The sequence below is a fragment of the Neovison vison genome, chromosome 6, assembly GCF_020171115.1.
Source record: "Neovison vison isolate M4711 chromosome 6, ASM_NN_V1, whole genome shotgun sequence".
Classification (NCBI taxonomy): domain Eukaryota; kingdom Metazoa; phylum Chordata; class Mammalia; order Carnivora; family Mustelidae; genus Neogale; species Neogale vison.
The window spans coordinates 222,758,606-223,030,974 of NC_058096.1; the positions used below are offsets into that span (position 1 = coordinate 222,758,606).

Consider the following 272,369-nt stretch of genomic DNA (forward strand, 5'->3'; position numbering starts at 1 on the left):
TCGAGTTATGCGGTTGTGGGGGCTGGCAGGTCCGAGATCTGCACGGAACGCTGGAGACCCAGGGAAGGGTGGACAGTGCGGCTCCAGACCACGGGCCGTCTGAAGGCGTGATTCCTTCTTTCTTAGAGCTCAGTCCTTCCCGCTAAGGCTTTCAACAGATTGAATGAGGCCCCCCACAGTGCAGAGGGTAAGCTGTCTCAGAGTCGAGGGATTTAAACGTTAATCACCCCTAAAAATGACCCCCACTGTGGGCCACCTGGATGGCTCAGTCGGTTAAGTGTCTGACTCCCGATTTCCACTCGGGGTCGGGAGTCCTAGCCCCATGCGGGGCTCTGCGCTCAGCGGGGAGTCTGTTTGGGATTCTCTTCCTCTGCCCCTCCCCGTGCACAATCCTTCTCTCTTTCTCTCTCCCAGGTAATCTTTAATAAAATAAAAATTACCTCCACAGCAACATCGGGACTGATGTTTGACCAAACGATGGGTACCGTCACCCAGCCAAGGGGACAGGTAAAATGAATCATCACACCTGTCTCTCAGTGGTCGGTAGAACAAGCAGAACATCAACAAAGGAGGTTTAAGCAACCGCACCGGCAGCCTTGACTGGACTTTGCTGTTTAGGAGACCCTCTGCCCAACATCAGCCAAACACACATTCGCCCCAAATGTGCACGGAGCAGATGTGGAGACGGATTAAATTCTGGGCCATAAACTTTTTTTTTTTTTTAAAGAAAAAGAGAGTGGGGGCAGAGGACAGAGGGAGAGGGAGACAGAGAATCCCAACACGAGGTTCAATCGTGAGCTCAGGTTCAAACCTCAGCTGAAATCAGAAGCTGGATGCTTAACTGACTGAGCTACCCAGGAGATCCTAAAAAAATTTTTGATACATTCAAAGGATCCAAGTCATACAAAATACGTGATTGGTCCGTGACGTATCCCGCACCGTGTTCTCCCTCATGTTGCTTCCGCTGAGGGACCCCACTTTTCTCTTCCCCTTCAGATCACGGGCCTTCTGACCTGCCCTGAGGGACCGGGGCCGGTTTCCATCTCTGCATCAGGCGGCCTCCAGGGGCGCTGCTCAGGCCCAGGCATGGTCGTGGTGGTGCCTTTTTGGCCAGACCTGGGTGGGGCTGTTTGTCCTGGAAGGTGTGACAGGGGAGCGGCTCCTCTGGGATCTGGAAGAGGAGGACCCTTCTGCCCTGCTGTGTGGAGAGGCCGCCGACCGCCGGCGATCCCAGCCTTCCTGAGAATGGACTTTCCAGCGTCGCTGGAACAGGCATGACCACGGCTTCCGGAACACCAGCTCTCTGACAAGCCTCAGCGCAGCGGGGTTGCACACGGTCGCCGCACCGAGGGGTGGCTCGCAGCCGCGCAGGATGGGTTTCACCACCCGGGGAAAGACCCCGTGCTTGATGCTTTCCAAGGGACTCTTGTCTCCACACACCAGAGCCACGAAGTTCCTGGTTTCTCGCGTTTATACGGACGGTTAACCGTGGTGAATACTCAGATGTCCTCCTCAGAACACCGGTGGTCCGATTTCAAGCGCTCACCCCCAAGACCCACCCGCAAGGCTGGGAGGGGCGCCCACACCAGGAGTCCTTGGAGGACACGTACCTGTTTCTTGGATGGTGGCCTGTCGGGCTCCAGCGACCATGCCAGGTGTGCCATGGCCCATGCCCCACGTGAGAAGCTTCTCGTCCAACCAGAAATGGGGTCTTGAGGGCAACTCGAAGAGGGTGATGTGGTCCCTACCATGACTGCGTCCGCAGCCTTTAGAGCGTTGGAACCTGCAGACCCTCACAGACACCGGCGGCAACATGTCCCCAGGAGGACAAAGGGGGCTCGGTTTCCACGGACTGGTGTTTTCCCAGGAGTCGTGGGGCATCTGTGCTTGTATTTTCTAGGCAAGGACGATGAGCGCTTCGGGCAGGAATGGCTGTGAAGCGGACGGTGCCTCTGGGTGCGGAGCCAGTAGGATGCCCTTCCCGGCCGTGACGCCTTTTGCTGGTGGCGGAAGGACCCAAGCCCCACTTCGTGCAACCACACTCAAAAGCTCACGCACGCGCTTACTAAGCTTGAGGACTTTCAGGGTCACTGATGGCTCCTTTCTTTGTACAGATGAAGACACTGGTTCTTCTTCTTTTTCTTTTTTAAGTAATGTCCGCTCTCCAACATGGGGCTCAAACTCCACCACGAGATCGAGTTTCGGGCTCCACTGAGCCAGCCAGGCGCCCCAAGACATTGCTTCTTCAAGATTTTATTTGACAGAGAGCGAGAGAACCAGCAGGGGAGCCGTGGGCAGAGGGAGAAGCAGACTCCCCTCTAGCAGGGAGCCCGACACGGGGCTCGATGCCAGGACCCCAGGATCATGACCCACGCTGAAGGCCGACGATTAACGACTGAGTCCCCCAGACACCCCTCAACAGACCGTCTTCTTAAACTAAACTGCGAACGTGCAGGTACACTAGGGCTAGACTGGGGATCACGTTAAGTGAACACCCCCTACGTTTGAATTATGTATTTTGTTCAAATTTAACTATTTCTCCGTTGGTGGGTATTTGAGTTATCTTCAACCTCCCGTTACTATAAGTAACGCTACGACCAACGTTCCCCATACAACTCAACCAAATGTGCGTGTGCGTCACTCAGACCCCAGATTTGGAATCTGGGGGTGCGTGTATCTACATCTCAAATTTTGATAGATAACCTCAAATTGTTCTCCACTAGGACTTTGCCAGCTCACTATCCCCATCCTGATGCCGCTTTGCAAAATGCTTCCACTCGGATGGGCTCTTATTGCGGGATCTCATTACACATTTTCATGCTACCGACACGTCCTGTGCTTTCGAAGTACGATTTTCATTATCCCCAAACGGGGCTCCCCACAATCTCCCGATATATGAGCTCACAAGCAGGGCTCCTAGTCTGTGTCGACAAAGCTGTGCGGCTGTACAACAGTGCGGGCCTCGGGCCGCAGCCGGTTTGGGCCTGTTCGGGAAACTGGTCCTAGAGCGCCCACGCGCGGGAGTCGAGAGCTTGTAGAATTCAGGCCCTGCTTCCGCTTCAGGACCCTCCCCGGATGCATCATTCTGGGGCAGTTTGTCCAGGTCGTCAATAAAATATCCAGTGTTGTTTGACTTTCGTCTGTGGCTACGAGTAACAGGGCTCCAGGCTCAACCACGCTGCTGCGGGGAAGGTGTACTGCGCTCATGAGAGGAAGGACGTCGGCGGCCGGGACGGGCTGGATCAGGCGTCCATCTGCCTCACCCGTGGTCCTTCTTGGGGACCTCCTGAGGCGGCTGGTGGCCCTACGTGGAAGGAGCCCTGTCCGGGACCTCGGGTTGGAGGCCCAGGCGCCCTGAGCAGACACACGCTCTAAGGGAAGCGGGGCACAGACGGGCCAGGACGGGAACCACAGCCTTCCCGCCCGAGGTGCCGTGGCCGGTTTCCTGTGCGGTCACCTGCTGTCCCACCGCAGGCGTCGGCCCTGTGTGGCTATCGAGCTGGTCTGTGCTGAGATGTGCTACGGCCGGAAACAGATACAGGATTCTGAAGGCTTCATTTAAAGAAAAAAAAAAAGTCCATACAATGTCTCCTTAATGGGTTTTCCTATTGTTAACACCTTGAAATATTCTGGACACGTTGGGTTAAGTAGGATTTATTATGGACATAAACTTCATCTGTTCCTGGGGCGCCTGCGTGGCTGAGTTGGTAAAGCCTCTGCCTTCGGCTCAGGTCATGGTCTCGGGGTCCTGGGATCGAGCCCCGCGTCGGACTCTCTGCTCAGCAGGGGGCCTGCTTCCCCCTCTGTCCCTGCTCCCCTTTTCTCTCTCCAGTAAATAAAATCATTAAAAAAACAAAAAAACAAAAACCAACTTTATCTGTTCCATTTGCTTGGCCAGTAGATTTGAATACCGCATTTCTTTTACGCTTGCCCAGGAGGTGCAGACACGTTCCGGTGCATTCTGAGCCTCCAGCGGCCACGTGTGGCAAGGCCCTGCTGCCCCGTGGGCGAATCCGGTACTGCCGTCCGCCTGCGGGTTTCATTCATTCTGCAAACGGCGAATTCCCACGGGTGACGCAGCCTCGGCTCAGAAAGGCCACGCGCAGGCCGGCAGGACATACTGCAGATACGAGCAGCCTTTCACGTTTAGATCGAGGATCCATTTTAGGTTCACTTTTGTGCAGAGTGTGAGCCGGCCGGTCAGGGCTCGGTGTTGAGCGCCTGCGGGCCCGCCGACTTGCAGAGAAGCCCCGGGTGCAGTCACAGGCGCCACGCGCGGCTCTGCTCCCAGACGTGTTCCTGCTGCTGCCAGGTGGCTCTGTCCCGCCCTGGGCTGGCCGTCCTCCTCGGCCTCTCCAGCTTCTTTGAATTGTAACACAGATTTCAGAATCGTCGATTCGTTTCTACAAAAAAAAGTCTGCCGCAATTTTACCTGGGAGCGTAGGGTCTGTGAACCTCCAGTGGGGGGAACAGGGGTCTCCCGAGCCCCTCTCCTCCGTGCGCGAGCCACGGCCCCTCTGCTCTCCCCTCCCTCCGCAGGAGGCCGCAGCTTCAGGGCAGAGCCGCTGCCGTCCCTGCGCTTCTACGTGTTTAACGTCCGACGCTGTCACAAACAGTCGTCTTTCGCCCACGTAGACGCCTCCGGTTCCAAGCGCTTCTGCTAGCACAGACAGGGTAGGAGGGTCACCGAAGACACACGACAGCAAGGAAGTGTGCCGAGCGGCTGGACGTGGTTCGCCACAAGGGAGGAGAAACGTAAACTCACCACGGGAGCCCGCAGCCGCCTCCCGGAAGGGCCAAAACCCACTTCTAGAGAGTTGAGCGCCTGCGTCCGCCAGAAGGCAGGCCCAGGAATGTCCGCCTGTTTTACTCCTGACAGCCCCGGACCGGACCCAGCCGCTGGACCAGCTGAACAAACGCACACCCAGACGACACCCCAGCACAGCAACAATGAGGGCCCCACGGGGACGCCTCCCGGAACACGAGCCTCAGCACCAGAACCCAGACGAGCCGCAGGGAGGACACGCTGTGGGAACCGAGAGCACGGGCCGCGTGCGCAGGGACAGGCCGGGTGAAAGCGTGAGGGGACCGGCCAGGGCGGGGGCGGGGGCACACGCCACAAGCAGGTCGTCCTGACCGTGCTGGTGCTCTCGTGGGGACACACCAGCAACAAAACTTCAAATATGTGATTTTCATGGAGATTTTACCTCCACGAAGCTGTTAACCACAAACACGCACAGCCCCCTGCAGACGGGGCTGCTGTCCCGAGACGCGCACAGAAGCCCGCGGGAGGCTGGAGCCCGACTGGCCACAGGCTGGGGCCGGTCCCGTTCTCGGGGCTCCGGGACGGTGAGGACCGCCGAGTCCCTCCCAGACCAGAGCCAACACGACCCTCCCCAGGATCCGCGGTGCCCGCCCACCCCGACTACCTCGACGCCCCGTCGGAGGCCCCCACGGTCCTCGGAGGCCGAGAGGCCAGTCTGTTTTGGCAACCCCAGCTTCAGCCGCCACGTATCTCGGGGGTCAGCAGGGCCAGGACCAAGGACAGACGCTGTGGGTTGCAGGTGACAGAGAACCACTCAAAGTGGCTGGAACAGAATAGGGAACCCCAGTTCATCGGGGCAAAGCCATGGGGGAGCGGCCCCCCTCATGGCTCTGGTCCCCCACGCCCCCGCCGGGTCACCAACCCTCACAGAACTTCCATCCCCGGCTTCAACACGAGTCAGGGCGCTGGCAGCACCAGCCCAAGGAGGCCCCTTGTCACAGTGAACCACACTCCGGCTGGAGAGACGAGCCGCAGGGCCTGCCCTAGTCAGGGGCCCGGGGGCCCCTCTGGGATGGAGTGGTCCCCCACCTCCTGCACCGCGGGCTGGCAAGCCCGGGGAGGTCTGGGCTGTGGGAGAAGTAGTACCGCACCAGCCCGGGCCCCGCACGCGGCCAAGATTAGCCGGGCGTCCTGCGTCACATGCGCTCCCACCTAACCTGGGCTGAAGTCCCCCCGGGGCCCCACTACCCCCCAAGCCAAGCCTGAGACTCGATGCAGGATCCACGTGGGACTTCCCAGAACGAGAAAGTCGTGCTCACCACCAAGGCCGCAGCAGGCCGGGTCCTGCCAGGCTGTTGGGGGGGGGTTCACCCAGGAAGCAGGGGACACTGGCCCAGTCCTGAGATGCGCCAGCTGTGACAGCCCCGAGGGAAGGAGTCCCACAACAGCCCATCAGCTCCTCCAGGGTGAAGCTGCTCGAGGCCACCAGCCAGGATGCCACAGCTCTCCAGACCATCCCCAACCAAACCCAAGAGCAGGTGCGAGGCCTGCGTTGCAGACCCCTGAGCCCCACAGCCCTCAGCAAGGCAGTCCAAGGGTGCTAAGCAGGCCTTGCACGGCAACCCCCATCTTCCCAAGCCCACCTGCCCACTTGGGCACACGGGAGGCCTGTGGCTCCCTCCCCATCCCCAGCCCCCCACGGCCCGGTGCACCGCTGGGGATGCCAGTGCCACACCCGGACTTCGCACAAGCACCAGGTCTTGGCTGTCTCGGGGCTCGGCACAGGGAGAGGCCAGGAGAGCCCCAGCCCCTTGACATGACCACCGCTAGACGAGGCCCCTGAGGGAGGCCCAGGTGTGGCCCCTGCTGGTTGTCTCTGCTCCTTCTAGGACCTCCGTGGTTGAAGTATGCGCAACAGCTGCCTTGGAGGGCCAGCGCCGTCCCCCGCACCGGGGGCGCTCTGGGCCCCGTCCCCGCCCCCTCAGATACAGAGGCAGGAGCAGGATGGGAGCCAGGCCTGCCTATGGGCAGCCGCCGCAGCCAACGAACCCGGAGCTGGCGAGCCCGCCAGACGAGGGGGGACGAGGGGGCAGACCTCCCGCCGAGGTGCCAGCCCGACAGGCGAGGCCGCCTGCCTCGGGGAGGAGGACAGGAAGCCCCGTAGCCGCTCACTCCGCGGATCACGGATCGGTCCCTCAGAGCAGGGGAAGCCACAGGACTGGTGGGGACAATCCCAGGGCAGGGGGCAGGGCTCCCGAGGAGCACAAAGACCAAGAAACAGAGAACACATGGGATGGCCCAGACCAAACAAAGGGGGAGACCGACCCGTGCTGCTCAAGAACCCCTCTGAGCCACCACCGCTGCCAGAAATATCCCGAGGCGTTCGGAAGAACTACCAGGACACCCAGGAGGGCCGCGCGTCCCCCAGGCCCGGAGGGAGCGGAGCCAAAAGGACCACACGTGCCTTAGTCTTCAAGGTCACATGGCCCAGAAAGGTCACGGCCTGGCACCCAGCAGCTGCGCCCATTAATCAGAAACCGTCAAATCACAAAGCTCTAGGTCTGGCCAAGGGGCCGAGACAGGAGCTGTGCCCAGCGGGCCCGAGGGCGGGCGGCCGCTTGCGGCCTGCTCCCGCCATCCCAGCTGCTGGGGCACAGGCGGGCGGTTGTGGCCTCCCCGCTTCCAGAACAGCTGAGCCTGGTCCGACACGGGCCGGGGCTGTGCGGGAGCGGGGAGGAGGGCAGGACACAGGTCCCTGCTGGTAAGCGGCGCCACACGCCGGTCCTGCGGCTCCCACCAGCAGCCGCACCCCTGCGCGCAGTCTGGCAGCTCAGCTGGCCCCCGGGGACCCCGACCTGTCCCATCCAGGCCACGCCAGCACAGAGCCGCCATCGACGGTCCGCGTCCCCAGCCTGACGCTGACTGCCAAGAAGTCCAGGGTGTACCGAGTGCGCCCGCACGTCCCCCCCGTGCAGCCACCGACAGGGCAGAACGGACAAGAGTCAGAGACCAGACCAACAGTCTCTCTTCTCTTTCCTTTTTTTTTTTTTTTTTTTTAATGGCTGCATTTCAAGAACCACCATCTTTCCACTCACAAAACTTCCCGAGAGAGGGATGGATTAGTGCAACGGGGCTTGACGGGACACAGAGCTTTCCAGGCCTCTCGAGGATAAGAGCCCATCAGCCCAGGCCGGCCGCCAAGGTGGGGAGGGGGTGGCCTGTGGAGACCAGCCAGGAGGAACGGACAGGGAGGACGGACACCCCATCTGCTCACCCTGTCCCGACCCCCCACCTGGAGCTGCGGGCCACCCCGTGCCCCGTCCGGGAGCTAAGGCAACAGGATGGCAGGAGCCGGGGCCGGGGCCGGCAGCGCCTGGGGCGTCAGCAGGCCGGCGGCTCGCTGCTGTCCACCTGCAGCCCTTTGCTCAGGAGGAAGGCATCCTGCTTGGGGTCTCGGCCCAGGAAGAGCTTCAGCATGATGCTAGCGTCCTGGGAGCCGCCGGGCCGCAGGATGCAGCTTCTGTAGTCCATGCCGACCTGCTAGGGACACGGTGGGGGCGTCAGTCCTCGGGCACCCCCGCTCCCACCACGAGTGGGCTCGGGGGTGCCTGGTCAGCGTCAGAGAGAACATGCGTGCACAAGCACATGCGTGTCCACAACTGTGTGCACGGTACACACACAAGCACGCGTGTGCGGGAACCCCATCCACTCCCAACTCCTCAAGGCCCTTCACGTCACAGACTGAAGCCCTGGCCGAGCCGAGCTTCTGCGGTGACAGAACCAGGCCTGGAAAGCCGGCTAAGCCCCCAGCCCCAGGAGGGTCCAGGATGGCAAACCTCAGAGAGGAGGGAGGGCCCATCTCCAGCACCTCGCAAAGACCAGCAGGTGCCTCAGCCCCCCTCCCCCGGTCCCGCGCAGCCGGGAACAGCGCCGAGAGGTCCCCTGCTCCCTCTGCAGAGAGGCCCCGTCCCACGGCGTGGCCGGCCGGCCCTCACCTTGCCGTTGAGGACGCCCTCCTGCTTGAACCGCGTGTGGAACATGTCCATGGAGTACACCTCGCTCCACAGGTAGCCGTAGTACTGGGCATCATAGCCGCCTGCCAGGTGGCCGAAGGTGGCAGGCATGTTGGTTCCTGGGACAGACGTGGTATGGCTCTCACCGCGGCCCGTCTATCCCCCGCCCCCTCAGGGCCCCTTGCCAGGAGAAGGGGACCTCAAACCAGCCCGGCCAGAGACGACCCACACACCCAGGAGGAGACGAACTGCCCCGACACGTGTAGAAAGCAGGAACTTTCTAGAAACATAGCTGTGCCCGCTCTCTGCTGACACGTAAGAGTTCGCACAGAAGATAAACCAAGACAGGCCGTGCCGCAGAGACTACACGCTGCCGAGCTTTTTGAAAGGGACGTTCAGGTGCTTGTAGGATAAAACAGAGCCGCACCACCCTCGCTGGAATCCCAATTCCTCTCACACGTGCTAATCCAAGCGCGAACAGTGACGCAGCAGGACGGACAGCACGGCCTGACCTACTCTCTCCGACCAGGGCAATGAGCCCCCGGTCTCTGCAGCGCTCCCAGGCCTGTTCCGGAGCAGGGCGTGGGGGGCACAGGGTGCGGGAGCTCCGCGGCCGGCGGGGGGAGCAGCAGCGCCCAGCCCGGGCGCCAGGACAGACGGCGAGGAAGGACGGAGCGCGCACACCCACCAGCGGCCCGCCACACGCTGGCAGGCCCAGGAGCACAGAGCGAGGGGGCCAGAGGCCGTCCGCTTCCTCCCAGGCCTCAGCTGCCATCTGTAAACGGGCCTGACTAGATCCTTCTGACTCGACGAAGGGCCACGACCCTGACCCCCCCAGAAGGGCGGGCCCACCGCGGGCAGCTACCTGACGTGGCTGGGACCCCGAGGATCTCCCGGCAGAGGCGGGCGTACTCCTCCGCGGGGTCTGCGGCTGTCTGGGTGTGCAGGGCCTGGTCCACCTTGGCCAGGACGATCTGGCGCAGGTTGAAGAGACCTGACGGGTGGGGGGAAGGAGACAGGGAGGCCGGCCCTGAGCTCCCACACCAGCAGCGCAGAACCCCGTGAAGGCAGGCACCAGGCTCCCCCCTCCCCAGCCTCAGCGCCGAGGACGCCCCCGGGCCGAAGGGCGCCTCCCGCGGGCACCTGTGTTGGCCTGCCGGGACTTGATGAGCTTCTCCAGCAGCTCCTGGGGGATGGCGCCGCCGGTCTTGTAGTGCTGGGACATCCTGAGCAGCGGCTCCTTCTCCCACACCCAGTTCTCCAGCATCTGCGAAGGGGCCTCCACGAAGTCCCGCTCCACATGCGTCCCGCTAAACATGGCAAACTCCGCCTGTGGGGGCGGGCAGAGCTGCAGGGAGGGCTGGACCCTGCCGGGCCCACTCCTAGCCACCGGCCTTGCCCGGGCACACAGCGCTCTCCGGACGGGCACAGCTGGGCCAGCAGACAGCAGGCTGCCCGAGGCCCCGATGCCTGGGGACGGGACAGGAGAGGATCCTGGGGGATGACAGCCATCCCGGCCCAGGACACACGGGGACGGGGAGCACAGCCACTCCTGGCTGGCCACCTACGTTCCCTTCGTCCATCTACAAGGCCAACATTCTCAAAAAGCCCTAGACCCTCCAGAAAAAAGTCCCAGGCCCCAAAAGGCACGGGCCTGGAGGTGATGGAGCTCCACGGCTGTGTTGGAGGCTCGATGTGCTGACTCTGCTTTCACGTCAGAAATTTCCCTCAAGTCCTGCGAGAATCCGCTCTGGCAGCCACTAAGCCAAAGGAGCAGCCCTGACCTTGGGCAAGTTCCTTCAGGGCCCAGAGGGAGGCAGGGGAACTGGGGGAGCGGGCGCGCTGGGCCTCGTTACCCACAGACCCTATTTGTGACTCTTGCTAGGTGCTACAATTTCTAACCCCAAAAACAACACCTGCAGCCCGTGGTGGTCATTTAACCCTCTGCCGCTGGGCTTCAGCTCTGCCTCTAACCGGGTCTTTCCATGCTCTGCTGACAGCTCCCCCATCTCTGTGTTTTTCCGGTAGGCGACTGGGCTGTTTAAATGGATCCCCACAGGGCTGCCTGGGGGCCCAACAGTGAAGCACCCGCCTTTGGCGGTCATGATCTCAGCGTCCTGGGATGGAGCCCGCGTTGATAGGGAGCCTCTTGTCCCCGCTCTGTCCCCACTCCTGTGTGCGCTCTCTGTCTCTCAAGTAAACAAGATCTTCAGAAATGAGTAAATAGAACGGACCCCCACTGCCACGCTGACGGGCCCTCCGGCTTTCCCGAGAACACGACGGCCGTGATGCAGCACAGCACAGTCGGACGCGTGAGCTACGGCGCGGAGGGCTCAGAGTTCAGTGCAACGAGCCAGCAGGACAAATCAGACACCCGACACGGGGACCTAACCCTGCGCTCCCGCAGGAGCCCTGCTTCAGGATCCACAAATTCTGTGCTCGCAGCCACTTCACAGAACTGCAAATACTGGGGCGCCTGGGTGGCTCCGTGGGTTAAAGCTTCCGCCTTCGGCTTGGATCATGATCTCAGGGTGCTGGGATCGAGCCCCGCATCAGGCTCCCTGCTCGGCGGGGAGCCTGCTTCCCCCTCTCTCTCCACCTGCCTCTCTGCCTACTTGTGATCTCTGTCAAATAAATAAAGTCTTTAAAAAAAATAAAAGAAATAAAAATAAAAGAAGAGCTGCGAATCTCTGTGACTGTGTATCTGGAAAGGCCTGAAGGAAACAAGGAAGCCATGGGACTCACTGCAGAAGGGGGACAAGCCCGTGAGCCCCCAGCGCCGGGCGGGGAGAGCCGAGGGGAGCTCGAACAGGAGCCGGCAGCCGGGGCACACGGTCCACAGGGCTGCACAGCCACGGTCCCGCCCTGAGGAGCCGCTGGCCGCCGAGCACCAACCCTCACCCCGCAGACAACAGCCGGCGCAGCAGACAAGGGACGAAGGGGAAGAGCTGAAGCCACAACTTCCCGAAAATCAGGAGAACGTGACCCTTCAACAAGACACACAGAGTGCATCCATGCAGGAAGCAGGCGGGGCACTGCACACGAAGGTCAAATCCTCTGCTCAAAACGTGCTTCTCAGTGCATCCCCCATGTGGGCACAGGCCTTGGCCCCCAGCAGGAGCGAGGCCCCCACACGCCGTCCCACGGACGGACCCTGAGGTCATGACGTGCAGGGAGGGAACCAGAGACAGGAGGCCACACGGGGTAGGAGTCCACGGGTGCAACACCCCAGGCCAGGCCCCTCCACGGACGGGAAGGGGGCTCGTGGGGGCATGGGGACAACTAAGTGGTTTGAGGCTCTTTCCAGTCACGGAGACGTTCCACAACGCTGGGGCAGCAGCGACGGCTACGTAACTGGGTGAACCGATCGTCACTGAAACATCCAACTTAAAAGGCTCCCTGGCGCGGCCCTAACACGACGGCCAGCGTCCTCATGAGAGACGGGGACACAGACACCCCGAGGGACGGCCGTGTGAGGACGTGAGGAGACCGTCGGCTCCACGCCAAGAACGGCCTTGGAAGGGCCTGGTGCAGCTGACACCCAGACCGCAGACCCCCACCCCCAGCCCCCCGGGGACGCACTTCCATCCGCAAGCCAGCCGTCCGCAGGGCTCGGCGACGGCAGCTGGCACAGGACAGCACCACCACGGCCGCAGTGACCCCGGCGGTGTGCTCCGTGCAGCGTGGAGGCCGCCTGCAGACGCCGCCGCCAGCACGGCCGCCCGAAGCCCACCTGAGAGCACAGCTGGTGCATCACGTGCCCGAACTCGTGGAAGTAGGTCTCCACCTCGTCGTGCTGCAGCAGCGAGGGCGCGTCCGGGGTGGGCTTGGTGAAGTTGGCCACCATGGCCGCGATGGCGATCTGGCGGCTCCCGTCGTGCCGCAGGCAGCCTGGCTGCAGGCCGAAGCAGGCCGCGTGCCCGTACTTCCCCTCCCTGGGGACGGAGGCAGGGTTGGGCCGGGATCTGCTCCACGTGCTGCCCGGCCCAGAGGGCGCCCGACCCCAAGAGAGTCCCGGCTCCGCCAGCCCGATTCTGCACCCCTTCGACCATCCAGCAGCCAAGGCGGCTGGACGCACAGAGTGGCTCGAACCTGCTTCTCGGGAGCAAGTGCCCGGGAGCCGGGGGCCTGCCCCACGCTCCTCTGAGCCCCTCGGCAGGAACCTCCCAGGCACTGTCCTCCCCAGACGGCGAGCACCCCCAGCCCCTCACCTGAGTCTGCGCTGCAGCAGCCCCACAACCCATTTCACGGAGGGGGACGCGAGGCTCAGAGGCCCGCCGCCCGGCTCCCACACACCTTGGGTAGAGGTCGAGGTAGAACTTGCCGATGAGCCTCCCGGAGGCCGAGTCCCGCACAGAGTACAGCTTCACGTCTTCGTGCCACACCGCGGCGCTCTCCTCCAGGTGGAAGGTGAGGCCCAGCAGCTCCTGGTAGATGCCGAGCAGGCCCTCGGTGACCACGTGCATGGGGAAGTACTCCTTGAGCAGGTTCTGGTCCACGCTGTAGCGCGTCTCCTCCACCTGGTTCATGTAGTAGCGCATGTCCCAGGCGTTGATGCGCCCGTCGAAGTCCAGGCCCCGCCTCTCGCACTCGGCCTTCTTCAGCTCCAGGATCACGGCCCTCTCCTGCTCCCCGAGGGGCTTCAGCTTCTGGGCCAGCTCATCTGGGGAGGGCAGAGGGGAAGGCTAGGCACCTCCCCGCGGCGGCTCCCCCACCAGCCCCCGTCCGCGGCATGACGGCCTCACAGCCTTGGGCCCCCGCACCCCGCCTGGCAGGCCTGGCTGCTGGAACGACCCAGACCGACATCGCCATCGCCCCGCAGCAGCTGCGGATGGGGGCGGGTGCAGGGAGAGGGTGGGGGGTGCCAGGGCATGACAGATGCGTCAGCTCAGTCCCCTACCCCGGGCAGGAAGGGACGGCAACACTGGGGACAGCTGCCCAGAGCTCACACCAGGAGGCAGAAGAGTGGGAGTGGACACAGGCTCACCCCAGAACCCTACACTCAGCCATCCGGTTAGAGCCCCTTGAGGCTGAACCGGGGTCAGGGAGGTGTCAGGACCCCCACAGGGCGGACACAATGGGGCGCTCAGAAGCCTCATCCACGCAGCCAAGAATACCCCGAGCCCCACTCCGGGAACGCACGGCGGGAAACTGGGTGCGGCACGGGGTTACCTAGGAAAGTGGCCACCACCTGGCTGTTCTTAGCCATGTTCATCTCCAGGACGTAGTCGGCGTGTGTGCTGAACCCCAGCAGGCTGGACTTCTGGGCCCGAAGGGTCACCAGCTCTCTGAGGATGGCACAGTTCTCCTGGAAGCAACCAGCAGCCGCTCGTGGGCGCCCGGCCCACCCTCTCCCACTTGAGCCCCACGGCCAGCACGGTTCTAGAACGCCAGACGCAGCCGGCTGCGGCTCACTTCCCTCCCCCTTCCCACGGACTAAGTGGCTGTGACTGCCCTGGCTCTGCCCGTAACACACACATCTCCGGAAGCCCTCGGGTCCCTTTTGGACCCAGAAAGGGTGTGAGGGGTTTGAAGACCGCGAGTGGAGAGTGAGGCGGACCAGGGGAACCTCAGGGGCACTGTGCGGGGGCGCTCAGCCCCGTCTGCTGGAGACACTGAACAGGAGAAGTGAGGTCACCTCACGGCGCGGACACACACACAGCGTCTATGTGGGAATGGAGGTCTGTGCGCTGGAGACGCGCCCCCGGCCGCAGTTAGAGGGCCCAGGCCGCCACATGAGACACAGAAAAGGGGAGGGCACATCTCCAGAGCCCACTCAAGCCCCGCAACGCCACCGGTGGAGGAAGATGACCAAAGCTACGGCGTGGGAGCAGTGGACGGTCACACAGACACAGGACTGGGTTGGGGAAGGGATGAGACCCTGAGCTGTGGCCTGGGCCCAGAGCCAGACCCGGCATGGAAGTCTCAGAGGAGCAGGCTGAGCTCGCCCGGGGCTTGCCGACCCCCGAGCCCAGCAGGCACCGCGCAGACAGGACAGGCCCAGTGACCTCCAGGCCCCACCTTCCCACCTGCTTGCAGCGACAGTTGAAGGCCTCCTCCACCTTCCTCCTGGTCTCGGGCACGTGGCACTTCTTCAGGAGAGGAAAATAATGTGGGTACTTGAGGGTGACTTTCAACTTGTCATCCCCAATCTTCTCCAGAGAGTTCAAAAAGTCCTCCGGCAGGCCTCCTGCAGGAACAGGAAACCGTCGCTGCCACAGGCCCGAGACGCTGCCGGGCCCGGGCGGCTGGGGCGGGATGGCGGGCTTCCCCTCCACGCGAGCGGTTAGGGCTGGGAGCCTGCGAGAACAGGACGCCAGGCCCGGCCTCCCCAACCTGACGGGGAGCTGCCGTCCTTCCCACCAGGGCTCCCAGCGAGGAAAAGCTCCCCGCAGCTCAACCCCTGACGCGGGGCTTCCAGGAACCGCAGCCCCTCCCCTCACGCCTCCTCCAACAGCACCATCGGCAGAGGACATGTGCCGCCCTCGGCCTCGGGATGGCCGCTCTTCTGCCACGGCCCCCACCTGGCGCCCTGCCCTTGAACCATCCCCCGGAGACAGATCCGGGTGCGTCACTGCAGACGGAAAATCTCCAGGGGCCCCCGGCTCCCACCTGGCCCACAGCACCTTCCAAGGGCAGCTCACTCGGGCCCACCCCCTCAGTCCAGCGGGGGAGGAACGCCATGCGGCAGGGTGGGCAGAGGCTCAGGCCCGCTGCGCGTGTGCACATGCGTGTGCGTGTGTGCGTGTGCACAGACACCCATTTCCTGACTCTGCGACGGGGCCTGGGAACAAGCCCGACAGCCGCCCACGTTTCTCAGGAGCAGACGGGCCGGGCGAGGACAAAACGGGCCTGGGACCCAATTCCCAGAGAGGCGCTCGCGGGGTAACAGGGACACTTCGCGCTGCAGAGGCCCGAGGTAGAAGTGGGGCGAGCTGAGCACCCAAACAGGGACAGCAGCGGCCCACAGCCCCAGGGTAACCGCCGTCCTCCGTCCACACCGATGCTGCAGATAAACCCGCTCTGGGGGGGGGCGGTTCCGACCCGAGAGACCCGCACACGAACGCATGAGGAATGACAGGGTCAGAAACGCGGTGGCGGGAGCCTCACCCAGCGGGGTCAGTGAGGAACCGCAGCCCAGGGCCCCCCGGGGAGCCGCTGACGGGGGAGCAGCCGCACCTCCAGGGAGGCCTCGGGCAGAGAAGCCCCTCACCGAGCGCCTGAACCTCGGGGTGGGGGGAGGGGGACAGAGAGAGATCCGCTGTCCGAGGCTGTAAGCAGACACCGCCTCTCCGTCCGGCAAGCCGAGGAAAATCCACACGCGCCCCACGCTTGCGGTCACTGCCCCCCCGCCTCCGAGGCCAGCTAGCCCTGCTCCCCAGGCCCGGGGTGGCCAGCTGCCCCCACGCGAGGCCAGGCTGAGACGGCGAGGCCCCTCGGGCCAGACAAATGGGCGGAAGAGCCGGCCCCCGCGAGGAGGTGGGCGAGCAAACTCGTCTGCCGAGATCGAGACCCGGGACCCTCCTCTGGCCAGGACGCCTGGCCGCCTGTCCTTACACGGGAGCCGTGTGGGGGGACTTGCCGCCCGAGGCCCAGGCAGGGAAGGGAATGAACCAGAACAAAGGGCAGCAAAGTGCACACCCCATTCAGGAACACCCGCCACTGCGTGCCCCTCGGCAAGCAAGCTGCCCTAGGAGGCCTCCAGGGGTGGGGGGCCTGGCAGCGAGGCCTGGCACGGCCACCCACCAGGCAGCTGCAAGGTCACGGCCACGACACCCCAGTACCTGACACGGGACTGGCAGGGCTCATACAGGCAGCAGCATGACCGCTGGCCTGAGCTTTTCGGAAGTGTCCACATCAGGGGAGGGGACGCTCCCGTGAATGGCTGAGGGGCGGATCGTCAGGACAGGAGCCCAAAGAGTCACCCGACTCCATGTGACGGGCGCTCCAGGAGTGGACCCGACAGGGGAGAGGAGCACAGGCAGTGTCCTCGACGGCGCGGCAGGGGCCGTGGGCCATGTTCCCTCTGAGGCGGCTCTCCGCGCCTGGCCGCCCTCCCCGGCTGCCTTCCTCGGCACGAGGCGTGCCCCTGGGGAAGGCCCGCAGCCCACGGACGCCTCTCCCACCGCGGGAATAACACAGGCGTGGCACCGTCCTCGCGAAGGACAGACAGCACCCCGTCAGTGCGGCGGGGACAGCCGAGGACACGGGGCTTCCCACAGTATGAAGTTTTTCCAAACGTAACAGTTGGGCCAAGCGAAGAAGAGAGTAAAAATCAGAAAAGACGTCTCGGCCCCAACCTTCGGGAATTCCCGCCTACAGCCGGGTTCGGGAACAACGATCACCCGGATTCAGTCGCTCCGACCCTCTCACGAGACCGAGACAGGACCAGCAGCAGGCGGGGGCGCGGGTCCCGAAGGGGAAACCGGCCGGCTCAGCCGCCTAACCCAGCGCCCCCGGCACTGCTCGAGGAAGGACCCAGAAACGCAGATTCCAAGCGCTGACTGCTCCAAGTGAAGAAACCCCCTCGCCCAGGACGGTGGGACACAAATGTCCCCGCACTTCGGAAGCCTGTGGGTGGTGGCCGCAGCCCGTGAGGGTCCTGAGACCTCGAGTCAGCCCCCCGCCCCCCGCCCCCCCCCACCAGTACCCAGCTCCTCGCGCGTGAGTGGCAGGAAGGTCGTGTCCTCGTTCAGGTTCTTGTTGAAGTCGATGCACAGAAGACTCAGCTTCTTCTTGATGCTCTTGATTTTCTGCAGGGAGGAGCACAGCTGTGAGGGGAGCACCGCCGCGGGGCGGGGGCCCCCAGGGGCAGAAGAGACAGGCGAGGTGGGAGGAGGGGATGGGGAAGACACAGACGTCCGGTTCTAACACCCGTCGGCACGGTGCCGACAGCACAGACAGCGGCCTCCACGCTGAGCGGCCCTGGCGACCCCGGGGACCACAGGCTAGCGTCCCCATCTGTGACGCATCCCCCGCCAAGAGCGCTCTGGACCCTACCGCCTTCCAGTCCACAGCCGAGGCTTTCGGACGTTCTGACAGAGCAGCAGGGCTAGGCCTCAACATGGGAACTACTGATGGGGCCCCAAGGTCAGCCGCCGTCCCCTCCAGGGCGGCCTAGAGCAGAGCCCACCCCTCGGTGGGACAACGGCTGCTCTGCACCAGCAGGGGACGGGCGGGGGCGGGTTCACGGGGAACGCGGGGCTCCGCAGGTAAGACCCTGGCCGGAATCAGCCCACACAGGCAGACTGGGCCTCGCCAGCCACAACCCTGCGCCGGGCACTGCCCTCACTGCCCACCCCCGCCGTGGCAGCCGTGCCAGTTACGGCTCTGAGACGCGGCAGGGAGACGGCACGTGCCCTCCGGGGTCCCCACGCGGCCCGCTGCCCTGGCTCCATGCCGGGCTCCCTGTGTCCCATCCGGCACGGGGGCTCTCAAGGCACCGTCTGTGCAGCCCACCGCCCGCCTGTGCACACACGCCAGACTTTAAACAACCCTGAAGAGGCCGGAGCTTCAGGAACCGTGGGGCCCCCGGCCGGCTCAGTCAGGGCAGCCCCGTGACTCTGGGTTGGGGTCGCGAGTTCAAGCCCTGAGTTAGGTGCGGAGTCTGCTTTATACAAACGAAAACGACAGCTGTGCTTCCGCCGCTCTGGCGGACGGTGGCCCTGGCAGCCACTGGAGTGGGTGCCGCGCCGGGCTCTGGGCCGACTCCTGCCGTGCAATCGGACTCAAGTCCCACTGGTCCTGCTTTTTGTGGTTTTGCTTTTGTGGTTTTGCTTTCTTAATTCTTACGGGGGTGCCTGGGTGGCTCAGGTGTCCAACTCCTGGTTTCGATGCAGGCCGTGACCTCAAGGTCCAGGGATCGAGCCCCACATCGGGCTCCCCGCTCAGCAGGGGGTCTGCTTGAGATTCTCTCTCCCTGCACCGCCCTGCTTTACGTGCACACAAACTCTCTGCAGCAATGATATACAGTAATAAAAAAAAAAACCCGCGTTAAAAACGTTTCCATTCTTATGTAATCTCTACACCCAACGTGGGGCTCGATCCCACGACCCCAAGACCAGGAGTCGCACGCCGCACCACACACGTCAGCCGGAGCCCCTCCCCGCCGTTGGTTTTAACCACACACGCGCCTCATCTCTCAGAGTCCTGGTTTCTGCAACCACAAGGCAGATGTGCTGGACTAATCGGAAAACCGTCCTTCTAAGTGACAAGAGGGACGGTCACTAAGCTCTGGGTGCAGACCTCGTGTCGGCATTAACTGTGTCTTCCACTTCCGGTGTCCTGGTGCTTTCCCACCCGGGGGCTCACTGACCCTGGGGAACTGTCTTCTCCAAGGGGTGGCCACCCGAAGGGCACCTCGTGTTTGCAGACCAGCCAGCCCAGAGCCCGCAGCCCAGCCGTCTCCCTCATGTGGCTGCCCGGTGCCCGGAGAAAACGGGGAGGGAGTGGGACACACGGAGACCCTCCGTGATTAACCGCAGGACAGGGGCAGGCACGGCCCTGCTCGCCCGCTGATCTAGGCCAGCGTGCAGGAGACGCCTCTGTGAGGCCGGGCTTATGACAGGCGACCCTGTCATTCCTGGCGCACAGCTCCTAAAGCCGTGGAGTTTCTCCTGTGGTAACAAGACACTATAATAAATTGCCCAAGCGACAGGAGTGTGGACCATCCTGCTCCTTATCCCCAGCCCCTTCCGACCGCACTCTGGGCACGTTAACAAGACAACTCTGGAACGCCCCCGAGGACGGGGCGGTGAGGCGCCTCCTGCCCGCGCTGGGCGGGGAGGTCCCCCGCTTGCAGGGTCCGGCAGTCACCGACGGGGTCATCAGTCACGCCCACGCAACAAGGCCCCCACAGAACTCCCAAAGGACAGGCTTCTGGCAGGGCACACAGGAAGGGCAGCGCTCCGTGCCTCTCCCCCGGCCTTGCTGTGCCACGTTATACCCTTTACGTAAGTAACAGTGAGCAAGCGTCTCCTGGGTTGCGTGAGCTGCTCTAGCTAACGGTGTGAACGCGGGGAAAATGTGGTGGGAACCTCTGAGCCACACGGCGGTCGTTCAGAAGTAGAGAGAACAGCCTGGATTTGGGACCGCAGTGTCATGTCGGCGCCGTCTCGAGGGGCCAAGCCCTGAGGCTGTGGGACCTGACACTACCGCCAGGTAGATGGTGTCCGACACAGGCTGCCCGCGGGACACCCGGCTGTGTCCCAGGGAGCCACGTGCGGTATCAGGGGAAGCCACGCTGCCGCGGCAGAGCTCAGAGAGCAGGAGGCCCCGCCGGCGCGAGCTCCTCCTCGATGCCATGGCGCCCGAGTCACGGAGAGGAGCAGGGGAGCTGTGCCCCTGCACCGCGCCCACTCTCCGTGGCCTAGGGAGTGCCACGCTCTCGGGAAAGCCACACCGTGACCCGGGAGAACCCGGAGCAGGGTGGGTGCAGAGGCAGAGCTGCTCCACACAGAACCCCCCTCCCAGAACTCAGGCAGCAGGGGTGGGCACCCAGCCCAAGGATGGGCCCTCGGAGGCCGCTCACACGGGCCGGCACTCACCTGCTGAGTCTCCTCGGGCAGGTGCAGCCCGTTCCTCCTGCCCAGCTTGATCAGTCGCTCCAGGTACCGCATGGCCTCTGGCCTCAGCGAGTCCTTCTGCACTTTCTCCTAGAGCAAGACAACCACAGTCCCGTGTGGGACGGAACACGGACGTACTGCCAGAGGCCAGTGAGGGGGCGGGAGACCGGGGCGCCGTGCGAACCTCCCCGCAGAACGCGAGACGGTGTGGCTGCTGGGGACAGCAGCTACGACCGCCACCCGACCGGGCAAGGGCTCTCCTGGGCGTCCATCCCGGAGACACAAAGACTCATGCTCACACGAAACCTGCCCACGAGCGCCTGCTTCCTGGGAACAGCCCAAACACACACCGGCCTGGAGCGCCTCCCACGGGTGACTGGTCGGATGCGAATGGGAGCAGAGGGCGACCTCCAGGCCGCCACCCTGGCTGCGATGGTGACCGGTTTTGCAAAGCATTATGCTGGGGAAACCAGGCCAAGCACAGGCAGGCTCCCAGTTCTCTTACGACCCCACGCACATCTATGAAGGTCTCGACACAGGATCCTACTCGCACGTCCACGGACGCCCACCCGGGCCTGTGCCCGAGCCCGCCGGGGTGCTCCCCTGACCGAGGGGACACGGGCACTAAGGGAACGGACGGAAGCGCGCCTGTGCACCCCCACGGCTCACCCCGACACCAGCCCTGCGGAGCAGCCGGCGGGGTCAGGACGATGGAAACACGTGGTGCGCGCGGAAGGCTTACGATGTCCTAGACGCTCTAGGCTCTACTGTTTGTGTTCCTCTGCGTTTCTCCGTGTCATTCTCTCGGGTTTCTCTACCGCAGTCAAAGGCAATACGGAACCTACCGCCTCACCCATTCTTTTTTTTTTTTTTTTTTTTTAAAGATTTTATTTATTTATTTGACAGACAGAGATCACAAGCAGGCAGAGAGGCAGGCAGAGAGAGAGGAGGAAGCAGGCTCCCTGCCGAGCAGAGAGCCCGATGCGGGGCTCGATCCCAGGAACCTGAGATCATGACCTGAGCCGAAGGCAGCGGCTTAACCCACTGAACCACCCAGGCGCCCCCGCCTCAGCCATTCTTAAATGCTCGGTTCAGCGGCCCAAAGCGCGTCTCCACTGTCGCGCAGGGACCCCCACCCGCCACCCCGGGGGACCCTCACTCTCCACCTCCTGAAGCCTGAGGAACACCGCGATCAGGTCTGCAGCGGCTCCGACCCGGCAGTGCCCATCCAGACGCCGCTCTGTGCCCGCTGTCTCCCCGGCGCGTGCCGGGCGCCTCGCCGCAGCCTCACCTGCAGCCAGACGACCCTCTGGTACACGTCGCGCCTCATGCTCATCTCCACGTCGAACTCGGACAGCCTCTTGTCCGCCTCTGTGCTGGCCGTCCGGATGTCCTTCGAGGGAGACACGTGCTGCGGGAAGTCCAGGATATTCCTCTGAACTGAAGCGGGGAGAGAACAGCGTGAAGACGGGCCCCGGCAGAAACCGGCCAGTACCGACCTCGGCCCCATCAGGCACGCGGCTCAGGCGCACCCGCCGATCTGTTCTGCGAAACGCCCTCCACGCCGGGCCCCGGGCAGGGAGCTGAAGGGAAGAAAGGGGCAAGGGGCCCGGTCATCCACGCCCGCAGGGATCTCACAGTCCGGCGGAAAGACCCAACTCCCGAACTCCAAGGGAAGGGCCATAACAGAGAAGTATGACAGGATCCAGAAGAGCCACGGCCGCCGCTGGCAGCATTCTAAACTCATCAACAACTTTCTAACTTAAGAGCACATTTGCATCTCGTCAAATAGAGGAAGCGGGGGCGGTGGTGAGAGCGTAAGCTTTAACCGTCACCGCCTGACCCGGCAACGCACCGCTAGGTGCCGACACGCCGTCACAGGAAAATCACACGCGCTCACAGCAGGACCGGGAACGACCCACGTGTCCGCTGACCGGGGAAGGACACACACAACGCGGTCCCCACGCACGGGAGCGTCCACGGCCGCCAGCAGGAGGGAGGCGCCCCCTGCACAGCCCCGGGGACGGACCCCGAGCCCACGACACTCAGGCAGGGAACCAGACACGGAAACCCACACCGGGTGTGAGTCCACACGTGTGACCCGCCCAGACGAGGCTCTCCCACGGACGGGCAGGGATCTAATGGGGGCCGGAGGCTGGGGAGGGGGTGGATGACAGCTGATGGGGACAGGAGCTCGCTTTGGGTCATGCAATATTCTAGGATTAGAACTTGGTGACGGCTGGACTACTCTGAATATAAAAACCATTGAACTGTATGCTTTCAACAAATTCCATGACATATAAAATCAGATCCCAACTGAGCACTTAGTTTGGAAAGGCATACACTCTGCACTGAAAACACCTGCATTCAAGCCACGACCTGGTCGCTCCCGTGGCCCCAGGGCAGACCTGTTGCCCCCGCCTAAGAGAGGACAGTGAAAAGGACAGAAACAGCACCTTTCCCTCTGGGATTTACAGGCTCACGAGCGCACGTGACTGTACCAAGTGTGACAAGAGAACAGGGTAGTGTGAGATCAAAGCAAGCGGCCGGTGTGAGCAGAGGGGGCGCAGGAAGGGGCCCTGTGATCACAGAGGAGCCCAACATCGGCAAAGCAGCGGGTGCATGAAGCTGCGGGACGGGCGTGTGTGGGCGCACACAAGTGCACGCGGCCGGGCACACGCGAACTCCGAGGAGCTGAGTTGCACCAAAAGCAACATCAAGGACTCTGGCCTTTGTCCGGAGGGCAGCGGGACACTGAGCAGCTGGCCGAGGGGAATGCCATGATTCAACTCTAGTTCCCTTCGCTATTCCTCGGGGGAGTGGGTGCCGCCGGCTCAGGTGATGATCCCAGGGTCCTGGGATCGAGTCCCATATCGGGCTTCCTGCTCAGCGGGGGTCTGCTCCTCCCTCTGCCTCTTCCGTCATGCACACATGCACAAGTGTACCCTCTCTCCCTGTCTCTCAAATAAATAAAAGCTTTAAAAATAAAATAAAATTCCTTGGGCTACGGCAGGGAGCCAGAAGGAAAGGCTGTGGAGGCGAAGCTGGTGTTCAGCAGGGGTGCGGTCGACAGGCAGAGAGCAGCGTCTTGCATTTGCTGAGAGCCTCTCCGGAAAGGCGCAGCACCTGAAGGCAGCGCGGAAACCCCCAGCGCCCGGCCCACAGCACACGGAGGCTTCGGGAGAAGCCCCAGGAGAGACTCTCAAAGGCTCCCTGAAGGACTTCTGCTAGAGACCCAGGGGCAAGGTTTCCTCAGCTCAGCACTCTCTGCTTTAAGACCGTCTCGGCCTTTTGTCCCCACACTGTCAACCTCCACAGAGGGGCCCAGGGGAAGCAACAGCACATCGATCTCACTGAGTGCCTCGGCCCTCACAAGGGGGCCAACAGACCCCAAGGAGGAGAGAAGGATCCAGTCGGGTGGCGGTGAAAACACCAGGTTTCAGGTGTTCTCAGGTGGCATCAGGTTTCCCAAAGCGGAGTGGGGAGAAGAAAAGCAAAGGGGGCCAAGTTGAGTCGCCCGGAGAGAAAGCCGGTGTCTCCCCGGACACAGAAAGGAGCAAGGAGTGGCTCTGGGTTCGAGGCTGACACATGAGCTGGCTCCTGGCACGTGAGCCGTCAGCCACGCTGTCCTGCTCTGGCCCCTCGGATGACATAGCCCAGGACAGCCAAGTACGCCAGGCTGCGCAGCAGGGCATGCGGGGGAACCCGTGCCCCCCGGGCTGCCTCTTGCCCAGCAGGTGCCTTTAGCGCCACACACACCCCCACCCCCCCACCCCGTCAGCTCCTCCAGCCATCACCGCCCCCCTGGGGATGAGGAGGCCTCGCTCATGGCCAGGGTCCAGGAGCTCCAAGGCCTGAGGTGCGTCGGCTCCCCTGCCTGGATCCTGACCCGGATTACCTGTGTAGGACACCTCCACATCAGCCAGCGCCTTGAGGGTACTCTCGTAGGACACGTCTTCAAACTTCTGCGCGCCCACCTGGTCATACACGCGCTTAGTTTGCTCGATGAGCTCCACAGTGAGCTCCCCTATTTGCTGGGCGCTCAGGTCCCATCTTAGGTAGTTCTCCACGGAGCACGGGGCCGCTGTGTCCAGGGCGCCTCCTGCACAGGCTGGACAGAGAAGACAGAGCCCCACACTGAACGTGTCTGCTTCAAGGTGGAATTAGGGTTCAACTAAGAAAGGGCTGGAGGACAAGGACAGGAGCATGGCTTCCCCACGCAAGGGCTTTGTGGGGGACGCGCAGAATGACCGACCCCTTAAAGCAGAAGCTCTTGCATCCCAGGAGACACAAACTCGGCTGTGGTCTCTGAGGACGCCTGAGCTTGTTGCAACTGCAGAGCGAGCTATGCATGGAGTCGGGGGTGGACGGGGATTCTGCCCAACACCCCCTCGGCTCCAGGACACCCCAGGATGGCCCAGCCCCAACGTCAGCAGGGCGGGGTAGGTACGCGGAAGACACCTTCCTCTGAGTTAACTCGATTGATCACGGGGGGCTACCCCCGACATCCCCTGACGTAACATGACGTTTATACCAGGTTACTTTCCTCAAACAAAGGAAATTATCAATTACTAAAACACCCCTGGCCTCAAGAGTTTTTGGACGAGAGACTGTGGTCTGTACAAACAACGGTCCCTTAAACGGCTGTGCGGTGTTCAGGGTAAAGATGTTTTACTTTCACTCCCTCACGGATGTGCAGTTCTGGGTCCTCTGTGGCCCCCGCCGTACAGATGGAGGTCCTGAGATTTGGAGAATTCAAGTCTCACACCGTGACCCCACGCCAGCAAGGGGCAGAGGTGGGATTCAAACCCGTGCAGTCTGACCTGGGCTTCAACCCTGTGAACCAGCAGAACATGTGCACCCCCACCTCTGCACGAATCCAGTTGTCAGAGCTTCCTGCTCGGTTTCCAGGGCCCCACCCCGCTTCAACCCTTACTGGAAGTCTATACAAGGGGTTAGCAAAAGACGACCTGTTTTTGTACAGCTCACAGGGTCAAAATGCTGTGGCAGGAGACCGAGTATGTGACCCGACAAGCCTAAACTAGCCAGCCCTCTACCGCCCCTGGTCTACACCACTCAGACTCTACTGGGTCCTGCCCAGCAGGTCTAGACAGCTGGCCTGTGCCTAGATACACCCTCTTTCTTCAAGGAATATCCCAGGCCTTCCCATGGGCTAACCCCTCTGCCCTGAGCCCCAAGCCATGGACTCTTCGTCCCATGTTCCTTTCTCAGATGTCCCAATGGCATCCCTGCAGCACCTGGGCGTCTCACATGGCTACGGCTGCCCTGAATCACTTGAACTAACAAACACAGGCTTGTGTGACCGCCCCCCACCCCAGCAGAGTATGGAATGCAGAGCAAGCAGAAGCTGCTCCGGGAAACACCCACTTGAGCCTCGTTTCCCCTCCGGCACAGCAGGGAGTTGGGCAGGGCCCCGGCGGTCCTAAACCCCCTGCCTTTTGGTGAACGCCACCAAAGAGGGACAGGATCTCTGCAGGGCCCTGCGGGCTGGGACAGGCGCTCGGCGTCTCTAGGGCAGGGTTTGTTAATGACTAGGCACGTCTGTGGCTGGGTCACTGTCTGGGGTGGGGGTCCACCCTGGGCACTGTGGGGTACTGAACAGCACACCTGATGCCCACCCACTCGACGTCAGGAGCACCCGCAGCCATCCCCAGACACCGCCCAGTGTCCCCTGCCGGCGCAATCACGCAGGCTGAGGACCTCCGACATACACCAAGTGGGAAAAAGAAGGGCTCTTGAGCCAGGACAGGCCGGACGTTCTGGCCCACGGACTGCCGCGAGCTCAGGGATAAAGGGTGTCTGTGTTACACGTGGTGGTAAACCAGGGCTCCAGAAGCGGACAAGGCAGGAGACGCGGTAAGCCCAGAGCGGCCCGCAAAATGGCCCGCAAAATCTCCGGGAGGAGCCGGGACCTGAAAGACTGGAGCAGACCGATTATCCGCGGGGTTTCCGCTGCCGCCTCAGCGCCGGGTCCCAGGCGAACAACCTGCCCCAAACAAGACAGGCAAGATTCCCGCCCTCCTGAGGCCCGAGTAACCCTAATTACGACCCTCATTAAGGCAATCAGCATGACGGTCGGCTGGACAAGGGGGGGGCGGTCAGCAAGAGAAACTCAGGGGGCACCCAGCAACCCACAGCGACCCGGGCCACTTTCTGAACACAGGACGCCCATCCCGTCGCTCGCGTAACGAAAACCCTTTCACGACGCCCCCGGCCCCTAAAATAAAAGGGACTCCCAGGTGCGTTCTGCCTCCCCGCCTTTGCCCTCGCAGTTCCCGCCGCCCGCAGGCCCGCTGCTTCTCCCCCTGGGTCCGGGCTCACTCGGGCCGCCTCCTCCGAGAAGCCCCTCAAGGGCCGCCCTCTCGGGCGAAGCGCCGTCAGCCCACCCCCGACCCTCGCTGCTGGAACGCCCGGCTCCGGCTCCGAACGCCGCCTGGAACGCACGGTGTCCCCCGGAGTCCCCCGGCGTCCGCCCTCGGGGCCCGACGCGCGCTCGGCTGAAGCCGCGCACACGGAGCGGCCGAACGATGAAGCGCTGGGAAAGCGGGTTCCTTCATTCGCCCGCCGAGGGGCCGGGGTCCCGGGGTCGCCGACCCATTCCCCCCACCCAGGCCCCCGCCCCTCGAGGGCCACCGGGCTCGGCTCCTAGGCCCGAATCCCCGGGAGGCGCGAGGGTGCAGGGGACGCCCGGGGCCGCTGAGCGGGGCCGCTCCGAGAGGCAGCCGGTACCTGCCGGGGGCTTCATGGCGGGCGGGTGTGCACCGTCGGCCCCTCCCTCCACCGGGTCCACTTCGCGCTGCCTCAGCTGCCGCCGCCGGCCGCCTCCGCCCGCTCCGGGTCCGCAGCAGCCGGGACCGAGGCGCCCGCCGCCCGCGCGCCCGCTGAATGCTGGGAGGGCGCGTGCGCCGAAGGAGAGGGCGCATGCGCGCCCCAGCTCCGCCCACACCCCCGAGGCGGTGCTTTGGCAGGCTCACGTACTCTACGCCTTCGCTGGATCCCTCCCTGCCCCTGATTGGTTCTGGCGGCGAGAGGGCGGAACCTTCGAGGGCCGTTTCCATGGGAACCACACACCGTAAGCACCGAAGCCGGGGTGCTTGCGGTTCTTTTTGCCCAGACTTTTGTGCCAGGTCTTCCAGCTCCCGTATTCGTTTGTGCTCGCCCCCTTTCTACAGCTATAACTGTGTATTTGGCTAGTTGTGCAGATTTTCTCCCGCACCTGAGTTAGTGGCCAGATTCGGGCGCTTTTTGTAGATTATCCCAACGAACCAACGAACATCCTGCCCAGCTTCTGGCTTGGAACGAATAGAGGCGGGACACATACATCAGCAGAATCCGGTGAATCCCCTAAATTAAGGGCAGTTCTTTTTAAAAGTCGGGGTGGCTCAGTGGGTTGGGCCGCTGCCTTCGGCTCATGTCATGATCTCGGGGTCCTGGGATCGAGTCCCGCATCGAGCTCTCTGCTCAGCGGGGAGCCTGCTTCCCTCTCTCTCTCTGCCTGCCTTTCCATCTACTTGTGATTTCTCTCTGTCAAATAAATAAATAAAAATCTTTAAAAAAAAAAAAGTCGAGAAAGCTTCAGTAAATGAATCCAGGACTTCAAACAACAGGTGTTTTTGAACCCGTGCAGTATCCTAACCTATAACTATTGTCGTCTGTTAAAACAAAATCTTGCACTAAGGCGTCCTTCCTTCCAGGTAGGAAAATTTCCTAGAGCTAAAGTGGCCAAAAACCCCACTCCCCTATTTCTGCAAAAGAAATTAAAGAACTCCCGGCTTCAAACATGCCTGTGTTTTGGGGCACCTGGGTGGCTCAGTGGGTTAAAGCCTCTGCCTTCAGCTCAGATCATGATCTCAGGGTCCTGGGATGGAGACCCGCATCAGGCTCTCTGCTCGTTGGGGTGCCTGCTCCCCCCGCCCCCTCTGCCTGCCTCTCCGCCTACTTGTAATCTCTGTCAAATAAATAAAGAAAATCTTTTTTAAAATATGCCTGTGTTTTAAATAGGGTAAAAGGGGGCCCTTGAGTGGCTCAGTCCTTAAGCATCTGCCTTCAGCTCAGGTCATGACCCCGGGGTCCTGGAATCAAGCCCCACAGCAGGCTCCCTGCGCAGCGAGGAGTCCCCCTGCTTGTGTTTCCTCTCTCACTGTGTCTGACTCTCTCAAATAAATAAACAAAATCTTAAAAAAATAAATAGAAAAATTAATTAGGAGAACACTACTTGCCCCTTCAACACTAACGGTGACCAGTTGTGAGTCTTCAGTTTCGCCGTTTTCCATTCCCCGAGTTTGTTCCTCATCCTCCAAACCCACCTCTACCAGGTAGATCTTTCCTAACCATTCCCCCCGCCCTCTTGCCTCCCCAGTCATAATCCCAGCACGCCATTTTTGTCTTTATAGCGCTCGCCATCCGGTGGAAAGGGTTAGTTTACGTCCCAGTTTACTACGTCCCAGTTGACGAGTTTGCAGCTCGTCAACGCCAGCACAAGGGAACGGGAGCAAACACTCCCCTGGTTTCTACAGTTGGTTTGCAGTACGTATTTGTTGGCTACTAGGCACCTGCTGTAAACAAAGATGTTCCCTTACGTCCCATGCGTTGAATGACTGAGAGAATGCGTTTGTGGGACGACGGGTGGGTGAGTAAATGCAAAAGATTGTGGGAACCGCTCGCTCCCCTGCACACAGCGCCTGCGCGGCTCCAGGAGCCAGCTACCCAAACACCGCAACACCACGTGGCCGGCTCGGTGCCACGTGACCGGCCCTGCCGACCTTCCGGAGTCCGCCACTGTCCCACCATGCACCGCTCCGTTCCCGCCCGAGAGGGGAACTCCGCCCTGACTTCCGGCCTCCGTTCGGTCGCAGAGGTCAGTTGCCCTAACGACCAGCTCGCCCCCACCTCTAAGTTACGTCACTTCTCCCCACGCCCGCCTCGATCATTAACGCGCTTGCGCAGAAGAAAACACCACGGGAGCCGGCTCGTTCCGCGCAGGCGTCGCGGCCGGAGGCGGAGCCGGGCAGCGCCGCGGTGCGCAGGCGCAGCCGTCGGTGGGTCGGCGTTCGGCCGCCTGAGAGGTGAGTCGTAGCGGGGTCCGGCGCTAAGCGGGGTGGGCCGGGGGGTCCGCGGCTCGGAACTCCCGGGCTTCCAGGGCCCGTAAAGACAGGTTGGTCTGGGGCGAGGATCCCGCGATCCACTGGCTGCTGTGAGTGGGCGGCGCGAAGGGGAAACTGAGGCAGGGTGACGTCGGGCAGGCCTTCGCCGGCCCTGGTCATCCTACCCTGGACCCCAGGCCCGGGAGATGCTGGTCACAGGCCCGTGGGTGGACAGCAGGAGTCGGAAGTGCCCCGCTAGCAGTGAGGGTGTCTTCTGCTTCCCGGAAACACAGTCCCTTTGAATGGGGACCCCGTTCGTGGGGCGCGGGTCGGGGTCCTTTCCCAGCGCCGCCACTCTCCACCTGGCCAGCCTCTTGGCTCCCCGGAGCCTCAGTTTCCCCCGCAGTAAGATGGGCGTCATCACGGTCCCTGCCTGATTGGTTGGGGTGGGGGGTGAGGGGTGGCGGTCTTGGGAAGATGAAAACCACAAGGGCCAGCGCGGAGTGAGAGCTTGGTGGGGTCAGCGGTGGTTCGGCCTTTCCCAGCCCGGGGCTTCTGTCGGTTGTGCTGGCGGCGGGAAGGGGCCGGGCGAGGACCGGCTGCACCCCTCTCCTGGCTGCTTGAGCTGGGGCTCGTCGCTTCCCTCTCCGAGCAGCGCGTTTCTTGTGCAGCGGGGACCCCAGAAGAACGTGCTTCCTAGGCTCCCTGCGAGGTTAATGAGCAGGTCATGCTCTGCTCAGGTTCCTGCTGCTTGTTAAGAGTTTGCTGGAGAATGGCTGGTGTATTAGGTGCCAGAAAATGTGTCAGTCTGCACCCCTTAGGCGGGACGATGTCCCCGTTCCCTTTGGTTTTCTGTGTCTGGTTGGGCTGTCTGCTTTTCCCCTTCCCAGACCAGTGGTTTTGTCGCCCTGGAGGATGCAGGGCAATGTCTGGGGGTCATTTGTTGTTGCCACAACTGGGTGTGCTCCTGGCAGCAAGTGGGTGGGGCGCAGGGATGCCGCCTAACACCCTGGGGTGCCCCGGACTTCCCCACGGGGAACCGTCACAGTGTCCACAGCGGGGAGTTAAACCTTCCCCCGGACCAGTGTTTCTCCACCAGCCTGAGCGGCACACAAGGGGGTGGGGTATGAACTCACGAGATCACGTGAAGGTTTTGCAGGGAGAGGAAAGGGCGCTTCGGAATTTAAGCTCTGGAATCTGACTGCTGGGATCAGAGTTCCTGGTTTGGGTCTTCTAGGCTGGATGATCTCGGGTAGCCCCCCTATCTTTCAGAGCCTCAGTTTTTCCTCCTGTACAATGGGGATGGGCGCAAACAACCCAGGGGCTCGCTGGCTGTGAGCAGGCCCAATCCAGCTGCAGCCTGTTTCTGTAAGCGAAGTGGGGGGTGGGGCGGTCCGTCACAAAACTTGGGACAGCTTTTGCCCAAGAACAAAGGTGCGTGGTTTCCACAGGAGCCCTGTGGCCCTTTTCAGAAAGTGATCGCGGACCCCTTCTGAGGGCTGCGCTGAGCGCAGGGCCGGGAAAGTGCTCAACACGCCAAGGGTTTCACCTGCGGTTCACCATCGGTCTTTGAGGACGGGCGAGCGGCTGTAAGTGGGGTCGCCTCCACCCCAGACTGCGAGATTACATTGTCTTACTTACTTTGTCCCCCCCCCCTTTTTTTTTTTTTTTTGGCCAAGACCCAGCACTGGCCTCTGTGGGAGATGCTCAGCAAGGGGGTTGTAGGAATGAAGGCAGTTGTCGGTAGGCAGGCAAGGCCCGGGGTTTGTTGTCTCCTCTGGGCTTCCCTGGGAACTTGGTCAGGGGCTCTGGGTTTGACAGGGACCTCACCGTTTACCAGGAGCGTACGGATCAGACACTGCTGAGTGTGAGGGTGACCGCGAGGATGTCTGTCCCGTGCTCACAGTCTGGGTGAGGCCGGGGGTCAGACGACAGACGGGTTTAAAGCCGTCTGGGCCAGCGATAAGGCTGGTGCTTGGACTTCGCTGGGCAAAGAGGGCGTCTAGCTCTGAGATATTCGCAGCTCGGTGTTGTGGGGAATCCAGAGTTTCCAGGTGGGCCACAGGAACGGTGAGCGGCTGGGTCTGAGTGCAGACACTGAGGGTTTGGGGAAGGGCTTCCCATGTGCATTCGTGAAGTTTCAGGAGCTTTTGATGGTCTTCAAGGATGCAGGACATTCTGGTGGCGTTTTAGAAGGCAGGCTGTGCCGAGGGAGGCGGGCTCAAGCCTTGGGACAGCCCTTGCTTGGACACCGGGCTGTGCTGGGACCAGAGAGGGCACCGGGGCGCTGGCTTCGCACGCTGCTGTTTGTGGGCCGAGCTCTGGGTGCAGGCTGGAGGCAGGCAGCCCTCAGCAGTGGGCTCTCCACCGTCCAGGGTGGAAAAACACGCGTTTTTTTCCCCCCTTGACCTGCTCTGGGCAGGCAAATAAAAGAAGTAGAAGTTGTTGTTATTTTTAAAATGAGGAAATCGGGGCGCCTGGGTGGCTCAGTGGGTGAAGCCTCTGCCTTCGGCTCAGGTCATGATCTCAGGGTCCTGGGATCGAGCCCCTCATCGGGCTCTCTGCTCGACAGGGAGCCTGCTTCCTCCTCTCTTTGCCTGCCTCTCCGCCTACTTGTGACCTCTGTCAAATAAATAAATAAAATGTTTAGAAAAATAAAATAAAATGAAATGAGGAAATGAGAAGGTGGACTGAGAGCCGGGAGGGACCGTGAAGACCACCGGAGGAGCTGGCCCCGGGACACACCCCCACCCCCCAGGCTCGCCTGGCACTTCGGCGGTGCTGGGAGCTCATAAAGCCCTCACTGTTCAGAGAGGAGGCCTTCTCGGAGACTTTTGTCCGGCAGCCAAAGCCCTACAAGTTGGGATTGTTCTGCGGGCTCTGGGTGCCTGGTAGGAGACCAGGAGAAGTGCTGTCCCCGTGTTTTGTTGGGCACCACTTTGTGGGGAGCGGGAGGTGCTTCATCTCAAAGCCACGCGTGGGTAAGACCCGCAGACTGTCGCACAAGGAAGCAACGTTGTGTGGAGCCCGTGTCGGACGGCGTGCGGGCTCCTCCTCGTGCCTTGGGGACCTTCCTCGGCTGAGGACCCGGGCTTCCTTGGCTGCAGGGCCCAAGCCCAAAATGTGCAAACAGAAGGTTTTCAGAAAGCTTACAGCAAAGTTCTTTGGCCAGAAAAAAAAATCTCGCTTCTGCTGATTTAGAGCCTTTATTTTTCCCACTTGGAGTTTCAGTGATTTTCAGCTGGGTGGTTTGGCCATGTCTGGGGACATCTGTGGTTGTTACCGCTGTGGAGGGGGTGCTCCTGGCATTGAAGGGGTGTGGCCGGGGATGCTGAACCCCACGGTGCTCAGGACGCCCCCAGTGAGAGTGACCTGCCCCTAATGTTAGGGCCAAGCGGAAGAGACCCTGCCTTGATGATTTGGGAAAGTACTGAGTCTGGTGCCTGCTCACTCTGGACACCAGAGTAAATCCCCCGGGGTCAGAGGGTACAAACCAGGGCGACCCTGGCGTCTGCGAGTCACCCCCTCCCTCCTTCCCACTCAGTGTGTGTATTTCAATGTGTGTAGTGTCCCAGAACCTCAGGAGTCACGTGGCTACAGAACTCAGACACTCCTGGGGGTCAGTGGAACCCCTTGACCTGAGGGGTATTACCCCGAGGAGATTCTGTCCCTTACCTTGGGCACAGAGGACAGAGACCAGGGATGCTGTTACCACTCGGCACTGCACAGGACAGCTGCCCCGCCAGCAAAGAACATTCCAGCCCCTGGTGTTGATAGTGCCGCGGTAGAGAGCCCTGCATGGGGCGGTGAATTCTTCTAACAGCTGGTAAGGACGCCCTTGTTAACCCATTTTGTGGAAGAGGAAAGTGAGGGTATTGGCTGGGACTCTTTCAGATGGGACAAAGAGCATTCCTTTGCTTAGGGTGGGGAAGGTGAAGTGGAACGGGCCTCAGACAGAAATGGCTGTACCTGTGACATGACTCCAGGCCCTGGTCCTCCCAGGCAGATCCGGCCTCCGTGGCCTGGCATCCGTACGCCAGGCCCAGGGCAGGCTCCCAGGGGCTCCGACTAAACAGTGAGTCGCATTGGAGGGGCCAGCACTTGAAAGAAGACCAAGGAACAGACCAGGAGAAGCCCAGGAAGGAGGCAGTGAGAGCTTATGCCAGGGAAATCAGACCACGGTGCTTCAAGTCTGTTGGGAGCAGGGGATCCTCTCGTGCAAAGGCTCTGAGGCTCCAGGGGCTGGGGGCATGGGAAGGACTGGAAGTATGCCAGAAAGGAGCGTGACTGGGTCTTTAGGTTTTCGAACCCTTGCCTGCCTAAGCCTCAGGAGTCTCACACCCTGCCCTCCCCGCCCCCTCTCACCTGCCAGACCAGGAGGGTAGGAAGCATCTGCTGAAGACCAGGTTTCCTTTCTCAGTCCGCTCTTGAGCAAGCGCCCGGCACCATCAGGACTCGCATCCGTTCCCTGGGAGGGGAGACTGAGTCCCGTCCTGGCATACACACCTGTGACTGCATAAAGCCCAGAATGAGTGACCCGTGGGAATGGAGGGGACGCACCCCCAGAAGTGGTGCCTGGAGCCCGGAGGTGGGATGTAGCCACTCATGTGACTTAAGAACTCAAGATTCGATCCCCAGCAGGCAGCTGCCCAGACGTGACCCTCGGGGCCTGACTTAGAACACAGCACGCGAAGGGCCTGGGACCGTTCGTCTGAAGGGGAGGACCTCAGACTTCGAAAACAAAAGGAAACAAAATTCTAATTATGTTAAGATATGCATAACATATTTAGCGTTTTCATAACCTTTTTTTTTTTTTTAAAGGTTTTTCTTTCTTTTTTTGATAGAGAGAGACAGTGAGAGACGGAACAACAAGCAGGGGGAGTGGGGGAGGGAGAAGCAGGCTGCCCACTGAGCAGGGAGCCCGGCATGGGGCTCGATCCCAGCACCCTGGGATCATGACCTGAGTTGAAGGCAGACGCTCAGTGACTGAGCCCCCCAGACACCCTTAACCGTCCCTAAGCACACAGCTCGGCGGCCCCTCCACCCTCCATCTCCAGAACTGTCCCTCCCCCCACCCGGAGACTCTGTCCCCACGAAGCACGGACTCCCCATCCCCGGCTCCCACGCTCTCCTCTCTGAGCGGACGGGACTCCTCTGGGGTCCTGCGGGACGGGTCCTTCTGGGTCTGGCCGCTCTCGCCGAGCCCGGTGTCCTCGGGGTCCCTCCGCTTGGTGACAGGGTGAGGGTCCCTCCCTTCCTGAGGCTGGACCGTGTTCCCGCGTGTGGACGGACCGCGCTGTGTTGATCCATTCGCCCGTGGCGGACGCCAGGGTCGCGTCTGCCCGTCAGCTGCTGTGAGTAATGCCGCTGCCGAAACAAACATGGAAACAGTCCGACGTGTTAGTCATTTCTTCTTAGGTGGAGGTGAGCAGGCTGACTGGTTTGCTCTCTAGACTTCTCAGCTGGGGACCAGGACTCATCTTCTGGGGCTTGATTTCCCCCAGAATGAATGGGTTGAGGCGGTTGGTCGCTGTGGGCCCCTCTCTCGCCCCTGAGGTCCTCGGTCTGGGACCGGCCGGCCTCCACGCACCGGCCTGTCCTGATCCCAGACCTTCCAGTTCTAGGGAGTCTCCGGCCTCGGGCGCGTGCCAGGTTAGTGTGTCCAGAAATGGGGAGCTCGTTACCATCCTCACAGAACTTTACTTTCTTCACCAGCTTTACAGGATACAGGTGTTCTGAGGTATAACTCACGGACCCTAAAGTTCAGTAGACTCTGGTATATATTCATAGTGCTGTGTAACTGCCCCCTTTCTGAAAGTCAAGAACATTCCATCACCCCAAAAGGAAACTCTATCCCCATCAGCCATCATTTCCCCCCTCCCCCAGCCTCCGGCCCCCACGAGCCCCCTTCCCGTGCACGGATGTGCTTGTTCTGGACGTGTCCCACGCGTGGACTCCCGCCCTGTGGCCTGTGTCTGACCCCCTCTCCTTAAGAGGCAGCTGTGGATGGACGTAGATTCCCGGGATCCGGAGCCCGAGCTCTCTGTGCACGGCCGGCACCGAGTGTCTCGCCTGCCCTTGCCCGGTGGCCCCCCATCCCCGCGCTGGCACCGTCTGCACGTGGAGAGCCGGGGGCCGCGTGACGGACTCTTCCCCGCTTTGTTTAGCCATAGTGCCCGATAACAGGTTCATGAGAAGGTGGGCAGGAGGTCTGCTCCTTGCTTTCTATGGGGCACAGGCCGTTCCCCCCCGGAGGTGTTTTGGGGAGACTGAGGTGCTTCCTGCTGCGGGTTATGGCTGTGCACGTGGACCTGAGCGGCCTCGGCCCCTCCTCCCAGATCCCTGTCCCCAGCCTGTTGCCTTTCGGCGGGAGCGGCCGCGGAGGTCATGGTGTGGCAGGGGTGAGACGGTGTCGTGACGGGCAGGACCCATCAGAGACCCTCGGGTAGCAGACCCCTCACGCCTGCAACGTTCCAGAGCAGGGCTCTCCCCTGGGCTCTGCTGACGCTAGAGCAGGATAGTTTTCCATTGTGTGAACATTCTGGGAGCCGGGGCTGAGCAGCAGGCCCTCGCCGCCCAGTGCCAGGGGTACCAGAGACGCCCAGACATGGCCCAGAGTCCCTGAGGCAGGACCACTCCTGGCCTGGGAGTGCGGCACACGGCAGAGGGATCAGGAGAGGCCCTCGGACGGCCTGCAAGGGGCTCCGTGCCTCTGGGCCCCCTTGGTCTGCTCTGGGCCCCTCCTCCCCTGACCCCAGCTGTCTCGTGCCCTCCCACCCCCATGACCTTGTTCCTCAGTCTGAGTGCAAAAGCCAGTGGGACTGGGGCTGGGTTGTGCACCGCTAAAACGGGGTTCGGAGACCTCCAGGACTAGCTTGTGGGCCAGCTCTCAGCAGCCCTGGGAGCCCCCTGGTGCCGCTGCGTCTGTAAAGGGTGGTGGTGGCCAAGGCCGCGGGGCCTTCTCTAGAAGAAGGAGGCAGGGTGGCTGGGCGTGCTCCTCCACCCGGGGAGCCTCGCGTCTCAGCTGTGAGACGGGTCATAACCGTTTCCCTCACTTGTGCTGCAGGTAGACTGGGCCAGGCACTTCGAGTGGGTTCCTCGGGGCCAAGGCCGGCGCAGGCCTGGTGAGCTGGGACCCGGCGGTCTGGGGGGGGGCCTGGAATGGCAGGTGCCATGGGCACTGTCTCCGCAACACCCATGCCCCCCGTCTGCACGCCTCACACCCTTGGCTTGGGTCTGCAGATCCTGAAAACCGGAGGCGTGGTCCCTTCCTGTCTCAAGATGGATAACAAGAAGCGCCTGGCCTATGCCATCATCCGGTTCCTGCACCACCAGCTGCGGCACGGGGGGCTCTCGTCCGACGCCCAGGAGAGCTTGGAAGGTACGTGTGGGCCGCCGCACGGAGCCAGGCCCAGCCTCCTGCGGGTGTTCCAGTCATCTCCCCATGCTTCATCGAGGGGTGGTTCCAGAACATTCTTCTCACCCCTTGAGTGCGACTCCCCTGATGAGAGGAGAAAGGCTCTCTCCCAAAAGAGGGTGGAAGCCGCTGGGGCTGGGGCGTGAGGAGCCCAGGCCGGGCGGGCACTTGAGCGGCCCTCTGCCCAGATGCCGCCACCAGCCCCTTGGTGTCCAGCTGGCTCCGCCCACGGGCGATAGGGTGGGAGGTGGCGTTTTGGCTTCTGCCACGTGCCAGGCCTTAACCTGGGTTTCGTCGGGGAGGGACTCCCTCTGAGCCCCAAAGTCCCAAAGTCTGGGCTGCGTCCAGAAGAAAATGCATATGTCCCGTTCACAGTTGCAATCCAGTGCCTGGAGACCGCTTTTGGGGTGACCGTGGAAGACCATGACCTTGCTCTCCCTCAGACCCTCCCGGAAATATTTGAAGCAGCCGCCGCGGGCAAGGTGAGTCTCTGGGCTTCCCAGAGCAGTAGTCACAGCGAGCAGGGGCCGGGGGGCTCCGCAGCACCTGTGCAGGGCCCTGTTTCCCCCGGACCAGCACCGTGGAGCGGGGTTCCCGGCTCGCGGACGGGGCAGTAGGGAGCTTGCCCGCAGCCACCCTGGCCCCAGGTTCCCTCCCTCAGAGCTCAGCTGCCCTCTCGGGCGGCCCTGAGCAGAAGGGAGGCCAGGGGTGTGGGGTGTGGGGGAGTCAGGCGGTCGGGTGGCCCGCCACCCCTCAAGCAGCTCAACATTTTGGGGCCAGGAGGTGCCGCAGGATCTGAGGAGCCCCGAGCGAACCCCACCTTCAGAGGAGGACTCGGCTGAGGCAGAGCGCCTCAAAACAGAAGGTGAGACAAGACGGTCGCATCGGCACCGGGCCCCTCACCCGCCTGGCCTGCGGGGATGGCGGGGGCGGGCTGGCACCCGGGGCGGCGGCAGCTGTAGCGGGGAGCCGTGCGTGAAAACCCGCGCAGCACACAGCTCTGGGAGACGGGGGCCGCCGAGTGCACGGGGTGAGGATGTGCGGAGAGCAGGGCCCGCCCGCATGGCCCGCGGGGATGTGGCTGGGCCAGTAGTCACCGTGGAAGGCATTCTGACAGTTCCCAGTGGTCACACTGGGCACGTGGCCCGGCCGCCCCCCTCCCAAGTATGGGCCCAGGAGAAATGCGCTGTGTCCACAGCAGCCAAAAGGTAGACCAGCCCAAATACCCATAAGCAGGTTAAAAAGATAAACAAAGAGTGACCTGTGCATACTCTGGAGTGTCCCTTGGCCACAAACAGGCAAGATGCCCCCACGCTCTGCCCCAGGGACGGACCCCGAACCCACGACGCGCAGGGAGGGAACCAGACACAGGAGGCCACATGGGGTGTGAGTCCACACGTGTGACACGCCCAGACGAGGCTCCTCCACAGACACAGAAATGAGTTAGTGTGTATCAGAGGCTGGGGGGGGTGGGCGGGTGGCTGCTGATAGGGTCACCAGTGCTTTTTGAGGGCGATAGAATGTTCTGGAATTAGATTATGGTGATGGACACCTGTGAATATTTAAAAACCACTGAGTTGTACACTTGGAAAATGTGCGTTTTAGGTTATTTGAATTGCACTTCGTGAAACTTGGTTACTTCCAAGGAGCGAAAGTGACTGTATTAGAGGCTTATGTCTTCAAATGTCGCAACCAAAGCAGGGACAGTTGTCAGAGTGCCATGTCAGGTCAGGCCAGAACCCGCAAGATGCCAGACGCAAACCCCATCGTCCTCGTCTCCACCCGCCCACCCCCCACCTGAGCCTGCGTCTGAGTGTTGCAGCCTGGCCCCCAAAGTCTTCTCACCCCGTCAGAGAAACCCCCGGAGAGCCGCCCTGAGCCCTCGGGCCTGACGGGAACAGCGGGGCGTACGCTGTTTTCTTTTTCTCTTTAGGAAACGAGCAGATGAAAGTGGAGAACTTCGAAGCCGCCGTGCACTTCTACGGCAAAGCCATCGAGCTGAACCCGGCCAACGCGGTCTATTTCTGCAACAGGTGCTGGCTGGGTGCGCTCGGGAGGGCGCTCGTGCCGGCGCTTACTGATCCCTCGGCCGGAGCCCCAGGGCAGCGGCGGGTGGCCAGCCCGGGTCCACAGGAGCTGAGCACAGCATCAGATTAAAATCGGGGCAGCCTTCTGCACAGATGCTGCGGCAAGGAAATAAGCCAGACCACGCGTGACATCTCGCGCCCACGGTCATGGCAGCATAGCCGTGGGAAGCCGCGTCTGGCTGGTCCTTTCTCTTTTTTTTTTCTTTTTAAGATTTTATTTATTTAACAGAGGGAGACAGTGAGAGAGGGGACACAAGCAGGAGGAGTGGGAGAGGGGAAGCAGATTTCCCCACGGAGCAGGGAGCCCAACACAGGACTCGATCCCAGGACCCCGGGATCATGACCTGAGCCGAAGGCAGACACTCCACAGCAGAGCCCCCCCAGGCGCCCCGGCTCGTCGTTTTACAGGGAAAGCTGCCTCCGCTCTGCCCTGGCCCCCAGGACGGACCGTCGTGCTGACGAGGCCGATTCTGGGATGCGAAGTAGACGCAGGGTCGCACTCCAGGGCACCGGCCCCGGGAGCCGACAGTGGGGGGGGGGGCCGGGGGCGCCGCACGCCGTGCACTGTTGCGAAGCCAGAGCTGCTTGTCACTGTAGTTTCTTGCTTTTGACTCTTGGGGGCAGTGACGTGAATGGGTTGGCAGGAAAGTCGCACGTGTGGTCCCGGGAACCCCACACGCCCTCCGCCGGCCTAGCCGCTCGGTGTTTCTACCTGATGCCTTTCTGCGCTTCAGAATGTGGGGAAACGCCAAGTGCGGTGTTAAAACCTGAAACGGTCCGAGAAGCCGTCTGGCGTGAGAGGAGACCCCGAGAGCGGGGGCGGGGCTCGCGCGGGGTCACTTAGTGTCTCCCAACAGATGGTTCCTGACCTAGAGGGGGCGCCGGCTCCCGACGGTGGGCGGAGCCGGGGTGCTGGGCCCATGGACTCGGGGTTCAGATCCCGGTCCCGTCACAGCATCGTCGAGCCAAGCAGCTCGGCCTCCAGCCTCAGTTTCCCCCGGAGGCTGGCGCAGCCCCCAGCACAGGTGCTCCACGGACGGAAGCCCTGGGCAGCCCTGTGCCCCACCCCCTCCACCCCCACCCGACGGACGGGGCGGCCTAGGCGCCTCCCCAAAAGGCTCCTCCTTGGCAGCGAGCAAGCCCCGCCCTGCTTTGTGTCCCCAGAGCCGCGGCCTACAGCAAACTGGGGAACTACACTGGGGCTGTGCAGGACTGCGAGCGGGCCATCTGCATAGACCCGTCCTACAGCAAAGCTTACGGCAGGATGGGGTGAGTGCCCCAGGGGGAGGGACCGCCCCCCACTCCCCACCACCTGCCGACGTGCCGTCCTGAGCCTCTGCGTAGACAGAGTCCGGACTCGGCCCCATTCACGTGTCCTGAATCTGGGCCTCCCCTCCTCCCGACCCAGCTGCTGGATCAGTCCCATGGCTCGCTCCCCGGTGCTCCTGAGTTTTGCTGGAATGCACTTGTGCGTTCTCGTAGAGGATGCAGACGAAGGGCTTCACAGGAGGGTCCAGGAGGGTGGGAGTTCTGTCCCCGTAGAATGGGGTGCGATGCCTTCACCAGCAGGGACAATCTCCATATCTCATGGTTCAGTTTTATTCTCCAGCCGTCTCCCCTCCCGGGAGTGTGGGGGTCACAGGATCCAAATCCCAGATCTGGTCTTCCTGGCCGCCAGCCCCAGGTCACCGCATGAGCATAAACTCAGGTGTGATCAGAGGGGCTCGTTAGGAAACCAGGAGGGCCTGTGACCTGGGAGGGTCCAGACTTGAGGAGTTCTGTGCCAGGAACAGGCCACGTGCAACCACCGTGCCCTCTGCCTCTGCGCCCCTCCTCTGGGCTGTCCCGTTTTGTGGGTCCTCTCGGGCGCTAGCCCTTGTGCCTTTGCGTTCTTTCCACACGTCCATCCTCTGCCCCTGGGGCCTTCTCAGGCCGTCGCCAGCAGACGCCAGGCCGCGGCGGGCAGCCTCCCGGGCCCTCCCCACGCGCTGCCGTCTCTCCCGCAGCCTCGCGCTCTCCAGCTTGAACAAGCACACCGAGGCTGTGGCCTACTACAAGAAGGCCTTGGAGCTGGATCCTGACAACGAGACCTACAAGTCGAACCTCAAGATAGCCGAGCTGAAGTTGAGGGAGACGCCGAGTCCCGTGAGCGGCCCCGGGAAGGGAGCGGGTGGGAGCCGAGAGGTGTGGGCCGGCTTCCGGGCTTAGGACAGACGAGGACCCCATCGGAGTCCGGGGCAGTCGGGCTGGGGGTGTGGGCCGTGGACTGGTGGGGGATTATTCTCTGGGAACTTCTCGCCCCGAGGGCCCTCCAGGCTCTGCGGGGGCCCAAGATGTCCGAGCCTCACGCGGTACTTTTCCCAAGCAATCAACCCCGGGACACGTGCCTCGGACGTGGTGGTGTCTGGCCGTGAGGCCCAGCTGCTGGGTCAGAGGACATCTGAGCCGAGGCCTCTCGGGATCCCAGCCGCCCCCCCAGGGGATCGTCCGTCTCCGATCGGGGGCTGGTGTCGTGGTCCTGTGATCACTCACCAGGGCTCTTCTCGTCCCCACAGACAGGAGGCGTCGGCAGCTTTGACATCGCTGGCCTGCTCAACAACCCCAGCTTCATGAGCATGGTAACCTGCACTCCCGCCTCCCCTGGGGCCTGGGCCCGCGCCTGTGTCCACTTGTGTACGCCTGCCTTGGGCCAGGGCTGCCCCCGCTGGGGCGGTGACCGGGGTGCTGTGGGCAGAGCAGCATCCCAGCCCCACCCCCTCGCGCTGGGAGCAGCCCCCGTGTGGCGGCCACAGATGGCCCCGGACAGCACCCCGTGTCCCAGGGGCAGCACCACCCCCTAAGGAGACCCCGACTTAAGGCTGGAAGCACTAATTCTGTGCGGGGCTGGTCCCCACACGGGCGTGTCCACGGTGGGGCTCCCTCACCGCGCCTCAGGGCCCAGGGTCTCCACTAGAGAGAGATCCCCGCGGGGCAACCAGGGGCTGCGGCCGCCTCCATCGGTGGGGGCGGCACCTTGTCCGCAGGCCGGCCGGGCACCGCCGGGGGCTGGCGCAGTGTGCACGAGCCCACCGCGGGGCAGGAGGACTCAGTCTGGCCGTGGCCACGGCTCTTGATCTCCTGAACCCGGAGTCGGCGACCAGCCGGGTTCTGGAGTCATGTTGGGGCACGACTGCCGCCGTCCGTCGGTGGCGACCCGGGTGGGTGGTCGGGGCAGAGCCTGGGCCACAGAGCCGAGAACCTCAGCTCCAGCCCGTCGTGGAGGTGAGCCACGCCGGGCAGGCCGCTCCTAAAATGGGTCCTAGAGAGGGACAAGGTCCGAGCAGGATCAAAGCGGTGAACCGTGGGCGGGCGGATGTCGGGAGGGCGTCGAGCGGGCCCCGCGAGCATGCTGTGTGCTGGCGCGCGCCGCGTCTGACGACGTGTTCTTTCCTCAGGCGTCCAACCTAATGAACAACCCGCAGGTCCAGCAGCTGTAAGTGACCGCCGTCTTCCTTGGGGTCTGGGGTCACATTTATTTTTTATTGCGACAGGATGCGCGTAACAGAGTTTGGCCATTTTAGCCATTTTAGGGTTTACAGTACAGCGGCGTTAAGTACGTTCACCTGTGCAACCGTCACCATTTCATGCCAGAACATTCCATCACCCCATAAAGAGTCCCTGTCCCCATTAGAGGCACCGTCCTACCTCCCCAGCCCCCGGTCCCCGTGAACGAGCCCCCTTCCCGTCCGTGGAGGAGCCTGGTCTGGGCGTGTCACATGTGTGGACTCCCACCCCGTGTGGCCGTCTGCATCTGGTTCTCTCCCTGCGTGTCGGGAGCTGTTCTGGGTCCACACCCAGGAGCAGGATGGCCGGGTACGCGGTGATTCTGTTTTACTTACTGAAGAACTGCCGAACTGCCAGGCTGTGGTCAAACCTTAAAGCCCAGCTTCTCTGCAGCACCGCTGCTGTCGGGGCAGGGCACCCTCTGGACATCCGGGGCACCGTGGGGGCAGCCCAGCATCCCCAGACGTGGCCCCGTGGCCCCTGGTTGAAGACCCCTGTTTCTAAGCCGAAAACAAAGGCTGTTCTTGAGTGAGCTGGTGGAGTTCACGTTAGCCGCCATCAGAGAGGGGTGGGCCGGCCTGGCGCTGGGCCCCCGGGGGCTGCTGGCCAGTAACACAGCTGCTCGCAGGTGGCGGGGCAGGGCCCGGCGGGAGTGGGCCGGCCAGGCTGGCCGTCTTATCGTGGGCTCCCCCTGCAGCATGTCCGGCATGATTTCGGGCGGCCACAACCCGCTGGGGACTCCCGGCACCAGCCCCTCACAGAACGACCTGGCCAGTCTCATCCAGGCGTGAGTAGACCTGCTTCGTGGGGCCCGAGGTGGGGTGGGGGAGTGGGCGGGGCTCCACCCACGAGCATAAGAACCAAGGTGCTGTGTCCCTGAGCTCGCTCTCGGGCCCCGTGTCCTCCAGTGAGTAGTCCTACTACCTGTGAGGGCACACGCCTGGGACGTGGCCAGAAGGGTGCCCTGAGCTTCTGGGTAAGCCTGGGCCCGGCCCTCCCGCAGCGGCCAGCAGTTCGCCCAGCAGATGCAGCAGCAGAACCCAGAGTTGATAGAACAGCTCCGGAGTCAGATCCGGAGTCGGACCCCCAGTGCCAGCAACGACGACCAGCAGGAGTGACCGCCCACGTGAGTCCCCGTGGGCCACGGAGCGGGGAAAACCCCTTTTTGACAGCCCTGGGTCCATGAGGTGGGGAGGGTCTCCGTGGTGGGGGTGTCTGGGATCCTCAGGTCCCTTTCCAGGTGTTTTCCACTCACATCCTGTTCCTTCCCAGCGAGAGTCTGTGGGTGGGCCGGTCACTCAGGTGGGTCTTGTGCAGACGAGGGCTGCCAGGGCTCCGTGTCACAGCAGCGGCCAGAGCGCCGGCAGGCCGCAGTTGTGTGGGAAGCCCCGGGGCAGCCGCGGCCATGCCAGCCAGCTCCCTGGGAGGGCGGCGGACAGCCCCGCCCTGCCCGGCACTGCCCGGGGCTCACCTGGGTGTGTGTGTGTTTGCTGGAAGCAGCTGTTACGGCAGGATTGCTAGAAAACAGACTGGGGGGTCCCTGTGGCCATGGCTGGCTCGGGGCCACCCCCCTCCCCGGGGCTGCTAGACTCCCCCTGTGCCCAGGAGACCTCGTCGCTGACTGGGATTTTCTGTTAAAAATTGCAAAGGACGGGGCACCTGGCAGGCTGAGTCTGTGGAGGTGCAGTTCTTGATCTTGGGGTCATGAGTTCGAGCCCGCGCTGGTGTACAGGTTACTAAAAAATAAAAAGTTGAAGAGGTTATAAATGCCAAAACCATCGAGCAGCCAGGAAAGTAACTCCGACCTCCCCACCGGCAGCATCGAACGTTAATTATTTGAGCTCGTGTTTCTTCCTTTTTCTCCCCCAAAGCATTCTTAAAGAGGGAAAAAAAACCTAGGTGGGATCCGTTTTGCATTTGTTCTACATCGTGACTTGACCTGCAAAACGCCTTTGCCAGCGTTCCCGCGTTCTCAGCCGCAGAGCCTGCAGGGATGTCCTGTCTGCGCTGACTCGCGGCCCTCCTGTCTCCTCCCCCAGCCCTCCCGGTGCCGCCAGCTCCTTCCCACCGACCCGAGGCCGTCTCGCATTTTCCGTCTTCTCCCCTTGGACCACCCGAGAGAGAAAAAGAAACCGAAACCGGACCTGCATGTTAAGATGGATTTTTGTTACTCCCTCCGCCGTCCCCTCCCTGTTTGTAGTCTCCCGCGGCCCCTAGACCCTTCTCGAAACAGAGCCAGCAAGCTGTGAACGCAGACCAGCACTGATCTCTCCCAGGCCCCTGAAAACTCCGTCGTGGAAGTGTCTTCCAGACCGCCCCGGGCTGGGGGCGCCCTCGAGCCGCTCTCCAGGAAGCTGCCCGTGTTGTGTGGAGCCGCGTCGGGGACACCCATGGCTCCCAGAGCTGCTTTCTGCGGCCCGGGGTCGGTCTGCAGAGGAGACGTGAGAAGCCAATTCTGAGTCGACCTTGGCCTCCCCAGCCGCGCCCTGCTCGAATGCGCTCACTGCCAGCCGTGGTCTGGGCGCCAGTGGCCGCCCTGCCCCTCAGACCGTGGGTTCTCGTTTGAGGAGCTCTTCAGACGCATTTTCCTAAAAGATGATTTCTGTGACCTTGCACCCCTGTTGGGAGCGGTGGTGGGACCGTCCTGGGGTGCACGGCACCAGGTACTGGGACTTGGCTTCCAGTCAAGCATTTGGATGGACACGTGTCTCATCTCTGATCCTCTTGTCCCAGGACTCCTGACCGACTGACCCCAAGCCCGTCCCCAGCTGAGTGTCCAGCCCACTGCCCTTCTGTCCATAGACGATCCTGCCAGCAGGCATGTCGGGTCCCTGGCAGGCTTTCCTGTCCTGTTCAGGGCTGGGGGGCCAGCAGGGGTCCCTGGTGCCCCCCATACCCGCCTCGGCCTGACATCGGCAGACAGCCGTCCGAGCTGCTCCCAGCGGGGCAGGAGTGCCAGCCATGGCCGGACAGCCCGCCTGGGACACGGGGCCACTGCGGATGTGCCCACGGCTTCCACTCGGGCAGGATGGGGGGAGGGCAGGTCTGCGGGCACCAGCGTTGGCATCTGGATTGTGTGAGGTTCCCCCATGGTCCGGGCCGTCTGCAGGGTAGACCCAGTACGTGTGTGTTGTAGGTAACTAGTGGGAAGACGGGCCACTGCCAGCCACCCGTGGTCCCACGTCTGGCGAGATTGTCCTAACTTGAGTGCTAGCCACGGTGACAAAAAACGTGTGGGGAATAAACAGGCATCACGACCTCTGTTCCACTCTGCCGTGACCTTTCGCGCCACCCCTGCCCTCCTGCCCCAAGCTCCCAGAAACCCCCAGCCTCGAGTGCCCGCCTCAGGCCCACACCAGGGGTCAGTCGTGTCGACGGCTGACTTCCTGTGCCGGGTCACGGATGATTCCAGAAACAGCAGATCCCGCGCGGCTCCTGTATTGTCTCTGCTGCGCCTTCGCTTCCTAACTCGCGTGCTCCGGGGGCCAGCCCGGACCCCCGGCATCGCGGGCAGAGCCATGAGGGCACCTCACTCTCCCCGGGATAACCCCCGGGGCCCCTCTTTGTACCTGTCGTGCGTGAGCGGGGTGGTCACCTGCAGTCCGGGAAACAAGCTTCCCAGGGTTGGGGCTGTCCCAGGGACGGGGGAGCCAGGTCCTGATGCTGGGGACGTCTGGCCGTCACAAACTACGGCCGTCAGGATCAGGTACTCCTGGCGTCCGGTAGGTGGGGGTTAGGGGACGCGGCTCAGTCCCTGCAAGGCCAGTCTCCATTCTCCAGAGTCCACCCAGCCCACCCCCCCCCCACCCCCTTCCCGTCTGCTCTGCACTCAGCATGTGCTGCCCACAGGATGCTGACGGCCTGTTGGGAGAGCGCACTGGGGGGGCACGGGGGCGTGAGCCCTGTGTTCCAGAAACTTCTACAGGTGCGTTCTAGGTCTCCCCAGATCCTCTCACTCCATCCGGTGTGTCCGTCACTGAGCAGCCCTGCCGAGCCGCTGCCCCACACCCAGCCTAAGTGTTCAGGAAAGACCCAGAAACTTCCTGTTGGAACCCCTGCCAGAGTGGGAGGGGGAGAAAAGGAGCAGCTGTCAACATGTCCTCCGAGAAGCTGGCGGCTGCTCCGTGTGACTTGACGAGACGTGTGTCACGGGTAATGAGTGCTCGATCCCACACGAGGTAGAAATAGGGTCTTTCTGAATATTCCTGTCAGAGGCACGTTAAGAGGAAGAGCAGCAATTAAACACGGAGGTAGCAGGAGTCGTGACTTGGAGAACGCTTGCGGGAGGAGGCTGAGCCTTGAAAGGCAGCTGCTGTCACCGTAGATGGAACCCACGGCCCCCACACCCCGTGCATGGCCGTGCGTGGTGACCAGGCCCTGGACCGCGAGCCCCACCCGGATTAAGTCCCAGGATGCTGAGGAAGAAAGCAAGCAAGGGGTGTCCCCGGCTGTCAGTTATGCCCAAGGGGCCTGGGCTGTGTCCAGGGGCCATTGGGGGTTGTCACAGCCAGAGGGACTCCTGGCATCAGGAAGCTGGGGCCGGGGAGCTGCTCAGCCCCCCGCAGCGCCCACCCCACGGTGTTGCCGGCACCCGGTGGGCCCTAGAGAGGTGTCCCATACGGACACCCCGACCCGCTCTGCCACAAGCAGGAACGATCTCGCCCGCTCCCGGCAGCAGAGACTTTGCCCCAGGCTGGGTAACTTGAAAACCCCACACCGCGGGGGCTTTCCCAGCGCGCCCCTCCACCCCCACCCCTCCATACGGAAAACCGGCTCTTTCCAAGGGGCCCTCCTCTGGGAGGCGCTGGGACCAGCAGGTGGCGCAGCCGTGCCCCGGCCTCCCGGACGCGTGGGTCCTCGGCATCAGGACCAGAAAGAACAAAACCGCCTGGTCTCGTCCCAGGGGTCAGGCCTGTGCTTTTAGAGCTGGCTGTCCTCCCAGAACTCTAAGTCTCAGGCAAGGATGTCGGGCTCCGCGCCACACCGACGGGGCCACCAGCCTGGGGTCGGAGAATGGGAGCCCCTTCTGGGGTGACAGCCACGATTCTGCTCCGCGCTCGGCTGCTGGAAGCTCCTGTAGACTTGGGGCGGGGGGAGCTGCGTTCTTCCCTCTCTCCTTACCACGCTTCTTACACTCTTCATCAAAGCGTAAATTCACACGCGTAAGTGCACAGAGCGCGAGCAGGGGCGGGGTGAGGGTCCGCAAAGGCAGCACCATCGTTGGCGCCTGGACCAAGAGCCGAGCCCGCCCTGCAACCCTCATCGTGTGTGCCCGCCCCCATTGCCGCCTTCAAGGGGAACACTCCCCCAGTGATTAGTGCCATGGGGCGGTTGTGCCTGGTTTTGATATAGATAAAATGGAATCTAAGGTGGGGGAAGGTAAAATTACAAAAATCATAGAAGAGAATTTAGAATATGATTCTAGGTAGGCAGATTTTCTTAAAAAGCCCAGCACTGTGATAATCTTACGCGTCCACTTGGCCAGGCCACAGTACCCAGGTACTTGGTCAAACGCTAGTCTGAATGTTGCTGGGAAGGTATTTTTTTAGACGAGAGCAACATTTAAACGAGCTGGTCTGGAGTAGAACGTGAGTCCTCCGGGTGCGGGTGGGCCTCACCTAACCACCTGAAGGCATTCAGAGGAAAGACAGGTCCCTAGAGGAAATTCTCAAGGGAATTCAGCCTCTACATGGCCTTAGGACTCAAGCTACAGTGTCAACTCTCCCTTGGGTCTCCAGCCTGGCTGAATGGATGAGGCCATTTGCAATACATATTTATATATTATATATATAATATTTATTTATTATATATATTATATATTATGTATAAATATATAATATATTTATTTATTTATTTCACAAAAATATACTCCTACAAATCCATGAGAAAAATACGACCCGGGGCACCTGGGAGGCTTGGTGGGTCAAGCCTCTGCCTTCGGCTCAGGTCAGGATCTCAGGGTCCTGGGATCGAGCCCCACATCCGGCTCTCTGCTCCCAGGGAGCCTGCTTCCTCCCTCTCTCTCTGCCTGCCTCTCTGCCTATTTGTGATCTCTTTCTCTCTCATCAAATAAACTTTAATTTTTTTTAAGTTTTTATTTATTCATTTAACAAAGGGAGAGTCCAAAGCAGGGAGAGCAGCAGGCAGAGTGGAAGGGAGACGCAGGCTCTCTGCTGAGGCAGGAGCCAGATGTGGGACTTGATCCCAGGACCCTAGGATCACGACCTGAGCCAAAGGCAGCTGCTTAACAAACTGAGCCACCCAGTGAGCCACCCTCTCCTCAAATAAATTTTTTAAAAGGATTTTATTTATTTCTTTGACAGACAGAGATCACAAGTAGGCAGAGAGGCAGGCAGAGAGAGAGGAGGAAGCAGGCTCCCTGCTGAGCAGAGAGCCCAATGCGGGGCTCGATCCCAGGACCCTGGAATCATGACCTGAGCCGAAGGCAGAGGCTTTAACCCACTGAGCCACCCAGGCGCCCCAACTCAAATAAATTTTTAAAATATTTTTTAAAAATAGGACCCAATTTTTTAAAGAACTTTTTAAAAAACATTTTATTTATTCATTTGACAGAGCAGGAGTAAGGTGAGTGGCAGGCAGAGGGAGAGGAGGAAGCAGGCTCCCCACTGAGCAGGGAGCCCAATGTGGGGCTCGATCCCAGGACCCTGGGATCATGACCCCAGCAGAAGGCAGAGGCTTAAGTTGCTTAACAGACTGGGCCACCCAGGCGCCTGAACCAAATTTTTTAAATGGGCAAAACAGGCCTTCCAAAAAACCAGGATATGCAGTTAGCCAGTCATCAATGTCATTAGATATCTGAGGAACATGATTAAAACCATAATGTAGGGCGCCTGGGTGGCTCAGTGGGTTAAGCCGCTGCCTTCGGCTCAGGTCATGATCTCAGGGTCCTGGGATCGAGTCCCGCATCGGGCTCTCTGCTCAGCAGGGAGCCTGCTTCCTCTTCTTTCTCTCTCTGCCTGCCTCTCTGCCTACTTGTGATCTCTCCCTGTCAAATAAATCTTTTTTTAAAAAAATAAAATAAAATAAAACCATGATGTAAGGCAAATAGAGCAGAACGGTTAGAATGAACAAAGCAAGTGCTGTCATCACAGAGATGCATCAGGAGCACCCCAGTGCGGGGGTGTGCCAGGAGGACCCCAGGGCCAGCAAACAGTCGTCCCCACGGCCGCATGGGTGGCAGGGGTGGGAGATTCCAGAGCCCTCTCCCAGGGTGTTCCACAGGACACACTTATTTCCAACAAACAAGACAGGACCATGCACATGTGGTGTGGTCTCCGGGGACGGGCAGAGACCCAGTGCCCGGGTTCTCTGTGGGGGTTGGTCTCGCGGGCTCCTCTGCCCAGCTTGGGCCGGGAACCTCGACTCGACTCGGGGAGGGGAGCAGGTGCTCAGCCCAAGCCTCACGTCCACACGGATGGTTCAGGGACCCGAGCCCCCCAGCAGCGAGTCTGGCCGGAGCCCACAGTCCAGTCCCAAACGCCGTGGAGGGCCAGCCTCGCGAGCCGGCCTTAGACTGCTGTTTTAACTCTTCTTCTGCACCAAAGGGGGAAAACCAGCTCCATTAAGTCCTAAAACCAAGGGTTTGCATCCCCTGGGACCCCGACTACAATACCCGCTGTGGACGTGCGCCCAACAGCAACACGTAAGAACGACCACCCAGAGGCAGAGGCGTGTTCAGAGCAGACCTAAGCAAGAGCCAACACCAGAAAGTACCAAATGAACCACTGTGCCAAAGGCTAGGTGCTCAGGAGTCAGGGCGCGAAGCAGCAGGAGGGAACCCGCAGGGGAGCAGGTCATGGTCACTCTTGACTGTGAGGGTGGTTTCACAGGTATGTTACACATACGTCAAAACTCACCAAGTTGCACACTTTAATATGTATCATTCCTTGTATTATGTCAATTAGCCTCAATAAAGCTGTTAAAATGGTTTTACTTCCAATTTCTGTGATGTTTGTTCCCCTGTATATGTGTTCTCCTGTGGATAACTTATTCATCCCCCTTCCCATTCTTGTTCTAGCACGTTTGTTCTCTATCACGTGCCCTGTCTTCTCTTGTCAGCATTTCCTTCTGCTCCATCTTGTTTCTTTTTTTTTTTTTAAGATTTTATTTATTTATTTGACAGAGACACAGTGAGAGTGGGAACACAAGCAGGGGGAGCAGGAGAGGGAGACGTGGGTTCCCCGGTGAGCAGGGAGCCCGATGTGGGGCTCGATCCCAGGACTCTGGGACCATGACATGAGCCAAAGGCAGACACCCAACAACTGAGCCACCCAGGCGCCCCCCGTTTCTTGTTTCCTAAACCCATTCATAGTGTCTTCCACTAGAGGATATTTTTGAAGTAGACAATGCAGTCAGATGTGTCCGTTTTTTCCCTATGGTGCCCTGAAGATACCTGCTCGTACACAGGTCCTAGAGCCTAGGAAGTGTTCAAAAATGCGTGCTTCTCCGAGCAGCCTCATTCTCTAGACAACTATGGATAAATACTGCACATCACGAATTCTTCTGTAGGAAGGTGTCACCCTGCGGGCTTTTACCTGGTGTGCACTTATTATAAACCATCTTTTTTTGTTGTTGTGAATTATGGAAGCCAGGAAAAGACTCTCTATAATAACAAAGTGTCTAATAAGAACGAAGAGGCACCCCATATTGTGTGCCTACGATGAGGAAGGCAGAAATCAGCATTAAACATTAAGAACTCACAGACAGGTCACACTTAACCTCTGCAAAGCCCCGCTCGGTCTACCAGCACCTCCGATACCTGCACCTCCTCCAGTCCCTCCTGTTTTAGCGAACAATGCCAGAATCCACCTAACTGCTCAAACCCGAGAACTAGAAGTTACCCTGACCCCTCCTACTCCTGCAACCTGCCCAGGAGAACCAGCGCCGCGTCCTCTCAATCCTGGTTCCGCCGACTCCCTGCCAGAGCCCTTATCTAAACTAGTGTCTGGCCTCGCCCAGATGACTCTTCACTGGTCTCCTGCTTCCACTCCTGCTTCCCCCACAATTCAGTCTCTACACAGACGTCAGAGTCACCGTAAGAGATAAATCGGATCACAGGCTTCCCCTGCTTAACCCCCTTCAGTGAATCTCGCTGCCCTCACGGTAACACGCAAACTCCTGAACGTGGCCCGTGGGACTGTCCCGCATCTCTCCCCTCCCTGTCGCTTGCTAACATTCAGCCAGCCCAGCCTTCCAGTTCCTCCGGCGTGGCGGGTTCTTTTCCATCGTTACGTCAGCTGTGCTCTGCTGCTCCTACTTCTCCCTCGCTTCCTGGCTGGGCTCACACAAATCTCTCTTCCTCTTCAGAGCTTTTCGTACAGTCTGGGTCTTCAGCCGCAGGGTCTCTCAAAATGTACAGTCGAGGTGTCCCCTGGGCAGCAGCCATCTGATGGCATGCCCAGGCCGCGACCCCTTCCAAGACCACCCATGTTGTCGTCGGCAGGATTCCACTCCCCAAAGGGTCTCGGGCGGGAGGTCTTAGTCCCTTGCGGACTACTGGCTGGAGGTCATCCCCAGTTCCTTAGCGCGTGGGCCTCTCCAACATCTCAGCTTCCTTCTTCAAGGCAGGCAGGAGAGGTGGTAGGAAGACAGAAGTCAGTCTTTTGTTTGTTTTTTTACTCCATTAGTAATTTTTTTTAAAAATTGTGGTGAGACGGGGCACCTGGGTGGCTCAGTGGGTTAAAGCCTCTGCCTTCGGCTCAGGTCATGATCCCAGGGTCCTGGGATCGAGCCCCGCATCGGGCTCTCCGCTCGGTGGGAAGCCTGCTTCCTCCTCTCTCTCTGCCTGTCTCTCTCTGCCTACTTGTGATCTCTGTCTGTCAAATAAATAAAATCTTAAAAAAAATGTGGTGAGATATACATAAAGTTGAACTTACCATTTTAACAACTTCAAGTGCACGGCTCAGCGGCATGAAGCACAGTCACCCTGTCCAGCAGCCACCTCGACCCTCTGTTTGTGGCACTTCCCATCTCCCCCCACACGGAAACTCTGTCCCCACGAAGCACAGACTCTTCATCCCCACCCCAGCCCCGGCTCCCACCCTTTCCTCTCTGTGTGGGCAGGACTCCTCTGGGGCTCTCCTGGGAGTGGGGTCCTGCGGGACGGGTCCTTCTGGGTCTGGCTTCTCTCGCTGAACCCTGTGTCCCCGGGGTCCCTCCACATCACAGTATTCCCTACCTCATTCCTCACAGCTCTCTCCACAACTGGGCCATAGTAGGCTGTCAATAAGATTTTAGTTAACAAATGAATACATTCTTTTCATAACTCTGGTTGCTTTTAGAGGACACGGAACAAATTTTTTTTTAAGATTTTATCTATCCATTTGAGAGAGAGAGCATTCGTGAGCAGGAGGGAGAGGCAGAGGGAGAGGGAGAAGGAGAAGGAGACCCCCACTAAGCAGGGAGCCTGATGTGTTACTCAGTCCCAGGACCCGGGATCATAACCTTAGCCGAAGGTGACTGACTGAGTCACCCAGGTACCGCTAGCTTTTTTTTTTTTTTAAGATTTTATTTATTTATTTGACAGAGATCACAGTAGACAGAGAGGCAGGCAGAGAAGAGGAGGAATCAGGCCTCCTTGCTGAGCAGAGAGGCCGATGCGGGGCTCAATCCCAGGACTCTGGGATCATGACCCGAGCCAAAGGCAGAGGCTTTAACCCACTGAGACACCCATGTGCACTTTTTTTTTTTAATGGTACCTTCTCTTGTCTAAATAGCATCAACGGTTTTCAGCCTTCGTCCTCCTTGACGCCTTGGCTGCGTTAACACAGTTACCAGCTGGTGCGTGCAACACGGCGGATCTGTCACATCTCGGATCAAAACTCTGCGATTGCTCCTTATTTCCCTCCAAAGCCTTTTGCCACCTACCTCCTCTTCTCTCCAGCCGCACCTCCCGGGGTCCCTGCCTTGGCCACACGGACTCGCTGGCACACACCTGCCCCGGCCCGGACGCTCCGTCCCTTGCATGTGGAAGGTCTGGCCTCCACGTGCCCACCGGACCGACTTGTCCCCGTCCGTCTTCGCTCGCACCCCTCCGTCTCGACGAGGCCTGTCGGAGCACTTCCTTAAAGCGGCAGCCCACACGCAGCACCTCCGGTAGCCCTTGTGGGTCCCGCGATCCCAGAGCCCGGGGTCGGACCCCGCTCGGTGTCCTTCTCTCCTGCGGCTGGTCCGACCGTGTGAGCCCCGGAAGGGCGGAAAGGGAGCTCTTTACTGGCTCGCACAGGAGCGACACACCGTAGGCAGGGGTGCTGAGCAGATGAATCTGCGACTTAAGCTGGCGGGGACGCCCTGGAGGGACCGTCTCCCGGGGGAACGGTCTCGCGACGCCGGCCAAGCCTCCCAGCGGACGGCATTCAGCACCAGGCGCTCCTGGACAGCTCTGGGGGCCAAGTGCTCTCGGAACCTTTCCCCCACGGTCTAAGTTTCCTACCGGAGCCACCTGCTGGCCGTACCTACCGCTCAGCAAGAGGAAACTACTTTCCCGTGCCGGTAGGAGGGGTGGGGTCTCAGGATGAGTGGCGGCCGCAGCAGCCAATGGCACGGCGCGCTAGGCCCGTGTCGCTCGGGGTAGCCAATGGACAGGGGCGTGGGCAGCCGCGCGCGGAGCCGGGGAGGAACAGGACCGTGGCTGTGGGGTCGAGACCGCGCGGCGGTTGAGCGGCGGCGGCGGCGGCGGGCGGGCGAGGGCCCGGCGGAGGTGCGTGCGGGCGGGGCCCGGGGCTGGGCGCCGGGGCGGGGCGGTTGGTCCGGCGGGCTCGGCCGCCCGTTCCCGAGGCCCGGCGCCGGCTCCCGGCTCGGTCTGCGCTGACCGGGCTCCGGGCCCCCGGCCGAGCGCGAGGCTCCCTCTCGGGCGGGGCCCGCTGGGCGCCGCGGTCCGCGGGCGTCGCGTGCCCCGGTGCACCCAGGAGGCGCCCACTAGGTGCGGGGCGAGGAGCGAGCGCGCGCGCGCGGCCCGGTGTGGAGAGCGCGCCGGCCGCCGCCGCCGCACGGGCCGGGCTTCGGGGCACCGGCGGGTGTTGGCGGCGGCAGCGGCGCGCCCGGCCGGGGCAGGACGGACGTCCGTGCCCCGCGGAGCTCGCGGCCTCGAGCGCGGCGCTCGCTGGCGCGGGGGCGCGGAGTTCGGGGCTTTCCCGGCGCGCGAGTGACGCGGGAGCCCGTGCCAGGCCGGAGGCGGGAGGCGCCCGCGCGGGGACCTGAAGACCCCGCCGAGTGGGGCGTGGGGGCGAGAGCCGGGTCCGGGGACGCAGGACGGCGGAGCCGCCCGGGGCCCTCCCGCAGCGGAGCGGTGTCCAGGGTGAAATCCGCCCCGCCGCGGCTGCCTGAGGGGCACCGGCTTCAGCGCACCCGTGGGCCTGCAGCGTCCCTGGGCCTCTGCTCCGCCCAGGCCGCCTGGTGGGTACGAGGCCTACGGCTTAGGACAGAGGTCGGGGGAGGCCCTTCAAGGGGTCCTGGAGGCAGTGACCCCAAAAGACAAGACCTCATCAGGAGGTCGGGGGAAGGAGTATTCCAGGCCACGAAAACAACCTGTGCAAAGGCCCTGAGGCAGGAACGGGCTGGACATACTCCAGGACCGCAGAGGCTGGGGTCGGGGTGGGGCGAAGCAGGGGCTGGCGGTGCAGAGCCTTCTACACAGGCCGTGGAAGGGCAGTGGGGAACCAGTGGGGCGGCACCACCCAGTAGAACATTCCGCAACAGTGGAAGGGCTCTCTGTCCATGCCGGCCGGTGCGGTCCTCCTACACCTGTGTGGCCGCTGGGCACTTGAGGTGTGACCGAGAAGCTGGATTTTGCCTTTAGTGTAATTGTAGTTGATTTAAGCAGACACGCAGGGCTCGTGACTGCGTACCGGACAGCACGGCCGTGGGGAATGTTCCGCAGGAGGCCGCGAGCTGGGCCAGGCTGGACCGAATGAAGTGTGGGGGCAGGGGCGGTGATGGGCTTGGTCGCTAGAGCTGCTTGGATAATCCAACAGCTGACGTGGTTGCCCTTGGCGTTTACAGTGGCTGGACGGAGGCATGAGCCCGCGGCTACGTGGTGGGGCCCGGTAGCACGCCGTTGGACGGGAGTGCGCGCCCACACATGGTGTGGCCCCGCGGTCACCAGAACAGCCCGGGCCGCCAGCATGACGAAGCTGTTGGTGGCCAAAATCCTCTGCATGGTGGGCGTGTTCTTGTTCATGCTGCTGGGCTCCCTGCTCCCCGTGAAGATCATCCAGACGGATTTTGAGAAGGCCCATCGCTCCAAAAAGATCCTCTCGCTCTGCAACACCTTTGGAGGTGGGGTCTTTCTGGCCACGTGCTTCAATGCTCTCCTGCCGGCCGTGAGGGAGAAGGTAAGGGCTCCCTGGGGGCCACCACAGCCCATGGCACCTTATGACCCAGGGTCTCTGATGCGTTTTCAGTGAGGCTGCCGAGCTTGGCCATAGCCGTGACCGTGCAGGAGCGACCGGAAATGGATTTGCTGTGTGACCGCTAGTCAGTTGCTTCCCTTCCCTGGGCCTTACCTGGCAGACAGGGGCTGGAACGAGACCTGGGCTTCCCGGCTGGGTAGCCCCTATCTTGCCCTGTAGCTGCCAGTCCGGGCCTCTCCTCCGGCAGCTGCTGCGGCTTAACCAGCAATAACAAATTTCGCAGCTTAATGCGCACATGTTGGTTACGCTGCGGTTTCTCTGGGTCGGGGCTGGACAGGGCTTGGCTGGGCCCCCGCTCCACACCCCCGCCAGGCGACATTCCAGGTCTCCAGGGGCAGGGGTTGCATCTCAGGGTCCAAGCTCACGTGGTGGTGGGCAAAGTCAGTTCCTTCCCTCTCGTCAGATGGGGGCCTTGTTTCTCCGTGGCTGAGGGCTGCCCTCAGCCCCTTCCAGGTGGGCCCCCCGACATAGCCACTGGCGCCATCAGCAGGTGCCTGCACTTCTGACATGTTTCTGTTGTTTCCGCTGCCCACCTTGCGTTCCTTCACGACCCAGCGTGGGAGCTCACGCAGTCGGCATCCCTGGGGGTGAGATCTCAGAGTCCTCCCTCAGGCCGTCTGCACCCCAGGGCCACGTCCAGCCCTACTGCCCCGACCCCTTTGCTGCATCCTCGCCCCGTCACCACACTCCTGCCTCGGGCTGTGGCTGCTGCGATGGCCTTGCTCCTCCCCAGCCCCTCCAGTGCATGTGGCCTCCTATGGTCCTCCCCAAACCCCTCCAGGCTGCACCGCTGCCCACACCTGAGCCTGGGTGGTTCTGCCCCCTGCCCCCCGGCGCCCGGCCAGGCTCAGCTACAGCTGCTGGCTTGGTCACCCTGCAGATGGCAGCATCAAAAGCTGTGGCCTCTGCGTGTCTGCCTTGTCTCTCTCGATCTGGTGATCTGATCTGACTGTTCCTCCAGGGGCGGGGCCGTTAGTGTTTCTCGGGGTGGGGGGGTTCCCGGGCAGAGCACCGGCAGGCCTCCCGGAGATGCCTAGCAAATGAAGTGCTCTGTCTACAAAACACAGCCTTCTGCAGCCGGGGTTCCCATGTGGGGGTGACTGTGCCCCAAAACCCAGGACCCAAAGCAGGGGTGACTGTGCCCCGAAACCCAGGACCCAAAGCGGGGGTGACTGTGCCCCGAAACCCAGGCTGTGAGTACGCTGGAGGAGCCGTCCAGACTGCTGCCGGCCAGTTCTGCAGCCCCTGGGGGTGTGCACGCACCGTTAGGAGTGCAGGGAAAATGAGCCCAGCCCAGAGGAGCCCACCTACCGCCTGGCCGGACGGCACAGCGCTGTGCCGGACCGAGCGGCAGCCCCTCGCCTTGCCTGTCTGGTTGAGCTTCAGTGAAGTAAATGAGACATGAGTCTACATGCCGGTCCTGGGCCACGTGGCCGTGTGTAAGGTCCCCCTGGGCCACATGTGGCCGGGGGCTTCGGTATCAGATTGCACTTCTGGACAGCACTGGCTGGCAGGGTCTCCCTGGCTGGGGGCATGCGCGAAGTCGTCTTCACGCAGGAAGACCTGGGAAGCAGCCCGCCCGCTGTCCTGTGGCAGCAGACCCCACACAGGCCTCAGGGCTGCAGAGGCTGGGCAATGGCACAGTGAAGCAGAGTGTGTCCTGCGCCATCTCCCTGCTTCTGGAGGGTTCTTGGCAATCCGTGGCGTCCCTTGACTTACAGGTACATGACCTCAGTCTCTGCCTCTGGGTCAGCTGCCCGCCTCCCGAGTGTCTCTCTGTGTCCCCTCCTTTTTGTCTCATAAGGACACCGTTACTGGGGTAAGAGCCCATCCTAAGTCAGGATGCTCTGTCTCGTCTCCAGACCCTTAGCTTAGGTAGGATTTCCCCGGGGGCCGCCACAGCAAAACACCTCAGACGTTTGCCGTCTGTCCCTGTGGAGGCCACAGGTCCGGGAGGCAGGTGCTAGCAGGCCTGGGTTCCCCTGAGGCCTGTCTCCTTGCCGCCTCTTCACGTGCTGCTCCCTGCGAGGACTCCGGTCCTAGTGGGCCACGGACCACCCTAGTGGCCGCAGTCCACTGACTCGCCTTTTCAAGGACCCTCCCTCTAAGGAGGGTTGGTTCTGCAGTTCCAGACGTTCAGACCTTGGAATATAGGACTGTTTGGTGAGGACCCAGTTCAGCCCGTTGCACTTTCATTACGTCTGCGGAGACCTCTCTTCCATCAGGTCACATTGTGAGCTTCCGAGTGGGCGGGCCTTTAGGGACCGCACTTCAGCCCGATACAGCGTGATTCATCATATTTGGCTGATTTAACCCCCAAGTGCCCTCTGTAATGGAGTTTTTGGTGTTTTTTTTTCCCGAACCCAACAAGGGTGAGCCCACCTGCTCCTATTTTTTTAGCTTCCTGTGTGAAGTGCACATTTCTGTGCTGTGCTAAGTGAACAGTGGTAGCTCCCACACCCTGTTGCGTTGGCGGCCAGACGCCAGGCCGCCCGCTCTGAACCCCCTCTCCCTCCGTCCCCCTTCTTGTGTATCTTCCGCTCCAGCTGCAGAAAGTCCTGAGTCTCGGGCACATCAGCACCGACTACCCGCTGGCCGAGACCATCGCGATGCTGGGTTTCTTCGTGACCGTCTTCCTGGAGCAGGTCATCTTGACCTTCCGCAAGGAGAAGCCGTCCTTCATCGACCTGGAGACCTTCAACGCCGGCTCGGACGCGGGCAGTGACTCGGAGTACGAGAGCCCCTTCATGGGCGGCGCGCGGGGCCACGCGCTCTACGCGGAGCCGCACGCGCACGCGCACGGGCTGAGCGTCCAGGAGCTGTCGCGCTCCAGCCCGCTGCGGCTCCTGAGCCTGGTGTTCGCGCTGTCCGCGCACTCCATCTTCGAGGGCCTGGCCCTGGGCCTGCAGGAGGACGGGGAGAAGGTGGTGAGCCTGTTCGTGGGGGTGGCCATCCACGAGACGCTGGTGGCCGTAGCCCTGGGCATCAGCATGGCCAGGAGCGCCATGGTCCTGAGGGACGCGGCCAAGCTGGCCGTCACCGTCAGCGCCATGATCCCCCTGGGCATCGGCATCGGCCTGGGCATCGAGAGTGCCCGGGGGGTGCCCAGCAGCGTGGCCTCGGTGCTGCTGCAGGGCCTGGCGGGCGGCACCTTCCTCTTTGTCACCTTCTTCGAGATCCTGGCCAAGGAGCTGGAGGAGAAGAGCGACCGTCTGCTCAAAGTCCTCTTCCTGGTGCTGGGCTACGCCGTCCTGGCCGGCATGGTCTTCCTCAAGTGGTGAACGGCCCGTCGCCCGCCCGCCGGACGCAGGCGCCCCCCCAGCCCCCTCCCCCCAAGCGGGGGAGCACAGGCCCCCAGCGGCCACCTGTGCCCAGAGGGGCTGCGCCCTGGATCCAACACCCTCAGCCCGGGGCACAGCGACTACGTTTAAAAATACTTCTCTTAAAATTATTTCACAAAGCTGTGTGGCTTTGGGTCATGCCCGTCACGCCCCGGCATGGAGAGCCGAGGACGCCCGCAGGGGGCGGGGCGCGCAGCCCGCTGGGCTTGGGCTGGGACCCTGCCCTCCCCCCCACTCCTGCCTGTGGACAGGACAGGACCCCGGCTGCTCCGGGCCACCGAGCCCATCCAGAGGCTGGAGACTCCTGGCCTCCTCCCCCAGCTGACTCTGCCGTGGGCCGTCACACAGCGTCACACAGGGTCACACAGGAGAGCTCTAACTCCTGCCACTGAGCCAGTGCCTCCAGGGGGACGACGGGTGGGCTGCCAGGCACCTCAGCACTTCCCTCTTCTGCTTTGCCCCCCACACACACACACTTGGGGGACCCGAAAGGTGCGCAGGCTGGGGTCCAGGGGCAGCTGGGCCGTTGGTTCTCAGCCCGCCATCCCCGGGGCTGTGGGGCAGGGGCCACGCTGTGAATCACCCCCCCGTCCTGTGCCCCCCACCGCAGACACACTGACGGTGCCAGAAGCTGCCTCAGGGGCGCAGGAGCACAGGGCGCGTGTGGCGCTGGCCCCAACCCTGCGCACCGGCTCCCTGGTGACCTTCTGTTCAACTCACCTGTTGTCTCAGCAACCCCCACGCGGGCCTCCAGGGATGGGAGGCTGTGCCGAGAGCCTTTCCCGGGGGATTTTGCCATCAGGAGTGCTCCAGGGGGAGTGTGGGCTGGTGGCCTGGGCTGGGCGGTGGCAGCCGCAGCCTCTCCAGCTCCGTCAGGGACGCTCGGCCGTAGCGTAGCAGGCATGAGGGCCCAGGTGCACGCGCCTTCCCAGTGCCCTGAGTCCCTTCCTCTGCCTCGCTCCAGGCCTGCAGGGTCCCCCAAGCACAGGCCCCTTCTGATCCGGGCCCTGGGCTTGGTGGGGCTTCTGGTCCCCGGCTCCAGCCCTGTGGGCACCCCTGGGGGCTGCTGCTGGTGCTCAGCCCCTCCCAGCACAAGCAACCAACCTTTGCCAGCACCCCGGCCTTGTGCAGTTCTGCTACAAGAGGCCAGGAGAGCGGGGATGTGTGTCTGAGGGCCTGTCACTGCAGAACTCTCAGGCCTGTTGCCGGAAACTTCTGTCTGGCTTGTCCTGGGAACCCATCTCCAAACCCTACATGGCCTGACCCTGTCCCCGTGCTGGGAAGGCGACCCGCATGGGTGTGGGGACACTATCCTTTCCATTGTGTCCTAAAGCCAGTGGCGTCAGCCTTGGCATGCCCCCCCCCCCGGTCACTCCACCCAGGAGGTGGAAGTTTCTACCCACTCAGCCTCTTCCCCGACCGGGCAGGTCACCATGGGGCCACCAGGTTGTGAGCCTGCCTTCATCTGGGCCAGGGTCGTCTCTGCTCCTGGGACCCCTGCTCCAGACTCCCTGTGGCTTCCAAAAGCACACGCACCACAGGGTCCCTCCCCTGCTGCCAGCCCTCAGCAGCCTGGGGATCTGGCCGGGGGCACCCCAGCCGAACCACCTCCTGTCGCCCCCACTGATGTCTCCAAGGCCCTGTCCCCCTCACGCTGAGCACACTCCCTGACCAGTGGGCCCGGGAAGGGCAGTACCACACCAGCAAGGAGCCTTGGGTCATAGGAAGACCCAGGGTTCCCTCTGCGGGCCCCTCAGACCTCACCACCTCAGATTCTCTCCATCTGCTGGGCCGTGGCTGCTCCCGGCTGACGTGCTCTCCCTAGGGTCCCACCGGCTCCAGCAAGCTGTTTGCAGGACCCCGGAGGACGCTGGGACCCTGAGAGGTTTGAGGGGGCTGTGTTGGAGAAGATGCAGGCTGCCGCAGCAGCCCCCCCAGGCCCCTCCTGACTACCCCTCCTGTCTTCTGTGGCCAGCGGAGCAAGGGTCAGCCCTGGGACCTGCTTCCAGAAGCTGCCGCAGTTGGCCAGCAGTGGGGGTGACCGTGTCTTGGTTCTGGTCAGTTTTCCCTACATTGCGTGCGGATCAGACCATCTCTGCCCTGAGCTAAGAACAGTGGCTGTTTTGCCTCCAACTGAAGCCCGGAGGAGAGCGCCCACTCCCGCGGTTTCCTGGGCTCTGGTGGCCAGGTCCGGCCTAGACAAGGCTCTTCTGAGGCCTGCGCTGGCTCCATCCCCGCCACCCGGGCAGGAGCAGCTCTCCCGTGGCTAAGGCTGCGGCTGATCACCAGCTGGCCCCAGACCAGCCCCTGCACAAAACTGGACAGGAGTCTCAGAAGGCCATCCGTGTGCAACCTGGTGACACTGAGGAAATGCCATGTCGCCTGCTGCTGCAGAGGTCCCTGTCTTTGGGAGGTCTTCTGCTCACTCCGCGGTTCCCAGTAGGGGGGATCCCCTAGGGCGCTCCAGGCGGTGTCTGAGGATGGCCGTGGTGGTCACACTGGGGTGTCACTACTCTGATTCATGGGAAGGGACAGTGGGTTCCATGCAGAGGCTGGTTGGCGCTGAGATCCTGTGTGCGTGTCGGAGACAGAGGAGGGGGCGCTCGGCAAGGGCCAGAGCTGCAGCCAGAAGCCAGGGTGCCCAGCGAGCGCTCCAAGCCAAGCCCTCCGCACAGAACACCGAGCAGCAGCTCCGCCAGCACGGACGTGGCGGGTCAAGGCCAGCCACACCCACCCACTCCGCCTAGCTTCTCCCCTCCCCCACTGGGGGTCCTGGGCGGGCAGGAGGAGGGGTGCCTGGGCTGGGGACACCATTGAGAGCTCTGCCGGGAGGAGAGTTACCCCGGGACTGTCTCCCGTCATCAGCCAAGGCCACCAGAGCGTCTTCCTCCAGCAGGAGGTCGCTGGCCCAGGCCTCAGCCCTCCCAGGTCTGCTCTGCACGGGGGTTCAGGGCACGGGCACCAGCTGGATGGAGTCAGCCATATTCCCCTCCTTGATCTGGAGACAAAGGGGGAAATTACGAGGCGGCACCCAGGCCTCGTGGATTGAATCAACCTTAATAACAGTGTGTCGGGGTTTCTGTTGTCTGCTGTTTGCGTCTCTGGTGCACAAGTTATTAGCGTGGGGCGGGGAGGCGGTGCGCTGGTTCCCGCCTGCCTGCATCTCCAGCCCCCAGCAGCAGGCAGGGGAGGGGGATGGTGTCTCCCAGCCCACGGTGGGCTCAGACCTGCTCTGGCCACCAGCTCTGGGCCTGCCGGGAAAAGAGGCGGCATCCCACCTGTCCTAGCCCGTGCCCACCCTCCGGGGAAAAGCCAGTGACCAGCCCATCTGACCTTCCCAGAGCCGGAGCTGCTCTCTGGGTCATCAGGATGCGCTCCGTGCCGCCCTGAAGGCCTCTGTGGCTCCCAAGGCAGGAGCACAGGCCTGGCTGGCTGCTGTGCTCCGATGGAGGCCTGAGGCCATTGCTGTGTGCCCAGCCTGGCTGGGGAGAACCTGCTGGGCAGGTGGGCACTTCCGAGCGCCTGCTTCCTTGGTACGGGGCAGGCCTGGCCAATGGACTGCTTTAGACCGAGGTAAACAGCCACCACAGTTGTCAGGCCCCTCCCTGCAGGGACCATCTGGGCCTCGATCTGAGCACGGTCAGGCCCGCATCACGGCTGACAAGCTAGAACAGGGTCTCCATCTCAGCACCATAGGCGTTTTGGGCTGTCTCTCCAGGTGCAGGCTGGGAGCCGCATTCTGGCTGGGGGCGGGGCTGCAGGATCTGCATGGCCACCCAGCCCCCAAACGGTGCTGATGCTGCTGGTCTGCGGACACGTTTGAGATCCACTGTCCGGCTCCAGGTCTCTCCTGCCAGCACCACCGACACCAGACTGTCCCGGGCACAGTGCCAGGGAGGGGAGGGGGTTGGGGGAGGTGAGCGGCATCCCTGGACCCTGCCCACGGGATGCCAGGAGCACCCCAGTTGTGACCACCACAATTGTCTGCTGACAAGTGTCCCGGAGTCACCCAAGGGTGAGGCCCACTGCCCTAAGATGCATGGCAGTTCGCCTGGTAACGGGGGAGAGACGACCTGTCAATGTGAAATGCAGCGTCAGCCACCAGTAAGTGCCCCAAAGACAGAAGAAGCAGAGCGAAGGGACAGAGCCAGGGAAAAATGCAAACGATTTTTCGCAACGTGGTCAGGGAGGAAATCCCTGGGGACCACACGAGTCCCACGAAGATGGGGAAAGAGCTTTTCTGGTGGGGCGGGGGTGGGGGCAGCAAAGGCCGTGAGTCTTTCTGCAAGTTGTGGTCCTTTTTTCCCTACTGTTCACACCCGCCCTGATGGTCTGTGAAGACGGCCAAGGGTCATAGGGCTTTCTCCTGCCCGCAGTGAAGATTTCAGTGGGCCCCTGCCCGAGAGGCCGTGGTAACAGCCGCACCTCGTGCTTCGGGACAAGCTCCAGGCTGCCTCCATCCGGCTCCGCAGGTGGCTTCAGCGAAGGGCACACGTCTTTCCCCCAGGGCTGGGGGCCAGCTCCTGCAGAGGCCGGCAGGCAAAATTCAGGCTTGGGAATGCCAGCCTGTTCATTTTCCAAGGCAGACTGGGTTTGGACAAATGATTTTATTTCCAAATGTTGCAGCCAAACTTAAAAACAAAGTGGACCACGTCTAGAGGCCGGGACCCTCGGCCTCTGCTTTGCCGAACGGTCACATTAATCCCGGGAGCACAGAGAGTGAGCAGAGAATGCAACGCAGCCATCTTCCTACAGCTCGCTGGGGCTGGAACTCCGGTCAGCCGCACTGCCGGGAGTGTGTGTGTGCGAGGTTTGGGGGTAAGCAAGGCTAGTGCGGCTCCCCCTTCCCAGAGCTTTGGGGCAGGGAAAAGTCCCATAGGCTGCCAGGCCAGGTGAAGAGTTGGGACTTGGCCCACAAACGGTTGTCCCTTGTCGTGGAGGTGATTTCTGCAGGACAGGGACAGTCGGCCAGGGATAGGCAGAAGGCTGGGTGGTGGCTTCAGAGCCCCATGGACCTGAGTTCCGGCCCCAGTGAGCTCTAGGCAAGGGTCACCTGCTATCCTAGTTTGGGGTGCTCCAGTGGGGGCTTGGGCCCCCGGACAGAGCACAGAGGGGACTCAGGCCTGTCCTCCTCTGGCTCACAAGGCCAAGAGCCTGGCCCAGGAGCTATAAATAGCAGCCGCAGAGTGGAGCTGCCGCCTGTGCCCACGCTCCTACGCATGAGTCAGCCTGGCCTGGCCCGGGCAGGCGCCCGGAGGAGCCGGAGAGCTGGCCAGAGGCTGGGGGCCCGGCCCAAGTGCAGTCCGGTCACTCGGACCAAGGCAGGCCGGCCGCTGGAATGGGAGGGAGTGGGGCTGTCGCCTCAAGGCACCTGTGTGCCTGGCAGCCCCTCGAAGATGGACGTCCCCCTGATTGCTCCCTACAACCCGAAAGGTGAGGAGGCATTCACAGATGGGGAAACTGAGACTCAGAAGGGCACTTGGCTGGACATGGCAACCCAGACCAGAAGTTATTATCTATGGATCGAGCTGCCTCCGTGTCTGGTTGAGGGCACCCCAAGATGAGGGGCTGGGGCCAGACGGTCCTCTGAGGCGCCCCAGGGGGCCAGTGACAGGACAGAGCAGGAGAGACGTGTGCCCAGGGAATAGTTCCAAGCAGCCTGTAGGGACCAGGAGGAGAGCTCAAGTGAGAAGCTGGATTTGACCCCGGGGTGAAGGGAGCCAACGCAGCATTAGAGCTCAGGAGGCCGGTGGTGGAGGCTGGGCACTGGATGCTGGGGGGAAGGAGGGCAGGAGGGGCGATCCTGGGAGACCAAGAAGGAGGCAGGCGGGGCTGTCTAGGTGGGAGGGGCCTGTGGGCAAAGTGCAGGGCTGGGTCCGGGAGAAATGGGGACCACCAAGCCCCGGAAGCAGGGCTAAGCTCAGGGCCCAGCTCCGTGGGAGGCAGGTGGTCTTGGGGGCAGTGCCTGTGTTTCCAAGGGAACAGGAAGCGGCCACCTCAGTCAGAGACATGGAGATGGTGGGCCAATGAGAATCGAGACAGTAAGGGCTGACCATCTGCTCACACATGACGGGGAGCTCACTACCTACAAAGACCGTTTATCCTCTGATTGCTCTGACCCCAGAAAGTCCCTTCTTGCGGGAACTTAGTGTCAGCCTACCCCCATCAAGGAGCATTTTATTCCAACAGGCTTTTGGGAGCCTGGGTCCGTCTTACGTCCACCCCTAATCCCACTGATGTGCCAAAAGTCCAGTCTCCTCCGAGATGAGCCTCTGCCTCCCTCTAGTCCTTCAGGAGGGAGTGGTGGTATCTTGTAGCCTTAAACGTGGGCACGCAGACACTTCAAACAGGCACTTCCCAAGGCAAACATCCATTCTCAGAGACAACTCCTATTGGAAGAGAGATATTTTCCGACCCCAAACCCCAAACCCCGCGCCACCCCTGCCCCATTGTTCACCCCCACCTTCAGATGCTAGCCCAGACTTAGAACTGTGCTCTCCCCCTGCGTGGGCTGCCTTAGGGGCACCAACCCATTCCTAGTGCTCTCCTCACTTCTCTCCTGGCACCCCTCTCCCACCCTTGCCCAGGCTGAGCTTCTAGGATGGGGGAGTGGTCTCCAGGCGCACTCCCGCTGCCTGCGAGGCCCCTGGGGCCACCGCTGCGCTCTCATACGTCTCTTTATCCGTGGATCATGTCTTCATCCCAGCAAATACCCCACGCCGGTGAGGGACCCTGGCTGGCCCAGACCCCACCAGCGCCCCGGCCCTCAGCTGCAGTTCGGCCAGCAGATCCTTCCCTTTGCTCCCCAGGGTGACCCTGGGGCGCGGGGCTCCCTAAGAGGCAGTCAGACCCCACCCCGCCCCCCGCCTGGCGAACCCCTGGGGCGCGGGCAAGAGCGCGTGTGCTCCGGGCGGGGGTCGACGCGGCGGTGACCTTGGCCGGGCGCGGGTCCCCGGGGAGGGGCGGAGCGCGGCGCCCGGCGGGCGGGGACGGGCGGGGACGGGCGCGGGCGCGGCGGCGGCGGCGGCGGCGGCGGCGGCGGCGGCGGCAGCTCGGGCGGGCGGGCGGCGGGCGCGCGGGGGGCGGCGGCGCCCGAGCGGACACGAGCCGGCCAGCAAGCAGCCGCGGCGGCGCCGCAGGACGAGCGCCCAGGTAGGCGGCCGGGGCGGGGGACGGGGCTCCGGGCCCTGCCGCACCCCACCCGCGAGGCCCGTAGGGCCCTCTCCCCGCGCGCCCCTCCTTTGTCCGAGCCCCACCCTCGCGGCCGCGGGGCCAGGCCCTCCCGCTCCCGGCGCCACCCCCGCCGGCCCGGACCCCTCCTCAGTCCGTGGAGCCCCCGCCGCGCCGCGCTCGGCGCGCCCACCTTGGACAGCTCCCCCCGGGCGCCCTCCCGCCCCCGCGGTCCTGGCCGCGCGCCCCTCCGCCAAGCCAGCCCCTCCCCCAGGCCCGCCGCAGCCCCTTCTGGGTGGGTCGGTCCCGCTCAGTCGGAGCCCCCTCCGTAGGGATCAGGGGGGTCCTGGGCCCGTCTTCCCGCGGAGCACCCGCTCAGCCTCCTGCCTCTGGGCCGAGCCAAGCCCCTCACCCAGGAACCCCTCCCTTGGCCCTTCCCCCACCACTGAGAACCTCCGCTGGCCCAGGGGAGCGGGGGCTGGTCCCCTGAGTGTGCCTCCCCTCCCTCAGGCCACCTGCCATCCAGCCCCTCATTCGGCAGGTAGTCCCTAGGTCAGACCCCTCCCCCATTCAGTTAAGCAGTGTGTGAGTGTGTGAGTGTGTGTCCTGTGCCCTCCCCTGGGTGGAGACCTGCTCTTCCGGGCCCAGGGAGGGTCAGGTGGGGCTACCTTGCATAGGAGGAGGACCCTGGGCTGTGTAGCCAGCTGGGGCCCAATTCAAGTCCTCCTCTGCTCTGCCACCTCCTGCTCCGTGACCTTGAGCTGGGGCCTCCCCCCTTGGAGCCTCAGAGCCTGCGACCCCATACCCCCACCCCACAGGAAGTGAGGGTGGGAGTCAGGCAGCGCCAGGTAGGTACCCAGCATGCATGTGAGGGTTAGGGAATGGGGGCTCCTGGTCCAGGGACTGCGGCCCCAGCAGGGCCCCTCCTGCAGGACGGGCCTGGAGTCCTGCCTGGGGGTCTGGGTCCCCAGCCAGCCGTGGCGGTGCCTGGCTGTACACCCTCGTGCCCCCTCTCAGGGTGCCCACCCAGGAAAGGGCAGTACCTGCAGAGGGGGCCGGCACCCCTCCCTACCCCCCCACCCCAGCTTCCTCCCAATGCTGAGAGTTGCCATGCGTGTCGCCAAGGTGCCTAGTGAGGTACGAGGAGTTAGTACTGGTAAGCGTGGCCGCGTGTGCCTGGCGCGGAAGTGGGGGGTGAGTCCGCTGTTCCTTGGATCGTCCTGTCTGCTTCTGGGAAGCCGGGTGCTTTGGTCGCTTCAGAACCTGCCTTCACACCCCACTGCCAGCCAAGTGCCTGTACCCTGAGCCCTCGGGCCTGATGGTCACGATGGTCCGTCTTTACCGGGGGCCCCCGGTGCCAGGAGCCCGGCTCTGGGCTTTCTCCAGCTTCTGCACCGCTTGTCCCAGCAACTCGTGGAGCAGGCGCTGTGACAAAACCCAGGCTCGGGGACCCCGATCCACCTGCCCTGGCTCTCACCTTCGGCTTCACACTGCCGAGTCTTCTACCCCACACGCACCCGAGGGAGGTAACCTAGTCCAGGCGAAACCTCGTGTCTCCTCCCTCCCACTGTGGACCTACCTCCATAGAGATGGCCAGGAAGGACACAGATGCTGGAGACCGGCCTTCTGCGGCCCCACCCCAAGCCCAGGCCTCTTCCCCCACCGGCAGCATTTCAGGAATTGCTGTGCTGTGTGACCTCGGGAGACCACTGGACCTCTCTGAGTACAGGTGCAGAGAGAGAGGCTAGGAGGATGTCCTTTAGGAAGGTCTGTTCCTCCAGAAACTAACAGACCTTGAACCAGAGCCGTGGCAGGCCAGACTGGTTTGGGGGCACAGTGCAGGAAGTGGGGACTTTTCTCATTGGGTCCAGGCTTCATTTTCTCACCTCTGACCTGGGCTGCTGTCAGAAATCAGTGCCCTGATTTGCAAATTATGGCTTTTGGACTTCCAGTATCACGATCGCACTTACGGGATGGGAGGGGGAGGAGGCGTATGTACGGTGCGAGTTCCCAGGGCCGTGGCCCTGGGCCACCAGGTTTGTCCCTTCTGGGCCCAAGAGCACAGGCATGCTAAAGACTTCCCACCACGTGGCCCCCATGAGGTTTGAGAACCTCTGGGCTGAGGGAAAAACAGGAAGCCTGGGGTTGCTGGAGAGAGGCGCCATTCACAGAGGAGAACTCTGAGGCTCAGGGTGGCAATGCATAGCCTTGCCTAGGTCACAGACCAGGTCTGCCGGCTTCCAAGAGCCCGTGGGTACAGTGGGAAGAAGAGAGGCCAGTGCAGCCTGGGAGGGAGGCATGCAGGTGAGGAAAGGAGTCAGTGCCCCCCACGGTGGCATCTCTACTCCCCTTCCAGCCCAGAGTCCCCGGGGAACCAGCCTGGGCCCCAGATTCTGTCGGGGCGGGGAAGCAAGCAAAGGGGGCTGGCTCCAGGGCTCCACACAGGGCAGAATTGCGAAGTCAGCCAGATCAACCAAAGGGTTCTCCGCAGGACGCAGGAGGGATGCCTTGTCCCCTGAGAAGCTGCACCCCCGCCCCGCGGGGGCCCAGAGCTGTCCCCTCTCGCCTGTGGCCTTTTGTGCCTGACACTCCTCTCTGTACAGGGTTGGTCCGGGGTTCTAGCGGCTGGCACGAACCCTCCCGGCCCTGCCTGACCCCCTGCCACCGCGTGGAAGATGCCTGAGCAGAGCAACGACTACCGGGTGGTGGTGTTCGGGGCGGGCGGCGTGGGCAAGAGCTCGCTGGTGCTGCGCTTCGTGAAGGGCACCTTCCGGGACACCTACATCCCCACCATCGAGGACACCTACCGGCAGGTGATCAGCTGCGACAAGAGCGTGTGCACGCTGCAGATCACCGACACCACGGGCAGCCACCAGTTCCCGGCCATGCAGCGGCTGTCCATCTCCAAGGGCCACGCCTTCATCCTGGTCTACTCCATCACCAGCAAGCAGTCGCTGGAGGAGCTGGGGCCCATCTACAAGCTCATCGTGCAGATCAAGGGCAGCGTCGAGGACATCCCCGTCATGCTGGTGGGCAACAAGTGCGACGAGACGCAGCGGGAGGTGGACACCCGCGAGGCTCAGGCCGTGGCCCAGGAGTGGAAGTGCGCCTTCATGGAGACGTCGGCCAAGATGAACTACAACGTGAAGGAGCTTTTCCAGGAGCTGCTCACGCTGGAGACTCGCCGGAACATGAGCCTGAACATCGACGGCAAGCGCTCCAGCAAACAGAAGAGGACAGACCGCGTCAAGGGCAAATGCGTCCTCATGTGAGCCCAGAAGGCCCGCCGCCAGCCGGCTCATGCCTCCCCCACCGCCCCTGCGCCCCCTCCTCCGGCCCCTCCCCCTCCGCTCCCGCCTCGGATCCTCCCGGCCCTCCTCCCCGCCTTCTCTCTCCTTCTCATCTCTTCCACTTCTTTTCCTTCACCCAGCACCTCTGTGGGGGACACCGAGGCAGGTCTGGGGCTCCAACCCGGCCCTGCCGCATGGCTCTGCCTCCCACCCCCACCCCCCCAAGCCTGTCTGCACCCCCCCCAAAGCCAAGTGCTGGAGGTGGCCCCCTGGATCCGCACATGAGAAAATGGGGAAGCTGGATGTCCCCGCTGGGGCCGAGGATGCCGGGTCTTCCCTGTCTCTGCCCGTCTCTGTCTCTTTCCCGTGGGTGCCCCAAGCCAGACCTTTGTCTCCCCCATCAGATCACTGTGACCTTGCTGGGGAGGGGGAGCGGAAATGCACATGGACCTGAGTTTGCTCTCCCCGTTTTGGTGTTTGACACACGCTGCCCCTGCTCCATTCCTCGTGACCTCTGGCCTGTGCCCCCACCCCAGGTCCCAGAACAGTCCTCACCCCTGTCCCCACAGCCTCGGTGAGGGGGAGGGGCTTGCGGGATGGGTCTCAGGCCACCAGGCAATAACCACAGAGCCTGCCACGGTGCCGGGTCAGCCTGGAACCCCACTCCTCGCCCTGCCTGGGGGACCCGGGGTGCACCCAGGGGAGGCCTGGGACTGGCCCATGGCCACAGCACAACTCAAGGGGACCATCCAGAGTGAATATGGGGGCCTCCCCAGAGATTGGCACAGCCTGTCACCTGTGAGCCTCAGGCAGGGGCCCATGGGGTGCTGGGGAGGGGGTCCCCAGGACCCCATCCAGGGGCAGGCAGCTGGACCCAGCACCAGCAGGATCAGAGGGAATCCAGGCAGAGCTCTGTCCAGCCCACTGCCTCCCGCCAACTGTGCCCCAGAGAGGGGGGCTCTGCCCGGGAAGGTGTGTGTCTATGAGATTCTGAGTGCTCTCTGCGAGTGTCCGGATAACCACGCGCGTGGGACCCTGATGTGTAGGACCAGCGGGAAGGGGAGCTGCAGGCCTGGGGTGCGGAGGTGACCCCGGGCTGGTGTGTTTGTACCATGTGGTATGCACAGGGAGACGGCTTAAGTCTAAGATGTGTGCGTGTGCGTGTGCGTGTGCGTGTCTGTCATTCGGATGGTATGTCTATGTCCCGGCCTCTCTGTGATAGTGGTGTAGGCTCTATGTAGGGGTGGGCAGTGTGGTGTGGACAGGTCTGGCTCTTTGTGTCGATGGGAACCTTCGTACCAGCATTCAGTGGGATTGTAAGTGGTCGTGCTTTGGGGAGTGGGTGAAGTGATTTCCAGGACCACATCTGTAAGCCTGTCTGCTCCGTCTGAGGAACACTAAGCCCGTTCGATGTGGTAGCGAGGATGCTCTCAGCTCCAACTCTGTATCGTCAGCTGGTGGCGCCTACCACGACACCCACCGCCAGAAACAGCACGCGTCGGTCGCCTCTGTGGGTCGGGAGTGCAGGCACGGTTTCCCGGAGACTTCCGCTTGGATCTCCGAGGCTGCGATCCCCGTGCGGGCTGGCCGCGGTCTCATCGGAAGGCCTGACCGGGGACCGATCTGCTCCCAAGCTCTCGTGGCTGTCAGCGGCATTCCGTTTTCTGCAGTTTCAGGCCCTAGGGGCTCTGCTGCTCTCTAGACGCCCCGGAGCGCCACCCGCGGCCCCCTTGCCACCTGGGTCTCTCCCGGGGGTTGCTCACCGCTGGGCATCCTGGGGCGTGACGGGGCTGTGTGTGCTTGCTTGTGTGTTCTTAGGACTGCCCTGCGTGTGTGCATGTGCTAGAAAGACCATGTCGCGGTCCGGTGGACTGTTTGTGGGTAAGAGGGGCCGTTTCTGTCCATCTTAGTGGCTGTGCGTTTGGTCCTGTCTGTGTTTGTGTGACTCTGCAAATGTTTACTGGGCACACTGTGTAGAGAGGGAGGGAATGTGTGTGTGCAAGTGTGTGTGTCACGGCCTGGCACGGGGACGGCCCCCTGGAAGAGCTGGTAGCAACCTGCCTGAGCACAGCGGAGCCCCCCCACCCTGCGGCGGGTCCAGGGTCCACCAGCAACTGGTGTTGCTCCCTTCCCCACCCCGGGAGCGTTTCCTGGGCCTTGCTGGGCAGGGGTCTGCAGCCCTTTCTCAGGGACACACCCTGATAGCACAATCTCCCTGGGGCCCCGCCCACCTCCAGGCCTCTCCCCCGCCCCAGGCCATGGTCCCCTGGGGAGAAGGGGCTCCTGCCGCAGGAGGGACCCGAGAGCCCATCCTGCCTGGGCACCCCTGGTTCTGGGGACCCTGCCAGGCCATGCTTGCTGTGACTCCACCCCTGCCCCTTCTCCCCCCGCATGTGGGTGCCCCCTGCCCCCCATTGTGGGGTCTGTGTAGCATTTGCTCTAGAAATAGTCTTCCTGCAATAAAGAAGTGGATCCTGCATCTCCTGTCAGTGCCCTTTCTTTGGCTTCAGGGAGGGCAGCCCACCAGCTGCAGAAGAGAAACATGAAGGAGAGGGAGGCGAGGGGTGGGGGTGGGAGTCAGGGATGGGGTGAGGGAAGGGGACAAAGAAAGCTGCTATGGGAAGAGCTTGAACAGATCAGCACTTCTTCTGGTGACCCCCCCCCCCAACAGGAGACCTTACGGGCCCTGCTGAGCCCATTAGTGCAGTCAGATGCCAGATGCCGGGAGTGAGCGGGAGCTACGAGCCCCCTTTAACCTGGGGAGGAACCTGTAGGGCCTCAGCTTCCCCATCAGCTAAATGGTGGCTTGGAGTTTGCAAACTTAAAAGCAGGGGCAGGATGAGGGTGAGGAGAGTGAGGCACTCACCAGGGACACAAAACTTAAATGGGGGACACCAAAAACTCACATTTTTTAAAAAAAGATTTTATTTATTTATTTGACAGACAGAGATCACAAGCAGGCAGAGAGGCAGGCAGAGAGAGAGGAGGAAGCAGGTCCCCGCGGAGCAGAGAGCCTGATGCGCGCCTCGATCCCAGGACCCTGAAATCATGACCTGAGCCAAAGGCAGAGGCTTAACCCACTGAGCCACCCAGGCACCCCGAAGTGTCATTATTTTTAAATGGTAACAATGGATTTACATTTTTAAAGGATTTGGGGGCCATATTCCACCTGTGGGCCAGCAGTTTGTGACCCTTATTTGGGGAACAATTCCATCTTTACAAAAAGATGGGGGCTGGGGAGTGAGATGCTGGCTCCCAGGGTCCTGGTTTTCTCTGTGCACTGCAGGGGATTACAGGGATGACGGGAGCCCTAGGGGTGCTCAGCTGGGAGGCCAGAGGCTCAGATCACAGAGTATCAGTATACTGCACCAAGTTCTAGGAGTCCTGGCATCTGGTGGTTTCATCTTTTTATAAGAAATCCTCCCCTCCCTGACTGTCAGTTTTTTTGGAGACATACCATACATTTTCCAACATCACCAGGGGAGCTTTTTAAAGATATGCATTCCAGGGTTCCATGGGATTCTGGATCATTCAGTCTGGGTGAGGGCCAAGGAACATGCTTTTTCACTTTTCTAAATCATTTTTTAAAAAGATTTTATTTATTCATGAGAGAGAGCATGAGCAGAGGCGGGATATAGAGAGTGGAAGTAGCAGACTCCCCACTGAGCAAGGAACCAGATGTGGGGCGGATCCCAAGACCCTGAGATCATGACCTGAGCCGAAGGCAGAGGTTTAACCCACTGAGCCACCCAGGTCCCCCATGAACCTGGTTTTTTTTAGATCCAGGCCCAGGAATTAGGAAATTGAGAAACGCTGGAAATTATGAGACAGGCTTGGGCAAATGACCTTGGGTTTAACCTCTCTGAGACTCAATTACCACCTCTGTAAAATGGGGACAATGTAATTTCACCTCTTAAACTTATGCAGAAGGTTCAAAATAATGGGGAAGTTGTTATTGCCCCGCAGGTCAAGCGATCTATGAGGCAGGGATATACTTCTCCCGAAAGTGAGGCCCAGGAGCTAGGCTTTTGGATTCCAATCGCGAATCGCCTCGCACCCCATTGACGTCACCTAGTCACCTCTGGAAATCCGCTCGTCACTGGCGGCGGAGTCCACCATAGAGGGCCTATTTGCATATCAGCATAGCTCCGCCTCCCTCAACGCGGTCCCCGCTCGCGGGTGGTTAGCGGCGCTGCCACTCAGCGCTCCGCCCCTTGCCCCGCCCACGCCACTAGCCCCGCCCCCTCGCCTGGGTGCAGCCTACCCCGCTGCCTGCCCCATGCCCCGCCCCGGCCGGAGCCTCCCGCCGTCGGGGCTCCTGATTGGCCGCGCTGGCTGCCAGTGCCCGTCCCCCGCGCTCCGGCCCCGCCCCGCGGAGGGAGCGGGCGCTTGCCGGCGAGGCTGCGGGTTCGGCTGCGCGGCGGGGCTGAGGCGGCCGCGGCGGCCGGAGCGCAGGTAAGGGCGCGTGCACCCGTGGGCCGGGCCGGGGTCTGCCGCCCCCGCCTCGGGCGGGGGGAGCAGGGGCGCGGCCCCGGCGGAGAGCAGGCCGGGGCGGCCCGGGGAAGGAGCCCTGGGAGGGCTCCGATTTGGCTGCGGACCGAGTTGGGGGTCGGAGTCAGCGAGGAAGGGGCTGGGGCCGGGGGTCCGGTCCAGTGTTGGGGGTCGCGGTCATCGAGGAAGGGGCTGTGGGGGGGTCCGCCGGAGTTGGGGATCGCGGTCAGAGAGGAAGGGTCTGTGGGGGGCTCCGGTCCTGTGTTGGGGGTCGCGGTCAGCGAGGAAGGGGCTGTGGGGGGGTCCGCCGGAGTTGGGGGTCGCGGTCAGAGAGGAAGGGTCTGTCGGGGGCTCCGGTCCTGTGTTGGGGGTCGCGGTCAGCGAGGAAGGGGCTGTGGGGGGGTCCGCCGGAGTTGGGGGTCGCGCTCAGTGAGGAAAGGGCTGTGGCCCGCGGGTCCGCGGGAGTTGTGGGTCCTGGTCAGTGAGGAAGAGGCTGGGTCCAGGGTCTGGTCTAGAGTTGGGGGTCGCGGTCAGTGAGGAAGGGGCTGGGGCTGCAGGTCTGGTCCAGAGTTGAGGGTGACGGTCAGTGAAGGAGGGACTGTGGAGGGGGGGGCGCCAGGGATCGGGGCAGGGGAAGGGGGTCCGCTGGAGTTGTGGATCGTGGTCAGTGAGAAGGGGCTGAGTCCGGGGTCCGGTCCAGACTTGGGGGTCTCGGTCAGTGAAGGAGGGGCTGTGGTGGGGGGCGGGGCAGGGGGATGGGGTGGGGGGAGGGGTTCCGCTGGAGTTGGGCCTCCGGGTCAGTGAGGAAGGGGCGGGGGCTGGGGATCCAGACTGGAGTTGGGGGTCAGAGGGGGAAGGGGACTGGGGCTGTAGTTGGGGTCTGAGTCAGATTGGGGTGGAGGTCTGGGGAGGGTGGGGGTGAGTTGAAAGTGGACGTGAGCTGGGGAGGGAGCTTCGTTGGGAGTTGGGGGTCGCAGGCAGGGGGGAAGGAGACTGAGGTGTGCAGCCAGGGGTGGAGCTGGGGACCTGGGGGAGTGACTGAGGCCACCCCAGGGAGGGAGAGCAGAGAAAGGGGGCACAGTGCTTGGGAGGGCCAGGCCCCTCTCTGCTGGGGTTAGGGTTGGGGTCTGAGGCCCGTGGTGATGGAGGGCTCTGAAACCTGGTGCTGGGGTTTTGGGGGAGGACAAGGAGTCAGGAGGAAGTGGGGGGTCTTGGTTAGAAGTCAGTTACAAGGATTGTAGAGGCTTTGGGGGGCTAACCATTCGGTGCAGAAACCCCTGGGCTCCCGTGAGCTGGAGGACAAGGGGGTCCGACATACAGGGGAGGTCAGCTTCTAGGACGCAGGGTGTAAGCAGAACGGGTCCTGGCGGTGACCGAGTTTTTCAGGAATTTCTGGGCTCGGGAACGAGGAACCAAGCTGGGAGTTTGCAGGATGATGGTATTGAGGGATGTGGGTGGCGCTTTGTGTTTTGGGGCGAGTGGGGGCTGCTGGGGGCTGGACAGTGGGTGGGGAGGACAGGCGTGATGAACAGCGGCTCCAGGGCTCGAGGGCCACGACTGTTGCTGGGTGTCGGGATGCAGGGATGCCCAGGTCACAAACTTGGCGAGGTCGCGGGCCGAGGTCTTGCGGAAACAAAGGGTGTGGTGGGCTGCGCAGGGCGTGCTGGGCCTCGGGCCGCCTGGGAGTTGACTTTGCTGCCCCGCGAAACGGAGCCCGGAGTCGGAAAGCAGTAGCGGGCCCCTCACGGGACTGCCGGGGGTCAGACGAGGGAATGCACGCACCCAGCGCTCCTGGCACATGGCAGGGGGACGTGAGACGCTGATAATAATGTTCTAAATTAAGGGTTTTTTTTGGGAGGGGGAAGGTGGGTGGGTAGAATTACTGGGTTGTCACAGAGGGAGGGGCAGGGGAGGGAAGGCATCAGCTGGAGCTTGACTGCGGTGCTGTAGCCTTGGGGTACGCAGAGCACCCCTGGAGCTGTAAAAAAGAATCTCGGGGGGTGGGGAGTCCCTATCGTTAAAAGTAAGGAGAAAGTGGAAAGGAGGAAGGGTCTGAAACTAGGAGATTCTGAAGGTTTTTCCAGAAACGGCACATCTGCTTAAGAGAAGGTTGCATGCATGGGTCATTGTGGTTTCGGTGTACCCCCAGGAGCCATTGCAGTGTGTACCCCAAAGGGGACCACCGGGCCGCAGTTACACAGTCGTTGCGTGTATGAACTCCGACAGCCGGTGCTCACATGACGGAGCCGGGTCTCCGCTTGGCACTGCTGACGTTGGGGAGGGGTCGCAGTCTGTGGGGTGTCCTGGGCCCTGGTGGGGGGTGGCGCTGAGCTGCTTCCCTGGCCCCACCCACTCCATGCCAGCAGCTCCCAAATTCATGACGGCCACAGCCGTCCGCGGATACTGCCTGGCGTCCCCTCGGTGCAGAGTCACCCCACGAGAGACCCCCTGTTTTAGGCTAAACGAGGTTATGCTCCCCTCCGCAGACCACATCTCCTCTTTGACCCTTAGCAATGCGGCCGTTTATACCTGGGGTGGCCCTGTAAGTCATCGGGTGCTGGGATTTGAGAGGAAAAATGCTTCCCGAGGAGCTTAGCAATGCTGGCTTCTCTCTCGGTGGGTCTTCGTGTGGCTTCTGAACACGCATTACAGGGGTTGCACGCACGGGATGAACCGCTAAGTCACAAGCCCTGGGAGATGCCGAGGTTTCGGGGTTGTTTCCCCGTTTTTAACCGAGCGCACGAGTTTGCAGAGATGCCGAGGTCGTGTGGGCGATTCCTGGTCTTTACTTAGAAAGTGTGCAGTGACCGATGCCGTCCTCTGCCTTCGTCCGCTGCCCGCTGCCCGGGGCCTGGGTTTGAAGGGAAGGACGACGGGGTATGAATTGCCCGACGCAGGCTCAGCTTCGTGCTTACTGAACGGGCGCGTTATTTGTGTACGCCGCGTAGTAGAGTAAAAAGCTGCTGCTTCTGTTCAAGGTGTTGTTACAAAATTTCTCATTTGCATCTGGAAACCAAGAAGAGTCCTTAACATGGCATTTACTAGGTCATTCCCATTCTCGAAGCCCTTTGTAGTTTCCTACAAAAGGGCCGTTGTGTGTGGCCTCCAGGGCTCTGGAAGTTTCTGGAGCTTTCTAGAGAGGACGGTTACCAGGACAGGTTGCTGGGTACTGAGACAGAGTTACCCCCGCCCTCCTTTGTGCCCCGCAGTAGCGGCCAGCAGGTGACTGCCCGCCGGGACCTCTGTTCAGGACGGTTTCTCTGGTGCCCACCGGACGCCCGCGTGCTCGGGTCCGTGGTGGCTGGCGTCTGCGGTTCCGGGGGCCTCCCTGCGCTTCCTGCTGTCCTTGCCCACGGTTCTGGACCTGGCCTCCAGCCTGGCCTCTTGCTCTCCAGGCTCCAGAGGAAAAACCGTGGCGTATGTCACCCAGCACACCTTGGGGACCAGTTGGGGGAGCTGCAAAGACGGAGTGGCCTGTCCTCGGGAGCTGGGGGTGGTGGTGGTGGCCCCCACCCTCCTCGTCCACCCTGCCAGCTGGCACGCAGGGCGGCTTTGGGCAGCTCTGAGACTCTTCCAGAAACGGCTACTACTTTTCCTTGAGAACCTAGCAGAGGGGAGGATCTTACTGCTGTTCATTCTTTTCAATAGAAGTACAGTTTCCGTGTCGTAAGATTCAGCCATTTTAAGCACAGAGTTCAGTTTTGGGGGGAAGTTACAGAGTTCAGTTTTGGGGGGCAGGCTACGGAGCTGTGCAGCCAACCGCATGAACCTTTGGAGCCTCCCGTCACTCATACAGGATCCCTATAACCATTAACCATCACTCCCTGGTCTCCCCGCCCGGGGCCCCTTCCCGTCCACAGAGGACCCTGGTCTGGGCGTGTCACACGCGTGGACTCACACCCCGTGGAGCCTTCTGTGTCTGGGTCGCTCCCTGAGCGTCGTGGGCTCGGGGTCCGCCCCCGGGGCCGTGCGTGGGGGCCTCGCTCCTGTTCCTGGGTGAGTAATAGCCCACCCCGTGAACAGACACACTTGCTCTCCCCCTTCCCCTGGCTGGACTCTGGGTTGCCCCCCCCCCATTTTGGCAGCAAACAATCGAGCTGCTGTTTAAGTGGCTCTTTCCTGGCACTTGGTGGCCTGTTGAACTGAAGCTTGGGGGCAGCCTGGGGGTCAGCCCTCCAGGTCCTGCCCGTCTCTTTTCCGCTTGAGTTAAGTGCTTCGTGGTCTCCGGCCGCCACGCATCCTAGCAGGTGGGTGGCCTTGCGGTCCGCCAGAATCTGCTCTGTGTGGCACGGTGTGTATGTCATGGCCCTGCTTCCTCTTCCAACTCATCACCCACTTGACAGAATTGAAATGCCCCAGGCGGCCTGGGTGGCATCACGGGAGTTGGCCCCACCTCACCTTTCCCCAGTGACCTTCACTTTGCCTGCAGAAACCCGCCCCTCCTGCCCCTCCCTGTCACCCGCTCAGCACAGGCCCCCTTTCCTGGATGGTGCGGTTTGCTGGCTCCTTTGTCTGAAGCCTGCCTTCCTTCCTTCCTTCCTTCCTCTCCCCAACAAAGGCTGCTTGTGTGCCTATTTTAAGCGTCAGAGCGGGTGCCAGGCACCGGGAGTGCCACGTGAATGAGATGCTTGTGTGCATGCGTGGGGAGGCGTGGAGATGGGGGACCCAGGGCCGTTCTGTCCCTGGCCTGGCTCTCTGAGTGGGGGTCCCTGGGGATGTTGGAGACAGGCCCAGGCCTGGGTATCCTGTGAGCTCCACAGGTGCTGCGAGAAGGGAGGTCTTCCGGGGGTGGAGAGATGGGGACGTGGGGACCCTGTGTGTAGGACAGGCCAGGGATGAGCTTCGCGCCGACAGGTTTGCCGGGGGACAGGTGGGGGTGCAGAGTACCCCTCGTGCAAGCCCCAAGGCGGGGCCGAATCTTCGATGTCGTTTCACTCAGGTCTCCCCTGCGGCACTGCTAACGCTTGGGTCAGCTTCCTCCCTGTGGGGCCATCCTCGGCACTGCTGGGGGCCGAGCAGCCCCCCGAGCCCACCCCCTCCGTGCCAGGAGCACCCCAGTCATGACAGACACAGGTGTCCCCAGACGCTGCCCAGTGTCCCCTGGGGACACAATCAACCCCGACTGGGAATATTTCAAATAAGATTTTATGAGTCTGTGATTGCATTAAAGTGAAAAGGTATGTTTGGGTTTTTTTCATAGACTGTTTTTAAGAGCAGTTTCAGGTTCATAACAACATTGAGCAGAAGGGATTTCGCATATACCCCAGGTCCCCCCTGCCAGGCTCCTGCATTATCAACGTCCCCGTGAAAGCGGGACATTTGTTACAGTCAGTGAACCTACACGGACACGTCATGACCCCCTAGTGTCTGTAGGTGACATTGAGACTCGCCGTTGGTATGGTCCGCGGGTTTGGGCAGATGTATAAAGTCACGTGTCCACCATTATGGTGTCACAGAGGATAGTTTCACGGCCCTAAACAATCTTCTGTGCCCCAGCAATTCGTCCCTCCCATGTCGGCCCTTCTCTTTATGGCCAAGGGGTAAGAGTGGCTTCGTACCCCTGAGTACCTGCTGGGGCAGATGGGACTCTAGGCTGTGGCGTTTTCTGTGAATTATTGTTCCCTGTTCTCCCTCCAGGAAATCGTAGGGAAAAGGGATTCGAGCCTCATATGCAATTGTACACGTCCGACTAGCCACGTTCCAAAAAACGAAATAGGTGAAACCAATTTTAATGAGACACTTTACATAACCCGTTGTATCCAAGACACTGGCGTTTCCGTGCGTCATCGGTGCGACAAAGGTGTGAGTGAGCTCTGACCCCTTTCTTTCGTGTGACGTCTTCAAGATCCGGTGTGCACTCTGCACCCCCAGAGTTGGACATCTCATGACGAGCCCCATTTCCGGTGCTCAGGGCCCCATACTGGACCTCACAGGTGTAGGAAGTGATTCGGGAAGTTTTAGGAGATTAGACCTCTAAAGGCACATGAGTGTAGCTTAGCATTGGGATATGTGGGTGGTTTTTAGAGCTACTGAGTGTGTGCGGTTGAGAATATGGATCGAAAGTCTCAGAAAGTCAGTTCCAGCAGAGCCCCCTGGACTGCCCCGTTCGGGAGGCAGCAAACCATGGCCCCCGGGCCAAAGCCAGCTCACCGTCTGTTTCCATGTGGCCCTTGGGCTGAGAATGGTTTTTACACTTGAAGTGGTTTCAAAAAAGAAACTCAAAGGAAGCAAGCTGTATCACGACGTATGAAAATGATACAGGATTCGGGTTTTACCGTCCACCGATAAAGTTTTATTGTCACGGAGGCACGCACGTTCGTTGACATGCTGCCTCCAGTGACTTTCAGGCTATAACACCGGAGGCCGTGTAGCTTGCAAAGCCAAGAATGCCAGTTCTCTGGCCCCTCCAGAAGAAGTCAGTCGGCCTTGCTGGCCTAACGGGCGGACTTACAGATCAGGGAATGGCCCTGGTTTCGTGGGTTCATGGCAGTGCTGGGACTTGAACTTGGGATCTCATAGTTCACCTTTATCCGTTCCTTTTAGCCCGGTCGTGGGAGAGCAGATGACGCTTCACACCAGAGAGTCGCCTCTGGTGCAGTCTTGCTGGGAGCTTGCACCGCCACAGCCTCCCGGTTGAGCAGAGGTTAACGATGTGGGGACAGACGCGTAGGGTGATTTTTCCCCATCGCAGCGTGCCATACTTAGTGAGACTGATTATTTATTCTCTTTAGCGTCACGAGACGTAACAGCCGATCTTAGAAATAACGGCCTCTTAGATTTGATGAACCGTGGCGTCCGAGAGCTCCAAATAGCACCCGTTAGAGAATGCCGGTTATGTTTATTACCACGTTGCTTACAGACGCACGCACGTAAAACTGCATATGGATGGCTCGTGCTCAGGGCTTTTAGCTGTAAACCAAAAAAGCGTATCGAGTGCGTGCAAGAGCAGCGCCGCGAAGCAGTGGTCTTCCAAACGCGCCATCCGACGGGCAGTTCTGACGTCAGGCAGGGGGCGGTTGTTTTAGAACGATGTCCAGGAGCGACACTTTGCCCGGAGCCAGGCTTGAACACCCAGCGGGTCGCCGAGAATTCCGTCATCTGGAGCCGAGGACGGGTCTCTGTTCCACGCCCGCCGAGCTCAGAAACGCCGGGGCCTTCAGGCTGGACGCTGGCAAGCGTGCCTCCTTCAGGTAGGCTGAGTTTGAAATATTCGAGGCTACGGGGAGAGACGGGGGTTTGTTTTGTTTTCTTTGCCTTTGTCTCTTGCTGCTCTGGGGAGGCACGGGTGTTTCAGTTGGCAGCGAGAGGCCGCTGGGAGGAAATGGGGTTGGGGGGCTCTGTGGGTGGCCGGATGCTCCCTGTTGCTTGAGGAACAGATTGGCGCCCCGTCTTCTCTCTCTCTGTGTCTCACGGGAGGGTTCCTGGGGCCCCTCAGCTCTGTGTAAAGGAAACAAAGGCATGCCCACAGCCTTCACAGGCCTCTGACCACTGTCTGTGGGTTTGGGGCTCAGGAGGACAGGGGACCTTGGCCCCAGCCGTGCCCGGTCCCCGCCCTCTCGGCTCCCAGTCCCCTCCCGAGAAGTGAGCCAGCTGAGGGCCCGAGAGGGCCTCTGAGAAAGATCGTACGCTGCGTGCTGAGACTTGTTTTTTTTCCTTCGATAACATTTTGACTCTGGGCTAATTTTAGATGTCAGAAAAGTCGCGAAGGCGGTGCAGAGAGTTCCCACGTGCCCCTCAGACCGCTGCGCTAGCTAGCGTCCTGTCTTCCCCCGGCACCTGCGCTGCCCTCGGAAGTTAACCTGTGCACATTGCTCTCAGCCGAAGCCCACACTCTGTCCGGATTTCTCCGCATTCCCTCTCACGTCCTTCTCTGCCCTAGGACCCCACGTGGCACTCAGGCCTCGGGGCTGAGACAGCCTCTCTGACCTTCCTTGCCTTTTGTGCCTGGACAGTCTTGAGTTCACCTGGTTAGGAAGTTTGCACGGCGACCCCCAGTCTGGGTTTGTCCGATGTTTCCTTGTGATCAGACCAGGGTTACAGGTTTTGGGGCAGAGTGCACAGTGCTGAGGACCCCCTCGGCATATCACACCAGCGGCCTCTGATGCCGCAGAACATCACTGATGGTGTTGACCTTGGCCCCCCGTCACAGGTCGTGTCTGCCCACCTGCCAGGTGCTCAGAGGCCTGGATGCGCGTCCTTCCTTGTGCAGAGGGAGCCCGGGAGCCCGGGACACCTCACTCTCCCATACTGGGTTCCCCATCCTCTGTCCTGCCAGCTGTGCCATCCGTCCTCACCGGGGCCCTCCCGCACCCTCTGCGGGCTGAGCCGGAGATCATCCGGGGGAGTTAGAAATCGTCTCATGTGCTGTGGCCGTGGACACTGCAGAGAGCTGGGGAGAGCCCTCCCCCTTCTGACCTGAGACTCGTGGGTCCCTCCTGCCCCAAACCTGTGCACTGGGTCCCCCTGCCTGTGACGGAGACAGGCGTAAGCCGGCCCTGAGCGTCTGTCACAGCTCTGCACCAGTGCCCCATTTTAATAAAAGGGAGGGGAGCTTTAGATCTGGGGGCAGAGTTGGGACCCATGCGGCCCAAGGCCAGAAACTGTCTGTGGCCCTGGTGCTCCCGCCTTCCCAGCCGGTCAGCCTGAGCCCAGAGGGACACGGTGGGTCTCATTCACGTGTCGATGCGGCTTCCAGGAAAGCCGAGCATTGCTGGAAAGCAGGCTCTTTTGTGGGGAGGTGTTCGCGTGTCCTTTGAAAGTGGAGCTGGGCAGCGGCGGGGGAGTCACCCCGCAGGAAGGACGGGCTCCCTCCAGCCGCCCGTGCCGCCGCCCGGGGCAGTGAGCTGCCCGGCTGCACCGAGGCCTTTGGCTCAGCGGCCCCGTGATGCTCAGCCACCGGCCACGGGATGGGGCCAGGTGCTGGGGTGTGGCCGTCCCCCGAGTGCCCCCTGCCTCCAGGGGGAGGGGACCTGTCAGCTGTGGAGCATCTGTCACACACCAGACATGTCCCCATTTACTTCTCCCTCCACCTCTGCTCAGTGCAGCTCCAGACTCCCACCTCGCTCCCCGCAAGCATTTCTTTCTTTCTTTTTTTTTTTTTAAGGATCTTTTTTTGTTTGTTTTTTTTTTGAAAGATTTTATTTATTTATTTGACAGACAGAGATCACAAGCAGGCAGAGAGGCAGGCAGAGAGAGAGAGGAGGAAGCAGGCTCCCTGCCAAGCAGAGAGCCCGATGCGGGACTCGATCCCAGGACCCTGAGATCATGACCTGAGCTGAAGGCAGAGGCTTTAACCCACTGAGCCCCCTAGGCACTTCCCCGCACCCATTTTGCCCGGATTACCCATAACATCAAATTCACCTTCTTAACCATTTCTTTCTCTCTTTAAAAAAAAAAAAAAAAAAAAAATTATTTATTTTAGAGAGAAAGCACGTGAGCTGAGGGCAGGAGAAGGGGCAGAGGGAGGGAAACTCAAGCAGACAGACACCCTCCCCCCCGCCCTCCCGGGAGCCCAACACAGCGCTCAGCCCTACAGCCCGAGATCATGACCTGAGCTGAAAGCAAGAGTGGGACCCCCCACCGGCCGAGCCAGCCGCGTCCCCTTAACCGTCACGGAGCGCACGGCTCAGCGGCGGGAAGCACACTCACCCCGCCTGCAGCCACCCCACCTCGTCTCCAGAACCTTCCATCTCCCCACGCGGAGACTGTCCCCACAAAGCACGGACCCCCCCACCCCCGCCCCCGGCCCCCAGCGCCCACGAGCCCCCTTCCCGTCCGGCGCCCACGAGCCCCCTTCCCGTCCATGGAGGCGCTTGTGCAGACCCGCAGAACCACGCGCCGTGGGGGCGTCCGTGTCTGGGCCGTCCCTGAGCGTCGTCGTGGGCTCCGGGTCCGTCCACGTTCAGATCTAATGGCCGAGCGGCATTCCGTTGTCTGAATACGTCCCGTTGTCTGTCCTGGGCTTGCGTCTACCTCGGCCGTGGCGAGTGTGATGCCGGGAACGTGCGTGCGGGCTCCTGCGTGGACAGACCCTCCCCGCTGCTGGGGATGCCCCGGAGGGCACCCCGGGCCTGCCGTCATCTGTTAGGAAGCTTGTCCTTGGGGCTTCTCTGCCTGCTGGGGCTTCTGTCCATTCGTGGCTGCTCCCCGCTCAGCCCTGGGGCAGGATTCGAGTTCCTCTGGCTGATTCCATTCAGCGGCTCCCCTCCCCCATCCTCGTTTCTGCCTGGGAGCCTCGGCTGGCAGGTCCCGGCGCCAGCCCGCTCGGGGCAGCCGTCTCAGCACGGCTGAATTTTCTCCCTGGTGCCCCTGGGGTCTCGGCCCCGTTTCCCTGGCCTGGAATGCCCTCTGCGCAGGCCCGCTCTGTCGCTGTCCGCCTGCCCCTCGTGGGGCCGTGGGGCCGCCTCTCTGCCTCGCCCCCGCTCTCACCTACCCCCCTGCGTCCAGTGTTCTCCAGTGCCCGACGCTCTGAGCCTGCAGGACTCCCAGCCACCCCTGTCTGCAGTCACCCGGCCCCGTGTCCTTTACACCATGCTTCCATTTTGTTGGTTGGCGTCTCCCGCCCTCCCTCCCTCCCCCCTTCTCCTGCTCCAGGTCAAGGTGACTTGCCGGCTGCTCTGGTCTCACTCCCCGCTGTATGCGGCGATTTCCGTCCTGGGCTGCACTGACCCCCAGAGCAACTCCCCGAGGTGCCCGTCTGGGTGCCTGTCTTCCGAGGAGTATGCCGAGGTTCGGAATCGGGGACCCCAGGCCCAGGGCTCCCCCTTCATAGCTCTTCCTGTTTGCCCCGCCTGCATCTTGAGGAGGATTTTTCTGTCTCGGGGATGGACCGCCACGCTTTCCTCTAGTGTGGAGCCGGCTCCCGGGTACCGGCTTCCTGGTAGCAAAAATAATTGGTCATCTTGGTATTCGGCCAACTCTTGATCTCAGGATCTTGAATTCAAGCCCCATATGGAGCATGGAGCCTACTTAAAATAAACATTGTAAACAGATTTAAAAATTACTGGTCTCACGTGAAAAGTGCTCACTGTGGTTTAGCTGTCAGGGAAATGCGAATCAGAACCAGCACGAGACAGCGCGCCACCCCACCAGCACGGCCAGAGTCCGACAGACGGGTACGCGGGAGCGCTGTCAAGGATGAGGAGAACTTGGGCCCCACAGGGCTGGGGAAGCACGAGGGGCGGCTGCTCTGGAAGACGCTTGGGTGGTTCCTGAGAAAAGTTAATCGCGGGGCATCCGTCTGACCCAGGGATTCCACTCCTGGGTGTCCACCCAAGAGAAATGGGAACCTGTGTCCACACCAGAACCAGCCCACCGTGTCCATAGCAGCCGGACTCACAATAGCCTCCGAGTGGAAACAACCCAAGGGTCCATGGACAGGCAAAGGGATACACACAGTGGGTCCCCCACACAGGGGAGCATCCCCCAGCCATGGGCAGGAGCAAGGCACCCTGGGGACGGACCCCGAGCCCACGACGCGCAGGAAGGGGACCAGACACAGAAGGCCACACGGGGTATGAGTCCACACGTGTGACACGGCCAGACCAGGCTCCTCCATGGATGGGAAGGGGGCTCACGGGGGCCGGGGGCTGGGAAGGGGTGGGGAGTGACACTGATGGGGACAAGGTTTCCTTTTGGGGTGATGGAATGTTCTGGAACTAGCTAGAGATGATGGTTGCACTACTCTGTGAATATACCAGATACCACGGAAACGTACGCTTCGGTTAACATCATAAATTTTCTATTGTGCGTATTTTATCAACCCCTCCCAAAACGCCTCTTGGTCTAAGTGGTCATATTTCAGAGGAGGCGACGGTTGAGGCGGGGGCATGGCCCTGTGTTCTTCCTGAAAAGGGTTTTCTCCCTCCCTTTCCCCCTCCTTCCCCCTTCTCTTTGCTTAGCCAACACCCCCTTCTCCCACTCCCTTAAACATTCCTCCCATGTTGTAAAAAGTGATAAGATACTACAAGGAATGTTGAAAGGTCAGTCTACATGCAAATAAGGGATTGTAGTCTGGCCAATGCCGATGGTCAGTCTACATGCTAATGAAGGATTGAAATCTAGCCAATACTGTCTGTTTCCCTTTTGTTAACGACCAATGAAAGTAACTTCCCACTATGTAAATGAAGGATGCTGAGCGAACCAATCAGGGGTATTCCCGCGCGCCAAGTATGCCTTTACATTCAAACCAGCCAATGAAAACTTTGTAACCATGCTTCCACTTCTGTACGTATGCTTTCGCTTCCCCAAACCCCATAAAAAGGCCCTGAACTAAGGGCTGGCGCGCGAGTCCTCCTAAGACTTGACCGCCCGCAGGTACCTGTGTCTACTCAATAAACCTCGTGCTGTTTGCATCTGACCAGTGGACTCGGCTCGGTTTTTGGGTCCGGGGGTCTCCTCCTGAGAAGGGTCCATTCCGGGGTGCTTGGAGCCCCGGGGGGATCTTTCATTCCGAGAGCCCCTCCCCTCCCTCCGCCTTAGGTCAAGCACGGTGGAGCTGTGAGCCCAGACACGTGCTCATTTCTAGCTTCCTGTGAGTCTGGCACAAGGACGTGAATTCCCCTGCGTCTGGGGCTGCTGAGCCATCACACCCTTGACTGAGGTCTTGTCAGCCCTGGGCCTAAAGCAGCCACGTGTGCAGCTTAGGTTGGGAGGGCAGGAAGGTGCTCTCGGGTCTCTGGGATAGGGCGGTCAATAAGGTTGACGTGTGGCCCCGTCGAGGAGGAGGTGAAAGCCTGGGAATTACGGGACTTTCTGGAACCTTCCTGAACGTGGAGGGCATGACGGCTTCCTGAGGCTTCGGGGTTGGCGTTGCTGTTCAGCCCTGGGTGACTCTGTCCCCGTGTGATTGGAATCGCTCCGTTTCTGATTCCACGCGGGCACAGAGGAATCACCCGCAGGATCGTCCGCAGGGCTGGGCCGGTGTGGTGGTCCCCGTTCTGTTCACATCGTGACTGTAGCATCTCTGATACTGACAACCGCCCCGCAGGCATCGGGCCCGTTCCCGGTAGCCAGGGGGCAGAAGCCACGGTGGTTGGACTCATTTGGGAGCCACACAGACCGTCTTGGGATGCCACTGGTCCCTGGTTGTTGAAGAAGGTGCGGCCGAGGCTGCATAGCCCCCGGCCAAATACAGGAGTGGGATTCTTTTGTGGCGGGTGTGGACCTGACACCAGAGGCCACTCTGGGAGCTGAGGCTCCTAGCGGTGAGCCCCCACGCAACAAGGTGGGGTCAGAGGGTAAGTGCGGAGGGAGCTACTTGCTGCCGAGGCCCCTGCCAGGCTGGATTCCTTTTTTCTTTTTTTTTTTTTTTAAAGGTTTTATTCATTTATTTGACAGACAGAGATCACAAGCAGGCAGAGAGACAGGCAGAGAGAGAGAGGAGGAAGCAGGCTCCCCGCTGAGCAGAGAGCCCGACGTGGGACTCGATCCCAGGACCCTGAGATCATGACCTGAGCCGAAGACAGTGGCTTAACCCACTGAGCCACCCAGGCGCCCCAGGCTGGATTCCTATCTCTGTGTTGCAGAAGGGGAAACTGAGGCACATCATCCTCCACCCCCCCGACCCCAGGTCAGGGCGCTCGTGGGAGCAGAGGAAGGAGTTGGTCTCGCTTCTGCACGACAGGTGATGTGGGGTATGCGGAGCGTGGCCAGGTTGCCGGAAGCCCCCGATGGACAGCTCACCGGGCGGTGACCGTGCCGTGCCCGAGTGGGTGCGTTCCGTGGTTTCTCCATTGTCACGGTTCCGCCTCCGTGCCTGAGCCCAGTAGGGGATGGTGTGCGGCTGAGACACGCGGGGCCATGGCAGCCCCCACCAGGGCCCGGCCCTCTGGTGCCTCACATCCAGCGCACATGCGCGTTTTGCTGTGGAGTCACGTTGGGGTCAGCTGCAGCCACCACCCCCTCTCCACGCAGAGCCACACACCAGAGACTGGACCCCAGGCTCACCGTTTTCCAAAGGCTGCTGACCTCACAGAGGCCCTGGTGGTCAGATGCTGGAGGCTGAGGATTAGGAATTCTGGATGCGACGGGGGGGTCGTGGTGTCCCGGAGAAGGTTTGTGGACAGTGGCACCAGCAGGCCACACTGGTTCTGTGGCAGGTGGCGGCCTGTCTCCGCTCTTGCTCCAGGAGCGGGCCGCCGGGCTGCCCCTCACCACGGTCACTTTGCGAGGATCGGGGCTAACCCCCAGCTGGAGTGCGGGGCCCAGAGCTAACTAATTGGGGCCAGCCCCATGCTGGGGCCCCTTACACCCCCAGCCCCCAGAAAAATTAAAAAGACCCGAAGCATTCATTGAGCTCCCCCTCCGTGCCGGACGCCCTCGTGGCCGCTGAGGTTGTCCATTTGACCCTTAAACCAGGTGGCTCCCTCCTGGAGGATGGTCCGGCCCCGAGTTCCCACAGTACTGGGGCGACAGAACCTGCCTCACACCTTCCAGGTGGGTGCCCTCGTCCCCAGCGCCCCGGGCCGGAAAGCAGGTATACGGCCTGCCATCGGTCACAGGACGAGGACACAGGGACCACAGCGTCGAAGAAAAACCCAACCAACTCCCAAGCCCTCGCCAGCTTCCTGGGGGCTCTCCCTCCGCGACTCCTCGCCTGCAGATGGGGGAGAGAACCCAGCTGCCCGCGGTGCCGATGAGGCGGGATGGTGTGTGCGCCCCCGGCTCTGCAGGGTTTGGGGCGGCTCGTTAACCTTGCGGGTGGGATCCCTCTCTGCACTCCGGCCCTCCGCCGGGTGCTTCTCCCGATGCGCAGCCCGGGGCCAGGGTCTCGCCTCAGCACTGCTGCCACTGGGGAGGGCCCAGGCTGAGCAGCAAGCCCAGCCCCCACCCACTCAATGCCTGAGCTGGGACACCGCACACAGTGTCCCCTGGGGGCAGGACCGCCCCTTGTTGTTTGGAAAGGGATCAAAGCCAGAGGAAACGTGCTGCTGTGGGCTTTGCAGTTGACAGAGGGACCCTCGGGGCTCACAGCTGGGCCTGGAGTGCTCGGAGCCGCACAGGTGGGCCCTGTGGCCGTGAGCCTCCCTGCCGTTCCCTAGGGAAGCTCTCTGTGGCGTCCATGCAAATGTAATTAAGCGCCGGTTTTCCCTCTGTGGTGATGACACAGATTTGGCGCTGTAATAAAGATGAAGGGGGGGTCCCTTTAGCTCTGAGGCCCAGACCGAGCAGTGGCACCCCCATCCCTCTCCCCGCACTGCTGAATCAGGGCAGGTCACCCTGGGGGGGCGTCCTGGGCCCTGGGGGAGCCGAGCAGCGTCCCTGGTCCCACCCCTTCGATGCCAGGAACATCGCGTTGTGACAACCACAGACGTCCCCGGACATGGCCTAATGTCCCCTGGGGGCAGAATTGTCCCACTTTTGCCACTGAGAGCTGTGTGCAAGGAATAATGTGTTTTTCCTGTGTTTGTCTCATGCCCTGTAGGACCCCGGGGAAGCGCTTTTCCAGAGGTTCTTTACCCATCGACACCCGCACAGGAACCCGTTCAGGTCACGCCTGTCCTTTAGAGCTGTCCTCCTCGGGAGTGGGGCCATGCACTCTGTGTTTTCTGGTCCCTAAGCAGCCTCGTCTGCTTCTTCACCTCTGAGCAACCTCTCCTCCTCCTTGCCGGCCAGCATTTCCTGGTCTTTGCAGTTACCGGTTTTCACTGGGCAGCGCTGAACATGCCATATTCCTCCCTTCCTCGGGGTCCCTGAGCCTTGGCATTCCATGAAAGCCACACTCCGTCTTCTGTGACGGCTCAGGGGTTTAATTACCGCCCCCCCCCGCCCCCGGAGTGGAGAGAACCTTTCGTTTCCACAGTGCATCTTTCCCCGAGAATGTGATCTGTTTTGGTTCATTTACGAACACATCCAACTGTTAGGGTGGTTGGCACAGTTGGAAATCTGTTTGGAGAATATAAAGCAGTTTGCAACCCCATCGCCTTTCCCATGTGTTAAAACATTACCAATCCCAAGTGTGTCAAAATCTGGATTTTTGTCTATTCTGGTCTCCGCCGGAGGGGGAGGCGTTCCAGCAGTTCCGTTTTAAGGAAAGTAGTATGATATATATAATGTATAGTGTTATTTCCTGAGCCGGTTTTTCGTTTTGGTGGGATACAACAGAACGGCTTTCAGACTCCGTAATGTGCAAAAACCGCCTGAGCGCAAAGCTCCGGGTATGGAGCATCGGCTGAGGAAATCTGTTTTCCTCACCACCCCCAGATTTCGCCTCGAAGCCGGTGTCCTCTGCGCGACCATCACCTTGGGAGCATCTAGTTCTGACGCGCCGCAGCGCGTGCTTCCCAGAGTGGGCCGCGCTGCCCCCGTGCTTCCAGACACTCACGTTTGTAGGTTTCAGAATTTTATCCTTTTCCCCCCAAAGGTTTTATTTTAGAGAGAGAGTGTGCGCCTGCGTGGCTGGCGGGAGGCGGGGCAGAGGGCGAGAACGCCCGGCAGACGCCGCGGTGAGCCTGGAGGAGCCTGACTTGCAGCTCAGTCCCGCCCCCCGGGAGGCGGTGACCGGAGCCAGCATCACGGGCCGGACTCCCAGCCGACAGAGCCACCCAGGCGCCCCCGCGTTTTTATCTTTGGAGGGAAGATCCGAATCCGGCACACAGCCCGTATTTATCTGCTCCGGCTGTGTGCGAAGTCACTACCGACTTAGCGGCCGCAGTGCTTACTGTCTCCCCGTTGCCGTGGGCCAGGGCTCCCAGTGCGGCGTGGCTGGCTCCCCGGCCAGGGTCTCTCGGGCCACAGTCAGACTCTGGGCCTGGGCCGTGGCCTTGTCTCTGCTGGGACAGGCTCTGCCGTTAAGCCCACGCATGGGGCTGCTGACCTGGTGACGTTTCTCGCTGGCTGCTCCCCGGCGCCGCTCTCCGGGGTTCCGGCTGCTGGAGGCTGGAAGCAAGCCACAGGGGCCGCCTCCACGCAGGGGCAGGAGCCCACGCAAGACGGGGGAGCAGGACTTGGGGGTCACTGGGAGGCCGCCCGAGAGCCTCCCGCCCAGCCGGAGGCCCCTCAGGGGTGAGTAAGGTGGACGGCCCGGCAGGAGCAGGCTGATTTGGGTTGAGTGGGAGATGTCATTGCTGAGTTGTGGGACCGTATTTCCCAGGTACGGGGTTTTCGCTCTCTCCGGAGGGGATTTCCGAGGATGCTTCCAGGAATGCCAGGAGATGGCGTATCGCTTTGAAATAGTTTCCCAGGGTGGCTGTTTGAAGGGAAGCACCAATGACTTAATTCTGTCAAGGGGGTTCATTACCCACCTTACATCACCTTGCTGGGATCCCCTCGTTTGTTAGTGGGGAATTAGAGACCAGCCTTTGCGCACGAAGGAGGTGAGGACGGAATGGGAGAGAGGGAACCATATTCCTGGATCTGGAGTCCCTCCAGGTATGGCCTGCATCGGGGCTTATCCTCTATGCTGCTCACTGCTGTGTGACTTCGGCAAGTCCCTTCACCTCTCTGAGCCTCATCTTGTCGGCAACGTGGAGATGTTGAACCTCAGGTTACAGGGTTGTTCTAAGGATTAGGGACTATGTCTAGAAAGTCTGATAAATGCAATATGGTATCCTAGGTGGGCTTCTAGAACAGATAAGAGCCATTAGGGGAAAAGCTCGTGAAATCTGAATAAACCGTGGGCGGTTGTTAGTAACGCAGCGGTGCCGTGGTCCTGATTGTAACCCGTGTGCCTCGGTTGTGTGCGTTGTCAGCGTTGAGGGAAGCTGGTGGGGGACGCAGGAACCATCTGTACTGTCTTGACAACTCCCTGCAAATCTGAACATGTTCCAAAGTTAAAAAGTGTACTCAAAAACACAGTTAAGATTTTATTTTTCACCTTTATTATAGGTGAGCAGTCATACAAAATAATACCACCGTTGACGAGGGTGTGTGTGGACAGGGGGACGGTATAAACACGGAGTCGTCTCTGTCACAATAACTTAGTAGCGTATTTTCAAGAACCTTAAAAATACCGAATGCTCTCTGATCCCATAATGCCCTCTCTAGAAATGGAGACTAAGAAAGTAATTAGAGATGGGCATAACGAGGTTCCCTTGAGCGTTACTTGTAAAGCAGAAATTGGGAACAGTGTAAATGCCCAGGTAGTAAGGAACTGGGTCCATCAGTAAATGATGTAAATATATGGACAGTCATTTAAAAAAACCCTGTTTTCAAAAAACACGTAGGAAATGGCAGTGATTGGGTCCTGTGGGTGGATGCGTCCAGGGGGGTCGGACCTTACCTCCCGTCATGATCCTGGGGCTTGGGATTGAACCCCCGCGGCCTGCTCGGTGGGGAGCTTGGTTCCCCTCTCCCTCTGCTCCTCCTGGCTCGTGCTCTCTCTCTCCTGCTTTCTTGCTCTGTATCTCTCAAATAAATAAATAAAACCTTTTTTATTTATTTTTATTTATTTTTTTCAAAGATTTTATTTATTTATTTGACAGACAGAGATCACAAGTAGGCAGAGAGGCAGGCAGAGAGAGAGGGGAGGAAGCAGGCTCCCCGCTGAGCAGAGAGCCCGATGCGGGACTCGATCCCAGGACCCTGGGATCATGACCTGAGCAGAAGGCAGAGGCTTAATCCACTGAGCCCCCCAGGCACACACCCCCCTTTTTTAAGGTTTTATTTTTAAGTAACCTCTACACCCAACATGGGGCTTGAATTCATGACCCTGAGATCAAGAGTCACATGTTCTACTGACTGAGCCACCCAGAGACCCCCATGGAACAGACTTTATTTTATTTAAGATTTTATTAATTTGAGAGAGAAGGAGAGAGCACACAAAAGCAGGGGGAGGAAGAAGCAGACTCCCTGCTGAGCGGGGAGCCCAACATGAGGCTTGATCCCAAGAGCCTGGAATCATGACCTGAGCCCCCCAGGTGCCCCTGGAACAGACTTGAAAACGTGGGTTGGGCTGTGCACTTGAATGGAAATCTGTCCTCATGTTTCCTGTGGAGGAGTCCACAGCTGCCACTTTGTTTGATTTCATAGCTTGGGTGCCATCTCCCATCCCCAGCTGTAGCTCTTCCTGTCTTACGTATTGGTCTGCATTGGTGGTTGCCTTTGTTTTTCCTCCTTGTCTTGAGGCTTTCTCAGGTTTCTCCTTTCTCTGCCTCCTTTCTCCGGGGAAGTAATCTTTAACATATCAGTTTCTTCAGTGATTTCTTTAAATTAGACTTTCCATGCATCTGGGTTTCTCAACCTAGGCACTATTGACCTCTTGCTCTAGATAATTAATGTAATCAAATCCCCAGTTAGTAGAAGTAATTTTTGAATGATCAATTATGCTCATGGTAAAAAAAATTTCAAATTATATGTAAAGGCATAAAACACCCACCCCTCAGTCCTACTCACCTTTTAACTACTAACAGTTCGGGGGTTTTCTTCTAGAATATTTTTCCTTTTGCATATCCAAGTACATGTGCAAATGCATGTTTTCAAGAAGGTGTAGCTCAGATGACTTGTGCGGGCTGATGTACTGGTCCGCAGTGCTCAGTTCCCACCAGTGCCTTGGGTCTCTCACAGAGTTAGCACGTGGAGGTCTGGGTGTCTGAGGAGCGTTACTCCTTCCCTGTCCATCAGGGGCTCACCTCTTTGGCACTGTGGACGTTGGGGCTGAGTCATTGTTTGTGGGCCATTCGGGCTCTGGGGAGGTTGAGCAACATCCCTGGCCCTACCCTTTCCCTGCCCCGAGCACTCCAGTGTCTCCAATGGGGGATGCACTGGGTTACACCAGACCTCTCCCTTCGGGAACTTTAGAGTTAAACCCGAGTTTGAATTCTTCCTTTTCCTCTTAACTGGCTTTTGGCAACATTCTGTGTTTTGTTTGGCTTAAAAGAAAAACCCCAAACAAGCAAACATTTTCCTACACGAACTAGAAAAGGAGTCATTCCAGACCTTCCAGCCTTATTGGTGTGAGGGTGAAGTGACATCCAGATCCCCAGGCCCCAGCTCAGAGGGCAGCTGCGGTCACTGTTACCACTCGGGCGTGGTGCCCACCGATGCAGTTTCGAGGCCCCCTGTGGCAGGGAGGCTGCTGGGGGCCGGGATCTTGGTGCCCCTCTGCGCCATGAAGAGCTGGTCTCATGTCCCCCCAGGAGCTCCCCGCCTTCTAAGCATGTTTGCCTTTGCTCTACCTCTTGGGTCTGCTGGTTCACAGACTGAACCCTGTCCTCACGCCTGGGAGCTTGACCATTCCAGCACTGTCTGAGGACAAGTCTGTTGAGTTTGGAAGACCCGTTGAGCCTTTAACAGCAAGTTATAAGGCAATCGTGAACATTCTGCCGTGTGTTACAGCAACACACCTAGTTTGCACTTTGCAAACTTTTTTTTTTTTCTTTTTTTCCCACTCCGCCCCTTCATTTGCAAACTTTTCTTTAAAATAAACTTCCATGGTGCAGTTTTGAATTTACAGAAAAGTGGGGCGCCGGGGTGGCTCAGTGGGTTGAATGAAGCCTCTGCCTTCGGCTCGGGTCACGGTCCCGGAGTCCTGGGATCGAGCCCCGCATCGGGCTCTCTGCTCGGCGGGGAGCCTGCTTCCCCCTCACTCTCTGCCTGCCTCTGCCTACTTGTGATCTCTCTTTCTCTGTCAAATAGATAAATATTAAAAAAAAAAAAAGAATTTACAGAAAAGTGCAAAAATAATAGAGAGTTCCCATGTCGCCCACACCCAGGGTCCCATACGCCAGTGCGGAGCATTTGGCACAATTATTGAACCAACATCAACACGTTATGATTAGCCGAAGTCCGTACTTAGATTTCCTTTTTCTTTCCCGTCTCCCAGAAAATGTCCCCTTTCTGCCCCAGGATCCCACGTGACATTTAGTTGTCACATTTTCTTAGGCCCTTTTGGGCTGAGACAGTTTCTCTGACTTTCCTTGTCTTTGAAGCCTGGCTGGCCACGCAGAGGACAGGTCAGGAGCTTAGTGGAGCGTCCCAGATCTGTGTCTGTCTGTGTTCACTCGCAGCTGGACTTGGGTTGTGGTTTTGGGTAAGAATGCACAGAGGGGCTCGTGCCGTCCACGGTGTTGACCTCGATCCTCTGGCTGAGCCAGACCCCAGGGGCTTTAAACTTTGGGTTCCTGCCAACATTTAAAAATCAGGAGATTTTGTAGTGAAAGACCTCCCAGTTCTTCGGGGCGCTGGGAAGAGCTGACGACGTCAGGCGCTTCCCACGTGGTGACAGCGCGAACGAAGTATTCTCCCTGCAGGACCCCACCTTGTCTCCACCTGCCTGCTCTGGGGCCCGCCACACGTGTGACCCCGGGATGGGCTGCTGGAGCATGGCACACTCCACCCCCCACCCCCGCCGAGGCCCCCCTCCCTTGGTGGGGACCGTCCCCGTCCCCGTGACAGCTCACTCCCACACACCGCCCCGCGGGAGGCAGCTGTAAGTCAGAAAAGCGCGGTGGAATGCAGGGGAGGGAAAGTCACCTGGGAACGCCTGGTGGTCCGTGTGAAGGACACGGCTGGCCGCTGCTGGCCCTGTGGGGCTCAGAGCTGCTGGCATCTGGGGCAGATGGGGAGGTGGCCTCGGGCTTCAGGGTCCACCACGCCTGGGTCTCGGACTTCTGGCTCCAGAGGTGGGAGAACAGAGGTCCTTGCGGGTTTAAGCCGCCTGGTCTGTGGTTGTTTATTATGGCCCCCCCGGGAAACGCATACCGTCGGCGAGGCTCGGATCAGGAGGGACACGAGCTTTAGGAAACAGACGGAGTCCCAGGGACCACATGTGTGGGACTTGCTGGGGGGGACCGTTTCGCCGTCTCAGGGTTGCTGCACCGGAGTTGCGGTTTTCTGGCCCCTGCGAGCCCCTCTGGTTCACTCAGCCTCCGAGTGTTGGCTGGGGTCAGGTCCAGTGCGTCCGTGACTTGACTTTCAGAGACCAAGCAGTTGAATCTGGGGACATTTTTCATGGTCACGGCTGCAGTGGTCCTGGCGTTGAGTGGGTGGGGCCAGGGATGGCGCCCAGCCCTCCAGAGTGCCCGCCCCCCCAGAGTGACCTGCCCTCAGTGCCCACAGTGCTGGAGGGGGAAAGTGTGGAGCAAGGTGACCTTCAGATTCCAGAACATTCAGTGGGTCTCAGCCCTGGGACGCAGAGCCGTGCTGAGGCAGCTGGAGCTCCAGGAAGATGAGCTTATCCTCACTCAGCACATTTGACCCTCTGGGGGCCACAGGGCTGACCTGCAGAGTTAGGCGAGCAGCGGAGCTCGGAGCAGAAGCCTCCCCTGCGTCCCATGTGACAGCAGGGTCGAGGTGACAGCACCGCCCACACGACGGGGCCCCGAAGGCAGATGGGCTGGCGGCCCGCTGCCCCTCACCTGACAGTCCCCGCACACCTACCATGACCCGCTCCCGGGAAGGTGGATCGGGAGGGGCCGCCCTCTCTTCTGGCCTCCGAGGGGAGCACGGGGCCGGCACCCTGGGCCAGAACCAAGCAGAAGCAGCCAGGTTTGCTCCACTTCCTGGGAGGCTGCCTGTGTTGTGTGCGTTCCTTCCGCAGAACATTCCCTGCACACGTAGACTGACAGTCTGCACAGGAAGCTGTGCAGGGCCTTGATGTGGTGAGGTAGGATCTCTCCGTGTCTGCAGACTTTCTGGGACCCGAGGGTAGGTATTTTCAGCTTTGCAGGCCAGCGGTCCTGCTTGCAGTTACCGGGTTCTGCCTTTGTAGGTACAGGTGTGCCATAGATGGTGTATCAGTTAATGGACATGGCTGTGTTTGAATAAAACTTTATTAACAGCGCAAGTGGTGGGCCGGATTTGGCCTCCCGTCCCCGATACAGCAGCATTGCCTCCTTCCCAGCTCAGAGACCCCTCCTTCTTAAATGTGGTACTTGACACCTGACTCCCTTTCTTCTTCTCAGGCAGGTTTCATCTCCTCTCCGAGCCTCTGTTTCCCCATCTGTAGAGCGGGGATGATGGCACTCCTTATGGGTTGTGTGTAGATTGTTAGGTATTGTAGGATGGTCGTTCTCATCTGGGGTGATTCTGCTGATAGGGGACGCCGGGTGACGTCTGGGGACGTCTATGGTCGTCACAACCAGGGGTGCTCCTAGCATGGAGGGGCGGGGCCAGGGCTTCTGCTCAGCCCCCACAGCACCTGGGACGCCCCTGCGGAGAATGAACCAGCCCTGAATGTCTGTGGGCCCACGAAGGGAGAGACCCAGGTGCAGAGGGAAGTGTCTAATAAGGTCACTTGCAAAGACCAGGATGCACGATCTCTTACTTGTCTTTCTTCTGGTCAGGCACCACTTTCTTCACAGCCTCCCTCTGATTTTCCAGAATTCTCCGTCCTTAAAACCTTTGCCCTCCTCCAGGCCCCGGGCGCTGGGTGCCCGCTCAGCAGGCCTCCTGAGTGAACGTGGCCCGGGGCCGGGGTTGGCCCGGGATGTCGCAGAGGCTTGCTCCAGCCGGACCCGTGGTGTCCCTGCTGTGGCTGCCCCGGGGTGGCGGGGGCGAGGGGTTGGGGGGACGGGGGTGGGGACTGCTCAGCCACCTGTCTTCCGCCGCCCCCTGTTCCTGTCATCAGAGCACGCTTCCCCTGTTGATTAGCATATCCTGTTTTTAGCGTCTTTTTCTTGTGGGTTTTATATAATCGTGTCATTATTAGGAGCTGTCACAGGGAGTTCGTGTGCCCTCAGTCACACTCTGAAGCGGCAGGAGCTAATTGCCCGTCGTCACTCACTTCTGTTCTCTCTTTCAGTAAACTTTGATTTTAGAAGAGCTTGAGATCCCCAGAGCGATGGAGCAGGCAGCAGAGCTCCTGCAGGCCGCACCCAGGTGCCCCGCGGGCGCCGTCTTCCCCCCGGGCGGGACCTTTGTCCCAGATAGAGACCCAGGGTTGGTGTGGCGTTATTAACTGAACTCCATACCTCGGATTCCTCGACTTTCCCCCTCATTCCCTTTTGCTGCCCCAGAATCTCATCCAGGACCCCACGTGACGTTCCCGTGTCAAGTCTCAGACCCCGCTGGGCTGTGGCAGTTTCTCAGACCTTCCATGCCCACGAACCGTGTCCCGCTCCGGGTCGGGGGCGGGGGTGGCGTCCTGCGCGCTGTTACCGATGGCGATTTTGCTCACCAGGTCTGGACGTTCCCGGTGCCCTTTGCAGCCAAGGCTTAGCCAGTCGATAAAAGTGAGGTACTTACGACCAGGTTGGGGGATGGATTTTTCTCAAGGTGGTGGGAAAGCAACCACCCTCTTAGGAACTTAAAAGGGGCAGCTCTGCATCGGTGAGTGCTCTGTGTTGAGGGACGGTCCGAGATCATTTTCTGGGTGACGGTCTGGGGCGGCATGGAGCTTCTCCGTGTGACCCACGCAGGGTCTGGTTTGGGGATGAGATCGGGACTTTCTCTCCGCAGTGGTGCCTGACCATGAGTATCCGTGGCTGAAATAGTGCCGTGTTTTAACAGACTGTCTTCTGTGCCGGGGGTCGCAAGTGGCAGCCTGTGCGCTGGACCCAGGCCTCCTGCTTTTGTAAATAAAGTTTTATTGGCACATGGCCGCACCTGTTTGTCTGCTGGGGCCAGGTCGAGTAGAGAGAGCGACAGAGAACGCCTGCCTCCCAACGCCAAAGTCCTGGCCATCTGGCCCTTCGAGGGAGCGCTTTGCTGGGCCTCGGTCTTGTCAACAAAGCCGGTACCTCAAGTTCTGCGTGATGAAGGAGTTGTGGCGTGTGACTTCTCTGCCACGTCTTACAGAACGCAGAAGCTCCCGTGAGAGCACAGTTGTGCGCTCTCTGGGGTGCGGGACGCTGATGGAACAGTCTTATAGATGTTCAGCTGTTTATTTTTATTTATTTATTCTTTGTGAGATTTTATTTATTTATTGGACAGACAGAGATCACAAGCAGGCAGAGAGGCAGGCAGAGAGAGAGGGGGAAGCAGGCTCCCCACAGAGCAGGGAGCCCGACGCGGGGCTCGATCCCAGGACCCTGGGATCATGACCTGAGCCGGAGGCAGACACTTCACCGACAGAGCCCCCCAGGCGCCCCAGATTTTCTTCTGTTTAATCTGGAAAGTACTCTTGGAGTCGGTGCTCCCACCATCTCCGTGTCACAGATTTGGAAACTGAGGCGCAGGGGAGGCCATGAGCTGGGACCCGGGGCAGACAGTGCACCAGAGCGCTGCCTGCTGGATGTGAGGGTGTGTGTCCCCACCCACCCCTTCCATGGGACTGTCAGCATTTTAATTCCGAGAGGAAAAAGAAATCTGTTTCTACGTATTGTCTTCTCTGTCTCTGTCTCTGTCTCTCTCTCTGTCTCTCTGTCTCTCTCGGTCAGACATTGGTCCTCTCCCAAATCCCAGATCAACCGCGTGTCTCTCCGTATCACAATTCCAGATGGAGGTTGGATGACCTCACACAGGGGAGCGGTCCTGCCCCGTGTCCGGGGACATCTGTGGTCATCATAGCCGGGGGCTCCTGGCATCAAGGGAGTGGGGGACAGGGGCGCTGCTCGGCCCCCACTGCACCCAGGACACCTGGGCAGAGAATGACCCGGCCGTGGTAGCTGTGCCAGATTCTGGGGGGAGAAGACCCTGTATTAATTACTTGGGGAAAAAATTGACTCCCGATTCCTGCCCACATGTGAGAGCAGAGTAAACCCCAGTGGTCCTGGTGGGAACCAGGTGACCCGCAGCCTGGGCCATGTGGGGGAGGCGGAGAGGACCTCCCAGGCACCTGGGACCCAAGATCACAAGGTGGAGGCGCTCACTGCGCCTTCTGCCTTCTTGTCCTTGGCTCCTGGAGACCTTTAACCCTGGGGCCAAGCAAACTGGACCTCGAGCCCTGTCTGATCAGGGGCGTGACAGCGCCTGCCCAGGGTCTGTCCTGGTGGAGCCTGCCATCAGCCATCAGCCGTCAGCCGTCAGCCGTCGCCTCCCCTCTGGGTGCCTCCCCACCATTCCGGCCCCCAGGCTTCTCCTCCCCCTTCATTTGCAATCAGAGCCTCGTCAGGGTGACAAATTTAGACGGTTGCTGTGGTGACGAGAGAAGGCTGGGCTGACGGCTGCCCTGCCTGAAGGACGGCTCGGCATTGCCACACGCAGCCTGCCGGCCGCCGGCGCTCCCACCGCACCCCGTGGTCATCAGCTGGTGGTGTCGAGGGGGCCGATGCCCCGCTCCCACCCACCCATTTCCCAGACAAGTGAACTGTATCCCAGGCAGGGGGAGATCAGCCCTCTGCTCCCTGCCTCTGCAGTGTCCTCGCGGCCCCTCTCAACAGGGGGCCTTGGGGGCCGCAGGGGCCGCGGGGGATATGGAGCGCCTCCCGACTGGGGTGCTCTCTCGGCCTGAGCCAGCGGCTCGTGGGGTGCTGCTCAGTGCCCCCCATAGCGCCGGGGAGGCCCCGTGGAGAGTCAGCCGAGCTGCGGGGGAGGGAGAGACCCTGCTTCGGAGGGAAGCAGGTAAAGGCGGTGGCTTTGTTCAGTTTCGATGCCGCCCTTTACGTTGTGATAATTCGTGAAATCCCAAGGATTTCATTTCTTCAGCCCTGGGGTTAGGCGGCTTCCCCCTCGCTGAAGTTCTCGTGTCCCACTGGGGTCCTGTGGGGTCCTCCCCAGATGACCGGGCAGGTAGACACTGGGGAAACACGGAAATGAAAAGTCCCGGCTGCTCAGAGCTCACGCTTAGAAACCTGCGACGGGGCGCCGGGTGGCTCAGGGGGTGAAGCCGCTGCCTTCTGCTCTGGTTGTGATCTCAGGGTCCTGGGATCGAGTCCCGCGTCGGGCTCTCTGCTCAGCGGGGAGTCTGCTTCCCTCTCTTTCTCTCTCTCTGCCTGCCTCTCTGCCTCCTTGTGATCTCTGTCTGTCAAATAAATAAATAAAATCTTTAAAAAAAAAAAAAAGAAAGAAAGAAACCTGGGACGGCCGGCTGGAGGTCTGGGAGAAGACGCCCCATGCGTCGGTGGCCCGGCGGTGGCCCGGCCCTGGCATTAGACCCTGAGGGTATCGGGGCCCGGGTGTGCTGCGCAGTGACGTCGGCTCGGCGCGTCTCGTAGACATCAGCTCATCACCTCATCACCGGCCACAATATGCTCCGGGTTGGCCAGACGGGATTTGGGAGTAATCCGAGGGCGGTGCGGTGGGACTGATTGTATTAGGGCTCTGATCCGCTCTGGTCCCCCGCCTGAGGCGCGGCGCTCGTGGAGGTGAATCCAGGCTGATCCTCCCCGAACTGTATCGTTAACAACCCTCGAAAGGGCTTTGGGGGGACAAGTAGGAAATGTGTTTGGCCGGGACGGACCCCCCGTTCTCTCGGGGTCTGGTTCTCCGGGCTCGTGGGAGGGATCCCAGGGGCGTGTGAGCGCTCAGCGATCATCCGGTCTCAGATGGGCTCCCCCTCCCCTCCCGCCCCCTTCCTCCTTTCTAAAACCAGAATTCTAATTTGTGTCTTCAAGACCCTCTCTTCATAGACTGCTTTTTAGTGTAGCGTTAGGTTTACGGAAAAACCGAGCGGAAAACAGAGTCCCCGCACAGCCCGCGCCCTCTGCACTTCTCCCCTTGGCTGACGTGCATAGTGTGGCCGCTTGGTTGTCATCGATGAGCCAAGATTGATACGTGACCGTGACCGTTAACCCAAGTCCCAGGTGGCATTCCTGCACAGTCTTTGCCGCACCCTCCCCTGCCCGGGACGCGCAGAACAGGGTTCTACCCAAAAAGGGATTTACCCGCCAAGGGGGGACAGGGCCCTCAGAGGGGGCAGCGGCTCAGGAGCTACTGTGTCCATCCAGCAGGGCACAGAACCTCACACAGAAGCTTCCGGAAGCTGTGGTGCAGGCTGTTGAGCAGAGCTCCTCCTCCTTCCCTGCAGGGGCTCTGTGGTCATGTGACTGGGGTTGTCCTGGCATCCAGCGGGTGGGACAGGCTGCTCAGTCCCCCCACGGCGACCAGGATGACCCTCCCCCCCCAGAGAATGACCCACCAGAGCATGGGGGGACTGAATTCTAGAGGGAGGGACAGTAGCGTTTGCACACAGCAGGGCTGGGCCCGCGCTCTGGAGAAGTCCCTCTGGTCGAGCTCTGATGGGGCGAAGTGGGTTGCGACGTGCCTTCCTCCCGGAGGAGCTGTCCCGTGCCGGCGGGGGCTGGGTCCTCCGTCCCGTAACCCGGACACGCTGGCGGTGGGCTCTGAGGGGTGCAGCCCAGCGCGACTCCCCGCTCCGGGGCTGCCCAGTCATCTCCCCTCGCATCCGGTTCTCGGCCCTGCTTCCGACAGTGTCAAATCTCCAGCGTTGGCCGCTAAGGGTCCCGCTGCCCGTGTCCCCCAGTCACCGTTCGCAGGCCCCAGAACAACACAGGCAGTAGAAACCACCAGGAAGTTTCTGGTGGGAGCTCCGGGAGCATCCGGGCTTGTGATCCGCGCGCCTCGTTTCCCTCTGCCATGGACAGAGGAGGTCACCGAGAGCGGCTGCCTGACGGGGCTCGCTCCAGCCACGCCTGCGCGCACCGGCCCCTGCGTGGGTCCCACGGCCTGTGGCAGGGTTCCGGCCTCTCCCATGTCCTAGGCGAGCCCTGGGGGGACCTGGCCCATGTCACCGGGCTCTGTGGGGGCCTCCTGGTCTCCCCCGGCTACCCTGGCTCTGCAGGCCTTCCCTCAGCACCGACTGGGGGTCAGGAAACCCTGGGGTCATGGCACACGTGCTGTGTTCAGGGGGTGCGCTGAAGCGCGGCGGCCGGCAGAACAGGTGCGGCCCCTGCACGGCGGGGTCTCCCCTCTCCCGGGACGCTGGACCGGACCCCGCGATGCTGGCAATGCTAGCGGGCCTGGGGGCTCCTCGGGGGCCGGGAATGGTGTCCTGGGGTTAGTGCAGAACTGGCTGCACCACCCGCCGCACGACCTTGCAGATATCCTAAAAGCCACTGAATTGGACACTTGAAAAGGGTGAATGAAGGTCATGGTTGGTGAGTTCGATCTCCATGGAAAAGAGAGGAAAAGAGAAAGGAAGCGTGTGGCCAAGAGGAAGGTCCCAGGTTGTAAAGTGCTGTCCAGGACAAACGTCCTTCCGATGTGGCCACCCCGATGGCTACTGTTGGAAACTGCCTGTTTCCAGGTGTGATTTATCTCTCCCTTGGCACCGGGCCCTTTCCTCCAGAGCTTCCTCTGTGTGTCTGAGGTCTGTGTCCTGCACCTCCCCGGCCGTACCTCGGGCTCGGGTCTGCGTGGGGTCGGCAGGCTCTGCCGTCATTCTCTTCATGTTTGGCACTAATATTTGAACGAGGGATCTCGGTTTCACTTGGCTGCCGGCGCTGCACAGGCCGAAGCAGGTCCCGATGCAGAGCCCCAGCTCCTGTCCCTCTGCTGGCCGTCCCGGAGGGCTTGTGGTTCCCTCTGGTGGGAGAGTGAAAGTCCAGCCCTTTGGCTTGGGTGAAGGTCACAGGCACGGCCGGGCACGAGTGGGTTCATCTCGTAGCCTGTGGTCTCGTGAGCCCTGGGTCAGAGCTGCAGGGGTGCGTTGCTCACGCTGGCCTAGGCCAAGCGCAGCCAAGGTGGGGGCATCTGCGTGGGCACCCGTTTGTTCAAGTTCAAGTGCGGGGCTGGTGTTCCGGGGCTGAGGGGGGGGTGTTTGCAGGGGATACATGGAAGGCTTAGGGTCCGTGCCACCATGTTCACAGTGGCCAGAAGGTGGGGACACCCAAGGGTCCTGTCAGTAACGTGTCCCTCACGCACTGGCCCAGGGACGGACCCCGAGCCCGTGGTGCTCAGGGAGGGAACCAGACACGGAAGGCCCCACGGGGTGTGAGTCCACGTGCGTGACACGCCCAGACCAGGCTCCTCCACAGACAGGAAGGGGGCTCACGGGGGCCGGGGCTTAGGGGAGGCTGGGGGGTGACGGCGGACGGGGATGGGGTTGCTTTAGGCGTGACGGAAAGCCCTGAAGTGGCTAGCGGTGATGGTCGCACAACGTTGAAAATACTCAAAAGCACTTGATTGCGCAGCCTCTGTGCGGGGGGAGAAGCCTGTCTCAGCAAGCCGGTCTAGAAAACCTTGCCTGTCCCTCGGCCAGTCGCGCGAGCGTCCCCTGGTTGTGCAAGGACTCACCCCGGGGGCAGCTGGGCGCAGGGTGCCCGGCACCCCTTCGGCACTAGGTTTGCCACGTCTTGTGTCTTTAATTGACTGAGAAATAAAAACTCGAAGCCTCATGTGCATAGATGGCCCCTGCAGGGCTGAGGCAAGTCTCAGCCTCTGGGGTGGGGGTGGGGGGCGGGCACTGGCCATGCAGGAGGCCCCGTGGCCCGCAGCAGCTCCCCCACCCCCCAGGGCGCCTGCGGACCGAGGTGTTCCTGAGCCCATGGCGCCACCTGCAGGCGACAGTGGGGATTTCAGTTCTCCGTCCCGGTTGACAACAGAGTGGCCGGGACTCCTGGAGAGGGAACCAGCCTTTAAATCTTCGCGTTGAGTCGTTTTAAAAAATACATTTATTTATGTGAGAGAGAGAAAGCGCGTGGGGAAGGGGCAGAGGGAGAGAGAGAGAGTTCCAAGCCGACTCCTCTCTGAGCGCAGCGCCGGACGCGGGACTCAGTCCCACGACCCCAAGGTCATGACCTGATCTGAAACCGAGAGTCGGAAGCTTCACCGACTGAGCCACCCGGGTGCCCCCGAATTGAGTTATTTTTAAACGACATTTTAATTTTAAAATGATTTTAGGTTTTCAGGGGAGTTTCAAGGAGAGCTCCTGTCTGCCCACTGCCCAGCCTGCCCCGAGTGGCCGCGCCTTCCGGCCCGCGGTGCGCTCGTGGCGACCCACAGACCCAGCTCCACCCCGCTCGCCTTCAGCGGTTTGCTCCCAGTGTCCTTCTGCTGCCCTGGGACCCCGTCCCGGGCCCCACCTTGCATTTGCTCCTCGGGCCTCCTTAGGCCGACCCCGGTGACTTAGGGGGTGCCCTGGGGTGGCGCTTGACTCCGTTCCCGCCTCTTCCTCGCAGAGTGACCGCGAGGGTCAAGCGATGTGGCCGAACAGCTTTACAGAGCACGAAAGGTCACGCGATCGCCCGACCCTTCCATCCACTGAGTTTGGAGCCTTTGGAAAATTCAGCAGGGACGACCTTGCAAACTTCTCACAGACCTTTCTGGCGAGTTGCCTTCTTGCGTCCCCCTTCTACACCGGGGGCCTGGCCCCGAGGCTGGCGGGCGGCCGAAAGACAGGCCCCCCAGAGGGGTCTTGAGGACGGTCTGACCTTGAGGGCGAGACCCTCGTTCGTTGCCACCCCCAGGGGACACGGGTGTCGGAGCAAATGTTGCCGCACTGAAGGGCTCCGTTTTTCTTCCAGGGAGCGGACGTGCGGTTCCCGAGCCTCGGCGGTGAAGACAGCGCAGCCCCGGGCACAGGTCAGTGTGCGGTTTCCTTCTCCGCCATCGGCGTGAACGCGGGTTCGGTTGGCCGTCCTGGGCCTGGGCGAAAGGGAAGGGCTTGGCGTGGTGTGGAAGGTAGCCCATCCCGAGCCACTGCCGGGCGCAGAACCAAGTCCCTGGACATGACGGGGTCCTCAAACCTGGTGCCCGTCCTGGCGACTAGGAGGCACTGTGCGGCCTCAGGAGGCCCCTGCGCTGAGCTCGGAGGCCCTCTGAGCTCGGGCCGGCTGTTGGTCTCATGCCCCATGGGTGTTGAGCGGCTTTTACCCTTCACTGAGCCGAGGGAGGCCACAGCGGCCTGCGGTGGCCCCAGGCTCCCCTTCCGCCTGCCCACGAAGGACTCTGCCGCTGCCGTGCGGTGTTCTCTGTCCGGTGGTCTTCAGAGTGAATTTGAGTGTCCAGCAGGAGCTCTGACGGAGCTTTGACCGCTGTTGTGTTTCATTCACCGGCACGTGTGAGGGACGTTGGAACGTTGGACGGGTGTCTTCATAATGCTGGACGTTCCCAAACTGTGTGTGCGCGTGTTTAAATGAGAAAACGTTAGAAGAGGAGGCAGACCCTGGAGAAGCACATCCCATAGGTCTGTCTCTGCGCAGTTTCTAAGAAAAGGCCCGTCTGCAGGGACTGGAAGGTGCTTGCTGGCCACCAGGGCCTGAGGGGGGAATAGGGACTTGCTGTGAGTGTGCGCCGGGAACTGCATGTGGGGGGGTGGCTAGTGCCCTCGCCAGGGACTCCTGGACTCCTGGTCTTGTGTGCGCCCAGCGGGCGGATTCTAGGGCCTGTCACGTGCACCTCAGTCAGGTGCAGAGGATGTGGTTTGGTTTCGCTCAGGAGAGACGCCGTCCTTGGGGACAGAGGCCAGGAGCCAGGATGGGAGCCCCGGGCTGGGTGTGACGCGTGGGTACCCAGCGGATCCCCTACAGATGATCTTCCATGTGGCATCCATGTCTGAGTTGCCAGACAGAGGGGTGTCTGGAGACCACCAGCAGCCGGCTGGGTGAGGTGGACGGACGTCCCGTAGAAGGGACAATGCAGGCAAAGGAGAAGCAAGGCCGCTAGGGCCCCCACCTGGTGACGGCGTGCCGGCATCTTGGTGAGCGTTCTCCCCCATCCTTCTGTGAGTTCCGTCCACACGCGGGATTCTGGATAAATAGGATCTGCTCTTTAACGTGCTCCTTCTGCCTGCTGGGCCGCTTTCCTTGTCAGGAAGCCTGTGTTTCCCTTACCTCTCCCGATGCCGGCTCAGCGTCTCACATCACAGGCAAATGGTTCGTCACTCCTTTTAAAATAATTTTACAGTGGCTTTAATTGGTTCGTAGGGATGTTTATTTTCCTGTTTTTCCCTCTCTCTTTTTACATTCTGTGATGAATGTGTTCGCGCAAGCGTTGTGCGTCCTGGGCCGGCTGTCGTCGGGGGTGAACTCCCGCACGTAGGTTTGCCGTGCGTGGGAGAGAGGGAGAGAATCGGGGTGCCCTGGTTTCCCCTCCGACAGCCGCTTGCCCTGTGCAAGTGCCCGGTCTCCAGGGCCGTCTCCCCGGCTGTCTGAGCAGCCGGGCACGTCCAGTGCTGCTGGTCAGGCTGCGGGATTTCTGCATTCTCCCAGCCGTGCCTTCGGTAAGCAGGTGCCGCCGCGGACTGCCCCGGTGTGGGTCTGTCCCCGTCATCGGTGACCTTCTTCAGCTCTTCACACATGGTGCTTGAACTCTCCGTCTTTCTCTGCGTGGACACGGGCTGGTGTCCGTCCCCCGGCTGTGAAGACTTCTCTGAGCCGGTCATTCCCCTGTCCTCACCGGGGGCTTTCTCCTACAGACCGAGGGCACTGGCGCTCGCCTTTGGGCTTTCTTTGGTGTTTCCCCAAATTTCAAGATGCTGGAGAGCGACAAACCTGTGTTTTGTTCCGATGGCGTCTCTTACATTTCAGTCCCGGAACCGGACTCCCTGAGGGTCTGACCCCACGCCGTGCGGGCTGGGGTGGGGGACGCTGCGCAGCGTGGCGAGGGGCGGGCACTGGTGGAGGGGCGCGCGGTGGCTCGGTGAGCCGGTGCATGGTGGGCGGGCCTGGCAGGGGATCTCCTGCAGGGACTCCTCGGAGGGCGACTACCAGGCTTTGCTCACTGGTCCCTCGAGGACCACCTCCTGCTTGTCGGGCGCTGCGGGAGGTGTCTGTGGCGGACAGACAAGCAGAGCCCGGCCAGGGTTTCCCACCTCCAAGCAGCCGGGTGTCGCTAAGCAAAGGCCACCGCCGCCTGCCCCGGAGGCGGTGGCGGAAGCAGCCGAATGGTGAGCAGGAGTTTGGGGGCATTGGCTCCCGGGATGCCGGGCAGGGGTTTCTGGCTGGGGTGCTGCCGTTCCCCCTCGTGGCCACGAGGGGGCAGAGAAGGCCCGCGGGCCGGGCTTGAGCCGGGTGCGTGGAGGTGGGGCAGGTGCGGGCAGGGACGGCGGGCCTGGGGTGTTTCCAGCCGTCTGCCCCTCTGTCCTGGAGTGCCGTGACTACCCTGCCCCGTCCAACAGGATGTTGCAGCCCCGGGAGTCCCCTGGCCACCCTGTCCCAGGCCCCTTCAGATCCCACCCGGACTGGGACCAGCATCGGATGGCTGGCCCCTTCCACTGGGGGGAGGGAAGCGCTGACTTTGGCGACCTTGGGGGCGCAGGGGACCTGGACCTGGGCGCAGCCCTGTGGTCCGAGCAGAGGCCGTGGCGCAGAAGCGAAGGCCCCGGATGGGGGGTGGGCAGCCTGGCGGCGGCAGCCCCACCTCGAAGACTGAGTCTTGCTTCTGGAGCCTTCCCTCCTCCCTCTTCTGGAGCAGCGGCTGCTGGCTCCCGCCCACGCGGCCCTTCCTTCAGCGGCTCACCTGGATGGACAGCACCAGTCCTCAGAAGCCCCGCCGGGGTCTCCAGGGCCTGGACTCTGGCCGTGTCGCCCTGCGGCCCGTGTGGCCTAGCGTCGGTCCCTGTCACACCTTCTCGTGGGAGCTTGCTGCACAGGGACGCCCTCCCACAGACTTTGTCCCCCGCCAGCAGGGGTTTCTGGGTGAGTGCCCGGGCTAGGCCTGTGGCCCAGGCAGTGAACTGAACTGGCGAAACCCTTGGCTCCCACAGAGCTGACGTCCGAGCAGGGACTGGGGGCCACTGCGAGTGCCCCCGCCTCAGCTCTGCTGGCATCAGGCCTGTCACTCTCTGGGGTCAGTGTCCCACGTGTTGTTGGGGGGGGCGGCCCCGTCAGCCCCACCCACCCGCCGCCAGGAGCTCTTCCCTCCATGGTGAAAACAACCACAGATGTCCCCAGACTTGGCCCGGGGTCCCCCGGGGGCAGGACGAGGACCGTGCGCTAATGGCTTCTGTCACATTGTGTCTGTAATGGGGATCCTGGCCCCTGGGTGGGTCTTCCCACTGCCTGGAAACTCGAGGGGCTAATGCTCGCCTCCCGGAACAGCCAGCCCGTGTCCTCCCGCCTGGCAGCTGCCCGGGACAGCTCAGCCGCCCCGTCCCCCGAGGGCACTGGCCTTTCAGCCTGGGAGTCACCTGGGCTCCCGTGTTCCGGCCCTTGCCCGGTGCTAGCCACGTGGATGAGACATTGTCTTTGAGCTGAATCCGGTGCCCAGAGCTGCAATGTCTGGCACGGTGGCACGAAAACTGGCAGCCCTGAACCCCCGGAATGGGGCCACCGGGGAAATGAGATTCTGTGCAGGCCAGGTTACATCTGTGATTCTTCACTGAGGGCGATGCTGCCCCCCCAGGGACACTGGGCGGTGTCCGGGGACATCTGTGGTCGTCATACGGCAGGGGCAGCTCCGAGCCGGTGGGGCCAGGGATGCTGCTCAGCCCCCACTGTGCCTGGGACTCCCCAGCAGAGTGGCCTGCCCCCCACGTCCCTGCTGCCGGGGGAGGGGGAGGACATGCACTTCCCGGGAGTCTTGCTCCTGGCAGAGTGTGCAGAAGAGCTCCTTGACCTTCAACAGCAGAGTGTTGTTCTGAGGGCTCCTTGCTCTCCTGGGAGCTGCGGGGCGTCTGCAGAAAGCTCCGCTGAGCCTTCTGTCTCCGGCGTGGCCCTCCTGTGGAGCCAAGTCCAGCCCGCCCGCCCACCCGCCCCTCAGAGCGCTGCTCTCCCCCGGGTCCCTCGGCTCGGCTCCGGCTTCAGGTCTGTCCCAGGCGTGTGGAAATGCGCCGTATTATCAGTTTTCCTGTGGACAAGCTGTTCTCCTGCAGGATCTGCCAAGATCCACGGTCAGAACCTTAAAACCTTCTGCTCGCGAAAGGTCACAGGGCTGCCGCCGCCTTCCAACAGAAAACACGTACAGAACATCCGTGACTGGGGGCCCTGCCGCAGCCCACGGTGCCCAAAACCCTCTCCCTGCAGGCGCTCACCCAGGGGCCACGCGGCCACGTCGTGGGGGGTCTGTGGCCATCATGATCGGGTGGGTGGGGCCAGGGAGGCTGCTTGCCCCCCACCCCAGTACCCAGGATGTCCCTCCAAGAGTGACCTGCCCCAAAGTCCACCAGGGTGAGAGGAGGAATCCCCACTGCCTGGGAGTCTAGCCCCCAAGGGGAGTCAAGGTCACACTGTCTTGTCCACGTGCACCACTGCCTGGTTTCCACCCACACCGTCTCCTGGACCCTGTGGGCCAGGGTGTGCTGGAAAGTTCTGTCTCACGGGCTGGCTAGTGCTACCACTACCTGAATTCACCGCCGGACAGTCAGGACCCCGGTGGGCTCACGTGGAGGATTGCTGGCACAGGGGCCCCCTCTGTGGGGCCACTAGGACTGGAGCAGCCCGGTGGCCACACAGGGGCGGAGACCACACCTCGTGGGCACAGGGATGTTGCTGGGCAACTGCTCACACGTCAGCCTCCCTCGGGCAGAGCATGGCGCACATGCGCCCGTCGTGGTCACCCAGCTGCAGCCTCTTGACTCGAAACACAGGGTGACAGTCACGGATGATAGGAAGGTGGGGGCAGGGGGACAGGAGCCACGTGGTGGGCAGCGGGGTCCCTGCGTCTTCCCAGGGCCCACTCTCAGCCTGATTCCCTTGGAGCTGGTGGGTTGGAACCTCCTCATTTCCTTCCCTCCCTCTTCGTGTTCTCAGTCCACAAACGTCTGTGTGCCGGGGCCCCGCCGGGCTGACCTGCTCGTCGCTGCTGGCAGAAGCCCCGGGGCAGGACAGAGCGCACAGAGTCCTCGGGACAGAGCGGGTACGCAGCACAGGGCCCAGGCATAGCCTGGAGGGGCCTGCTGGGGCGTGCTCAGCAGCGGGAGGCAGGGAGGGACCCGAGGGCCCGAGAGCTCCTGCCGGGCACCCAGTGCGGGCCCATGGTCGCTGGGGCCCGCCTCTAGCGGCCCCAGACAGAATCACCGGTGGTCTCTAATCGTCATCGGTGCCCCCGTGTGCCGATAACCGGACAGGAGGCCTTTGGAGGGCGACGCTGTGGCCTCTAGTAGGACCCGTCTTGGTCTTCGGGCACAGTTCCTGGCTCGCTGCTCCCCAGACTTGTGACAGTCTGAGCGAGAGGAGCGTCCCCTGCGTGCCCTGTACGTGACTGACCGACGGTGGCCGGGACGCCCCGGGGTGCTCTGCTCGCCGTCTCGCAGAGCGTGTGGTGGGTGACTGCACTCACGCAGCACCCTGGTTCGGCCCCTGGTTCAGCCCCTGGTTCTGCAGGTCAGCAGTGTAGACGCTGTGGCAGCTGCTGTATCCCCTGGTTCGGACCCTGGTTCGGCCCCTGGTTCGGCTCCTGGTTCGGCTCCTGGTTCTGCAGGTCAGCAGTGTAGACGCTGTGGCAGCTGCTGTATCCAGAGCCTCACCGGGCTCGGCCAGAGCCGAGTGCTCATCGAGGCGCGGCAGAGAAAGAAGCCGCCTCCACCATCGCTCCGGCCGTCGGCAGGACTCAGCTTCTTTGTGTTGCTGGCGGCCAGCCAGGGGCCACCCTGAGCTCTTAGGGGCCACTCTCGGGTCCTGTCGTAGCTGTGTGGTGGCTTCCTCACACTCCCAGCCTCTGGCTTCAGGGAGGTCCCCGACCCTTTGACGGGCTCACCTGATGAGGTCAGGCCCACCCGCGTCCTTTTTGATTAACTCGGAGTTGACCGATGTGGAGGCGTAATCCGTCGTTCAGACCCCTTCTTCCATACCAGTCGTCTACGCGGGGCATGGCATCTCATCCTGCTCCCAGGCCCCGTCCACACCCAGGGTTCGTCCGCACGGCGCCCTCGGCAAAGAGCAGGGATCCAGTCGGCCACAAAGGGGTGGAAGGGAGCAGAGTCCGAGCACAGCCAGGCCTGAGCTGGGGCACACAGCGGCGTCTGCGTCCTCCTCCTCCCACTTCCAGCCCCTCCTTGCCGGGGGCGTGGCCGGGACTCAAGGGTCAGGGCTGGGGGGACAGAGGGTTTGGGGAATGCACGGCCTGCTTGTCCCACTTACACCTAAACGGACCCAGGACTCCACCCAATGTTTTAAAAACCCGTATTTTGGAATAATTACAGATTTCTAGGAAGTTGCAAGCTCTCCCACGGCACGGTCCTGCGCGCCCTCCGTCCAGCTGCCCCCAGTGGGGGCAGCTGTGGTCACTAGAGTGCAAAACCAGGCATTCAGCACAGGGACCGTGTGGGCCGCAGTTCCCTCGGGTGGGCCGCACGTGCGAATTCAGCCCTGCCCCGCCGAGGAGTGTACAGGACCGTCGGGCCCATAAGGCGGACGCCCATAAGGCGGCCGGAGTTCCTCTCCCGCGTGTGTGCAGACCGGGGCGTGTGCCTCAGGGGCGCCGCATGCCCCGCCCAGTGTTCCAGGCCATGCTCTCTCCCCCACCCCCTTCAGGGGGGCCTTGCCCGCCCCTCTTCAGGCTGTCGGAGCCTGCGGCGGGTCCATTTGCAGAAGGGAAGAGGCCCTCGTGGGTCAGAAGGCTCAGGTTCAAGTCCAGGTGTGCCTCCCAGAGGCACGCACACCCACACCTTCCTGAGCATGGAGGCCTGGCCCTGAGCCCACTGCCGGCCTGGCTTCCTCAGGACGGCCGCAAATGACTGTGAGGGACTCTAGGTCCTTCCAGGGAAGAGACCCTGTCCTCATCGCCCCCGTCTGTCCTGCCCGGCCCCTGGCGACCGACCGCGATACCCCGGCTTGAACGAGGCCTTCCTTCGCTTCGCCCGGCGTCCTCGGCTCTCTTCTCCACGCCTCGCATAGTCTGCCGCGTAGGAGCTGCTCCGTGGTGCGGGGCTCTGTGTTTCTCCCTCCGCACGGTACCGACCGTAGCCGTGCGGGCCCCGTCGTCCAAGGTGGTGCCCCAGCCGGGTGCCCGCTGCTGTCCACGCCCCGTCTGGTCCCTGCTCCTTGGGTGCAGGGAAACTGGGAGCAGACGGGATGCCACTCTCGCCGTTAGGCTGATGGGAAACGGCAACGGGGATTTTGCAGATACAGGAAGACCCCTAATCGGTTGACTCTGGGTTCATCAGAAGAGACAGTGCCTGGGTGGGCCTGGCCTAATCAGGCCAGCTCTTGAAAGAGACCAGAAGCTTATCCTGAGTACTGAATACTGAGGTTCATGGGTGCGGGGGGCTGAAGGACGGGGACAGGGAGTTCGTGTTGACCAGTGGTTCGGGCGTGCAAAGTGAAAAAGTTGTAGACGTCCATCGCATGTGGACACAGATGTCTTAATGCTAACGAGTGGTTCTTATGAAAACGGGGAGATGGTTGTGTGCTTGTTACCGGAAGAGCGAGACACACGGAGGAGCAGGAGCAGACGCTGCCGCCGCGAAGCCAGCAGTCATGTCACAAGTGCTTGGAGCAGTGCCCGTCCGGGAGCCAGCTCGGAGGGGGCCGGGTCCCGCCGCGGCACGTGCACGCTCAGCCCCACCGGCAAGCCCATGGCGGGGGGCCCGTCGTGTCTGTGTCACAGACGAGAAAACAGTGGCAGAGGAGCTGAGTGACTTGCCCGGGGCCACATGGTCGTGTTTTATGACGTTCAGGTCCGCTGCGTCCATCCCCGGGGCCGGACCGGAGGCTCCACCGGGTCAGGCATCTCGCCCGACTGCTCGCGGGTTCTTCGTGCGTGTGTGGACGAAGGAGAGACGGCTCCAGCCTGGTCCTCACCTGATCTCCGGCCCCGAGAGGGGGGTCGGACCGGGCCCGGTGACACGTCGGGGACCGGGCACAGAGCCCGGGAGAAGTAATGATCCCATGCGGCTTCCTCGGCAGAGTCATCAATCACCGGAGCTGAGCCCGGGGCTCATTAGCTTCCTGAGCGCGACGTGCTGTCCCCGGCTCCTGACTCATGTTCCCGCTCGTCCAGACCTCTGCTCCCGGCCGAGGCGGGCTCTCGGAGCCGGGCGCCCTCCAGCCCACGTGGGGCTCGCAGAGCCAGGAGCAGCCGAGGAACAGAGAGCGAGGCCTGGCAGCGCTCCCAGCGGGTGTTTCTGGCACTGGGCTGCCCGCTCTGGGCACGAGAACAGGCACATGGAGTTCGCGGGCAGCACCCGGGGTGCCAGCTGCGGTCACACCGGCTCGTCCCCCTGGCAAACCATTAGCCAGGCCAGCTGGCTCCCTGGGCACCGCAGACACCGGCCTGCGCCTTGGGCACTGCGGGTGGGGGTCAGGCAGGATCCTGGCCCCACCCACTTGCTGCCAGGAGCTCCCCCCGCCCCAGTCATGACAGCCACAGATGTCCCTATGTCACCAGTGTCCCCTGGGGCAGGACTGCCCTGGGCAAGACCCTAATTGAGCAAACTGACGGTGACAGTCCTGCTAGAGAGTGAGAGCAGGTGCTCAGGGAGGCCTTCCTGGAGGAAGTGACGTCTGAGTTGAGGTTGGCGATGCCCTGGAGCTGACTGGGGGCGGAGGACCTTCCAGGTACACAGCAATGGATGCTGGTGCCAGGCCTGGGGGCACAAGCTGAGGGAGGGGAGGCAAGGAGGCCCGGAGCAGAGTTCATGCATTATCCCGAGGGTTCCAGCCCCTGCCCCCTCCCCGTGGCAATGAGGAGCTGCCCTTGTTTTCCAGATTAGGAAACCAGAGAAGGCGACGGTGCCCGGTCCTCCCCACCCTAGCGGTGGTGGGTAGAGTCCTGTGGGCTTCAGGCCAGCCCGGGGGGCTGGGGGTGGGGTGGGTGCTGGAGCCGGGCCCAGGAAGCTCAGCCCCTCCCAGCTCCGAGACCCTCGGTCAGGCAGGCACCTGCCCCCACCCTCAGTTTCCCTTTGGTGCAGCTGACACCCAGGGTCGTTGCTAGGAGTCGAGGGAACCCGCTCCCCAGGCCGGGGCTCTGGGTGAACTGGCAGCAGCACGTCCCTTAGCCTGTGGTCACTAGAGGTGACCTCCCCAGGCCCTTCCTCTTTGGACTCTGCCTCTTGAGTTCGTCCGGCTTCTCTGGATCTGAGGAGACGTGGGCACTGAGGGAGAGGCCCCAGGCCCTTCGGCAGGTGGGCGGCGAGCCCTGGACCCGGGCTCCCGTCCTGGTGCCCTTCCCTCTAATGGAGGATGAGAAAGAAGGAACCACGTGGACAGAGCGCGCCCCTGCCCGACAGCTGCGCCCCCGCGAGAGGAACGGACGGGGTCCACCCTCAGCGGGCCTGGCCTGCGTCCATGAGGGAGGACGGCAGCCGGGCGCTCGTCCGTGTCCCGAGCTGACCTTGTTTTCCCGTGCTCGGGGCAGGAACGGCCCGGCCCACGGAGTGGACCTCTCCAGGCCTGGGACACCTGGGACACGGGCGGGCCGGGCCGGGCCGGTGGGGGGGTCTGGGTTTCCCGGCCCGCCGCCCGCGCTCCCCTTCCTGGCTCCTACTGGGAAGGTCGGCAGAGGTGGTCCCTGCACCCTTCAGGGATCCAGCTGCTCTGCCGCCTCCGGGAGGGAGCCCAGCGGAGAGGGCGCTGGGACAGCCACCTGCACCACGAGGCCGCCGGGGCCACTCGATGTACCGGCCGTGTGGCTCCGCGCGTGCCAAAACCAGGACAGAGACGGCCTCCTGAGCGTTTGGAGCACCTTCTTTCATTCTCTCTCTGGTAGTAAAATACACATAAAATTCATGACTTGAACCATTTCTAAGCGCACAGCTCAGCGGCAGGAAGCTCACACCCCCACCCTCCGTCTCCAGAACCTTCCATCCCCCCCCCACGGAGACTCTGTCCCCACGAAGCACGGACTCCCCACCCCCGCTCCAGCCCCGACTCCCACCCCCTCCTCTCTGTCTGTGGGACGGGACTCCTCTGGGGCCCTCCTGGGAGTGGGGTCCTGCGGGACGGGTCCTTCTGGGTCTGGCTGCTGTCTGTGAGCCTGGTGTCCTCGGGGTCCCTCCGCGTGTGGCAGGGTCAGGGTCTCCCTGCCGCTTCCTGAGGCTGCACCGTGTTCCCGCCCATGGACCAGCCACACTAACCCGTCAGTGGACGTGTGAGTCGTTTCCACGTTTTTGTTGGCTGTTGTGAATGTGCTGCTGGGAACACGGGGGTGCGAATGCCTGTTTGAGTCGCTGCTTTCACTTCTTTTGGGGAAAAATAATCTGTTTGTCTTGGTTTGACAGCCCACCCCAGCCTGCAGCTCCCCTGCCCGCCCCTCGAGACATGGGGAGCCCAGTTGGAGCTGCAGAATCCAAGATGTGGTTTCTCCTTCCCCGGCCCTCGTTTGCACTCCCACACCCCTAGAAAGGAAAATAGACATTTTGCCCAAATAAAGATGCCGTGGGGTGCAGGTTCCCAAGGTGCGCGTGGTGCGGGACGAGAATGCCATGTCCCTCCCCTGTGCTCTCGGCCTCCTGCCTGGAAGCAACCCTGTCACCGGCTTCTGGGTCTTCTCTGGATGTGCTCCGCCTTCCAGGCACCTTTTCTGACCCTGGATTTTGCAAGGTGAAGTCACGCACCCCTCGGGAGCACTAACGTGAAGCCACTAAAAGGCTCGGGGGCAGTCCGGTGGCCCGGCCAGGCTCCAGGTGCCTCACATGCCAGGTGCCGCCGCGGCGGGCCCGCCCATCAGCGCCCAGGCCCAGGCCTCTGCACGGTGGGTGTTTGATGACGGTAACGTGCCCCCGTGCTAGGGGCTGGATGTTTGTGTCCCCCAGATTCCCGCCATACCAGCGGGCTGGTCTGGGAGGTGATGGGTGTTAGGCGACGTCACGAGGGTGGGGCCCCACGGTGGGCTCAGCGTCCTGGTGGGGTGACGAGGAGCGGTCAGGGCGCTCTGTCCCAGACACACTGGGCGGTGGGGGGAGGGGGAGTCCGCACCAGGGACCGACCTGTGGCCCCATGATCTCAGACTTCTGCCTCCCGAACCATGAGAAGTGATGCCTGGGCGCTAGGGCGCCCTGTCTGTGCTGTTCCGTGAGAACGGCCAGAGTGCTCCAATTCCGCCCGTCAGAATATTTTTCTAAAAAAAAAGAAAGAGAAAGGCACCACCGGCAGTCACCCGAGGCGGGGTCCCCTTCCGATCCTCACGGCGGTTTCTGGCACGCGGGGCCAGTGGAGCTGCCTCCTGTGGGCAAAAGGGGAGATCGGAGAGGCACGAGCCCGTGTCCTGGGGTCACTGTAACAAGACTGAAGACCAGGGGCCCGAGAACCACGGGACCTCTTTCTCCCACATTCTGGGGTCAGAAGTCCGGGGTCGAGGTGTGGGGGGGCCCTGCTCCCGCCGCAGTCTCCAGGGGAGGGTCCTTCTGACGCTCCCAGCTCCGGGGTGGGGGTGGGCGCAGCACCTTGGGGCTTGTGGCCCTGTCCCTGCAGGCTCAGCCTCGCCCCTTTTATCTTATCTCTATCTTATCTCTATCCTTATCTCTTTTGATAAGGACAACGCTGCTCGGGTCAGGGCCCCCCAGTCCTGCACGGTCTCATTTTAACGTAACTAGTCAGACCCACAGAGATCGTCTGTCTCTTGCAATAAGGTCACTACAGAGCCTGCTCCCACGGACGGGGCCGCCTAAACCACGACTGTGACCTCAGGGTCCTGGAGCCGGGAGGTCGGAGAGCAGGGTGTCTCCTGAGGCCGCTCTCCTGGCCTCCCTTCCCCGTGTCCTCACCCGGCTGCCCCTCTGTGCGCGTCGGTGTCTCACCCTGCCCTTCTGCAGGGGTGCAGTCAGACCGGACTCGGGCCACCCTTGTGACCTTATTTAAATTAATCACATCTTTAAAGGCCGCGTCTCCAAGTGTAGTCCCAGTGGGGGGTTGGGCTTCAACATGGGAATCTGGGGACACCGCTCAGCTTATCAGTCACCTTCTAAGGTTCCCGGGGACACGCTATTCAATCCACCGGGGGAGGTGGGGGCTGAGCTCAGGCCTCCATCAGGGAGGCTGTGCGGGAGGCAAGTGGGGGTCGGGTCTCCCTAGGAGGAGACCCCATCGCTCTGCAGAGTGGCACAGAGTTGTCTCTGTGTGCGAGTCACTTAGCTGAGCTGTGGTCTGACCTTCGGGGAACCCTGCCAGGAATAGAGGCTTCACCCCCATCCTTCACCCCCCCGCTTTTTTTAAAAAGATTTTGTTTATTTGATAGAGACAGAGATCACAAGCAGGCAGAGAGGCAGGCAGAGAGAGGGGGAAGCAGGCTCCCCGCCGAGCAGAGAGCCCAATGCGGGACTCGATCCCAGGACCCTGAGATCATGACCTGAGCCGAAGGCAGAGGCTTTAACGCACTGAGCCCCCCAGGTGCCCCTCTATCACGATCCCTTTTATAAATGAAGGTGGGCACAACGGGGAGAGATTGCCCAGGGGTGCAGAGCACCCTGAGCACGGCCCACAACCTCCACCCTGCAGGTGGGTTCTGTGCCCAGCACCGGCTTCCCAGCCGGGGGTGCCGACAGCCCGAGGAAGCCCACAGGGCCCCCGAGGTGGCAGACACAAGGGCCTGGGAGCCCTCCGACCCCTGGGACGTCCCCTCGAAATCTCTGCTTTTGCTTTCATCTATTTGTTGCTAAAAGGGTTTTCTTAAGAGCTTCTGCACACAGCACGGGCTCCCGGATCCCGACCGCGCTCTCCCGCCCCAGCTGGCCACGTGCCCCTTTTTGTTTGCTTTTAACAGCTCGAAAGTGTCGCGTTCTTGCTTGCGAGCTCTCTCGTTGGCTTGGATGGAAAACAATTTGGACTTTTCCCTTCTGTGGGTCATGTTGATCCGGCGGCTCAGCGGCCCCTGGGGGTGGGCCCGGCTCTGGGGGGTCAGGGGAGTGGGGGAGCCCCGTCCCTGTCTGTGGCCGGATCCCAGGGCAGTGAGAGCGGGACCCGGCGTGTGTGGATGAAACGGGGCGTCCAGGAGCCAAAGTACAGGCCTGTGAGCTCTGTGTTCTTAACTCGACCGGCGTAAAAAGAATGTTTTTAGAATAGCTTTGTTGAGACATAATCCCCTCGCTGTACGGGTCACCCTCTTCGAGTGTGTGATTGGGTGGGTTTTAGTACATTTACATGTTGTGCAACCATTTCATTATCTCATTCCAGAACATTCCATCACGGCAGAGGGAAACCCTGCCCCCTCAGCGGTCCTTACCCCTCTGTCCCCGGCCCCCGGCCCCCACGAGCCCCTTCCCGTCCGTGGAGGGGCCTGGTCCGGACGTGTCGCACGCGTGGACTCACACCCCACGCCGCCTCCTGTGTCTGGTCCCTTCCCTGCGCCCTGTGGGCTCGGGCCGTCCCGGGGCGGCGCGTGGTTCTCTGCCCCGGCTTCAGGACGGAGAGTCTCAAAGGCTCAGGTCCTGAGGGCTCCAAGGACGTTTGTTTTATGCAGGTTTTATTCACCGGAAGTCACTAGACAAGGAATCAAAGCTGTGAAGTGATTTAATAAATATTTATTAATTCACTTAGAAACAAGAAAGTGCTAAGTGACTTTTTTTTTTTTTAAACAGAAAGTAACCACGGTTTGAAAAACAAGCAGATTTGGGGAGAAAGTGGCAAGGGGGACCCCGGAGTTGGGCCTGACCTAGGAGCAGACCACAGAGCAGGACGGCCATGCCCAGTGCGGGTCCCGGCGGCAAAGGGGGGGCGGCGCGAGGGACCCAGTGGCTTCTGCGTCCGGCGTGGCCGTGTTGCCTTCCAGCCGCGACAGCCGCGCCCTGGGAGAGAAGATGCTCCCGTGGGCGGCGCCGGGGCGAGGCGGACGGGACTCTGGCTGCTGTCCTGCGACTTCGCTGCAAATCCCAGATTATTCCGGACGGAAACTTTGTTTGCAAACATGGGGCGAACACAAACAAACAAACACGGGACAGAAACGAGAGGAAGTACGGTCCAGGGCTGTGGCCTCAGGGAGGGGAGGGTGGGGGGCATGTGTCCTGGGGCCGGGCGTCCCTACAGGAGGAGCCGAGGGGGCAGAAGAGGGAACCAGAGGCCACGCCAGTCGGCGAGTCCTGACCCAATGCCAGTCACGCACCAGAGACAGTCGTGGTTGCCGGACCTGGGATGGCTGGGGGCGGGGGGCGGGGGCGGGGATCCAGGGAGGTCTCTAAGGAGGGGACGTCCATGCAGACCCCGAGGGACAGGGAGGAGCACTGCAGGCAGAAGGGGGACTGAGCCGGGTCTGGCTGGGCAGCAACGGTCATGAGACTCGGCCAGGTGCCCTGGGGATGGCCCTCCGCTGGGGCTGGTCCCTGCTTTGACAGGCTAAGGGGGGGCCAAGGCTCCCGGCCCCCGAGACAGGGTCAGGGCCGCCGCGCGGGGGGTCAGCTCTGCCTCCCTGGAGGGGCCCAATTCCTGGTCCAGGCCAGCGGTTCTCAGCGAAAGTCATTTCTGCCCGGGGCACAGCGGATAGGGTCTGGGGACATCTGTGGTTGTCCCAACCGAGGGGCTCCTGGCATCGAGGGGGTGGGGCCGGGCACGTGCTCTGCTCCCGCAGTGCCTACCTAGCATGTCCCCGCGGGAGCAGCCCAGAAACTCCCTCACCTACCAGCCATGCTACGGGTTACAGGTCCTGCGGGCCCCTCGTGCCCAAACCACGGGGAATGCAGACTGTTAAACGGGGTGGCCCTCCGGGCGCAGGGGCCTGGACTGCCGGGTCAGCCACGTGGTGGCCGTCAGGAGAGGGGTGGGCTCCCCCTGCAGGGCCCTCTGGCCGTCTGTGAGCAGTCCGGTCCTCCCCCTGGGGCGAGGCCCTGCTGCCGGCCTTGGCCACTGTCCACTCTACTTCCCAGGCTTCTGTGTGTGTGTGCTGCCCTGGGCTGACCAGAAGGAGGTTGGGAACACTGTCCTGTCCCAGGTCACGGCTCTGGACCTCGGCTTCATGCCACTGGCTGTAAGAGAACCCTGGGGTCAATATCAGCAAAGCCCCGTCCCCCCAGACAGGCCCTGCCCTGCCTGGCGGCTGTAGGCTTGCCCCTTCTCTCCCCTTCCCAGCCAGAGTGCTCCTGATGTGCAGATGGCTTATATGACCCGAGTTTAGGGGAGGGACCCTGGGCTCACCCTGGTTTGTACCCTCTGACCTCTGGGCCTTTGCATTGGTGTCTAGTATGAGCAGACATCAGACTCAATTCTTCCCAAACACTGAACGCAGGGCGTCTGCCTCTCAGCACTGTGGACGTCCAGGGCCGTCCTGGACACTGTCCCCAACCGCACCCACTCGGTCTCAGGAGCACCCACAGTGTGACCACCACAGATGTCCTCTGAGGATAGTCAGCCCAGGTGAGAGCCACCCCTGGTCCCGGCCCTTTGACGAGGGAGGCAGGGAGCCCCGCCCCTGGGGCCGGGCTGGGTCGCTTTCCCAGCACCGCTGCAATGCCAGGAAGGCTGCTGGACCCAGGAGCCTCTGCGGGCTCTGGGCCAGGGTGCAGGGGGGCTGGGAGCTCTGCTTTCCAAGGACCGGACAGCCAGAAATGTGTCTGTGTTGAGAGCTCCGCACATGCCAGCCCAGGACCCGGGACGGCCCCTGGCTCCTCCCTGTGCTCCTCAACCACGTCCCCTTCGGTCACGGGCCCCTGAAGGCGGGTCTGACCGGCCACTCCCAAAGTCGGGTCCACCAGACGGAGCCAGGGGGTCTCGTGGGGGTGGTTCTGCCTCCAGGACACCCAGTGATGGAGGGACATCTGGGGCCATCCCACCTGGGAACTGGGGGTGGTCCTGGCATTGAGGGGTGGGGCCCCGGCAGCTGCTCAACCCCCGCAGTGCCCAGATGCCCCCGGAGAATGCTGCAGCGCAGGGGCCTCCCGCCAGCCCCGAGATGAGGGTCAGGCCCCTCTGCTCTGTGGTGGGTGGGGAGTCACGGGGACACGGGGTCACTTGCTGTCCGTGGGAATGCCTTCTGGTCTGGTGAGCAGTGGGGGGGCAGGCCAGTGTGAGCTGGGAGCCTGTGTGAGCGGGGGTGCGGTGGGGTGGGGTGGGGTGGGGGGCGGGCCTGTGAGCGGGAGAGGGGCATGTGAGCAGGGCCCCGGGGGAGTGGGGTAGGCTGTGTGAGCAGGGGCCCGGCTGAATGGGGAGCCCCCGGGAGCGGGGGAGCGGGAGCCGCTGTCCTCGGCAGGAGCCGGGTGGGGGCGTGGTGCTGAGACCCTGTGGCCTTTTCTCAGGGCCCTTCCGCAGCAGCTGAGGAACCTGCTGCATCCATCTGGCAGGATGTCAGCAGGCTGCCCCGTGGCGGTGGCCTCCGTGGCTGTGTGCCTGGGGCTTCCAGGAAGCTCGCCTACACCCGGGAGGGAGCCGGGGGATAGGCGGGGGGGGGGGCACCCTTTCCAGCAAGCTCCGGGCGGGGCTGGGGACAGGCCGAGAGGTCAGCTCCCGCGAATCTGTCCCGTACCCAGAAGCAGTCGTAGGTCCCACTTCCCGGCCACCACCTAGGCCGGCTGAGTCAGGGCTGTGTCACATGGAGGAAAGAAAGGCCGGCTCGCGGCAGGCACAGGCCGCCCCAGAAGCTTGTCGGGTCATGTGACCCCCCGGGCAGCATGCCCCCCCCCCATGTCCTGAGGACTAGAGCCAGACGCCTCAGTGTCCGCTCACCCGCCCCCCCTTCCCAGACACTTGCAAGAGCAGCCCCGGGGGCCGCCCTCCCTCCAGATGCCCACACCCCTGCCCTTGTCTTCAGGATCTGTGCTCTGAGGCAAGTCCCTTTCCAGCCAGACCTCTTTTCTTCGGCTCATCTCGGAAGCCCCCCTCCCCTCCCCACTGCGCCTGGTCCTTCTGAGCTGCCCCCCTGGTCCCCCGCTGCCTCCAGGTGAAGCCATCTGTTTTCCTGGATGACGTGTGCGCATGTGTCTGCCCTGCTAGGACGTGGGGTCCGTCCAGCTTTGCCGGGATCGGGGTGGCGAATTCTCCGTAAAGGGCCCGCTCGTGAGTATTTTCGGCTCTGTGGGCCAGACTGTCTCTGTCGAGACGACTCAGTTGTGCCCTAGGAAAGGAACGGGCCGTGTGCCAAATAAAACTTTATTTACAAAGACACGCACCCCCTCCCCCCGCCGTGGTTTGCCTCCCTCTGAGTCAGAGGGTTTCCCACAGGGACCCGTCATGGTGCCACCACATGCGACGCTGAGTTGTCTTCGAGGCAAACTTCCAAACTGAGGCTTTCTGTCGGGTGATTATGGAACCCCGAAGTCCTCGGGGTCGATGGGATCCCTTCACACAGGGGGCTCTCCTGGGGCCATGTTCGATGATGTGTGTGGCTGTCACAACGGGGGACACTAAAGGAGGGGGGCCAGGGCAGCTGCGCGGCACCCCCCAGTGCCCAGGATGCCCCGCAGGGAACAGCTGCCCCCACGTCCGCGGAGCCGGTGCAGGGTGCCTGCGTTCACGCCCGCTGGGCTGAAGCGCACGGCGGCTCCCGCGTGCTCCCGTGCCGGGCGGCCCACCTGTGGCAGGGTCTGGCCTGCCAGCACCCTCCCGTGTTCCTTACGATGACCCCCCGCCCCGTCACAGCCACCAGACTGTGGCCAATGCCGTGACAACAGCGGGGGAAACTGAGGCTCGGAGCCAGGCCCGCAGCCCCGTGCTCTCTCCGGCTCCTTTTCCTCAGCGCGGGCTCTGCTCACGGGTCTTCAGAGCGCTCCGGTCACGTTGTGTCCGCTCAGGGCAGCCCCTGAGCTGGCGCCGGTGACCCCGCCACGAAGACCTCAGCAGGGCCCTGCCTGCCTGGTGTAACCACACTCCGGGGTGCCCTGTAAGGGCGGGAGGCAGGAGCCCCCCATTTCTCAAGGGTCTCCATGCGGCCAGGCCCGTGCTGCTGCGAGGCAAGGCGGTGCACCTCGGCTCACGGGCCGCGTCTGCGGGTAAACACGGGGTTACCTGCGTCCACACCCAAGGGGAAAAAACAGGGGCACAGATGGAAGCCTGCACACGTGTGTGCAACAGCAGCACAGGTCCCTGGCCCCACCCTCTCAAGGCCAGGGACAGGCATGAGGCAGGAACAACCCCAGTGTCCCCCACGTGTGGCCCCAGAGACGGACCCCGAGCCCACGACGCGCAGGGAGGGAACCAGACACAGGAGGCCACACGAGGTTTGAGTCCACGCGTGTGACGCGCCCAGACCAGGCTCCTCCACGGACGGGAAGGGGGCTCGTGGGGGCTGGGGGCTGGAGGAGTGATGGCCGATGGGGATGAGTTTCCTTTTGGGGAGATGGAACGTTCGGGAACTAGACAGAGATGTGGGTTGCACAGATGCCGCAGCGTAACATGGTAGCTTTTCTGTTACGTGTGTTTTAACCCCCCGAACCTTGTGCAGGGACCCCCAGAACCATCTGGTGTCTGGGAGCCGGCTTGCGGGCAAGCCTTCCCACCTCCTTGGCTCTCGCCGGCTCCCGGTCTCCCAGGCCTGGTTCCCTCACCTCCCGGGGACCCTGGGGTGTGCCCAGGGGACGTGGCTCCGCAGGTGGTCTTTGGGCCGCTGCTTTAGAAGTCGCTGTGCCCGCAGCCTTCTGCCCACCCCTCGGTGCCCGTGGCGGGAGTCTCAGTCCAGCAGCGGACCCCCCTCCCCCCGCCTGGATCTGAGTTCACCGGCCTCGCCCAGGGTCTCAGCACTTCAGGGCAGCTCATTCACTCGTCCCCGGGCACTGTGGGGGGTTCAGCAGCATCCCTGGCCCCACCCCCTCGAGGCCAGGGACAGCCCCAGGTTTCCACAGACATTGTCCCATGTCCCCAGGGGGCAGGAGCACCCCAGACTGGGCCCAGGCTTCGAAGCAGACGCCTGGGAGCTGGGCACGTCCAGACCCAGCCTGGGGGAGGGGAGGCCCCGCACCCACAGCCCACAGATGCGGTCCACGGCCCACCAAAGGGTGTTGATTTTAATTTCTTTTCAAATCAGTGGACAGGGGGCACCTGGGTGGGTCGGCTGGTTGGGCGTCTGCCTTTGGCTCGGGTCATGATCTCAGGGTCTTGGGACCGAGCCCCGCATGGGTCCCTCCTCAGTGGGGAGCCTCCTCCTCCCTCTGTGCCTCCTCCCGCTGGCTCGTGCTCTCTCTTGCTCTCAAATAAATAAAATCTTTAAAAATACAATAAAATCCGTGAACGAAAGGTGACTAACATATTAGTGAACGTTGAGTCACAAACCCCCTGGTTTACATTCACCTTTACACAGATGGAGTTCTAGAACATCAAGGACCCTATCGCCGTGGGGTGGGAGGGGCCACGGAGGCAAGCGTGACACCCCCCGCCAAAGCCCCCGCGTGTTTCTGCGGTGCTGCTAGAAGGGGGAGGAGCCTGCTTAAGGACCTTGGAAACAAAATCCAGAAGCGGACTTTTGGGGCAACAGGTGAGCCCTGCTGGTGGGCTGTCCCTCCTGGGAGAAACCCGCCTCCACCCCTGTCCCCGTGGACCTAGCGAGTGCCTGTGCTCCTGTCCCAGGCACAGGGGCCTCTGCCCGGGCCGCGCCTTGCCCGGGGCCGAGCAGGAGGGGTCTCCTCCAGCCCTCATTACCGTGCTCCCCCAACACCACCCAGCCCTGATGGGGGGCTCCTCCCAGCGGGGAGGACAGGGGGCTGCCTGGATCGTTACAGCTTCAAAGAAGGGACGTTTGGTCCCAATCAAACAAACCACAACAGTGATCACCCATCCCCGAGTTTCGGACCGGGATGACTGCATTCGGGGTCACAGGGTCCCATGTGGAGGCATCTGGGGTCCGGATCGGGTGCTCCTAGCATCCAGGGGTTGTGGGCCAGGGATGCCCAACCACCCACAGTGCCCGGGACGCCCCCAGAAGAGAGTAACCTGCCGCCGTGTCAGCGGTGCCAGGATGGGGGGGACCCTGCATTCCTTACTGTGGGGGAATAAGTCCCTGCTCACACTAGACGTGCAACAAACCCCAAGGGTCCACCATAGAAACCAGTGTCTGAGTCACCCCCACCGAGTGTACACGGCATCCTGGGACCTCAGGAGTCCGGTGGTCGCAGAGCGCAGACTCCTGGGGTCAGCGGAAGCCCTGACCCGGGGGTCTCCCCCTGCTGCAAATACGTGCAGGCTTTGTGTGGCCTCCCCCTTCATTCAGCGGCCCCAGGAGGGCCTGGACCCCACACCCGGACCCCTTGACGGGCTGCGGTCCTGTGCCGCCGTGGCCACCAGGTGGCAGCACAGCCCACCCCACCGGCTCGTGCCTCTGGCTCCGGTTCCTGCAGCCCAGAAACACCGCCTCAGTCTAGACACCCGCCGGCGGAATTCCTGTCCCCTTGAGTCAGTCTGTGCAGAGACGTGCGTGATCCCGATTCCCAGTCATCGTCTCCCACGGCATTGTCGGGGCTCCCGCCAGGGGCCAGCTCACTGGACGGAGTGGCTTCCTCTGGGACCGGGCGGGGGGTGGGGGCCCGGCAGGGAGAGGGGACCCGCCCTGCGTTGCTTTCACACCAGCATGAAATGCCACCAGGGCCCGGGATGTCCTGGGCCGCCCGCCTGGCTCTGGCTTTGAGTGTCTGTCTTCCCCGGCCTTTTGGGAACAGAGTATCATGAGCGCTTAGGAGACAGGTGCGCACACCCTGGGCCCCATGTCTCGGCCTCCTGGGGGGGCTGTCCGCCGCGCTATTGCTGAAACAACGGGAACGTATCCTCTGCCAGCTCTGGGGTCCGAGGTGTCCCACGGTGGCTCCTGCTGAGGGAGAGCCCCTCCCAGCCTCCCCCGCCTCACACCGGTGTCACTGGTGGTCTCGGCGTGCCCTGGCCCGTAGAAGCATCCCCCGCATCTTGGTCCCGTTTTCACCCCGCCTGTCTGGGTCCACAGGTCCCCTTTTTATAAGGGCACCCAGCGGGGCTTTGGGCGCACCCGACTCCAGACTGACCTCACCTCAACTAAGTACGCCTGCGACCACCCCGTTTCCAGAGAACTTCCCGTTCTGGGCTGGGAAGGAGCACCGTGGCACCTCCGGCTCGCTGTCTGGGGGCCGGAAGCCCCCCCGGGCCGAGCAGCGGGAGAGGGCCGGGTGCAGGGCGGACGCAGACCTGGCCGGTGGCGCGGACCGGGCTGGGCCGGGGGACAATCCTGCCCGTGCCATCTGCAGAATGAATCCTTTCCTAAGAAAGCGCAGACCTGCTTCCTCGAAGCCCCACCGGTGGCAGCGTGGCCAAAAGCTCCCCGAGGGGGCCCTGCCGAGTCGTGGGCCGGCCAGTGGCCTCCTCCCCTCCCCTCCACACGCCGCAGGACTGTTCCCGCACGTGTCCAGAGGGACACGGACCCGCACCAGCATAGCGCCTCCTGCTGCGCGCGTTTGGGGGGCCTAAGGCTGAGCAGAGGTTTCCACTGAAAACCTGCCCTCCCGGCAGCAGAGGCATTGTCACAAGCTCGCGTCCTCGTCAGGGAAACAGGCTGAGAAGAGGAACGCAACGGCCCCCACCCACCCCCTCCACCTCGGGACCAACAGACAACGCCTCGTTTCCTGCAGGGCCTTCCGGGTTGTGCCGGCCCCTTCCTGGTCTTGGGCTGGGGCCGCGTGTGGACAGCCTGAGACCACAGTGAGAACCTCGGGGACCAAGTAAATAGCAATTTGACATGAAAGAGAACATTTGTGTCAGCATCAGCTCACTGCAGCTTGTCCGAATGTGATTTTTTTTTTAAGATTTTTATTTATTTATTGGACAGACTGAGATCACAAGTAGGCAGAGAGGCAGGCAGAGGGGAGGGGAAGCAGGCTCTCTGCTTGGCAGGGAGCTCGATCCCAGAACCCTGAGATCAGGACCTGAGCCAAAGGCAGAAGCTTTAACCCACTGAGCCACCCAGGCGCCCCTCGAAAGTGATTTTATGTGAAAGTGGACATTTTAACAGAACACCGTCTGTTACTTGCACTAATAATTCAACGTCCTCGAGGACATCCAGGACGAACCAGATCAGAGTGAGGACCGAGTGTGGGCGGGGGCGGGCGGCCGGGTCCTCCTCGAGGCTCAGGCTCCAGCGTGGCTGACCTTCCCGCCGGGACGCTGGATATCAGCGTGTGATTCGTGCCGGGTTTGGTGCGTTTGCTCTTTGACAGCAGAGCATCAAAACACACGCCCCCTCCACAGCTGGGTCTTGGCGTCCCTCTGGTTTCTGGCCCGGCTCTCATCGCTGCCTGCAGGATCCGCACGGCCGTGACCTGAGGGCGGGCAGACCCGCCTGTCGGACACACGCGCACCTCCATGCCCGGCGGCTGCCCCGCAGGGACGCCGGGCGGGTGCGGGGTGCAACTCCAGGCCTGCTCGGGGCCCCGGCGGGACGGCAGAGCCACAGACAGAGCCCGCTGGCCCTGCAGCTCCAGGCCTAGGAGGTCCCCGGAGAAGCTGCCGGGCTGCACGAGGAAGGACGCACACGCGTGTTCCCAGCGGCACAGTTCACCAGGGCCAGAACGGGGAGACGATCACGGGGCCACCATGCACGACCCGTTCACCTGCACACGGGAGTGTCCCCAGCCACCAGCAGGAGCGAGGCCCCCACTCACGGCCCTGGGGACGGACCCCGAGCCCGCGATGCGCAGGGAGGGAACCAGACAGAGGAGGCCCGACGGGGTGTGAGTCCACGCGTGCGACGCGCCCAGACCAGGCCCCTCCACAGACGGGAAGGGGGCTCCTGGGGCTGGGGGCGGGGCATGCAGGTGGGGACGGGGCTGCTTTTGGGGCGATGGAATGTTCTGGAACTGGTAGAGGTGTCGGTGGCACAACTCTGTGAATGCCGTCAGTGCCGCTGAGGTGTTCCCTGTGCAGTGGCTCGTTTCATTTCATGCGACTCTCATCTGAATTTCTTTAAAAATTGGGCAGGGGCGCCTGGGTGGATGTTAGCATCTCACGCGTGATCTCGGCATAGGTCTTGATCTCAGGGTCGTGAGTTCGAGCCCCCTGTTGGGCTCCACGCTGGGTGTGGAGCTTAGTTTAAAAAATAAATAAATAAGAATTTGAAAAGTTCTTAAGTCGGAAGAAGGAAGTGTGGCTTTTGATCAGGCCCACGGATTTCAGCGTGTTCCCAGGCCTGGGGCCATCTGACGGCGGCCTTGGTGCTGGCCGAGACCGTGCCCCAAACCGCAGACCCAGGGTTGCCGTGGGCTGCACTTTTGCTCACCCCTGGAGGGACTGTGGGGCTCGCCGTCACGGCTCTCCGCAGGAGGAGGAGATGCCGGGGGTGGCCTGGAGCTCCTCGGCCGGGATGGCAGGTGGAAACGCGGGGAGCTCTGCCAGGGTCCCGGCTCTGGGCTCTGGGGTGTGTGCAAGACAGCACGGGTGTGCCTGCTCCTGGGGACACCCGACCTGGCCACCTGTCTCGCAGCACAGACCGAGATCTCGTGCTTTGCAGGATCTCCGTGCCCCTGTGTGCGTGTGTGTGCGTGTATGTGAGTGTGCGTGTGTGTGTGCGCAAGTGTGTGCACCTGCAGAAAGCCTGCCGGGCCCGTCTGCCGTCCCAGCCTCGCGTCCTCCGTGCAGGGTGTCAGGGTTTCTGTTTCTCCCAGGGCAGTTGCGCGCGCGTGTGTGTGTGTGTGTGTGTGGGCGGGGCCTGTGCTGAATCACGCTAGTCTCTTGTTTCGGGTTTTCCTCCCCCTTAGCACCCCTCCTAAGCCCCACCCACCCGCCACCTGCAATCGCTATGACTGTGTCACTCCGTGTGGTTTGCTCTGTGTCACCGAGAGCCCTCCGCCAGGCGGTGCCTGACCTTTCTTCTCAAATGCCATGTGAGCGGTGAGCCCCTCCGGGAGGCGTCCCAGACCCCCGCCAGCTCTCCGGGTGCTCTCTGGCCGCGGGCCCGGAGGGGGCTGGGGGTGCTGCTGTCGCTGCGGCTCTGGGTTTCGCTAACCCTGGGGCTGCTCCCCAGGAAGCGGGTCACGTGTGTTGGGTGGGGACACTCCCCGCGCCGGCTCTGCTGTTTCAGTGCAGCAGGAAGGGGGCGCTCCCAGCGGGGTCGCTGGGGCCTGCCCGGGCCCCCGCGGGAACCGGACTCCAGGCGGATTTTATTTCCCAACTTCATTTTAACAAACGCTGCTGCCTTTGACTGTTTTTAACACCGAGGACACATGGGCTGACGCCCACGGAGAGTGTGGGGCAGCGGCCGCTGTCACAGTGTTGTTCAGTCCGGGCCTTCCCATCTTTGCCCGTGGACGTCCACAGCTGCCTTCCCGGCTCCTCACCCGGTGTGCCCGGCTGCGGGGCACGGGAGGTCTTCCTGTGTGCCCGCCGGGCCCTGAAGGACTCAGTGCTTGGGGAAGAAAGACCCCCAGACGGCTGCGGGTCCTCAACCCGTGGAACCTGGGATGTGGCCCCTGGTAGGATGCGTTTGCAGGTGTGACTTTGCGACGGGGGGATTTTCCCAGCGTGCCCTAAATGCAGTCAACAAGTGTGCTTACGAGACGGAGGCAGGAGGAGATTTGACACTCGGGGGAGGCCACGTGACCACAGGCAGTGACCGGGGATGCGGCCCAAGCCACGGGGCGCCTGGGCCCCCAGGAGCTGGCGGACACAGGAAGGACCCTCCCCTGAAGGGAGCGTGGCCCCACCACATCTTGACCTCAGCCCCTGCTTGGGCTCTGGCCGTGACAACTGCAGAGACGAACGTCCGCTCTCTAAGCCACCAGGGCTGTGTGATTTGTTACAGGAGCTGCAGGAGCGCGTCTGGGCTGCATAAGGGGTTTGCGTTTCCGTAGCTGTACCTCATGCACCTCCAGAATTCAGCTGCTCTCCTGGGACCTTGTGGCCCACTGTTTCTGGGGCGCAGGGACCCACCGCGAATGGTGCTCTCCCCTCGTTGTCCTGTGTCTCTGGGAAAAGCATCCGGACAGGCCACACTTCGTCCCTGAATGCAGGGTACCCCTTGGGTGTGACATGGGGGGGTGTGTGGAGAGGTTTCCACACCACGGCTCGGAGGCACGGGGCCAAGAACTTGCAGCCGCTCAAAACAGGGGCCTTTGACTATTGTGTTCAGTTCCCGCACCTGTGAAGTGGAGCAGCCGAGACATCTGAGCTCCCCCGAGCCCGTGCCCTGTGCAGAACTCAGAACCCTGTGCACAGGGAGGACGGGCAAACCGACATCACCCTCCGAAACACTGCAGCTGCTCCGGCCTGGATTTGTTCTGTCCCCGCTCTGGGCTCTGGAAACACGGCTCTACGCTTGCGTTTCCGAGCCCGGGACCGTCCGGCACTCGCAGCCCAGGGAGCCGCCAGCATCCACATCCAGCCGCTTGGAGTGGGAAGAACAGAGGACGCCTTCCAACCTCAACTCTGCCCCTTGGTGCCCGGCTTCTCCCTCTTCCGAAACGAGGAGGGTGGGCTGTGCACCGACCCTCCTGGAGCGTATGGCCGGCCCTGTGCCTTCACCCCTGCAGACACCCTGGGCCCTCCCTGTCTCGGCTCTGCTACGCCCAGCGCCCGCCCCAGAGCCCAGGGTCTGGGCCCCGCCTCGGTCCGGCCGCTCCCTACGTGCCCTGCATCTGGCTCTGGCTTCTCTTGCCCTCGACCCCTCCCGGTTGTTCAACACCACGCTGGCTATAAAAGGCCATTCTGATCGAGGAAAGAGGAGGACACGGGTGGCCTGCTGCCCAGACCGAGATCGGCCTCTGCTTCTGCCTCGCAGCCCAGTGTCTGGGATTAATTTAGGTTCCCAGAATCCCGTCGGAGGCGGCACATGCCGTTAGGATCGCGTAGTGGTCCTTGCTCAGCTGCTCTGGGCGGGCCTGGGGTGTCCCCACGCTCGCCCGCCCGCCCGCTCCGTGGGCTCTTTGCAGAGTGTGCTTTCCTGCCAGCAGCTTCCCCCCTGCAGAACGGAGGCAGCATCTGCGCGAGGGAGTAGAGGGCGCAGGTGGCTTGAAGTCAGGGTGTGGGAAATTTAACCCCCGGTCAGATGCGTGTCGTGTCTCTGGGCCCAGCAGGCTTCCTTCCCGGCAGGTCTCCGAGATGCTCCCGGCAGCTCCTGGAGGCAGTGCTAGGGCCAGGGGGGGTTCCCAGCGCCCTTTCTCTTCCTGGACAGAATCTCGCACTGGGATGGTGCTGTCGGCTGCCCTGGCTGCCCAGCCTTGGGGACGCGGCGAGGAAGAGGCCCCCAGCCCCTGCCCCAGAGAGCAGGGGCGGCAGATGGGCCAGGCACCCGTGTGGTCCGATCACAGAGGTCACCACGATCATTTTCAAGGGTGGAAACAGGTCCTGGGGCCGGGCCGTTTAGGAGTCACTCCGGCTGCGCCCGCCCTGTCCCATAGGTGCGGAGCCAGGGAATCCGCCTGGACTGGGTTTCCCCAGATCCCCCCGCCCGTGAGCAGCGGGGACTCCGTGGCCTGACCCGGCCTGCGGGCTCTCAGCTGCTGGGAGACAACTTCTCTCATTACGGCTTTGAAACGATGAGCACTGAGATAAGGCGGGACACGGGGGTGGGTGGGCGAGGGTCGGGCCACCCTCGCCCTGTGAGCCCAACGCCCCCGGCACCGCTTGCCCTCCCGGGAGGGGACAGCCTGCTCTCCCTCCCCCTGCTCACGGAAGCAGATGGCTGGTAGAGGGTCACGTTATTACAAGTAGTGAGAGCGGGGACACTAGTCCCACCCTGCACGGCTCCTCGCCGCCACGGGCTCTGCAGTGGGGCGGGCCGGGGGCCACTGTCTGGCTCTGGGCGCGGACCCGCTCTTGCGGTCCCGGACTGGTCGGGGGGGAGTCAGACCCTGCTCTGGGTACAAACTTGTCTTGTGTTTGGTTTTTGGGGGGTGTGGGGTTTTTGTTTTTGTTTTGTTTTGTTTTTTAAGATTTTATTTATTTATCAGAGAGAGAGGGAGAGAGAGCACGCACAGGCAGGCAGAGAGGCAGAGGCAGAGGCAGAGGGAGAAGCAGGCTCCCTGCCAAGGAAGGAGCCCGATGTGGGACTCGATCCCAGGACGCTGAGATCATGACCTGAGCCGAAGGCAGCTGCTCAACCAACTGAGCCACCCAGGCGTCCCTGTGGGGTTTTTTTTTAAAGGATTTTGCTTATTAACGAGAGAGCACGGACCCGCCAGTGGGGGGCGGGGCAGACGCAGAGGGAGAAGCAGGCTCCCGGCCGAGCAGGGAGCCCGATGCGGGGCTCCATCCCAGCACTCTGGGATCAGGACCGGAGCCGAAGGCAGACGCTTCACGACCGCGCCCCCCAGGTTCTGGGTTTAGCGGAGCTCACCATCCCTGATTCTGGGACGCTCCGCGGGCCGGAGAGAACACTCTTCTTCCCCCCGGGCGCCCTGGGCTGCCTCTGGTGGCAGCCACCTGCGTTTCTGTGAGTCGGAACATTCCTAAAGGGTGAGCTCCAGCCGCGGCTCGTGAGCACAGAAGCCGGTTTGGAAGGCCTGGAACCCCAAGAGCAGGCCTGTGTTCCGCTCAGGCCCTGCCTCGCTCCTGTCCGTCTGGTTCTTGCTGACGTTCTTCCAGCCGTGGGCCCCGATCGAGGGGGACGTGGACGGAGAAGGGCACGTGGACCGCTCGCGTGCGCGTCAGCAGGACTAACCTGCAGAGCCGTGTCTCGTTCACCGTCTGTCCGTCCCTCGCCCGGTGTCCTGCAGCGTGGGCCTCTCCGGGAGCTGTCACGACGCGGGGGGGCTCTGACGTGGCTGGGGGCCGCAAGGCTGGGGAGGGGCCCCCGAGCGACCTCTCAGGAGATGTAGTATATGCTTCTCGGACTGAACCAAACGACACTTGCTTGCTCTGAGGTCGTGTGTTCTAGGCCAGGGCTCACCGAGGGGACACGGGTGGCATCCGGGCTCGTGTGGGGTCGTCACGTCTGGGGTGGTCCTGGCATTGAGAACGTGGGGCCCGGAATGCTGCCAACCCCCACGGCGCCTGGGATGCCCCACCGCAGAGAATGACCCAGCGCCAGAGGCCCACAGTGCCTGGGGGAGAGGCGTATTCTAGAAAGTTCCTTCCCCATGGGGTCTGAGATCCGCAGGGGAGGCCTGGTGGTCCCACTGCCACTCAGCCTGGAGGTCCTTGCTCCTTGGTCTTTCAGGCAGGGAGTTCCTTGTTGTTCGGGGCTCCCAGGAGCCCCCCCTTGGTGGCAGACCCTTCGTACCAGGATACCCATGTTGCCTTCCAACTTGGACGTGTTACAGGCCTCAGTCGAGTTCCGAGAGGTGCCCAAGCTTCCCCAACTTTGGGGAACCCGGGGAGATGGGACAGCTGCACATGGCGCCGCCTCGGGGGCCGTCCACTCAGCTCCCACCTTCTGCGTCCTGGAGGCTGGCAGGGCCACGCTTTCTCCCCCGGAAACCCCCGAAACGCCCCCAGAGACCAGCCTGCTTTGTTGGATTCGTCGAGGAAGGGGTGGGCCACTGCCCTATTTGTTTTGCTGAAACCGAAACCTCAGATCTTCGTGTGAATGTTCATGAGGACAGATATTCCCCAGGTCCGCGAGGGAGAGTGCAATGCCCCCGAGGTCAGCTCGGGACAGCAGGCAGGCGGGCGGCCGTCCCGCAAGGCGCCGCGTGGCGGTTCTGCCCCAGAGGGACGCCCGGAAGGCGCGCTCCACCGCACAGCCGGCCCGCGCCGGAGCCCCGCGGCCTCGGTCTTGCCGGCCAAGCGGGGCACCCCACTTCCTGCCGCGCCCCCTCCCTCCCTGCAGCCCCTTCCCCACCCGCACCCAGTGGAAATTACGCTGGAAACCCAGCTTCCCGTTTCTGGAGAGGTTTCTAGAAACTAGACTTCTTTCCAGCTTGGAGTGATGTGACCTTTTAGTTCAGCTTCGATTTTTTCCCCCTTCTCGATAAAGAGAGAATACAGAAGCGATACCAGCTCTGGGTAAGGCCGGGCTTTCTCAGCCTTGTTCTCTCTCTCCTGACCGGCCCCCTCGGGGACTTTCTTTTCCTGGTCGCTCATCGGAAAACACACAGCTGGCGGCGGGGGAAAACGCATGGCGCCCCGAGTTCGTGCGGCATTTCTGAAACCTCAGCTGTGGCCTGTCAGAGGCGGCTCACGACTGGGGAGAAGTGAGGTCCCCGAAATCAAAAAGCCGAGAAGAAGAGGCTGTGTGCACGAGAGCCGTGGCAGGTGAAGGGCGCAGGGGTGCCGCGGGTCCGTCCACGGGTGTCTGTACCCGCGGCCCCCGTCACTCTGGAAGAGGAAAGCCATCGTCATCCCCCGAGAGTCAGATCTGGGATCTTGCCCCGGCCGGGGATGCGTTCATAAATGCACGTAACAGTGTGGGCACCTCTCCCCAGATCCAGCCCGCACCGAGGTGTGGGCGAGGTGGACAGCCGTCCAGTCCGGCGCGGGCCACAAGCTGTCCTGATGAGTCTGAGGCTAGTTTCTTGGTTTTCCTGCGTCCCGGCTTCCCCGCTCATGCTAAGGAATGACAGGCGTGTTTGGGCACTGGACCAAGACCCGTTCGTGGCCGGTGGTGAGCACTGCATTGGGGAACTTACAGAAGTGCCAAGTCAGAGGCCCGGCGAGAGCGTGTGCCCCGCACAGGCCAGTCTGTGCCCCGCACAGGCCAGCGTCCTCCCCACTCCTGTGTCCGCCCCGAGACTTTCTTGCAGGCTTTTCCCCGGGCACGTGCCGCCATGCGGAGGTGGGTGTGTTGACCTGCGCTTCAGCTCGGTGCCCCGGGTGGCCTGGCTTGGGAGCATGGCCCTTCACAGCGGCTCAGCTTCCGGTAGGTTCCCCAGATGTGTGGGGCCATGTTTTATGCTGACTTCTCCGCTCCGGGTTCCGAGCCACTTAGGGCGAGAATAGGGCTCTGGCTGCCGTGCTCCGAGAAGCCCCAAAGACCCAGACGGAGGCAGACCCGAGGTGTTTCTGCACCTCTGCACGGCTGGGCCAGTGTCCATCTGGGTCCTTCCAGGCCTGGCCTTTTAAACAATACATGTGGCTTCTTTTTATTGTAAGACACACACAACATGGACATTCAGCATCGTAACCATCTCTAAGCGCACGGCTCTGCAGCCCGAAGCACCCTCTCGCTGTGCTGCTGCCACCCCCAGCCTCCGTCTCCAGAACTTCCCATCCCCCACACGGAGACTCTGTCCCCACCAAGCACGGACTCCCCACCCCCTGCCCCAGCCCCGGCTCCCACCCCCTCCTCTCTGTCTGTGTGGACGGACTCCTCCGGGGCCCTCCTGGGAGTGGGGTCCTGCGGGACGGGTCCTTCCGGGTCTGGCTGCTCTCACTGTGCCCCGTGTCCTCCGGGTCCCACCGCGTGGTGTCAGGGGTCACTTTCCTTTCAGAGGCCGGGCTGTAGTCTAGAGCGTGGGCGGGCCGCACGGTGTTTACTCATTGATCTGTCAACACACCCTTGGCTGCTTCCACCTTTTGGCTGCCGGGAACGTGGCAGTGTAAGGGCTTGTTCAAGTTCCTGCTCTCCCTTCTCTCAGGTACGCCCACCCAGACGTGGCATTTCGGGACCCTATGGTAACTTCATGCTTACATTTTTGAGGACGCTCCACACTGTTTTGCGCAGCGACTGCGCCATTGTCTGTTCCACCTGCCACGCACGGGGTCCTCCGGGTCCTCGTGGGTCAGTTATCTCCGCTCCTGGCTTTGTGTTTTTATACGCCGCGTCCTGATGGGTGGGGCGTGGTACCCCCTGTGGTCCCGACTTGCATTCTCCGACCGTAGTGACGTGACCGTCTTTTCTTGTGCTTCCCGGCGGTCCGTAGGTCTTCCTTGGAGAAACGTCTGTGTGGTGTTCAATTTTAATCAGACTGCTGCTCGTTTGATAGTAGGAATTCTTTATGTATCGTACATATTAATCCCTTACCAGATAAATGATTTGTAAACAATTTCTCCTGTTCCTTGGGCTGCCTTTTGCTCTATTGAAAATTCCCTCTGATGCACAGACCTTTCTTCGTTTGGGGGGCGCCAGCGTGGCGCAGTCTGTTAAGTGTCCGACTCTTGATTTTGGCTCAGGTCGTGATCTCAGGGTTGTGGGATCGAGCCCCGCATGAGGCTCTCTGCTCGGCATGGAGCCTGCTTAGGATTCTCGCTCTGCTCCTTCTGCCCTCCCCCAGCCCCTGCTCACTCTCTCACACTCTCTTTAAAAAAAAAAAAAAAAGTTGTTAATTTTAATGAAGTTCAATTTATTTTTTTTCTGTTTCCTGTCCTTCCGGTGTCATTTCCATGAAGTACACGCTTTGCTTTTCATGTACCGGGGCGAAAAGAGTACTTTGTGTCTGCGGTTTTTCTCCCCAGAGTCCATCACCCAAGTCTAATTATGTGAGAAAAGCATCAGACAGACCCTGCTTGAGGGACTGCCTACAGAATTCCTAGCCAGGCCTCCTCGAAACTGTCCAGGTCGTGAAACCAGGAAAATCTGAGAAACTGTCTCAGCCCCGAGAGACCCAGGGGGGCACGGCAGCTGTACCATCTGGCTTCTCCCGAGACGCAGAACCAACAGGGTGTGGAAAGAAGGGATTGGTCCAGGCTGTTAGGGAGGCTGAGAAGGCCCAGGAGCGCAGTTGGCCGCCTGGAGATCCTACCGGACGGACGGAGTGAGTCCCAGTCTGAGTCTGAGTCCGAAATGCAGGACAAGGCCGATGTCCCAGCTGGACGGTCGGATAGAGACATGTTCTCACGGACGCTGCCTCTTGCCGTGTTCAGGCCCTCGGCGGGGTGGAGAGGCCCAGCTTCACGGGGAGGGCGGCCTGTGTGCCTCAGGCCGCGGACTCGCCGGGGTGCCTCCCGGACATGCCACTCGAGCAGACGCATAGGACCAGCCATCGCCGCACGAGCAGCGGACAGGGGTCCTGTGCAGTCCTGCGGGAGACGAGGACCTTGGGGAAGTAGTAAGGAAATCCGGACAGTGTGGGTTGTCCGTGTCTGTGCCGGCCCAGGGAGGACAGCTCTAGCCCGCCGCGCCGGGACTCGGCAGCAGGAGCCACGAGAGGTGGGTGGGGGGCTCCCGGCCGGCCTCTCCGTTCTTCCAGCCTGAGCGGATTCTGAAAGCCAGACCTTGTGTTTTGTTTCTCAACTGATGACTGACAGACAGGGGCGCGAAGAGACACGCAAGTGCCACGCACGGCCTCGCGGGCTCCCGGTTTCGACACACGAGCCTGAGAAGGCCCGTTCGACCGTCAGGGCCCACTGACGCAGGCTGGGAGCGGGTGACAGTGCTCTTGCGGATGTGGGGTGTACGAGGGGCGTTGTGGTTCCCAGTGGGGGGTGAAAAGCGCAAGCGGAGGAGAGATGAAGAGTAACAGGGTCCCGGGGTGCCGGGCCGGCTCGGGCGGGGCGGGCGTGGGTGTGCGGCTCCCGGACTCGGGGTGCTGAGCTCTGGAAGAAACCCACGAGTCGGAAGGAGGCAGCAGAGATGACGTTTCTCCCTTCAGTGCCGGCGCTGCTGTCCAGCCCGGGCTGCTGCAGAGCGAGGTCCGCCGCGGGCCGTGCAGGCGGTGCTGGAGCGCGGAGGCCCGGCCCCTGGATGTGCCCTGGGGTGTGCCAAGCACCCCGCCACACCCCGCGTGCCTCGCCGGCCGCTCCGGGAAAGAAAGCGGGGCAGGACGGAGGCGGGGAAGCGCGCCAGCCCCCGGCGGAGGCACGGAGGAGTGCGCCTCACCAACGCAGGAGAAGGGCAGAGGCTTGGTTATTTCTGACTCGTGCCTCAGCCGCTCCCACAGGCTCTCGGCAGACACGCTGGGCGGGGCGCTCCCGCGGGCTCCGGGGACCAGGGTTGCTAGGTTACCCGGAGCAGCGGGAAGGCGAGGAGTGATGTGCTTATCCCTGCGTTCAGCTTTGCAAACGTAAATGGGTATTGACATTTACGAAGGATAAGAATAGTGTGGGACGGCCGTGTGCAAGCCCTGGATTCTGCTTGCCTTTCTGCTGGCGGTCCTGCGCGTGTCTGTGGTTGGGGGTGGGCGGATGCAGACAGGACGGTGGATGGAGGGACGGACAGGGCAAGTGGACGGATGGATGGAATCAGACAGACAGAACAGTGGATGGATGGACGGACGCAGACAGACGGGGCAGGTGGGTGGACGGACGGATGCAGACAGCGGCTCTGCGGGCATGCGGTTCACGTAACCCCCATTGCTGAGCCTGTTTCCTCACCCATAAAATATGTGGAAATGATTTTGTGCTGGACAGAGCGAACCTGAACGCCGACGTCCTCTCCTTCCCCTGGTCTGTTCGTCCCACGGAGCTTCATTTAAAAACCGACGCACTCAGAAAAGTCCATTTGGATTAACGGCCCAACCTCTTGATAATGTTGTTGCCTCTCGTTTATTTTCTAACACCTTATTGAGACAAAATTTACCCATTATACGCTTCACCTATTTTCAGTGTAGAATTGAACAGTTTTTAGCGTATTTGCAGAGATCGCAACCATCACCCACATCTAATTCCAGAACATTCCATCACCCCAAAGGGCACCTTGCGCCCATTAGCAGTCACTTCTCTACCCTCCCCCCATCCCTGGGCCCCGCGAGTCCATGGAGGAGCCTGGTCTGGGCGTGTCACACGCGTGGACTCACACCCCGTGTGGCCTCCTGTGTCTCGTCCCCTCCCTGAGCCTCGTGGGTTCGGGGTCCATCCCTGGGGGAGCACGTGTGAAGTGGTGTTTTAAATGACACGGACATCACACAGCCATGGCACAGGGCCCAGGGGCACCAGATCCATGGCCCAGCCCCAAGAGGAGGGGGCAGTTGGAAAAATAGAGTCAGGGTCAGGGTGGGGAGGTCAGGAGCAGGCCCAAGACGATAAGGAGCTGTGAGGAAGGGGACCCGGGAGCCGGCCGGCCCTGGGGACAGCACGGGGCCCCAGTGTCCGAGTGCAGCAACCAGGCAGAAGAAAGGTACCGTGAACCCAAGGGGGCCTGGAGGAAAGGACGTCCGCTGCAGCCGTCGGGGGTGACCAGCCCCCGAGAGCGCTAGACCCCGAGTCGGGTTCCCAGGACGCGGCCGCCGAGGACAGGTGCACCAGCCGGCCGTCTGGAACGCAGGTCAGAGGAGGATGGAAGAGAAATACGGCCCCAGACAGGGCAGCGTTCCCAGCCGTCCCCTGTCCCCACCCCGTTCCCAGGAGGAACAGGCCCTCTGACCATCCTGGGCAGCTGTTGACAAGAAAGAAAAATGCAAAAAGTGAGTCTTGACGTGCTTTGTGAGGTCTGCCTACGACCTGTCCCTGTGCCGAGAGCCCGTGCGGCGTGATCTCCGTGCCGCCATCCAGTCCGACGCCGGACTCCTGCCACCCGGCAGCCCCTCACGCGTCCCGGTCACGCTGCGGGACGGCCGGGGCCCTGCACGTCTGCTCGGTTCCCAGGCAGCCTGCTGGGCGCCGTGTGGCTGCTGTGCGTCTGTGCCCCGGCCGCCCGGGTGGTGGCGTCTGCCGCGCACACGTGCTTCTCCGGCCTCCTCTCCCCTCTGGACCCCGTTGACGTCCTCCCTCCCCCCGGACCAGCCGCCCTGGCCAGGACGTCCGGCAGGATGCCGAGCGCCAGGCACCCCTGCCCCCCCCCCGGCTCTGCAGGCCGTCGTCGTGGGCACGCGCGTGCCTGTGGCTTCCGGGGAGGCCCTTGGTCAGGTTGTGGAAGTTCCCTTCTGTCCTCAGCTTGTGACGGGGGTGTAGAGGTTGGTCAACTCTTTGCTGCGTCCGTGGGCTTTGTCTGCTGTCCTGCTCACGCAACGTGGTGTGGCGTGTGGACCCAGCGCCCGTGTTAAACCAGCTGAGCACTCCAGGACACACCGCCGGTGCCCGTGGACACCTCTGCAGGTGCCACAGGCCCGGCTTGCTGTGCCTTGTCAAGGAGCGGGGATGCGGGGTCAGTGTGGTGGGGAAGGGCTAGCCACGGGGTGGGGGGCGCTGGGGGACGGCGGCGGTGGGACACGAACCCGCCCTCCCGCCAGGTCGCCTGAGACACACCCAGATGGTCCTAAGCTCTGTGCCTGCGTGTTCCTGCACCGGTTCAGCGGCGATTAACTATGCACACGTCCTTCCCGTCGGGGGAGGCCGGGCGAGGGACCCTGTACGGTTGTTCCTTTATTTGTAACCTCTTAGAAATCGATAATGATTTCAAAATGTGAAAAAAACAATTTTTTAAATAGAAATTAGAAGCAAAAAGGTGGTGGGGAGCTGAGTGGAAGAGCCTGGCCACCCCCAGGCAGTCTGAGCAGATCCCGTGGCGGGCCCTGGGCCGGCGCGGGGTCCCGTGGACAGTGCTGCGGGGGCAGAGCGTGGGGCAGAGCCCCGGAGCCTCCTTCCTCTGGGCCCTGCAGGACTGGAGAGATGATGTTCGCGCCATCGGTCCTGCGTCATGTCTGGTCACTTACCAGCGGGCCGGCGGCCACTTCATCACGTCCAGAGCCCTGGAGAGCCCCCCCCACCCCCAGCGGGGCTGTAGCCCCTCGCTTTTCAACGTGAGTCCAAAAGGGAGGAGGCATCGGTGGATTTGAGGGCTAATGTGTCCGTCCCTTCCACACCCCTGCACCTCCTAAGCCCTGTTCGCCTTTTATTTTTTTATTTTTTATTTTAAAAGATTTTATTTATTTATTAGACAGAGATCACAAGTAGGCAGAGAGGCAGGCAGAGAGAGAGGGGGAAGCCGACTCCCCACTGAGCAGAGAGCCCGATGCGGGACTCGATCCCAGGACCCCAGGATCATGACCTGAGCTGAAGGCAGAGGCTTTAACCCACTGAGCCCCCCAGGTGCCCCCGCACCCTGTTCTCCTTTTAAAAGTCACCTCCTAAAAAAAAAAAAAAAAAGTCACCTCCTGACCCTCCCAAAGGGAAATCAGGACCCTATAGGCTCATTCATGACTTTCTGCACTTTTGATTCAAGCCTGTTATCCTGGTGTCTAATTCTGTTTGTGGGTCACACACTTCGCTCCGGCGCTGGGAGCTTCACCAGGAAGGGGCGGGTCTGTTCCTCGTGCCCGTCCGGGCCGCCGCTCTGTGAACGCGTCTGAGGGGCAAGGCCTCGCCAGCGTCCTCTTCACCAGGGTCTGGCGGTCCCTGTCCGCTGTGGGCTCCTGCTTCAGAGGGCGGAGGCTGGAGAGGACCTGAATCCTGATTCCCCAAGCAGGGTGCGGCCCGCCTCCCCGAGCCGGGCGGATGCCTTAGCTCATCCTGGCTGTTCCTACTTGGGGCTTAAGGCAGGCTCACCCCCCGCCCCACCCCTGCGCTGCAGGGACGGCCTGTCATCGTCTGGGGACTTCCGGGGTGCTGGGGGGAGGGCTGAGCAGCATCCCAAACCATCGTCCTCGGAACCAGGAGCGTGCCAGTCATGGCCACCTCTGACGTCCCCAGACATCACCTATGTCCCCCGGGTGAGGGGGAAGGAATTGTCCCCGGTTGAGAATCACTAACCCACAGCAAGGAGATCCTCCTGGTGGACGATGTCTTGTTTAAAGGAAAATGGGGCAGAGCCGGACGGGCTGACCGTCGGGTCAGGAGGCTGAAGGTGCGGCTCTGTGAGAGGAAGGAGCCCGGAGGACACGGCCGCTCGAAGGCCAGCGGCAGCAGGGAGCACGGTGGTCCCCGCCGAAAGCGCGCCTGAGAAGTGCCTCGAATCTTGATACAAGAGGGACGGTGACCTCCCGCGCCCTCAAGAGCCGACAGCCCACCCTGGGGTCCGCTCCCTCCGGGAGGGCCGGCTCCCTGGAAGGGCCGGGCGGACAGCAAGTGTCTCTTCGGGGACCGGTCTCTCTGTTGCAGATTCAGCCCAGCCCGTGGCCTCTGTGTCTGCCCGTGTCCCGTGTCCCCGCAAACAAAACTGCTCACGAAAGCGGCCGTGGCCGGTCTGGCCGCGCACTCGCGGACCTCAGCGGGATCTGTGGCCGGCCTCGTCGGTCCTGGGAACGAGCACTCTGAGGAGAACCGTCGGACTCTCTCCTCTTGCCAAGTGTGGGGGAACACGCCGCGAGACCGGAGGCTTCCGGAAGCTCCGGCGGGCGGCCTGTGCTGGGACCGTCCGAGGGCGTCAGGGACTCGCCGGCGGGTTGCTGCCCGCGGCCGACGTGGCGGGCCACCTTTGCTGCCCCCTTTGCTGCGGGGTGGGGGGACCCCACCGTGGCCCCGTGCCAGGATTCGGAAATGGGGGCTGTTGCCTGGACGTGTCTTCCCTCCTAAGCGTACACGCAGCAAACGGAGCTTCCGCAGAGGCGAGGGTCCGTGGGTCAAGTGGGTGCTGGCCCGGGGGCAGCTGCACGGCTCAACACGGTGGCGGGGGGGGCCACTGGGAGGAGGGTCGAGGGGCAACCCGCTTTCCTTCCACGGGACTCTGCAGCGAGGGTCCCTGTCCTTGTCTGGGGGGTGGGATCTGCCCTCTGAGCTCTCTGGGAGGGAAGACCAGCAAACAGCTCCCCAGAGACCAGCTCCGCGGCAGCCCCTCCCTGCCTCCCAGTCTCCTCGTGACCTCGGTTCCCTCCGAGCCCGGAGCCCGGGCGGAGAGCCCAGCGGCAGCTCCCCACGCCGACGTGGTTCATCCCGACAGTGACCCTGTTCGCAGGGGCGAGGACTGGCCATCACCTAGCAGCCCCCGGGGCACTGGGCTACACCTGGGGACCCCGTGGTTGTCGGGACTGGGGGAGCTCCTGGCATTAAGAGACGGGAGCCAGGAACGCTGCTCCGCCCCCACAGCGCCTGGGACGCCCCCGGAGAACGGCCCTGCCCTGTGTCCCTATTGCAGGGGGAGCCCAGGCTACCGCAGGGACTTGGGGGCCAGGCTCAGGTCTCGGGGAGGTGGCGGTGGGGGAGGCCCGAGGCGGGACCCCTCCAGATGGGTGACGGGAAGTGGGCGAGGGGCACGCGGGAGGGAGGCTCGGGGGGCGCATGTCGGAGAACCTGGCTCAGGAGTGGAACGGCAGTACTGGAGAGGACGTGTGCGCCTGTGCGTGCGTGTGCACAGATGCGCGTGGCCACAGAGGCTCTCTCCGTCGACAGTCGCCCGTCAGTCACCTGTGTCACCTGTGGACACGGCCTCGCCCCGTCACCTGCCCGCTCACCTCCGCACACGCGCCTCACCTTTGCCAGTGACTTGCGGGCGTTGCGCCCCTGCCCGAGTACCCCTGGGCGAGAACAGGGAGGCCGCCACGCTGTCCCTCGGCTGTGCTGTCAGAGCTGGCCGCTGCCGTGTGCTCCTGACCCAGAGCCCGGTGGGCTGCGGTGCTGCACACGCGCGTGCCCTTGGCCGCCGTTCTCGCCTCGTGGAATGTCCCCCTCTGGACAGGTTGCTCTGCCCGTGGCCCAGAGAGGCCGAGGACACTCCTGCGTAGAGGACAGCTGATCAGCACAGAGAGGACCACGTGAGGCAGAGTCCCCACCATCTGCTGTGTCTGCGTCCCCGGGACCGCCATGGCAGAGCCGCCACGCACGGGGCGGCCAGAACCACGCAGATCTGTCCTCCCTCGGCCCCGGGGGCCAGCCGTCCGACTCCCAGGGCCGTGCTCCCTCCGAGCCTCCCGCAGAGGGTCGGTGCCTTGGCTGGTGAGAACACCCCTCACGTCTGTCTCTGTGCCCCCATGGCCTTGTCTGCGTGTCTCCGTGTCCAAACTCCCTTCTCTTCTAAAGACACTGTCACACTGGCTTAGATGCCCTGCTTGCACAGTCTCTCACTGGCTTGATTACATCTGCAACGACCCTCTTTCCGAGGAAGGTCACGTCGTGTGTTTGGAGGCGCACTTTAACCCACGGCCTATCTGGTACCATCAGGGGACCCTTTTGGGGGCACAGGACACTCACCCCGAAGATGAGGACCTATCAGTGCCCGAAGGGGATGGACGTGTAGGAAGAGGCAGTGTCCTCCTCCCTGGGGCCCGTCCTGCAGCAGGGTACACGAGGCACAAGCCAGGACCCCCCTGCCCAGAATGGCCCCCTGGCCGCGCTCCGGCTCTCAGACCTCCTTCCCCACGGGAAGCAGGGGACACACCGCACTGACCCCGCAGGATGCACTCGACCAGTCAGGTCATCTTAGAGTGAGCCCTCTTGTTCTGGATGGTTTGGGGTTTACCGGGAGTTGTGAAGCCAGCTGTGAGTGCCGTCTGCCGCCCGCCGCCCTGCAGCCGGCGGGGTCGACCCCCCCGGGGTCGGCCTGGACGTGACCAGGGCACAGCGTTACAGACACGAAACCCACGTCGGTGCGTCAGCCTCCACGGTGATTCCCGTGTCGCCAGCCCTGCCCTCACTCTGCCCCCTGCACCCGGGGCCCGCTGGCCACTCGCTTCTCCGCCCCATCTCTGTAGGCTGTAGGGCCCTCTGGGTTGTGACAGGCTCTGACGTTCCTCGCTTTTCGATCCAGACGATTCGGGGGAGAACTGGCCAGGAATTTTGTAGAACACTTCCCCGCTGGGGTTTGATGTTTTTCTCTCGGTCAGACTGGGGTGATGGGTTTTGGGGAGGAAGATCCCCGAGGGACGTGCCCTTCTCCTGACTCCGTGTCGGGTTGTGCCGTCCCCGTGACTTGTCACCATGCTTGACCTTGGTGCCCAGGCTGACACGACGTTGAGGTCATGTTCTGTTGGATCCAAATATAGCACTTGGTCTGAGTTCCCGCTGAGGGCTGTGTGCGTCCTGTCTGTCCCTTTCCCATTTGAGGAAATGGAGTCTCAGAGACCAAGGCTCTCGGCCGGCGGATGTCTAGACCAGGACGCATGCCCAGGCCGGCCCGTCTCCTCCCCGCCCTGTCCCCGTCCCTCGGCCTCCCCTCGGCTCGTGGGTCCGTGGTCACTGGCAGCACGTCACGCACCCTGGCTCACAGCTTCGGGGACCAGACCGGCCGCCCCAGGTACCTCCTGAGTGCGGCCCTTGCTTTGGATTTATGGGCCCGCGGAGCAGATGGGGACATCATCAGAGCAGGGAAGGCGCTCCGGAAGGTGGAGATGCCGGCCGCCCCGCCCCGCCCCGCCGGCTGCACCCTCGGGGGCCCGGCCGCTGCAGTGTGGGCCCCGCTGGGCTCGGGCTCCCACCCCGCCCCCCCCTCTGGACCCTGGCCGGACCCCACCCCGTCCACAGTGTGTGTGTAGGGGCAAAAGGTCGGGGCTTTTCAGAAATAGCTCTTGTTTCCTATTTATAAAACGGACACACACTCGTCTTCAATTTGTTTTCCCAGGAAGCACAGCGGGTCTAAAGAAAGGGTGAGCTGCGTTCTACGCTCTTGGAGGACGAATTCTGTGGCCTGTGTCCACCGTTCCCGTTTTTTTCAAAATGAGGACGTTCACCTGGGGATGCCCCTGGAGTAGCTCCTACACTGATTCCCATGTTTGCCCTGGTCGCAAACTTACCGGAAAGTTGCAGGAACCGTGTGAGGAACCCCATGTGCCCTTTGCACGCCGGGCTGCGGGCGTTTCCAGCTGACCTGTTTGCTCTCTCCCGCCCTGTGTGTCCATGTGCGTGTGTGTGCGCGCGTTCCTGTTGTGTGTGCACGGGGTGTGTACCTACCGGCGCAGAGAGCGACGCTTGTGGCGGACGCAGGGACGGGGTCGCCAGCGCACACGTGACCGAGCGTGTGTGCGCACGTTCATTTTCTCTGAGCCGCTGGAGAGTAACCTGCCGACATTGGTGCCCCCACCCCCGCGCCCGTCAGTCTTCCAACAGGGATTACTGAGGGCAAGGGCGGTCTCCCCCCTCACCCCAGGGCAGTTAGAGGAATCGGGAAGGTCCGCGTCCGAGTTCTGTCCCTTGACGCGCCACGTTCCTGGGCATACCCCCTCCAGGGCCCCTCATTGCGTCCAGGGACCCGGCTTGTTGGTGTCCTTGGATCAGAGGCTGAAAGAACCCTTTTCCTCGAGTCGTCGATAACGTTCGGATACTGCTGAGTGTGCGTTTTTCACTCACGGTCATTTGTCATGCTTTTTGTGGGTCGCTGACGTCCGTTGTGAACTGTCCATTTTTTAAATCTTGAGATGCTTTTTTACTTGCAGAAGAAGTGCAGAAACAGGGCGCCTGGGGGGCTCAGTGGGTTAAGCGTCTGCCTTCAGCTTGGGTCATGGTCCCAGGGTCCTGGGGATTGAGTCCCACGTCAGGCTCCCTGCTTCTCCCTCTCCCACTCCCCCTGCTGTGTTCTCTCTCTCTTTTTGTTTTCTCTCTGCCAAATAAATAAAGAGAATCTATAAAAGTTTTTTTTAAAGATTTTATTTATTTATTTGACAGAGAGAGATCACAGTAGGCAGAGAGGCAGGCAGAGAGAGAGGAGGAAGCAGGCTCCCCGCTGAGCAGAGAGCCCGATGTGGGGCTCGATCCCAGGACCCTGAGATCATGACCTGAGCCGAAGGCAGCGGCTTAACCCACTGAGCCACCCAGGGCCCCTAAAAGTTTTTTTTTTTTAAGTGCAGAAACAATGCAAAGAATTCCCATACACCCTCCCCCCGGCTTCCTCTCGCTCAGCGTCTTCCATAACCACCAAACGTGTCAGGAACCAACTTTCCTGCAATACTGTTGACCAAAGCCCAGAACTGATGCAAATGTCACCAGTTACACCGCCAGCGAGCTTTTTCTGTCCTCCACACTATTCAGGATCTCACATTCATTAAGTGGTTTGTGGACCTCTTATTGATTGACTGGAGATCTTTCTATATGAAGGACCTCCACATTTTTGGCACTTGCTCCTGGGGTGAAGCATTTCTCATTTTGCCTTTTCACTTTGCTGTGGTCAATAAGAATCCCATAGACCAAAGATCTCGCCCCCACAGGAGACTGTAAATGAGTCTCCTAGAACGGTCCTGCGGTCCTGTGTTCAGTAGAGCGTCACAGAACCGACAATGGGCACCCGGCAGGGCACAGACCACCTACAGGGCCCTCCCCCACCTGCTCCCACACATCCGTGGGTCCCCCGGGCAGGCTGTGTGACCAGCCACGTGGCGCCTTTGAAAACCTCAGTACTCACCCCACAGAGTTGTGGCCGCCGTGGGCAGAGCGGCTTCTGGTACCAAACCGTGCTTCGCTCTGACCCCACTTCTGCTGAGTGGTGAGGAGTGAGTGCGGCTCCGCCAGGCCGCGGGGGTGGGGGGGCGTCTCCCGGTTTCTACCCTCCGCGGCGGGTGCCCCGCGGCAGGAAACCTTGTGCGCGCAGGGTGGGGCGCCGAGCCGGGGAGCGTGGCCGCCGTGTTTGGGGAACTCGGGACGAGTGACACGGCCTCCCACCCCCCCCAGCTGTCCTGGGGGATTCGCACGTGAGGACGTTGACACCTGGCCCCCAGGCCCGCTCTGCCACCAAGACTGTCCTTTTGTTGTTTTGCCTCTTGTCTCCTAACCGGGGACTTTCTGTCCTTCAGAAGACCTCTGCTGGGGGCAGGTTGGAGCCAAACCGCAGATTAACGGCTTGTCAGGCTGGGATTGCCCAAGACGGCACCCGCTGTGCGGGCCACGGAACACGCAGCCCGTGTCCGCTCGTCCTTTTGCCTGGAGAGGGGCCAGAGGGGCGAGAAGACAGGTGAGCCCCAAGAGGCTCAGGGATGTGTCCTGCCTTGTCCCTCCATCCAACAAGGGGCCCAAGGGGTCATGGGCGCAGGACCAGAGGCAGGGGTGGTGGGGAAGGGACATTCGGCCCTGATCTCCTGCACACGTAACCCCCCACGGACCCTTCGTGGCTCATTTGAGTGTCTGCTTAGGGTGGGCGCTTGGTTCTGCAGACTGCTTAAAACCTAATACAGCCTAGTGGAGTGGCCAAGGAGGAAACGGTGCTGAGGCAGCCTGTCCAGGGAAAAGCAAGGCCAGGAAGGCTTCCTGGAGGAGGCGGTGGCTGAACTGAGTTTGAAAGAGAGGCAGCCTGGAGACTGTCAGCAGCAGGCTGGTGGGTGAGCTCGGGGCAGAGCGGGGGATCCAAGAATATGAGGAATTACCAAAACCTGGGGCGTGGGTCACACGGGCGATTACAACATCCTGATTTTAAACACAGGTAGTCATTTTAAAGATCCTTCTTAGAATGGTGTATGTGCATCCACTCTGGTCCCCAAAGACATCCTTGTCCTGGAAGACCTGCGGACGTGTCCCCTCACGCGACAGAGGGGACCTCGTCAAGGTCCCCCTGGGTCAGGGGGACCATCCCTGCCCACGAGGGGTTTGGCCCCGGGAGGCCCATTTTGGACTCCTGGCCTCCGGCGTGGTACGGAACAGCTTGGTGCGGAGTGAAGCCGCTGAGCGGGTCTTTTGTTCCGACAGTTACTGGACAGTAGGGATTTATACCCCTGTTGTTTGCCTCTTTGATGCCTAGAAAAGTACGCTTTGCCTTCCCACCTCACTTCTCCAGTGCGTGGCCTATTGTCCTATCCTCCAGTGTCCCGAGGAGGTGACCAGAGGCAAACCTGCCTGTGTCCCCCACCTTGTTACCCTGAACACTTCCAGACTTGAGGCCAATGCTCCCAGCACTTTGCAGCTGAAGCCGCTCTGCGCTCAGGTCTCAGAGGCCCTGAGCCCTGCTGTCTCTCTCCTGCCAGCGAGTCGGCCGGTCCCCTCCACGCCTTCCCGACATCCATTCTCTGACGGTCCCACTGTCCCTTGTCTCCCGGCCCACCCAGTTCCCAGAACCAGCCCGATGGCCGGTGTGGGGGAGCTGGGGCCCTTTGGGGTCCCGGATGAGCCACTGGCCAGGGCTCTGAGGGCCTGTCCAGCCCACCGCTGTGCAGGACGGGGCGCCCCACGGCCAGAGATGGTGGCCGGCGCTGCTGGGAGGGGGCTCCTTTGCTCTTGCTAAACTCCCTGAAGTTTCGGAACGCCGTGGAGTCCCACAGGATGTGTCAGGGGTGTGTGGGTGGCCACCAACCCGGCCTGTGCACCTAGACCCGTGCAGGCGGGAGCAGGAACCCGGAGTCCGCCATGGTGGGCGGGTGAGGGCCACAGCTGGGGAGGGGACAGTCTGCATTCTCAGGATGTTTTCCCTTTTAGCCTCTCTCCGGCCATTTCCTGGCCCCTTGCAGACCAGTGATGCTGGCCCCTGGCCAGGGCCGGTTGTTTTCCACAGAGGGGGAGGGGAGGGGAGGGTCAGTCTGGGATCCACACCCCACGACCCGGGAAGCAGGAGACACGGGTTCCAGCCCCGCTCCACCCCTTTCCAGCCGTGTGACTTGGAAATCCTTTGCAGCGGTGTTTCTGCACCTGACTCTGCTGACGTTGGGGCCGGCTGATTCTGGGACCCGGGGGGCTGCTGCACACCTCCCCGGGCCCAGGACGCCCCCCCCAAAATGAGCTGGCCTGATGTCAGCCGTGCTGAGGTGGCCCGTAGGGACAGCAAGCAATGCTTCTTTGCTGGGTCCTCCGGGTTCCGCAGTAATGGGGTCTGGGGCCTCCAGCAGTGGGCCAAGCCCCGGGGCCCCTCGCCAGCCCTGTGGCCCCGCAAGGTGACTAACTTGGGTATGCACCCCAGCACAGCTAGGTGTTGACAGCACAGCTGTCCTTTCTTGGAGACTTGAACTAAGGGTCAGGAAGAGACTCAGTCCAATAGGAAAAACAAATCGTTTTATAAAGCTGAGTCTGGGGCGAGTGCGGGGGGCTGCCTCTCCGAGGGCCCGCGTGGCCTCCAGCGCGTCCCGGCAAATCTCGGAGCCCCTCGTTGACAGCCCACATCTTCCTGCCACACCATGGTGCTGCACGCAGACCCCGCGACGCTTCCTGTAGGAAACCTTTGCCTTTCTTTCCAGATTTATTCATAATGACAGGTGCACAGTGTACCTAATACCTCCACGTGTGAATTCTACATGTCGATGACACACGTACTGGCCCGTACTGGTACCGCCGGAAGGGCCTCCCCCCTTTAGGGACGCGCGGGCAGGCGTCTCCCCACTGAGAGCCCCAGCACCTCAGCAGACCGTCCTCAGGTCCCAGGGCCACGGTCTCAGGCACCTCGGAGACTTGATTCCACGGTCTGCACCCTCACTGCGGGCTCCGTGCCTCGGGTAAACTCCTATCGCTGCATGTGGGCAAGACCGCCTCCGGCCTGGGGAACATGGTAAAGGTCACAGACGCGCCGTGAGCTTGTTAGGTCACATAACGCCCACTCAGCAGCCCCTAAGTCACACTGTCTCCCCTGCTGGCTGTGAAGAAGCAAGCTGCCACGTTAGGAGGGGTCCTGCAGGGGGCCGCGTGGCTAGGACCCCAGGGTGGCCGCTGGGCACGGAGCCAGCCTAAGGCGGGGACCCCACTCCCGCAGCCACGAGGAGGCGATTGTACCAGCAACCCGCCCGAGCAGAGACGGGCCGTCCTCCTCGGGCTCCTGGGGAGACAGCAACCTCAGCCGGCCTTGGGGGCCTCGGGGCAGGGACCCCCCCACGGAGACACTCGGTGGGGAGTGTGTGAAGCAGCTTGGAAAACACCCGCTGGCCGGGGCCCAGCCTGCAGCCCTGAGACTAGAATCCGCGAGCTCAGAGCACACCAGTGCCGGGTGGCGGAGGCTCGCCGGCAGCCCCTGTTAGCCCGTCCCCCTCCCTGGCGGCCCCTTCCCCCGGGGGCTGGGGGTGACAGCCAAGGGTAGGGGGTTTCTTTGTGGGGTGACGGGAGTGTTCTGACATTAAGCGTGGGGATGGCTGGGCAGACATTTCAGATGGGCCAAGTGTGGGGTGTGTGAATTGTGGCTCCGTGAAGCCATGTCGGAGCCCTGCCCACGGCGCAGGTAAGCGTCAGGTCTCCGTCCTTGCACGGTGAGGGCTTGAGCTGTTCTTGGAGGGGACTGAGCTCCCCAGCGCTGGAGATATGCAAGGGGCCGTTGTGAGCAGCAGCTGCACTCGCCCCAGGAGGGGGGCAGGAAGGAAGCAAGGGTCACATGGGGGGCGGCGAGCTGGCTTCCTGCCCGTTGGGTGAGCTGCCAGCGCCCACCCCAGGGGCCCCCCGTCACCCGAAGCTCACAGGGCCAGGCAGCAAGGCTGCTGCATGTGGGCCCGTGAGGGGCACCCCACCTCCGCCCTCGGACCCCAGACCTCAGACAGGGGTCAACATCCCCACAGACAGCAAGCCCAGAGTGGGTCAGATAGTGTCCCCACCAGTTTCCGTCCACCCGGAACCTCTGAATTGACCTTGTCGGAAAAGAGAGTCTTTGCAGATGTGTGGGAGGGAAGGACGGAGACGCGCCATCCTGGGGAGGCGTTCCTGCAAGAAGCAGCCAGTCTGGACGCACAGATGTGCAGGGTAGGGAAGACCAGGGGTCGCCTGGAGCCTCGGGAGGGAGAGGGGTCAGGGACGGCGGGGAGAGCCGGGCTAGCCGCGGGGTGTGGCCGGAGGGGGCCCAGCAGGAGGCTGACACTGCCCGCCTTCAGGCCTTGTGTGCAGCGGCCACCGTGGTTGGGTGAAGGACTGACCTTGTCCAGAAACAGAGCCCACACGTAGTGTCTGCTGACCTCTGACAAAGGAGCAGAGACCGTTCAGGCGGTGTGGGCCCGGCCTGACGTCCCCGTGCCAGAAGATGGGTCCAGAGAGGACTCGGTCCGGAGTCTGCTCTCCAGGACCGTGAGAGTGAGTGTCCGCTCCCTGGAGCTCCGGCCTGTGGTCCTGGGTGGCGGCTGCCCCGGGAGCGCACAGACGGGGCCCCTGCCTGTGAGGTGCGGGGGCACCCCCGCTGGCCCAGCTGCTGAGCAGGACACAGGGCTCTGGCAGGGATGTTCCCCGGACCGGGGAAGCCCCCCTTAGGGGTCGGGGGCCTCGCCCTAGGAGGAGGAAGTCGGTGGCACGCGACCAGCCCACCCTTGCCCTCAGCAGACCCTGGGCCACGGTGGCCGTTATCCTGTGGTGTGGGCGAGACCAGGTCTAACCAGGCGTCTGCCGGCAGGTTCCGGACGGCTCTGCCGGCTCCAGGTCCCCTTCTAGAAGGCAGGCTGATGGTCCCAGGCTCCCAGGACGGGACAGGGCCCCGTGCGGCAGGCCCCCCGCAGGTGCGGGCGCTGGCGGTCTCAGACCCCCGGCAGTGGGGGCCGGACGAGGCCCGGCTTGTGCACCGTCGCCCCGTCGTCTGCCAGAGCCGGCCGTCTCTTCCGAGGTTTGGGGCTTCGTGTGGGGGTGGCTCGTGCACTGCCTTGGCTGTTTTTGTTCTGGGGTCGGGCCCGCTTATTCCTGAAAACCCTCCTAGTACATCCCGCCTGCCGCCGAGACTTTTCTCAGGGGCCGTCTCTGTCCGTGGCTCCTGGCAGGGGCCGGGGGCTTCCAAGCGCTTGTGGTGCGAGTCTCTCCTCCACGCCCAAGTTCCGAGGGCCGCCGAGAGCCCGTCGTGAAGAGAGAAAGGCCGAGGCTCCAAGGGCTGCTCCAGGCACCCGCTGGCCCTCCCAGGGGTGGCTGTGGGGGGCAAACTTCCGTCCCGACTGGAGGCCCGGTCAGGCTCTGCGTGGCCCGCGTGGACTCTGCTCCAAGTTCCTGGGCGGGGGGGTTCTAGTATCGGTTCTCAAAAGGGGGTGGCCTGGTCCCAGGGCCTCTGGATGGTGTCGGGGATGGCTGTGGGCATGGAGGGGGAGGGGCTGGGGACACCTGGCCCCCCGCCGTGCCCAGGACCTCCCAGATGTCCGCAGCGGTCTGTATCAGCGGAGGACCCGTCACTTTACAGACGTTCGTGCAAGAGTCAGGACAGGGACGAGCCGTTGCTGCCCCGACTTAGAGCATTGTTTAGTGGGTTCCACGAGGCTCTCCGTGCCACGGTTCTCCCGTTGATGAGCTGTGCTTCCGTGTGGGTTAGTTGTAGTGTGTGTGTGCGCGTGCACGCATGTGTGTAAATGGGTAAGTATACGTGTGCGTAGGCACGCATGCACACCGTGTGTGTCGGAGTATCTGGGTGTGATTCACCTTCGGAGGCCTGGACGGCATCGTGAAGCACGGTTTCCAGAAAGGCTTGTACACGCCCGCTTGCGGGGTCCTCGTGAGCAGAGGCCGCCCTTCCTTCGCCGCTGCACGTCGGGGCAGCCCCCCGCCGACGCCTTCAGGGAGCCCCACCACGCGGTTCTCGGAGGCTCTCGGAGGCTCTGGTGTGCTCTCGGGAGCCGGACCCCAAGCACCAGAGGCCCCGAGGGGAGAGGGTACCTCTGTGTCTGGCCTCGGCCTTGCTGCCGCTTGAGAGAGCAGACGCGCCCCATTTACCCGATCTCGGGTCCTGCTCCCCCCGTCCACGGCCCTGCTCTTCGGTTTGGGTGCGGAAGGGCTGCCCTGAACCTCCGTCGTCCCTGACCCCAGCCACGCAGATTCCTCCCCTCCCGTCACGGCCGAGGCCCATGTGTGTTGGGGTGTCTCCTTGGGGCTTAGGGCCCCCTCGTCCCCCCTGCTCTGCGGCTCCGCCTCGCCGTGAAGCCTGCAGGCTGTATCCGTCTCTTTTGAAGTCAGCAGACCACGTGCATGGAACGTTCCAGGCTGATCCACCGATCTTTTCCCCCGCGCTGTCGTGACGTGTGTCGAGCGTCTTCACGGGGAGGGACCGCCCAAGTCAAAACGAGGCCCTGTCAGTCCCTTCTACCCCGGACGCACCACTGCAGCCTGGAAACCCTTCCACGCCCCGGTAAGGGGCCCGGACTGTCCGCGCAGCGGACTCGCCCGCGTTCAGCACAGCCTGGCTTCGGCCCGGACCCCTATCGACTCCCCCATCGACTCCACCCCGACCACCCGCGTCCCGGCCCAGACCCCAGGCACCGGCCCCACGTGGGCCTCCCAAAGGCCTCCAGCCCCACCCTGTGCCCTGTCGCGGGCACCGTCTACTCAAGCAGGCTCCCTGCTTAATTCCTTCATTAAGAAAAGTGAGCTGTCGCTCATGGCCAGAAACTCACGCATTCGAAGTATCCATTTCCGTGTTTTGGGTCCATTCGCAAGGTTGTGCACGTATATCGCCATTATTTGATTCCAGAATACTTTCATCATCCCCAAAATAACCCCACGCCCCATTCCTCCCTCCCCTGACCCCCACGAACCCCCTTCCCGTCCCTGGAGGAGCCTGGTCTGGGCGTGTCACATGCGCGGACTCACACCCGTGTGGCCGACTGTGCCTGGTTCCCTCCCTGCGCGTCGTGGGCTCGGGGCCGGTCCCTGGGGTAGCCCGTGGGGGGCCTCACTCCTGCTGGCGGTCGAGTGATGTTCCGTTGTGTGTGTGTGTGTGTGTGTGTGCGCGCGCACACGTGCATGTGTGTAATCTGTCCATTCACTGGGTGGTGGACGTTAGGTTGTGTCTGTGCGTGGTCTATCATACATAATGTTCCTGTGGACATTCGTGCACACGTTTTTGTGTGGACGCATGTTTTAATCTCTTTGGGGTAGATGCCTAGAAACAGAACTTCTGGGTGATAGAAACTGCATTTTAACCTTACGAGGAGCTGCCATTTCTTTACTTCAGAGTCTGTTCATCCCTCCGGGTCAGGGCTCTGCAAACTGCCGCCGGCAAACCAACCTGGCCCTCTGCCCGTCGTTGCAAATAAAGTTTTACTGGCACACGGCACACCCATTATGTGTTGTTTACGGCAGCAACTGGGTTGAATCGTTGGAACGGTGATAATGTGTCCCACAAAACCAAAAATATTTACTATTTGGCCTTTTACAGAAAAAAAAAATGTTTGTAACTCACCACTTTATCCATACACTGTAACCAGCTGTTTGTGTACCTCTACTCTGCACCCCAACACACACACAGTCCCCTTAGGGCAGGAGTTTAATTTTTTGTTTCTTTATTTCTGTTTCTTGCTGTCATTAAACACTTGCACATAATCTCCACCCTCACCATCGGGGGGCACTAAACGCAGCGCTCCTCCAGGTCCTCATTTTCCTGCGGGGACTGGAACGGATCACTGGCCTCACTCGGGGGTCCCGCCCTCCGCTGAGCTGGAGAGTCGGCTGGGACCCCTCGGGCGGGATACATCTGGACCATCCACCTGGGGCGGGATGTGACATCTGTGTACCTTGAAGCCCCGGGTGATGCTGTGGTCTGAGAGCCTGGTGTTCGGTTCCTGATCCTACATGTCTGCACTTTGCATGGATTTCGTCCTGAGGGAAGGAACCACCAGACCCTTCCTCCTGTGCAAACCGCCCAGAGGTGGGGGTGTTGTTGTGCTGGGGCAGGGGTGTGCAGTGTATGTTTCCTCGTTTCCCCCAAGTGCCCGGAGTCTGTCAGTCCAGTGAGGGGGGGACCCTTCTCTCTTGGGGTCCTGGCATGTCAAGCTGCAGAGAGACAGAACTCCTACAGCCAAGTCCTTTTTTTCTTTTTTTAATGACCAATGTGTCCTTTCCTTGGGGCGGCGGCAACAAATAACCCAGACTTGGTGCTTAGAACAGAAATCGATGCTCTCGGCTTCTGAAGGTAGAAGCCCCCAGGCAAGGTGTCACAGAGCCCTGCTCCCTGTGGAGGGTCCGTCTTGCCTCCCCCACCCCGCGGGGCTCCAGCCCCCGGCCCTGCAGTGTGTGCCTCCGTGGCCCCATGGCCTCCCACTGTGTGTCTGAGAATCAGACCCCCCCAATCTCGGAGGAGGACACCCGGTGTGGGATGCGAGGCCAGCCCTCAATCCAGGATGACCTTTCACGTCCTTGTCCGCAAAGATCCTTTTACCAAATGAGGCCACGCGGTGAGCTTCCAGGAGAACGTGAGTCTGGGGGACAGTCTCCATCCCACTGCAACAGCAGACATTATTTTCGTCTTGCCGAGAACTGCCCGTCCTTTAGAGGAGCCGGAACAGTCCGTGCACAGAACTGCCCTCCCTACTCCGCAGCCCGTCCTTTGGTTTCGTCCTGCCACCGCCCCCCCAGCACCGCCTGCCTGTGTTTCTCCGTGACTGGTGCCATGCGTGTGTGTGTGTGTGTGTGCGTGTGCGCACGCGCACGCGCCCATGCACACTTGCATAAGCGCCCCCCATCCTTCTCAGACCAGGGAAGGGGGTGGGTAGAAATGTCCAGATCAGCTGACGGTTACCTTGGTGACGGTCTTGCCGAATTCGTGGTACCATATGTCCATTATCTCAGGGCAAATAAATATTTAAAAAGTAAGGTCGGCGGTCATGTTAAAAATTCCTTGTCAGGATGAAGACGGTGGAGTGGTTCAGAGACGCGCACTCAGTAATCCGCGCGGTGGTGCTGGGGGGACGCAGGTGGAGGCAACCCTGCCCCCAGGGGACGCAGAGCCGGGTCTGGGGACATCTGTGGCTGTCTGTCGGGACTCGATGCTCCTGGTGTGGGGGCGTGGAGGGGGTGGGGCCGGGGGATGCTGCCGGGGACGCCCCCCCAGAGAGTGACTCTGCTGTGTCATAGGCGGGGGTGGGGAGGACCCCGTCCTAGATACTGAGAGTAAGCGTCGCTTTCAGCTGAACATACGTGAGGTTTACTTCTTGGTCATGTTAAAACAAACAAAGAAAGGCAGTGGGTGTGCCTCCCTGCACTGTGACAGGTGGGGACCATGCTGCCGGACGGAAGGACAGACCGAGACCCCAGGGGCACGAGGGCAGCTGCCGCGGGGTGTCTAGTGCCTGACGGTCACGGTCAACTCCTATCCGAGTCTTCCGAGCCTGCTGGATGTTACGGGCAGGACCCGAGCGGGCGGAGGCCGTGGATGGTAGCCGTGAGCCCGGTTTCGTTCCGAGAAGCAGAACCCAGAGACACTTCTGAGAGGTGCCCAGGCGGGGGCTTGCCCGCCGGCTCCCCAGAAGAGCTGTCGCAGTCGAGAAGCAGCACTACCCGTTCGTTTCGCTGCCCGGGGCAGCTTCCTGTGCGGGGCGGTTTGCTCGGCATTTCCGAGACCTACCGAGGAGAAGGACAGACAGACGACCTGTCTGTAGTCCTTCTAGGGGAGGCCCCGGCGTTGGGAGCTGGAAGGGCAAGGGAGAGGCAGCGGCACCCAGAGGCAAAGCCGCAGACCGGGGCCAGGGTCCATGTGGGCACGGAGAGCCGCAGGGCCCGCTTGCATCCGTGGCTGCAAAGTGACCCAGACCAGCGGCCCCCGCACCCGCCGGGTCATTCTCCGGCGGGAGGGGGGGGTGTTCCAGGCACAGTGGATGCCAAGCAGCATCCCGGGGCCCCGCCTGCTTTGTGCCCAGACGTCCCACTCGTGACAGATGCAGACGTCCCCAGACACGGCCCACTGTGCCACAGGGCAGGATCGCCCCAGGGGAGCCCCCCTGCCCCAGCGACCCCCTCCACACACGCACACACACACACGCGTGCACACGTGCAGGCATGAGAGCCTCCACCCACTCCGGCACAGAAAGAAGGGCCTTGCTCGTGGAAAAGCGCGGAGTCAGTCAGCCAGGCATTCTGGAATGTTCCTCCCTCCCGGCCACCAGGCGAGCCACAGGCAGCGCATCTCTGCAGGGCAAGGGGGGCCGCGCTGCAAGTGCCCACTCCTTTCTCGGGAGCGTAGAGGAGAGAAGAGAAAATCGTCTCATGACGCGCGGGGAGCCGTGGGGAGACGAGTCGTGCCCTCCCCAACCCCGCGCGGCCCTCAGCGGCAGCTGCCACAGCCCTGTGACCCGTCAGCTTGACCCAGGCGCGTTGGTCGCGACCCTGGGGGCCCCCGCCCCCACCCCCACCCCCACCCCCGCCCCCCCGAGTCACTGCGGTTACACAGGGATTTTAGCAGTTAGGCAAAGCCGAGAAAGGACTGTGCGGACAGAGCGGTGCTCAGCGCAGACGGGCAGACGGGCAGACGGCCGAGGCCTGGCCTGCTGGGAGGGCCCCACCCCCAGGGCTGCCTCCCACCCCACCCTGTCCAGCCCGGCCAGCGGAGGCTCCGTCTCCCCACGGGGCTCTCACTCAGACTGTCCCCACCGGGCCCGGGGCCACGTCTGGGGGCGTCTGTGGTCCTCGCGACGGGGGCTGTTCTTGGCATCGAGGGGGTGGGGCCGCGATGCTGCTTGGCGCCCGCGGTGCCCGGGACGCCCCTGCCGGAGTGACCCGGCTCCAAATGTTGGGCCACGAGGGAGACCCCACGTTATCTGAAAAAGCAGTGAAGTCTGGTCCCTGCTCACGCTGGACACGAGAGTAAATCCCCGGGGTCAGAGGGTACAAACCAGGGCGACCCCAGCGTCTGTGAGTCGCCCCCACTCAGCGTGTGTCGTGAGGCGCGTGCAGTGTCCCAGGACCTCTGGAGCCCGATGGCTGCCGAACGCAGTCTCCTGGGGGTCAGTGGGACCTCCTGACCCAGGGGGTCTCACCTAGGAGCGAGTCTGCTCCCCAGGGGACACAGGTGGTGCCTGGGGACATTTTTGGTTGTTTCAGCCCCAGCAAGTGCTCCCGGCGTGGAGCGGGTGGGGGCCAGGGATGCCGTCCAGGCGGCAGAGAGTGGTCGGCCCCGGGAGGCCCCGGGAGAGCCCCGCTTTAGAGAAAACCACCCAGCTGCCTCCTGCCTGCGTCCGAGGCGCTGGGGCCTCCCCCGCCAGGCCGTGGGGAAGGTTTCCACCCGATGTCAGCTCCCCGCCCCCTGCCTGTGGTGTTCGCCCCCCGGAGCCCAGGGCGGTGGAGAAAGACCCGTGTGGCCGGGAGTGGCCGTGGCAGCACGACCCTTTGTGTGAGTGGAAAAACCCGTTGCCTTGTGGAAAGAGCTAGTGTTTGCAGAGGAAGGGGCCGGCTCTCAAGAGCATGAGAGATGGTGGGAGCTGGAGGGAAAGCGCGGGGCCTGCTGTAGCCCAGGGATGGGGGCTTCTGCTGACCCCCCAGGACAAGCCCACAGCAGAATCAGCCCCAAGGGCCAGCGCCACGCCCCTCACCCCAAACTTGAGGGTCTAGCTGCCTTCTTTTCCAGTTGTGGTGGTCCCGGCAGCTGCAGGGTCCCCTGGGGGACCCAAACGAAGGCATCTGCCTGGCCTCCGTAGCCTGGAGCTTCCTCAGACACACAGGAGGCCGGTGCTGGCCACGGCCATGCAGCTGGGCGGGACACTCGCCTCTCCCTTGTGGCCGTGCTTGCCAGGAAGCAGGAAAGGGGAGCCTCCCCGGTGGTCCATTCTCAGGCAGCTGAGGCAACATGGGGTGTGGCTTGGCTCTCAGTCTCGGACTCACCCTGACGGCTGGACACGGTGGCCCCCAAGGATGGTCCTGCCGTGTGGGCGTCCAGTACCAGAGGGAGACTGAGCTCTGTCCGGGGTTCCACCCAGAGCAGGGGTTCCGCTTCCTGGAAAACAAGAGCTCCAAAGTGCCGTCCCCCAGTGTGATCCCAGGACTTCCTGGCCTTCCTGTCGGCCTGCTGGCCCTCGGCGGCCAGCCTCAGATCCCGCGCCTTCCTGTGCCCGGGTACCCGTCCCCTCCGCCGCCCGGGGTTAATCGGTTCGTCCGGAGTCTGCGTTTTCCACCTCTCCCTCTTCGGTCCCGGCACGTGGCTTCCAGCAGAGTAGAAAACCAGACGTGGAAAAACACCAGGCGTGACGTTTCAAGGCTCGGTTCCTGAGCGTTTTGTTTTTCTGATACTGGTGTGTCCGTTGTGCTGCGGAACGGGGGTAGTGCGGGTCCCAGAGGAACGCTCGGTGCCCCCGCCCTGCCCCTGGGAAACACGGGTGTCTCGCCCCACGGGCTGGGTTGTGGAGAGTAAAGCAGACTCTTCAGAACCCCAGCCCAGGCGCTCGGGAGGCCGCGGCAGGTTCCGTTCACACGCCACGTTTTTGGCGACAGTGAAGTCTTTCCCCAAGAAAAGCGGGAGACGGTTAAGTCAAAACCACTGAACCGGGCTCCTGTCTCTCTGTCTCTCCCTTCTCTTTGGGGGGAAAGCGGTGCTCTTTGGAAAAACGGGGGAAGGTAGGTAGCATTCTACCTTACTTCATGAGTTAGGAATCTGTTGTTTTTTAGAAAAAGGACCAAGCACCCCACCGTGCTCGGTGCGCACAGGACACACGGGGTGTCGCGTCGCCGTGGAAAGAGCTCCGGGCCCGTAGCCAGGAAACCCGCGTGCGGACCCCAGGCCGGCCTCTGCCGGCTCCATCCCACTCGGCGGATTCCTTTCATCTCTGCCACGGACGTGACATCCCCGGCTTCCCAAGAATGTTGCAGAGATGCAGCGAGGCCTGGGTCTAAGCTCGCACCACCCTGGGGCTGGAATGGGTCTCTGGCAGATGCGAGGGGGCCCTGAGCCGGGGGTGGGGGGCACGTGTGCGCTTCCCGCTGCCTCGGCTGCTGCCTGTGCTGGCCTTGGTCGTTCTCGGTGTCCCCCCGCCCCCAGCGCCCCCAGCCCCTTCCAGCTCCAGGCGGCAGGTGGTGACATGGCCCTCGTTCCCCGTCCTGTGATGTGCACCGCGTCTCTGCTGCTCTACGTCGGGCGGCGGACGGGTCACAGCACCGTCTGTCTCTTCAAAGAACCGGCTTCGGCTCTCGTGGACGTTCCTGCGGTACTTCTAGTCTGTTCCGTCTGTCTCCACTCCGTGTTTGTGACCCTCCTCCCCCTGCCAGCTTCGGGTTTCCCGGGTATTTCCCGTCCTCGGTCGGGAAGTCAGGTCGTGGACCGGAGAGCGTCCTCCTGTCTTCACAAAGCCCCCTGGTTTAGAGGTCAGTCTCATCCAGAAAGAGCCTCCCGGAATCATCCAGAATAATGCTTGACCACACGCCAGGGCGTTCCGTGGCCCAGCCTTGCAGACGTGGAAAGCTCGCCGGCTCCTGGCCTCCCAAGCGGCACAGCCACTTGCCCAGCTGCATGGCCTCTCAGAGCCCTCGGGGCCGATAGCCGGTGAGCGGATGAACAAAACATGTCAACGTCCCTCGGCCCTGAGCAGGAGCGAGGCCCCCACGCGCTGCCCTGGGGACGGACCCTGAGCCCACGACGCGCAGGGAGGGAACCAGACACAGGAGGCCCCACGGGGTGTGACACGCCCAGAACAGGCCCCTCCACGGACGGGAAGGGGGCTCGTGGGGGCCGGGGGAGGACAAGTGTTGGGGACAGGGTTGCTTTGGAGTAAAGGAATGTTCTAGAACTCGATGGAGTGCGGTGGTTGCACAACACTGTGAATATATTTAATCCCGCCGAACTGCACACTTGAAAATGGTCAAAACTGGGGCACCCGGCCAGCTCGGTCAGTAGAGCACACGGCTCTTGGTCTGGAGGTCGTGAGTTCGAGCCTACATGGGGTGTGGAGCGTACTTAATTTTCTAAAACTGGTTAAAACAAGTGTTGTGTTAACATATACATTTTACCATATGTTTGCACTTTAAAAACCGACAATGTAATATACCAAAAAGCACTGAAGTGTATATTTTAAATGGTGAGTGGTGCGGTTTCTGAGGGGTGTGGGGAGGGGACGGGGAAGACCCAGCAGGCCCAGCGTGCTGTGGAGGGTGTCCCGGTGCAGGAAGCGGGGCTGTCTCCCGCTCCGTCCCCCCGTGCCTAGGCCGAGGGCACGGCGGACAGGTCTTCCCAGACGCCTGAAGCAGCAGGTGTGAGCGCCGAGACGCAGAACGGAGCCTGGCTCCCGCCTGCTCCCTGCCTCGGCGGGGCGGGCGGGAAAGAGCCTGTGTCCCTCCCGGGGCAGGCGGGGGACCCGTGTGGGCGCCGGCAGGAGCCCCCGGGGCCACGAGCAGCAGGGAACGAGGCAGGACTGGGCCCGGCGAGCTGTCTGACGGGCCGGGGAGTCCCGGACCGCTGGGCACCTCCGCTGCTCCCGGGGAGGTCCGCTGGCGTTCCAGGAAGCGAAGAGCCGGGCCCGGTGACACGTGTTCGTTTCAGGTGGTCTTTGGCCTGGAACTGATCAGCGGACCTCCTCGCTGGCTGGCGTGGCTCCTTCTCGGACTCGGCAGGGCTCCCTCCTGACTCTGTCCCCCGCCTGCTGGGTGGCCCCGGACTTGCTCCCCAAACAGGACGCAGAGCCGCTCCTTCTGGGAGCGTGATTTTCGCCAGGGATCTTGGGGTCAGGAGGGCGACGTTATGATTATGTCGCATTCTTCCTGTATTCTGTGTAGGTATTTGTGTAGCCAGGAGGGTCTGTTTTAGGAGCAGAAGGCGCAGTTGGCATGACATCCTGGGACGAGTCGGGGGATGTCCTGGCAGGCACATCGGCTGTCTTCCCGCCGATGTCTCTGGGATCTCTAGTCACCCCTCCGCTGTCCTGGTTAGTGACACTGCGGGACAAATGACCCCGTCTCCACCGTGTGTTCTCCCGCGGTGTCTGGGGGTCAGGAATCTGGGTGCAGCCCGACGGCATCGTCTGCCCCGGGTGCCCATCGTCTGACACCGCCGTGCAGGTGTCAGCTTGCAGCCTCACTGGAGACGGGGAGACCCTGCCCCTGAGTCCCCCCGGGTGCCGGCGAGCTCATTCCCCTGCAGCTGTGGGGCTGTGTGCTGGGGTGCCTGCTGCCCGTCACCGGGGCTGTCGTCGGCTCTGGGGGCTCGTCCACCGCTCCGTCCATCCTGGGCTTCCTACACATAGCCGTACCTGGCCACGCCAGCAAGGAAGAGTTCGCGGGGGTGGGGGCGGGGCCGACGTCAGGAGTCTCCACGGGAGAACCCGCGAGGTCACGCTCCCGCATCCTGGGCGCTCTCCACGTGCTGCGCGCCGTCCGTCCGGGGTCCTGCGGAGACCCTGCCCGCGGCAGCCACGGTTCCCCTTCCAGCCAGGAGACTCGGCACGGCCCGGGCGGCCCCGGGCTTGGCTGCCTTCCTACAGTAACAAGAAAAGGCGTCATGGAATTTGGACGGTTGAGAAAGGGGATGTCAGCGTGAGCAGAACCAGACACTTGATCTCATTGTTAGAAATTCCGCACGGGTCATCGAAACCTCATCTTGGGGCAGAGGCCATTGGGAGTGGAGATTAACTCACTCCCAGAAGAGGTTTCCCACAAATCCGGCGCTGGCACCCGGCGCCCCAAGGCCAGCCGCGGCACCCGCGGGCACCCAGGCCCTCCGGTCCCTCCCTCTGATCTCCGGGTCCCAGGGCTGCCGTGGTGTCGTCCCCCCTGGACGGTTTCCTGCGCGACACCAAACCCCGGCTCCTGGCACCACAGACGTGGTGTGGCTCCGTGCTCCCGGTCCATGACCCCCACCCCACAACGAGCCTGTGGTCCAGCAGCCCCGTGGCCGAGGCCTCTCGAAGCCCTCCCCTGTGCCCACACGGGCCGGAAATGGCATCCTGGGCCGGGCCTCTCGCTTCTCTGTATTTTTACTCTGTTCCGGGTCACGCTTCCATCCAGACCACGTGGGTTAGCACTCAGCGGGGGAGGGGGCTCCACGCAGACGTCCCAGTGCTTTGCTGCGGTGCAGAGAGAGGCCCCCCCGGCCCTCCTGTCTGCACCGCGTGGACATCTGGGGCCCCTCCGGAGCTCCGGCCTGCCTAGACACCGAGGGTGCGCAGTGTGCGGCGGCAACACGTGCTGGGGGCCACGCTCCTCCTGTGACTCCGGTGGGCCCAGCACAGCACACGGGTTTCATGGGAAAGATGCCTTGTAGGGTCGAATATCCCCAGGCCGGGGTCTCCTTGCCGGCACAGCAGCCCGGGGGTGGGGCGCTCCCTGCAGGGCCTTCCGGGCACTGGGGGTGCTGAGCAGCATCCCTGGCCCCACCCCTCCACGCCAGGAGCCCCCTACTTGGGATGACCACAGACAGAGCCACCCCGGTGACACCCGCTGCAGACCCTGCGTGCCCCAGAGTCTCCGTCTCACTCTCGGAGGGCCGCTCGTCCCTGTTCTTCACGGTTAACGTGAAAAATGCCCTCGTGACAGCTTAGGAAGGGGTCCCCTGGGTCTGCTTTGTCCCGGACTTCCCAGCCACAGCAAGAGGTGGGGAGGGACATCCCCGGGGACTTCACAGATGCGGGGTGACCCGTTGTGGTGGCCAGCGGCCCAGTGGCCAAGAGTAAGGGGCCGGCACAGACGGCCCAGGTCCGAGGCCCGTCCTCCTCCGCGTGTGCCTAGACAGGCCGCCCCCTTCTGCAGAGCGGAGAGGAGTGGAGGTGCCCAGGAGCCCCCATCTTGGTCCATGGAACCTGTGACTATGACGTCTGCCATGGCAGAGGGCACCTTGAAGTGGGGAGCAAGTCACAGCCCCCAAGGTGGGGGTGACCCTGGGTTCCCGGGAGGCCCGGCATCCCCACGAGGTCGTCACAAGAAGGAGGCAGAGGGCGGGGGTCTCAGAGACGGGCAGACCCCGCGCTGCCGGCGGGGAGGACGGAGTGGGGCCGCAGGGCAGGGAAAGGCAGAAGCCGGATCTCCTTGGGGCCCTGGAGGGACCAGCCCTGCCCGTGCCAGGGTTGTAGCCCTGGGAGGCTCGTGTCCGATTTCTCCAAAATCGTTAGATAATATGTGTGTGTGGCTTTAAGCCACCAGGTTGGTGATCATCTGTCACAGTGACCACAGGGGACGCATAAAGGGCCCACGGAACGTCCACGGGGCTGTGGACAGCCCGAGAAGGGGTCTGGGCCAGACTGGCTGTGCGCCTTCTCAGAGGGGATGACGTTCCCAGGGCTTCACTGGGGACGTAGGAGCTCCTCGGGTGCACAGGGAGGAGGACCCGCCTGAACCAAGGTGGGAAGGCTGGGTCTGTCCTACCCGCCTCCCCAGGCCTCCTGCCCCTCACGGGGCCTGGGTGACGGCATTTCCTCAGTGCTCAGGAGCGCTCCGCGTGCCGGCGCAGCCCCCCGGCTTGCAAACCCTCACATGACTGCAGTCACCCCCGGTGACAGAGGGAGCCTTCTCCTCTGCTCCCGCACAGCCACAGCGTCAGCCTTGGTCACCGCCCGCGCCCACGAGCCGGCTCATTCTTGGGCTCGGCGCCCGCAGCCCCCAGTGGCACCGGCGTGCCCTGCAGCGCTGTTGTCCCCTCGCATGTGGGGACTCATTCATTGCCGAGTCCCAGCCCTTTCTAAATATAGCTGCCCCGGGGACCGACGCAGCCCACACACAAAAGGACCAGGCTGACAGGCAGAGTCACGAGACGCTGCTTTCCAAGGGGTCCGTGGCTTCTCTTGGGAAACGTCCACCTAGCGGAATCCCGCCGCAGCTTCCCCGCCCCCCACCCGCCAAAAGGTCACGGATGCGCAAAGGCTCAGAGGAGGCCCTCACGTGGCCGGCCCGCCCCACACCAGGGGGTGACCGTGACGCTGCAGGCCGCGGGCAGGGGTGGGGGGACCCAGTGCTTGGAGCCTCAGAGGTGGGCGGCGGAGGCCGGGGTCGGGGGTCAGAGAGGCTCTGCGTCTGCCCAGTACTGAAGTGCAAACGCCCACTCGGCTCCCGGGGCTCTCGGAGATCCCCGCTGCCGCGTGACCCTGCTGCGGGCGGGGGCTGACCCCAGCCCAGCATCTGGGGACTCCTGGAGGCACTTGCCCCTCCCTCTGAGTTTCTCACCTGATGTCCAGACCGTGCTGTCCTCTCCGTGGGCACGTTTCTCCAGAGTCCCGCACAGGGTCCCTCCCCCTGCCCCCGACGCTGCCGACAATGTGGGCAGGTCACTCTGCGGGGGCGTCCCGAGCCCTCGGGGTGGGGGGTCAGCAGCAGCCCTGCCCCCACCCCCTCGGTGCCAGGAGCACCCCCGCTGTGAGGACCACAGCCGTCCCCGGACACCACCCCATGGCCCCTGGGGGCACGGTCACACCTGGCTGGGGGTCCCTGTTCTAGGCCTCACGCCGTGTGGGCCTTGACCAAGGGAGTGGGCCGCCCTCTCCCCCTCTTCTGTCTCCCTCTGTTTGGGTTTGGGATTTCTTCCCTCGTGGACATCAGTACCGTCTCTCCTTCCGCACACGGTGTGCCCAGGAACAGTCCTGTCCTGGCACGGGGGTGGGGGGCTGCGTGCCCCCTCCCGGCATCGTTCCCCCACCCCGCTTCCCCCAGAATCTGGCTGCAGGTTCGTGTCTCCTGGGTTTGGGTTTTTTCTTCCCATTTAACGGTTGGCAGGGGCGGGAGTCTCCCTGTCCGTCCCCAGGAGAGACAAGTTCAGAAACTTTGTGAGCCGTAAAATTGCTGGTTCCGGAGGTTTTAAAGCAGACTTTAAAGCTGTTTCTGTTCTCCCCGAAGATGAGGGGTCACTGTGCCGCCTGCCCCTGCCCTCCCAGCCCCTGCAGCCCCACGGGCCCCCACCCCATCCCAGCCCGCCCCAGGCTCTCCGAGCTGGTTGTCTCCAGGCCTGGCCGTCCCGGGATGAGAGAAGGCGCGCTTGTGCCCCTGCGTAGCAGAGCCGCGCGGGAGGCAGGGGCCGCTGACGGACGCTGTGGGAAGCCGCTCCGGGCCTGCGTCTCCCGGCGGGGAAGGAGAAGGCTGGCAGGAGTCACGACCACGGCCCGCCGAGCCTGCGTCCTCGCTCAGCGGTCAGTAGCAGATGCCCGCTGGGACCGTCCCGGCCCACGTCGTGCACAGAGCGTGCGAGAAGGAAGCCAGCCCCACAGCCGGGGGACCCTGCTCCGGCCTCGCCCCGGCCTGTGGACCGGCTCTGCGCTGTGTGACAGACTGTCCCCAGCAAGCTGGCTCCCCGGTCTGGAAGTCAGAGATCCGGCACAGTGTGGCTGGTTTCCTGGCTCGGGGTGTCACCGGGCCGAAGTCAGAATGTCTCCTCCAGAGCTTGGGGTCGTCTGTGCCCATTCACAGGGCTCCGGAATGCAGGCCTGTGCCCCTGCAGGGCTGGGGTCCCACTTCCGGCTGGCTGTCAGCTCCTCGCGGCCACCCCCATGCCCTGCCCCAGGCTCTCCATCTTCGAAGCCGGCAACACAGATCTCTCTGCGCCGCATCCCTTTCACGCTTCAGAGAGTTTCTCCTCCTTGGGACGTCTGGGTGGCTCCGTGCGTGAAGCATCTGCCTTCGGCTGAGGTCACGATCCCAGGCCTCCGGGATCGAGTCCTACATCGGGCTCCCTGCTTCTCCTCTGCCTGCCGCTCCCCCCGACGTGAGCTCTCGCGCTTTCTCACAAGTAAATAAATAAAATCTTAAAAAGGAAATCGTTTCTCCTCCCTTTTAAGGGCTCCCCTAATTGAATCAGGCCCGCCAAGCGCGATCTCCCTCTCTTGAAGCCGCAGCTGCCACAGGGCAGGGCCTCTCCCCGGAGCGAGACCAAGTCTTCTGCTGGGGTCCCAGCCACACTGAAGGCCCGGGGCTCCTGCGTGGTCACTGGGGGCCGTCATGGAGGGATGCCCCCCACCCTGTTCCATCTCTCCAGCAGGCAAACACAGCCCCTGGCTCTGAGGAGGGCTGCCCAGAGCTGCCGTGACGGAGGCAGCCCTGGGGGGAGCACTCGCCGGGGAGCCCTCCCTGTCTGAGGTCGGGCTTGTTGACGCATCTTGTCCCGGGTCAGCGGCCCCTGCTGCTTACAGAAGGAGGGTCTGTGAGGGAGACACGGGAGGGTTGCGCAGCCCAGACCCCCTCCTTTTAAACGGGGGGGGGTGGGTGGGCCAGGAAGGGTCCTTCAGGCCACCAGAACCCAGAGCCGACGAGCCTCTCCTCGAAGGCCCTTCCCTCCTGCCGCTGCCCCGCCAGACACATTTTTCACATTCTTTTCCTGCTACGCAGCCCAGCCCGCCAACTTTCAGAAGCCTCCACTGGCATCACATTCTAACTCTTCTGGTAAAGAGCCGGCCCGGGCCGCTGGGGTGCGGGCTCCGGGATCGGGCTGGGAGTGGCGCCCTCCCCAGCTATGAGAGCTATGTGCGGAATTCGGAGGGATCGCAGGCATTTTTGTCTGGCTGTCTTTGCTTCCTGTGCAGCGGGAAAGCACCTCCAAGGGCGGAGCCAGCACCCGGACTGAGCCGCGGGGCTGCACCCGCTCCCTGGAGGGGACCGCAGCCCGGGCACGTGCCGGGAAGGCAGGGAGCCCCGCAAGACCCCCGTCTGCACCTTGGCTCTGCATGCCACCGCTCTGAGGTCCGGCCTGTGCGCCCTCGTGCTTGGGGGCGGCCCAGGGTCCCTGCTTGCGGTGCGTCCCCCGTGGGCGGTCCAGACACAGTCCCGCTGAGCACCCTGGCGCGACGCAGGGCCCCCGTGACCTCTCAGAGCACCCGCTCCTCCGTCTGACTCACCGAGACGGAAGCCGCAGCCCACCCAGCCCCGTCGGGGAGCTGGGGAGACAGAAATCCGATCCTGGGAAGCCCTCTCAGGGGTCCTCCCTGGGGTGCCGAGGCGACAGGCCTTCCAAGGAGCGCAGGGATTTCCCCAACTCCCCCGGGCAGCGCTGTGGGAAGCTGGCAGGGGAACGCGCTCTCGTCCGCGGGAAAACATTCCCAGGACTCAGGGTCCCAGCTTCGCCTACATGCCGCTGGACGGGAAGCGCAAAGCTAAGACATTTTGTCATTAACGCCTACTCAGGGTTCTCTCGGAGCCCCCCAGCACCCCAGGCCCCCGACATCTGCAGTGTTCTGTAGCACAGACAGCGGCCTGTCCTTCCACGAAGGAAGAAGCAGCCTGGAGGCTCCCGGACCAGTGTGGGTGCCGAGCACCTCGACCTGTAGAGCCTCAGACCCGGGAGCACCGTAGGTCCTACTCCCCAAGGAGTCTGCCAAGTACACGGGGCCATGGAGAAGTCATGGCCTCTGGCCCCGACCTCAAAGCTTGGCTCTGGGGGCAGGGGGAGCAGGCACGGCAGGGGACAGGACAGTGCAGCGGGGGGGGGGGGTGGCCGGGGTGGGGGGTGGCCGGGCAGCCCCTGGGGCTGGTCTCCCCGTGAGTCCTAGTCTGGGGATTGCGTCCGAACCCTGGTCCAACTTCCACTAGCCACGTGGTCTCAGGACGGTTATTAAGGTGCAAACGTCTGAGCCTCCGGAATCGTGAACCTCCCCGTCCTGCGGGAGGTCTGGCAAGCCGACACAGCACGGGCTTGGGTTTCGACAGCAGCAAGATGAGGTCTTGCCTTTTCCTTCTTGTCTTTGTAAAAAATGTTTGCTTAAAAACGTGACCCTGCACACGTGCCGGAGCGTCCCCCGGCCACCAGCAGGAGCGAGGGGTCCCCACGCGCGGCCCCGGCGCCCCTCAGCAGCTGCCAGCTCCCTTTCTCCTGGGTGGGTGAGTCAGGGGCCACAGCAGAGGGTATTTTGGAGGAAGACATGGACCCCATGCCCAAGGAGCTGGCAGCCCTCGGGACAGGCAGGAGCACTGACCCCCCCCCCCGGGCACACAGCACCCACACCCAGGGACTGGGGTCAGGGGTCAGATGGCGGAAGGAGAGAACTCCGTGGGTCTCTCGCTCTGGCCCTGGCCAGACGCAAGTGCGTGTGCGTAGCTTCCACACGATAGAAGTGACCCCTGGAACAGAATAGCAGAACACAAGGGGGCACCCTAAAACGTTCAAGGTCGAGGTACAGAACAGCGGCTGAAAACCTGGCAGGAGGGGAAGGGAGCTGGAGCTGGCGAGGGGCGCCGGGGCCTTTCCGGGGGCTTCCGCTCCCTGTCGCGTTTCCCAGGAGAACTCGCGAGTTACTTCGTCAAGCCCTACCCCGGTTTTTCACTCCTTCACGCATCCCCTCCCTCCCGTCAGGGCTCCTGTTTCTCTGACGTCCCCCGGAACGAGGCAGGTCTGCCGGGGAGGCTGTCTGTTCTGTGGGTCTGGAAGCGTCTGTATTGCACCTGAGGGCCTGAACGCGCACTTCACCGGGTCTGGGGTCTTGCCGGGGTCCGCCTGGTTGTGGGTCCTTTTCCGTCCGGCGGTGTGTGTTTTCCTGCTTGCTCTGTGATTAACCGGTTTTATTAAGGCGTGATTCACCGTCAGCGAGAGGAACAGACCTTCCGTACACAGCGGGGCGAGTTTTGACAAACGTACACCCGTGAACGCCAACACCTCGCTCGGGACGTAGAGCGTTTCCGCCGTCGGGCTTCTGATGGCCTGAATACTTCTGAGCCTCACACACGCGGCCGCTCTCCTCCGTGGGCTGTTTCTGTCCTCGTGCCGTCCCGTTTCACGGCACGAGTTAGCGCGGTTTGCTTCCTCACGGTCCCGTCGGCGGCGCTCGGCTCCTTCCAGCTCTGCTGTCGTGAGTCAAGACGTGAACATCCCGTACGAGTCCTTCGCTGGACGTCTGCTTCTGTGGGTCTTGGGGAGGTCCCTAAGAGCAGAATTGCTGGGTCACAGGTGAGGCATGGCGTTCACCTGTTAAGAAACCGCCGACCCATTCCCCAATGGTTGTACCGTTGAACACTCCCTTCAGGAACGTGTGAAACTTCCAGCATTTCCGCGCCGTCCCCGGTATTGACAGTTGCCGATCTTTTCCGCTTTCGCCCGCCGAGTGCTCGGGAAGCAGCCGCCCATTCCAGTGTCCATTCGTGTCTCCCTGACGACTCACCAGGGAGCACCTTCGCGCCGGCTTCCTGGCTATTTCTCGGTCAGTGCCTAAGACGTTTATCCCGCCCGAGGTTCTAGGACCTCTTGAATCTGTGGCTGGAAGTAGTATTTCGTGGACTCCTCGGTTTGGAGAAACGGTCTCTTGTTACCGCTTCAGGGATGACTCCTGCTCCTTCCCGGGCCCCGGGTGCGCGTGTTACTCCTTCTTCTCTTACCTTCTCTTCCGTCTTTCTTTCCCCTCTGCCTCTCTGTGCTTCGTCCTGGGTGTTCTCCCCGGAACTGTCCTCCAGCTCACCCACTTTCACCGTAGTTGTCTTTAACGATGCCATTCTCTCCACTGAGTTCTTGGGCTTGAGACGTTGGCGTCACGCTTATGTCCGCCGGTTCTTCTGTAGTGTCCAGGGCTGCTGAAATTCCAGTCTCGCCTGTTTATCTCCTTGGACGTAATTAACACAATTACTGTAAAGCATCTGCCAGCTCCAGGGTCGGGAGCCCCTGTGAGCTGTTCGTCTTGCCTGTTATTCCTCTTGGGTTTTGTTTGTGGGCTCTTACCTCCTTGTACACCTGGTTATTACTAGTTGTGAGCTAGACACTGCGCTTGCCGACTTGTTTGTGGAGATCATTTGAATCCTAAGATGATGTTGTTTTCCACCAGAGAAGCTGTCCTTTACTCATGCCCGGCGTTTAGGGCTGCCCGAAACCTGGGATCACCTCCGTCCAGTTCGAGGTCTGAGTTTAGGTGTCTTTCCGCTGCGGTCGCTTTAAGGGTGTACCCATATCCCTCTGTGTGTGTGATAATCACGGGGACCCCATCACTTTGCATGATTGTTTGGGAAAAGCTAAGGTAATGTCACCCATGGTAAAAGTGACAGTGAAATTAAATTCCATCTAAAACGCAGTCTCGTCAAATGCTGCCATGTGTTCAAGAAGACCCCACGCGGCGTCTGCCGTGTTGCCCCACGTCGCCCTGTCCGAGTTCTTCTCCTGCCTGGACCGCACTGCTCTGCTCTCCCAGTTTGTTCCGGGGGAGTTCGCCCAGCACGCGCCCTTCGGAGGGCCCCAGAGGTCAGTCTCTGCATCGCCAGCCTTGCAAGCTGATGGAAGCACCACTCGGCCTCTTAGCAAACCTTCCATCCTGGGAAAGTGACCCCAAAAGCCAGACTCCCGGGCTTCCCTCCTCCCCCAGACGGTAGCTATAAATTCTTTGCTAATAACCCTCCAGCGCCCTCGAGCACATGCGCCTGGGTTCTTTCCAGCTTCCTGGTTGCCCTCAGCAGGCGAGCCTGTCCACGTTAGCGTCCCACTGTGGTGTAAGCCAGGATCGGCAGACAGAGGACTTTACTCAAAGTCCAAGGGACTTGGTCGGCAGAAGCCAGGAGTGCGGATCATCTGGGTCTTAGAACCAGTGGGTGACCAATAGGGATTCCCTTCTCAGCTTTTTGCAGCTGCCTTATTCTCCAGTGGAGGAAGCTGAGACCCAGGTCAGGGCAGAGCTGGCCCGTGAACCCGCTTCGAGACACGCCTGTTGCACCTTCAGGAGCTGGCGGCTGCCTTTGCCCTTGGAACGAGGTGCTGGGAAATCAGTCCCATTTCTCCCTGAGACCTGACAGCTCTGGGGGCTCCGCAGGAGGGCTTTGCAGCTGGGGGTCCCCAGAGGCCCCGGTGCCTCCGATCACGCTCCCACCTGTCCTACCGAGCCCCCCGGGCATCTGAGGGGTGTGACCACCGCGGGACAGCGGCTCCGTGGGGACCAGGATTTCTCAATAGTTTGCAGCAAACCGGCCCTGCCACCTCTGCTGGGCACGGGCTGTGCAGGACGCCCTGTCTTCGCTTCCGTCTCTAGCAGCTGTGTTTACAGTTAGCAGTTGGCACAGGTGCCTCCCAGAGGGTCTCCTCCGTGGCTGCCAGCCTCTGGGCACCTCTGTTCCTTGGCACTGGAACTTGGGGACCTGGAGGTGTGCCAGGCCCGGCCGGGGAGGGCCTGACACTCTGAGCACTGCAGAGTCTGCTGGAGCTCAGAGAGGGGCGGTAGCTTCCCCGCAGCCACACAGCTTCGAGGTCTGCGGAATGCGGGCGTGCCGCGTCCCATCGGCTTTGCCCCTCCCTGGCACCTGCGGCCTCACTGCCTGGCAAGTGGCTGGTGAGTTCAAGGGGCAGCTTGTCCTGGGGCACTTGCCGTCACGGGAGGTCGTCGGATGCTAAGAAAATTAAACCGCTTTTGAAACAAGCTTCTATTTTCGTTTATTACATTTCAGTCCCAGAGAAACTTTACGTTTTGCCCAAAGGAGCCTCTCTTAGCTACAGTTTCTTCCCATAAAGGACTTAGATCCTGGCCCCAGGGGACACGGGGCAGTGTCTGGGGCCATCTGCAGCCGTCACAGTGGGGGTGGGGGTGCTCTTGGCGCTGAGCGGGTGGGGCAGGGGAATGATCTCAGAGAACCATCTGGCCCCGGGGTCCACGGCATGGAGCGGGAAGAGACTCTGCCCCCCCACCCCCCACTGCTGGCCGAGCGTGTTTACGACGTGATGAACACGAGCAGCTTTGCAGACCGGAGCCCAGACCGGACGCTCTTTTTCACGTGCATCTGCCCATCCACCCACTCAGCAAACATTTATTCCAACCCTCGTGTGCCCCGTGGGGCTCACAGCAGTGTGGGGCCGGCCTGCAGGCGGGCGGGCGGCCCGGCTCCCTGAGGAGCTCGGGAGGAAGGGGCTGGACACTGGGTCAGGGATGGGGGCCAGACCCTCCCGGAGAGAAGGGCGGGGGCAGAAATCCGTCCTGCAGAGAAAGGAGCCGTGGGAGGGCTGGGGACCCCTGAGCGGGCATCGGGCAGCCTCGGCGTCTCGACCTCGTGATGTCCCGTGGTCGCGTAGGTCACCATCGGGGGAGAAGGGCACACGGGGCTATACTATTTTTGCAATCCCTGTCGGATTATTTCAAAGTGCAAACGAGTGCAGTGACTTTGGAAACTGCTTGGAAAATATTTAACTTGTAAAGTTAAACTGACACCTGCCTGCGCAGCTGGAAGTCTCACGCCCGGGCGTCCCCCAGGAGGACCGGGAGCACGGGCTCCACGGACCCTGGGCACGAGCGTGTCGCGGCATTCTTCACGGTCTCCTGCGCCCTGACGTGGCCCGGTTGGCGAAAGGGCCAACAGGCCCCGCTGTGTCCCGGGTGGGCTGTGGGCTACTCCACAGCCCCGAACAGGAGCCGCGTGCCCGCGGGCCCCACGACGCGGCGACCCACCAGGCCATCGGCCGAGGGAGCAAGGCCAGACCGGCTCGCGGGCCTGTGTTTGCAGACTCCTGGACCGAGGCTGCAGGGGCTGGCTGCAAACGCAGCAGCACAGGGCGCGTCCCAGGGGGACAGTCTGGATCTGGAGGGTGGTGTCGGCTGGCTGACGGAATGTGTGTGAAACCTCGCCGACTGTGTGCCCAAAAGGACAAATTTCCCTGTATGCAGATTGTCCCTGGACGGACACCCTTCACTGAAGGACGTCATGAGGATAATTGCTGACGAGATTGTCCCTCGGGGGCGCCCGGCGGGCTCGGAGGGTGGAGCGCGGGACTCCCCATCGCGGGGTCGTGAGTTCAAGTCCCGCGTTGAGCACGGAGCCTACTTAAAATTGTCACTTTGAGGTTCCCTGTCTGCCTTTACCCATGCGTATCTTTTTTTTTAAGATTTTATTTATTTATTTGACAGACAGAGATCACAAGCAGGCAGAGAGGCAGAGAGAGAGGGAAGCAGGCGCCCCGCCAAGCAGAGAGCCCAGTGCGGGGCTCGATCCCAGGACCCTGAGATCAGGACCTGATCTGAAGGCAGAGGCTTAACCCACTGAGCCACCCAGATGCCCCTTCACTTCGGTTTTTATCGGTTAAATCACTTCTTACCTGAATTGCTTCCGTGAGTCCTTGTGCGGCAGCTCCGGGGGGCCCGGCCCGCGTGTGATTAACGCCTTATGGGGCTGCCCGTCAGCTTCCGCGTTGCCGTGGCCTTGGCCGGGTCGGTGGTGGCCTTGGTTTCCAGTCCAGTTAGTACTTGTCCTGAAGTTCTACCCATTTCCAGAAGATCAGAGCTGCTGGCCTTCTCCGTTCTTTCTGTTGCTTCAGTGCTAGAACCTGTCCAGGACTGAGGTTAAGCACCCGGGACAGCTTCACGGATCTGTGCGTATTTCCTTCCCGACAAGGAAGGACAAGGCCGGTCAGTGGCTCCCATGCCAGGCCGGCTCTGCTCCCTGGGGACACGGGACGACGTCTGGGGGTGTCTGCGGACGTCTGGACCGGGGGTGCTTCTGGCATGGAGGGGTGGGGTCAGGGACACCCCGTCAGACGCCACTCTGTTTCCCCATGTGGCCATGTCCACAGCCCACCGTGGAAGACACGCTGCCCCTCCCCATGACTTGTGTGACCTTGTGTGCACTGGAGCCTACTGTGTAAGGGCAGATCTGTTCCTTCCAGGGGTGCCTACCCCCTCATCGTGAGGCCACAGCGTCCAACGTACCCCAGGGTGGGGGCCTCCGCTGTCCTTCCTGCCACACACGCCCACGAGAGAGTCTCACACGGGAGCCCCTAGGCTCGGCTTCCCAGCAGGGGTGGGTCGTCCCCCGAACTGTACCCTGGGCACCTAGCAGGGGCAGGACCGGGAGTCAGGGCCAGGACAGACAGCCCAGCCCGCGCCCTCCTGTCCCCACGCTGGGCTCCCTCCTGTCCCCTGGCCCACTCCCTCCTGTCCCCCAGGGCCTGAGCAGGTCCGACCAGGTTGGGCGCCGTCATGTGCTGCTTGTGGACTGGCACCGAGCGAGGAATGTGCCGGGGCTGACTCAGCGCCTCCGCCTCTTGTGTCGGGCCACGGCTGGGCCGTGAGTCAGTGACGGGCTATGACCCCCGCCAGGACAAGGCTGAGTCGGCCGCGTGCACGGCCGTGACGCAACCAGCGTCTGGTCCCCGCGTCTCAGCACACTCGGGCACACATGCACACACGTCTGTATGCGGTGCACATGCACACACGTCTGTATGCGGACACGCGTGTGCACGCTCACACACACGCACACCCACTGCACACGCACACGCATGCACACACTCGTGGGCATGCCCATCCCCTGCCATCCCAGAGGGAGCCTTTCGGGACGTGCATGGAACAGGAGGCCAGCCACACTGCGGGGCTCCGTGCTTCCGAGGGAGGCCAGGCTGGGGGTGGCCTCAGGGGTGCGGGGGTCCTGGGATCCCGGTGGACGCTTCTGAGTGTGGATGCCCAGCAGGCGTCCCGGGCCTTCCAAAGAAAACACGCCACGGGGCCAGCCCGTTTCTTATCCCAACGCGTCTATATTTAGCGCTGAGTAATTTAGGTATTTGTAAGCCCAACCAAGGGCCGTTTTCCCTGAGCTGGATGTTTTGTGGCTGCTTTGAAGCTCTCTGCTGAATCAGAGCCTTCTGGAAACCCACACGTGGGCTCTGTGCTCCCAGAACAGGCCTTTTCTGGCCCAGAAGGGGGCTGGATGTCTGCCGGAAGGGGCAAGGAGCCAGGCGGCGTGGAGGGGTCTTTCTCGTGAGACGTCTGCGGAGGTCACCTTGGATTCTCACGCACTTGTAACAAATCAGAGACGGTCCACGTGTCACTCGCTCCGTTTCTGCAACGGTAGCATCCTGTGCACGTACGGCCGGTATCACAACCAGAACGTCCACACGATACCGTCCACTGCCTTACTGTGTTGCTGCAGTCCCACGTGTGTGCGTGTGTGGAACTGTGCAAGGTTGTCACACGTGCGGGCTGTGAGCCTCCTGCCCCCTCAAGGAGTCCACGTTTCCAGTGCCACAAGGAGCCCCTCCTGCCCAGGCCCACGTCCCCCCCGAACCGTGAAACTGTCCCCCGTCCCGACAATTCTGTCATCTCAGATCTGTTCTGTAAATGGAACCGCACGTCCTGTGACCTTTGGTGATTGGCTTTTTTCACTCAGTCTAACTGCCTGGAGACCCCCCCCAAGGTATTATGTGTATCGGTGGCCCTTTTTAAATTATTATTATTGCTAAATAGAAAATATTTTGAAAATCTGAAATCTGGGTCACCGGGCTGGCTCAGTCGAAGCGCGTGTGACTCTTGATCTCAGAGCCGTGAGCTCAAGCCCCACAGTGGGTGTAGACACGACTGAAATAAATAATTAAACCGGAAGGAGGGAGGGGGGAAGAGAGGCGGGTGGGAAGAAGGGGAAACAGCGGGAGGGAGGGAGGGAGGAAAGAAAACGGACAGAGGGAGGGACAGAGGGACGGAGGCTGAAAGCTGCGTTTACTGGCGTGCGGCCCCCTGGCTCCGGCGACCCCGAGCAGACCGTGCCCGCTGCTCGTTCCTGCAAAGTGTCTCCCCCGACTCCTGACCGTGGGCCCTGTGTCTGCACAGACGCCCGCGCGGGTCCTCCGGGAGCCTCCTCAGCCTGGACGCTGAAGACACTGAGCGGGTCGTGCCCGGGCGGTGGAGGGGGGGGTCCCGGGCATGGTGGGGGTTGAGCAGGAGCCTGCCCCGCCCCGGTACCAGGAGCGCCCCTGGTCGTGGGATCCCGAGATCCCGACGCGCTCGGCCCGGTGTCCTTGGAGGACGCGCTCCGCCGTCGGAACCGCTCTGCCAGAGGCCCCAGATGAAGACTGCGGGGAAAGTCGCACCTTTGCCGCCCAAGCAACGGGGAAAGTGTGCACAGCTGAATTATGAAACTACGCGAACGCCGCTCGTCCGGTGCTGGTGTGAACGCGGGGGGCCCGGCCACTCTGGAAGACAGCTTGGCGTCTTCTCTGAAAATTGAACCCGAAGTCCCATCCCTCAGCGTTGATCTCAGAGACAAACCCTTGGGTTTGCGCAGAAGTCTGCGCATAATTTGGGGCAGCTGAGGGCCCAAAACGGGAATTGGGCCAGACTGACCTTCTGCCGGCGAACCACGGGGCTGCCGCCGCTCTGGGCAGGGGACCTTGACCTTCCGCAGGTGAGCTGCGTCCACCCCGGGGGACCACCGCTCTGCAGGGAGCTAGCCACGCGCACGGCAGTCTGGGTGCCTCTCCTGGGTGCCCCACGGTGATCCCGTCGGGGAAAGCCAGTCCGGGAAGGTTATGGTCGTACAGTTCCACTTACGCACCGCTCCTGAAATGACGGAAGTTTGGAGAAGGAAACCACATCGGTGGTCGCCAGGGCCAGGGGTGGGGGCGCGGGCGCGGAGGGACGCCCGTGTCCTCTGTGCCTGCGTCCCTGTGCCTTGTGATTTTGTAAGACGTCGTCATCGGGGAACCGGGCACAGGGATCTGTCATTCCCTGCCACTGCGTGGGAGTCAACGGGCACCTCCAGATTTTAAAGTCATGAAAAAATAGATCCATAAAAATACTTGGGAAGGAAAATCGGTCACCCTCAAACACTAGCAAAGCCGGAATCATTGGTGCAGCAAAAGGTTGGTCTTCTCGCTGGGCGAGCAGGTGCGGAGGCCCCCGACCGGCCCCGAACCCCTGAGACGTGACAGCCGCTTCCTGAAGCTTGTCGGGGCGCGAGCACCGCTGGGTGCCACCTGGTCATCGAAGCCGCAGGCACCCCCATCGCTGAGCAGCGGCCCTCGGAGAATTCACGGAAGGGCTGCTCAGGGTCGAGAAGAGGGTTTCTCTGCAGTCGCTTACCTGCTGTGAGTGGGGGCTGTGAGCCACCCTCAAGGAAGTTGTCGCGGGGTGAATAGCGTCCCCCCAAACTCACGTCCACCAGAACCTCAGAATGGGTCTTTACAGACGCAGGTAGTTAGGAAGACCAGGTCACGGCTGAGGGTGTCCCGGTGAGAAGGTCACGTGAGGCAGAGGTCGACCAGGCAGAGGTCGAGTGATGTGGCCGCACCAGCCGCTGGAGGAAGAGCCTCCCCAGACCCTCGCGGGGGGCGCCCAGCCCTGCCCCCGCCTGGACCTCCGACCTCTGAGCCAGAATGTGGGAGAACGGATTCCTGCTGTGCTCAGCTCCCTAGTCTGTGCCGTTTGGCCTCTCCGGGACATCAGAAAGCTCGGGGAAACCCCGCCAAACCAAGTGGGCTCCCTGGTCGACGGGTGACATGAATCCCCCCTCCCGCCCCCAGAAGCCTCTCCCGTGCGGGAGGCGGCCTCCTGTGGGGGCCCCGGTCACGGCTGGGCCTGGCGAGGGAAGTCGGAGGCAGGGACCCTCGCAGACAGGAGCCGGGGCCTCCCCCTGCGTCCAGCCGCGCTCAGCAGGGTTCTGACAGGGCAGGCCATCCTCCGGGCAAACGAGCCTCGGGATGAAAGACGGGGAGCCAGACCCGGGACCCACAGCACACGGGGCCTCCCGGGTGACCCGCCATGGTCCAGAGCTGGGGCGTCTCCCAGATGACTCTGAGTCCGCCGGGGGACTTGGGCCGTGTCCGGACACATCTGTGGCTGTCACAACTGGGACATCATGGCCTCGAAGGGTGGGGACCCAAGATGTGCCTGGGACGCCCCCAGACTGTGACCCTGCCCGGGGCCAGTGGTGCTGCGGGGCACGGAGCAGGGCAGGGATCACAGAACGTGCCCCATGAGTCCCTCATTCTGAGTCACCCCCGTGTCAGTGCTGGGGTTTGGTCGACGGCCCTGAAAGGCTTGGTGGTCCCACCTGGGGAGCACTTACCCCACTAGCACGGGGGGCCATGGAGACGCCTCGGCTGGGCCTCCCACCACCCCCCACCCCAGGGACATGGGCATGGGGGCTCAGGTGGAGGCTTCTGGGTTGGGGGGAGCGTCCTCTGGCCGCGGGGCCGGGGCTTCACGAGCCAGCTGACATCCGTCTGCTCCCCCCGCAGCTCTCTGGACAGCGGGGCCGGCGCTGATGGCCCACGATGTCAGCCACTAACAACGTAGCCCAGGCCCGGAAGCTGGTGGAGCAGCTGCGCATCGAAGCCGGCATCGAGCGCATCAAGGTGAGCTGGGCGGACGGGTGGAGGGCGGGGAGACCCCTGGCGCGGGCCCTGCCCCAGAGCGGGCACTGCCTTTCCGGGAGCTGGGCGGCCTTGGCCCCCCCCGCCGCCCCGCAACCTCTCTGAGCCTCCGTTTCCTCAGTGGAAAGACCCAGCTGATACAAAGTCTGTGCGGGGTGGGGGGGTGCCCGAGGCAAGGCTGAGCCCACCCCCAGCCCTGGGGGTCCTTCCCTCAAGAGCCGCGGCCCAGAGAAGGGAGGACCCCGGGCTCCGTGCCGGCTTCTTTCTTCACTTCTGCGTTGTTTGGATTTTTTGAAATAAGTGTGTTTGCTTTTTATGCTAAAAAAAGAAAAAGGACAAGCAGTTCCTGCTCACAGACACTTAACCCTTCAGCGACTAGAGACCCACACCAGAGCGTGTTCTAGTTGGGCCCCAGCTCTGCAGACTCAGTCTTTCCAAAAAGGGCCGGCAGCCTGGGTGTGGCCTCTCCCGGGAGAAAGACGCTGCCTTTTCATCACACCCGAGGGCACAGGCCAGGAGGACAGGTGTTGAGAGAGGCAGGGGTTTTATAAGGAACTGGCTCACAGACCAGGGGGGCCAGCAAGTCCAAAATCTGCAGGGCAGACCGGAGACCCAGGCCAGGGTTGACGCAGCCGCTCAAGTCCCCTGGAGGCAAACTTTGTCACCTCTGGAGGCCTTCAACTGATGGCACGTGGCCCACCCATTTACATGTTAATCTCCTATAAGAATGACCTTCCCAGTGACATCTCCACTCGGGTCCTCTGACCTGGCCGAGTGGACGCATAAAACCGGACATCGGCGGCGCGGGGCTGTTCAGACGGATTCTCTGCGCACCTGCCACTCTACTGAGTCAACGTCCTGCTGCCGCGGAAGTTCAGCAGCGGCGGCCCAGCCCCAGACCGACTGACACCTGCCTGTCAGCCCCGCGGGCGGGGTGGGGGGCTCCCGCAGCCCCCCAGTTGGGGAGGCAGCTCCCGGGAGGGTCTGAACGTTCCAGAGCCCTGAGCATTCAAAGCATTCCTTCGGGCTGGAGAAAGAGAAAGGCTTGAAGGCGCGGTTGCCGCGGTTTGCCAGCGGAGAGCGGGATTCATTCCGGCCCGTTGGATGTGCTGGAGGCGTCCTGCCGCCCTTGAACGCGGAGGAGGGAGCAGGACGGGACCCACCCTCCCACTGCGGCCCCGCCTAAGGCTTTCCATCCCCAAACCAGCGACCAGAACCGCAAACATGGGCGCATCTGAAAAGCCGGCAGGGCCAGGGCCTGGCAAGGGGCAGCGAGGCGGGCATGGGGGGCCCGGCCCTCTGGGCAGAGCTTTCCTGTTGATGCGGGGGCGTGAGCGGGGGGTCATGGAGGCTATTTTTGTCATTTTCGAGGGTTGCTTTCCAAATACAGCTCTAGAAACCAAGCTCATCCGCGGCAGCGGCCCTGGGAGCACCCGCGGGCTCGGGACAGTGGCAACTGTCAGGTTCTGTGGGTAGGAGTGTCCCCAGGATGAACCTCGAGACCAGCCTGCAGACGGGGCAGCCCTGGGGATGAGGTTGGGCAGCCCTGGCTTTCAGGGGTGCAGCGCCCCAGACCACAGAGCCCGAGGAGAGTCCTCACTCCTGCCTGTTCTCCCCGGTCACACCCGCTCCTGGCACGTGGGGAAGCAGGCTCCCCTGACCGTTCCCGCCACAGGGAGGAGACCCAGGGGCCCAGGATCCCTGAACCCCAGTGCCCAGCCCCCAGCACTGCTGGGGAGAGTGGAGTGGGACGGTGCCCACCACAGCCCCAGATGCACACCCTAGAAGGTGGGGTGCAGGGCTGGGCTGTGCCCGCTGCTGTGACGAAGCACCCCTTTCCCCCATCAGCTTTCCCAGGGCCTGAGTGGCCCTCCCTGCACCTGCCCCCTCCTCTTCTGGGGACCCTGAGGCAAGTGCCCCAGGTGTCCGCTCCCTTGCCCAGGTCACTGCACCCAGCCAGCTCAGGGGCCAGCAAAGGAAGGCCCAGGAATTGGTGTTGGGGTCCCTCCGATGCTGGGCTGACTCCTCCTGTGCCTCCTGTCTTGGGTGGGAATGGAGTCTCGGTCTGAGTCCTAAAGAGGGCGCCGTCTCTCTCTCTCGCCCGCGGTGATAACACACTCGTTTGTGCAACCACCGCCTGCCTCACCCTGTTCCAGAACATTCCATCTCCCCAAAAGGAGCCCGTCCCCATCAACAGTCCCCCCCCAGCCCCCACGAGCCCCCGTCCCGTCTGGAGAGGAGCCTGGTCGGGACGTGTCAGACGCGTGGACTCACACCCCGTGGGGCCGCCAGGGTCTGGCCTGCGCGTCGTGGGGGCCGTCCCGGGGCAACGCGTGGGGGCCTCGCTCCTGCCGGGGCCGGGGATGCTCCCGCGTGTGGGTGGACAGGCCGGGTGTATCTGTCCCCGTGGGTGGACGCTGGGCTGTTCCCGCCTCGGCTGCGGTGGACGCGCGCGGGGCAGCCCGTCTGACCCGTCCTCTCTGGTCCTTGTGCCCACGCGCAGGTGTCCAAGGCCTCGTCGGAGCTCATGAGCTACTGTGAGCAGCACGCCCGGAGCGACCCCCTGCTGGTGGGAGTCCCCGCCTCCGAGAACCCCTTTAAGGACAAGAAGCCTTGTATTATCCTGTAGCCGCGTCTCCGGGCGTCCCTCCCTCCGGCTCCCTCGGCTCGGGTGCCGACCCCTGCGCCGGCAAGCGAGCCATCTCCAGTCCCGAAACGCTCGGTCCCCAAGAGAGGCGAGCAGCCGCCACCATGGACGCGGCAAAATGTGTCCTCCGGGTCTAGCTGGAGTTTCAAGCCCAGCAGCGCTGTCCTGTCCGGGCCCCGTGGGGAGACGCCGGGGAGCCGCGGCCCGCGGGGAGCCGCAGAAATGCCCGAGTGACGCGTTGACGGCGTCCGGAGGCTCTGGGCCGCCATCGGGATAGTGGCCGGGCCGGGTGGGGGAAGGAGACGGGGCACCCGGCGAGGCTGCTGCGTTTGCGCTGCTTCTCCCCGAGCCGCCCCAGGTCAGGGGTGCACGGAGGGCCCCGTACACGGCTCGGGAACCGCGTCTCCTCTCCACTGAGCCCAGAGCCCGCAGCTCCACGTCACGGGGAAGGCGCCCCCAGATGGTAGGGGCCGGGAGGGGGGCTCTGTCTGTGCAGTGCGCCCCGCGTGGCCTCATGTCCCCCTGCGCCGTGGCACCGGCGTGGCATCGGTGTGGCACGTGGCCCCCGACAGCCCCGCCGTGGCCCCCAGCCCTTCGCGGGGACCCCAGCCCTCAGGGAGGCGGGTCTCCAGGCCCCTGCCCGGCTCCCGGGAGCGGCCGCCTGCGTCGCGGCCCATTTTGAGAGCCCGCGGCGAGGCGGGCAGCGCGAACCATCTGTGTTCGGCCCTTCCGGGCGGCCGTGTTGTGTTCTGTTGTGCTTTCTGCTTTTGCCCGTGGCCGTGGCCACTTTGCAGACGGGAGGGCGGCCTGGGGAGGCCCTGCCTCGTAGGTCAGAAGGCGTCCGGTCCCGGAAGCAGCCATGGCCCCCGGGGGTGAGATGCCTAACCCGCTCGCCTGCCCTTCCGCGACTTTTCTTCAGTCGCTTGGCCCCTGTGACCACCGGCACGGTTCCAGGAGCAGGAGGCGGAGGGAGGGCCCGAGCACAGCCATCCCCCACCTGCCCCACCCTTGCACCCCTGCATACCGCCCCCCGGAGGGTCCTCCCCTTACAGGCCGGGGCCAGGGCCTCGTGCTGACCTCAAGGCTCCTGCTCCCCACCCCCCAGCCCTGCAAGTGCCAAGGCCCAGACCCCAGCAGCGCTAAGGTTTGGGGATGGGGGGGACGTGTCCCCATGCGGGCTGGCTCCCCAGGGCGCAGGCTGTAGGGTCCAGCCTTGCTCCCCGGCTCCCAGCTCTCTCCGGCCGGTCCGGGAGCACCAGGGGTTTTGGGGAGCCCAGTGTCTCCAAACCTGCCGTTGGACGGGGAAGCTGCGAGGGCCCGATGCCCTGGCCACCTTTCACTGGGCGGAAGCCAGCCTCCTACCATCCCCAGCTGAGCAAGGAGACAGAGCAGAAGCTGTCCTCGGCGGGTAGGCCAGGGCCCCAGGGATCCGCCCCGAGACACCAGACCGGGGAGGCGGTTGGCCGAGCAAAGCCTGTCTGGGCCCCTTCTGTGAAAGCCTTAATCCCTGGAGCCCGTCCTTCCCCTGCGTTCCCAGCACTCCGGGCTGGTCCTCGGGCCGCGGGTCCCCAGCGAGGACGGGAGGCCCTGGTCTCAGTCCACCCCCTCCCTACTGGCTTTGTCCCGCTCGGCCTTATCGCGTGTCCCCAGCCCGCGGCCCAGGTGCGGTTGAACAGTCAGGGAGCCCCACAGCCAGCGGCACCCCCAGCCCTGGAGTGAACCCCAACTCAAGTCAGAGCCCCCCGGGCTGAGGGGTGGGGGTAAACCAGCCCCAGAGAGGGTGAGGACGGGCGCGCCCCCAGCCCCGGCCACCACACCCGCCCAGCTGCCTCCCCCAGGGGCTGGCGGGGACCTCGACCCCGGGAGGCGGCCGTCCCCACCGTGGGTGTCCTTCTAGCTCCTGTTTTCCTTCTAGAGTAAGTCTCCGTGTCCCTAGTGTAGACCTCAAGCGCCCAAGCCTTCCCTGGGCGCGTCCCGCATGAACACATCGTGTGCCGGGCGTCAGCCGGAGCCAGCAGAGCTGGCGCCATGGGCCTGGGGGAGACCCACGGCATAGGGGAGACGTGAAGGGCACCGTCCCCAACACACCGAGTCTGGGGGTCCCCAGGGGGCTGGCAGGTGGGGCGCCTCCCCTCCCCTCCCCCACACCAGGAAGGAGCTAGAACGTGCACCCTTCCCCACGGGTGACCCCCAGGCCAAGACCCCTGGCCTGGGGGATGTGAACCGCGGGCGGCGGAAGGTGCCGTCCTGCCTGCGACTCTGGCGTCCGTTGCCCGAGCGCTGGGCCTCCGGGCAGCTCCCCCGGCTCTGCACGGCCCCACTGAGCGCGGGGGCCCGGGAAAGGCCGTCAGCCTGCCCCGAGGGCAAGGGACCAGGGGCAGTTTCCCGGCCAAGGTGAGGCCACCAAAGGTCACGCTGGTCCTCCAAGAACACCTACAAAAAGCCAGCCTGCCACGGAATCCCCGGAGAAGCAGCCGTATGTCGGGCCCTTGCCCGCTTCCTTCTCAGTCCGTGGAAACCATTGCCAAACGTTGCAAAGACCGGTTCTGGTTTGCAGAAGCCATCCGTGGCTCTAACAGGTTCTACCCCATCTCCTTTGGGATGTTCAGTGGCTTTTATTTCTGATTTTTTTTTTTTTTAAAAAGGGAAAAAAATTCCTGGTGCACCACACCCACTTTCTTGCAGTGTTTTAATGTTGTGTGGAATCGTTAATACAGAGTGACTGATCCCCGGCACCAAGGCTCCCTGGTCCTCTCTCCGTGCCACCGCCTGTGGGGGCTGGGGTCGGGCGGGAGGGCGGGCTGGGCACGGTTGACGGGCTGCCCCCCACGCGTGCACCCCTTGCTGCTAGGAGGGGGCTGCGTGGATGGAACGTGGCTTCGGGCAGCCCCACAAGGTGGCCCTCAGCCTCCATGGGCCTTCAATTTGCAGCGAGAAAACCTTGGAGAGGGGCTCCTGGGGGCTCCGTCAGTGAAGTGTCTGCCTCCGGCTCAGGTCATGATCTCAGTCCTGGGATCGAGCCCCACATCGGGCTCTCTGCTCGGCGGGGAGCCTGCTTCCTCCTCTCTCTCTGCTCCTGCTTCCTGCTCGTTCTCTCTCTCTTCTTCTCTCTCAAATAAATTTAAAACGAAAACTTCAGGCTGCCCTGCGTGAGGTTCAGCACGCCTGAGCCCTGTGCCCCGGCTCGGGGTGGCCTCCGTCCAGCATGGGCCGCCCTCGTCGGGAAAGTGCCTCGCTCTCCTGAGAGCTCGGAGTGCCCCAGGCCCGGTGCCCCCACCGTCCAGTCCACCCAGCGGCCACGCTCGGCCCCCAGAGACCCCAGCGGAGAAGGCGAGTGGGTGGTGGTCCCGACTCACACCGGACTGTGGAGGGAGTTCAAGCTTAGTAACAAATCTGTCCACGAAAGATGCTGACCTCCCGGCAGAGAACTTTGTGTAAAACATTTACAGACCCAGCTTCATAAAAATTATCCTCTTTGCGTCCGAGAGCATAAGATCGGAAATGAGTTGAAAAACCCAAACACAGACTTGCCCCCGGTGCACCATCCCCACGTGTGGGGCCCACAGCAGCCGCTCACAGCACGGGGAAGGGGCCACTAGCCGATGAAGGGCACACACAGCGTGGCCCGTCCCCACATGGGAACACGATCCAGCCCCAGCGAGAGCGGCCAGACCCAGAAGGACCGTCCCGCAGGTCCCCACTCCCAGGAGGGCCCAGAGGAGTCCCGTCTACATGGACAGAGGAGGGGGTGGGAGCCGGGGCAGGGGTGGGGGGTGGGGAGTCCGTGCTTCATGGGGACGGAGTCTCCGTGTGGGGGGATGGAGAGTTCTGGAGACGGGGGTGGGGTGGCTGCAGGACGGGGCCGGTGTGTGGGCGGCCTGGCCTCAGAGCGGCTGCTGGCGGCGACAGGCCAGCCCCGGACGAGGCCTGGCGGCTCTGCTCCGGGCCCGCACGTGAGAGGGATGCGGCACGCGTCCACAGAAGGCCCCGGGGGTGTTCAGCGCTGCCTCTGTCATAACACTCCAATCCCAAAGCCTCCTGGCCTTTGAACATGCCCTTTTTTTGGAAATAGGCCATGGTGGCTGCAGAACACGCGGGAGCCGTTCGTGCCTTGAATCCACTCAGCAGGTTAGGGACCTGCTGCCCCCAGGCCAGTGGCCCGGCAGCCTGCCTGGGGCCCCCGGGCACATGAGGGCGTCCTGGGAGGCCGGGGCACCGGCCGCCGGCTCAGGAGCAGGACCCGGGGACGCGCACACCCCCCCTGCCCAGAGCCCGTGGCTGTCAGCCCCCAGGGGGTCAGGAGTCCTGCAGGAACACGGAGTCAAACACCTGCAGATGGGGGGGGCTGGGCTCCCCGGGGCGTGGCGGCCTCACAGGCCCCCCCCAGCGGCGTCCCCAAAGCCATGAGGGGCAGGAGTCACGCGGCAGAGGCCAGGGTGAGAGGGCCGTGCGCGGGGTCCCCAGCCCTGGGAGCTTCTGGAACAGGCACCACCACGAGACCGCGAACGGATCGGGGGGCCGGGGAAGGGCGGAAGCACGAGGGGGTGAACACAGGCGACCTTAGGGCAGGGACGCGACCCCGCAGGACACGGACACGGTGCACTGCGCCTCCAAAAAGGTTGAAGGAGGGCCGGAGGCCACACTGAGCCCCCACTGGGAGTGGAGGTCCCCGACACGGGCTTCTGATCTTCACTGGGCTTATTTCCCACCGTCAGGCTCGCAAACACCCCTTTGTTTGGGGAGGGGAGAGTGAGGCAGTTCAGGAGGAAGCCACGGGTGACCTGCACAGGCACCCCAGGGCCCTCCCCGTTTCCTGAGCCTCGGGCTTGCACACTCCCATCCGGGGGCCCCTCCTTCCCAGAGAGAGTGGGTGTCAGGGCTTCGGGGGGCCGCTGTGGTGAAGGACCAGGCCCCGGGTGGCTCGAACCACAGGATTTACACTCTCGACCTCGGGAGGCTCCGGGGACGACCCTCCCCACCTCCTGCAGCTCCAGGGGCTCTTGGTGGTCCTTGGGGTCTCTAGGCTGGGAGCATCACCTCCTCTCTCCACCTTGTGGCCACCAGGCCCCCTGTGTGTCTCCCGGTGTCCCTCTTCCTGGAGGGACCCCAGCCCCTGGGTGCAGGCCCCCCCCACTCCAGCAGGACCGCATCCTAATGAACATCATCAGCAAAGACCCCATCTCCAAGGATAGTCAAATGGCAGGGTTCCAGGTGGGCAAGAATTTGGGGAAGGGACACTGGTCAACCCAGTGTGGCAGATTCTTCTAGATGATTGTGCGGGGCTGCGGAAACATCTCCGTGTGTTCCCAGCAAGCGCACGTCACTGATTCGCTCACTACAGTCCCGGGGTCCAGCGTGAGGCCAGCAGACCCACACGTTATCACGGCACAAAGGAGGGGACGGGGCTCCAGCGGGGGTTGGGGGGGACGGCGGGTCAGGAAAGGCTTTGGAGAGGGGCTCCAGCTAGGCTACCATGGTGGGCTGAACTGTGTCCCCCCGCAAACTCTATGTTCAAGCCCTGCCCCCCTGAGACACCCCCCCCCCCGCCTTTGAACATGCCCTTTTTTTGGAAATAGGCCATTTGCAGAGGAGCCAGGGCTGGACTGGGCCCTGGGCCCTACATCCAGTGACCGGGTCTGCGCAGCAGAAAGGAGGGAGGTTGGGGTCCCTAAGCCCAGGGAGACCGGCGAGAGGCTGGAGCTGGACACTGAGTCAGAGCCAGAAACCCAGCGCCGACCACAGAGGCAGCAAGTTCACAACGATACTCGGCGTGTTCGCTCCACGAGCACCGGTACCACGTCCAACCCATGACGTGGGGAAGACGGCCGATTTGGAGTCACGAAGCCTCTCAGTGGGGCCAGCTGAATGGTTTGGCTCAAAATGAAGAATTTCGAGATGGTGCTAGGAGAGCGTTGGACCACGCGCCAGCGAGCTCGGGCCCCAGGGGCGCGCAGGACCCCCGGGCACGGCCAGCCCCCCTCCCAGTCCCGGAGCTCCGGAGAGCGCCTGTCCAGGGCCTCGAACCCTCCTTGCATCCCCAACCAACTTCTCGAGAAATGCACAAAAGACACGATGCTCCCGATTCTACTGCACAAAACCTCCGCTCCAGAGAGAAAGAAATCCTGTGTCCCGTTCAAGCCAACGGACATTTCATTTATGAAATTAAGAGGCTAATCTTGAACTCGGGATCACGTCTTAGCGATGTCTGTGTGCATCTCCGAAAATGACCTCAGAGCCTCTTCTGGGCTTTGATGGTCGCCCCAAGAGCAGGTGGAAGGGGAAGGCACAGACGGACAGGGTTGAAAAACCGCCGTCGCTTTGCAAATAGCAACCGTATGTTTTCTTCTATGATTGCTTTATCCTGTCCCGGGATTTCCTCCTCCTCTTCTTTCAAATTTTTTTTATTGATTTTCAGTCATCTCTGCACCCAGCATGGGGCTCGAACTGCACGCCCCCGAGATCCACACGCTCTCCAACTGCGCCAGCCGGGTCCCCCCCACTTCTTCTTCTAAAGATACATTTTTTTAAAAATCCCAACAAGTGGAGACAGCCCCGCTCCCCTGTGACCTTGAGCAAGTCCCTCGAACCACTGGCGCTGGGTTTCAGGGTTGAAAGCGAGGCCAGAAGCGCCACATGAGACCTTCTGGGAGGTCCTTCGTCATCGCCAAGGGCTCAACGCACCTCGAAGACAGAAGCCTTCGCAGCAGTGACACTGCGTCCAAGTACCGGAACCGAGAACTGCAGGAGCCGTGAGGGCCCTGCAGCGGTTCTGGAACGTTCTTTCGTTTCCGTGATTTCCAGTTCCTTGCTCTGTAAACGGCAGCGAGGGACACAAGCGCACAGACGCAGTCCCCCCTGCCGGACCCCGGGCTGGGGTCTCTGGGAAGCGGACTGAGCCTTGTTCGGGAGCTTTCCCGGAGAGGACTCCTGGGATCAGAGCGTCACGGAGGGCCGGGAGGGGCCTCGCCCTGCCCCAGCGGGGCTGTGCAGCCCAACCAGCCTGTCCAAACGGTCTCTCGTTGAGTCCACGTCCATTAGGACCTGCTGTTGCCCCAGGCGGCCGGTGGATTGCCGTGACCTTGGGCAGGGCAGCCGTGACCCCTGGCGGCGCTGGCAGCCTGGCAATCCCCGCCAACATCCCCGGGAGCCAGCTCGTCCCTCCTCCATGGCCACCAGCCTCGCCCCTCTTTCCTCGGACTCTAACGTTCTTCCCCACGTACACCTTTGCCACCAACAGAGAAACCTCCGGAAACTCCCTGATGCAAAGGAGAGGAGGACGAGAGCCGCACGCAGCCTGCCCGCTGCACGCATCTTGTCCCCGAACTTTGTGTCCGTCCCAAATTAAGGGGTGAGTGACAACGCTAACCGGCGGTCAGGACCTGGGCCACGAAGCCTGACCCGCCGGCCTGCCCGCCCTCCCGCCCCCATGGGGTTCCAATCAGGGGTGCGGGAGGAAGCAGCAAGGGCTCCCAGGGCTCCGGGTGGGGCTCCCCCTGGGTGGCCACGGCGGCCCCAGCGCTCCCGGCAGCGCACGTGTGGTGGCTGCGCAGAGCCAGCTCGAAGCCCCCGGTGGAAAGAGCAACGTGCGAGGCCTCGCTGGCGGGCCTGCCCGAAAAATGTGGCCCTCTTTCTGGCCAGGATGCCTCCCTCTGGGAAGCACTCCAAGCCCACGGCTGAGAAGGACATTTTTCCTCTGGTCAGAACACAGTCTGTCCGCGCCCGGGAGCGGGACAGGCGGGCGAGGAGGAGCCTGGGCTAGCCAGCAGGTGTCGGGGTCTCAGTCCCCACCAGCACCCCCATCCCTCCTGTGCCCCTGGATCCCGCAGGGGGTCTCATCCCTGTGTCCTCCCTCTACTCTTCTGTGAGCAGAACAGGTCGTCCTGGATGAAGCCGCGTGCGGATCCTGGGGCAGGAAGTGGGCACACGCCCCCCTCTAGAGTGTCCCGGCCGGGCAGAAGGTGGGTTCCTACTCTAGGGGACACCCAGGAAAAGCCCTGTGTCTCCTGCCCCCTGGGTCAGCTTGTCTGCAACCCGGTCCCGAAGCCTCAGGAGACTCCGGGGAGGTCCCGAGTTTGCAAACACTCGTGGCCTCGCCATCCGGGCCAGCTGGAGGTGCGTCCGCAAGGGAGGGGCGCTCAGACTGAGACCATCTGGGCAGGAGCACGGGGTCAGAGCTCACGGTCGCCCACCTGCTGGAACAGGGAACACGGTTTCGGGGTGCACTGAAGCCAAACCCAACCCTCGGGTCACGGAACTGCTCCACCAGCAACACCTGCCCCCCCCGGAGCGCCCCCCCCATCCCCGCCAGCCCGACTGTCCGCCAGCCGGGTCCTGGCTGCCCCTGGAACGGAGGGAGAGGAAACGCCCCGCACGTCTGGTCTTTCCCGCCCGCACACCGGGAAGCCCGCTCTCCATGGGTTCTCTGAGGCGGTTTTCAGAACACACCCCCGGGGCAGGAGAGCAGCGGCGGACCCCGGCCCCGGGCTGTGGCACCCCGGTGTCCCCTTGACTGTTTCCGGAGGGGATCCCAAAGCATTCCGGCGACAGGCACCCGGGTGGGACTGGCAAGGCAGGCCCAGCAGCCTGGCGGAGAGAGCCGGCCAGCAGGGCACGGCGCCGCAGCTCGGGGTCCTCCTCGGTAGCACGAGCACAGTTGGGGGCCCCGAGGTCCTTGTGAAGCTACAGGATGGGCGTCAAGGACAGTCAGCGAGGGACACCGGCTGTCGGCCTCCAGATGCTGCGGGGCCCTGCACGGCACAGGCGACAGCCGTCTCTTCCGACGCCGGCCAGCATTTCCTGCTGCAGGCGGACGCGCGCTCGGGGTCCTGGCCTGGGCCTTCTCTCGGCAGGCAGTGGGCACACCGCCCTGCTTGGAGAGACGCGGGCTCCCAGAAGTGAGCTGCAGCGCGGGAAAATAAGCAATAAACGGAAAGACCGCACCGGCCATCGGGGCTGCCGAGGTTTAAGGCGACGCAAGGGGAATGGGCTCCCCGGGGGCGGGTCCCCGCAGGGTGGGGCTGCGGAGACTGAGGGGCGCGCCTCCACCACGGACCCTAGAGAGCGGCGGGGACTGGGGTCCAGGGGACCATGTCCCTGGGGGATGGTGTTGGGGGATGGGGACAGTGTCCCAGGAGGGCCAGTGTCTGGGGGGCAGTGTCTTGAGGGAGACCTGTAACCCCGGGGGGGTGATATCAGGGGAAGAGGAGCAGGTATGTGGGTGTGGTATAGCGTGTCCTGGGGGACACTGTGGGGTGCAGTGTCCCAGAAGAAGCCTTGTCTCAGGGTGGGGGGCATGGTGTCTTGGGGGGGTGGTTTCTGGGGGGCAGTGTCCCCAGGTGACCCTGTGTCCCAAGGAGTGGGGCAGTGTCTGGGGGACAGTGTCTGGGTGACAATGTCCCTGGGGGCTCCATGTTGCAGCGTGGGGGGACCATGTCCAGGGGCACTGTCCCTCGAGGGTGTGTGTCTGAGGTGAGGCGCAGGGGAGGCGTGGGGGGGGCGTGGCATTCGGGGCGTGGTGTCTGGGTGATGATGTCCCTGGGAGGACCCCGTGTCCCTGGGTGAGGGGGCGCTGTCCGGGGTGGGGGGAGTTCCCCGTGTCCGGAGTGGGGGGCGCTGTCCCGGGGATCCCCGTATCTGGAGTGGGGGGCGCTGTCCCGGGGGTCCCCGTGTCTGGAGTGGGGGGCGCTGTCCCGGGAGTCCCCGTGTCCGGGGTGAGGGGGCGCTGACCCGGGAGTCCCCGTGTCCGGGGCGAGGGGGCGCTGACCCGGGCGCCGGCCAGGCCTCAGGAGCCCGCTAGCGAGCGGAGCTGACGTCCCCTAGGCCGGCGCGGCCCGTCCCGCCTCAGGTCTGCGCGCCCGCGAGGCCCCGGGAGGAAGGGCCCTTTCTCCGAAGAGGCGCGGCTACCTGCCCCCCCCTGCCGGGCCGGGTCGGGCGGGTCCTGCGAGGGGTCCCGGCGGGCAAGCGACCACCCTCCCGGCTTCGTGCTCCTCGACGCTCCTCTCCTGCGAGGCTGCGCAGAAGGCGCCAAGGCCGGGGGGGGGGGGCGGGAGGGGCGGGGGGCGCGGGCCCCGAAGAGGCACGGGCTCTGATTGGCTGAACGTCTCACCACGAGGGCAGGATGCGCTTGTGCAGGCCTGGGGGCGGAGCTTCCCGCATGGGCACGCCCACCCCCACAGCTATAAAAGCCCGGCTTCTGGTTGGGCGCATCCCGGACCGACGCCTGCTCTCCGCACTGCGGGCTTGGGTGGTCTGAACACGTTGCAGCTCGTTTGCCACCGCTGATGAGTCCTTCCGTGACAAACTGTAACTTGTAGCCTAGCCACACACACCAATCCTTTACAGCTTTTTTAACTTATTCTTTCAGTGTCAGGATGACTTAACTCTTCAATGAGACGTATTATTACACGGGACATATTTATACCAAAAAGTTATTTGTTGTTTATCTAAAATTCAAATTTGGGATGCCTGGGTGGCTCAGCAGGTGAGACATGTCTGCCTTTGGCTCAGGTCATGATCCCAGGGTCCTGGGATGGAGCCCCGCATGGGCCTCCCTGCTCAGCGGGGAGCCTGCTTCCCCACGCCCCTCCCATCCCCCACCTGCCTCTCTGCCTACTTGTGATCTCTGTCTGTCAAATAAATAAATAAAATCTTTAAAAAAGTAAAAAACAAAACTAAGTTCAAATTTAACTGGGCATCTTACTTTTTTTTTTTTTTGGCATCTTACATTTTATCTATAACCCTATTCATAATATTTGCTCATCATTGTGACCATCTGATCAGTGTGGCCATGGACCCCAGACTGTGGACCCCAGGTCAGGCACGGGTCAGCTTTTGTCCCTGTCCATCCTTGCCAACCAAGATCTGACAAAAGTCGCTGCCTGCATGTTTTCCCCAAAGATAGCCACATCCTAATGCCCAGCACCTGTATATGTTTTCCAGACTTGGCAAATGGGATTAATTAATGATCTAATTAATATCCTGGATTGGGGGGGTATTGCTGGCAATGCCACCACAGGGTTCCTTATCAGAGAGAGGCAGGAGGGTCTGAGGCAGAGAGAAGAAGTGATGGGACGCTGGGAGCCCAGAGAAGGTCCACGTAATGCAGGACCATGAACCAAGGGATAGCAGGGCACCCTCGGATTCTTGCCTGGAGCCTCCAGAAGGATCGCAGGCTGGCGGAAACCGGGACCCCAAGACGACTGGTTTCTGACTTCTGACCTCCAGAACTGGAAGAGAAGAAATCTGTGTTGCTGTAAGCCTCTGTGTTTGCGGTGACTTACTACAGCAGCCGTAGGAAATTCACTCGATGCCCAACAAATACTTGCTGAATGAGCAAAAGAATGCCGGAAAGCATGCAGAAGGCAGCTGTGGAATATGCTATGGGTCAGAGCCAGGAGAGTCAGGAGACCACACTGGCCTCCGTGTGTCACCAGGCATGAGACCCTTGGCCATGAAATCATGCCAGAGCCTTGGTTTCCCTGTCTGTAGCATGGGGTCCCTCCTGCCAGCATCAAGGACCGTGAGGAGTCAGGAGATGGCTGGAGAGTGGTCTTAAAGTATGGAGTTAGCTAGAACCCAAAACTTCCCTCTCGCCTCCAGCCAGGCTCTGGAGCCACCTGCTGCATCTCCTGCCAGGATCGTGTTCTAGAATTCCATCTCCATTATTACTCCATTTTCCTGGGGGTGGCAGCTGAGGTGCAGAGGGGGGAGGTCATCATCCCAAGGTCGCCCAGCTCTTAAGGAGTGAAGTGTGGACGGAGATGAAAACATCAGGGAGTAGCCTAAGATGTGGTCCACCCTGCGTCGTCTCTGTGCCTCAGTTTACCCTCACCAAGCAGATCTTCCTCTGCGGGACGCAGAGCCCCCAGGCGGGGCAGACCCGTCACACACTGAAAGGAGGTGAAAGGTCAGAGACTGGGGAGCCCCGCCCTGCCCTGGAGATGGAATTCAGCGGAGGCCTGTCATGGATTCCTGGAGGCCAGAATGTCCGGCTCACCTGGAACGTGGGGAACGCCCTTGACAGCTCCCCCTCCCTCCGCAGCCAGGAAACATGGGGGGAGGGGGGTCTCCCCGCCCCAAGTCTGCCCCAAGGAGATGCCCTTCTGGGGGCCGGGGGCTGTGTGTCCTTGTGTGCCCTTTACAGTTGACGCAGGCCTTGGGTCAGTAGGGAGGAGGAGGAGGAGGGCCCCAGGGAGGAGGCGGGCGGCCAGTCTGGGTGGAGGAATCCCCAAACCGGCTAAAAATAGCCAGGGAAATTATTCCAACACCTTCTCAAAATAGAAAGCAGCCTCCCAGCCCAACAAAAGGCAGGGGCAACTGGGGGATGGGGGTTGTGTTGAGGAAAGGCGGCCTCGGGCAACCCTTCCCCCACCCCCAAGGCTATCTATCCCCGGCCAGGCTCTTTCTCCCCCGCCGCCCTCCCCAGCGCCGGCTGTGCCCCGGGGTCTGGAAGGTGGGGACGCCCAGGAGGGGTGGGGACCCTGCAAAGGGGATCCTCCCATCCCCAAGCCCCCACTCCCGTCCTGGCCCAGTGGCCGCTGACCCGGGAACTGGGAGGGCCCGCCACTCTGGCTAAAAATAGCCCTCCTCTCCGCCCAAGCTATTTTTAGTCCATTGGCCCCGGCCTCAGCACAAAGGCAGCCACCGGTGGGCACACCCCGCCGGGCAGCCGGGGGGCGAGGTGGGGGGGAGCCCTGGCCCGGACGTGGGCACCGCCTCTGGCCACCGCAGCGGCCAGAGCTGGGGAGAGACCAGCAGTGTGGACAGGTCTGGCCCGAGCGGCCGACCGGCCGGGTGGCGCCGGGGCGCCCGCAGGCCCTCCGCGAGCCCTCTCGCTGCAGGAGAGCCAGGCCGCCGCGCCCCTGCGGGTCCGGAGCCCCGAAGGCGCTGGGCCCTCCCTCTGGAGGGGGGCGGGGGCTCTCGGGTCCCTGAGGGGGCACTGCGACAGCGGCCGCGCTGAGCGCCTGACGGAAGCGGCACGGGCGACCGCCCGCGGGCCTCAGTGTCCGCATCTGCGAAACGGGGGCCGCGAGCGCGCGCGGGGCCCGGACTCCCTTGCCCCCCGCGCCCTCTCCCGCCCGCGCCGCTCCAGAAGCGCAGGCGCTGATGTCATCCCCGGCCAGTCCGGCCTCCCGGCGCCGCGGCCGTCACGGGCGTTCCTGCGCCAGGGAATCCCGGCCCCCGCGCGGAGCCCCCGTGGAAACCCGTGACGCCAGCGCCGCCGCCGCAGCTCTTCCGGCGGCGCCCGGGCAGGGGCGGGGCGGGGCGGGGCGTGCTCGGGCGCGGGGCCCACCCCCACGCGGCCCGGGACGCGCGCGCGCGCACACGCTCCACCGGCGCGCGGGGCCCGGCCGCCCGCAGGGACGGCGGCTCCCCGCGGGGCACGATCGCGCGTGGAAGGCGCGGCGGGCGAGCGCGCACCGCCCCGGCGGGAGGGGGTGGGAAGCCAGGCCACACTGCAGGGCCAGCGTGCGACGCCAGGGTGGAGGAAAGGAGCGGGGCGCGCGCCCTGGACACACGCGCGCGCGCACACACACGGTGCTGGGGGCGCACACACACACAGACACACACGGTGCCGGGGGCCCTGGCCTGTGGGCGTGGGGCCGCAGCGATGACTCCGAGCCCGTTCCCTGTCTCCCCGCCAGTCTGGGAGCTAATTACTGTGAGGACGAGACGGGCTGGCTGGAAAGATGAACAAATCCCAGTGTGTCTGCAGCACGTCTGGGTCTGCGGGCCCCACCAGCGTCTGCTCCCGGGTGCGGGGCGTGGCGGGCGTGCGGCCCTGCGTGCGTGGGGGAGCCCTGGGCGTCTGCGCGGCCCCGCAGGGCCTGTGCAGGGTGGTGGGTGCGGCGCCCCTGCTGTCTGCAGGGGGGGAGCGGTGAGACAGATCAGTGGGAGCGTCTACTCTGCTTATGCATAAAGTGCATCTAATCATAGTGCTCACTCCGAGATTATGAGGAGTCCGTGAGTCCATGGACTGAGGTGTGTGCTCATCACAGGGCCCAGGAGCCCCCAACCCCCACCCCGGTACCCGGGATAAGCGAAAACTTAGGCCCACACCACAGCCCGGGGTGAGCGTTCCTGGAGGCTTCATCCCTAATTACCTGAGAACTACCCCGCCGGCCATGCCCAGCGGAAGGGTAGACCGAGGGCCGCCGCCCCCACCATGGAGCAGGAGTGGGCAGTACACAGGGACTGACCCTGACAAGCCTAAAGGGAGGGAGGGGACCAGACATCGAAGGCCGCCGGAGTGTGAGTGCACGTGCCTGAGCCGTCCAGGGTGGGCACAGCCACCGACAGGACCGGAGCTGGTGGGTTAGGATTAAGGGAGGGGGTGGGGAGTGACCGCGGATGGAAACAAAGCTTCTTTTGGAGGAGATACAAATATTTTGTAATCAGATAGAGGGGATGCCTGCGCAACTCCGTGAAAACACTAAAAACGCTAGAATTACACTCTTCAAACGAGTGAATTTTGTAGTATGTGGATTGCAGCTTTTTTTTTTTTTTTTTTTAAGGAACAAACTGTTTACATATGCAACCCCGGAGGCAACCCTGTGGAAGCCCATCGCGCAGTATAAGGACCAGCCTGGGGAAGTTGCAGTTGGGGTGATCCTGTCTTTATGACTTTCTGGAAAGGCAGAACTGGGAGCACAGAGCAGCCCCCTGGGGGCAGGGGCTGGTGCAGGGGAGAGCCGGCTGACCAGGGGCAGCAGGCGGCTTCTGGGCCCCGCGCCTACTGTAAATCTTGACGGCATGAGGACTCACAATCGCGTCTGTTTGTTGGGACTGACGGGATTGTACACCTAAAAGGTATGACTGTACTACTTGTGAACGATGCCTCAGTGAACCCAGCGTTCAAAACACACATGTGAGGTGTTTAGAAAAAACACTCGGCGTGTAGTAGACACAACAGACCACGGCTTGTTACTACAGTTGCGGGGACCGGGCCTGCAGGCGCAGCCCAGAGCCTGTGCCACTGACGGGGCCTGGATCTGCAGCTTGGAGGCTGGGACACCTAGAGGGCCCGGCGGTACCTCTGCAACACACACACGCAGAGACCATCCAAAAGCATGCACATGGGTATGCATGAATGTGTGTGAGCACACCCAAGCACACGTGTGTACATGCATACAAAACACACATGCATAGAAACACTCGCGTGCCCGTGCACATACGACGTTCACACATGCGCACACACTTACACGTGTGCGTGCAAACACACATGCATGTGTACACCTACACAACCCCATGTCCATGCACACAGACACAAATACCCACATACAGCTATGCACACCGACACACACGCACATACACCCCGATACACCCAGAAATATGTGCAGGGGCACACACTAAACACACGTGGGCTCACGCCTACACACATTCACTCACACTCTCGCAGGCAGGGCAGGGGCCCCAGGCGCCCCATCTGAAGGCTGGGAAGAGGGCATCTGCGCCGGGAAGGAGCCAACTCATGTCTGCCCGTCCCAGATTGGGTCTCTCTGAACTGCGTGTGGGTGTTTCGGGGCCTCCCTCCTCTCTGTCTCCAGGACACAGACAGCCCCCCCCACAAGCCTCCTCCTCCCTGTGCAGTCCCCCACCTTCCTGTCCCCACCCCAGCAAGCAACCGTGGGAATCTCCTGGTTTTGGCTGCAAAAGGATGAGAAGAAAAGGGCCCCCCCACCCCCAGACCAAGCATCTGCTTCTCATAGTCTGCCCCTCCCCTCCCCCACTCCACAGTACCGCCCTCCCGTCTCCCAGCCTCAGTTTCCCGGGATGTGAAATGAAAAGATCGTTTCTGGGAATATCCAGGAGCCCCTCGGCAAGTCCCCCAGCCTGCACGGCTCTGGCCCTGCCAACTCAGGCTGCATGTTTTCTGGAACCTTCTGCAGGCAACACCCTAAGCCCTTAGGAGAACCTCAGATGGTGGGAACTGCAGGCCCCGGGACCACCTAATAACACAGGTGTTTGGAGAGTGGGGCACGAGGCTCACCGTGGCCTGAGGAATCCCTTGAAACTGAGGGGTGAACGCCCGGTGGCCTGGGGAGGGGAGGTCAGGAGCCTGAGGTAGCTGGATGGACAGTGCAGACAGACAGTAGGGAGGCTCAAAACGGCGTGCATACCCGCGAGGCCTGCGCGTGTCCGCCTGGCTCTGGTTTCTGCGGTGAATGAATGGAAGCGGACTCCACTGTTTCCTGATCAACGGGCATGGCCATGGCAGGCAAGTGTGAGCTGAACTCATCCCCACTGCGGGTCTGGAATGTCTAACATCTTTTTGTTGCTCCTGGATGTACAGGTCCCCAGTGCATCTAGATGCTCCGTACATAGTTGCAAAGTGACGCTTCCCTTCATCTGGTGGCTCACTCTGCAAATATCCACCGAGCGCCAGCCAGCTGGCACGTGTGACAAGGGAGCCCTGAGTGAATCAGAAAAGTATCTCAGTCCTGTGGAGCCCAAGGGTGAAAACGGATCCCCAGAGCCATTGCTGCGTTCTGTGGCTCCCGTGTGACCTACGAGTGCAGGCTGGTGTGCGTGCACAACCACGCGCCTTTGTATACGGGGTGCAAAGTTAGCACAGGCCTGGCCCACGCACGCAGGAGTGTGTGCACAGGCGCGCATGCGCAGTCCGGGGCCTGGCTCCTCCTTGGCATTGCCTGCCCGCCCCGCCCATCTGCCGAGAGTGCCCGGGGCCAGGTGGGGCCGGGCGCGCCGGAAACCTCTCCCAGCTGCTGTGCCCAGTTTCAGGGAAGCCACCCGCTGGCAGCCTGCCACAGAGCCCGCCTGCCCTTGCACCTGCCCCCTAGGCTTCCAGGAAGGTCCCAGGAGGCCCTGCCTCCAACCCTGCATGACTGAGTCCTCCCCGCAGACCCACACAGTGCAGGGGGGTGTCCAACCCACTTCCTCCCACAGGGTCAGAGCCCCTGGCAGTCAGAGCCAGAAGAGATTCAAACAGCAGAGTCTGTGCAGATGGGGTGAACTGAAGCATATACCCCAAGGACGCCTGGAGAAGGTCTCAGCTCTCGGTGGGCGCCCCGAATGCTGCTCGCCCTAAATCCACTGGTGTGAGCGGTCTGCACAGGGAGCATTTGAACTTGGAACAGGTTGCACGCTTGTGATGATCACACAGGGTGCACCCGAACACAGGTGTGCATGCATTAGGATTTTGTACTCACATGTGGGTACCTGCACAGATGAGAGTATTTGAAAACTGGGGACTTCTTCACAAATGGGTATCCGCGAGCGTGTCTGTGCCTGCGCACAGCTGGTTCCTGCACACACCCTGGTGCCACGCACAGTAGGTATTTGCACGCATGAAGACATCCTCTCGCTGTGGGTATTTGTATGCAGACGGGGGTCTGCACACATGGGAATTTTCACGCAGGAGAGGGACTGCACACGGTGGGTCTTGCACACAGTAGGTCCTGCACGGGTGGAAGTCTGCGCGTGCGCGCTGGCACGTAGGTGCGAGTCCGCACACGGTGGGCTGTTCAGACAGTGTTCTGCACACCGTAGGCGCCCCCACCCCGCCCCGGTCAGGGGACTGCACACAGTAGGCCTTGCTGCTGGAGGGTCGGTGGCGGTGCGGCCCGTGCTGCTGAGCACGCACCCGGTCCCTGCGCCGCCACGGCCCGGCTGCCCACTCCCGCGCCCGGCCCGGCAGGTCAGGCGGCTCCAGCGGGGCGTGGGGCGGCCAGCGGGGCAGGGAGGCTATTCCGGGCGCTGGCGCGGTGCCCGGGCCCTGCGCGCCAGGCCGCCCGGGGAAGGCGCCGCTCACAAAAGGAGGGTCTGTGCAGACGCCCCGCCCTCGGCCCGGCCGCCCGCCGCCAGGGACTGGGGGAGGGAGACGCCGCCGGGACGGCCGCCGGCGCAGACCCCCCCACCCCCCACCCCCGGGGCGGCCGCAGACACCGCGCCTGGCGGGCACCAGCGGGAGGCTGGCACCGCCGGGCGCGGGAGGGGGTCGGCGGCAAGCGCGGGGGCTCCCGTGCGCACCAGCAGCGCTCCCAGGGCGCGCACGAAGGGGGCTCTGGAGAGGGTCGGGGCCCCTGACGTGGGGAAACTAGAGGGACAGGCCCCTGCACTTCGCCCACTCGGGGATTTCTCTGGCTCTCGCACACCCGCCTCTGTCTCCAATTATCCAGTTTTAAGTACCGAGGAAGCCGGGACTCCTGCCTGCTGGGTCGGGAGGGGCGTCTGGGGCCAGGGTCAGCGCCCCTCTCCACCCCCAGAGTGTCTGGCGGGAGGGTGGGGTGGAGGGAAGGCGTGGTCAGGGTTCTCAAGGCCGAGCTTTTTACAAAGCGCTTCTGCGCATTAAATGGTTTCACCTCGCCACGTGGGAGGGCGGTTAGACTTTCCCTTTTATGGATGGGGAAACTGAGTCACGCTCAATGCGCGCCCCGCGGGTAGACGGGAAGCCGCCGAGAGCCCACTGGAGTCCAAAGCTGTGCGGCTGCCCCCTCCTCCTTCCCCCTCGCAGCGGCCCGAGGGGAATTTATGGCGCGCCTGCTGTGTACGCCGCGGCGCACGTCCCCCCACGCGTGCACGCAGGCTCCCGCTCCGACAGTGTGTGCTCACGCACCGGGGGAGAGCAGCCCCGTGTGCACGAGGGTCTTCTGCTGGGCCTGCGGCGCCCCCAGACACCCCTCATCCCACCCCACCCCAGCCCCAGAGCCTGGGAAACTCCGGCGCCTGGGAGGAGGGGGTAGGGTGGGAAAGAGGAGGCAGGAACAATGCAGGGAAGGGGCAGGGAGGGGCTTCTCCAGATGGAGCTTCTGTGTGTCTGTAAGTGTGTCGGCCGCAGGTCCTTGGGGGAGGGGGTGGCACCGGCGCTGTGCATCAAGCTGGTGGTTCCGGGTCTCCCGAGGCCACCGCCAGGAATCGTGGGTCCCTGGCACACTTGACCTTCACCAGTCGGGACTGGCGGCACTCAGGTCTCTCCAGGCCTGTCATTCCCAGATTGTCCCCTTCCAACAGATAAAGCCATGCCGTTGGATCGCCTCCGCACCCTCCAGCGTGCCCAGTCTCGAGTTTGGCGCACCGGGACCTTGAAAAATCTAGGAGAAAGGCCACGCCTCTTGCCTGGGCTTCTGGGTCAGGAGAGAACCTTTGGGAAGGATGAGGCACCAGGCAGGATGCCCCGGGCAGGTGGGGACTGTGGGGCTGGTAAATGCAGGCAGTGGTTCCAGAGGGAAGGGAAAAGGTAAAGGCAGGGAGGGACAGGCCAGAGTCCTGCCCTGACCCCTGGGAGGAAAGAGGGAAATATTTCAGAAGCCAGGAAGGCCCTGGCTTCCTTCTGGTGCTTTCCTAGAAGAGGGGTATCATCTCGGCAAGAACACGCCCCCGGCCCTCCCCGAGACGTCTTACCTACTGGTGGAAGGAGCCAGAGGGAAGCTGAGCCCATGAAATGCGGGGCACCTTGCTGGGGGAGAACCGCTGTGCAGGGAGGCTACCTGAGTGCCCGTGAGCTCCCCAGCGGTCACCTGGGGTGACTCTCAGCCTTGCCGTGGGGGAGGCAGGAGGGACCCTAGGACGCGTTTGGAGTCTGTGAAAAGAACTCCCCTCCGCTCCCTGCTCTGCTGTGAAGAGAGCCAGCTAAAGAGGGGTGTGTGCCGGCATGTGTGCCCGTGTACACACATCTGTGAACGGGAGACCCGGGTCGCAAGGGTCTGCGAGTGACTGGGAGGACATCATGGGTATTTCTGTGCAGGGGGCCGGGGTCACGGGGTGAACTGTTGAAGCCCTGACCCCTGGCACCCGGCGATGGGATCGTATCTGCAGGCAGGTTGTTTGCAGACGGTGGAGGGGCTTCTGAAGGCGGGTCTGACCCCGTACATCTGGCGTCCTCCAAGAAGGTGTCCCTGGGACACGGAGCTGCACATACATGGAGGCGGCCACAAGGACGGGGGCGGAGGGGGGACACACCCAAATCCCAGGCACACCTGAGGCCACCAGAAGCAAGAGGCCTGGAAAGATCCTTCCTCAGAGCCGCAGAAGGATGCCGTCAGCTCACATCTGCGGCGTCCAGAAGCAGAAGCCAGGCCGTTTCTGCTGTGGAGCCCCCATGCCCACCCCCGACCCACTTCCAGCAGCCCCGGCACACTCCTGCAGTGGGCTAGCCTGAGGTCAAGAACAAGGCATGTGTGTGTGTGTGTGTGTGTGTGTGTGTGTGTGTGTGTCCACGCCCATCTGCCCGTCTGAGGATCTCAGTGTGTGCTGTTTGCGTGTGCAAGCACACACGCGTGCGTCTGCATGCACCTGCGGCCATCCGGGGCCACAGCGGAGCACAGACAGTCCCCTGGCCGCCAGCCACATCAGCTGCCTCCCCCAGAGCTCACCCCCTGAGCCCCCTTCTCAGCCCGAGGCAGAGCCATGTGGCAGAATCAGCAGCTCCTGCAGCTGGGGGGGGCGTCTGGGTCTAATGGCAAAACCCCAGATGGTCAGGAGTTCCGGGCGCCCACGACTCACAGGACAGACACCTCGTTCATGTAGAAAGACTCCCATAAACAGTGGCCTACGACTCAGACTCACTCACGTAACAATAGCTGCCTCTTCTGGAAGGCTCCCTGCCGTTCTAAATGCCCCACATACTTCGCTAGCTAATGCTCACAACAGCCCCAGAGGTGGGCACTGCTATTAGTGTCCCCATTGCGCAGATAAGGAGACTGAGCCTGCAGGGATGAAGCAAGCTGCCCCGGGCACACAGCCGGCCGCCCCCACAGGGCCCGCTTCCAGCTTCCCTGCCACGGGCGGTGTCCCTGGTTCCGGCCAGGACCTAGCACCTGGCAGGCCGGCGTGTGTCCCTCAGGAACAACAAAACAGTCTGTCCCAGAGAAGGAGGTCACCATCAGTGGGTCAATCTCGGCACATAACTCAGGAGTCTTTGTGCCGAGGATTTCCGAAGTGCCAGGATCCCAAGCAGGGTGAAATGTGTCCTTACCCACAGGCGGGTGCTGGGAAGTCGGAGGGCTGAGTTGGAGACGGGAGACAGGCTCTCGGGGGTCCTGTGTGGCGAGATTCCCCAAAGATGGGGCATGCGACACGGAAGCAGACAAGGCTGACTCAGCGTCCGCTGGGGGAGGGGTCGCAGGAAGGGCTCAGGACAGAGCGGTCCGGTCTGCGCGTGCACGAGGCAGAGCTTGGAGGACAGGTGGCGAGCAGGGCCTGGGCGGGAGGCGTAGTGCCAAGCCCCAGCGGGTGCTTGATGACGTCAGCACCGTCCTGTGTCCTTGTCTACACAGAAGGGTGCACACGTGGGACAACAGACGTGGGGCAAGCGACCCGAGTTTGATGGTGACACACACACCACGGATGAACCCCCAAATATGCAAGGATCACGCACCGTCGGGAGTGCGGCCCCGTTTCTGTGGGACGTGCCAAACCACGCAAAGCCACAGAGAAACACAGTGGCTTCATGGGTGCCAGGAGCTGGGGGGAGGGGCTGGGGAGGGACCACGCATAAGGACAGAGCTGCTTCTGGAGTGATGGAATGTTCTGGAACTGGACAGGGGTGATAACCGCCGAAATCCATGTAGTGTGCTAAAAAAAACACTAAATCACACTGTAAGGGGGGTACATTTTATGGTCTGTAAACTATATCTCAATTACATTCAAATAAAAATATAAACAGATATAAAAGCCTAGCTCGGCATCACACAGGCCTTGGCTTGGTCCCTGATCAGACCATCACCCAGCCGTGTGACCCCAGCTCTCCAACCCCAGCTGTGTGACCGCGGGCAAGTGGCTGCATGTCTCTGAGCCCTTGTGCTCCCTTCCTGTGAAAAGCAGATGAAGATAGGAGCTACCGGGCAGAGCTGCTTTGAGGAGATAACAGGGCAGAAGCTGGCCTGGCCGTGTCAGCTGTTCTAACACTGAGCTCAACCTTGCTGCCGGCTCTGGCCCTGTTCCTCGTAGGCCCCTGCTCGTCCGCAAGTCCAGGGCTATGTTACGTGTTTCAGGACATGCCCCCCAGGCCAGCCCCCTTCTCCGGGCACGGAGGATGCAGGTACTGGCTTGACTCCTACAAACTGTTAAGGCCCCAGGGCCAGAGATGACATCTGTGTTTACACAGCTATCAACATGCATGTAACCCGGGCCCGGGTCCACTGGGCGGGTGTGCGAACACACGCAAACTGTCTTGTGGACGTGGGGCTCAGAGAAGCTAAGCGACTTGCCTAAGGGGGTGGCGTGAAGCCGGACCTGCAGCCTCAGGCCCGGGAGCGCCTGGGTGGGGGCCCAGCGGGTGACAGCGTGTCTGGGCTCTGGGGTCTGGGGAGCTGGGTGCACGCGTAGCCGCATGGGGGGGTGCGTGTGTGCGTGTCTCAGGGCCACGGGTGTAGGCATGGACAGAGGTGAGTGCGGGCACCCCGAGGTGAACCTGCACCCCATCCCCTGGGTCCACATGCACCTTCCTGCTGATGTCGTGGCACCTCTCGTCTCCCCGGCCCCCAGCGGTGGGAGCCCAGGGGTCACCGGCAGAGGTGACCTGGGCAGCTTCTCTTTGGTGTGAATTGTGCAGGAGAGGTGTCCTGGGGACAGTGCCATCCATGTCCTCACCCTCAGCCCGCGTTTTCCCCACGGGCTGACTAGCTTGTCAGTGACAACTGAAGACGGTGGCCAGTCTGTGGCTCCCCCTCGCTGGGCCTCGTCTCTTCTGGAACCCGGACTCTGTCCTGCTAAAGCACCACCAGCACCAGGGGCAGGAGCGGGCCAACCGCTGCCTCCACCCTGCGCTTGCACAGGGCAGTGCCCAGAGAGCTGGGGTCTGAATCCCAGGCCTTGGGTTCCTCTCTCTCTCCCCTTCCTGGGAGGTCACACCCCTCCTAGCCTTCATTCCTCACCTGCAAAGGAAAGGAACCAAATATCTGAAGCTGAAGTCAAACCCAGAGTGGGAAAAGGAGAGGCACTCGAGCCTGAGACAGAAGCAAATATCGGCCATTCCATGCCTACCGCGATCCCCAATTCCGTTCACAAGCAAAACTGTCCTGCCCCTTCCTTGCATTGAGTTCCGAAAATATTGCTTAAAAATCGTCTTCAGTTTGCTGAGTTCGGAGCACCCGCTTTCTCAGATTCTGCGTGCAAGCCTCGCCTCCTCTCAGCTCTGGTAACTCACAGGGTGGAGTACGGAGATGATTCTAGAAAGGCACGGGGCGGAGGAATAGTGCTGGGACAGCAGCGATCATGGCCAATCCTTCTGTGTTCCACGTGGGAAGACCTAATCTAAAAAATACTAACCTTGTCAACAGTCTAGGAGGTAGACAGCATTCTTACCCCAATTTTCGGGCAGTGGGACGGAGGCACAGAGAAGTTAGGGGACCAGCCCAACGTTACACGGCTGGGGTGCCCCCCATGCCTTGTGTGTCCTTGGGGCTCAGGAGCCGGGGTCTTCCCCTACTGGACAGAGGACCTACAGACATCACAAGCCCCTCTGGAAGGTCAGAATCAAGATAAGGACAGAGCCTCCCCCCACACACACACACAGAGCAGAGCCACTACGTTGGGGGTAAGCCTGCCCCCAGAGGAGCCAAGGCAACACCAAAAGCTAACCCTTGTCCTGGCTCCTCCTTTCCCATTAAGCCCCTCCCCCTGGGGTGGGGTGGTCCCTTCAGCCTCTGCCATCCTCCCCAGGTTCCCTCCCCCCTGGGCTCTGTCTCAAGGATTCAAGCTCCCCATCTCCCCTCACCCCACCTCGGAGTCCCCCACCTCCCTCCTCACCTCCCCCTTTCCCACCCCTGGGGCTCCTTCCTCCTCCCTCTCCTCCCCACCCCGTACAGGGGTCCTTTCTGAGACCCCAATCCGCCCCCCCCCCGTTCCTCCACACCTTGCACCCCCCAACACCCCAAACCCTCTCCTCTTCAAACTACCCCCTCCACCCCTGAGGGCTCTGGCCCCTGCCTCTACTAAGCATCTCCCTCCCCCTGACCTCTAGGGGATCCCTTCCGTTGCTCCCCACGCGGGTCCCCACTGAGGGCTCCATCTCGGGGTTTCCTTCCCCCTTCGGGGATCCCGTCTCCCCACTTCGTCTCTCCCCTTACTCGCACCCCCCAGGAGGAATCCCCCCCCTTCTCCTCTCCCTCTGGGACTTCCCCCTCCACCTCTCCCACCCCCCCATCCTCCCCGGCGGGGCTCTCCCTAGCCCCGTGACTCCCCGGGGACCGCCGGGGTTTTCCTCCCGCGCCCACGTAGGGCTCCGTGGAAAGGTTGCGGCCTGCGGCGCAGCCCGCCCCGTCCCCCTCCTAGCAGGGCGCAGGGACACGCTGCCGCCCAGACGCCGCAAGCCCACCCCGCAGGCCTGGGGCGGGAAGACTGAGGCGAGGTGGGGCGGGCAGGCGCGAGCCCCGGCGCCCAGCCCCGGGGGTAGGGGAGTCACCGTGCCTGCAGCTTCGGGAGAACCGGGAGGTGGCGGGTCCTGGCCCTGGCCGGACGGTTTCGGTTTAGAGGCAAAGCAGAGCCCGGGGCCAAGCCCAGCTGGGCTGGGAGCATGACTTCCGCGGGTTTTTTGCTTGTTGATCTTAGTTTGGGGAAAGAAAAACTTTTTTTCCTGTAGTGCAGTGAGGAAGCCTGTCCCGGGAGGGGGAACGCATGGGTGCGGTGGAAGGCCCCTCCCTGGGGGTTGTCCGGAGGAGCTCTCCCTGCAAGCCCAGCCCTGCCAAGGCCGCTGGGAGCCCGGAGCCCTGTCCAGGTGCCCTCCTGACCTCTCCGGACCTGGGGCTGGTGCGGCTGGGAGGCGGGGGGCTGCAGCCTGCTTCCCAGGGTGCGTCTCTCTAGGCCCGGAGCTCGGGGCTGGCTCCAGCACGGCCCGAAACAGCTGCAGCACAGCAGCCAGGTTTCGTAATAAACCGGTCTTTTAATTGCTATGGGGCAGGAGCAGGGAGGATTAAAAAAAAAAAAAAAAAAAGAGGCCAAGGTTTGTTGGCGAGGTTGGCGCCAGCTGCAGAGAGAAGAGGTACTGTTTCTGCAGGGGAGCCCGGCCGCTCGCCGCGACTTAGGTAACACTTCCTGGTGAGCCTGCGGAGGAGGCTTGGGGGGCAGTGCTGCTGGGGCGCAAGGGGGGGCGCAGAGGTCCTGGTCTCAGAGGTGGCAAAAACACAAGAACCCAGAAGCTTTAGAAGTTTATTACAAGGTCATTGTAGAAGTAAAAATATATGTATCTGTAAGCTTTCGAGCTCTCTCAGTGGTTCAAGTAACAAGTGCAAGTAACAAAATAGATGGTCCTTGACGTTTGCAAACTGGGAGTTCATGGGTACAGAGCAAGGTCAGCCCCAGCTCCCAAGTCCCGGAGTCTCGTCCTGGCAAGGGCGCAGACCCTCGCGCCCACGAGTCCCATGCAGATGGCAGCGCCGGTCTCAAGAAGGGTGGGGACGCCGTGGGTCTCACTCCACCCGAGTGTGGAGTCCGGGCCCTCCACTGTGGGGGCAGCCGCGGCTCCCCCACTCCAACTGCTCTGTCGCAGAGCCTGAGCTCCAGCTTCCCCTCTCCTGCTGGCCCGGGTCCCCCTCTTCTCCTCTCACGGGGGCCCCAGCAGGTGCTGCTCCCGGCTCCCCGCCCTGGGGGCGGCTGCGCGCTCCCCTCTTCTCCGATGATTCTGCCCCCACGGTCTCACACGTTGGGTTGTTTTGGGGGGTTGTTCTGGGGGGGAGGGATCAAATATTTATTTTATTTTTATTTTTGGTAGGAACCCAGCAGGTTCCGATGCTGGGAAGGGTCTCAGCGCTCCTGGAGGGAGATGTAGGGAACCCACTGGTTGTTCCCTCGGCTCTCTTCACAGTAACTGGCGACCTCCACCAGGCCGTGGCTTTTCCAGGCATCTGTGTGAGGGTTCTGCGGCGGGGGGAAAGAAGGGGTTCAGTGGGAGCCCCAGGAGTGGGCAGGGAGCCTCCCTCTCCCAGGGCCCCTCTGGGGAAAACAGGCCAGCTCAAAATAGCTCCCCATGGAAGGAGGGCCAGCCGGGGCTGCCCACGGGACGTTCCTAGCGTGGCTGAGGGCTGAGCTGGGGCGAGGCTGGCGGCTCAACTTTGTTGACAAACAGACCCCAGGTGCCCGGGCAGGGTGGGGCACGTCCCAGGCCCAACTCACCGTGACCAGGAGGCAGTGCAGGTCTCGGGGCTCGGCGGTGCCCTGGGCCTCCGCTGGCTCGCCCAACAGCTGGGCCAGACGCTGCATGCCTGACACCCGGACAATGTTAATGTCGTTGTCACAGCAAAAGGACTGGATGAGCGTGAAGTGGATCTGCAGGGCGATGTCATCCTCCTCCTCCTCATCAATGGCCAGAAGGCACAGGACCACACTGTCAGGGTCCCTAAGGGGGCCAGAGGAAGGAGATGGGTCAGCTGGGGGCTGAGGAAAGGCCACTGAGGGCAAGGGAGTTTCGAAAAGCAAAGAGAAACCGAAGGCGCGGAAGGGATCGCATGTGCATGCAGCGGGGAGGCGAGGTGGGGAGACGCACGTTTTGAGATATCTGGGGAGAAGCGCTGGAGCAAATATGGTGGTGGGCACTTGCAAACGCCGCAGTCAGGATCCTGCAACCCACCTCCCAAAGCAAGCACAGAGGCCCTCGCTCCACAGCGGGACGCGTGGGGGGAAATCCTAGCCCTGCGCGAGAGAGGGGTGCAGCAGGGGGGTGCAGAGCGGAGGGGGTCCCCACCCGCGCCCAGTCCGGGGACGGTGTGTGACTCACACATTCATCAACTTGGCTGACTCGTACACCCCCACGGTGAGGCGGTCCTGGCACTGCGCGGCCACCAGCAGCTCCTCCACCGCGGCGCTCACGGTCTGCATCCTGGGGTCAGGAGAGAAGGAGGGTCAGCGCTCCGCCGGGCCGGCCACCGATCGATCGGGACCCCGCCCGGCCCGGCTGACCTCAGGGGGCCACAGCCCGGGCTACTTACTTCTGCGCCGCGTTGTCGCACGCCACGAGCTCTTCCAACGTCATGTTGCAGTTATAATCCACAGTGGAAAGCAGCCCAGACAGTCCCAAGCGAGAAAACGCAAAATCCGAGGCCGCAAAGCCCAAAACCTTCCCACGGAGCCCGAGCGCTCGTTCAAGACCTTCGGAAGACAGCGAAATCCTCCCCCAAAGAAGGGGGCGGAAAAGGCAAAATCCTCAGCAAGAGTAATCCGCACCGCTGCGAGGACACGGATCGCGTCCGCGGCTTCGGCGATCTGAGCCCGCGGCCGCGGGCGCGGACTTTTATAGACTCGCGGCCAGAGGCGTGGCCTAAGCGGGGCTTCCGCCCCTCCTATTGGCGCGCCAACAAAGGCGAGAGAAAGGCCCGCAGCGGTTGGCCGACGCGGGCAGGGGGCGGAGCGCCGCGCAGGGGGGGCGCCCACGTGGGGGCGAGAGCCGGGAGGAGGGCGCGGGGAGGGGCGGCGGGGAGCGTGAGTGCCAGAAAAGAAAAAAAAAAGCAGAAGTTTTCCTCCTGATTTCCCGGCAGCTGCACCGCGTTTCGGGGCGCGCGCGGGATTTCCAGCGCGCAAGGCCGGCGCGGACTCTCGGGGTGGGGGGTGGCCTGGAATCCCCTCCTGGTCCCGGGAGAGTCCCCGGCCCGCGCCTTTCCCAAGTTCTGCTGAGGGCCTGCAGGAGGAGGGGGCCCAGTTAGCAGTCCGATCCCTCCCAGGCGGTGTGTGTGCGGGGGAGGGGGTGGCTGACTGCGGGGACCCCAAACGCTGAGTGACTTAACCTCTCCGGGACCCTGTGTCCCAACCTAATGGCCCCGCGACGCCGGCCTCACCGGTTTGGAGGGAGCGTTAAGTGCAGTTAAGAGGTACACAGTGATCGATAGACGGCGGCGGTCGCAGGAGGCCGCTTGGAGGCCCCCCCAAAACTGCGAGCTGCGAAGGCGGCCTCTGTGTCACCTGCCCCAGGAGAATGCGTCCCGGCCGCATGGAGTTGCAGGAAGCATGACATAAAATGAGGGGTACACAGTAAGCGTTCAATAAATGTCAGCCGGCGGTAGCGGCCGCCGCCTCGAGGTCCGCAGAAGTAAGGGCTGCACAGCCCCAGGCACTCTAGGGACCAGACGGTCGCCCCCTCCTCACCCCCCGCGAGTTTCAGGGTGGAGCGCGCGTGGGAGGCGCAGGTGGCGGGGCCGCGGCCCGCCCCGCGCCCCCTGGCGGTGACTCGCGCTTCACCCTCCGACCGGCCTCCGCACCTGACCGCGCAGAGACGCCGGCGGCCGAGGAAGCCCGGGCCGGACAGTGCGTGCTTGCGCTGCGCGCGGCCACATGGCGTCCACGGGCAGGGACGGTGGCCGCTCTGACTCCTCCTTCCGGATGGACGCTGGTATACACCGAGCGCGTACCGCGCACCGGGCTCCCGGCATCGCGGTTCATTTCTTTGTCGAAGACCCAAGAAGCAGGGTCCATACTTATCTGCATTAGACGAAAGGGGAAACTGAGGCTTGGGGAGACCACCACGCCCCCAAGCCACTGGCCATTGGTGTTGAAGCCACACGTGTGCGACAAGCAGGGCCGCACTCAGGGGCTGCCGCCGGCCTCCCGGTCTCCCGGGGAAGGCAGTTCACGAGCCTGGCTGGCAGGCCAGCGTGGGATGGCCTCCCACGGGCGATCGGGGGCTCCCGGCTGACTCACAGCTGCGTCCCCTCCCCCGCCAGCCTGGGGTCTGGCCTCAGCCCCGCGGCTCGGTTCCCCCGACTCCCGGGCCCGCGGTCCGGCTGACGCATCGCGCCGCCTCCGCGCCGCCCACCGTGGGGGCGCGAAATGTCCCGGGAGCTGAGAGGCGTTCTGGCGCCACCTGGTGGCCACATCGGTCTTTGCGCCCGGCGCGCCGGAAGGGACGGACGGGGGAAGGGGGAGGGGGAGGAGAGGAGAGGGCGAGGAATCAGGACTGGAGGGACAGTTACAACATTTTGGATACACAGTATCTTACACGTGCAACACATAGCTTCACAGACGCCGTGTCTTTTAAAAATGAAAAAGACCGACTACCGCTCGGGTGCGCCTGGCTTATCTCTTACTGCGGCAGAATTCATTGTGACCGTTTGTAAACGTGCCATTCGGCGGCGATCAGACTGTTCTCCCCGCTGTGAAACCGTCATCACTATGTAGATCCAAAACTCTGCACCCACTCAGCAGGAACCCGGACCCTGGCACCCACCATTCTGCTCTCTGTCTCTGTGGCTTGCCTGTTTTAGGTGCCTCCTATAAATGCAATCAGACCATGTGTGTCCTTCTGTGCCTGGCTCGTTTCACGGAGCACAAGGTCCTTAAGGTTCATCTACATTGTAGCAGGAGTCCGGATTTCCTTCCTTTTTTTTTTTTTTTCTTTTTTTCTTTTTAGTAAACTCCAGCCCCAGGTGGGGTTGGTCTCACCACCCCTAGATCAAGAGTCACATGCTCTATGAACTGAGCCAAGAGTCACATGCTCTATGAACTGAGCCATCCAGGTGCCCCAGGATATCCTTACTTTCTTTTTTAAGACTTTATTTATTTACTTATTTATTAGAACGAGAGAGAGAGCAAGCACAAGCAGGGGGACGATCAGAGGGAGAGGGACGAGGAGACCCCACACTCAGGGAGACTCTGACAGGGGGGTAATCCAATGAGCGCCAGTGAAATCGGGATTGGCCGCTGGACCAGCTGAGCCTGCCAGGCGCCCCTTAACGCTGGGTGATTCTGCAGGGTCTGGTCCCACCACAGTTTGCTTATCCATTCATCCACTGATGGACACTTGAGTTGCTTCCGCCTTTTGGCTGTTCTGGATGCCTGTTGTCATCAGTAAAGTCTTTTTTGTTGTTGTTGTTTTAAGATTTTATTTATTTATTTGACAGAGATCACAAGTAGGCAGGGAGCCAGGCAGAGAGAGAGAGGAGGAAGCAGGCTCCCTGCTGAGCAGAGAGCCAGATGCAGGGCTCGATCCCAGGACCCTGGGACCATGACGTGAGCCGAAGGCAGAGATTTAACCCACTGAGCTACCCAGGCCCCCAATAAAATCCTTTTTTTAAAAAGTGAGGCCCTTAAAAAAAAAAGAGACTCTTTGTCTCAAGAATCAATAAATGCAACCACATTTTTAAAAGATTTTATGTATTTATTTGTCAGAGAGAGAGAGTGAGCACAAGCAGAGGGAGCAGCAGGCAGAGGGAGAAGCGGGCTCCCTGCTGAGCTGGGAACCCCAGGACCCTGGGATCACGACCTGAGCCCAAGACAGATGCTTAACCAACTGAGCCATCCACGCCCCCCTGGAACCCCATTTTTTGTAATGTTGCATTGGTTGAAGGTACTAATAAGACCGAACTTTTATCAGGTGCTTACTACGCGCTGGGCATTTGGTAAGCAGTCTCTCTGCTGGGGGCTCACTCTACGTTCCCTCCCCACTAAGTGGCACTTCGCAGCTCGGCCAAGTTCACAGAGGAAGGAATAGAGACTTGGAAAGACAGTGTTATTCGTTCAAGGGCACAGAGCTCAGAGTTCCCTGAGGATATCTCCAGATACTCCAAATATCCCAAGACCCCAGAGGTTAGGATTGGATGTTTGGAGCCTCCAGAGAAAGGACAGGGAGCGGTGGTAGGCACAGGGGGATGGAGGAAACCAGACTGGGAAGGAGACAAAACAGCGGGAGTGCGGAAGGATGAGTGGGTGTTTTCCTGGTGAAGACGTGAGGAGGCCTGCCAGGCAGAGGATCCAGCCTGGCGGTTCAGGAAGAGGCTGATTCCTAGGAAGGGTCTGGACATGGGATTCTTTGAAGCTCTGCTTTGCTCTGACTAAGAGGGCAGGCGCTAGGGGGCAGAGAGCATTAACATTCTGGGGCGCAAAATTTAAGGGAGCAACAAAAAAAACTCAGTCACCAGGATGGCTAATCTTTTTTCTCTCATTTTAAAAATTGAGATCTGGGGCGCCTGGGTGGCTCAGTGGTTTGGGCCTCTGCCTTCAGCTCAGGTCATGATTTCGGGGTGCTGGGATGGAGCCCCACATCGGGCTCTCTGCTCAGCGGAGAGCCTGCTTCCCCCTCTCTCTCTGCCTGCCTCTCTGCCTACTTGTGATCTCTCTCTGTCTATCAAATAAATAAATAAATAATCTTTAAAAATTGAGATCTAATTCTCATACCACAAAACTCGCCCTCTTGGGCGCCTGGGTGGCTCAGTAGGTTGAGCTGCTGCCTTCGGCTCAGGTCATGATCTCAGGATCCTGGGATCCAGCCCCGCATTGGGCTCTCTGCTCGGCAGGGAGCCTGCTTCCCCCTCTCTCTCTCTGCCCGCCTCTCTGCCTACTTGTGATCTCTGTCTGTCAAATAAACAAATAAAAAAACAAAAACAAAAAAACTCGCCCTCTGACAGTGTCCAGCTCAGTGCGTTTTGCACCGTGAGAAGCTAGAGTGGCTATTACCTCTGGTCCAGAATGAGAGAAACGTTTCAATACCATAGTTTGACTCCAACGACTGCTCCCCAATGTCCGGGCTGGGTGGATGGTAAAATGCCGCGTCTAGGCAGGATCATTTATGGGAGACCCAGCCAAAAGGGAAAAACCAGCATGATTGATCTGCCCTGATTGAAAATTTTGATTCAATGTATCCATGGATTTCTTTCTTTTTTTCCATTTGCTTTACTTTGTTAAAAGCATCAAAATCTCACTGCTCATCCTGAGTTTCTGCCTCACCCAGGTCCAGGCCCTGCTTCTTGGGACCCGGCCTTTAAACCCTCCCTCACCGCCCTCTAACCCCAACCCCCCCACCCCCGCCCCCGCCGTGAAAATCTGGGAGCCAGGGGGTTGCTCTTCGTGGATGAAGGAACAAAGCAAGGAGGTTGTGGGGTGTCAGCCTGCTGGGGGGGGGGAATCCAGGCTCGAATGCCTCAGGAGGGAAGGCAGGCCTGGGGTGGATGTGGGGACAGGGGGGCCGCCTGGAGGCCTCCATCGTTACAGGAGGTGTTAGGGTTCCCTGCGCTGAGGCCCCGACCTCCCGTGGGTCGGTACTTGGAGGCGGGGCCTCGGGGGGCGGTCCTGAGGGCGGAGCCCCGCGGTGGGCTAGTGGCCTTATAAGGAGAGGAAGAGAGATCGGCACTTCCCATACCATGTGAGGGCGTGGTGAGGACGTGGGGACTGCAGGGGGTGAGGCCTACCCTGCCCGGGGCCTAATCCCCCGCTTCCAACTTCCAGGACCTCGAGTGACTGTGGCTCAAGCCCCCCTAGCCTACGGGGTTTTGTTATGGTGGCCTGAGCTGAGCCGGAGGGGGTGCGAGGGGCGTGGGGCATGGACAGAGCCTCCCAAACGGCCGATGGAAGGGATGGGATGACCAAGGAGGCTTCTGATTGCTCGGCTTTGAATCCCAGCCTTCTTCCTGTCCCGCTGTGGGCCCTTGGGTGCGCCAGTCCCCTGCTCCACTCCAGTGCCTCAGTTTCCCTCTCTGCTAACGGATATCATAGCACCATCCAGGATTGTTCTGAGCACCGAACGAATTCCTTCTGGCCCACACTTAGAAGAGGGCTCCTTGAGCGCTGCAACTTCCTCTAACTTTTAGGCACTGATTGAAGGCCCAAGGGATGCTGATATGGTGCCGGGGGCGGGCACCCCACTTTGGGTGGAGAGGTCAGGGGAGATGTCACTTGAGCTGAGACCTGAGTGACATAAAGCAGCCAGGCTGGGGAAGCATGAAGCAGGGGTGCTTCTAGCACAACACGTGCAAACGTCCTGGGGTGGGGCTGTGCCTGGAATGTTTGTGGAGCCCCCAGGAGGCCCGGGTGGCTGGAGCAGAGTTAGTGAGGGGCAGAGGTGGGGGAGATGCGATCAGAGAGGTGGGCCTTGGGATCTGTGGTGGGGGTGGGGGTGGGGCATCTGGATGTGCCAGGAAGTCTCTGGCAAGTTTGAAGGAGAAGAGCTGGCCTCTGACATCATGGGTTTGTTTGTTTTTTTTTTTTTTTTTTTTGCAGAGATGAACAAGATGTGATTCCTGTCCCTAAGGAGAGGCTTCCGGGTGGATGTGAGTCATCCTCTGAAGCTGGAGGTGTTGGTAAGACAGGACAGGCTGCAAGGAGGTGGGGTTGATCCTGCAGGTGGTGGAGGTGACAAGGGCAGGGGTCAGGAGGTGAGGAGGCCAGGCAGGTTTGGGGACTGCTGAAGAGGAGGGAGGGCGGGGTGGAGAGGGGTGGGCTGGCCGGCAGCAGGTGGCCTGGACGCCTGCCAGCTGCGACATCCTAGGGAGGGGTTGAGGGGGTTGTGCTCTGAGGTCACATTCACCTGGATCGAACCCCATCTGCACCCCTGTTGCATCCTTGACTTGAGGACTTAACCTCTAACTCCCACTTTTCGGGGAAGGATCCGGCTAGTGAAAGGGTTGCCTAGAAGATGTGTGGCACACAGGAAGCCCTCCTCGTACCCCTGCCCTGCCCTGCCCTGCCGGGGTGACCTGGCAATCCACCGGTGGCCACCCTCTCCCTCCCCGAATCCCATGTCCCCCAGCTGGCCCCCTGCTGCTGTGCTCAGGTCCCTCCTCTGGTCGCCCTCCCCAGATGAAGCACCACCGGGAACCCTTCCTGCTGCCCTTTGAATGTGCGGAACGTGGTCTTGCACCCAGACTTTGCCCGTTCCTTTCCCTGGAACCCCCTTCCAGCCCCCGGTCATCTTGCCCCTGCCCCCCTCTCAGCAGGACTTCCCCTGACCCCCCAAGATGTTTCACACACCCCTCCCTGGTGCATTCCATGCCCCCCTTTTTCTTCTTAGCAGTTAGTGCCCTGGAACACGCTACGTATCTTCCTTTCCCGACGTCATTGTTACTGCGCCCTAACGTGGGCTCCGCGCCCCGCAGTGTTTCCCGTGCACAGCAGGTGCTCAGTAAAGCTGAGCCGGTTGCAGGGTTGCGGGGCTCCCGTCACTACTGAAGGGAGAAGTGAGATGTCGTGTTCCGCGCAGAGGTCTCACAGGACCGCGGACTGTCCGAGACCGTCACCAACGCTGCCTCGTTGGCTGGAGGGCTGGTACTTCTCCAGTGCTTAGCCAATCGCTTGGCTGGAGGGCACAGTCCCCAGAGACCTCTCTCAACTCGGACCCCAGGGGCGAGCTGGGGCGGGGGTAGGGGTGGGCCGTGACCCCCAGAACCTCGGGAGAGTGCCGGCTTCACACCCATAGTGTAGCTGTCTCTGGGGCACCACAAACAAATACACCGTCCTGGGCAGCTTCAAAGGACATCGGTCTCTTCTCCCCGCATTCTGGAGAGCAGAGGTCCAAGGTCAAGGTGGCCACTGGACTGTGGAAGTTTCCAGGGAGAATCTGTCCTGGGCCCCTCTGGTGGTGCTGGTTCTCCTTGGCTCCCACCTGCCCCTGTCTGGACCTGCACTTCTCCCTGAGTGCCTCTGTGTCTTCACAAGGACCCCAGGTACCGGCCTCGGGGCCCCCCTGAATCCCAGTGACCTCCTCTTAATTTAACCAATTGTATCTGCAAAGACCCTATTCCCAAATGAGGTCCCACTCATGGGTTCCAAGTGGGCAGGAGTTTGCGGTGGGGAGACACCATTTGCTCCAACAGCCAGCAAAGATTCGGGGCTGGAGGAGAGCCAGACGCGCAGGCAGGCCGGGTGGGGTGGGGGTCCCCTCCGCTCCCCGGCCCGCAGCGGCTAACTCCTCAACTCCAGCTCCGGGGCAGATCTCCAATCCCTTCCCTCCGGCCTCCGGGGGCACCACCCGCGAGCCTGCTCCTAACATTTGTGGGACCCAGAGCAAGAATTCGGGGGGCACACCCGAAACCCACCTCTCAGGTTCAACAGTCTGTGCACCAAATAAGAAAATGCCGCCCAAGCGTGTTCTGTCCTCCCATCGGGACAGACGCTCTGGGGATGAGAGACGCGTGTCAGGACCGTCAGCTTCACAGTCACGGGGACGGTTACAATAGGAAACACAGGTGATAACCAGGGCTGGGGAGGATGTGGAGACATTGGGACCCTCGCACGCGCAGGCGCTGGTAGGAACGGGAAGTAGTGCAGCCACCGTGGAAAAGTCTGGTAGGGGCGCCTGGGGGGCTCAGCGGGTTAAGCCTCTGCCTTTGGCTTAGGTCCTGATCTCAGGGTCCTGGGATCGAGTCCCTGCATCGGGCTCTCTGCTCAGCGGGGAGCCTGCTTCCCCACCTCTCTCCGCCTGCCTCTCCGCCTGCCTCTCCTTGTGATCTCTCTCTGTCAAATGAATGAATAAAATCCTTTAAAAAAAGAAAAGTAGAGTCTAGGAGCTCCTGCAAGGGGTGAGTGTGGAATTACCATCTGACCTGACCAGTCCACCCTGGAGAGCTGACAGCCGTGTCTGCACAAAAGCCTACTTACAAGTGTTAGTAGCAGCAGCGTTTGTGACGTCCAAGACGGGGCATCAACCCAGACGTCCATCAGCTGATGACGGGTGAAAACGTGGTCATTCACCCACACCCCAGAATTCAGTCACCCACGAACAGGGGCAAGACGTCTATGTGCTGCCCCAGGGACGGACTCCAAGTCTGCGACGCTCAGGGAGGGAACCCACACAGGGTGTGAGTCCATGCGTGTGACATGCTCAGACCGGGCTCCTCCACGGACAGGAAGGGGACTCGTGGGGGCCGGGGGCTGGGGGAAGGGAAGGAATGGGGCCTCTTTTGGGGTTGATAGAATGTTCGAAGGTTGATTGTGATGAATATAGTACAGCTGTGAATATGGGAAAAAAACAACAACCACTGAACTGTGCCCTTGAGGGTGTGAATTGTATGGTATGTTAATGACATCTCAATAAAGTTGTCAGGAAAACAGAAAAGCCCAGCAGCGGTGCCTGGACATTCTTCCCGCTGGCGGATCCCATTTCCCCCTCCCCTTCAGCACATCTGGGCTGCATCTGTGACTCGCTGACCGCTGGGGCACGAGGGAAGGGGCCCTACCCGTGGCAGGCCTAACTTTCAAGAGGCCTGGAGCTCCTGTCCGGTTCTCGGGGGCTCCTGGGATCCCATCTAAGAAGTCCCACTGGCCGCAGCCCCGGGGACGTGTGACCACACAGAAGGGGAGAGAGGCTGCCTGAGGCCCCAGCCCGGCCCACCTGCGAGTTAGACGCCACCAGTGACTCCCGTCAGCCCTGCATGGGACAGAAGAGCCACTCGGCTGAGCCCCATTCCCAGCTCCCAGGACTGTGAGTGGTAATAAAGTCTGGGGGCCGCTGGTTACACGGAGATAGCCCAGGACTCACCCCTTCAAACCTTCCCGGCAAGCCTGCTTCACAGTTAAAGCTCTCCATTCCTCGCGGCTCTGCCCCGGCCCCGGGGGCATGGAGAGAGCCAACCCAGGTCCCTGCCGCCTGCCTCTGTTTCTCTCCCGGCAGTTTGTTCGCTGTGAGAAGGGTCCTCGCCTGCACACAGGTGGCAGCTCAGCGCGCCCACCCTCTCCCTCTCCCCCCGCAGAAACCGGCCAGCTGCCCTTTGCTACCGGAGTCCGGGGAGTGTGCCCTTGGGAGGCTGCCTGAGAGGGTGAGATCCACCCGGAGCCGGAAACAGGTGATTCTGAGTCCTGGGCATTGGGGTGAAGTGTAGAAGAGGAGGTGTAGGGAGAGGTCCGGAAAGGGACACGGGCCAGGTCTAACTGCACCACCGGCCACCACCCGGGCTGCTGCAGACCCTGCCCCGGGGGCTTTCCCAGCCTCCGCGTCACCTGCGCTGGCCGGTGCTGAGCCGCCGTGTGTGGCTACTGAGCCCTTAAAATATGGCTGGTGTGACTGAGAAACGCCTTTATTTTTTTAAGTTTTATTTTTTTAAGTAATCTCTACACCCAACATAGTTCAAATGCATGACCCTGAGATCAAGAGACGCATGTTCTCCCAACTGAGCTGCCCAACCATCCTGAAACCAAATTTTATTTTATTTTTATTTAATTTTTTAAGAAACATACATCCCATTTTTTTTTAAAAGATTTTTGCTTGTTTGTTTATTTGACAGACAGGGATCACAAGGAGGCAGAGAGGCAGGCAGAGAGAGAGGGGGAAGCAGGTTTCCCGCTGAGCAGAGAGCATGATGCGGGGCTCGATCCCATTACCCGGAGATCAGGACCTGAGCCGAAGGCAGAGGCTTTAACTCACTGAGCCACCCAGGCGCCCCTATTCTTTTTTTTTTTTTTTAATTGACATATAATTGACATATAACCATTGTGTAACCTTAATGTGTACAATGTGTGTTGATCTGATACATTTAAATATCCCCACGTGATTAGCACCAGAGTTTACTTAGCAGCTCTGTGAGGTCACACGACTAGCATTCCTCTTTTGTGGTGGGATAGTCTGTTTCTACTGGGACCACATTGCTCTGCATAGCAGTCCCAAGGAGGCTTTTTCTTTTTTACTTATTTATTTTTCATTTTTGAAAGCTGAAATCTATCAAACACAGAAACACCATCTATAACTTGTATGTCTGGCATATAGAATAGAACCTTCACAACCAGCAAGCTTACAAAATCAAATATGACCACCGTGTTAAAGCCCCACTGTCTCCACCTGTCCCCACGTGCCACCTCCGTCGCCAGACAAAACCACTGTGTCTGCTTTTCCTTCCAATTCTATTGCCTTTGTAGGACCCCTAAATGACACATCGGCCAGGTCAGCCAGGTTCGGAATTCTCATAAACATGGTAGAATAGTGTTGGATTTCTTCTGCGCTTTGCTTTCTTTGCACGATCTTACGTCTGGGAGGCCATTCTGTGGCTGGGTGTTCCCCAAGGCACGTTCCTCTTCACTGCTATATAATATTCCATAGCATAAATATACAGGGACCTGTGGGTCCATTGTTTGATGGATATTTGGGTTGTTTTTGGGTTTGGGTTCCCTATTACGACAAGCAGTGAGGGTTTCAAAATCCAAACGAGATCCTCTCTTATGGGATGAGGACTTGAGACAGCCCTCGGACAACAGCCTGTAAGACCCTGACACTCTCAGGCCTATAGACTGCAAGGACTTGAGTCCTTCCATCAACAGTGCGAACCAGCTGGAAGGGCATTTTGGTGAAGCCCTGGCCAGAGGGCCCAGCTAAACTGCATTCAGATTCCTGAGCCCTGGAAACGGAGAGAAGAAATGGGAGTTGCTTTAAGTGTCTGCATTTGGGGCTACCTGTTACGCAGCAGTAGCTAGCTACTACGCCAATGTCTGATTACATGTTCGTCTCCCTCTTTAATATCTGTCCCCGAAGCCACTTAAAAGCTTCAAGTTGAGCAAAAATAAAATGGCTGCACTAAGCTTCGGTGAAGCTTGATTTTAAAGTAAGCTTTTCGGAGCGCCTGGGTGGCTCAGTGGGTTAAAGCCTCTGCCTTCAGCTCAGGTCATGATCCCAGGGTCCTGGGATCGAGCCCTGCATCGGGATCTCTGCTCAGCAGGGAGCCTTCTTCTTCTTCTCTCTTTGCCTGCCTCTCTGCCTACTTGTGATCTCTGTCAAGTAAGTAAATAAAATCATTAACAAAAAAATAAAATAAAGTAAGCTTTTCCTCTCTTCTGCAAACCTCCCTTCCTCCCTTCTTATTCTTCTGTTTCAGGAACTCAGAACTGCCACTAAAACGGCTGATAGCACAAACCCAATTCCTGCTAGATCCTGTGCTTCCCTGCAAAACGCCCCAGCGCCTTCCTTGGGAGGGCCCAAGGTTTCCACCAGCTGTAGGCTCCTTTGCCTGGCATTGCAATAAAGTTATCATCCCTCTTTATCCCAAACTCTTGGCTTAGTGTTATTATGGTGGCCCGAAGCTCCAAGGTTGATTTTGGACATCTCCACCTGCTGGAAGGTCCCCCCCCCCCACCGTGCCCTGACCTGCAGGCCTAGACTCAGTGCTGGCCTGGTCCCATTCCACGGGAGGCTTTCTCTCCACACGCTCAGACCAGGAGGTTGACCTCCTCCTTCTCTCTGAGTCCTGGCTCAAATGTCAGCTTCTCCAAGTCAAAGCCCAGCCTTCTGCAGAGGGACCCACCCGATTTTAAAATGCATCCCCACATACCCCACTGACCCCCAAACCCCTTCACCTTGTTTCCCCCCATTTCCCGTCTTCCCATACGCCATGTCATTTGCTTATTTGTGCTGCGTGTGTCTGTGTCCTGTCTCTCAGCTCCCCCCGCTCCCCGTGCCCCCGAGAAGGGATCTTTGTTGGGGCCGAATTGCCCCAGCGCCAGTGCCTGGCTGGGGGAGAAGTTCGCCGAGCAGTCTCTAATGCAGTCCGCTCCCTAAACCCAGGGCTGCCTGCCAGCCTCCGCGACCCCCTTCCCGCCCAGCTTCCACCTGCGATTATAGGTTCCAGCCCCCCAGGTCCCCGAAGTCGGCTCCTAGACTCCAGGGTTAGCGCAGGGCTCTGGAACCAGGGGTCCGGACGCCCCAGTCCCCTCCGGGCTCGGGAATACGCCGCGCCGCCCAGCCAGGCTCCGGCGTTCGGCCCTTCCCCGGGCTCCGGAATCCCGGCCCCACAGATCCAGGCTCCGGAATTCAGGATCCGGGTTCTCGAGCCGGGCCCGGAGCCAGGGGCAGCCGTTGCACGGAGGTTTTTGAAAGATGAGGCGCCAAACCCTGCGCGGGGCGAGCGCGGCGGCGGGAGGGGCGCGGAGCGCACGGCCGGGACGGGGCCTGGCGGGCTGCACGGTGCGGGCGCGGACCCTCCTACCCCGTACCCGCACCCCCGTCCCCAGAGCAGAAGTCACCAGGGGCCGGCGGGTGGGGGGTTCGCGTCCTGCCTGCGCCCCGCCCCGCCCCGCCGGGGGTCCCGTGCCTTAGTTTCCCCCGCCGGCCTTGCCCCGGAGCGTCCTGCTGCGTGCCTGGCGGGGGCAGCCGGCGCAGGGGGCAGCCCAGCCTCGCGGGGCGGCGGGAGGGGGGAGCCCGGACCTCCGGCTCCGCAGAGGAGGGGGGCGGGGGCCTGGCAGCTGCGGTCCCCGCCCCGCCCGTCCAGCGCCAAAATTTGAAAATTGCGGTCACCTCCCAAACCGCGCGGGGAAGGGGGAGCCCAGGGCCCCACCCACGGGAAGCGCAGGGCTTTCTGGGACTTGGAGTCCAGCCCCCGGGGGTCCCGCGTGTTTGGGGGGGCGCTACGGGCACCCGAGCCCCGCCCAGCGCCAAGGGGTCGGAGTGGGGAGTAGGGGCCAGACTCGTTCTACACACGCGAGGGCTGAGGCCCAGGCCTGTCCGTGCAACCGCCGGGAGGGGACTGGCCTCCTGGCCCGGGAAAGACCGGGAGGCGAAGAGGGCCGAGAGCCGTTCGGGGTGGGGTGGGACCCTGCAGGGCCCTGAGCGGGGTGGGGGGTGGGAGGGAAGTACGGCCAGGACTCTGGGCAGCGGTCAGCTCAGTGGAGCTCTGGTGAGGAGGGGGCTGCAGCTAGGTCTGGGGGCGGGGAGCGCTGGCAAGGTGACCCCATGCCACCCTCAAACCGCAGTCACTTTCCTCCCGCAACAGCCCTGCCCCCTGCAGTATCACAGATTCGTTCTCCGCTTTAAGTGCCCTCGCATCCTACATCCTGCCACCGTCTCTTCTGTTTGAATGAGGGCACAGGCATACCGGGTTTCAAGGGCAAGGTCACTTTTTTTTTTTTTTAAGATTTTGTTTATTTATTTGTCAGGCAGAGATCACAAGTAGGCAGAGAGGCAGGCAGAGAGAGAGGAGGAAGCAGGCTCCCCGCTGAGCAGAGAGCCGGATGCAGGGCTTGATTCCAGGACCCTGAGACCATGACCTGAGCCGAAGGCAGAGGCTTTAACCGGCTGAGCCACCCAGGCGTCCCATCAATCGCAAGGTCACTTTTGAGAAGGCAGCACAGTGACGGTCTAGCTGGGGACTGTTCCTGCCTGGGTTCTAAGGTGGGGCCCTTGGCTTCTGGTGAGAGGGGAATACAGAGTGAGTTTCAGGTGTTGAAGACAGGTGAGCATCCCGGCCCTCCGAGGGCTGGAAGGGCAATCACGTTCTCCGTGTGACATTTGCAGGAGTCCCCAAGCGAGGCCGTTTCAGCCCAATTCCCCAAGGTGGGATGTCTGGGAAGGAGGAGTTCTCCCAGCAAGTTCCAGGGTGAGGGGAAGGAAGTGGTTCTCCACTGGGGTCGATGACAGGGGGAAGTGACTAGACATTTGGTTATTCGGACTGGAGTGGGGCAGCGGTGCTGCTGGCATCAGGTGGAGGCTGGGGCGCCCAGAGGTGGTCCTCCACATCCTGCCCCACCACAGAGAACAACGGCCGGGGCCGGGTGCCGGGAGCGGCCGTATAGATTCCCCTCCGCCGGGTGTCTTACAAAAGTGGGATCGGGTAGTATGTGGCCCTTTGCGCCTGGCTTCTTTCAATGAGGTGTTTCTTTTCTTTTCTTAAACTGACGTGTGGTTGACATGTTACGTTGTGGAAGTTGCAGGTGCACGACCTGCTGATCTGAGGTTTGTGTACATGGTTGAAATGATCACAGTAGGTGTGGCTGGTATCCGTCAACGCACATAGTTACTTTCCGACCTACAATACAGTGTTATTAACTATAGCCACTGCGCTGTGCCTTATATCCCCGGGACTTACTTATTTTATAAGTGGAAGTTTGTGTCTTTTGACGGCTTCGCCTGTGTTGCCCACCTCCCACCTCTCCACCGGCAACCTCCAGCAACCTGTTCTCTGCATCTGCGAGCTCAGTTATTTTTTTCTAAGTTAATTAATTTTCTTTTTTTCGTAATCTCTACAGCCAAGCTGGGGGCTTGGACTCACAGTGCTGGAGTCGTATGCTCTTCCGGCTGAGCCAGCCTGGAGCCGCTGTGAGCTGTTATTTATCTTATCTTACCATTATTTTGTTTTGATCGTACCTGTAAGTGACATCCCCGAGCGTGTTTGCAAGGTCCCTTCACCTTTCATTTTAATAGGACTCCAAGGAGGGAGGGAGATTGTACAAGTGGGGAAGGTGGGCACTGGAAAGAAGCCCGCTGTCCCTCGGGGGCGAGCTGGGAGTTGCAGGTCCGGGGCCCTGGCCCTGAATGCGGGCGGTTTCAGAACAGCAATGCACAGAGCTGGAAGCCCGCTGGAGGCGAGAGGAACCTTGCCGGCGCGGGAAACTACAGCTCCCGGCTTGCCCCGCGCAGCCGCGACAGACTACAAGTCCCAGGCTGCTCCGCGGCGGCGGGCGCCGGGCGCCATCTTGGTCGGCGGCGCGGATTGAATGAGCCCGCCGCGCCGCGGCCGCCGTCCCGAGCCGCGCGGGCCCCGAGCCGCCGCCGCCGCCGCCGCCGCCACCGCCGCCGCCGCCATGGCCACGCCGCTGCCCGGCCGCGGGGGCGGGCCCGCCACGCCGCTGTCGCCCACGCGCCTGTCGCGGCTGCAGGAGAAGGAGGAGCTGCGCGAGCTCAATGACCGCCTGGCGCACTACATCGACCGTGTCCGCGCGCTCGAGCTCGAGAACGACCGGCTGCTGCTCAAGATCTCCGAGAGGGAGGAGGTGACCACGCGCGAGGTGGGCGCGCGGCCGGGGCTCCGGCCTCGGAGGGTCCCCGGGGCTTCCCGTGCGCGAGAGGGGAGGCCGGGCAGGCCCCGCCCACCGGGGGGGGTCCCCGGGGTTTCGGGGGGGCCCTAGGGGCGCACGCGGGGCTGGGCCTCTGCCTCTGAGGGTACCCGGGGGGCTTCGGGGACCTCCCGTGGGTGAGGCTCGGAGGCCGGGCGGGCCCTGCCCACAGAGGGGGTCCTCAGAGGTCTCGGGGTGGGGGGGGCCCAGGCGAGTGGTGCAGACTGGGGCAGTCTCGGAGTGCGGAGCCCGAGGGATTTTTCGGGGACCTCGGAGCGAGGAGGGCGCACCCTGGAGCAGGCCCCGCCCACCGAAGTTTCCCTGGGCTTTTCGGGGAACCTGTGAGCGAGGGGTGCGCCCTGGGACAAGCCCCGCCCGCCGAGGGGCCCCCAGAGGGGTTCGTGAGCCCACCGAGTGAGGAGCGCGGTCTGGGGTAGACCCGTCCTCTGAGGGATCCCCCAAGGGACCGGGGGCCCCCTGTGCGACTGGTGGATGGGGGGCAGGCCCGAGCCCTGAGTGGTCGGGGGGCATCTGGGGATCCCTTGGCCCGAGAGGGTGTGAGCCAGAGAAAGCCCCGCCCCTGAGGGAGAGGCGGAGAGTCTCCGGGCGACGTTAGGGTGTCCTGGCGTCCCGGGAGGAAATCTGGTGGGGTTCTGTGGTCTCAGAGGAGCCCGAGTTCAAGCTCTCAGAAGGGACCCCGAGGAGGGGTGGAGAGTCTCTGGGGGGGCCCACGGTGCTCTTCTCTGCGGAACTCTGCAGGGGTCCTGCGATGAATTCGGGGGTGTTGAGGGACTGGGGAGGTGGTTAGGCTCTAGGCTCCATCTCTTACTGGAACCTGGGGTGGGTGGGCACGTGAGGGGAGGGGGTCCGAGGCCTCGGGGTCCCATGGGAAATTTGAGAGGTTCTCACTTGGGGCCTGGGGCACCCACTTGGCGAATGGGCTGGAGCCTGGTGGGGGTGGAGAGATGTCTGGTTTTGGGGACTTAGCAGGAAGTTTGGGGTTCCAGGTGGGTCCCAGGGCTTCACTGCAGACTGAGGGAGAAGGGGCTGGGTAACCCCCACCCTCGAGGGGCATGGGAGGGCCTGTGTCTGGGGGTCCTGGGTGGGTTCTTTCCTTGCTTGGGGACTGTGGCTCCAGCCCAACTCTCCCCAGCTTCCCAGGGGCCCCAGGCTCTTTTCTCACTTGGCTGGACCCCTGCTGGCCCCTTTCCAAACCCAAGTGTGATTGCGGGGAATCAGGATGGCCTGTGGGAGAGTGCTCACCTTGTGGTTCCCCCTGAGGGCCCCCTAGGAGAGCCAGGCCCCTATCCTGACCGTGGGCCATGTGACAGTCTTGTGGGGGTCATTTTTGGGAGCCACTTACCCTTTGGGTGACCCCAGGCAAGTCATTTAAACTCCCCGGGTCTCAGTGCGTCTTCTGTAAAATGGAGATGACAGCCCCCCTTTTGTTCTAGCTGGCTGGCCAGGCCTGTTAATGTGCGTTCTGTAGACTAAAGGATGGGCACCCCGGGGAACCGTGGGTTCTGTTGCCCCTGTTTAACAGTAGCCAGGACGGGAACGGCTCAGAAAGTGGCCTGGGTGACGTCGGGGAGGAAGAAGTTTCCCGGGAAGGTGGTGCTGTCGGTGTTGCGGGAGTGGGTGGGGGACTGGATTCGAGCTCTGATGCTCACTCGTGCAAAGGCCTTTCAGTCTGTGTGACCTTGGGCAGGTTTTGTCATCAATCCCATGAGCTAGAATTGTCTGCAGCCCCCCACCAGGTGGCCACCTTCCAGGGGGTCCGGTTCCTGCCTGCTGGGGTGCCTTGTCTTTCTCCTGTGCTTGCATGGGCCCCCTGCAGGTGCGGTGAATGGCAGGCAGCCCTCTGAGGGTGATGGGCCTGGTGGGCCCACGGCATGGGAGCCCCGGGGCGCTGGGTGGGTGCTGTACCTAGAGCTCCAGCAGGAGAGCCTGGGGAACCGGATCTCTCTGGTCTGGGGAGGGGCCGTTCCCTTCCCAGCTGGAGACGTGAGGGCTCCCGGTCTCTGAGGGCTCCTGGGAACAAAGGATGTGTTGCCACCGGTGGTAAACCTGCCCCACTGTGGCTCAGGGGTAGGCCTGGGGCTCCGGGTGTCCCCGGGCTGAGGGCCAGGTTACCGGCTGGAGCTGACGACTTGCCACCAGCAGGTTCTCCTGGAGCCTCCAGCTGCCCCTGTGGCCAGGTGATGAGTGCCCCTGGGAACTGGGCAGTGGCGGGAGCTGGCGCCGGGGGAAGGAGGGGCGCTGGGGCAGTGGGCGTGCGGTGTGTGTGTGTCAGGGCGCTGTCACAGGCTTTCAGAGCAACCTGGTAGTGGCCTTGGCTACAGTGGGGCCCAGGCTGGAGGGGCCCTGCGAGGTGGGTGGGCAGAAGCGGGGGGGGGGGGGGCTGGGACTGGACGGTGGCTCCAGGAGGGATGTGGGCGGAGCTGGGTGCCTGGTTCCCCCAGGAGGACGGTGGTCATCATGCTGGGGCGCTCCTGGCACGGAGTGGGCGGGGGAAGGGGTACTGCTCACTCCCATCCCCGCCCAGTGCTCAGGATGACCCCGTCGCCGAGATGTTCCAACCCAAATCCCATTAGGAGAAGCCACTTAAGGAGCCCTTTGAAGATGCCTGTTACCGTGTCCTGAGCGTGCCGCAAGCCTGTAACAAAATCTGGACAGTGGAGGTGCATGACGGACGACGGAAGCTTCCAAGCCCTTGTCGCCCTCCCGCACGTGCCGCATACAGGTCCTGCGGCCACTCTGTGCTGAAGAGCCACGTGCCCGTGTCCCCGGAGGGCTTCCGGAAGGGCTGGGGCCAGGCTCGATTTCTGTTCGAGCGAGGTCTTGGGTGCTGGCCGGGAGAGGCAGTTCTCCAAGGAGCCTCCCCACTTGGGTGTTAAGTTCCTTCGACCTTCGGTTTCTTTTCTCTCACCTGCCCAGGTGTCCTGTTGCTGCTGGGGGGTGGGGGCGGGTAGGGGGGCCCCCCGGGTGGACCCTGGGAGCAGGGGCGCGGCGTGGCGAGCTAGGGGGGAGAAAGTAGTCCAATGGGCTGTCTGTGTCTGGGGATTTCCTGCAGATCCATGGTTCTTGGCTGGGAAGGGTTCATCCCCCGGAGAGGCAGGAACAGGGAAAGGCCACCTCGGGTTATCTGGACACCCCGCCCCCGCCATGCTCCCCCTCCCTGGCCAACACATGCTAACACATTTGTTCATTCCTGGCACTTGAATAATGCCGTAACAGACAAAACAAAAGGCCCCAGCCGTGGGTCTCAGCTGTGGCCGGGCTTCTGCAGGGGCCGTCACAGGGGCCGGGGGCCGGGCCTGCCAGCAGAGCACCTGTTGGGGCTCTGGGAGACTGTGTGTGTCGTGTGTGTCGTGTGTGTCCTCCGCAAGAGTTCTGAACCGTCCGAGGGCCGCAGAGCGGGGTTGGCCGGTGCTCTGTGCAGAGGGCCGGAGTCTGCGTTTCCAGCTCTGTGCGCTGGAAGTCTGCACCGTGGCTACCCCACTCAGCAGTGGGAGTGGAAGCTGCCGCAGACACTAGATGCAGCAACGGCCAGGCCGTGTGCCAATAAAACTTTATTTACACACCCTGAATTCCTGTCATCGGCCTGGGGCGCAAAATCTCTCTCTCGTTTCCTTCCCCCTCAGCCACCGACTGCCGTGGAAACTACTCCGGGCTGCGGGCCGGACCGCGGAGGGCGGGGTGGGTTTGCCGCGGCCGAGCCCGGCCCGGCTGCGGGGGCGCCCCGGGAAGGCGAGGCCCGAGCGCCGCGCGGCGGGAACCTAGTGCTCGCGCCCGCGCTTCTCGCCGGACCGAGCGCTGCAGGACGGAGCCCGCCGGGCGCCCCAGAACCTGGGACTTGAGCCAGGACACTTGAGGTGACTGCGAGAGCGCGGCCTCAGAGCCCAGAGCAGTCAGGACGGGCGAATCCAGGGGCGCCCAGAAGTCTCCGGCGCGGGGACAAACGACACGATGTATTTTTACTCTACTCGTCAGGCCTGTATCGGACTCACACGAAAATGGCCAAGGACGCGCAGGGTCCCGTGTCCCCCAGCACAGTTCCGTTAGCGTCTCACGCTCCTGTCTCTGTCACAGTGGTTTTACCAGTCTTGACGCTGTAGCGACATCATGGGCTAACACCCGTGCTGTTCGGATGTCCTCAGTTTCCCCCGCTCCTCTGGCCCGGGACGCCCTGGGGACCTCACAGTGCTCAGCTGTCACGTCTCCTCGGGCCCCTCTGGACCGAGCGCGTTTCTGAGATTCCCAGGCGTCGATGTCCCCCGGTAGCCATGAGGAGCGCTGGTCAGGAGTTTGGGGTCAGTCTGGTGTTTCCTCATGGTTAGGCCGGCAGTGGGCCCAATGATATTTTAATGGTACGTTTAAAAAATTAAAATCCGGGGGCGCCTGGGTGGCTCAGTGGGTGAAGCCTCTGCCTTCGCCTTCGGCTCAGGTCATGATCCCAGGGTCCTGGGATCAAGCCCCGCATCGGGCTCTCTGCTCTGCGGGGAACCTGCTTCCTCCTCTCTCTCTGCCTGCCTCTGCCTACTTGTGGTGTCTGTCAGATAAATAAAGAAAAAATCTTTAAAAAGAAAAAAAATTAAAATCCGTGGCGCACCGGGCTGGCTCGGTCCGTGGCGTGTGTGACTCCCGGTCTCAGAACTGTGAGTCTGACCCCGTGTTGGGGGTAGAGTTTACTTAAAAAAAAATTAAAGGTCGTGCAAAAACCCCACTGGGAATGAAGTATCAAGAACTTCTCCACTGCTGGCTTTTCCTGCCCTATGCCCCAACCTGGCTCAGGGCTTGGTGGCCTTCGTGACTGTCGTTGGTCACTCGTCATCCCGGGACCCCTGCCTGGTGAGGGGAAGGTGTGAGAGAAAGGGTGGGGCTCGGGGCCGGGGACCTTGTGCGTGCCCTCCCTCAGGCTTAGGAGAGTTCTGGAAGGTGAGATGGCAGGAGGCAGAGCAAGGACACACGGTAAACCCAGGCTCGCTTGGAGACAGGAGCGGTCACTTTTGTGAACTGAGCTTGATTCCAGAATCCAGTTCCCAGAGGTGCAAACATCCGGCGTGGCCACAGGCGACCAGCTCTGTGCGGGGGAGGAGCCTTGCTGTCCTGGGGTGGGTGGTGGCCGCAGCCAGGGGACAGGAGGGGGAGGTTGTCTCTGCTCCCCCATCGCGTGTCCTCGTCTTGGAACCGCCCCCAGTGGACATCCTCTGCCCTGCACGTGATGGGTCCGCAGAGACCAGTTGCCTGTTCCATGCCTCAGCTTCCCCATCTGTGAGATAGGGCCAGGAGCCCACATCCCGTCTCACCTGTGGGATTAAGTGACTGGGAGCTGCTGTCTTGAGGCCCAGGACGCCCAGGCCAGTGGGGGGGAGGCTCAGACTGGCTGTGAAAACCCCAACTCTTCTGAAGCGTCCCCCCGCCCCCGGAGGCCCCTTGTCCCTGGGCAGCGGGATGCGCTTACCTGACCGTGCGCCAGGTCGTCGGCCTTCCTGTGGGAGGAGGGGTCCCGGCCCCCCCGCCCCCCCTCCTGCTGGCGTGTGGTTTCGTGGGAGGGACGTGGTGCCACTTCGGGCGGCGGCTGTGTCGTCCTCTGTCCGCTCTCTGCGCCTGCAGGTCCCCGAGCCCCGCGGCTGGTGCGTGGGGAGAGGCGCACAGCCGTCCCCTCCGACGTTGCCGCTTTCCCAAAAGCAGCCCCGTCCCCATCGGTCGTCACCCTCAGCCCTCCTCAGCACCCCTGAGTCCCCTTCCCGTCCGTGGGGGAGCCTGGTCTGGGCGTGTCACACGCGTGGACTCACACCCCACGTGCCCTTCTGTGTCTGGTTCCCTCCCTGGGCGTCGTGGGCTCGGGGCCGTCCCCGGGGCAGTGCGTGGGGCCCCGCTGCTGCTGGTGGCCGGGGACGCTCGTGCGTGTGGGGACGCACTGTGTGCACCTGCTGGTCGGCGGGAGCACGTCGGCTCGTTTATACCTCCCGGCCGCGGGGGGCTGAGCTGCGAACACGCAGCTTCGTGTGCACGCGCGTGTTGCTTCTCCGGGCATGGAGGTCCCAGCTGTGGGGTCGCTGGGTTCCAGGGTCCGCTGCCCACCTGGCTGCCCGGCGCCGGGCCCGTTTCCCACTCCTGCCCCGCCGCCCGCGGGGCCTGAGGTTTCCGGGTGTTGCCGCCAGCGTTTATTACTCTTTGTCTCTTTGACTGTGGCCGCCCTAGGGGGACCGAGGGGCCCTCTCACGGCCCTAGTTTGGTTCCACATGTTTTTAACACCCGTGCCTGGCCCTCTGCGTGCAGACGCGGGGGAAGGTTGGGAGCGAGAAGGCGGCGAGAAGCGTGAGCTGTGTGCGCCGCCGGCGGGGGACCCGGGATCCGGAGAGCTCGGGCGGCTGGGGTGCCCCTGGGGTGGGGGTGGGGGGCCTCGGGAGGAGCCGTGTCCAGGCCGGGAGGGCCCGCTGTCGGTGGGGAAGGGGGTCTGTCCTTGACCTGGGCCTGGCTGCCACCCCGCAGGTGAGCGGCATCAAGACGCTGTACGAGTCGGAGCTGGCGGACGCCCGCCGGGTGCTGGACGAGACGGCGCGGGAGCGGGCCCGGCTGCAGATCGAGCTGGGGAAGCTGAAGGCGGAGCTGGAGGAGGCCAACAAGGGGTAGGCGTGCGGCCCTCGGGCACCCCGGACACCATCGTGCGGGTCGGGCGGGCTGGCCGCTGGCAGGGGCGTGCTCTGTGGCCCGGGCCTCCAGCCGGCCCTTCACACCACCTTTGGTCCCCCAGATCACTCAGCCCAGGGACGCTTTTAAACCTGAGTGGCTGGGGCGCCTGGGAGGCTCAGCGGGTTAAAGCCTCTGCCTTCGGCTCGGGTCATGATCTCGGGGTCCTGGGATCGAGCCCCGCATCGGGCTCTCTGCTACACGGGGAGCCTGCTTCCTCCTCTCTCTCTGCCTCTCTGCTTACTTGTGGTCTGTGTCAAATAAATAAATAAAATCTTTAAGAAATAAAAAATAAAAAATAGACCTGAATGGCTCCCCCAATTCCCTCAGAGAAAGGACGGCCCCGGGCCACGCAGCCCAGCCTCCCCTCTCCGCCCTGAGTTTGGGAGCCCCTGGTGTGCTACCCCCTCCCCACCGCCAGGCCGCGGGCCCCCACAGACCTTGGCGCGCTGCCTCACGTGTGGCGTGGGGACCCTCATCCTCCAAGGCTCCTGTGGGACCGTGGGGCCACCCGCCTCCGTACCCCCCGCATCCGGGCTGCGGTCCCCGCTGGGCCGGGCCGGCAGCCTTCGGACCGGGCCTTTTCTCTTCCGAAGTGCTGCGTCTTCTCCGGCTGCTCCTGAGACAGGCCCGTGCGCACGGCGTGGCCAGCCAGGTGCTGTGGCGGGGACGGCACCAGACTAGTACTGGGGAGAGGACACCACGACGCCACGACGACCCCAGGCGGCCACACGTGACCAGGGCTGGACTGTCACTGTCCCCGCCTCAGTGTGTGTGTGTGTGGGGGCGGTGGCAAACTGGGCCAGGCTTGTCCAGGGTCCCTCAGGTTGGCAGTGACCTGGACCGAGGCCTGGCTCCCAAGTGTCCGTTCACAGTCCCGGCTGCCGACAGAGTCACCTTCACGTTTGTGGGATGTTTTCCTTCTCCTCCGTTTTTGGGTGTGGGCAGTTTTATGTGTCTAGGAAAATGAGTGGAAAGGCCGGAGTTTCCAAAGTCTCTGCTCTGGTCTCCCCACCCAGTAGCGGGCGAGCTCCGCCGTGACCCACACGCGGCACCAGGTAGCGTCACTCACCGGAGCCTGAGTCGACATTAGGCTGCCCTCCCAGCGGGAGGTGCCTTCCACGAGCTCGGACACCTGCGTCACTAAGACGCGGCCGCCCTTACGGCTTCGCTGCCCCAAAAATCCTGTGTTCGCCCGCCCTGTCCCGTCCCGGCCACCGCGGTCTTGCCTTTCCAGAACGTCCTAGACTCGTACCCCCACGGTGTGTGGCCTCAGCCCAGCTGCTCTGGCTCAGGGATGTGCCGTGGGGTCCCTCCGTGGAGAGCCACTGGAGCGGAAGCGCGCGCGGTGTGGCCCCGCGGGGTCCGGAGCCTGGTCCTCGGCCAGGGAGTGATGCTAGACCCAGGGTAGACTGTAGCCCACCGGTTTCATAGGATTTTTTTGTTTTTTTGGAGATTTTTTGTTTTTTGAAGATTGTATTCATTTATTTGAATGAATGATCCCAGAACCCTGAGATCATGACCTGAGCCGAAGACAGAGGCTTTAACCCACTGAGCCCCCCAGGTGACCCATCGTAGGTTTTTTAATTAAAAAAGGATTTGTGCTTCTTGGGGAAGATGGAGGGAATTCCAGAGTCCGCACTGCTTTCCCTGTGGCCCCTGAGGATTCCAGAAGCCTCCACATGCCTGGGACTCTGGGGGTGGCTCCTTGTCTAGGCCGAGAAGTCTTGATTTTTCCGGCTTTGTGGTCCCAGGTGCTCACTGGCGAGAAAGTGGAAAATGCACGCTAGTTTAAGGAGAAAAGTAAAAGTCTGCAGCAGGCTTCCCCCAAACAGACTGGGCGGCCGGTGTGAGCACCCACACGGCCTTCCGTAAACTCACAGTGGATGCCAGAGACACCGGCAGAGTTGGGCTTTGGAGGCCACAAGCCTCTCGTGGATGTCCCCCCAGACTCATCAGATGTCGTCCATGCTGGGATTCTGTCCCAGCCACCGGGATGTTCCCGCATCCGGAACAGGTTCACCAGGGGAGCCGTGGCTGAGAGAGGCCGGTCCCATTGCTAGCACTGTGACCGCTTCTGTCCGCCGCTTCCCTCGGCCTGGTGCTGGGCGCGGCGGGCGGCAGACAGGACACAAGGAGCGGCCGGTGCAGCGGGGCAGGCGGTAGGGATTCTTCACGTCTGGGCCGTCACCTTCAGTGGAGGCCCCTGCTCCGCTGGGAAGGCCTCCTGTCTGGCGGCCGCTCTCTGGCCAGCAGAGGCGGCAAGTGCCAGGCTCCGTTCCCTCACTTCCTGTCCCGCCGCAGGAGCCCTTCCTGAGCAGGGAGCCGGCCACACTTAGGCCAAGTGGGTTCTCTTCCTAACCCGTTTATCAGCACACCCTGGAGAGGACAGGAGCGTGGGTGGCTGCGTGGAGGACCCGACTGATAGGTCAGATGCTCCCACACAACCCTCCAGGACTGGCCCACAGATGAGGAAGCCGCGTTCATCTTGATGCTCAGGAGACATGGCCCGTGGGAGGCCCTGGCGCCCCTGCTTTCTGGGCCGTTCTGTGTAGTTTGGCAGAATGCGAATGTTGGATAAAGGTGTTTAGAGATTTTCCGCATCAAGGTGGCTGGTTCACCCCGGCAGGAGAGCGTGTGTTGGGCTTATTTGGTCAAGCCCCACGATGGGTTTAGAGATTATTCAAATGAACTTAAAAAAAAAATTTTTTTTCCACATCACCTGATGCCTCTGTTCCTGTCACCCTGGCTTTGTGGCTGATCTTAAACTTGCCAGGTACACCTGACCCCAGGGCCTTTGCACTTCTGCTTCCTCTTCCTGAGTGCTCCTCTCCTGGAAATAACGGATCTGGTTTGTTCTTTTTTTTTTTTTTTCCAAATATTTTATTTATTTATTTGACAGAGAGAATGATCACAAGTAGGCAGAGAGGCAGGCGGGGGGGGTGGGAAGCAGGCTCCCCGCTGAGCAGGGAGACCGATGCGGGGCTCGATCCCAGGACCCTGAGACCATGACCTGAGCCAAAGGCAGAAGCTTAACCAACTGAGCCACCCAGGCGCCCCTTGATCTGGCTCGTTCTTAATGCTCCCCTCATCCAGATCTGTTTCCAGGGCGACCCCAGGCAGGGCTGTACACCTTGAAAGTTGGGTTCCCACGTGGCTCGTGCTCCTCCCTCACGTCCCTCCCCCTTCTCTGCCCTCCTGATGCGGGTTCGTGGGCTTCACTGTCAGCTCCACCCATGAGAAAGTTCCGCACCAGGAGAGCCCGCTGCTCCCAGGCGCATCTCTGGCGCGAGCGGGGCCGTCCCCGCAGAGCGGGCTCTCGGTGACGGGTTCAGACGAGGAGCTCATTTTCCCAAAGCCCTGCAGAAGCTGCTCCGGGGGCTTAGGGTTTCAGTCCCGCCATGAGCAGGAGAGCCAGGATCATGTGGCATAAGCTCAGGGGTGAGGACTGCGGGGACCCCCAAGACCCTCATGGAGGATGGTCAGAGGCGCGGCTGGAGCTCTGTGTCCCACGGCTGCTGCTGAAGACACAGCAGCTTGGCGGCCGAAGCCACGGGTCCCTATGCCATCCCCCCGCCCCCGCCTCGTGCAGCCGAAGCTGCATCCCCAGCAGTTCTCACTGGGTGTGCGGTTGGGGGGCTGGCCCCAGGGATGCTGCTTGCCCCCCATAGCGCCCCTGTGTGAGCAGCACTTGGGGGAGACTGTCCCCTTGCTGGGGACGGCTCCCTCGGCTCCTGGGTGGGGGGTGGCATGCATTCAGCTCCTGGAAGGTGGCGAATTTCTTTGAGAAACGACCAGGAGCCCCAGGCCCCAGGCCCCAGGCCCGTGCTGCAGACAGCTGGGCATTAAAGAATCTGTTTGCCTCTTTAATGTCGGAGAAATTGTCTCCTGGGGCGTCAGCTGAACCTGCTTGGAGAAGCGTATTAAGTTTACGAGCGAGATCAACTTTTCAAAGGGCAGCATTTTAACCTGCAACTTTACTAAATTATATGTTTTTTTAAACATCGTTCTCCCCTACGTGATCCCCCCCATGTCTAAAAAATGACATTAAAGGGGCACCTGGGTGGCTCAATGGGTGAAGCCTTTGCCATGGTCTCAGGGTCCGGGGATCGAGCCCTGCGTCGGGCTCTCTGCTCAGCGGGGAGCCTGCTTCTCCCTCTCTCTCTGCATCTCTGCCTGCTTGTGATCTGTCAAAAAAAATAAAAAGTGACATTAAATTAAAAGTGACATTAGCTCTTTCCTTGAGGTCTTTTTGAGTGCTGTACTTGTCAGCTGGTGGAGTCCTGATGTGCAGAGCGGGTCTGAGGAAGGGACGCCTTTTGTGCCGGCGGCCCAGGCCCTGTTCCCTCGGAAGGTGCCCGTGGCTCAGAGGCCGGAGGGAGCCGGTCCTGGGGCTTCTGGCGCTGCCAGAGGCCCTCATTGCCCCCCGACAGCTCGCCCCGCCTGCTCCTGGCTAACGCCCGCCCTTGACTCACAGCTCCAAGAAGAGGGAGGGCGAGCTTGCGGTGGCTCAGGGCCGCGTGAAGGATCTGGAGTCCTTGTTCCACCGGAGTGAGGCAGAGCTGGCCGCCGCCCTCAGCGAGAAGCGTGGCCTGGAGAGCGACGTGGCCGAGCTGCGGGCCCAGCTGGCTAAGGTGGGTTTCCAGCAGCCCCAGTGGCGAGTACCGGGGTCTGGGGCGGTGGCCGGACGTCCTGTCGTGGGGGAGTGGCCCAGGGCCAGGATGCCGGTGGCCGCCGGTCCCCAAGCCCTTGACACTCCCTACTGGGAGTGCGTGCGTGCGTGCGTGTGCATGTGTGTGTCAGGGGATCTCTGGGCCCCAAGAGGCCACACGGTGCGGCAGACAGACTGTCTGTCGCCTCAGCTTCTGTCCTGTGTCCCAGGCGGAGGACGGTCACGCGGTGGCCAAAAAGCAGCTGGAGAAGGAGACGCTGATGCGCGTGGACCTGGAGAACCGCTGCCAGAGTCTGCAGGAGGAGCTCCACTTCCGCAAGAACGTCTTCGAGGAGGTGGGTCTGCGGGCGGCGGGCGCCCCGCGTGGCGGTGGCGGCGTCCTGCCCCCTCCTGGAGCACAGGACCCCGATCCGGGGAGGGTCCTGCTGCCTCTCCCAGCCCCGGGGGCGGGGGCTCTAGGTGCCCCCCAGGCTTGTGGCCGCATCCCTCCATGTGTGCCTCCGTCTTCACGTGCTTCCTGTCTCTCGTGAGGACACTTGTCATTGGTTTAGGACCCACCGGCACGATCCAGAAGCTCTGATTTGGAGACTCTGACAGATTCCATCTCCAAAGCCCCCCTTTCCAAATAAGATCACACTCCCGCTTCCGGGGATTAGGACACGGACACATCTTTTGGGGTGCCGCCTTGAACACCCGGCAGACCCTCTCTGTGAAAGGGCAGGGGAGGGCCCATCTGCGTCCCTTGCTTCCTCCCCTCAAACTCGGAATCCCTGGCCCCAGGCTCTGGGGTATGGTGGGCCCACCTGCCCTCCTGGCAGCTAGAGCTGGGGTTTCTGTGTCTCCTGGGACGGGATGTGGCATCGGGGCCCCTCCCTGCTCAGCATCACAGAGCTCTTTGTCCTGTCACGGCCCAGAACGGAACCCTGGGGCTGCAGCTGCCTGCACTCAGTGCCCCGGGGGCAGGCGGGGGGGGCTGGCGGGACGATGCCCATAGAGCTGAGGAGTGGGCTCCAGCTCCAGCCTGGGCCCCTGAGAGCCAGGGCCAGGACAGCTAGGGGGGAGCCCCTGCGGGAAGCCCTGAAGGCATCCGCTGGAGACCCTGAGGCTTTGAGGGGGTCGGAACTTGTGCGGAAGGATCCCAGGAAGAGAGCCATGCGGGGACCTGTGAGGGGAGCCCGCAGGACACCCTGGAAGGGCTCCTGGTGGGGCTCCCTGAGGCGGGTGGCCAGGAGCTCCTGGCGGGGAGCCCCCATGGGGGCTGCCGTGAAGGTGGGTGTCCTGGTCCTGTGTTCCCCGAGGTTCACGGCTTCTTTGAGAACAGGACCGACTTCCTTGAGAAGCAGTCCTCTTGGTCTTCCAAGCTGATGGCACAGAGGGAGTGACGGCCGGCCGTGCGGAGCGCGTTTCCCCTCCCCTCGGAGCCCGAGGCTGGGGGACGGCGCCCTCCGCCCGCAGCTGTGTCTGGGGCCGCTGTGCTCCGGGGCCGGCCTCCTGCTGGGTTCAGTGCCGCTGTGGTGTGCGGCCGCGGTCCTGAGGCCTGGGTCTCTGTGTTTCTGTCCCCAGGTACCTGGGATGGGCTCAGCAGGAATTCTTACTTTAAGATTTTATTCGTGGAGTTATTGAGGCGGTGAGAGGAGGAGTGCCTGAGCGCGCAGGGGGAGAGGCAGAGGGGGCGGGAGCGGGAGAGAGTCTCAGGTTGGGCCCCCGAGTGCACAGCTGGACGTGGGGCCGGATCCCACCACCGAGGTCATGATGTGAGCGGACACCAGAGTCGGTGCCCGCCTGCGTGAGCCCCCAGGAGCCCTTGTCGGGAGTTCCTGTAACAGCAGCTTTATTGGAACGTTCCTGTTCTACGGAACTTGTAAGGTGTACAGTTCGGCCGGCTTCCAGAACTGCGCAGACTTCATCTCTAACTCTAGACTGTTCTGTCGGCCCCCAAGCAACCCGGTCCGGTCAGCCGTCAACCCCCCTCCTCCCAGCGGCTCGATCCCCCTTCCCGTCCTGGTCTGGGCGGGTCACCGCGTAGACTCACACCCCGTGCGTCCTTCTGTGTCTGCTTCCCTCCCTGCGGCCTTGGGCTTGGGGCCGTCCGCGGGCAGCGCATGGGGGCGCCTGGCCCCCGGTTGCGGCCGTAGTGCCCCTGGGGGGGGGGCACGTTTTATTTATCTGCTTGCCGGTGGGGGATGCCGGGCCGGGTCCGTTCTGGTGGCCGCGACTCTGCAGCGGGTCGGGGCTCTGGGCACCCACGTGGACGTGGGGCTCGGGGAGGGGGGAGACTCGGGGTCGCGGAGGCGGGGCCGGGGCCCGGGGCGGGGCGCTGACGGCCGCCCCCGCGCAGGAGGTGCGGGAGACGCGGCGGCGGCACGAGCGCCGCCTGGTGGAGGTGGACAGCAGCCGGCAGCAGGAGTACGACTTCAAGATGGCGCAGGCGCTGGACGAGCTGCGCAGCCAGCACGACGAGCAGGTGCGCCGGTACAAGCTGGAGCTGGAGCAGACCTACCAGGCCAAGGTGCGGGCGGCGGGCCCGGCGGGGGGCGGCGGGGGGCGGCGGGGGCTCCCTGCCCGCGGCCGGCCCCTCACACCTCTGCCCGGGCCCGTCCAGCTCGACAGCGCCAAGCTGAGCTCCGACCAGAACGACAAGGCGGCCAGCGCCGCCCGGGAGGAGCTGCAGGAGGCGCGCGTGCGGCTCGAGTCCCTCAGCTACCAGCTGTCTGGCCTCCAGAAGCAGGTGACTCCCGGCGTCGGGTGTAGACGAGCCGGAACGGCAGCGTGGGGGACGCAGCGCCCCTTCCCTCCGCGGGGCTGTAGGGCCCACCGGCCTCCGGAGCCCCCTGGCCCCACCCCACCAAGGCCTCCTGCCCGCCGTCGGTGGCCGCCCGCGTCCGCAGCAGGCGGGGAAGAGCCCCGCAGCCCGGTGCGCTTCTCTGCCTGACCCGCAGAGGCCGGCCTGACCTGGCTGCCCGGACCCCCCCGCCCGCCAGGCCAGTGCCGCAGAGGACCGGATTCGCGAGCTCGAGGAGACCATGGCTGGGGAGCGGGACAAGTTCCGCAAGATGCTGGACGCCAAGGAGCAGGAGATGACCGAGATGCGGGACGTGATGCAGCAGCAGCTGGCCGAGTACCAGGAGCTGCTCGACGTCAAGCTGGCGCTGGACATGGAGATCAGCGCCTACCGCAAGCTCCTGGAGGGCGAGGAGGAGAGGTGGGCGTGCCCTCGAGGGGGCGGGGCCGGGTGGGAGGGGCGGGGGCGGGGCCGGGCGAGAAGCGCCCCGTCCCCCCCTCAACGGGCTAGCGAGTGTGTCGGGCCGGCGGTCCCCTCCGCCCCACAGGCTGAAGCTGACCCCCAGCCCATCGTCGCGGATCGCCGTGTCACGGGCCACGTCGAGCAGCAGCAGCAGCAGCGTGTCCACGGCCGGGCGCTCGGGCCGCAGCAAGCGCAAGCGGCTGGAGGCGGAGGAGTCGCCGGGCGCGGGCTCGAGCGGCATCGGCACCGGCACGGGCAGCAGCAGCAGCAGCAGCAGCAGCTTCCACCTGGCGCAGCAGGCCTCGGCCTCGGGCGGCGTCAGCATCGACGAGATCGACCTGGAGGGCAGGTTCGTGCAGCTGAAGAACAGCTCGGACAAGGTGAGGGGCGTCCCGGGCTGCGGCGCGGAGCTGGGGGCGCCCTCCCCGAGCCGTGCATCAGGCGCGGTGTCCCCTGTGCCAGGACCAGTCTCTGGGGAACTGGAGGATCAAGAGGCAGATCCTGGAGGGGGAGGAGATCTCCTACAAGTTCACGCCCAAGTACGTGCTGCGCGCCGGCCAGACGGTCACGGTAGGTGGCTGTGGGAGGGCCGGCGGTGCGGGCTGGGATGTGGGGGGTTCTTGGGAAGCAGGCAGTGCTGTGGGATGGGGTGGCTGGCCCCGAGAACAGCTGTGTCTTGTCACTGGCCACCTGTGTGCCGTTGTGCCCTTGGACTGTCCCTGGAGCCCTGGGGTGACCTGTCAGCCTCCCACAGTGGGAGAGGGTCTGGGCTGTCTGGGCTGGCGGGCGCTGGCAGAGACAGAAGATCACGGGTGTGGACCCCTGAGGCTGATGGGCCTCTGCTCGCTGCTCAGCCTGTGTTTGCGGACAGGAGTCCTTGGGCACCGGACCAGTGTCCCCTGTACACTGTCAACTGTCCTCTCTCAGCGGGACCCAGGGGGGAGGGACCGGGAACTAACTGGTGCCAAGTACTGGGCCCAGAGCCAGCACTGATGGGGAGACCCTCCTGTGTCCCCAGGTGTGGGCAGCTGGTGCGGGAGTGGCCCACAGCCCCCCCTCGACGCTGGTGTGGAAGAGCCAGGACAGCTGGGGCGTGGGCGAGAGCTTCCGGACCGTCCTGGTCAACGCCGACGGGGAGGTAGGTGCCCGCGCCTTGTTGGGGGCCACCGTCTCCTTGCCCTGGGGTCCCTCTTGGAGGCGCCCGGCCTCACCCTCACTACACCACAGGCCGGGTGCAGTAGGGTGCGCAGGCCAGGGAGCGCGCGATCTGGGGGTCGGCGGGATGTGGCTCTCGGCCAGAGCGTCCCGCCTGCCCGTCACCGAGACAGGTGGCCCCTGCTGCCCAAGGGGTCGAGTGTTCGCGGACTTTCTCTTGCGCAGGAGGTGGCCATGAGAACCGTGAAGCAGTCCTCGGTGGTGCGGGAGACGGAGAACGGGGAGGGAGAGGAGGAGGCCGCGGAGTTTGGCGAGGAGGATCTTTTCCATCAACAGGTAGAGGCCCCCGGGTGGCACACGTGGACGCACCCTCGGCGCACACGTGCACGCCTGCCTGCCGGGTCCCCAGGGCCATGCTGCCCGCCCGCTGCTTGGCCACCGCCCAGGCCTCCCCCACCAGCCGACCCCAGACCACACCGCCCGCTGCCAGAGACGGCCTGTTGGGGGACTGCCCTTGCCTCCTGGCTCTTGCCCTTGTGCGGACCTCAGGGTTGTGGCCCGGGGCCCCCAGGAGTGGGGTGTTGAACCCCGAACACTGCCAGGTGGCACCGGTGTAGCCCCGAGCGGGCTCTGAGGCCACTGCTCCTCCTGCCTGGGATCCCCAGGCTTCAGTGATGGGTTTGTGGCGGGGGCTCCTGAGGCCTGGGGCCGGCTGCAGCCCCTCTGCGTGGTATGACTGGTGTCTGACCTTTAAGTTGTGACGGCCTGTGTGTTCGGAACAGAAGCAAGGCAGACGTGGAAGGTTCTGGAACAGGGACAGTTGAGGGTCAAGCTGCTGGCCCCATCAGCTTGCCGGGAGCCAGTGTCCCAGGGGTGGGAGCTGCGTGGCCCAGTGGGCTCGCGCGCTCCACTTAGGCTGCCGGCCTTTCTTTCCAGGGGGACCCCAGGACCACCTCGAGAGGCTGCCGCGTGATGTGAACGGGACGCGCCTCATCACTTGTCTTTACCCAGAGCCACTGAAAACTATTTTTCTATCATTGGCTGTCTTTACTCCTTGATACATTTCTAGAGGGTTTCTAAGCGTACTGCCAGAACGCGGGGTGGGTCTCTGGGGTCTTTCCTGCGGGTGGGCTCCCTTAGACACTTCTCATCGCCACTGGTCATTTTTTTGGTGCCCCATTTCACCATTTGGTTGAATTCGAGGCCAGGGACGGAATGGCTGACAGGGGTTGGGTGTGGAGGCCGGAAGACTGGGCCGGGCTGGGCTCAGGGACTGCTGTCCCTCTGCCTCCCCCACACGCTGGCTGCTGGGGCCCGCCCTGTGGCCTCGAGGGCACGGAGATCAGAGCTGCCGTGTCCAGTGAAGCTCCTTAAGAGCCCAGTCCAGAAGCCAGGTTCTGACCTGGGGGGCAGCAGGCACATCCCCTGTGGCATTCGGGTGGCCCGGGCGCAGGTGTGGCAGGGGCCTGGGTGCGGGTTTTGGCTGCTTGGCCTGGGCTTGGGGGCTTTGGTGTACTTCTGGGATTCTGGTGTGATGGAGAGCTGCCGCAGGCCACACCGGGGCACTCGGCTGTGGGCCACCTTTTCCCTTCCTGGCTGTCTGGCCCTTGGGTTTCTGGAGCTTTCTGTAGTGCAGTTCCTAAGCTTGCAGGACCACGAGGCAGGAGAGAGAGCTGGAAACCCAGGGAACAGGGACAGCTCCGTTTGGAGACTTGTCACCAGGTAATGGCCAGGGGACAGGTGGAAGGGGTAGTGGGATCACCTGGGAAGCAAGTGTCCCCCGGGTCTCAAAGCCACTGTCCACAGGGCACAGCCACTTCCTGCCCTCCCTCAGTGAAGAGGGGGACTTGACGGTGAGCCACTGGGCCACCGCAAGCTGTTCTCCCACTCTGTGCCTTGTGCATGGGGCTGAGTCCTGACCCCCACACTGTCCCGTACGCTGTGTGTGTGTCTTGCTGTCTGTCCTAGCTTCCGTGGCGACCTTCTCGCTGAAATGCTGTTTCTCAGAGGCCAGTGCCGGCTGATTCCACAGGACGGCTCCACGACCCCCCACCCAGCTCCCGGCTGCCATGCCGCCTCGGTGGTCCCTCACCGTGTGTACCCCTCCCACACAGATACACAGAAGTTATTTTTTTAATGGATATTTATTTTTTTACATTGGTCAGTACTCAGATTGCCGGATCCCGCTTCAGGCCTCATGCCAGAGCCCCCCCCAGGGGCTGGAGTTGAGGGGGGCCATCTCGGTGACTTCTGAGGCCCCAGACGGCAAATTCCTTCAGAAAGCGCAGCTCAAGTCTTAAAGACGTCATACTGAGCCACGGAGGCAGCTGCCCCCAGAAGGCAGCCCGTTTACAAGCAGCCTGCGTCCGGCCCTTCCCAGCTCCACCGACGCCGCCCTAGGTCCGCAGCAAGCCTGCCTCCCGCCTCAGCGGTCGGTCTCCCGTCCCTGGGAACCTGCTTGTGGCCCGAGGGTCAAGGCTTCTGCACCGAGAATCTGGCCACAGCCCCTTGCTTGAGGTCTAGTTCTTTCCATGGCTGCCCGGTACCCAGGCCCGAGGTCGGTCTTTCTCGTGGACGGAAACGGCTCACCACCATTCCCCGCCTTTCTGGGGGGCCCTGGGGAGCTCGCCCCGCCCCGCCCCACGCAGGACCTTTCCCAGGAGAGCCGCAGGCTGTGCATCCCCCAGCCCCATCCCGCCTGGCCCACTGCGGGCCTGGACTGCAGAGGCAGAGGCCTCGGGAGCGTGGGGCCGGGGTCGTGCAGGCAGTGCGGAGGGGGGGCCTGACGGGCTCGGGGGGCGGGGTTCGCCGGTGAGCCGTGCAGGGTCCCGGGCGTCTGCACCGGCCTGGGAAGCAGCTCGTAGTTGTCCGCATCCTTAGGTTTAAGCCGCTTTAAAGGACGCGGGGACGGTTCCCTGGACCTGGCCCCCCGCGGCCCGGCCCCGGCGCGCCCCGCGGGAGCACCAGCACGACCTGCGGGGGTGGGCCGGGGCCGGCCGGCGTCCGTGAACTTGCATGCCAAACGTGTGGTCCTTCCTTTCTCCCGTGTTTGTAATACGCGTTTTACGACCGGACACTTTTGTACAACACGCCAATAAACATTTGGTTTTACTGCTGCCCCCGCGTCCGCTCTGACCAAGCTGCCCCGGCCCCGCAAGAGACGGGCGTCTGACACCACCGCGGGCCAGCCACCGCCTCGGCTCGCGTGACGCGCTTGCCGGCCCGCGCGCATGCGCAGCACCCCCTGCACGGCGAGCAGGGGCTGACCTACTGGCTCGCGTAAATATCCCGCTCTGCGAGGCTACCCGCACCCCGCGCTTGCGCGCACGGGTGGAGGGCGCACGGCCTTGTGGTAGTTGTAGTCCGGCTCCTCTACCAGCACACCTGGACTCCATTTCCCGTGGTGCCCGGGGCGGCCGACTTCCGGCGTGGGTACGGGTCGGCGCACGCGGTCACGGTTCGGTTGACTTTGCGGAGCCATGGAGGGTGGCTTCGGCTCCGATTTCGGGAGCTCCGGCGGCGGCAAGCTGGACCCGGGGCTCATCATGGAGCAGGTGAAGGTGCAGATCGCCGTGGCTAACGCGCAGGAGCTGCTGCAGGTCCGGGGTCGGGCCGGGGCGGGAGTCCAGGGCGGTGGGGTCCGCTGGGGGCGGCTGTCGCGTCTGAGCTCGCGTGTCCCCACAGAGGATGACGGACAAGTGCTTCCGGAAGTGCATCGGGAAGCCTGGGGGCTCCCTGGACAACTCGGAACAGGTGAGACCGGCGGGGCCGCGGGCAGGCCGCTGCGCGTGCGCGTGCGCATGCGCGGGCAGTCGCACGGAGGATCTCTGCGCGTGCGCAGCCCGCTGTCCGGGGGCGGGGGCGGGGGCGGGGGCGGGGGCCGGGGCGCGGGCCGGGGCCGGGGCGCGGGCCGGGGCCGGAGCTGAGCCGCGCCCCTCCCTGCCTGCAGAAGTGCATCGCCATGTGCATGGACCGCTACATGGACGCCTGGAACACCGTGTCCCGCGCCTACAACTCGCGGCTGCAGCGAGAACGAGCCAACATGTGACCCCGGCGCGCCGCGCCCGGCCCTCATCCCCCGTTCCGTTTCCATAAATGCCCTTTGCGAAGCGGGGCCGCTCGTGCGTCCTTCCTGCCCGTGTTTCTGCGGAGGAGACCGGCGCCGCGGCGCTCGGGACGCTGCTCCCCTCCCGCCTGCCAGCGAGCGCGGCGTGGGTCGGGGGGGCCTGGGACTGCGCCAAGTGCCGGCAGCCCGCCCCGTGCTTTGGGCGGAGAATCCGCATGTGGACCCCGGGGGGGTGGGGGCAGGGAGAACCCGGGCGGTCCGCCCTGCATGGGGGTCTCTGCCGGAGCGGGTAGCGCGTGTTCCTGGGCGCCCCGCTAGCCTGAGCCTCTTCCTCCCGACCCCCCACCCCGCCTCCCCTCTGCGCGGCTGGGCTTTCGCGATGACCGGGAACACGGTGCTTGCGCCAAGGGGACCTTGGAAGACGAGGCTAGCCAGCTCCCTCCCCAGCTGCGGCGCCGCCAAAGCCCTGGAGGGTGGTCCTCGCCCCAGGAGGCCTCGCTGGCCCTCCTGACATCCTTCCTCCCACCCCGGGCCTGGCTGAGGGGCGGGCAGGGGTTCCTTGCTGGGTCATGGAGGTGCTGAGCCGGCAGGCTTGGGACGAGGGGCTGTTTATTGCAACAAAATACGCAGTGAGACCACCCGGTTATCCGCAGCCCCTCACCTCCCGCTCGCGCCCCAGACTCCCCTCCTCGGGCAGAGGGGTGGGTCAGCTGCTTCCTGCTGCCTTCACCTCTCTTGTCCATCGGCCGGTCACTCCTGGATGTTCTGCCCGATCCAGCCTCTCACAGCAGCAACCCGGGTGTAGACACCGGGGAAGTGGGGCCGTCCACAGCCGTAACCCCAGCTGGTGACCCCAGTTAGCACCCACCTGCCAGAGGGCTCCCTGCAGGCCAGGGGTCCCCCAGCGTCACCCTGGAGGAGAGGAAAGGCCTTAGAGCAGCCCAGCACCTCCCCCACCGCAGCACTTGGGCCAGGGCCCCTTTCCCTGGGAGCCTCCTAGTTCCTGGGAAGTGGGTTCTGTTAGAACCACCCCCTCCTTTGGCTGGCAGACCGTTCTGGACACTGGGCCTTGGTCCCGGGCTGCCCCTGCAGGGCCTAGGAGCAGGATGCCCAATAAACGGTGGTGCACTGAGAATTTGAGGCCGGGATCGGTGCCCTACTTGGCGGGCTGCAGAAGCGGGCGCTGGAGGGTGGCACCTGGCTAGTAGGGCCTGCGGCGGTGACCCCGTGCGCTCACCGAGCAGCTGTCCACGCCGCCCTGCGGGAAGCCGGCGCACAACATACGGCTGCTGATCTGCACCGGGTAGAAGCGGCGGCACGTCTGCTCGCTGAGGAGACGCACAGCCGCCTTCTGCAGCTGCCGCGCCATCGAGCCTGCGGGCGACACGGAGCCGATGGGCCAGGGGCGTGCTCGACGCCTCCCGGGTCGTGGGATTGGGCGCGGGGCGGCCGCACCTACCTCCCTCGCGCACGGAGCCCCAGCCGGTGATGACGCAGCGCGCGCCGTCGGGGGGCCGCAGCGTGGGCTCGGGCAGGCAGATGGGGCGCACGAGACGGCTGCGGCGCACGGGCCCCGCCAGCTCGAGCAGCGCCACGTCGTAGTCGAGCGTGTAGAGATTGTAGAAGGGGTGCTTGAAGATGCGCGCCACGCGCTCCAGCTGCCCCTCGGCGCCGCTCAGGAACGGGGTGCCCAGGAAGGCCGCCCACTGCTTGGGGTCCCCGTAGCTGCGGGGTGCAGAGGACAGGCGTTGGCTGGAGCCCCCACCCGCTCCCACGCACTAACGGGACCCCACAAGCTGTATCTGGGGGTCTTACATGCCCACCCCCTTGGACCCTGACCCCCGGAGGTGCACGGTGCCCCCTTCCGCTGGCTGTTCCCCTGGAGGATAGGGGCTGTAGCCCTGTGCACCCTACAGAGTGCCCTGCCCCTTTAGGTCTGGTGCCAAGTCCCAGTGGGGTAGGAGCCAGGGGTAGGAGGGCCCAAAGGTTCCCCAGAGACTCCCCTGCCCCACTGTGTCCCCACAGGCCTGACCCCAGCTGTTGGGAGAGGCTGTGCCCAGGGTTTGGTGGGGGTCCGGCTCGAGGTGGTGTCTGCGCAGGGGAGGGCTGTATGAAGGGGGAAATGGCCGGGGGCAGCGGGTGCCCGAGGGGGGGGGTGCCTCATGGCCGAGGCACGGAGGGGTGACTCCCAAAGTGAAAGTCCGCCCCATGGGCCGGCCGGACTCACACGTCAAAGCAGTGCGCGGCGGACAGCAGCCACCTCTCTGCCACCAGGACGGCCCCGCAGCGGTGCTCCCGGCGCCGCAGCCACAGGCTCACCTGCCACGGCCACTCCCCCCGGCCCGCGGCGCTGCCGCCCACGATCCTGGTCATCGCTGACATGGGCGCCAGGCCACAGTCTGCAGGGGAGTCGGGAGACTGCTCAGCACGGCTCAGACCCCGCCTCCCACAGTGCACATGCCTAGGCAAAGGGTTGGGGGTCCTGCCCTGGGTAACCCCCCCCCCCCGCCCCCCGGGTGCTTGGTTCTGCAAATGCGCCCTCTCCGGATGCTTCTGCAGGAACATCTGGGAAGCATTTAAGCTGGCCTCCCTGGCTGAAGGTCCGGCCCGCGCTCCTCTCCCCACGCATCTCCGTGAGCTGGGAGCCAGGTTCCCTGCGCCTCTGCACACCCTCAGCTGTTGCCCCGCAGGCCCCTGCCCTGTCCCTGCAGCTCCTGTGCTGCCCGGTCTCCCTGGATGCCCTCCCCGGTTCTCCTTCCCAGGCTACTGACACCCGCCCTGACCCCAGAACAAGGCGCGCTCAGAGCACAGCAGCAGAGAGAACAACGCGGTGGTTCCAGGAGGTGCTGCAAGAGCCCGTCGCCACTGTGGGGGCAGCGGGGACCTGCCTGGTCATTCCCACAGGGAATCCTCCTCCTCCAGAACGGCCCCCCTGCCCCAGCCTGCTTTCCCACTCCCCACGTGCCTGCCCTACCCCCAGCCGGAGCCGGAAGGGAAGAAGGAGGAGACGAGAGGCCGCCAGTGCGTTCCCTCTCAGTGCCGAGGGCCCCACCAAGAAGCCTGGAGCATCGGATGGAAACGGCTCCTTTCTGGAAATGCTGCCCCCCACGGAACAAGGCAGCCACGTGTGCCATTTCCAGGGGCTTCCTGCCCTCTTCTGGACCCCAGGCTAAGAACCTGCGGGCTGTAGCTATGGGAACGTTAGTCACCGAGCCTAGAGGCCAGACACGCCTGCTCTCGGAGCGGCTCTGCTGGAGACTGCGCTGCCGTCCGACCCGCAGCACCTGCCTCGGGGAGTCTGTGGCGGGCAGGGGGTGGGGGTGCTGCCCCTCTGGCTGGGCACGCTGGTCCCAGGGCTGCTAGCTTTCCAGCCCACGTGCAGAGCCTCAGGGGGCCTGGACCAGACGCTCTGCCTCCACTGTGCAGCTCCCCAGAAAACCCCTTGCAGACCCTCGGCCCGCGGTGGACTGTACCCCTAGCCAAGCAAGCCGCTTCCAACCTCCTCTATGCACCCAGACCCCGCAGCGGCCCGCCTCTTCCTGGGGCTCTGATGGCGCGCGGGCTGCCCTGAGGCAGGAGCGCATCAGCCTGATTCGTGCGGACTGCAGGCCTGGGCAGCCCCAGCTCCTCGGGCCTGGACAGCGGACACGTGCGGCACGTGTCCCGAGGAGGACAGCCTCGGGGACGCATCCTAATGGTTGGGACGGGCCAGAGGGCGACGACCCGTGTGTCACGGCTACCGTCACACACACGCCCTGAACACAAGGATGACGGGGACCTAGGGAGGTCAGGAGGGGACACCGATGGAGGACAGAGGGGATGGCTGGGGGTCAGTCTCTGCAGGGAGGCGCTGAGAATGCTGGGGCTGGGGGCACGGAACAGCCGGGGCCCCTGGGAAGCTCATGAATAAGCGGCGAATCGGGGCAGCACCAGACCAGCGGCCCGTGCTGAGCACCTGCTCTGGGGGCGGCTCCCAGAAGCACGTCCGGTCCCGGCGACCCGCCGCCCCACCTGAATGAAGCCAGACCAGACACCGTCCCTCCGCTTCCGGGTGAGCGCGGAGAGCTCGTGTCTGCCGCGGCCGGGCGGGGGCCGTGCGCACGGAGGAGCCGAGCCAAGGGGCTCTTGCTGGGGCCTTCCTGCTGCTCCGGCCCCCGGCCCCCACCCCGCGCTGCCTCCCCTTTCTCTAGAGAGCCCCGTGTTTAGCAAAAACACTTGCTTCCCTCTGAGTCCTGCTCGGGTGACCGTCCCATCTCTCAGGAGCGAGGCTGGGCGGGAGGAGCGGGCTGGTCGCTAACACGGGGGTCCACTACGTGTCCCGCAGAAGCCAGGCCTGGTTCTCCCCTTAGTTCCCCCGCAGCCAGCGCCCGTGGGCAGGTCTCGGCCCGACCTCCGTGAAACGGGCTGTATCTGATGGGTTTTATCGGGGCCCGCAAACATGTTTCATGCACTTCCGCTTAATACTCAATAAAGCCTGACTCGGCACTTGAGAAGCTCAGAGATCTCCCGGGCGCGGTGTCGGTCAGCGTCCTGCGGGCCAGCTGGGCCGAGCAGGGCTGCGCCTCAGCCAGGCGTCCCCCGAGGCCCCGCGTGGGAGCCTGTGGGCTCGGCTTGTTCTCCTCACTCCTGCTGCCATCGTCCTGCGCGTCTGGTTCCCCAGGCACCCCAGACTTAGCACGGGGCCGCACACGGGAGGGTTTTGTGAACACTGGTTGGACGGACAGAGTGGTGGGGACCCTCCCGCCAAGGCTGTCGGACCAGGGCCTGTGTCCCTGGCTTTCAGGGCCTGTCGTGGGCTGACTCGTGTCCTCCAGAATCCCACAACGAAGTCGGAGACCCCGGGAGCTTAGGATGGGACATGGGGACGCAGGTCTTTAAAGAGATCATGAACTCAGAACAAGGTCCCAGGCGGGCCGTGACATAACGAGGACACGAGACAGACACAGAGGGACAAGCCCGTGGAGAGAGGACAGCGTCTGCGCAGACTTCTGAGCTCCGGCACCGGGAGAGAATCATGTCTGCTGTTGTCACAACGGACGCAGGACCCTGCTACCCACATGTCCCTCCGTCCCTCCTGCTACCTGGTGGCTGGAAGCCCACGGTGGTGCCGGGGGCACTTGGCAGCGGTGTCTGTCCCTCTGCAGTGGTGCTCGCGGGGGTGGCAGTCCTGCTGGTGGGTCGGCTGGTTGTCGGGCTGGTGGGCCGCAGGGTGGCCCGGCTGGCCAGGACCCCTGGGACCGTGGGGCCAGCCACCGTCCTGGAGGAAGGTCTGGTGGCGGGCGGGGGTCCCGTGGTGGGCAGGCGAGGACTGGGCGGGGGGCCCGAGGACATGGTGTCCAGGATCCAGCCCTTCAGCCTGGTGACGCGAGTGTACACGCCCGGCCTCCTGGCCTGAGCGCAGCCGACCCCCCAGCTCACGATCCCGGCCAGGTAAAACACGCCGGGGGCCTCCTCGCAGGCCAGGGGTCCTCCCGAATCGCCCTGCAGGGGAAGGGAGGAGGGGGAGGGTGGGAGGCAGCCCACAGCCAAGCTGCACGCCCGGCGCAGACACGGTGACGGAGGTGGGGAAACCGAGGGGAGGGCTGGCTGTGGCCGCGGCCCGCGGCGCCCTCTCCGCTCCCGGCTCTGCCAGGCGCTCCCGTTCCCGTGTCACCGCGGTGGGGCCCAGGACACCCGCTTCAGCCCCACCCCGCCTGGGAGACGCTGGTCCGGTCGCTTCTCTCTGAGTTCCAGCGGTTCCGGCTTTTGTTTGGGAGACGTAAAGAGAAATGCAGAAAACTAAACAGACGATCACGGTCACGGGCGTTCCCGCCGCCTGGAATGAACCGCTGCTCGCTCCTGCCGGCCTCGCTCCTGCCGGCCTCGCTCCTGCCGGCCGCGCTCCTGCCGCCGCTGAAGGAGGCGCACCAGTGACTCGGGGCTTTTCTCCAAGAACCTGGGACCTCGCGCAAGGCTCGGGCCGCGTCTTCCCAGAGCTGTCGGGAGGGTCTCTCTCGGCCCCCGCCCCACTCTGCCCGCAGCCCAGACCGTGGGGGCAGCGACGCCGGGTGACTTCCAAAGTAAGGTCAGGCAAATGCTGGCCCCGACTACTTGGTCCTGGAAGCCCACCGCTGCCTTTGGAGGGTTCTGGGCGGAGACCCCGTGGGGAGGCCGCATGCAGGGTGCCGTGGAGACCCTCGCCCACAGCCACATCCCCGCAGCGCCGGGGGATGCACCTTCCACGGCTCCTGGCCATCAGCCTCGGAGCCGCCCCCGCGGAGGCCGCCCCGCGTGGATACCACGCTCGGAAGCGGGCGCCGCGTGGGGGGGGGAAGCCGGGGATCCCCAGCCCCCGGGGAGAGCCCGACGGCCCGCGGCTGGGGCTAGGACTCCGCCCGTTCTCTCCTGGCGCCTTCACGTCGCTGCTCCTGGCGGTACGCACGTTCCCCCCCTTCTCCTTTATCAGAATCATGCCGCCCCGCCGTGTGGAACTTTGCCGCACGGCAGCCGCTGCTGGGACCGGCCTGGAGCTGCGCGGCGTGTGGGGAAAACGGGGGGAAGCGGGTGTTCGGGCGCCGGGTCTTCCCGGCCGTCCGTGCGCTGCTGTTCTGTCCGTTCAGACCTCCTTTTCCTCGGGGTCCCATGATTTCCTCCCTGAAGACCCTGAACACCATCTAGAGTTTCCTTCTGGACACCAGACGGCTGCTGTTCCCACGGTCCGTGGGACCCCTCGCCCAGGCCGCGGACGTTTGCTGGAAGCTCTTGACCCCGCGGACGCCCTCGTTCAAGCCGGGCGGCGATGCTCGCGAGTCGCCATCTCTGCACCGGATGCGCGTGTTTCCGGCGTCTACGGTCTTCTGCTCGGGTGTCAGTCATGTTCCCGCGGGTCACGTTTCTGTCTACGAATGTCATCTCTCCTTCCTTCCTTCCCTCCTGACTCCCTGGGTGAGGCCAGACGCGCCGGCAACAGCAGGCGGCCGTGTCGGAGGAAAGCTGCTTCGCCACCGAGCTCGCCGTCTGCGGTAGTTTCCGTTCTCCGGCTCTCATCCGGCTGCGACTGTTTAAAATGTAACTAGAGATGGTGGCTAAGAACTACCAAGCGCCGGGGCACCTGGGTGGCGCCGACTCTTGGTGCGGCTTGGGGCCAGCGGTCGGGACTGCGGGATCGAGCCCCGCACGGGGCTCCGCGTTCAGCAGTCCACGTGAGAGTCTCCCTCTGTGCCCCCCAAATACGTACATCTTTTAAGTAGTCAATAAATTATTTTTAATTTATTAGATCAATCTCTCTAAAATAAGTCCTTTCAAAAAATTATCGAATGCCGGTGCGCCTGGTCGGCTCAGTGGGTTAAGCCTCTACCTTCAGCTCAGGTCATGATCCCAGGGTCCTGGGATCGAGTCCCGCATCGGGCTCTGCTCAGCAGGGAGCCTGCTTCCCTTCCTCTCTCTCTGCCTGCCTCTCTGCCTGCTTGTGATCTCTGTCAAATAAATAAATAAAATCTTTAAAAAAAAAATTATCGAATGCCTTTCTCTGGGGCTGTGGAGACGCCGCCGTTTCTCCCCTCCAGTCCACGGGGGTGATGACCGAGTACGGGTTCCCCCGCGTCCGACCAGCCTTCTTAGGAGACCGACGCACCGTGGCTGATTCGTTTTCCTTTTAGCACATTCTTAATCTGCCAACGTCTACCGAGGGTTTTGCACTGGCGTTTCTAGGTAAGACTGGTCTGTAATCTCTCAGCCGTGGACGAGGTCCGGCCCACGCCACAGCCCGCACCGGCTTCGCCTCCCGGGAGCACACGATCGCGGTGTCTGAGCTTCCTGCGCCTCGAGCACGCACTCGGACCGTGCTCGGAAAGGGCATTTCTCTGAACCACCGTGAAAGACACCTGGGTTCTCGGAAGGGTTTCCCCGTTCGCGGTGTCCCCTGACAGTTCCTTCCCTGCTGTCTGTGTCCCCCGTCGAGCGCTGTGGAAACCTGGACGGGAGCGAGGGGGAGGGGCGGGCCGGGCGGAAGGGAGCGGGCACCTGCTCAGCCGCTCACCTGGCACGAGTCGACCTTGCCCTCCAGGAAGCCTGCGCAGAGCATCCGGTCCGTGAGGGAGAAGTTGTAGAGGGCGCTGCAGGCCTTCTGGTCGATGATGCCCACGGACGCTCTCTGCAGAATGTCAGGCTTCGTAGCTGCGAGAGGAGAGCCCCCCAGACACGGTTTAGCCGGCAGCACCCCGAGAGGCGGCGCCATCCCCGGCCCGTGGACGAACCCGCAGGGCTGCAGGGATTCCTGCCAAGTCACCGGGTGAGAAGGAAGCTGACCCTGGCCCTCCTCGTGCCCGAGACCCTCCCCGCCGCCCCCTGCACTCTCCCCAGCGCCGCAGGCCTGCAGGGAGGCCGTTCTGAGGCTTCGGAGCCGCCACGAACTGGGGGAGCTCGGGGCGCTCAGAAGGGCCCAGCACCAGGGAGCCCAGGTTCTTGCGGCAGGAAAGCCCCGGGACGGCCATAAGCGAGTGGGCAGGGCCGTGGGCAGGCGTCCGTGGGCCCCGGAGGATGGGGGAGGTGAGGGGTCTGCAGACAAGACCGGGAGCTCACCATTGCCCTCCTGCGTGCTGCCCCAGCCGGAGACCACGCAGCGGCGGCCCACGGGGAACTTCTGGATGGCCAGCGGCAGGCACACCGGCTGGATGAACGGGTTGAAACCCAGGGGCCTGGCCAGCTCCAGCACGGCCACGTCGAAGTCCAGGATGCCGGGGTTGTACTGGGGGTGCAGCACCGCCCTCCTGAGCCCCACCTTCACCGGGGTGCCGCCAATGCCCGCGAGGGACGCGGTGCCCAGCTGGGCCCGCACCAGCTCCACCCTCGTGCTGCCGACAGGGGCCGCTCAGACACCCGCCGGCACCCCCGCTGTCCCCAGGGAGCTGGGCGGCACCCCCGGTCTGGGCTGGGCACCAGGAGGACAGAGGGCCCATGCGGCTGCTCCCCCAAAGCACCCGAGCTGGGGGCCAGGCAAGGCAGGAAGCCCTTCCCTTGGGCTGTGACGACAGTGAGTGGCTCCCCGTGCTCTAGGGGCGTCAAGCACGGATGCCGGGAGCCCGGGGGGAGGGGCCCTCATCCCCTCCGCTACTTAGCCCCCCTCTGTCCCCAGAGGCCAGTTCCGCAGACTCTCCTCCCGAGAAGGCCCCCAGAACCCCTCCTTCTCCTGCTCCCCCTGTGTTCTGGCTGGACGAGCCCAGGGCCACCCCAGTGCACAGGGGCAGGAACTGCCAGGGACACCTGGCCATGGAGGGGACGGGCCTTACTGGTTGAAGCAGTGGGCAGCCGACAGCAGCCAGCGGTCGCCCACCACGGTCGCGCCGCAGAAATGCCGGGAACCTTCCTTCAGGCTGACCTGCCAGGGCACCTCCCCAGAGGCGGCCCCCAGCCCACCCACGATCCGTGTGGGTTTCTCCATGGCCGGCCTGGCCCCGCACTCTGCCAGGGACGAGAGAAGAGGGTCTCAGCATCGCAGCCTGCCCAGTGGGAGCACAGGGGCTCGGACACCAGAGCGCTGCTGATCCGTTAGACGGATGAAGAAACTGAGGCCTAATGGTGGCCTCCGGTCTTGCAGCAAGGACGTGGCACGGCGGGCGCAGGTGGGCTCCGGAGAAGATACGGTATAGAGTGTCTTCAAGCCCACCAGACACAGACCTGCGGCCCGAGATCGGGCTGACAGGCTCCCTGCGGGGACCCGGGGAACTGGGCGCTGCGGAATCTGGGGACGGGCGGGGGTAGCTGACACTTAAACGAAGCAGGGCTCTACCAGGCTCCGCATCGCGGGTCTGGGGGACCACGAAGGCGGACCAGCATCTCGTCTGGGTACCTGGAGACCAGAGAAGACAGACACAGACCACTGTGTCCAGAAACCCCATCTCTGCAGCTCGGCCCCAGGCCATAACTGGGGCAGCTTCCCGGGGCCGAAGACACAGGGGCCCCGGGTGAGAATGCGGGTGTGACTGTCCCTGAGCGGCGCTGGGGAGGCCCCAGGATCCTCGCGGTGGGGAAGAAAGCAGGCCCAGGCCCAGCCGCGACTCTGTGTAAACCCGGAGCACGGAGTGAGCCGAGCCCACCGGCCCCTGGGAGGGAGCGGACCGCCGGTCGCCAGTCACCAGTGCGGAGGCCGCGAGGGCTGGGGGCAGGGCGGGGCGGGCTGCTGTGTGGAGGGCGCGGAGCTTCAGGTGGAAAGTTCTGGAGACTTGCCGCACAAGGTGAAGATACGTAAGGCTACCGACCTAGACGTGCAAGAAGCTCAGGACGGCCCGTTTTAGGTGTTTGACGCGGCAGTTAAGGATCAAATGAAAATTAAAAACCAGATAAGCGGAGTTGTTCCTCTCCTGGAAAAGGAGCACGCAAACGTGTGCAGGGAAATTTGAGGAAAAAGGAGAGAAACGCAGATTCTCGGATGTTCAAACGTCCGTGTGTGTGCATGTGTATGTGTGTGGTGTGTCTGGAAGGGCCCCCGAGGGAGCAGCTCAAAGTCACCAGCCCCCGACTGCCCCGGGAGGACATCCCATGGGCGTCCCCGTGCGCTGCCGGGCTTGGCCGCGCAGTCTGAAGGACCCGGCGCGCCTTCGCCCGTGCCCACGGCAGACATCACTAGCCCATCCCCCTCTGCTCCCCAGTACGGATCGACCCACCCCTGCAGGGAGTGGACGCCGACGGCCGCCTGCGTCCCCAGCAAATACCTTGTGGCTTAGAGGCGGTCACCAGATCAGAAGGCGCCGTGCTGGAATCCCGTGTGGGTCTGGCAGGGGTGTGGACCACCGGGCTCTCGGGACTGGTGGGCCAGGCCCTGCTGGGGGTGGCAGAGGCGGGAGCCACGGTGGGGGCCAGAGGCTCACTCGCCGTGGTGATGGCCTCCAGGATCCAGTCCCGCAGCCTGGTCACACGGGCGTAGACCCCGGGACGCCGGGCTTCGGCACAGCCAATGCCCCAGCTTACAACGCCGGCCAGGAAGAACCTGCCCGAGGGCTCCTCGCAGACCAGGGGGCCTCCTGAGTCACCCTAGAGACAAAGGGACGCCTTCGGGGGGGGTCGGGCTCCAGGCCGCAGCCAGCCCCGATCCCAGGCCTGCGGAGTCGGACTTCTGAGAGGTCCCTGGGCGCGAGTTCAGGGAGCAGAGCTCGGCCGACAGGCCACGTCAGAACCTGCTTTCTCTTCTGTAAAAGCTCAAGGGGCTAGGATTACTTCCAGCTCCACCGCGGGCAGTTAAAGACCCACCCCAGATCAACACCCGGCCGTCTCCGTAGCCCACCAGATGCTGGCGATGTGAGCGCCTGCGAGACAGACCGGACAGGAAGGCCACTGCACTTCCCCAAGGGCCTGCTCCGCGCTTGTGCCCCTGTCCTGCTGTCCCTCCCTCTCCCTCCGCTGTGGCTTCCTGGCCACCGGCAGCGACCTGCCCCACCTTCCCCCCACCTGCTGAGATGAGACCAAGGGCACGAGCTAAAACGAAGGCCGTCCGCAGCCGCGCTCAGAGTCTGGGAGAGGACGTCTGGGCGGTGGACGGGGCCTGGGGCAGGTGGGGCAGGCGGGGGCCGCAGGCTCACCTGGCAGGAGTCCACCTTCCCGTCCAGGTAGCCGGCACACACCATCCTGTCGGTGAGCGAGTGCCCGTACAGGCTGGCACACAGGCCCTGGTCCAGCAGCTCCACAGTGGCTTTCTGCAGCGTTTCTGGCTTCACCACTGCCCGGGACGGGGGGAGACCGGCAGCATGAGCCCGGGGGCCACAGGCTACGTCCGTGCCGACGCCGCGGCCCCTGCTGAAGGGCACCTGCTGCAGCAGCCGCTCAGAAACCGGAGGCGGCCACGGGCTACAAGCGCTCTGCGGTAATCTGCGGGCCCAGACGGCGAGGAGGCGTCCGACCGGACACCTCGTCTCCCTCTGGAGCCCCTCACCCAGCCCTGCAGCTCTTCTTGTGCTACTTTGCAGAAAGCTCTCCTCAGCCCGACCCTGGCTGATTTACGGTTCATCTCTGCTAAATGTGAAATCGTTATGTTGCCCCTCAAATCTTCCGGGGTGCCCTCCCCAGCTCCAATGAGAAGTCCAAGTCTGACTACCGACCCCAGGGCCTTTGCATATGCCACTCTAGCTGCCTAGAATGTTGTCCCTACAGAAGCTGCCTGTCTTCCTCCCTCATCTCCTTCCTCAAGAAGCCCCTCCTGACCGCCTCTTTACCCCCACCCCACCCTACCTTACTTTCCTCTGCTGTCTTTGTCCCCATCTACCATCTTTAGGACCTACTTCCCTCTAGAGCTGTGCTGTCCAGAACGGGCTACACGTGGCTACTTAAACACAGATCTAAATGTGTTCAAAGGAAATAAAGCGTAACCTCGTTTCTGAGCCGTACGGGCCACACTGCAGGGGCTGGTGGTTCCTGCCGCACGCGGCACAAGCTTAGGAAAGCACAGCCACCCCAAGGCAAGTGCTCTTGCATGGCGCTGGTCTGGGCTGAGCCCCACACAGGGAGGCTCTCTGCTCTGCTCCCGGTTGGGCCCCGGACCAGTGCTTCGTGAGCTGGGGAGGTTGTAATGTGTCTGGATCATCTCCCTCCTCATGGGGTTCACGTGGCCAACACCTTCCCTTCCCAGAAGGTGTAAGAATCACCAGCACTTTCCTTCCTTTTAGGTCAGGTAGATAGGGACCCGGGAAAATCCCAGAAGGCAGGCAGCGAGCCGGGCGAGGGAGGTCAGCCGCGCCGGGTCCCCAGAGCCTTCACACAGGGCAGAGCTGCTCCGAACATCGGGGGCCCCAGGAGCCTCCACTCCTGTGCGCTGTCCATGGAACCCCGCACGGCCACTGAGCTGGCCCCTGGCTCGTGGCTACCGTGTCGGCCGGTTTGCTCTGGAATGCTCTAGACGGCCTCAGCCGCAGCACGTTCCACGAGGATGGGCAGGCTCGCTGCAGGTCGCCCTCCCCTCCCACGGCTCTGCCTCCTCCACCAGCTTGGAGCTGGGGCGTCTGTCCGGGGGCCTTCCCTACAGCGGTCCCCCAGCCCATCTCGGGTTCCCCACGACATCCCGCCACGGGACACTCGGCTCTCTCCCAAGGCCATCCCATTCTGTGCAGTCACTGCAAAGCCCGGTTCAGTGAGCAGGAAGCAAGGCTCGTGGGGCTCACGGAAGCGGTTCCTATGAGCCTCTGGTCCCCACGTTTTCATGAACCAATACGGAACCTCGTGTTACGCGGCTTCTGCCTAAATGCACCCTCGTTGACGCACACCGTGGGGTCGCCCACCTGCAGGCGGGCCACCACTCGGCCACACGCGCTGAAGGCGGCTGACGCACGCACGTTTCTGCACAGACGCGCCCCAGCCCCCTTGCGCTCCAGACGCTGGCAAGCACCCACCTCTCCTCCAGGGGCCCTTTCAGAAATCGCCCTTGGAAGCACAAAGATGCAAAGGGCAGAGCTTTCTGGTCTGAGCTGGAACAGTAAGGGGCACGAAGCCCCGTGGGCCTCGGCCGCAAGCACGCTCCTTGTGCACCCCGTGACCCCCAAGGGCGCCGCAAGGACGCATCTGGGGCTGTGAGCGCACCTCACTGAGCAGGGCGCTCGGAGCACAGAACCCTGGGACCTGGGGGCTGGCCCAGCCGCGGGAGCACGGCACTTACGGAAGTCCTCCCGCAGGTAGCCCCAGCCGGAGATCAGGCACTTCCTGCGGGGCGGGAAGACGTGCGTGGCGGCGGGCAGGCACACGGGTTGGACGCGTCTGCCGAAGGCCAAGGGCCCGTCCAGCTGCAGCACCGCCACGTCGAAGTCGGCCGTGTCCGGGTTGTACAGCGGGTGCGGGGTGATGCGGGCCACGCGCGCCCGCACCGTGCCGGGCTCCACGCCGCTCAGGTATGTCGTGCCCGCGTAGGCCACCCACTCTCTCGGGTCCTGGAATCTGCAGGACAGACAGACCACGGCTCAGGGGCCCACCCACGGGACAGGTGGCCGTGGGAGGTGCAGGAGGCACCAACCCCGGGGGAGCCCCGAAGCCCAGTCATCACCACCGATGTTTCCACGCAAGCTTGTCTAGAACAAGCAGACGCAGAAGAAATCCGGCCGGCGCCGACGGTCGACACCCCGCAAGCACAGATCCGGGGACGAAATGCTAAGGGGGCGCCAAGACCACAGACCGGCTGGAAAACAACCAAAGGGACGCTGAAGGCTCCGGTGAACGAAGCCGGGACATCTGACCGAAGCCGGGTGGGCCCGGCCCGGCTCCACACCCCGCCTCGCCCTCCCCGAGCCCCAGCCTGCCGGGTCGGCGCTCGATTTCACGAGTGCATATTCCATTCACTGATTTTCGTCTTTGCGCTCATTTTGGTATTTCCTGCCACGTGACATGAAATGGGACTCGTCACCATGGCGGTTTCTGGCGACCCTGTACGTTTTCCCTCCCTGGCGAGTGCCTTGCTCCCCTCACCCTCATCCCGGCCGCACGAGGCACCTCGAGGGCCCCACAGCCAGGCGCCGGAGCAGCACAGCCCCCGGCGGAACCCGGGGCCAGGCTCCGCGTCACAGAGCCTGCCCCGCTTGCCCACCCTCGCGCCGTATCCCCCTAATGTTCCGCTCCGCTCTAGGCCAAAGCTCTCGCTGCTTTAAAAATGGCTCAAATGGAAAAAAAAAAAAAAAATGGCTCAAATGGTAAATTTACATTATCTGGATTAGAGTAAAAAAGAAAAAACGACGATGGCTGGAACAGGCCCTCGGGACGGCCGGGGCGAGTCGGATGTGGACGGGACGCTGGTGGACGGCATCACGGGCGTGCGGGGCCCGTCCCCCATCCCTGCAGACTCGAGCAGCAGAGTTGGGGGGGACGCCTCGTGGTCACAGGGGACAGCGTCAGATGGTTTGGCCAAGAAAGGCGCCCACACGTCTGTGCGCACAGGCCCAGCTCCGGCCCAGGCCGCAGGCGGCAGCGCTGACCCAGCAGAACGAGGCCACGCGCCGAGATCCGGGAGGAGGTAACACAGGCGCCGCCAGGACCGTTTCCTCCTCTTCTGTCTGCCTTGATGGTGTCGAAACAACACGTGGGGGGAAGGAGACTTCAAGGGGGAAACGCCCAGCTCCTACTGCCCTGAGCTGACCCTGTCTCTGGCCTCTCTCGCCCGCACCGTCACCCCGAGGCAGACAGCAGGACACACTCGGGGCTCTCCAGCACCCCACGGGAGAGGCCACGGTCTCTGGGAGGAGCTGGGCTGCCGCTGCCCTGCCCGTTCCGCAGGACCCCCCAGACCACAGCTACCAAACAGCAATCCTGGGGCAGAGACTTCTAGAACCTTCTCCCACCTCTGACCAGCTCATTAAACATTCTGGCCATCCCCAACAACACACCACAACCCAGTTCAAAAGTGGATAAGGGACACGAACAAGCATTTCTCTGAAGGAGACCTACAGAAGGACGCTCCCTGTCACTCGGTGTCAGGGCAGGCAAATCATGACCACGGTGCGTGCCCGCCGGACGGCTCAAGTCAAAACGGCAACACGTGCTGGCAGGGCCTGGAGCCGGAGCCTCCCGCACGGCTGGCCGCGACGGGAAATGGTGCGGCCCCCAGGGGTAGAGGCTCCTCAAGGGTTAAACACGGAATTACCCGATGACCCAGCAACCCCACTTCTTGGTCTGTACCCGGGAGACCTGAAAGCACCTGAAGACAGACCCGCACGGCCCCGCCCGCAGCCGCAGGCCCACCGGAGCGGCCGCTGGGAACGACCCACGCTGCCGCCAGAAGAGCGGACAGCGCGCGGCACGTAACGGAGCGTCGCTGCCCGGACGGAAGAAGAAAGGAGGAACCCTGACCCCTGCCACTCGCGGAGGGACCCCGAGGACACGGAGCTCCTCGAGAGCGGCCAGACCCAGGACCCATCCCGCAGGACCCGACTCCCGGGAGGAGAGGAGAGGGTGGGAGCCGGGGCAGGGGTGGGGAGTGCTCCGTGGGGATGGAGTCGCCACAGGAGGAGATGGAAGGTTCTGGAGTCGGAGGGCGGGGGTGGCTGCAGGACCGCCTGAGGGAGCTTCCTGCCGCTGAACTGTACTGGTTAGCGCGGTACATTCACGTTACGTGTGTCTCACCATGATTTCAAAACTTAAATAACAAGAACACATTCAGATTCAACAACAAAAAATAAAGGAGAAGAAGAAAGCTCCCGGAGGTTCTGAGAACGCCAGGAAAGAGGGTGCCCCCGAGCGGGAAGGAAGAGGGGACCAAGGGGCCCGGGCTCACTCGTTGAAGCAGTGGGCCGCAGACACCAGCCACCGCGCCCCGACGACGGCGGCCCCGCAGAAGTGCTCGTTGTTCTCTCGAAGGCTGACTTGCCACGGGAACTCCCCGGGGGACGCCTCCACGCCGCCCACGATCCGGCCGGCCGTCTTCCAGCCCGGCTGCAGCCCGCAGTCTGCAAGACAGAGGTCACCAACCAGGAGCCGCAGGAGGTGACTGCGGCTGTGACTGTGCTCCCAGCGCCCCCCGTGGAACCTCTCGTTCAGACGTGTCCTAGATTCCCGGCACTGGGCTTTGCCGACTCCCTCAGGGTCTCCCCGCCCCTCCTCTGCCCCATCTCCCCAGCTGCCCGACAGATGTCGGACCCCCAAAGGCTGCACGAACCGGGCAGTGGCAGAGAACACCGACCGGGACCCCGCGCTCCGCCCCGCACAGCTGTCCGGCAGCTGTCACCTTGCCACGTTACGTCACATGCTCATGACCACAGCCGGGTCGGGGGGGACTCACGCTTCTGAGTCGATGCGGGGATGTGCCAACTCAGAAACCAAAGGGTCAGCTCCTTGCTTTCTTGTGTTCCTCCCTGCCTGGGGCATTTTCCTCCTCCTCCTCCTGCCAGGGGCCCCTGCTTCTGGGGTCTCCACCGCAGCCCACGTGGCCACACAGTGACCCTGAACTCGGCAGCCCCGGCCTCTCCAAACACTCTCATTTCAAAGAAAGTCTGGCCCTTGACCATCTCCTGGGGGGGGCACCTCTACGCCCTTGGAATACTGAGTGCTAACAGCGGCTTTGTCCTGGGGCAGTAGGTCACGCAGGAAGTTTACCCTACAGCGGGACTGACTGATGGCCTGGGGCCATGCGGGGGCCACGAGGCAGCCGCCTGGTGTCTGCAGCAGCGGTGAACTGTTACCCGCTGAGTTGTGATCCGCGAGAAGGTGAAGTTTTAACACTCGGTACTGGTGAATGTTTCTTTGGAAACAGGCCGTCACAGATGACCCAGGGAAGACCAAGTCACAAGTGACGGCCTAAACCAATGACTAGTGTCCTCGGGAAAGGGGAAATTTGGACTCGGGCACCCGGGGAGAACGCTGTGGGAACACGACAGAGGCTGGGGGACCCTTCTACAAGCCGACAAGTGCCAGGCATCCCACAAACCCCAGAAGCTGGGCGAGAAGCAGGACCCCGATTCTCCACCAGCTCAGGAGGAACCAGACCCTCGGACACCGTGAACTCGGGCCCCCAGCCTCCCGCAATCCGTTCATGGCCCTTGGTCCCGCCAGCTCTGGGACTCTCCTCCATAAAGCGAGCTGTGCCGGGGCTACATGGCCGGGGGAGCAACCCCCAGGACAGACCCTGGACACCGAGGCTCTGCGAGCCGCCTGCTCGGAAGCACCATGTGTGCGGTCACGTGCTGCCGCCGCGAGTCAGCTCAGGGCGGTCCCCCCCGCGCCACCGGGAGGACAGCTGGACGCTGGCTCGCTCCTGCTCCCGCGCACACTCGGCCTGTGCGCCTTTCCTGCGAGGACCTTTTCACAGGAAGACGCAGTCGCCGTCATCGAGCACCCGAGTTCTGTGACAGCTTTCGGTGACCGCGGCCCCCGGGGGAGCCCGGTGGACCCCGGCCACAGCCCCCACAGAGCACCCTCACAGCCAGGGGCCACACGCAGCCGGTGTCCCCTTCATCGTGGGTTTGCCAGTTCCAAAATTCTCATACGTCCTCTCTTTGGGAAATCACGGTCTCAGCTGGCTTTGCCCACGTCCACGTCCTTTGGCGGAGGCGGAGTTTTATAACTATGACGTCACAGGCCTGACGCGGTTACTTCCTGTTGCTACTGGTCACGAGTGGGGCTTTCTGCCTTTTCTCTTCTTTTTTTTTTTAATTTTATTTATTTATTTGACAGAGATCACAAGCAGGCAGAGAGGCAGGCAGAGAGGAGGAAGCAGGCTCTCTGCTGAGCAAAAAGCCCAGTGTGGGGCTCGATCCCAGGATGCTGGGATCACGACCTGAGCTGCAGGCAGAGGCTTCACCCACTGAGCCCCCCAGGCGCCCTGGCCTTTTCTCTTCTAACCTGTTGAACTTGCACCAAGCAAAGCAATGGCTTTCGTGCGCTGGTGTCCGTCTCACTCCCTCTGGGGGAACCGACCTTCCAGCCGCTGCTCAGTCGACGCATCCATCGGCTGACACAGTCACGCCCGCTGTTAGGACCGCTGTCCCCCTTCCTCTCCACGCCTGCGCTGCGGCTCTACCCCAGCGCCTGGGCTAGCATTGCTAGAAAACGTCGCGTACCCTTGCCGCACTCCAACCGCAAGACTCCCTGCTCAAATCCCACTGCCTGTGGGACAGAGCCCCAGTTCCTGTGGCTTCCACAGTTCGGGAGCACCTGACTGTGCCGCCACGTGCCCCCCTGCGCGCTTCTCAGCCAACCCCAGGGACTCCCGCGCCCAGGGGCCCACAGGTATCGTGCGCAGTGGGCCAGAGAGCAGAGCCAGCCGCTGACCCTGGAAAGGGGACACGGCCCAGAGACCGGCCCGACCGGACACTGACCACACTGAGCCTCGTCAGATCTGTCCGAGCAGTCCGCTCTGTCATCGCACTCCGGGTTCTCTTTGGTCACACACTGGCCGTTCCGGCAGGAAAAGGCATTCCCAGGACAGCGACCTGAGGGCAGAGAAGAACCCACGGGTTAGGTTCTGCCTCCCGACTCTGTCTCTCCTGGCTGCAGCAAGAGGTCTACTCAGAGCCTCTAGAGCATGGAAAACATCTCTTTTTTTACTTTTTCAGCCCTGAACATTCCTGAAATAATTTTCTCAGCATCGGTACAGAGACGAAACACAAGAATGCCGGCCAGCAGGAAGGCGAGGGCTATGCAGCGTGTTTTCCAGCGCCCTCGCTCTTGTAGAGCAAAACACAGACGAAACTGGACTTCTCCAGTTGCAGTAAATACGTACAACATAAAATCTACCGTGCTAACCATTTCAAGTTCCCAGTTCACACTTCGGGGCTGTTCCTCGTGGGGGCTGCGCAGCAGTCCCGGTCCTGCCCACTGGGCGCCAGGAGGCCCCAGTGCTTAGAACCACAGAAGTCTCCGGACTCTGCCCAGCATCCCCTGGGGCCTGGATCACCCCTAGTTGTACGGCAAGTGCCTCTCTTCTTTTTTTCCAAACTGTCTGTTTTTGTCTTTTAACGGCAGATTTCCACTGCTTTTCAAAAAAAATCGTTAATGTTTTCTCTCCCTCGTGTCTGGCCGTGTGTAATTCAGTGTCTCCTCTTTAAACCCTTTGCCCACACAGGACTGGGAACCCGTCCCCTCCGGCCCCCTGGAGGAGGCTGGTGCGCAAAAGCAGCATTTACTGCGTTCGAGGGACTCCTCTGTGTACTGGAGAGAAGTCCGGGAAACCTTTCGCAAGCCTGCAATCAGACCAACTCTGCCGAGGCGGGGAGCTCCTCGGGAGAGGGTAAGACGTACCTGACTTCAAGTCTCTTTCCGTCACGGGCCCTTCCCGGCTTCCTGCGGGGAAAGAGACAAGAGCTGTGCGCGCGTTCAGGGAGCTCTGTGGCTCTTTGAGAACGCCGGACTGCAAAGACGAGAGCTGCTCCGCCTACTAAGGGGGCCACCGAAACTGTAAGTTAAATCAACTGAAGTTAAATCCAATGGAACAGTCTCTTGCCCGGCCTCACTGGCTGCATGACGCGCTCAAGAGCACCTGGGGCTGGGGGTCCCCTCTGTGGGCCACACAGGCAGGAAACTGAGGAGAATCCAGCCGGCGTTGGTGGAGCGGTTACCAGGACTCAGCGAGCACGTCCCGGCTGGTGGGGAAGGACCATCCTGTCCTGCAGGGCAGGCAGGTCAGTGCAATCGGTGTTTAACCGGACGACACGCCGAGCTCGTGTCTGCTCCCAGGTCGCGATGCGCGCGTCCTCAGACGTTATGCGGTTCTGGACCACGACGGGAATCTGCATCATCAGATTTGGGGGCGTAATCGCGTTTACTCTTATACCTACACCAGGGTCGCCAAGCAATGGCTACGGGCCAAACGCAGCCCGTTTGATTCTGCAGATACAGTTTTGCCAATACACGGCTGTGCCCGTTGCTTTGTGCCCGTCTGGAACCGTCCTGTTAGAGCAGAGCCGACCGGTCTCAGCAGAGGTCCCGAGGGCGGCAGAGGCAGGAGCGTTCACACTCTGCCCCCGGCCGCGGTCACCGGCTCTGTGCTGCCCAGAGTAAAGCGCCCTGGGGGCGTCCGCTGGTCATCGGAGGGAGCAACCCTTGAAAGCCTGAAGTTCGATGCAACTTTCAGCTTCCTCTCCCACAGCCGCCTCCTAACCCTTCCAGCGTCCGCCGCCTACTTGCCTGTGAGCTCGGCGGACAGGATGGCGCTGTGGGCGGCCAGGGGGATGCCCCGGCCCCGCAGCCGCGCCCGGAGTCCCTGCCGCAGCAGCTCCTCCTCCAGGCCCAGACTCAGGGACCGCAGGCCTCGCAGCAGGAAGTGCAGCCGGAAATGCACGAAGACACTGGAATTCCCATCCCTGCAGGGAGAGAGAAGCCCGTGGACGGGGGGGCTCCGCTGGAATCTTCTGGAATGTCCCGGAGCCAGCGGGGTCCCTCCCCCGGAGGCGGCCCTGACTCACCAGTAGCCCAGCACAGTGCAGCCCACACAGCCGGCCTCCAGCTCCGTGTCCTGAAAGCTGCTTGTGAACTGCGACAGAAAGGGGAGCGGCACACGCTGAGGCCACGGGGCAGACGCGCCCCACGGGACCTGCCGTGTGCGCAGAGCCAGAGCGCGCGGGACAGCGCCCCTTCTCCCGGTCCGCGCACCGGTCCCAGAGCTGCAGACCTTGGAACTGTCTGGATGAGAACAGCGGCCGATCGGCAGACGCACGCACAAGACATGGTCCGTCCACAGAAAGAGCGACGCCCCCTGGGCTGCCCCCGGGACGGACCCCGAGCCCACGCCACGCAGGGAGGGAACCAGGCGCAGGAGGCCACACGGGGTGCGGGTGCGAGGCCCCGCGTGAGACACGCCCAGACCAGGCCCCTCCCCACCCGGGAGGGGGGCTCGTGGGGGCGGAGGGCGGGGAGGGGGGTGATGGCCGACGGGGACCGGGTTGCTTTGGGAGTGATGGAGTGTCCTGGAACCAGACAGAGGTAATGGTTGCACGATTTTGTGACTACACTAAGTGCCACTGAATTGTTCACTTTAAAGATGGTTAACTTGGGGGCTCCTGGCTGGCTCAGTCGGTAGAGCATCTGACTTTTATTTTTGAGGATTTACTTATTAATGTGGCAGAGGCAGCAAGCAGAAGCAGGAGGAGCGGCCGAGGGAGAAGCGGGCTCCCCGGTGAGCAGGGAGCCCCAGGACCCTGCGATCATGACCCGAGCTGAAGCAGGTGCTTAACCCACTGAGCCACCCAGGGGCCCCGAGCATCTGACTCTTGATTTCGGGGTTCTGAGTTCGAACCCCACCTTGGGCGCAGAGATCACTTAAATAAAGAAACTTTTAACAAGCGGTTAATTTATGTGAATTTTACACCAAGAAAAGCCTACTTTGTGCCAACAGATGCTACTGGAACTTGCTTATCCTTCGTGTTCTGTTCAAGTGACCACTATCCACTTCTCCGGGGACAGTGTCGGCTTGGCAGCAAGAGGCACCGCCCTCGGAGCTGGCGTGGCTCGTGCTCCAGGTGCTGCCCCAGCAGCGCCCAGGCGGGGGGTTCCTACGTCCCCCCGGCACCTCATGGGACCTCCACCGAGGGCGACAGGACATCCCGCTCTACCTGCTCTCCCAGTGGAGTTACCAAGAGCGGCCCCATGCACGGTCAGTGTTCCGGCGTGGCTGTTAAAGCTGGCCGCCGGCCTGCTCCCGATGACCGCAGTACACGGTTCTCCCTCCCAAAACTCCCTCCAACCTCTTTCTCTCACTTCCGCTCTCCAGTCCGCGTCCCTGCAGCCCGCACTCAGGCCGGCTGGCCCGCACGCAGCCCACGGACTGCAGCGGGTGCTCTCTGCTGCCCCGGCCACCGGCCCACCACTGGCCGCACTGGCTACGGCGCTTCTGAAACACGGCTGGTACCACAGAGGAACTGGTTTTTACATTTCCATGAACTCATGCTTCAACTCTACAGCAGAGGGGCGCCTGGGGGGCTCAGTGGGTTGAGCCTCTGCCTTCAGCTCAGGTCATGGTCTCAGGGTCCTGGGATGGAGCCCCACATCAGGCTCTCTGCTCCACGGGGAGCCTGCTTCCCCCTCTCTCTCTCTGCCTGCCTCTCTGCCTGCTTGTGATCTCTGTCTGTCAAATGAATAAATAAAATCTTAAAACAATAAAATAAAAAAATATAGCTTTCTCTTTAATCCCTACTTTACCGATGTCAGTGACACAGAACGATAATATTCCAGATGCTCTGAGTTACATAAAAAAATTGTTAAAATTAAATTTACCTTTTCCCCCTAACATAGCTGCTAGAAAATCTTAAATTACGCACCGGGCTTGCGTTCTATTTCTTTTGGTCACTGCTTCAGGGTGTGGGGCTGACACCGGCAACCCGACACCCATGGGCCGAACTCACATCATCGCCTGTGCGTACAGCTCACAGACTCGGAATGGTGTTCCCGTCCCCAAAGGATTGGAGAAAAATCAAAAGAAAAGGAAGATCTCGCTCGGGTCACGAGGAGGCTGGCTGAAGGGTGTGCTTCAGGGCCCACAAATCAGGCGTCAGCCGTCCCTGGCACTTCTCCGGCTGCCTCAGGCCAAGCCAAGTCGCCCAGTCACTGGGTCGGAGGGTCTGGCCCCACGAAGCCCACGACCTTGCCCGTCTGGCCTTGGAGGAAAAGCGCGTCGGCCCGGATGTGGACGGCGGGACTCTGCAAGGCCGCCCTGCTTCCTCATCCTACCTCCCAGCCTGGCGGAGGGGCCTCCTTTCACACGGCGGCTCCGCCGGGGACCCTGCAACTCCGCCCAGCAGGAGGTTGGAACCTGTCCCATGGAGATGTAACCCCCCACCCCCCGGCCGCACAACGCACCGGGCGGGTCTCAGGGCTTCCCGGGGTTGTGCCGCCATCACCGCAGCCCAGTTTTGAACAATCCACCGGCCTGAAAGCAGCCCCGTCTCCCCCAGCGGTCTCCCCCTCCCCAGCCCCGGCCCCTCGAGCCTCCTGCCCGTCTGCGGACGAGCCTGCTTGGGACGTGTCACACGCACAGACTCACACCCTGTGGGGCCTTCTGTGTCTGGGTCCCTCCCTGAGTGCCATGGGCTCGGGGTCTGTCCCCAGGGCCGCGCATGGGGCTTCACCCCTGCTGGCAGCTGGGGACGCTCCCCTGCGTGGGGACCTCCCTGTGCTGACGCAGCACCCGCCGATGGGCATTTGGGCGTTTCCACTTTCTGGCTCTTGTGAGTGCTGCTGCGCGCGTGTGGACATGGGCGTGCGGGCTTTCTGTGTGGGCGTGAACTCTACTTCCCTCAGGTGGGCACGACACACAGACCGGCTGGGCCCCGCAGAAACCCTGTTTGACCCACCGACCGCCTGCCTCCTTCCGCAGCGGCTGCCCTCTTTCAAGATCCCACCAGCCCCGTGTGTGGCTTCTGATCCCGCCACTGGACTTCCACGTACAACATTTCCGCGCGGCTCGGGGCCCAGCAGGGGCCAGTCCCCACCGATGCCACACTCCCCGTGTGCCAGTGCCCACCAGCGCCAGGGACAGCGGCCGCATCCTATTCCTCCCACGTGCCCTCATCCCTGCCCGGGCGTCCCCCCGCTCGGCTCTGCTGGTGCGGTCACAGCCCCCGGCCGCCCTCACCAGCCTCTCCAGCGTGGACGTCAGCGCGCGGTAGTAGTCGGAGGTGGTCTGCTGCAAGCTGCCGGCATACCGGACCCCTCGGAGCTCGGCCGTGTGCTCCACGTCCACACCCTGTGTAGAGAGGGAGGCTGCGGACGAGACCAGGGCCCCGTGAGAGAGCCCCACTTCGGGGTCAGGGTGCAGTTAAGTCAGCCTCCCAGGCCCCCTGCCACCGGGGCATCACCCCAACCGCGGGTGGGCCGACCTCCCCGGAGGCCCTGAGTGATCACCCTCAGTGCCTCTCCCACCCCCAGCCCGTGTTCCGGCTGGGATACGGACTCTACGCTCACCACCTGAAGGCGCCCGGTGTCCCCCAGTTTTTTGAGGACAGGACAAGCTCCTTCTCACCCCTGTCTCTCCACCAGGTGTGCCTGGCTCAGGGCCTGAAGCTGGTTTTAGCCAAAAGTGGCCGAGATGGCCTCCGGAGACCCTACCTCCCGTCTGGAGCAATTCCCACCAGATGCCACAGGGGCCTGACCACAGCCCCGGCCCCACGATGCCACCCCGCGAGAGAACACGGGTTTCCAATTGTCGGAAACACCGTGTCAAAAGTACGCAGCCGCGAAGGCTCAGACCCAGGAGCACGGGTGGGTGGGGAGGGGCAGAGCGGCTGCGGAGGAGCCGGCCCGAGGCAGGGATCCCGCGGGAGGGCTGTGTGGCTCGGGCGGGGAGCCCGGCACCAGCGCGGACGTGTCCAACCGCAGGCCACACGCCTGCCGACGTCCGCCCCGCGCCCCTGCTGCGCGTCACAAGGAGCACACGGCAGGCAAGACTAGGAGCTACGCGAAGTTTAAAAACAAACGACACAGTAGCGACTGCGGAAAACGTGTCGAAATATGTTAGAACTCACAGAAAGACACGCTAACCAAAAGAAGGACCATAACCAGGACGTCAGAACAGTGAAAGCAGCGGCCACCTTGACCCTGCAAGCTGGGCCCCACTCCCACGTGCGGCGACTGCGTGTCCGTCCGGCGGTAGGTGCTGGGGTCCCCGTTTCCTTAAACATGCGCTCGGAGCCAATCCCGCACGCAGCTTGTTTTCTCGCTGGGGACACGACGGAAGAAACGAGCACCCGCTGTGCGGACCGGGGTGTCCGCGCCCCACGCCCCCCTCAGCCGCTCCTTCCCCCCTCTTGCCTCGCTACACCCGACCTGGCTCTGGAATTCACAGCCCAAGGTCAAGAGCCGCTCGCTCACCCGACCGAGCCCGCCGGGCGCCCGCGCACGAGCCCGTGTTCCCTCTGAAATGCTGACTGACCCGCGGAAACTCCGACGCGTGCCCGACGCCCAGCTTCCCCCGGGCTGGCGTCCCCAGCTCAAGTCGAGAGCTGGGTGGGGATACGTTTTCATTTTAATTGAAGAAAAGTTTAAAAAGTGTGTGTTTCTTAAAGCCTGCCTCAGTTTCAGGGGTCCCAGGGGCCGCGTTTCTGCTGTTGTTCACGTGTGTGCTCCCGGGATGCCCGCGCCGCCCGCCGCGAGGACACGCAGCCTGGGGCACACCCAGAGCGCCGACCCTCCTGCACCTGCACCCGCCGCCGCTAGACGGCTCCGCCAGGCCCGCCCGGCGCAGGGCACTCGGGACACGGGGCAGTCGGGCCGCTCCGGTGACACCCGGTCTCCAACACCGAACACAGATCACAGAAGCCCACGCGGGGTTCCCAGCTTACTGTTTCGCCACAGGACAACCTTTTCTCCCAAACTGCCACTTCCTATCACTATTTCGAGGCGGCAAGGTGACCTTCACACCCCAGGGGAAGCTGCGGGAAGCCCACCAGCTCAGAACAGGCCTGCTCCGGGTCAGGGCCGCCCGGCGAGCTTCCTGTGATGACAGAATGTTCTAGACACGCACCGTCCAGGCGGTGTCCTCCATGAGCTGCCCGTGCAGGTGGCCGGTGGGGACGGGGAACGGACTCTGTTTTCAAGGATGCTGCACGCTGGGCGCAGAGTAACTCACTACCCTGAGACAATCCCCGCCAGGAACTGACTCGTAAACACTATTTCGTGTTAACTAACGACTTTTGCGGCAACCAGCCCCCGGGGCTCAGCGCTGCCATCCCCGGGCACACAGCGGCTGACACCACGGGAAGAGCTGCCCTTTGTGGTGGGGAGAAATGACAATGGCTCGCGGTCTCACACGGAACGTCCGTAGAAACATGACGGGGGACCCCTGGGTGTCTCAGTCGTTAACCAGGTCATGATCCCGGGGTTCTGGGATCGAGCCCCGCATCAGGCTCCCCGGAGCAGGGAGCCTGCTTCCCCCTCTGCCTGCGCCCTCCCTGCTTGTGCCCTCGTATTCTCTCTCTCTCTTACTTACTCTCTGGTAAATAAATAAAATCTTTAAAAAAAAAAAAAGAATATATATATATATATATAGAGAGAGAGAGAGAGAGAGAGAGAGAGAAGCATGTGGGGGAATCTAGAACACTCGGTGGAAGGAGTGGCAAGTCCCCCAAGAGCATGCAGGACCTGCTGTTCCCTCACGAATTCTCACAAGACAGCAGGAGAGCTCAACCCCGTTAACGCGTGCCTGTGGAGACCTGCGGGGCCGCGAGCCACAGAGACGTGGCAGGAAGACCCAGGGACGCCGTGGCCAGCCGCGGTGACCCGTTTTGTGCTTTAGAACAAGAGACACTGTGGGTGGATCCACAGGTTCAAAATCAGAAGCCGCCGAAGGCCATCTGGTGACAAACCACCCCCGTGCCGGCCAGTGGGCTGTCCCTCCCCGGAGGTGACCCGGGGGCGGACCCCCCCCAGAAAAACTGATGCACACAGACGGATAGGATTTCCTTTCTTGCTATGCGGCGCCTCTCCCTTCTGCTTCTAACGTGGGCGTCTCTAGATCATTCTGCCGGGTGAACCGTACAAAACCATGGCCTCTCTATACCGTGCGTCCCAAGCTGCCGCCACACCCAGCGCAGAGCCTGATGCAGGACCGGATCCCCAAACCCTGACGTCGAGACCTGAGCTGAAATCCAGAGTCGGAGCTCAACACTGAGCCACCCAGACGCCCCACTGTTCGTTCTTTACGCTTCAGAAAGTACAAGAGCTTCTCAAATTCCTCAATACTTAAAAAAGTTCATTTCGCTGTCCCCATTTGTCTCCTTTTTCACCCCGTGGTGAAAACTTCCTGGGAGAGCCCGGTCCGTGGGAGACGCGAATGCCCGGTGGCCCCTGCATGCACCCACCTGCCCCCCACAGCCAACCAGTGCACACCAGGCCCCAGCTCCTGGCCTGCCTGACTTTTCTCCTGGTGACCTGAGGGCCAGCCTTCAAGTCCACGCCTGCACGCTCAGGCCTCGGGTCCTGGAGTCAGAGCATGGGTACCGCTGAGCCACTCAACATCTTTGTGCACGTCGCCCAGCGTGTGAACCCGTGCGAGTTCACAGCCACTTACCCACGAGGACCGCCAGGGTGACCATGACAAGGCTAGTGGCCACCACAGCGGAGAGGGTCACACGGCGGCACGTGGCACTGGGAGCTGAGACGTCCTTTGCTGGCCCAGGCACAAGCTGTAGGTCACCAGCGGTGGGCTCCATGGCTCCTGGACACGGGGAAGGTGACCTGGATCCCAGCAGGAGAAGGACGGAAACACAGGGTCAGAGCTGGAGGACGCTTCTTGTCCCCTAAGCAAGGGTTTCCCTCGTGCCCGTCTCCCTGGCGACACATGGGTTCAGGGACGCCTGGGTGGCTCAGTTGGGGGAGCCTGTGCCGTCAGCTCGGGTGGGATCCAGCCCCGCACGCAGCCTGCTTCTCCCTCTGCCCACGGCC

General features: G+C 62.5%; 10 protein-coding genes across 20 annotated transcripts; 6 read left to right on the top strand and 4 right to left on the bottom strand.

Moving 5' to 3' along the window:
- Window positions 1-7,702: 7,702 nt before the first annotated feature.
- Window positions 7,703-27,230, bottom strand: THOP1 (thimet oligopeptidase 1). Of its 2 annotated transcripts, none has more exons than XM_044254601.1 (13): window positions 27,093-27,230; window positions 24,241-24,453; window positions 21,634-21,782; window positions 20,325-20,432; window positions 17,429-17,531; window positions 14,808-14,968; window positions 13,951-14,086; window positions 13,075-13,441; window positions 12,512-12,713; window positions 9,922-10,108; window positions 9,644-9,772; window positions 8,761-8,897; window positions 7,703-8,305 (listed from the first exon to the last, which is right to left on the bottom strand). In XM_044254601.1, the coding sequence occupies exons 1-13, from the start codon at window positions 27,106-27,108 to the stop codon at window positions 8,147-8,149; spliced, it is 2,067 nt and encodes a 688-aa protein (XP_044110536.1). In that variant the 5' UTR covers window positions 27,109-27,230; the 3' UTR covers window positions 7,703-8,146. The 2 variants fall into 2 exon arrangements, with proteins under 2 accessions (XP_044110536.1, XP_044110537.1); XM_044254602.1 differs by having other exon boundaries at window positions 7,704-8,302.
- Window positions 27,231-29,360: 2,130 nt separating this feature from the next.
- On the top strand, window positions 29,361-45,750 carry SGTA (small glutamine rich tetratricopeptide repeat co-chaperone alpha). Of its 6 annotated transcripts, none has more exons than XM_044254605.1 (13): window positions 29,367-29,428; window positions 36,513-36,570; window positions 36,689-36,827; window positions 37,239-37,345; window positions 37,644-37,728; window positions 38,797-38,896; window positions 40,115-40,219; window positions 40,957-41,095; window positions 41,506-41,568; window positions 42,385-42,422; window positions 43,191-43,280; window positions 43,497-43,619; window positions 44,365-45,750. In XM_044254605.1, exons 3-12 carry the CDS (start codon window positions 36,728-36,730, stop codon window positions 43,609-43,611), a joined length of 942 nt encoding a protein of 313 aa, XP_044110540.1. In that variant the 5' UTR covers window positions 29,367-29,428; window positions 36,513-36,570; window positions 36,689-36,727; the 3' UTR covers window positions 43,612-43,619; window positions 44,365-45,750. The 6 variants fall into 6 exon arrangements, with proteins under 6 accessions (XP_044110539.1, XP_044110540.1, XP_044110541.1 ...); XM_044254606.1 differs by having other exon boundaries at window positions 44,453-45,750; XM_044254603.1 differs by having other exon boundaries at window positions 29,368-29,428; window positions 44,533-45,750.
- An 8,437-nt stretch (window positions 45,751-54,187) lies between these two features.
- Window positions 54,188-62,340, top strand: SLC39A3 (solute carrier family 39 member 3). 2 transcript variants are annotated; one of them, XM_044254611.1, is made up of 3 exons: window positions 54,188-54,212; window positions 55,514-55,845; window positions 58,470-62,340. In XM_044254611.1, exons 2-3 carry the CDS (start codon window positions 55,636-55,638, stop codon window positions 59,202-59,204), a joined length of 945 nt encoding a protein of 314 aa, XP_044110546.1. In that variant the 5' UTR covers window positions 54,188-54,212; window positions 55,514-55,635; the 3' UTR covers window positions 59,205-62,340. The 2 variants fall into 2 exon arrangements, with proteins under 2 accessions (XP_044110546.1, XP_044110545.1); XM_044254610.1 differs by lacking the exon at window positions 54,188-54,212 and adding an exon at window positions 54,815-54,907.
- Window positions 62,341-64,561: 2,221 nt separating this feature from the next.
- DIRAS1 (DIRAS family GTPase 1) lies at window positions 64,562-69,882 on the top strand. The gene is made up of 2 exons (XM_044254612.1): window positions 64,562-64,697; window positions 69,038-69,882. The coding sequence occupies exon 2, from the start codon at window positions 69,110-69,112 to the stop codon at window positions 69,704-69,706; it is 597 nt and encodes a 198-aa protein (XP_044110547.1). The 5' UTR covers window positions 64,562-64,697; window positions 69,038-69,109; the 3' UTR covers window positions 69,707-69,882.
- Window positions 69,883-74,151: 4,269 nt separating this feature from the next.
- On the top strand, window positions 74,152-185,068 carry GNG7 (G protein subunit gamma 7). 2 transcript variants are annotated; one of them, XM_044254613.1, is made up of 4 exons: window positions 74,152-74,179; window positions 105,457-105,514; window positions 179,552-179,668; window positions 182,190-185,068. In XM_044254613.1, exons 3-4 carry the CDS (start codon window positions 179,588-179,590, stop codon window positions 182,313-182,315), a joined length of 207 nt encoding a protein of 68 aa, XP_044110548.1. In that variant the 5' UTR covers window positions 74,152-74,179; window positions 105,457-105,514; window positions 179,552-179,587; the 3' UTR covers window positions 182,316-185,068. The 2 variants fall into 2 exon arrangements, with proteins under 2 accessions (XP_044110548.1, XP_044110549.1); XM_044254614.1 differs by lacking the exon at window positions 74,152-74,179 and adding an exon at window positions 91,469-91,585.
- Window positions 185,069-190,304: 5,236 nt separating this feature from the next.
- Window positions 190,305-195,343, bottom strand: LOC122910271 (basic proline-rich protein-like). Its single transcript, XM_044254923.1, has 6 exons — window positions 195,119-195,343; window positions 194,164-194,221; window positions 192,237-192,342; window positions 191,274-191,502; window positions 190,730-191,012; window positions 190,305-190,483 (listed from the first exon to the last, which is right to left on the bottom strand). Exons 1-6 carry the CDS (start codon window positions 195,341-195,343, stop codon window positions 190,305-190,307), a joined length of 1,080 nt encoding a protein of 359 aa, XP_044110858.1.
- Window positions 195,344-207,423: 12,080 nt separating this feature from the next.
- On the bottom strand, window positions 207,424-209,495 carry GADD45B (growth arrest and DNA damage inducible beta). The gene is made up of 4 exons (XM_044254615.1): window positions 209,213-209,495; window positions 209,002-209,103; window positions 208,401-208,623; window positions 207,424-208,145 (listed from the first exon to the last, which is right to left on the bottom strand). Exons 1-4 carry the CDS (start codon window positions 209,254-209,256, stop codon window positions 208,032-208,034), a joined length of 483 nt encoding a protein of 160 aa, XP_044110550.1. The 5' UTR covers window positions 209,257-209,495; the 3' UTR covers window positions 207,424-208,031.
- Window positions 209,496-224,471: 14,976 nt separating this feature from the next.
- On the top strand, window positions 224,472-243,613 carry LMNB2 (lamin B2). 3 transcript variants are annotated; one of them, XR_006385192.1, is made up of 13 exons: window positions 224,478-224,681; window positions 231,228-231,364; window positions 235,903-236,059; window positions 236,307-236,432; window positions 238,436-238,606; window positions 238,700-238,825; window positions 239,079-239,299; window positions 239,427-239,721; window positions 239,804-239,911; window positions 240,360-240,479; window positions 240,722-240,832; window positions 241,433-242,218; window positions 242,465-243,613. XR_006385192.1 is itself a non-coding variant. In XM_044254624.1 (12 exons), the coding sequence occupies exons 1-12, from the start codon at window positions 224,478-224,480 to the stop codon at window positions 241,472-241,474; spliced, it is 1,818 nt and encodes a 605-aa protein (XP_044110559.1). In that variant the 5' UTR covers window positions 224,472-224,477; the 3' UTR covers window positions 241,475-243,613. The 3 variants fall into 3 exon arrangements, 1 of the variants encoding a protein (XP_044110559.1); XR_006385193.1 differs by having other exon boundaries at window positions 242,662-243,613; XM_044254624.1 differs by having other exon boundaries at window positions 224,472-224,681; window positions 241,433-243,613.
- Window positions 243,614-243,934: 321 nt separating this feature from the next.
- TIMM13 (translocase of inner mitochondrial membrane 13) lies at window positions 243,935-244,610 on the top strand. Its single transcript, XM_044254644.1, has 3 exons — window positions 243,935-244,095; window positions 244,181-244,249; window positions 244,446-244,610. The coding sequence occupies exons 1-3, from the start codon at window positions 243,976-243,978 to the stop codon at window positions 244,542-244,544; spliced, it is 288 nt and encodes a 95-aa protein (XP_044110579.1). The 5' UTR covers window positions 243,935-243,975; the 3' UTR covers window positions 244,545-244,610.
- A 702-nt stretch (window positions 244,611-245,312) lies between these two features.
- On the bottom strand, window positions 245,313-272,137 carry TMPRSS9 (transmembrane serine protease 9). The gene is made up of 18 exons (XM_044254623.1): window positions 271,996-272,137; window positions 268,564-268,691; window positions 265,400-265,467; window positions 265,118-265,297; window positions 264,237-264,274; window positions 263,315-263,428; window positions 260,776-260,947; window positions 258,178-258,452; window positions 256,115-256,251; window positions 255,251-255,569; window positions 253,829-254,000; window positions 253,122-253,393; window positions 252,580-252,716; window positions 249,644-250,043; window positions 246,790-246,961; window positions 246,022-246,287; window positions 245,800-245,936; window positions 245,313-245,474 (listed from the first exon to the last, which is right to left on the bottom strand). The coding sequence occupies exons 1-18, from the start codon at window positions 272,135-272,137 to the stop codon at window positions 245,313-245,315; spliced, it is 3,291 nt and encodes a 1,096-aa protein (XP_044110558.1).
- Window positions 272,138-272,369: the final 232 nt, after the last annotated feature.

What these genes read in the sequence shown, in the direction of transcription:
- LMNB2 (XM_044254624.1), top strand. Translation starts at nt 224,478, where the DNA reads ATGGCCACGCCGCTGCCCGGCCGCGGGGGCGGGCCCGCCACGCCGCTG. An exon ending in CTGGAGGAGGCCAACAAGGG is followed by an intron (nt 231,365 to 235,902) that starts GTAGGCGTGCGG and finishes CTTGACTCACAG; the next exon opens with CTCCAAGAAGAGGGAGGGCG. An exon ending in TGCGGGCCCAGCTGGCTAAG is followed by an intron (nt 236,060 to 236,306) that starts GTGGGTTTCCAG and finishes CCTGTGTCCCAG; the next exon opens with GCGGAGGACGGTCACGCGGT.
- GNG7 (XM_044254613.1), top strand. Translation starts at nt 179,588, where the DNA reads ATGTCAGCCACTAACAACGTAGCCCAGGCCCGGAAGCTGGTGGAGCAG. An exon ending in CCGGCATCGAGCGCATCAAG is followed by an intron (nt 179,669 to 182,189) that starts GTGAGCTGGGCG and finishes GCCCACGCGCAG; the next exon opens with GTGTCCAAGGCCTCGTCGGA.
- GADD45B (XM_044254615.1), bottom strand. Translation starts at nt 209,256, where the DNA reads ATGACGTTGGAAGAGCTCGTGGCGTGCGACAACGCGGCGCAGAA. An exon ending in TGCGACAACGCGGCGCAGAA is followed by an intron (nt 209,104 to 209,212) that starts GTAAGTAGCCCG and finishes TCCTGACCCCAG; the next exon opens with GATGCAGACCGTGAGCGCCG. An exon ending in TGCACTGCCTCCTGGTCACG is followed by an intron (nt 208,146 to 208,400) that starts GTGAGTTGGGCC and finishes CCCCCGCCGCAG; the next exon opens with AACCCTCACACAGATGCCTG.
- THOP1 (XM_044254601.1), bottom strand. An exon ending in ACTCACGCGCGAGGAGCTGG is followed by an intron (nt 14,969 to 17,428) that starts GTACTGGTGGGG and finishes CTGTTCCTGCAG; the next exon opens with GAGGCCTGCCGGAGGACTTT. An exon ending in GGTGGTGGCCACTTTCCTAG is followed by an intron (nt 13,442 to 13,950) that starts GTAACCCCGTGC and finishes TGCCCTCCCCAG; the next exon opens with ATGAGCTGGCCCAGAAGCTG.
- SGTA (XM_044254604.1), top strand. Translation starts at nt 36,728, where the DNA reads ATGGATAACAAGAAGCGCCTGGCCTATGCCATCATCCGGTTCCTGCAC. An exon ending in AAGCAGCCGCCGCGGGCAAG is followed by an intron (nt 37,346 to 37,643) that starts GTGAGTCTCTGG and finishes TTTTGGGGCCAG; the next exon opens with GAGGTGCCGCAGGATCTGAG. An exon ending in AAAGCTTACGGCAGGATGGG is followed by an intron (nt 40,220 to 40,956) that starts GTGAGTGCCCCA and finishes TCTCTCCCGCAG; the next exon opens with CCTCGCGCTCTCCAGCTTGA.
- TIMM13 (XM_044254644.1), top strand. Translation starts at nt 243,976, where the DNA reads ATGGAGGGTGGCTTCGGCTCCGATTTCGGGAGCTCCGGCGGCGGCAAG. An exon ending in ACGCGCAGGAGCTGCTGCAG is followed by an intron (nt 244,096 to 244,180) that starts GTCCGGGGTCGG and finishes GTGTCCCCACAG; the next exon opens with AGGATGACGGACAAGTGCTT. An exon ending in CCCTGGACAACTCGGAACAG is followed by an intron (nt 244,250 to 244,445) that starts GTGAGACCGGCG and finishes CCCTGCCTGCAG; the next exon opens with AAGTGCATCGCCATGTGCAT.
- LOC122910271 (XM_044254923.1), bottom strand. Translation starts at nt 195,343, where the DNA reads ATGCGGACACTGAGGCCCGCGGGCGGTCGCCCGTGCCGCTTCCGTCAG. An exon ending in GCCCCGGCGCCACCCGGCCG is followed by an intron (nt 194,222 to 195,118) that starts GTCGGCCGCTCG and finishes ACCTCCTTTCAG; the next exon opens with TGTGTGACGGGTCTGCCCCG. An exon ending in GGCCCGGCAGGGGGGGGCAG is followed by an intron (nt 191,503 to 192,236) that starts GTAGCCGCGCCT and finishes CCGGGGTTACAG; the next exon opens with GTCTCCCTCAAGACACTGCC.
- SLC39A3 (XM_044254611.1), top strand. Translation starts at nt 55,636, where the DNA reads ATGACGAAGCTGTTGGTGGCCAAAATCCTCTGCATGGTGGGCGTGTTC. An exon ending in TGCCGGCCGTGAGGGAGAAG is followed by an intron (nt 55,846 to 58,469) that starts GTAAGGGCTCCC and finishes CTTCCGCTCCAG; the next exon opens with CTGCAGAAAGTCCTGAGTCT.
- TMPRSS9 (XM_044254623.1), bottom strand. Translation starts at nt 272,137, where the DNA reads ATGGAGCCCACCGCTGGTGACCTACAGCTTGTGCCTGGGCCAGCAAAG. An exon ending in TGCACTGTGCTGGGCTACTG is followed by an intron (nt 265,298 to 265,399) that starts GTGAGTCAGGGC and finishes CTCTCCCTGCAG; the next exon opens with GGATGGGAATTCCAGTGTCT. An exon ending in GCGGCGTGGACAGCTGCTCG is followed by an intron (nt 245,475 to 245,799) that starts GTGAGCGCACGG and finishes CCTCTCCTCCAG; the next exon opens with GGTGACGCTGGGGGACCCCT.
- DIRAS1 (XM_044254612.1), top strand. Translation starts at nt 69,110, where the DNA reads ATGCCTGAGCAGAGCAACGACTACCGGGTGGTGGTGTTCGGGGCGGGC.